This window comes from Lissotriton vulgaris, chromosome 5 (genome assembly GCF_964263255.1).
Source record: "Lissotriton vulgaris chromosome 5, aLisVul1.2, whole genome shotgun sequence".
Lineage (NCBI taxonomy): Eukaryota > Metazoa > Chordata > Amphibia > Caudata > Salamandridae > Lissotriton > Lissotriton vulgaris.
In genome coordinates this window covers 550,515,114-550,793,252 of record NC_141693.1, presented here as the reverse complement: position 1 = coordinate 550,793,252, position 278,139 = coordinate 550,515,114, and the positions used below count along the sequence as shown (strand labels likewise).

Genomic DNA, 278,139 nt, shown 5'->3' with positions numbered 1-278,139 from the left:
GCAAAGCCGCATTGTGTGGCTTTGAATGGACTCTTACATATGGAGTAAGGCAAGGCAACGCAAATCGCTGCATCATTGGCATAGCTGGAGGGGAGAGGTGATCTGCCCCGGACCACAGTGTTTTTGGGGGCGATGGAGGTGAGCAAGTCGTGTCTGTCAACTACCACCATACCCCTGCATTCTGCAGCTCACATAGAAAGAGGAAAACGCTTCTCAGGATTGATTTTGTGGAGGAAGGTGTCCCCTCCTGCACAAAAGCAATCCTGCTAACAACACAGGCACCCTTGCACCATGGTGTAAGGGTGCCTGCGTTGGTGCTAGGCTGCCAAAACAGCACCAGTGCGGGGTAAAGGACAAGAATGCACCATATTAAAAAGATATGGGGCCCGATGTAGGTAAATCTATATTTACCACTTCATAAATACCGAATCATACCGATTCGGTATTTATGAAGTGGTAAATTAGAGGGGGGAGATGTAGGTATTTCAGATTCGGTAAATACCGAATCTTACAGATTCGGTATTTACCGATTCTGTAAATACCGATTCGGTATCCCCCATTGATTCCTATGGGCCTTGAAGCCCATAGGAATCAATGGGCATTACCGATTCGGTATTTACCGAATCGGTAAATACCGATTCCAGCAAGGGTGCAGGGGGTGTCACTTTGACACCCTCTAGCACCCCCAATACTGGCTAGTGTGCCATGTGGCACACAGACATGCCCCAAGGGCATGTCTGTCTGTCACATGGCATAGGTGTGCATGCACACATGTGCATGCACACCTGGATTCGGTATTTTAACACCCAATTGGATTGGGTGTTAAAATACCGAATCTGAAAGGCCTGTGGGACTCAGAAGAGTCCCACCTACATCTGGAAGATACCGAATCGGAAAAAATACCGATTCGGTATTTTACAGATTCTGTAAATTTACCGATTCAGTAAATATACCGAATAGGTAAATACTGGCCCCCTACATCTCAAAGTGTCAAATACCGGTCGGAAACGGCCGATTTCGGCCGTTTCCGACCGGAATTTGCCACCTACATCGAGCCCTTGGTGCATTCCCGCCCTTTCACTTTGGGGTAGGGCAGCACAGGAAGGTGACTTGCTGTGCTTCCCAATCCCTATAAAAGAGGTCCTGAGTAATTAATAGACCTTTCAGATAGTGTAGGTGTCGCCTAAAGGGATCTTTCTCATGACCTCTGTGAAATTTCAAAACCCTCGTTTGGTAGACGTTACTTGCACAACCAAACTGTTATAACTGCTAAATGGTGATATGGATCTAAAAAGAACTTGAAGAAAATGTACAAACCTTCTACAACAGCAGTTCTTAACTTTTTGACTTGCGTGGATCCTCCACCTAATGATTACAGGAATCTGAGGACCACCACTGAGTCATTACTAGAAACCGGGGACCCTGGACTTGGCAGTTTCAAAGATTTAAACGTCAAAACAGCCCACAAAAATACAGATACAAGTATCTATCAAACAAAAACACAACCAATTAAATATTTTGTATTATTCACAAACAAATATAGAAACATTTTAATTTTAATTTTAACTGGAAGGTTGGAGCTTTTCTAAATTTGCTTTTTGATTTTAAGTGACGGAGCAATATGCTAAAGTCTAGCATATCGCTTTCTCTTTTTTTGCCCCTAATACTGCTCTCTTTATGTCCATGTTTCAATTGAGGCCATCCATCGTCCATCATCCTTAATATATTCTGTAAGCTCTTCTTGCACTACTCCAACCAATCAAGCTAAGGATACCAACCTCATTTTTAGTCTCAAATGTAAAATTCCTTTACATCTACAGAACATTTTAAAATGTCAAATTTTACATTTTGCTTCTTTATTTGTATAAACTTTACTAATCTGCACATATTATTTAATTTTCTAAACAGTTGCAGCCCCCTAGTAGATGTTGCCATATATTAGGAACTGCTTCTATACAAATGTCTGTAGTCACCATGGGCAATATCCTTGAAAAACGGTGATGTTTCACAAATGTAAGGGCTCTGGGGCATATTTTTCAAACTTTCAAGCAGTGCAATGTGCCACCTAGCTGTGCTGCGCTGTATGAAAGGGAAAAAGTGCAGTTAGGTGCCGTATTTAACATTTTACGGCGCATTCCTGTCCTTTCCTTGCAGTGGCACACCGGGTGCTACCTTACGCCAACGCATGCACCCTTGCACTATGATGCAAGGGTGCCTGCTTTGCAGACAGGATTGTGTTTTGCAGGAAGGGACACCTTCCTGCACAAACACAATCATCTGAGGCCTCTTTCTATGTGTGCTGCAGAATTGATCTGTGTGCCAGTGGGGACAGTGTTGTCTTTCTCCAGCTAAGTTAAGCCTGAACATGGATTGTCCTGATGGTAGTAATATCAGCGATGTAAATAAGTTAATATAGTAACATTAAACAGAAAGCGTTTCAATCCACCCATTAACTCGGCTAAATTCTGTATATTCCTAGTGCAAAGGAAAGACAGCTGTCTTTGCCTCCAAGACATCCAGCCGAAAAGACAGAACCTGAGGACAATTTCCTCAGCAGTAGTTTGCCTTGGCCAATGAAAAGAATTTAGGAGAGGCCATACTCATTCCTCCTTGAAGACCAAAGGCTGGACACCAAGAACCTGGATTACCGTAAAATGCTCTAGACATGGTCAGTCAAATGTTCTTAGAGATTTAAGGGCATTGTGATGACCAGGACAGATGACACTAGGACCCTGTGGGTCACAGGGTGGTGACCAGGTCACCGGACACCACTTCCTGTCGAGGGACAGGAAAGGACAGTATGTATCAGGACGAGGACGAGGACAGACGTGCATGACCGACTGATGAGCGAACGAAATAAAGAACTACATGTGCACATACCTGAGCTGTGTCCCGAGTGATTCCTGACCGTCGTGAATACGACATCTGGCGACGAAGGATCCGGTCCCTGCGTGCAGGAACAAAGAAATCGCGATTTTAAAACCAGGAGCCCACCCTGGATCGCGTCGCGGCCAAGAAGAAGAGGGAAGAGTGAAGCGCCGTCCAGCCATCGGCAGCGACGTGGGAGCCCACCCCGACTGCCGCAAAAGGAAAGAACAAGAAAGCCGGTAAGCGCCAAGCGCTAGCGCGAAGAGCGCGAAGTTTGAAGAGCCCAAAGCCAGCGCGAGCTCTCGCGAGAGTCTCGGCGCCATATTGGGGCCAGGCGTGGGAGCCAATCAGAACGAAGGATACGCGCGGCGGCCATCTTGAAGTCAGGCAGCGACGGGATTGGCCAAGAAGTCTCGCGAGAGTCTCGGCGGCCATCTTAAAGTCAGGCGCGAGAGCCAATAAGGAAGCAGGAACGCTGGGCGGCCATCTTGAGGTCAGGAAGGATCGAAAAAACGAAGAAAAACGCCGAATATAAGGAAAAAAAGGAAATAAAAGCGCAGACAAGACAAAACACAGGCAATAAAGAGTAAAGAAGAGAGAAAACAAAAGAAAGACTATAAGAAACAAAAAAAAAATAATAAAATAAAACAATAAAAGGGACAAAGTATCACCGCACAAAGAAGAATACACAAGAAAAAAAAAAAAAGGAGAGATTAAAAGAAATAACAAGAAACAAAAGAGCATAAAGAAATGCCAGACACAAAATCACAAAGCGCACAATTCCGCAGACCAGTGCCTTTTGTCGTATCGGAGCCACAAGTGGGAATCCGGTGGGAAAAGTGGATCATAAAGTTTGAGCGATACCTGAAGGCGACTGACGTCGTAGAAGAGAAGAAGTTGGATCTACTGCTAAACCTAGTGGGGGATGAAGTGGAGGACCTCCTCATAACACTACCACCGAGTGAACTAGAAACCTATGACAAGTTAAAAAAATGTCTGACCGCCAAGTTCGACCCGCAAAGAAATGTCGACTTTGAGAGATATTCTTTCCACATGGCATATCAGCAGCCGGAAGAGTCAATGGATGACTTTGCAACAAGGCTAAGAAAGCTAGTAGCATACTGCGAATTTGAAAAGTATGACAACGAACAGGCACTTCGTCTCAAAATGATAGAAGGCTGCCGAGACACGGAATTTCGCACAAGACTGCTAAAAGAACCGATCACCTTAGAGAAAATTCTTGACCTTGCGAGGGCAGAAGCAAGAGCGATAATACAAGCGAAGCAGATGGATCGAAAGGGAGAACAAATACATAGAATGACAGACAGCGGCAGGAAAGGGAATTGGAAAGGAGGACAGAAGGAACAAGCGGCAAAGAAGCAAAATTCCCAATGCTACAGATGCGGCCTGGAATTCCCTCACCGAGGACCGTGCCCAGCATTTGGCCAAACGTGCAGAAAATGTAACAGAAGCAACCACTTTGCCACTATGTGCCAAGGTGGACAATTTAAAAGTGAACGTGGCAGGCCAGGAAAACCAAGAACAACAACAACAAAACATGTAAGGCACATGGACGCGACGGAGAGGAGCTCGTCGGGGGAATCAGAAGAAGAAGAGGAAGAAATAACAAGAAAAGTAGAACGCCTATACCTCATGACCACGGATGAAGGACATGAAGAAGAAGATATCAGGCTAATAGACAGGAAATCAATAAAGAAAACGGATTGGGTGACAATTGAAGTAGGGCCACATCAAACAAAATTTGTACTGGACAGCGGAGCCACGTGCAACATCATGTGTGCCACTGAATACGACAAAATGAAGAAGAAGCCGCCGCTACAACCATCAAGTGTAAGAGTATTTACATGGGGTGCACAAAATCCTGTAACTAACATGGGGAAATTCACGGACACCATGACATACAACGGCAAAACTGTCGTAGAAGAAATACATGTGTTACGAGGAGACATTCCGGCACTGTGTCTACTAAGCAACGTAACAGCAAAAATAATGGGACTACTGAAAATGATGTATCACATGTCGGAAAAAGAGAGCATACTACAGGAGTTCCCGAAGCTAACGGAAGGCCTAGGAAAGCTTAAAGGAAAACAAATAACATTACACATAAATGAGGCTGTCAGGCCGGTCACGCAGCACCACCGAAGGGTACCAATACATCTACAACCTCAAGTAGAGGAAGAAATAAAGGCGCTACTGGCCCAGGACATCATTGAGCCGGCGGAAGGACCAACGTCATGGGTGTCCCCAATAGTGGCTGTACCAAAGAAAGACACTACACAGATAAGAATCTGCGTGGACATGAGAATACCGAACACAGCCATCGAGAGAGAAAGACACCCAGGGCCACATCTGGATGACATGATTAGCTGCCTGACGGGAATGAGAACATTTTCCAAACTAGACCTGTGCAAAGGATATCATCAACTAGAGCTAGATGAACAATCCAGATATATAACGACCTTCTCAACGCACCTTGGACTATTTCGTTACAAAAGGCTGAGTTTTGGAATATCATCAGCAGCAGTAATATTCCAAGAAACAATCAGGCAGATAATAAGACCGGTAACGAACAGTCTAATCTACAGCGATGACATCTTGGTCTTTGGGAAGTCAGACGGAGAGCATGACACGGCACTGAGGGAAGTATGTTCACGGCTAGTAGAGGTGGGCCTGACGGTAAACGAGAAGAAATGCGGACTGGGCCGAGAGGAACTAGTGTTTTTTGGACACATATTCTCACGAAAAGGAATGAGGCCTGACAAGAGTAAGATAGACACGCTCGAAAAAGCAAGTGAACCCAAAGATGTCGCCGACGTGCGCTCGTTTCTTGGCCTTGCCAGCTACTGCGCGAGGTACATAAAAGACTTCGCAACGGTGAGCACACCCTTGAGAGAACTGACAAAACAAGGGCAGCCATTTGAATGGACCACAGAGTGCACAAAAGCGTTTGAAGAGATAAGAGCCTCAGTGACAGCAGTCGACCACCTAGCATATTTTGATCCGAACCTATGCACAGAACTAACAGTAGACGCCAGCCCGGTAGGCCTGGGCGCAATACTAGCACAACACAAACCAGGGAAAGACTCACCTCGACAAATAGTAGCATACGGAAGCAAAAGCCTATCAGATGTTGAGAGAGCCTATTCTCAACCAGAAAAGGAGAGCTTGGCAGTGGTATGGGCATGTGAGCACTACCACATGTTCATATATGGAAAACCGTTCACAATAGTGACAGACCACCAAGCGCTGGTGACTATCTATGGCAACCCAAAGGCGAAAATACCACCGAGAATAGAAAGGTGGGGAATAAGGCTGATGGACTATAACTTCAAGATAATACACAAACCAGGCAAAGACCAAAATCCAGCTGACTACATGTCGCGACACCCGCTCCCGCACCGGAGCAATAGTACCACAATGGCAGAAGAATACCTCAACTTCATAGTGAAACAAAACACTCCAGTGTCAATAACAAGTGAGGAATTGGAACAAGAGACAAAAAGAGATCCGACAATGAAGACAATAGGAACGATAGTGAGGCTACAGAGATGGAGACACGTTAACAACAACACCATCACAGAAGAAGGAGTTGACAAAGAAGAACTGTTGGCGTTCAAAAAGATAGGCGAAGAATTGTCGGAGACAGAAAACGGAATTCTGATGAGAGGTTCAAGGATTGTAATACCACTTCGACTACGAAAAAGAACAGTTAAGATAGCGCATGAGTCGCATAGAGGAATAGTAGCGACAAAGAAGATGCTGAGAGAAAGAGTGTGGTTCCCAGGACTAGACAGCATGGTAGAGGAAGAAGTGTCACAATGTCACACCTGTCAAGTAACAGGATCGTCCAGTAAGCCCACACCGCTGAGGATGTCGGAACTGCCATTGGCAGTATGGACTGAACTAGCGGCAGACTTCTATGGGCCACTGGAGTCTGGAAAATACCTGCTGGTAGTCATAGACGAATTTTCAAGATTTCCGGTAGTGAGGGAAGTGGCATCGACATCGGCAAACGCCACCCTACCAGTGCTGGACGACATATTTGCTGCCTGGGGCTCACCACAAACACTGAAAACAGACAATGGCCCTCCATTTTCAGGAGAAGAGTTCCGCAGGTTCATGGACTACCTGGGGATCAAACACAGGAAAATAACCCCACTGTGGCCACAAGCCAATGGAATGGCAGAAAGATTTATGGGGACCATCAAAAGGGCCATCCAGCGAGCAAAATTGACACAGATCTCCGTTGGACAAGCACTGTGTCAAGTACTACGAGACTATAGGAACACCCCTCACAGCACCACGGGCAAATGCCCAGCAGAACTGGTGTTAGGAAGAACAAGCAGGACGAGGCTACCACAGAGAGAAGCCATAGCAGACACCAACAGACAAGAGATCGCAGAAAGAGACAACAAAGAGAAAAAGAAAATGAAAGAATATGCTGACAAAAAGACACATGCAGCTGAACATCATCTTAAAGAAGGAGACATGGTAATAGTGAAGCAAACACAGCAAAGAAAGTCAGACAGCCTTTTTTCAAAGGAGCTGCTGGTAGTAACTGGAGTAAAAGGGTCAATGGTGACCGCGGCCTCAGACAATCGGAAGATAACAAGAAACAGCTCACACTTCAAGGAGCTCAAAATGGAAGAAGAAGAAAGAGCAATAACAACAGCGGAAGTGGAGGAAAGAGAGCAAGGAGCAAACGGAGAAGGGACGACACACAAAGAAGAAGGTAGAGGACCAGAGCAGAGCGGAGAACAAAGACCAAGAAGAGAATGCAAAAAGACAAAGAGACTGCTAGAAGAAATGTAGAGACTCTCTCTCTCTCTCTCCCTCTCTCTCTCTCTCTCTCTCTCTCTATCTCTCTCTCTCTCTCTCTCTCTCTCTCTCCCGCACCGCCTCACAGGCGTTCCACAGTGTGGACAAGGACTTGTGCATTTGTCAAACTGGCGACCAACAAGTCTTGGCTGCAGTACGTAGAGCAGAATTTACTTTGACGAATGGTGGTAGCTGTGAGAAGTTGGCCTGGTATATGATGTTCACTATTCTAGTGAGCACCTTGCACCAGTCCAAACAACCCTTATGGTGATGGTTGTAAAGTCAACCTTATAGACCAGCTATCCTAGTGGTAGCATGGACAAAGCAGTCTTAGGCTAAAACTTCAGAGAGCATGTGAAGCAAGCTGTTTTACCATATGTAACCCCCATGAATACCAAATGAAAGGACACCACACAGGTTATATATAAAATATATATGTATTTATTGCTAACACAACCCCTCTGAACTCTTTATGAGGTCAGAGGACAAAGCACATAACAAGATACTTAATTATCATACAATAAGTTGCACAATATACAGTAGGGCCCTAGGGGCACGCAAAACCATATACTAAAATAGTGGTATAAGAACCACGTCGCGAACAAAGGATAGGCCTAGGGCCTAGGGAATCACTGGAGCTACGCTGTACTACCAAAGGTTAGGAAGCAGGAGGCCCACGGGAAGCGTGTGCAGTGTCTACACACACATGCAAGTTACCATAGGGATACAATGGGAACGAAAGAATTGGAAACTAGTTCTTTTAAGACACTTCCGGATGGCCTAAGAGAAAGCTACTGAAAACTAGGACACTAGGATAGTCAATACCCACAGGAGTACCGGAGTACTCGCGTTACCTCACCCAGAGGAGCCGGGTGCATAGGTGTCAAAGTGTGTCGGGTTTCGTCGCTGAATCCTATGGAGACCTGTGGAAAGATGCTGCAGGCGACCAGGAGAGAAGTGTCCGGTTGGATCCAAGGGCGGATCGAGGAAGAAGAGTACCTGAAAGCAGAGGGGACAGAGTCTGGGTCACTAGCCAGTGACCAGGAAGGAACCAGGAAGGAACCAGGATGGAACCAGGCGATGTCGTGAAGCAATCAGGTGATGTCGTGAAGCTTGTCTCTGCAGCCACGTGGACCAGGAGGTGTCGACGACAACCAGGAGCTGGATACGGACTGTCCCACGAAGGCTCTCGCTGTCGGCGGTGTCGTCTTCCGGATTGGAGTCAACAAGCCTTGGCAAAGGCAACCCACGCAGGAATCGATGATGGCTTCTTGATCAGACCAGCAAGGTCTGATGGGCTTCTCCTTTTCAGGGAAGCAGGGGCCAGCCTGGAGCAACCAGGTGTAGATTCAAAGGTTCGTCGTCACAGAGGTCACTAGCCAACGGGCAAGTAACCGGACAGACGCATCGAGCACAAAAATACAAGCAGGCCCCACGCGGCACTCGTGGAGTGTGGAGGGCTGTGCGTCGGTGCAGAAGGGGCTTGGGGCTGGGGCTTCTAAATCCCCATTGCACAACTTCGAGGGTACCTTAGAAGCTGCACAAGTAGCAAAGAGCAGGCTTTTCAAGATGGCCGGTCCAACGTCTCTTGTCACCTCCAAAGGTCTCAGCTTTGCTGTGGCTGTGGATCGGGGTCAAAGAAGTCTGGAAGTCTGGCTCTTGTCGGACTCTGTGCTCAGGCTCTGACGGGAGCGTCGACAAAGTAAACCGCAGATCGCTGGATGGTGCCTGTAGGTACAGGGTGGTCACTCCTTGACCACAAGGGAGATTCTTCAGTCTTCTATGTTCAAGTAGAATGTCGAAGGTCCAGAGTTTCATTTCAAGTTTCAGTTCAGGATTAATCTAAAGTCTCCTGACTCAGCTCCTACCTATATACTACTCTCAGGGGCTGGATTACCTGTTAGGTCCCTTCTATGGGTGGGACCAGGGAAGGGTTGGTTACATCCCTTTCCCTTTGTCCAGTTTCGCGCCAGAGCTGGGGCTGGAGTGCCCCAGCAACTGGTTTGAACCAGGCTATGCATGGGACACCTTGTGTGCCCCAGGCAGTGTCTCATTTTAATTCAGCCCTCCCTGCCCCAATACACTATGCCTTGTCTGGGGTGGTGCTAGCACCAACATGTCCTCTCCCTCTAGAAGGGTGGAATGCTACCCCCATCACCAGAACTGGCGAGGGGATAGTATTCCAAAGCGTATGACACCTTACACAACATGTTTTGATAAAGCCAAACCAAAGTTAGCATTCAACACGGAGGATTATAATGCACTTAAGAGTATATGGTATGGCTATATCATAGAACAGCTATAAGGGCATGGTTCCGAAAGCTGCAGGCAGGCTCAGCTCATGCTAGAGCCTCATATCACATAAAACCTAGTACTCTGCCTCCAGGATTGTTAAGGCCTGCCATAGGAGTGACTTATAGGTATATATTTGTCTATATGTAAAGGTAGGTATAGGGATACTACACCTAAGCAAGGGGTGATTACACGACCTTGCCCCAGCTGAGTGATCAGCCAGTTGTATCAATGTGAGTGGCCAGCCAGGGGTGGCATATTACATGCTGCAGCCCCTGGTAGGCCTTGGATGCACCTATGCCCTGGGAACCTATGGTACACTATACAGGGCTCATAAGGTGACCCAATTCCCAATTGTAGATGTACCTAAAGTACATGGAGTCCATTTTACAGTGAGAGCATATAGCCTGGGGCCCTGATTAGCAGGATCCTAGGCCAATTAAGTCGAAAACCAGCTAAACACTAGGCAAAAAAATCTGGGGTAACCATAGTCAGGTATCCACCTTCCTACAGTAGCTGCCTATACCTTTCTGGAAGGCAGGACTACATACCTGCAATACACTGGGTCATCTAGATTTGGGCCCGATAGCCACTGATTCTTCAGATCTGGAGCGTTGTTTTATCTGCAGTTTGCAGGGTACTAGACCCACTAGTTCAGGGAAGTCTGAGAGTGCTTCAGGCTTCCACAGGGGTCCCTCTGTCTGAGGGAACCAAGATATAGTCTAGGACGAGTCTCGATCAGGCAGTTCCAGTAGCATTGCCGCAGGTGCAGGGTATCCCTCTTTTGCTTTGTGCAAGTCCTATTGTGACAGACATGGGTCTCTTTTTCTATCCTCATTGATGCAGGTTGTTCAGAAATGAGGTTCTGGTGTTAGAGGTGTCCTTTAAATCCTACATTTAGGGGAGTTAGGGGTGTGGGAGCAAGTAGCCAAGGGGCTGCTAGTCCCTATGGCTGGCTCCCCCATGAGCTGCCTACATTTGGGGGTGTAGGTCACCTTTTCTACCCAGAATCCAATATTCTATCACTTTTAAAAATGGCAGAACACTTCTTCCAGTGTACAGACAGGCCTACCCACCCTTGAGGTGTGGCTAGCCTTCTGGGGTGTACAACTTCTTGACTATCTAATTTCCCACCTGCCCAAGTGCAAATGTGCCTGGGGAAAGAGGACAGCAGTTTCATCGTCTGGGAGCCAGCCCTGATGCATATCAGAGGTGGTGTAGCCTTTGAAGCTCTTCGCCTTGATGTGCCACTTCGCTAGCGTTCCTGGGAGGCAGTAGGTGTGACCTCCTTCTTGCCCAAGTCTTTGTCCCTGACTCTCGGGAATGATCAGACTGGCTGGTAGGAGGTCAAAATCCTGTCATGGTGGCTGCAAATACGAAAAGCTGGACTTGCCAGCCGGAGCACAGAGAAACTGGGACAACTAGGTGGGCAACCCTTAAGATAGCCACCTGGCTGCATGCCACGTCACCCTCAACATAAGATTCATGTTAGGGATAAAAAAGGCACATTGTTTAATACCAAACAAAACAGGTTTAAGGGGTACCATAATGGAGCTGCCAATCTTAGGTTTGCCCGGGTGCCAGCCCACGTTATCCTATGGACCGTTTATCACTAATAGTATCCTTTAATCGGTAAGAGCACTATAAGGTTCATATAGGCTTTCACTTACATGTCCACACCTTTTATGTAATGCACCCTGCCTCCAGGGCTTTAGGAGACCTTATTTTGGGGTGAATGGCAATGATCAAAGAGAGTGTATTGACTTTACCTCACATGGTGAGGGAAAAGTTGAGTTCAAGCAGTTTCCACTGCTACTGCAGTCTGCAATGGCAGGCCTGCAGTCAGTAGTTTATTTGGTCATGCAGGGTAACACAGATGGTGCTGCAAGCCCACCAGACCCCCTTACCATCATGCCCTGGGTACCACTAGGGACTTTATAGGGGATAAAGCCCTTGTCAATTGGAATTACCAGCTTATTCAGTTTTAGGGAGAGAAGACTGGCAGTGGGGTCTCGGCAGCAGACATCAGTGCACTATCAGAGTCATGACCATCAGCAATGGAGCAAAAGGGGGGGTCTCAAAACAAAAAGGACACTTTCCTACATTCCCCCACCCCATATGAAAGGTGATGAGCAACAAACCTATCATTTGGCAGTTCTCATTACCTAAGCTGGAAAGGCCACATGAATTGGCATGGTTAGTCCATAGTCTGTGATCCACGGCAAAGTCACCTGCTGATATTGGCAACATGGTTGATCCTGACCCTCATCATTTGTTTTTGACAACACTGTCCAAATCCCATGTTCAGAAGTGTCTGTTTGGACAATGAACTCCTTTCCATAGTCAGTGCCTTTAGGACTGGTGTTGAGCACATACCCTCTTTCAGGGTGTCAAAGGTCTGTTGGCATCCTCTGGTCCAGATGATCTTCCTAGGCTACTTTTTTGAGGTAAGTTCAGTGAGTGGGGACACAATGGTTCCATAACCATAAACAAACCTCCTGTAGTACTCTGTAAAGCCAAGGAAGGCCCTTACTTGAGTCTGGGTTTTGGGATCCTCCCACTCCCGAATATTCTGGATCTTAGAGAGGTTGGACTTGGCCTCCACCTACAAGGTGGCCCAAGTACACAACAGCCCTATCTGGCGCTTCCTGACCTTGATAGTTAGGCCTGCCAGATGCAGGGCCTGTAAAACCTTTTTCAGGCAGACCAAGTGACCCTCCCAGGTGGAACTAAGGACATCTATATCATCTAGATATACTGCACTGTATCCAGGCCTGGGAGAACCTTTGGAAGGTGGCAGGTGCATTTTTTAATCCAAAAGGCATTTCTTCAAATTGGAAGAGGACTTCTGCGGTTGGAAATGTGGACCTCTCCTTTGATTCCTGGGGGATTTCAATCTGCCAGTACCCTGATGTTAAATCAAAAGTACTTAGGAATTTGGCTGCACCCAGCTTGCCAATCAATTCATATGCTCCTGGAATGGGGTGTGCATCAGTTTTAGTGACTACATTTAAACCCCTGTAATCTACACAGAACCTCATTTCAGGGTTCCCACCTTAAGAGAGGCTTGGGGACCAGTACCCCTGGGCTAGCCCAGGGATTGTCAGAGGGTTCAATCACCCCTAGCTCTGATATCTTGCTGGCCTGGGTCTTTATGCAATCTTTGACTTGGTCTACAATTTGTATATCTTGTTTTTGATAGGGAGGCTGACACCAGTGTCCACATCATGGGTATACAATGTTGTCTGACCAGGGGTCAAAAAGAAGAACTCATCAAACTGACATGGGGCTTGCCTGCAGTCAGATTGCTGATGGGCAGTGAAAGTGTCAGACATAATAACACCCTCAACTGATTCATCCGATGTGTTATTTGACAGTAAGTTAGGGAGGAGTTCACTTTCCTCCTCCTGGCATCCATCAGTGACCATCAGCATGGTCATGTCAGAACTGTCCTGTTTTTTTAAGCGATTGACATGGAGGACTCTATGAGGACTCCTAGGGGTGCCTAAGTCTACAAAGTAGATGACTCCCCTTTCTTTTCCAAGATTGGATAGGGCCAAGTCCACTTGTCATGGAGGGCCCGAGGAGCCATAGGCTTCAACACCCACACCAGATGACTTGGTTGATGCTCAACCAGTGCTGACATCTGGCAATACCAGTGCTTGAGAAGCTCCTTGCTGGCCTGTAGTTTCTTATGTGCTTTCTTCATATGCCCAGCCATATGTGTACGCAGGCCCAGTACATATTCCACTATGTCCTGTTTAGGCTCTTTGAGAGGTTTCTCCCATCCTTCACTCACTAGACTCAGATGATCCCTTACAGGATGGCCAAATAAAAGTTCAAAAGGGCTGAATCCAACCCCTTTTCTGGCACCTATCCGTAGGCAAACAGCAGGCAAGATAACAGGGCATCCCATCTCCCTCTGAGTTTTTTCAGGGAGGCCCATTATCATGGATTTCATGCGGTTGTTGAACCTTTCAACCAAACCATTTGTCTGACGTTGATCGGGATGGTGAACTTGTAGCTTACTCCACATTCATCGCACATAGCCCTAGGATATGCAGACATGAAATGTGCGTCTCTATCAGAGACCACCTCTTTAGGAAACCCTTTCTTTGGGCCAGTAACTCCTACCCATTCTATGCTTACTAAGACCATTGAATGAAGCTTAGTCTCATTGTCAGTATTGGTCACTTGGTGACTAAAACCAGGTATCATTTGGTCTTGAAAAACTAGTCTAGCTGCCAACATGGGGTCACTGGCATCTATATCCCTCAGAGCCTCTACCTCAGTCTCATTGATTTTAGCCCTTTGTCTATACTCCTCCAGGCTTGGAGATGAGACTGCCAGTGCTTCAATAGCCACCCCATCTAGGGAAACGAAAGTAGCCTCAGTGTATCCTCTGGCATCTCCAGAGTATATTACCATCCCCACTCCTATGCTAGCCAATCCCTTGGATTGTCGGCTGCGGGTCTGTGTTTATTCACACCTTAAGACAATGTTATGAGGGAGCCTTAGCAAAAATCTTGATTAATGTAAATGTATAGGCATTTATATAGCGCACTACTTACCCATAGGGTTCAAAGGCGCTTCAACCGCTGCGAAACCCTTCCTGGCTTCCCTGAGAGATGGTCCCTTAATGGGTATCTCCAGGGTGAGACCAGGCATCCCCGGCGGTCTGGTGGGGCCGTTAGTGAAGATGAGGCAAGCTAATGCCCAGAGTTGCCGAGTTTGATCGCTGATCAGAGTGGGCACCGAGGCGAGAGAATTATCGAGTCCGCTGACCCTGGTCCAGAAACCTGCCGCGCCGGGAATCGAACCCTGGTCCCAGGCCGTCCTCTGCTCTCGGGTCTGCTGCCTCTAACCAGTGAGCCACACTACTTCACTTAATGGCTCACTTACTCCCAGTTTTGAGATACAGAGGGGAACCAGGCAAGGGTGTCCCCTGTCACCCTTACTGTTTGACTTATATATAGAGCCGCTGGCCCAGGCAATAAGGTTAGATGATCAAATCCCCCCTTTTAAACCCCAGCAATATTAAAAAATAGCACTATATGCCGACGATATCATCCTCTATACTAGCGACCCAGGAGCAACTATTCTGAGAGTTGAAACCCTTTTGGGGGAATTCGGCTTAATTTCTGGCTATTTGGCCAACTCCTCCAAGACGGAGGTAATGTGCTGGAATGTTGAGCAGTGGAGGGGGCAGGCAAGTACGGAATTTAAATATCTAGGCATCACTGTAGTTAGAGAATTGGACAAGATTGCCCTTTTAAACCTGGGGGAAGTTACCAAGGAGTTAGACCGTCTGTTTGCAAGCTAGAAGAATCTCCCCCTAACCATATTCGGCAAGGTAAACTTGGTCAAGATTACTATTTTGCCCAAGCTAACTTATATTTTTAATGCTATCCCTCTGGCATTCCCCCTGCAAGGTATTGAGAAAATACAGAGTAAGATCAGGAGTTTTGTATGGGGTGACAAAGGAGTGAGACTGTCATGGAAGAAACTAAGGCGGCGGCTGGTCAAGGGCGGGCTAGCTCTTCCTGACATCAGCTGGTATTTGGTAGCATTTCAATTTAAATCTATTCGGATGCTTCTGGCAAATCCGGCAGGCTCAGCGTGGGGAGCACTGCTTGAAGAGCTGGTTAAGAATGAGGCATGCAATTGTACAGCAGGGTTTCTCTATAAATGTGGGTCATTGACATTTTTTTTAAAGTACGCTTGAAGGTCCTAAAAAATGCACTTGAAATCTGGCTTAAATTAAGGAGCAGGTGTGGGATAAGTTACTATTCAGATCATGCCCCTATCTGGGACTCTCCGGGGACCCCTCTCTGTCTTAAAGATGGGTTGGCTGTACCTATTAGGAGAGCTGGAGTCTCTACCTGGTCAGATCTGGGGGATACGAATGGTATACATCCATGGGAGGCATTAGGAGCTAGGATAGGCCTGGGTACATCCAAGTTTAAGTTTTTGCAATTAAAATCTTGGTTTGAGGCAGAGAGTGGGGGGATAAGGGGTGACTGGGACACAGAGCTTCTATTTTTATCACTACAACCATTGAAGAAAGAAGTTTCAATTTGGTATAGAAAACTGGTAGAGGCAGATGACCTGAATATTCCAACACAGGCCTCTGCATGGAATCAATCTCCATTTGAGACCACAATAGGGGATCGATTGGAACCTTCTTTAAAACTTCTGTATTAATTCACAAAATCAGCCAGTTTAAAGAAGAATCACTTCTTTGTTACCAATAGAATATATTATACCCCGGCAAAAATCACGAAATTTGCCCCAGCCCCCGAGGCGAAGTGCTATAGATGTATGGCTCCTAAGGCAGATGACATCCAGGTTTTTTTTTTGTGTCCCGCACTGGACTTGTTTTGGAAAGGGATTGGGAATATTCTTTGCCGGATTTTTGATTTGAATAGTGTGGTAAATGGATCTTTGGTCTTTTTTGCCAATTATCGCATTTCAACAAAGGATCTGGCAGCGGGGGAGAAAGGACTATTACTATGCCTTATTTTGTTGGCACGTAGAGAAATCTGTGCAAAGTGGAAAGACCCAAACCCCCCAAGAACGAAAGAATGGATCAAATCAGCGCTGGCCATGGCCCACCTCGACCTTGCCGGTCCCAGCAGCAATCTTTGGCAACCCCTCATTAACATGGGCCAAGACCTAAGGCTGCTTAGGTAATTAACAACGCAGGCACCCAGTCCTATGATTACACCTTAGCTCCAGTGAAAGGAGTTGATCAGGAGACCTAAGCAATTGCAGTTGGCCGGAGTGAGCCCGGAGAAAACGGCTGTAACACTCTGCTATATGCTTATAGGTGAGATGAGGACAAAAAAATATCCCTTGGATTGTCCACCACAGGGGGACTTTTTAGAGCATGCTGCCTCTCTTTTCTTATGACCTTCCAGATGACAGTCATGACACAACCCAGAAGCCTTTGCTGGATCCAAGTTTTTACCCTGATACCCTTTGCTTTTGGTCTGGGAGACGTCTTGGGTGTACCCTCCTGAGAAGAACTTTGGGGGCCTTTAGAGAACTCCTTCCTTTTTTATCATGTTTGTTGCTCCTGCTGGGAAGTCTGACAACCCTTCTTGTGTTCACTCCCACCATGGGTATTCCTGGACACCCTCGTTACAACCCATTTGACATCTACTCTCCCCAGCTCACTGGCAGAAGACACATTGGAATCCACCAAATGCTAATGCAATTTCTCTGTGGTACAATTAGTTAAAATGTGCTCTTTCATAAATAAACGATATAGCCCATTATAGGTGTCCAGCTCCTTGCCTTTTATCCAGCCTTCTAGTGCTTTGACTGAAGAGTTCACAAAGCAGACCCATGCCTGGTTTTGACCTATATGGGTGTCCCTAAACTTCAATCTGTATTCCTCAGTAGAGAGTCCTAGTCATTCTATCAAGGTTTCCTTCATATACTGATAGGACTCTGCTACCTCCTCATTAAGGGTCAGCAGTCTATCTCTGCCCTTTAATGGTAACTCCCAACATAAACAGCCTCAGTTTTGGCAACCTACCCATCTCATTTTGCATGCCCTCTCAAAGGCTGCAAACCAATTAATAATGTCACCACTATCACTAAACTTGGGGTTAGTCCCTTTGGGGATTTTAGGGTGAAAGGATTCCTCCTTCTCCCTGTATTGCAAGTATTGCTGCCACCATCTTTAGGCTTAAAGCCCATCTTAAACCTTCTTTTCTCAAGGGCTAGTGTCTTCTCCTCAAGTTCAAGCTTTTCTCCTCCAGGGAGAGTGGGTCAAGCTTGTCTTCAAGGGTTCCTACCACCTTACAATTGGGTGTTCTACTAGAGTGACCCCTGTCACTTCCCACTGGGGAAGGGGGTCTGGGAAAGAGTGGAGAGTTAAGGTATTCACCTTCTTCCCCATCATTATTACTTTGGGCTAGGGCATTATACTCACACTCTTCAGGATCTTATTCTGAGGAATGCCCCCCTCTTCAATCTCTCTTTCCCATAGGAGCTGAGGGATTTTTCAGGTGGCTGGGTGGGGTGTGGAGCAGGTAGGTGTGTTGGGTCCGCTTCATGTGTTAACTGTGAAGATATACTTTGGAGCAGTTTCAACATGCCCTCCATTATCTTGATGGCCAAGGCATGGTGTCTTACACCCTCTTCCCTATAGATTGATATGATGTAATTTTACCTCCTTGCCATGCCTTGGAAATATTTTTCAATCCTGCCCAAGACACAGGTCTGTCTTTCAAGTCAATGGTCTAAGGGATTTCCTGTCTTCCCTATATTGAGTCTGAAATGTCAGACAGAGTTGCCCCATAGGCACAAATGTCCTGCCTCTCATAAGCCTACTGTTGCACAAATTCATCCTCCCACTGGCCAACAGGACCATCTGCCAGCCTCCTCTGCATGGGCTGGCCTCTATTAGGATGGGTCCACCAGCCCGGGGAGGGGTGGCTTTTGAGAGGCTGTGGGGAGGAGGTTGGGGCCTAGGAGATACCTGCTCCTCACCAGGGATGTTTGGTCCCTCAGATGCTTGACAGAAAACCTGGGATGCACTGTCACAGGAAGAGTGTATAGGCAAAGCAATACAGCTACACTGGAGTTGAGGACTGTGGGGAGTTGATGGTTGAGTTGGGGTCGGTGAATGTTGTGGTTGGTTGGCTGACTGCTGGGAATGGAAAAACCTCAGAGATGATGGTGGGGGGCACAATGCTGCCCGGACCTGATGTGGGCTTCAGTATTTTGCCCAGTGGGCCAATGATGCACTCCTGATAATCCAAGACCTCCCCCACAACCAGAACCTGGTCATTTTCTTAATCCTCATCTTCTTCCTCCTCATCTTCCTCTTCTTGAGTGCTGCTGGCAGCTGATATTGCTGCCTGGAGGAGGATTGGGTTCTCTGCTCGGATTGCCCACCACCCTCCACTGGTGTATGGCTTAAATTCCTCAAGTGACTCATTGTACTCTTCGCCTGAAATACAGAGGTTGCAATAGGATAATTATTTGCCATAATATATCATGTGCTACAATACAAGAGTAGGGTCAAATAATCTTTGCATCTATCTGATGTACCACATGTGACCTGGTTTGAGTAAACCTACACGTGACAGCTCACACTATAGCATTGAGGTGTTCAATGCAGATGTGTAATGCAAATTTAAACTCACCAGCTCCTGCCATAAGTCTGTGTGGTAATGAGATCTCCCCATGATGTCAGCTGTTGAACCTGGCTCCTTGCGTGGGTGGCGGAATATGTGGTCCTTGATCCAACAGCTTCAGAAGGAAATTAACCCATAATTAATGTTCTGCATGAATTATATATGAACATTCAAAATTAACACAGATATCACTGATTTGTTTGGGAACATTTCACACACCAACTTCAGATACTCCAATGTGCAATATCTGCTAATATCCTTTTACAAGGCTTTGGTTACTGTTCACTATTTGGGAATCAATAGTTTGCAACACTATGTGGCACACTTACCTGACAGACTGATGGTTGTGGGTCTGACTGCTGCAGCCAGAATATCTCCCAAATCCCTGGATAGTGTATATTGGATCACTGAGGAAGTCCTGACAGCATCTATAAGGTGCCATACATAACCATATTTCAATAAAAAGGATGATGGGAATATTTTTTTATGTATAGGTAATAGGTATAGACTTTGAACCTAGTTGTGGCTTCTCCTCTTTAGATGAGCTAATATATGCAATTTGGTACATGCTGTATTCATTTCACATACGTGTAGAGTCATCATTTGATTAGCCAACATGTTATGAAGTAGTATACTCTTATGAGCCATATCTGAGCATATGGATATAAGTGACAACAAGGATATTAGACACACACCACACACAGCTGACATATCATCCAATATTTAAGACTATAAGCCCTTTATAAAGTAATAATTAAATGTAGGTACCAGGGCCAAAAGTAAGGAAATCAAAAGGAGGGAGGAAGAGGTGGTGCTGCGTGGCACCGAGGTGGGCACATCCTCCTCTTGCGAAAGTTATAATAATCAAAAAGGTCCACCTCAAAAGGAGGTTAGTGTGTAACCTGTTGACCTTGGAATACACACATTTGGTTAAAATACCCCTCACACACCAAAAGGGCCCTTGGTGTCATGCTTCATCATCGGGGTCTTCCCGCCCGGCTGCCGGACGGGGCAGTGCTGCGACAAGCGACTACACTGGAGCACCTTTATAAATTGTGGGTGCTATGTGAGTGAATGGAGTGAGTGTCAGTGGGGTCAGGCGTGATAGATAAGTGATGCTAAAAAATACCTGGCCTAGTGATACAAAAACTATTTAATAAACACTGGCTGGTATTATTAAAAGAAGTGGTGTTGGAAAGGGTAAGCGAGTTTATGGGCTTACTTACCTGGTTGGGTCGACATGTTTCGGGGCCGCATGCCCCTTCGTCAGGACCGGGGTAAAATATCCCGCTGTCACTCACTAGTGTGTCGCCACTATGGGTCTAATTTACAAAAAAGGTGAGAAAGGATCAATGTGTAAGTATATGTACTTTATATTATTATACACATCCCTTGCTATTTAGTAAGATACTGATGTAGTATGCCTGAAAAGATAAGAGCATAGCATTACTAATGCGCGGATCCCAAGGCGCTCTTACTTAGGTACCTGTAAGGAAAAAAAGGAGGAACAGACATACATGTAGCAGTGGCCTCAGAAACTCAGAGAAGAATCTATAGTTTTACATTGTTAATCACACACACAAACAAAGCTCACACATTCTATATATTCAAAATACAGATGAAGTGGTTGTATAGTCTGTACTCATTTTCAATACATACTTATTATGATGTGGAACAATGCCTCATGGGCCAACACTAGATCGAAGGGTATTATTAGGGTCCAACTGCAGGTGGAAAAAATAAATAAAACAGAAATATATATGTAGAGGATTTGGTTTGGTATTGTTGATGGTAAGTATGCTAAGGTTAAATTAGTAGCATCCCATTTGCCACTGTATACTAACTCTCCATTGCCATACTTACTCAACCCCCAGCCTCGATGTGCTTCCTCCTCCGTCTGTGGCCTCCGTGGTAATGAGAACGGAGGCAGGGGAGGGTATTTATTGCTACATTAATTGGTAAATTGGGGTTGGTCTGATTGCGGAGGGATCTATGGTTCCGGGCACCTGTGCTCAGAGAATGGCGCCGATATTCGGCTGCTGCGGTGGCCATTGTAAACTAGCCATAGACGTTGTTAGTAAGTGGTTATTTAGAAAAAGAGGAGAGTGCCCCATAATATTATTGCTCCGAAAGGTTTGTACTCCACATATTGAGGAAGTTGGAAGGATAAGTATCGTAGTTGGGTGCGGCCGCTAACCGAAGCGGTGGAGTGTTCTACAGACACGCATGCGCTAAACGCGGGTCCTAGTACGCATGCGCGGAGAAATTGGTGAGACTCCGCGCATGCGCGATCAGCCCGCAAACGTCGCGGTGCCTGATGGAGCGCTCGCTATGGGGATTGAGACATAACACATCCTGATGCAAAGCATGCACAGGGTGTGGTGTGAAACTAACATTATTATATTTTGCGCTAGGTTGGGTGCAAAATAGATATGGGATTTGGGAAACCAGTTGGATGGGTGCTAGTTGGCTATTAAGTGGGGTTTTTTTGCAATTCTATTCTAGACACAGTAAAATGACAGCTGATTGGGCATGTATCTTTTGATCTCATCAAAAAGTTATATAGAAGGGTTAGATGCAACAATTCCATATCAAGGTGCAGACAGTGACAACTGAACAGGCAAATAACAATCCATGTTGCTGTTTAAGAATTTAGATGGGACCATGGTATATCATCGTTTAGACCAGTATGATGTGTACCAAGCCGATGTACCCAGCGTTGTTCCTTTATTAGTAAGTTTTTGTCATTTTTGAAGGCTTCGATGACTGTCCATTTCAGATCGTGAATGCTGTGGCCCATGGTGACATAATGTGTGGCCATTTTTGTCGTGGTTTTTTTGCAGCGCACATTACTGCGATGCTCATTCATACGAATTTTCACAGGTCTGCTTGTCATCCCTATATATTCTTTATTACAGGGACAAGTGATTAGATAAACCACATTGCGACTATTACAGTTCGTAAAGGCGCGTTGTTCCCATGTGGTTTGGTTGGAGAAAGTGATAGTGTGGCTTTTTTGTGTGTATTGGCAGGACGTACATGAACCAAAGGGGTGGTGGCCAGCCATCCGCCCAGAGAGTGGAGACTGACTATACATCACACTCCTACATGGAGCAGGGATCGCTGTAGTCTGTGTTTTTCTGGACAACGACACAGGGCCTAATATGATATGAGTATATTTAGTTTACATTCTAGTTGACACATGTAATGAACAACATATCCTAGTTCAGTTCACATGTTTAAGAGTATTGTTGGATTCTACGTAAAATATATATGGGTTGTCTGATCACAATGTATTAAATGGGACCCTCTTCTGGGCATATTTATGTGCCCGTTTGTGCTGGAGGTATGGGTTGATGTGCCTGATGACGCTGCCTTCCTGCAAGTGCAGGAACATCTGCTCCAGTAGGTGAATCTACTCTGGCTGTATGTGGCAATAAAAAGGAGAAATCAGCAGACAATACCAACATATGATGATTATGTAAACCTTTTCACATATTTATTCACACGCCAGCAGGAGAGAGTACGCTGTTGCTGCAGCTAGCCAACCTGGACCCTGACTACGGGCCACAGATCGTACTTACCTCCACCCGAAGCCTGACGCACCCGTCTGCCCGTCTGCCTGTCTGTTTGCTCGCCTGCTCGCTTCCCCCTCCCTGGAATCAGCCTCGCAGCCTCGTGTTAGGGGTGAGCAGCGAGCTGCAGGACCAAGCGGGTCCGCGCTACTCCAGCTTGTCTGAGCCCGTCCAGTTACACCCACCTATCAGGTGATCTCCGGTTCCCGTGCACGACTCCACGGCCGCCTGTGCTGATCTCGGTGGTGGTGGAGCGGGGGGGCCCGATGCCTCCGGGGGTGTGACAAGAGAGGCAGCAGGCAGAGAGAGCTGCGAGCTGTGGGGAAGCTGCGAGAGAAATAGGAGGTGGTGAGAGGCAGACAACGCGGCAAACGCGGCATTGAGACAAGCCGAGACAGGTCGAGCTGCTGTTCTGGCCTGGTGGGAGCAGGAGCAGGCTGGGGTTGAACTGAGCTTGCTCTGGAGTTCCAGAGGTCTGGAGGTTCGGCGTTGCGGAAAACCAGAGAGCTTGAGACCCTGCCTGAAAGCACAGCATCCAAGTGAACTGCACACAAGTGAATTGCACACACCCAACTGAGGAGGTGAGAAACTGCCTTTCCCATAGTCTCTTATTGCCCGTACGCTGCCATTATAAATTTATAACTAACCTTCACTAAATTCAAATCTAGAGGGAGAGAAAAAAGGTGGGCGTAAACAAGCAGCGGGCTGTCGACGGACACATTAAGTAGCATATTAAGTAGCAAAACAGAAGAGGCTCAATAGACACAAGAGTCACAAGAGACTTGGACAGCGGACTCAAAGACAAGGAGATAAAGACACAACATAATGAGGTCGGGAAGGCAAAGGGACAACACGGACAATGCTGTACCCCCAAATCCCACGAACAAGGGAAGGCAATCAAAAAAGAAGCTCAAAAAGGACTTGATGGACACAAGTGAGGAAGACAAGGGGGGCGAAGGGGGCAGGGGGAAGAAAGAAGTAGAGGTAGAACCCCCACAGTTCTACCCCTTGCTTGCCCTGCTTTCCAGCCCTGTGGGTCCAGGAGGCCCGGAAGCACAAGAGCACCCTCGATATCAAACTACCAATAAATTTTGTGTCCAACCAAAAATTTTCACAATTTTCAAAGACCCTAGTACGCTTCTTTACCTAAATAACGTCAACAAAACCAACCTTCCGATGCCGCTCAACCCCACCAAAACACACAAAGTAACCCCCACGGAGATGGGATCAGACCGAGAGGGGTCGGAGGAAAGGGACCAGGCCATCCCCCAAGAGCGGGCCTCCTTGCGGACCATTGAAGAAAGCCCTGGAATCCAGGCAAGCCAATCCGACCTGGAGGAGGGAATAAGACATGTGGGGAGCGTCACAGAAGCAACAGTAACTGCAAGGGGCAATGTGCATGTGCATGTGCATGATAACTTAAATAACAACACAAACAAGGAGGACCTAACGGGGGACTCAATGGAGAGCCCGACCGTAAATCACGTAACAAAAGGACTGATGGGGAGTCCTCACAAAACCCTCCTAAGCCTTGTAAGACTATGAGAAACAAACAAAGGGAGTGATGATGCTAACGGTGAGTCTCAAGCACTCCAGGTGAGAACCCAGGGATCACCAGGAACCACTGAGGCTCTTGGTGGTCCAGAAACGATGCCAGAAAAGACTCCAGACTGTACAACAAAATGGGGGTCCATTGATGATCCTCTGGGGGCGCAAACGAACAAACTTTCATTGACCAAACCCCAAGAGGCACAAAAGGAACCAACACCCTGTAAAAACATAAGGGAAATGTCAACGGAAAAGCAAGCAAATTCTGTTACTTTTAATAAGCACGAATCGAGAGACCGGGTGGACCCAATCAAGGCCGGGCAAGCATCCGATAAAACAAAACAGGAGCAATGGGAAAACGGCCAAAACCCACTCCACATTACTGATCATGACCAACTGAAACAAAATAAAATTGAGCAGAAAAAGAACGGCGGGGAGCAATTACCACAACCATCAGGCACAAACAACGGGGCTCAATCAGCCTAACTTGCCACGCCCAAAACATGACTCAGCACAGGACCTATATCACCCAGACCAAATGCCCCCGACAGCTTGTACTTGACTCGGGAAGAATGGGAAGTTCTGGCTGCATCTTACCCAGTGGAACTGGAGCAAGAAAAGCAAAGTGGCAGCATATGCGATAGCCCGAGAAAAGAAAGAACTAAGAATAGCGTAGACATCTGGACATCCCTCCTGCAGACAATGCAACTATCGGCTAATGCTATCCAGTATCAATCTGACAAGATGGACTTGCAACTCTCCGTCCTCAACTCTCTGGCAATATATGTCTCCACCATAGACGGTAAGCTAGCAGACCTGAACGGACTGATAAAAAGGGCGCAAGCAGAGACGCAGATGATAGCACCAAACTGTTCTTGCATAACAATAGTGGACAAACTAGCAACCTTACCATCAGCTCTGGACAACCTCCTATCCGACATAAGGACGGCAGTTAAAAACAACGATCCTTATAATCAACCAGAGAGACTGCACAAAACCATATCACCTGAGCAAGATGTCCCACAGCCCACAAAGCATGATCCCCTAAAGACACCTACTAACCCACTCACGCCAAGGGAAAAATCAATTAAAAAGGACACACTACTCATTAGTACACAGTACCCTGAACATGGGCAAAACGCCACAGCGGCTACTGCGCCCCTAGGTAAAACCAACCAAAAAGACGGAACATTATGCCCCCCTCCTCTAGGAAAAGTGGGAAGAAAACAGAAAAGGAAGGGAAGAAACCAAAGGAAAGCAACAGGGATCATAGCATGTTGCCAGGGCTGCAAGAGCGACCATCCGGTAGCTAACCTCTCACAAACAAGGACGGCAAAGAAGAACGAAATACACATCTTTGAGAGTACCACTAGTGAAAAGACCGGTCAAGTGAACAAACCCGGGACTGACCCGGCTACCCAAAGCTGTTTTTCCAACAGTAGCCCGTCCAAAAGCCCGAAAGTCATGCCGATCCCGTCCCAAGCGGAAAAAAATACCAACACAGATAGGAGGCACAATTTACATTCAACCTCAGATTCAACTGACCGAGATAAACAAGAACGAACATGAAAGACTAAGGCAAACTACATTACAAATCCGACGGAGAACAGAGACAAAAAACAAACCCCAGTAAGCCCGAGCCGACGGTATTGATAAGGACAATTTCCCTGGGATAAGATCCACGGGAAGCCAATAATATGAACGACCAACTTAAAACAGCAGCTCCTATGGTATTACACACTTAAGGGGAAACACACTCCTCCGCCTGTGTTAACACTCATACAAACGAGAGAAGATCTGAGGGTTCATCAATGACAATAATATTCGATCCAGAGTATCGCTCAAGAGGCTCAATGGACATTTTAAACAGGGGAAACATCCTGCGGCTACTGATATCAATAGAAAGCCTCAAAACAATTACATCAGCAGACTTGGAATCCGTAGAATTTATTGAATCTCTGAGGCATCCAGACGTTGAATCAACAAAAACAACTTGGTCCACAAGTGAAGTACCAGAGAGAATAATAAAAGAAAAGGCAAAGTTCAACTCTTGGGGAATAAAACTGCAAAGCCTATCGCACACCAGATACCCCGAGCCCTTACTAAATGACACTTACCAAAAGAAGGACAAAGAACCGTTTCTCAAAAGAACTGTCTTAAGAGGAGCACGAAGCAAAATCCCAGAGCTACAACAGAACTTAAACCAGGCCGAAACCAGATCATCGGCCAACGACACGAGGCCTGTACCCAACTGGAGTTGGCTTGCAAAGTCCTTAAACACAATAGAAATAAGTCAATGACAAACAAAAATAAAACAGCTAACACGACCAGCATTTTAAGCATATGCGCATGGAATATCAATGGTACAGGCGACAAGTTTACAGACACTGACATAGACAGCTACCTGAAAAAATTCACCATCATTTCCTTACAAGAAAACTGGGCCCATATTTAGGAGGCCTTGCGTCAGTTTTGCGCCGCCGATGCGTCACTTTTTGTGACGCACCAGCGGCGTAAAATATGCGCCTTGTTGCGCCATATTTAAAAAGTGACGCATCTAGGTAGATGCGTCACTTTTTTAAACCTGTGCGCCACATTATACCTGCGTCAGGTATAATGTATGCAGAGGGGGCGTTCCCCCGCAAAAAGCCTCATAATAGTGACGCAGTGAAATCTATGCGATCTCACTGCGTCACTTTTAGGATGCTGTTGCATCAAAATCTTGCGCCTGCCTCACAGCAGGCGTAAGACTGACGCAAGCCCTTTCACATGGGGCTTTCCCCATGTGAAAGGATGCATTGCTGGAGTTGAGTCACTTTTGTGACACACTCCAGCAATGCGTCACTTTTGCGCTTACAGATACGTCAGAAATACTGACGTATCTGTAAGTCCTTGCGACATGATGCGTCATACATTAAATATGACGCATCATTGGTGTCGCAAGGAGTGCGCAGTGAAAAGTGACGCATCGCTGTTTTCACGCAGCGATGCGTCACTTTTCATAAATGAGGCCCCTGGTCTGATTCACCTCCAGCTTTGTCTGGATATACCTTGAACTTCCTACCGCCTACTCAGAGCTCTCTGTTTGGCCACAAGAAAGGCGGCCTTGCCACAAACTGCGCGCTTTCAGTGATATCAAAGGCTGTCCAATTAGACTATAACATAGCTGCCCCAAATGCAATACAGGCATTATGACTGACATTTTGCGCAAAAGACCCAAATGAAGACATCATTCTAATAAATTTATGCTTGCACCCCAGGGAGAAAAAGAAAGGAGTACAACAACTGAAGGAACAACTAATGAAATTTGTGAAGACTGAGTCCACGAATAATCTAATCATCACAGGGGACTTTAATCTAAATATGCTGAACTATACGGACACGGATACTAAATACGACGAGGATCCATTCACCTGGGATCTTAATCATCAAGATCACACCTCGGGAGGCAGAAGTACAAAAATCGCACGGACCCTGCTGGCCAAATTAGAGGAGCTGGGCCTCAGGGCACTCAACAGAAGATTCACAGGAGACCGACCACAATCAGCAACATACCACAGTACCCAAGTAAGCTCCACTGTTGACTTTACCTTTGTTTCTCGTAGTCTTTTCAACAGAGTCAAAGACTTCCATATTGGCTCAATGGATCATAGCGACCACCTGCCCCAGGAAACAACTATGATCATCTCGGCAACACCAAATCCTCCCAGACCTAACAACTTAGGTTCGGATTTTACATCAAGCGAAATAAGAGTAAAATGCAAAGTCTCCAACCCACAAAATGTACTAGAGCTAGCGAAACACTCTCTTATCGAAGCACAATCTACCACACAAAATCCTATAACAAGTTGGGAAGCGTTTACAAAAAAATGAGAGACTTAGCCGAAAGAAAAGAGCACGTTACCCATCCTAGGAAACCCTGGAACATGACACAGAAGAGTCACCACAACTTCCAAAATAACAACAGGCTAAAAACAATGAAGACGCTGATCAATCAGACCCTACGAAGAGCAAAAATAGACCCCTCTTTCCATCAAGCTCTCAGACAGCTTAAAGGCGAACGTAGGAAACTAATATGGCAGCTAAAAAAGGATGCAGACGAGGCATTATGGGTAAAACTCTTATATGACGCCAAAACAAATCGCAGTGCTCAGTTCTGGCAAAAGATCAATGGCTTGATCAATGACCAAAACCAAGGGACTGAATCATATGTGACAGAAGGGGACTGGTTAACCCATTTTAGCACTCACTTCAGTCTTACCAACGAAACACGGGTAGATACAGGCAAAACTAACGCAAAGATCAAAGAATACCCGTCCCCATATCAAGAATCCCAGACCGCTAAGGAAGCAGTACTAATTACGACCGAACAAATAATTAACAGGATCACGAAAGGGAAAAGAGAAGGAGCTCCTGGTCCAAATGGAATACCTCCAATATTATTCAAACAGGACCCAAAATACTGGGCGACCACTCTTAAACCAATCTTCGAAAAAAGTTGACAAACTCTGACAATCCCACAGTCATGGAGGGGGGCAATAATATCACCAATATATAAAAAAGGCGACAAAAAAGACCAAAGGAGTTATCGGCTAATAGCCCTACTAGACAACGAGGCTAAGTACTTCGCGGGCCTCCTACTTCAGGAACTGACACTGTGGGCCGAAGAAACCTCGGTAATCCCGTTTAACCAAACTGGATTCAGGAAAAACATGGGGACGTCCACCAACATCCTAGCCCTGTCACTACTGATCGACTCAGCGCTAGAGGGAAATTATCCCTTGTATCTGGGTTTCATAGACTACAGCGCTGCATTCGACCGTGTGAATAGAAACCTGCTGTGGCAAAAATTGAAGAGAATGAAAATATCAGTAGCTCTATTGAATCAACTTATCCTCCTGCATACTGACACGTGGGTCCAGGTCAAACTAGGTTCCGGAGAATTCCTAACAAAGAAAATACCAACCCACACCGGAGTAAAACAAGGGTGTGTATTAGCACCAACTTTATTCAATCTTTTTTGGCCGAATTATCTACTACACTAAACGACAATAACTCACATGCCCCGAAACTAGGGGGAATTCAGCTGTCCAACTTATTTTACGCCGATGATCTGGTGTTAATCAGTCGGACTCAGATCGGCCTACAGAGGCTTTTCGACATCACCGCGGATTACTCAAAAGCAAACAAACTGAGTATTAATTACAGTAAAACAAAAGTCATGTGTCTCAATAATCGTAAGAAGAAACCAACACTCAGTTGGTACTTGGACACCAACAAACTGGAAACCACAAATAAATACTGTTACCTGGGAGTACTCATTGACGACAGGGGAAGCTTCAAACCACAAGCGGAGGAAATAAAAAGGAGAGGCCTAATGATAGCAGTATCTCTAAGGAACCTCAAAAATAAGATCACTGGTCCCAACTTCATCCCACTCCTCCAAGTGATCCAAGCAAAACTGATTCCATCCATCACATACGGAAGTGAAGCGATGAGAGGCTGGGACTCCGAAACTTTGAATGGAGTAGTCTCAAGAGCAATGCGGATAATGTTCGGTCTGCCGAAATATACCTCCCCGGCGCAGATCCGACTTGAACTAGGGTTGGTTAAAGAAGAGCTAGCACGCAAGGGAGCATACCTTAAGACCTGGTATAAAATAAGCAGAGGTGACGCAAACACCCTTAATGATCTCCTCTGGAAAGAACTACAAAGTAAAAATGATAGCCCAGCAGGACTCTTTTTGGAGGACGCCATCAACCAACTGGGGGCTAGGCAGCTATGGGAACTGCATGGGAACCTGGCAGGCTTCAAAAAAACTGTAAATAAAATCATCAAGAAAGAATCCCTTCTTCAAGACAAAGCTTCATTAGCTAAACGAACACATGGCTGGCTGACTCTACAAACTTATAACAAACTTACTCCACAGGCGTATTTGTCGACAAGTTTTTCTAAAACAACAAAAGAAACATTTCTAAAACTATGACTGGGAGTACTACCGTCAGCGGACCATATGCCCCCGTGGTTGCGTCCCCCAAAACCAGCAAATTGCCACCTGTGCGGAACACACGAGGAAACCATCACACACCTCATTACCATCTGTAAAGAGCTGCTGCAAGTCCGGTTGAACTTACTGAGACCCCTATTTTTAAAAAAAGGAAACAGGACCTGCAGAGAATCAACATTGGCCTGCTTCAGAGGTGATGACGTGCAAATGGCCTGTCGATTGGTAAAATATCTAGGAGTGGCAGAATCCAGGCTCAAAACATTGGAAGACCAAATGCTCACCGATACCACCCCCTCAACACCATCAACCTCTAAACATCAGTCCGCCCCCCACAGGAAAACATAGGGGAAATGAACTGACAGATCGTACTGTTTTTAACTGTCTTTTTTTATAATTTGTTCTTTTATCATTGCCAATGGCTATTTGTAATGGTTTTTAGTAACTGTACAATAAAGAACTGAACTGAACTGAACTGAACTGAACATATTTATTCAATTGTATTTACAAGACAACTGTGATGGCAAGTAATGTTTGTGAATGAGAAATTGGAAGTTACAGTTTCCATCATGAAATATTCTGGGACTTGTATTGCAATAGACAAAATGAGACACATGCGAGTCTAACTCACCACAAAACTTTCCACAAACATGAAGTGACTTCCTTAGTCACATTAGCAGTGTATCGCACACAATTATCATTTTTAGTCATTTTATAAATCATCATATATTACCACACCACACTAAGGCCATCATCCAAATCCAGCCCATGAAGCAAATGGGGGTGCATGGTTGGAACGGAAGCCCACCAGTTTGGCCACCATGGAAAGCACTGGCCACCTCTATCCTAGTCAACATCTCCTTCACCCACCTCTTCTCATCCTGCCACTTCTTTTTGACGTCTGTGATGGTCTGGAAGTCCCGCCCCAATGCACGGACTGCAGTTGCCAACTACTGCCACAGTGCTGCCTTCTGTGTTGCACTGCTGAAATATGGAGGTAGCCCATGCGTTTTTTTTTCGAGCCTAGCGCAGCGCAGCGCACATGCACTACTCTGCGATGCATGGTGTATCTGGTATGTGTGGGCAAAGAACCTCACATCTTTTGTATTGGCTTCTGCTACTGCTCTTCTGCAATGCCTCCTTTTGTTTGGTGGAAACAATAAATTAGTCTTGCCTTTTGCAGTTTTGGATCCTCCCAGGCGATTATCCCTGTTACTGTGGCACTACTCTGGTACTTTCATATAAGTTTAATCCTGCGCAATCTCTTTTGCTTTCCCTTCGCTCGGCTTCACGAAGGCATTCATAATCCATTCTGTCTGCCTGTTTGTGGCTTTCCCCCTCCTTTAATACGCTCGGAGCCCTCCCCCACCCTCCAAGCATACACACAGTAGTGCGTTTCTTATGGCAGACAGACCTCGCACTTCAAATCCCCGTCCAGCAATAGCACTCCCCCCTGCTTACCTCTGTTTACTTCAGCAGTAGCTGCGACATGTACAGGCGGCTAACCTTTTTTACCTGTTTTCCTGTCCTTGTGTTCAACTCTGTGAAGCCTCAGTACATGCCCTAGCCAATGTTTACAATTGATGTCTCTTCGCTAACTCTCTCTTCTATCTAGCCTCTTTCCCCCTCCCACTCAAGCCAGATGGTCCTCACACTCCACCCTATGCAACGCCTCTCCAAGCAGTGATACTCAAGGCAATGTCATTCTAGGCAGCGCCAGTCTGCTCCATGCATCACCACTCCACGAAGTGCCACTTTTCTCTATGCAACTCCACCTCATTTAGTACCACTCCGCTCTACGCAACGCCACTCCAAGCAATGACACTCAAGGCAATGCTACTCTGCACAGCTCCTCTCTAAACAGTACCATTCAAGGCCACGTCACTCTACACAGCGCCACTCCATGCAAAGCCACCCATGTAACGCCACACAGCACCACTCCGTGCAGTCCCACTCTGCTCTATGCAACGCCACTCCAAGTAATGGCACTCAAGGCAATGTCACTCTACGCAGCGCCACTCAAGGCAACACCACTCTATGCTCCATGTAACGTCACTCCACTTAACGGCACTCCACGCAGCGCCACTCCACCTAACACCACTCTAAACCGATGCACTCCACACAACTGCACGCGCAACCCACTCCACGTGACACCACTCTACGCAGCACCACTCTGCTCCTGGCAATGCCACTCCCACTCCATGCAGCACCGCTCCCACTCCACGCAGCTCCAAGCAATAACACTCAAGGCAACACCAATCCATACACCGCCATGCCACCCCGCTCTACGCAACACCACTCAATTTTTCGTAAATTCATGCAACGCAAATTCACCCTATGAAACTGTACTTCATACAGCTGGACTTCATCCTCCCCAACCCACTCCACTCTACGCAATGCCACTCCAAGCAGTGACACTCAGGGCAACACCATTCTACGCATGCCGCTTCCCCCAACGCTGCTTCACAACACCACTCCACGCAACGTCTCTCCATGCAATGCTACTCCACTCTGCAGCACTCCTCACAACTGCACGCCTCACACCACTCCAAGGAATTGCCACTCTACACAGTGCCACTCCATGCAACACCACTTCAAGCACTGGCATTCTACAAAACACCACTCTATGCAGTGCCACTCTATGCAGCAACACTCCAAGCAACAGCACACAGTACAATATCACTCCATTTTACTCAGGTCCACACCACGCAAACCTAATTCACTCTACACAACTGTGCTCCATACAAGTGCACTTCACTCTACCCAACCCACTCTACTCTATTCAGCTCCACTCCAAGCAGTGACACTCAGGGTAACGCCACTCTATGCAATGCCACTCCACCCCACACAACCCCAGCCCTCGCAAAGCCACTGTACTCCATGTAATGCCACTCTACGCAGCGCCACACTGCTGCACGAAATGCCTAACCATGCATCACCAGTGTACTCTATGCAATGCTACTCCATGCATCCCCACTCCATGCAACGCAGCGCCGCTGCACTCCACACAACTGCACACCACATGCCACTCCATAGAATGCCACTCTACACAGCGCCACTCCATGCAATGCCGCTCCAAGCAGTGGCACTTACAGCAATGCCACTCTACGCAGTACCAATCCACACAATGCAACTCTGCTCCACGCAATGCCACTCAACGCAGCACCACTCCGCTCCACACGCCACTCCATGCACTGCCACTCCACGCCGCTGCACTCCACACAACTGCACATCGCGACCCAACTACACACAACACCTCCCTACACAGCGCCACTCACGGCAACCCCACTCCAAGCACGGACACTTCACGCAATGCCACTCTATGCAACAGCACTCCATGCACCAGTACTCCACGCAGCAACATTCTGCTCCACGCAACACCACTCTACACAGCACCACTCTGCTCAACACAACACGACTCCACGTTGCTACACTCCACACCGCTGCACGTCACTCCATGCAATGCCACTCTTCCACAAACTTGATAGATCTAGCTTCATATACCTTAAGCCCACTCTCACTTTACTTTAGCCACTCAAACATTCTTTAACTACCACTATCTCTTAATATCATAATCCTTTACCAATAAACAATCTACCACATAATTTCTTTACACAAATACAGTCCACACCACACACAAATGCACTACTAACAAATAAAAAATAAACATGTTTCCACTACACAACACAGACACTAAACTAAAAACAAAACACGTGTATAAAACATTACCATTTACAACATCAACAGGTCTAACTCTAAAAAATGCAAGACCTATTGCATTGAAAATGCTTGTTTTTGTAGTCCCTCACTACAAATGTTACAATCATATTGGTCTCCGCCTCAGTGTAGTTCTTCTTCCTCCACAAATGTTAAATGCCGTTGGCAAGGCAAGGTGCAGAGAAGGCAGGTGAAGGATAGGAATGGAAAAACCAGAGCCTAGAATGTCTGATGCTTTTATGTGGTTTTTAGTGCAGGGGTTGCATATGGTATTAAGTGTCTACAGGTGTATGAAAATACACTTACTCCACCCTGAGTGCAGAGATTCCGCTCAAGTGCGGAAACTCTGCAGCCGTAAAGAGACTACTCTAAGTCGCTTTGTGAATACTGAAAGTCGTAAAGTTAGACTTTTGGTTTAAACTTTACTTTTATGAATCGAACTATGAGTATAAGTTAATGCTACTAAAAAAAAGTAGTACGTTCAACACTACAACTAGCCAAACACTGGTACTGTAACACCCTCCCCTAGAAACTAATGCAGGCAGGGACCTAAAATAAAACCGCATAAGACACCATAGGAAATAATGATAAATTCATTGATTCATTCATTAAAAACTTTATTTCGCTTTTTTTTGTTCAAACCATAAAAGTACATATACAGTCTTGACACAATTCAAAATTCCTTAATTTTTTAAAACACATATCTGATAAAGCGCAAAGAGTGCAAGGATGTGCTATCTTCATTACATTGAAATCAGAAAAAGTTAATAAATTCATCGCAAGAGTCCACTACTGATCCATACAATTTCTCAATTTAACAGTCAGTTTTAAAAATTCAGTAATTTTGAGAATACTGTCTGTTGGACTTGGCCCTTTTCTGCTTTTTGCTCCCCAAATTCTGGATGTCCCCCCTTGTACTGTAATTGTATAGGCCCTGTGAGGTTAAAATGCCCTGGGTTATATTAAAATCTATGCTAGGTGGAGGTGCCCACTACCTTCAACATGGCTGCCATAGGCCCCTGCTACTGCAGCGTGGTCTTGTTAAGGCGCATTCTAGTTGCCAGGAGCTGGCTGAGTCCCCTGACATTGTTGCCATTCCAGCCTGCCTTGCCTGTCCACAGTTAGAGTAGGGAAGTCAAGTCAAGTCAAGTCATAACATTTATATAGCGCACTACATACCCAGATGGTTTCAAGGCGCTTAGGAAGGGGGGAGGATTATTTGTCAAATATCCACGTTTTAAGCTGCTTTCTGAACGTTAGGTGGTTCTGGGTGAGGCGAAGGTAAGCGGGGAGTGAGTTCCATGTTTTGGCAGCCAGGTAAGAGAAGGATCTGCCTCCCATGGTGGTCTTGTTGATGCGAGGTACAGTGGCGAAGGCTTGGCTAGAAGAGCGGAGTTGGCGGGAGGGGGTGTAGAAGGACAGTCGAGAGTTGAGGCAATCTGGTCCGATGTCGTAGAGTGATTTGTGTGCGTGGGTGAGCAGTCGGAAAGTAATCCTCTTATTGACGGGTAGCCAGTGGAGATCTTTAAGGTGACCAGAGATGTGTTCGTTGCGTGGGATGTCTAATATGAGCCTGGCTGAGGCGTTTTGGATTCGTTGTAGTTTATTCTGGAGTTTAGCGGTGGTACCTGCGTAGAGGGTGTTTCCGTAGTCCAGTCGGCTCGTGACCAGAGCATGGATGACTGTTTTCCTTGTTTCGGTGGGGATCCAGCGAAATGTTTTTCTGAGCATGCGAAGAATGTTAAAGCAGGAAGACGATACGGCGTTGACTTGTCTGTTCATTGAGAGTGAAGAATCCAGGATGACGCCAAGGTTCCGTGCGTGGTCTGTCGGGATGGGTGCATTTCCGAGGGCTTCTGGCCACCAGGAGTTGTCCCATGCAGAGGGGGATTTACCTAAGATGAGGACTTCTGTTTTGTCTGAGTTCAGTTTCAGTCGGCTTTGTTTCATCCATTCGGCGACTTCTTTCATTCCTTCGTGAAGGTTAGTTTTGGCGGTGCTGGGGTCCTTGGTGAGAGATAGGATCAGTTGAGTGTCGTCTGCGTAAGAGATGATGTTGAGGTTGTGTTGGCGGGCGATGGCCGCGATGGGGCTCATGTATACGTTGAAAAGGGTGGGACTGAGTGAGGATCCTTGTGGTACGCCGCAGATGATTTCAGAGGCCTTGGACTTGAATGGTGGGAGGCGAACTCTCTGGGTTCTTCCGGTGAGGAACGAGGTGATCCATTCCAGTGCCTTTCCTTGGATTCCGATGTTTCTAAGGCGTTGTAAAAGGGTGCTGTGGCAGACTGTGTCCAAGGCTGCAGAAAGGTCGAGGAGGATGAGGGCGACTGTGTCTCCATTGTCCAGTAGAGTTCGAATGTCGTCTGTTGCTGCGATGAGAGCGGTCTCTGTGCTGTGTTTGGCTCGGAAGCCAGATTGTGAGGGGTCGAGTGAATTGTTGGCTTCGAGGAAGGCGGCGAGCTGGTTGTTGACAGCTTTCTCGATGACTTTGGCCGGGAATGGAAGAAGCGAGATGGGGCGGTAGTTTTTGAGTTCGGTGGGGTCTGCTGTTGGTTTTTTCAGAAGGGCGGTGAGTTCAGCGTGTTTCCAATGTTCTGGGAAGGTAGCGGAGTTGAAGGAGCAGTTGATGACGTCTCGGAGGTGCGGAGCTATGACGGAGTCTGCTTTGTTGAAGATGTGGTGAGGGCAAGGGTCTGTGGGGGATCCAGAGTGGATGGAATTCATCAGGCGGATGGTGTCCTCAGTGGAGATAGGGTTCCAGGCGTTAAGGGTGTTAACGGGGGAAAGATGGTCAGCTGATGGTAGGGTGGGTTGGCTTCCGGGTTGGTTGTCAAAGCTGTTGTGGATGTCAGCAATCTTGTTGTGGAAAAAAGAGGCTAGGGAATCGCAGAGGGTTTGAGAAGGGGTGATGTCGTTGGAGTTGGCCGAGGGATTGGAAAATTCCTTGACGATGTTGAAAAGTTCCTTGCTGTTGTGGGCGTTGTTGTCAAGTCGATCCTTGAATGCTGTTTTCTTGGCTTTTCGGATCAGTTGGTGGTGAGTACGGATGGCGCTTTTGAAGGCGTCTTTGTTGCTGGTGGATGGGTCTTTTTTCCAGGCCTTTTCAAGGGAGCGGCACATTTTCTTGGATTTCTTAAGATCATCGTTGAACCATGAGGCCTTTTTGCTGCTAGGTTTGCTTTGACGTTTCTTCAGTGGTGCTAAGGTGTCGGCGGTGTTGGATAACCAGAGGGTGAGGTTAGAGGCGGCTTCGTTGGCGTTAGAAGAGAGGGCTGGGGAGGTTTGAAGGAGCGATGTGGAGATCTGCTCCGTGGTGATTTTGTTCCAGTTTCTTTGTAGAGGCAACTTTGCCTGGCAACTTCTAGAATAAGGGGGGAGCTTAGTTTTGCCTCCTTAGAGGGTGGTCACCTGACCTGGGCCTATATAAGGAAAGGGAGGGAAACTTTCTAGTCAGTTGGGGCATCACTGACCAGGGGAACCCACGCAGGAGTTTTAGGCAGGAGGGCCTAGTTAGGAACCTATGCTACTGGGAGTGACAGGATTTAGGTGCTGCCTCTTAAGCTGGGTGAGGTGTCCTAGACTAGCCCCCTGATCTGGCCCGGCGGTAGGGAACCCCAGGGACCATCTACAGTGACTTGCAGAGGAAGCACGCCTGCAGCCCCCAACTCAACCCCCCTGCAAGAAGCAAGAAACAAGAATCAAGAAACTGATATTTACAAGGACGCAGAAACCATCAAGCGCCAAGAAGAAGAGGTCTAACTGCGCTGACCAGGTACTGGACTGTGCTGCATCTGCCCCCCTTTGTCCTAACCTGGGTCCCTGCGCTATTCTGCCACTGTTGTGTGGCCTGTCCTGCCTGAACTGCCTAATTTACCTCAGCTTGCTGAACTGGACAAAGCACTGTACCCCAGGCGCTATCCCTTCGATCACCTGCTGAAGCGCTGTACCCTAGGCGCTATCCCTCCGATCACCTGCTGAAGCGCTGTGCCCCCTTGAGAAGCGTTTATGTTCTGCAGACTATTGGGCCCTGAAGCGCTATACTTTTGAAGCGCCACGAAGTCTGGTGTGGAGCACTTAGGTCCCATTGTGCCTGTGAGAAGTGCTGAGGTACTGGTGGCCTTCATGCCCCTGAAGCACTAGGTTTTTGAAGCGCCATAACTGTCCAGCACTGTACCCCCAAAAGCGCCGTCTGCGCACTCACCGCTGTCGCCTTGTCAGGCGCTGTCTACCCCAGGCACCGCTGCAGCCCGGACTGTCTGAGGCGCCCTGCAGAGCGCTGGTATTGCCGTCATCTGTCCCGGCGGGGCCCCTAATGCCAGGAGAGGGCCAACGCCTGGTTGCCTTGGGCTGTGCCCGACATCGAAGGGAGAGCTGAGGAGAAGGCCGCCGTGATCATAGAAACAGGCCGCGCTAGGCCCCGAAGCCTCAGACCAGCGTCACGTGACGGGGGCATCAACAGAGACACCGCCCCCGCCGTGCGCTCATTGGTCCTTGATCGTCGCGCCCCCGCAGGCCGCACTGCCATTGGCGGCTGCGGGCGCGCCCTCCCGGAAGCCGTTCCTGATTGGCTCCCGGACCCCGGAGACAGCGCGAGGCCCGGCAACAGCACTTCAATCTAGGGGAGGGCTCCGAGGGAGTCCGAGCCCCCCCCATCTGCCCGTGCAAGCCCCGGGTGGGCTGAAGATTAACAGGGAGCCCCCACCTGCCGGCGACAGCCTCGAGAGGGCCCTGACTGGCCCCCACACCGCCGGAGGGCTCCTAGAAGAGCACAAGCCCTCCCCCAACCCATCGAAAAACCTCCGCAAGGGCCTGGAAAGACCGAAGAGAGAAGGTAACCCGGGGAGGAGGGCAGGAGGCTTCGGAGTTCGCCCCTCCCCTGGGGAAAACTGGTAACTGGGCCCCGTTGGCCCCGATTATTTACAAAAGGCCCCCTCTGAACTGGGACCGGGTGAGAGCCCTCAGGATGGGTGAGGGATTGCCCAATTAGAGGAGTTAACCCCTGAATGCACATTTCAACGCATGGCCCTGTTTAATGCTCTGCTTCTTGGTGCCTGAGGCCTGGCTTATCTTTGCCATGAGGGAATGCTCATTTTAGCCTTAGGCATGGCTAGGTCTAGATTAATGTAATGTTCATGTTTTGCCTGCATATGGAGAAAGTTGTTCCTGATGAAAGGGTTATGGTGATTAATGAAATGCTCATTTTCAGCCTGATGCAGGGCTTATTGGGGCCTTATGAAATCTTTGGTACTGAGAAATGGAATGGTGGTAAATTCATAATGAAAGGCTGATTGCTGAAACGTTTTACTCTCACCTGCTGACAGGGTTATTCCTGATTAGGAAATGTTTGGGTTTTGCCTAATGTGTAAACTTACCTGATGCCTAGGTTATTCGTTGCTGCATGAAGTTCCTCTGCCTAATGCAAAGTCGAGGAAATGTTTTTATGCACTGGCCAGGTTCCATATGTTTAAAGAAATGCATGTTTTCACCAAATGCTTGGTTCTCTGTGCCTAAGGGAATGTGTAGGCCTGATCCAGGAAATGCTTATACCTACTGGAAGGTTTCACATTCGCTAATTAATTGTGCCACATGTAATGAAAAGGGTTCTGCTAATCTAGTAAGAGGTTTCTTCTTGCTCAATGAATTGGGTGTTCCCATTTGATGAAATGTTTATTTCTGCCTCAAGGAGATGCCCATTTACCGGGGGCAGTGTTTAGGTTTGCCCTGACAAAATGCTCTGCAAAGGTTTACTGAACTGTCCTTTTGCCTCATGAGAGGTTGCCTGATTTTCCCTAAAGTGTTTAGGTTGCAAAGGAAGTTGTTGAACTCCAGGTCTACAGTTATCTAAGGTACTGCTTACTACGGGCTAATGAAATGTTTGACATATAATGAAATGTTTTATTATTTAATGCACTGCTTATTCCTGCTGAAGGATATGTTTATTCCTGCTGAAGGATATGTTTATTCCTGCTAAGGAGTTTCAGGTAATGTTCACCCTTGCTTGGTGAGAGGCTAATTGTTTACCTACTGAACAGGTTACTTACTTGATGAAATGGAGATTTCTTCCATACCTAATGAAATGTTTTGCTCCTGTTTAATGAGATGCTAATTCTTTCATGGAATGTTCATTGGAATGTTCATTGTTAACTAATGAAATGCTAATTCTCTAATGGAATGTGATTGCGACATGTTAAATTGGATATTGAACTGCTCCTTTTTCTCCCTTCCTATGAAATGCTTTGATGAGTAACTGATACTGTGATTTTTTACTCCTGAACCTTAATCTTATATAAAAGTTATTTGATTTTTAATCAAACACACTGGAGTGGCGTCAGTCATTGCGTGCATTTTATTGTCTCTGGATGTGTATGCTGTATGGTCACTTTACACATGAGCTTTCGGGTGCCTACCTGCTTGTGCCAGGCTACCCCCGGGGAACTGGCGACCCCAGTTCCTACATTGGTGCCAAGCGGTGGGATTCAGGACCTGTGACTATATAGCACCCTCCAGTGAGACGGAGTGTGCCGCAATTAGACTGGACACCTATCGGGCCTGCAAGCTTACTGAATTGACCCCCCCACTGTCTAGCCTGTGTGCAGAGACCTGTTTGACCCAGAATTGTTACCTACGTCCTAGTAGCTTTCCTTTATTTTATCTGGGTCCCCACCTGGCAAAACGGAATTCCAGCTGACCAACCTGGAAGAGTACACAGGGGCACAGCCTTGGGAATTTTGTCAGGGGATGGGGGTGCCGGTTGGGCGGAAATCCGCAAAGGAGGAGCTCCGTACCGCTGTGAAGGCATGGCTAAGGGCCCACCCAGAGGGGAGAGGGGATGGGGAACAGGAGGGTCAGGTCACACAAGGGGAGGCGGGGGCTCCAGAACGACTAGACCTACTGAACACTGTGATGAGTGGAAATGTGTTGCCAGGAAGATGTTCTGGTACAGGCAGTAGTGTATCTAGGAGGAGTGTGTTGTCAAAGGTGCATGAGGACAGAAGGAGGGAGAGGCGATTGAGATTGGAGCTTGCTAAGCTGGAGCATGAGAGGGAGAGAGAAAGGGAAGATAGAGAGTTTGCTATGGAGTAGAGAAGGATGGCGCACGAGCTTCAGCTCAAGGAGTTGGAGCTGAAAGCTTTTCAATGAAGTGCATCAGGAACTCCTAATGGTGGCAGCGTACCCGAGGTTCGGGGGAGTGATCCTGAAGGGAGTGGTGCAGGGATCTTCCGACCCAGCGAGGCGGGAGAGGCGAGGGGAAGCCCAGCTAGGTCCCAGGAAAGTGAGAGGGTTGTAGGGCCTCACATCCCATCTACAGGAGGGAGTGAGACGGGGAGGTGTCCCGAGGTGCCCCAACCGCAGTTATAGGGCCTGGAGAGTTCCATAAGGGGACCCCAGGTTGGGAGCCTAAGCTAAATTGTTGTGCCTTCCAGTAAAGAGGATCCCCTCGTGTCAGGAGAACCCGGAGCATCCGTAATCGGAGCTCCAGTGGTTCGGGGTTCTGAACAGTTGCAGGGTTTAGATCCTGGACTGGGGGTTCAGGTTCAGGAGTTGCATGACCTGGAGGGTGGGGTACCTGTGATCCAGGTCCCTACCAGTTTGACTTCCAGGGGTACTTCTCCCGGTGGGGGGGTGCGGAACTCTGGAAGGGGGTGCGGAGGAAGGAAGGACTCTTCTCCATCACTGGTGCAGCCACAGGGCGCAGATCCCAGGTTGGGTGGCCAGGTTGAGGATTTGCCGGACCTGGCGGGTGGGATATCTGTGATCAGAGTCCCCCCAGATTTGACTCTCAGGGGTACTACTCCGGTTAGGAGTGTGCTGAACTCTGGGAGAGGTGCAGGGGGAGGGAGGACTCGCCCCTGTCACCAGTTCAACCTAAGGGTCTAGACTCTAGGGGGTCCATTAGGATAGCGTGCGGAAAACCACCCCGACCGCCATGGAGACGGAAATCAACCGCCCGCCATGACCGCGGAAAAACCGGCATGCGAATTAGGATCACCCGCCACGAAAAACCGACCGCGGCGGTAGCTGCCAAAATAAAACCGCCCGACGCGTGCGGTGATGACAAAACTCCGACCGCGGCGGCCGGAAAAGCAGCGGATAACACAAAACCATCCACAGGTCCATCGGAGACACCGCACGGGAAATTACGATAACTCCGAGGGTGTTGCGGGCGGAACCGCCCACACCGACTGCAGCGGACGCACCCAGGAGTGATTCGGAGAAATGGCGGACAAGCAGCAGCAAAGCCACCGCTGCGGACGAACATGATAAACATGGCGGCCGATGTGAAAAGACCGCAGTGATGCCTAACACTGCATAAACAAAGTAGCCCTGCACCCAAAACATACAACACTCATACACAGAAACATAAATAACAAAAATAATACACAAAACCACTCCCACAACACACCTGACCACCTAAATCCTATTGGACACACCCACACAGCTGAGTATAAAGCCACCCCCTGCACTGACCACAATCCTTTGCATCACTCCAGAAGACAAGGCCATACACCACTTCTGACAGGAGAGGCAAAAGAGCACAGCACACCCATCCACCAACCACCACCACCACCATCACAAACAACCCCCCACCACACAACACCCCACACACATCATCACCACACCCCTGCACCCACACACCCCTGCACCCACAAACACCTCAACCCCCCCACACCATGACAGCACAAAAAATGCCCAAATTCACCGAGAGTGAGTTGACAGTCATGGTCAACGAGATTGTAAGAGTAGAGCCACAACTATTTGGTAGCCTGGTCCAACAGACACCATTAGCCACCAGGACACAAATGTGGGAAAGGATAGTCCAAAGGGTGAATGCAGTAGGGGCTGCCCCAAGATCCAAGAAGGAGATCCAGAAGTGGTGGAATGATCTCAAGAGGGTTGTCAAGGAGAAGAGGAGCAAGAACTGGACGCTGACAAACGTGACTGGCAGTGGCCCTCCCGTCCCACAAAAGACATTCACACCATGGGAGGATAAGGTGCTTGCTATCCTTCTACCTGAGAGTCTCACAGGAGTAGCCGGGGGAGCGGAGGCTGGTAAGTAAAGACAAATGTCCTACACCACAATGACAATTACCTCCTTGCAATACCCAAACACCATTTTAATGTCCATCCCCACCCAACATGTAGACAGCCACCCTGCCAAGGAGGCCTGTATGGGCGAGGGAGGTCTGTACAACAACTCACACCATACCCCCTGTATCAAAGCTGAGCAGTATGGAGGCCTCCCCTACCCAGGAGCATGTGCCAGCCATTGCACTGTTTGTCAAACAGACTTACAGGTTGGTAGCCATCTTGTATTGGAGCACTGTTTTCGGGTGGGAGGGTTGTATCACAACTCCCAGCATCCCCCCGTCCCACACCCCATTATCATGGAGGCCACCCCCACCCAGCAGCATGTGTCAGCCATTGCACTGTTATACAAACACTCACAGGTTGGTAGCCATCTTCACTGGGAGTGTGTGGAAGGGAGGGAGGCCTGCACTACTACTCCCACCATCCCCCCTGTGCCACACCCCAGCATCATTGAGACCTCCCCCACCCAGCAGCATGTGTCAGCCATTGCACTGTTTGACAAACAGACTTACAGGTTGGTAGCCATCTTGTATTGGAGCACTGTTTTCGGGTGGGAGGGTTGTATCACAACTCCCAGCATCCAACCTGTCCCACACCCCAGCATCATGGAGGCCTCCCCCACCCAGCAGCATGTGTCAGCCATTGCACTGTTTGACAAACAGACTTACAGGTTGGTAGCCAACTTCACTGGGAGTGTGTGGAAGGGAGGGAGGCCTGCACTACTACTCCCAGCATCCCCCCTGTCTCACACCCCAGCATCAAGGAGGCCTCCCCCACCCAGCAGCATGTGTCAGCCATTGCACTGTTAGACAAACACTCACAGGTTGGTAGCCATCTTTACTGGGAGTGTGTGGAAGTGAGGGAGGCCTGCACTACTACTCCCACCATCCCCCCTGTGCCACACCCCAGCATCATGGAGGCCTCCCCCACCCAGCAGCATGTGTCAGCCATTGCACTGTTTGACAAACAGACTTACAGGTTGGTAGCCATCTTCACTGGGAGTGTGTGGAAGGGAGGGAGGCCTGCACAACTACTCCCAGCATCCCCCCGTCCCACATCCCAGCATCATGAAGGCCTCCCCCACCCAGCAGCATGTGTCAGCCATTGCACTGTTAGATAAACTCACAGGTTGGTAGCCATCTTCACTGGGAGTGTGTGGAAGGGAGGGAGGCCTGCACTACTACTCCCACCATCCCCCCTGTGCCACACCCCAGCATCATGGAGGCCTCCCCCACCCAGCATCATGTGTCAGCCATTGCACTGTTTGACAAACAGACTTACAGGTTGGTAGCCATCTTGTATTGGAGCACTGTTTTCGGGTGGGAGGGTTGTATCACAACTCCCAGCATCCCCCCTGTCCCACACCCCAGCATCATGGAGGCCTCCCCCACCCAGCAGCATGTGTCAGCCATTGCACTGTTTGACAAACAGACTTACAGGTTGGTAGCCATCTTTACTGGGAGTGTGTGGAAGGGAGGGAGGCCTGCACTACTACTTCCAGCATCCCCCCTGTCCCACACCCCAGCATCATGGAGGCCTCCCCCACCCAGCAGCATGTGTCAGCCATTGCACTGTTAGACAAACACTCACAGGTTGGTAGCCATCTTCACTGGGAGTGTGTGGAAGGGAGGGAGGCCTGCACTACTACTCCCACCATCCCCCCTGTGCCACACCCCAGCATCATGGAGGCCTCCCCCACCCAGCAGCATGTGTCAGCCATTGCACTGTTTGACAAACAGACTTACAGGTTGTTAGCCATCTTGTATTGGAACACTGTTTTCGGGTGGGAGGGTTGTATCACAACTCCCAGCATCCCCCCTGTCCCACACCCCAGCATCATGGAGGCCTCCCCACCCAGAGGCATATGTCAGCCATTGCACTGTTTGACAAACTGACTTACAGGTTGGTAGCCATCTTCCCTGGGAGTGTGTGGAAGGGAGGGAGGCCTGCACTACTACTCCCAGCATCCCCCCTGTCCCACACCCCAGCATCATGGAGGCCTCCCCCACCCAGCAGCATGTGTCAGCCATTGCACTGTTAGACAAACACTCACAGGTTGGTAGCCATCTTCACTGGGAGTGTGTGGAAGGGAGGGAGGCCTGCACTACTACTCCCACCATCCCCCCTGTGCCACACCCCAGCATCATGGAGGCCTCCCCCACCCAGCAGCATATGTCAGCCATTGCACTGTTTGACAAACAGACTTACAGGTTGTTAGCCATCTTCACTGGGAGTGTGTGGAAGGGAGGGAGGCCTGCACTACTACTCCCAGCATCCCCCCTGTCCCACACCCCAGCATCATGGAGGCCTCCCCACCCAGCAGCATTTGTCAGCCATTGCACTGTTAGACAAACACTCACAGGTTGGTAGCCATCTTCACTGGGAGTGTGTGGAAGGGAGGGAGGCCTGCACTACTACTCCCACCATCCCCCCTGTGCCACACCCCAGCATCATGGAGGCCTCCCCCACCCAGCAGCATATGTCAGCCATTGCACTGTTTGACAAACAGACTTACAGGTTGTTAGCCATCTTCACTGGGAGTGTGTGGAAGGGAGGGAGGCCTGCACTACTACTCCCAGCATCCCCCCTGTCCCACACCCCAGCATCATGGAGGCCTCCCCACCCAGCAGCATTTGTCAGCCATTGCACTGTTTGACAAACAGACTTACAGGTTGGTAGCCATCTTGTATTGGAGCACTGTTTTCGGGTGGGAGGGTTGTATCACAACTCCCAGCATCCCCCCTGTCCCACAACCCAGCATCATGGAGGCCTCCCCCACCCAGCAGCATGTGTCAGCCATTGCACTGTTAGACAAACACTCACAGGTTGATAGCCATCTTCACTGGGAGTGTGTGGAAGGGAGGGAGGCCTGCACTACTACTCCCACCATCCCCACATGTGCCACACCCCAGCATCATGGAGGCCTCCCCCACCCAGCAGCATGTGTCAGCCATTGCACTGTTTGACAAACAGACTTACAGGTTGGTAGCCATCTTGTATTGGAGCACTGTTTTCGGGTGGGAGGGTTGTATCACAACTCCCAGCATCCCCCCTGTCCCACAACCCAGCATCATGGAGGCCTCCCCCACCCAGCAGCATGTGTCAGCCATTGCACTGTTTGACATACAGACTTACAGGTTGGTAGCCATCTTCACTGGGAGTATGTGGAAGGGAGGGAGGCCTGCACTACTACTCCCAGCACCCCCCCTGTCCCACACCCCAGCATCATGGAGGCCTCCCCCACCCAGCAGCATGTGTCAGCCATTGCCTCCTGCACAGTGACTTAACAGGTACGTATCTACAGTAAATCTGCATGAAGTGTGTGTGTGACCTGCATCCAGTAAACCTACAACAATCTAACCCAAAGCATTGACAATCAATATGTATGACTCCATGATGTCCCCCAGCACTATTAAATGTTAGACGGTGTTGCCATTATTACTACAACTGATGAATGCACATGTAAGTAGTGTACAGACAGATGATGATACTCAGATGACACTAACATTGACCACTCCCCATCTACTCCACAGGTGACGAAGAACTCACTGCTGAGGACAACACCAACGACCAGCAGAGCCAGTCTCCACCCGGCCCATGGACTCTCAGAAGTGGACTCCCAGGACAGCTTGGATGATGAGCTCCTGGCCGGCCCATCCCGTGTGCCACAGACCCAGAGGTCCCATGACCCCATCCTCCCCACCACCAACTCTGCTGCCACTACAACGCAGCAGACCCCTGCAGCCATGGCTTCTACCACCGCAACCACCACAGCCACCACCGCCACTGCCACCAACACCACCAGGACCACCAGTACCACCTGCAGCAACCTCACTGTCCCCAGGGACGAACAACCCACACCAACAGCTGTGGAGGGCAGGGAGAGAGTGCGTGGTCCCCCAGTGGCGAGGGAAGAGGTCCGTGGCGGCAAAACAAGTGGGAGGGCCAGGGTCACCACCAGACCTCGGGAGGAGTGGACACCATCCCTGGACTACTTCACCAGAGTTGTGGAGGCCTACCAAGAGGTCCAGGGACAAAGTGGCCGGTCGGATGAATTCATGAGGGAGCTCATCCAGCTGATGAGGTCCATCGATAACCGTCTGGGACAGATGGTGGACCTCATGGGCCAGCAAGTGGCGTTGCAGAGGGACAGGCCTGTGTCCCAACCACCACCTCCGTCCCCTCCTGTTGTGCCGCAGGATGACAGTGCTCCATCCTCCCCTGCGCCAACAGAGAGGGACGAGTCCCCTGACGTCGCTGGCCATCCAGCAGGCCCCCCCCCAAAAAAAGATCTAGGGGGCGTCCTAAGAAGAGCCTGGGAGTCTCTGGAGGCAATGCACCTACCACATGCCAGTCACGGAGCCAGCCGTGAAGACAACCCTCTTCCCAACTGCATTCACAGTTTGGACTATCCTTCCCCACATTGCCCTGGCAATGGCACCTCACTGTTGGACTGGGTCACCACATCCATGTGGTCTCTACTCTTACAACTCATTGAACTGGACTGTCAACTCAGTGCTCATTCCACACCTTCCTGTAAATATCACCGCACCAATCACATGTACACTCCAAAAATAAAATACCTGATGCACAAGATTTTGTGTTGTGATTTTTATAGTGCAGTATTTACATAGTTGCAGATGTCCATGATGTGTACCAATGATGTACAGTATGCAGGCCAGGAACCCTCTGTAGCACCTAGGGAGACACAACAGAACAACAGTCACTGGTGTCATTGTGGCAACACACAGATCACAGCACACAAAATAACCTAAACTTCACAGCCATATTACACAATGTCTAGCAGATGTGCACAAATACAGTCCTATACACATCGCGGCACTGAACTTCCATTTCACAAACTACACACATGGGTGACAGTACATGTGGCCATTGGTTACTGCCACGCATAGCCATTCATAACAAGAACAACAACATCAGACAATGATCACATTGTACCTAGTCACCCACCTTCAAGTCAAGTAGCGTTCGATGAGCTGCTGGCGCTGGTCAACTCCTTCCTCCTCTCCACTGTCCTCATCACTGGATTCTGGTCCCTGAGCAGGTTGTGGCCTTGGGTCATCACCATCATCCAGGAGCAGGGGGACCCTCCTGTGGATGGCCAGGTTGTGCAGCATACAGCATTCCACGAAGATCCTGCACACCTTCCCAGGCGAATATGCCAGTGCGCCTCCGGTCCTGTCAAGGCACCGGAACCTTGACTTAAGCAGTCCGAAAGTCCGCTCGATCACCCGTCGGGTCCTGCCATGGGCATCATTGTAGCGGATGTCTGCTGGTGTCCGGGGATTCCGTAGTGGGCTCAACAGCCATGGGCGACTGGGATATGCTGTGTCACCTGTGAACCGAAAACACACATTGCAATGTTGTACGGCCAGAGTGCAGCAAGTGACACACAGCACGCCATTGCAGTAGTGAAACTCACCCACAATCCAGGCACGTTCGGGATGCAGATTCTCCATCATCCGTGGCACCATGCTGTTCCTCATGATGTAAGAATCATGTGCCGAACCGGGAAACTTAGCACACACATGTGAAATTGTCATGTCTGCAAGGCACACCACCTGCATATTCATGGAGTGGTAGTGTTTGCGATTACGATAAATGTGCTCCGTCGCATGCGGTGGCAACAGACCTACATGTGTGCAATCGATGGCACCGACTACATGTGGGATGCCCCCAAGGGCATAGAAGTCAGCCTTCACAGCAGCCAATTCACGTCCCCTGGGGAAATGTATGTATCGATTGAGATATTGCATCATAGCCGCAAGAACATCTCTCAGCACCATGCTGAACATGGGCTGTGACATACCCCCAGCGTTGGCCACGGTCTCCTGGAAGGAACCAGTCACAAAAAAGTGGAGTGTCGCCATCACCTAGTAGGTGGGTGTGAATGCCGTAGGATAGTGACAGCGAGGCTGCAGGTGGGGCTCCAATAGATCACACAGGATCTTCAGTGTTGGTCTGTCCAGCCTGAATTTTCTGATGATTGCCTCATCCTCCATTTCCTGCAGCACTGTCAGGTGATGGAGTAGATTCGGCCTCCTCCTAGTCAAGGAGTGAAATGAAAATGTCAGTGACAAGCAACATGTGATGAGCATGGCACAGAGCATAAATGATGTAATGTGAAACAAAGGAGTACCAGAGAGATGCATGGCACTTCAGGTGACTTGACTGGCCAATAGCTGCACACAGAGGGCAAGCCTCTTCAGTGATAATACACAAGTGCCACAAACACATCTGGGACAGTGGAAGTGGAAATAATGGAAGAACTATTCATATGTGCATACAAGGTGCAGCAAGACCCGGCAATTTCTTGTGATTCGCCATGTCTATCATACCCATCTGGTGTACCTGCCACACCTCAAAGCATCATGTGACGTGGGAACACATTCATCAACACAATGATCACAGTAGCAGGGACACATCTGGTTGTGTGCATGAGCAGTTGTGAAAGCAGAAGTCTTGTCCGATACAATGCAGTGACAACATTCAGGTGAAGGTCTGAAATGAGCCACAGCACATTACACGTCACTACAACATTTACACCAGCTGGAGTCTGTCAATCATCATCAGCCATCAAATTCCACACTAATATGGATGAACAACAGGCCAAAGTGTCTCACACTGAACGTGCGTCCACCTGTGGATGACATGGCTGTGTGGCATCGTGTGTACAATGATGTGCCCTTCACCATGTTGCTGCAGGGTGCTGATACAGTGGCCCTGATTGGAATATACAGCAATGTGTACGAACATGGCAGTAACTACCGCCGGTCCCCGGCGGTGTGACCCCAGCACCACCCCCTTCAGGAGTGTGTTCGCCATTGGCATATGGACATGTGAATATGGCGCTGGCATGCTCCGCAGCATGATTCGCGGTACCTCCCGCCGGTCCCCGGTGTGACCCCAGCACCACCCCTTCAGGAGTGTGTTAGCCATTTGCATATGGACATGTGAATATGGCGCTGACATGCTCCGCAGCATGATTCGCGGTACCTACCGCCGGTCCCCGGCGGTGTGACCCCAGCACCACCCCCTTCAGGAGTGTGTTAGCCATTGGTATATGGACATGTGAATATGGCGCTGGCATGCTCCGCAGCATGATTTGCGGTACCTACCGCCGGTCCCCGGCGGTGTGACCCCAGCACCACCCCCTTTAGGAGTGTGTTAGCCATTGACATATGGACATGTGAATATGGCGCTGACATGCTCCGCAGCATGATTTGTGGTACCTACCGCCGGTCCCCGGCGGTGTGACCCCAGCACCACCCCCTTCAGGAGTGTGTTAGCCATTGGCATATGGACATGTGAATATGACGCTGACATGCTCCGCAGCATGATTCGCGGAACCTACCGCCGGGCCCTGGCGGTGTGACTCCAGAACCACCCCCTTCAGGAGTGTGTTAGCCATTGGCATATGGATATGTGAATATGGCGCTGGCATGCTCCGCAGCATGATTCGCGGTACCTACTGCCGGTCCCCGGCGATGTGACCCCAGCACCACCCCCTTCAGGAGTGTGTTAGCCATTGGCATATGGACATGTGAATATGGCGCTGGCATGCTCCGCAGCATGATTCGAGGAACCTACCGCCGGGCCCCGGCGGTGCATCACCACCGTGGAGCATTGCATCCAGCCAATGGCATCGAAGATGGCGTTGGCATGATGCAGATTTGAAAGTCATGGGAGGTGTGCTCCGCTACCGCAGAAGCGGTCATTGGATACTTCTAAATGATGCACCATCGCGGAAGCACACTCCGGGTGCCCGCGGAGCGTGACCGCCGTGGAGCATTGCATCCAGCCAATGGCATCGATGATGGCGTTGGCATGATGCAGATTTGAAAGTCGCGGGAGGTGTGCTCCGCTACCGCGGAAGCAGTCATTGGATACTTCTAAATGAAGCACCATCGCGGAAGCGCACTCCGGGCGCCCGCGGAGCGTGACCGCCGTGGAGCATTGCATCCAGTCAATGGCATCGATGATGGCGTTGGCATGATGCAGATTTGAAAGTCGCGGGAGGTGTGCTCCGCGACCGCGGAGGTGGTCATTGGATGCTTTTGAATGAGGCAGACCCGGACTACCAATTGAAGCAGCTTTCAAGCTTCCTAACGACCACAGGGGGCTATAAATCTGTGGGAGTGAGCCTCACATTCCCACTGCTCCAAGAGCCTGCTGCCTGCGACTATCTCCTGCTGCCTGAGACCCTGTCCTGCTGCCTGAGACCCTGTCCTGCTGCCTGGGACCCTGTCCTGCTGCCTGAGACCCTGTCCTGCTGCCTTGGACCCTGTCCTGCTGCCTGAGACCCTGTCCTGCTGCCAAGGACCCTGTCCTGCTACCTGGGACCCTGTCCTGCTGCCTTGGACCCTGTCCTGCTGCCTTGGACCCTGTCCTACTGCCTGGGACCCTGTCCTGCTGCCTGGGACCCTGTCCTGCTGCCTTGGACCCTGTCCTGCTGCCTGAGACCCTGTCCTGCTGCCTGAGACCCTGTCCTGCTGCTCCAAGAGCCTGCTGCCTTGGACCCTGTCCTGCTGCCTGGGACCCTGTCCTGCTGCCTGGGACCCTGTCCTGCTGCCTGAGACCCTGTCCTGCTGCCTGAGACGATAGGACGATATGAACCACTAGGCAATGCATTCTTACACGAGGCATGGTCATTACCATACACATACAGATGTCTGAAGGATGGAAAAGAAGTGAATCTTAATGGTGAGGATTGCACACAGTCACCTGACCAGTCATTAATATGCAGACACATTCAGTTACACGGTTCTTGTAATCAGGACCGCCCAAATTTAGCATGTGTTTTAAAAGGCACGCCAGTTCCAGCAGTGGTTCCCACGTTCACATTATTAGCTAATGGTAGTTATTTACTTTTAAACAACGAATTATGTTGTGGTTTATTAATTGGTGTGGCTTATGTGGTAACTGTATCAGAGCGTGTGGTGTGCTGCAAGAATGTTCTATACCCACCCACGCATGGGTCTTCAGATGTCTCCATCTGGCCACGGATTCCAACCTTGGAAGCAAAATTCAATGGTTTAAGCAGAATAAGGGCCCTTTTGTCTCAAAAACAAGTGACCCTGAGTTCGGCCCGGGAAACTTATGTCCTTCACATAGCTAACACCCGCACAGAGGTGCAGGCGCTTTTAAATACTGATTTGCCGTTTCATTTCTGTGAGCTGGTGCACCAGATTTTTAACGCTTCTTCAACGACTGGGCTTGCACATTTTTTTAAATTAGTAAGCAGTGGCCTCGTGACTACATTTGAAAAAGTTTTTGGTATCATTCCCACGTTTTTCCACACTATTTTTTCGAGTTTGTTTGGTGGACTACCTGTGTTGCTGGCTGTAGCCGCAGGCATTCTGTTGGTGTTTTTCTTCATAAAACATGGATGCCCGTCCTGCGCAAGACGCCGTTCAACGCCTCCTGACACTGTGCCGTAATCGGATGCTCAATTACTATGGAACATTGCCGCTTGCAGCATTAAGCACGGCCTATAGATTGTCATTTCGGTTCACCGACTTCACGTGTGTCCAACCTGTGTTTCACTGCCTGAGCTGCGAGTTCGATTGGGCCATTGATTTGTGCCTATGCTTGAGGACTGCTCCTGACGTCGATTTTGATCAGCTAATGCGTCCCGTGGTGGCTCACGAGCTGATCTGTTCTGGCGAGAGAGTTATGGCCTTGGCAGCGATAAATGGAGTTCTGGGCCAATGGGAGATCTCTGCAGCGGCGGATGCCTTTCTGACACACAGCGATCTGGTGAACCCACCGAGTTGTCCTCTGACGTTACAGGAGGATCCGATGCTGGAGGAGCACGTATGTTCTTTCCCATTGCTAAATTGGATTGCTGAGCTATTTTCGGATGATGGCAGTGATTTCATGCTGGAGGCTGTGGCAACTTTCTTTGCATATACTTTCCAATCGTGAGATGCCTGGGAGGAATGCTTTGTTGTGAAATATGACTTTCCCCTCGCTGGATTGGAGGGATGGACTATGTTCAGCTGATGGAGAGTACAATCATGTGATGTCGCTGGGGATAACGTCAATGTGGCACATGACTTTGGAAATCGGATACGTGCCTTATTTTTTCTCTTACAAACATTTGAATTGATGAAACCTGGTCCTACGTTTCATATTTTTGAGACCTGGTGGATGACTTTTGGTTCAAAAGTGTTGTTTTTATTTTTAGATTTGAGGCCACTGTAGGCATTCATACACATTCATTCGTACATATTTTTAGCTTATTTTAGCTCAAGATTATTGAACTTTGCTTTCAATTGTTGTGTCTGATTTAGTATTGCCTTTTCCCTTATGTTTGACGGTGCTCGGACCAATGGGGTGGTGTCATATGGATACTTCATTACATATATTGCGTTAAGTTAGCATGAGTGTATTACATGTTTAAACAGCCGGTTTGCCTTCGGCTTCAGTTTTGCACACGACACATACTTGTTGTTGTAGCTTTCACCCTAGAAGCGATGAGGTGGTTTATTTGAGAATAATATGTTATTTCTATGCTATCAGCTTTGCCTGGTACACTTGGTACAACTGTCTGCACACTGAGAGCTGCACACTCTAAGATTAACCTAACACAAGGTTGCTGGGAGGCCTGATCCTCGCACCACATTAGACATAACACAAATAATGTTGATGCCAACATTTTGGGCTCTACGCGGGTTTAAGATAGAGTTACACGGAATGAACGTAGACACTTGGTGCTGCGCATGAAGAGAGCTGGTAGCTGTTGATGTGAACTGCTCCTACTGACATTGAGAGGTATGGGGCCGCCCTGCTAAAGCCCGAATGAGACCTTCTTAGATATAAAATAATATGCTAGATAGGGTGCGCGAAATATAGGTGATATAGATTTCTATAGGTTTTGCATTATAACATGCTAGCACCTTTTGCTTACTATGGATTAGTGACTATGCTGCTGACTCTGATTTTTATAATCTGCATTTTGGTATTATACAAGATACTGCGTTTGAGAACTTTGCATTGAATAATAAATATTTCAAACTTGCACTTGTGTTCTTTGACTCTCAGTTTTGGTTTGAAATGATTATATAACGAAAGAGTGTTCATGTGTTCCACGATTCCTGAGGTATTCTAAAGATCATGTTCTGGTTTGTCTAAGACATGGATCATTCCATAATGATCCATGAGACACTGTAGCTAGCTAGGTAAGGGGATTTCTGACACTGAGATGAGTTTTGGATCATCCTAACTCACTGAGGTTCTAGATCTCTATGCACAGTTCTGTGGGAGAACGGAAACCCTGCTACAGTCCTACTGCTCCAAGAGCCTGCTGCCTGGGACCCCTCACAACTCACTTCCGCCACAGGTCTGCCATATACACAGTGATGTCAAGAACAGAGAAGATCCATGCCAGTCCATTCACGAGTGAGGAGCTGGATGTCCTTGTGGACGGGGTGCTGGCACAGTACCCACGGCTGTTTGGTGGTCCTAATGTTGTGGTAAGTCACCATGAAGGGAGCTGCAGGGCAGGGTGGTGTCAGACGTTTAGTTGTGATGCTGCAGTACATGCTTGGGGATGTGGGGTGATGACTTACACTGATAGACAGGCTGTTTCCTGCTCGAGGTAGTGTGTGTTGCAATGTGAGTCTTTCCTAGGCCTGTACTCGTATGTGTGAGTGGTGGGTGCTACATTGCCGCCCATACAGAACCAACGGTTGTTAGCCTTTTAGATGCCAGGACAGTGAACGCTTTTGAGGAAATTTAAGGGTGCCCCTGTAGTCAGAGTCAGTGTGAGCCACAGAGTGGGTTCAGTGGCAGCATAGCCAAACCTTGAACATCAGCCAACTTACATGCTACAGTTGCTTTACACTCATTAGTGGATATACCCCATTCGTGCCCTGTGCAATTTCCGATTTACACATTGCTGTCGATGCATTTGTGTTGAGGCATTATGCCCTTGTGTGCATATCATGGAGACTAGGGACCACAATGTGTGCATGCATACACTAATATTCATGCCATGCAGAGGGTACGCCCAGTTCTGGAGGGAGGGAGGTTACTGTGAGTCCAGAGTCTGTGTCTGGCTGCTGTGATGATAGATGCTGACATCTTACAATGTGTAAATGTTCTTTTGCCCTTCTTTACTCTCATGCCTGCAGCTCAAGGTACACCAACGTAAGGCCGTGTGGAGGGCCATTGCAGCAAAGGTGCGAGCCCTGGGGGTATCAAACAGACGACACACACACTGTCACAACAGGTGGGACGACATCAGCCGACTGGCTAAGCAAGTGGCAGAGATGACCTTGGGTATGGTACCATGCACAGGACGTTTGGAACGTCGCACCATGACTCCGCTGATGGCACGCATACTGGCAGTGACCAATCCAGACCTGGATGCACATCTGAAGGGGCATCAGCAGCAAGACAGAGAAGGTGAGTATCTGGGGAGGGAGAGTTTGTCTGGGAGTGGATGCATGCGTACAGGGCCGGTGCCAAAGGTGACACATGTGATGTGCGTGTGTTGCCATGCTGTGTCATGTGATGCGAGTGGCGACTGTGATGTGTGACTGTATGAGGCATTGTGCCACCATGGCCTAACTGTTCTGCCCATGCATGCAGTTCTCATTCCTTGACAGATTGTATGTGTCCACATGGTCTCTCTGCTCTGTGATGGTGTGGGGAGTCCATATTGTGCCGAACTGCAGTGTCCATTTGATGAGTGTCACACCATGTCTGTGTACTTTGCATGCATCCATGATGTTTGAGGCCCACTCATCCGACGATATTGTGTAGCCTGATTGCCACATGGTGTTTGCTATGGCCTACTTGGCATTGTGGCATGTGTAGTCAATACAGGTGTGTGTGGTCCCCGCTAATTCCCTGTAGGGGTGTAAGTGGTGATGTGTGCTGTGGCTACATCATGTCCATGGGGATGGTCAATGTGGGCTGGGGGAAGACCATCCATGGGCAGGGTGTGGTGCTGTGTGGCATCGACATGTCTCACTACAGGAAGGTTGTCTGCATGACAGGCACTGTTGTGGTCTATATCGTGTGTAGATGCACAGTGTTTGCAGGGTGTGTTGGTTCTCATGTAGCTCTAGGCCTCTACTGTGCAGAATTGATCTGCTGTGGTGTGTACAGATGATGACACTTACACAAACCTGTTTGTCTCACTAATGCAGATATGCAAGACAACACAGCGGTACATGATCCTGAGACAAGTGTTGGCAAGACCAGTACGACAGCAGCAGCGGAGGCAAGTGAGACTGAGCCAAGTGACACTGAGAACACCAGCGCTCCTGAGGGTGACAGGAGTATGCATGAGGAATCTGTAGCTGAGACACAAAGTACCACTTCATCTGATGCCGGTGGGGATGCATCCCTGTTTGCAGGCACAGGGGATGTGGAGTGTGCCACAGCGTCTGACACCCAGCGGCCAGTGCCCAGCCTCCCATCCACTTCCTCTGGTGCTGCCCGTATCCCTGTTACTAAGAGGGGACGTGTGACATTCACACATGGCACTGCTGCCCCTGCACCTGTCCCCCCTGCTGCCCTCAGTGCAGAGTGCGTAGAGCTCCTGCGCCAAATTTGCGTGGGCCAGTCCGCCCTGCTCAATGCCTTCAGTGCCCACGATAACAAATTAGGCCAGGTTCTAGCTTTCATGGAGGGCATACACTATGACGTGGGTGGACTACACCGCACAGTCCAGTCATTGTCAGCCACAGTCACAACAGGCCTACAACAGGCACATGGTCCCATTGCAGCTCAGGTGCCAGTGACGTACACCCATTCAGGGGACACATCAGATGACATTGTCCACTTGGGACCTACGTCTACTAAACAGTACAACACTAGGAGCACAGGTCAGACACAAAGCAAACAATCCCGTCCACAGACTCCACTCCATCCCCGAAGAAGAGCAGGGCCCCCCCAATATACACAGACAAGGTGAAGTCACAGAAAAGTAAGGCCACAAGATCATTGTCTAAAACATCAGGCTCACATGCTGCAGAGGCATCACCAGATTATGACTCAGCGATGACCACAGAGGATGTGTGGCATGTCATGGCTACACCTGGGGAGAGCACAGGGACACAACTACCCACCACATCGACACCAAAAAAAAGTACATTGAGGCAGGTGGAGGAGGGCCCTGTTGGGATCAGCCCAATCATTGGGGCAGAGGAGAGCCCTGTTGTGACCAGCCCAATGGTTAAGGCAGGGAAGCCCAGTGTTGTGACCAGCCCTGGCAAGGAGGGACAGGAGGGCACTGTGGACACCACCCCTGGTGGTAGTGGTAAGGTGGTCACTGTGAGGGGTACACCTTCTGGAGAGGGTAGGGTGGTCCGGAGGCGTAGCCAGCCAAAGCGTGATGCAGGATCAAGCACATCACCTGAGGGAGTGCCAGTGTGTGCCCCTGATGTGGGACAGTTGGTGTGTGTGCCTATTCTGCCATCTCCACTTCCCATCAACCCCAAGACAGGCAAGCCATTTCATGTACCAAAAAAGTGGAAGGGCACCCCTCAAACCTCTCCCACCCACACTGTGTCAAGGGTGTGCATGACTCCACCTCCATGTGCCACGGTGCCACCTGGTCCACACAGCCCTCCACCTTGCAGGCCCTCTGTTATTGCCACATCACATGGCCCTCTGTCACACCAATCAAGTAGTCCTGCTGTCCATGACACGCAGCCAGGTCACAGTCCGCATGAAGGCCTGGAGTGAGTTGACAACACCCTCATACGCTTGTGCCACACACAGGTGTGCTAGTCAGGACAATTGTTTGCAACCTGGGTGTGTTGCTAACCCTGTTGCTCTGATGTGCTGTGCTCTCCCCTGCCAAGGACTCTGGGCCTGTTGCTCTGATATGCTGTGCTCTCCCCTGCCAAGGACTCTGGGCCTGTTGCTCTGATGTGCTATGCTCTCCCCTGTGCAGCCTCTCATGTACTTGCTGTCTCCCCTGCCAAGGACTCTGGGCCTGTTGCTCTGATGTGCTGTGCTCTCCCCTGTCAAGGACTCTAGGCCTGTTGCTCTGATGTGCTGTGATCTACCCTGCCAAGGACTCTGGGCCTGTTGGTCTGATGTGCTGTGCTCTCCCCTGCCAAGGACTCTGGGCCTGTTGCTCTGATGTGCTGTGCTCTCCCCTGTGCAGCCTCTCATGTACTTGCTGCCTCCCCTGCCAAGGACTCTGGGCCTGTTGCTCTGATGTGCTGTGCTCTCCCCTGCCAAGGACTCTGGGCCTGTTGCTCTGATGTGCTGTGCTCTCCCCTGCCAAGGACTCCAGGCCTGTTGCTCTGATGTGCTGTGCTCTCCCCAATGCATCCTCTCATGTACTTGCTGTCTCCCCTGCCAAGGACTCTGGGCCTGTTGCTCTGATGTGCCGTGCTCTCCCCTGCCAAGGACTCTGGGCCTGTTGCTCTGATGTGCTGTGCTCTCCCCTGCCAAGGACTCTGGGCCTGTTGCTCTGATGTGCTGTGCTGTCCCCTGTGCAGCCTCTCGTGTACTTGCTGTCTCCCCTGCCAAGGACTCTGGGCCTGTTGCTCTGATGTGCTGTGCTCTCCCCTGTGCAGCCTCTCCTGTTCTTGCTGTCTCCCCTGCCATGGACTCTGCAGTTCCTGTTAATGTATGACCTCTGCATAGTCGCTGCCATTTGTACATGGTTGTGTGGCTTGCTGTTGTCTACTAATGTTGTATTGCTACATCTGTGCAATATATGAATAAAATCGGAAACTTCTGGTGTGTGTTTTCTCAGTCTCGTTGCTGATTGAAATCCTTTTCTTGTTTGCATTTGCTTGACAGTTTACCATACTCTATTTTTCAGTTCAACATTGCTAGGCTCTTTGTGGCCATCTTATTTTTATACAGGGGTGACGGGCTCTTCAGTCCATTCTGGCCCAGCTGATGTTGTACTCTGTAATGGCTATTTCACAGACAATGCTTTTTTCCTGTTGGGGATTTGCTATTGCTGCATACACTGTTCACAGGTCACCTTGGGAGGACACTGGCAGCACAGGGTGTGCAGATGTTCAGTGGTTTTGTAGCTGTGTGTGATGTCATGGGGTATGTGTGTGTTTTCCTTTCTGTGTGCCGAGGCGTGTATGTGTATGGTCATCTTGTGTTGGCCCTTAGTCCAGGTGGCATGGCTTACATGGCATGTGTGGTGTTGGGTGTGGCAGAGGTGTGCAGTGTGAAGGGTCTTGGTTTGTGGTGTATGTATGTGTGCCCCTGTATGGTGTGAGGCACACATGTGTGAGCCAGGAGTTGTATGCCTGTTTTTGGTTTTGTCTTGCCCTGTGTGGATGATTGTTTGCAATTGTCTGGGCTATGGGGAGTGCACCTGTGTTGTGTGTTAATTCTCAGCCACTCCTGCAGTGCCTGTGTCCCTGGTTGTGTGTTGTGTGTTGCAGTGTGTGTGTATTGTGGTTCTTGTTGCTGTGCTTGTTGGTGTGCATGGGGGTGCACAGGATTAGTACCTGGCCTGTGGCTAGCTCGGGTGGTGTGCAGTGTGGTTTGGGGTGGTGTGTTTCTGTGATGTAGGTGCCCTGCCCATGCCTTGGTGTGGCCCTGCCTTCTGCATTGTGCGCATGTGTCAACCGCGGCGGTGACGTTACCGTGACCGGGGCGTTCCTGCTGGTTGGCGGACGTTCTGTGTTCCGGATGGTGTGGAATGCCTTGTAGTGAGGTAGGTGATGTGTGGGTGCCCATGTGGATGTGTTGTGTCCCCTAGCTGGATGCCAGTGTGGTGCTGGGGCCCTGTGTCGGCATGTGTGTTGTGCGGTGCATATGTGTAGAGGCGTACCTGCGGCGGCGTCCGCGGCGGCCCATCTGGCGATAGTGTTGCAGCAGGTACATGACCGGATGCATGTGGATGGCTGGGTCCATGGGGTTCATGTCGGGGCTCGGCGTTCGTGCTCCGCTGTCGACTTTCCGCCTGCTTCAGCTGTGCGGTGTCCCCGCTGCGGTGCATCTGCTTGTTTGGCCCATCCTAATTTGTCGGACGGGCCGGACGTCATCGGGCGTGGCGGAGCCTTTCGATTGGCTCCCGCCACCGCGCTGGCGGGCGCGGTTTGATGTGCCACGTCGGACGGGAAATGACCTGTTTTACCTATCCTAATGTTACGGACTTGAGTTCCGCAGCTCGCGGGCAGAAAAATCTGTTTTTCCGCCCCGCCACCACCACGGTGGTGCCACCGCCCGCCATCCTAATGGAGCCCTAGGTTGGGGAGAGAGTGGTGTTCTGAGGGTGTCCCGCTGAGGAGGAATGGGCGGAACCCCAGAAGGAGAGGTAGGGGGAGGAGAGCCACGCCCCTGGTGGCTGGTCAGCCTGAGGGTTCGGACTCCTGGTGGGATGACCAGTGGCCATTTGGAGCTGCAAGGAGGAGAAGGAGAGTGGTCAAATGGTACTTAGGGCCTGGGTCTACTGCCCCCCACTCTGAGAGAGAGTTAGGGCCAGAGACTTTTGGACTGTCTAGAGGCCAGTCCTGGCCACATCCCACTAGGGAACACCAGTGGGGTGGTTTGAATGGTGAAGAGCTGGCAGATGCCATGGAAGTAACGGGCCCGCGTCCACCTTTTTCCACCCCAAGCAGGGAAGGCCATCAAAGTGATGATTGGTCCACCCTGGCTTTCGGCTGGGGGAGAGTTGTGTTGGACTTGGCACTTTTCCCGGAAATGTTTTGCTTTTTGCTCCCCTAATTCTGGATGTCCCCCCTTGTACTGTAATTGTATAGGCCCTGTGTGGTTAAAATGCCCTGGGTTATATTAAAATCTATGCTAGGTGGAGGTGCCCTCTACCTTCAACATGGCTGCCATAGGCCCCTGCTACTGCAGCGTGGTCTTGTTAAGGCGCATTCTAGTTGCCAGGAGCTGGCTGAGTCCCCTGACATTGTTGCCATTCCAGCCTGCCTTGCCTGCCCACAGTTAGAGTAGGGAAGCTCCTGGCACCTTCTAGAATAAGGGCGGAGCTTAGTTTTGCCGCCTTAGAGGGTGGTCACCTGACCTGGGCCTATATAAGGAAAGGGAGGGAAACTTTCCAGTCAGTTGGGGCATCACTGACCTGGGGAACCCACGCAGGAGTTTTAGGCGGGAGGGTCTAGTTAGGAACCTATGCTACTGGGAGTGACAGGATTTAGGTGCTGCCTCTTAAGCTGGGTGAGGTGTCCTAGACTAGCCCCCTGATCTGGCTCGGCGGTAGGGAACCCCAGGCACCATCTACAGTGACCTGCAGAGGAAGCCCGCCTGCAGCCTCCAACTCAACCCCCCTGCAAGAAGCAAGAAACAAGAATCAAGAAACTGATATTTACAAGGGCGCAGAAACCATCAAGCGCCAAGAAGAAGAAGTCTAACTGCGCTGACCAGGTACGGGACTGTGCTGCATCTGCCCCCCTCTGTCCTGACCTGGGTCCCTGCGCTATTCTGCCACTGTCGTGTGGCCTGTCCTGCCTAATTTACCTCAGCTTGCTGAACTGGACAAAGCACTGTACCCCAGGCGCTATCCCTCCGATCACCTGCTGAAGCGCTGTACCCTAGGCGCTATCCCTCCGATCACCTGCTGAAGCGCTGTGCCCCCTTGAGAAGCGTTTATGTTCTGCAGACTATTGGGCCCTGAAGTGCTATACTTTTGAAGCAACACGAAGTCCTGGTGTGGAGCGCTTTGTCCAATTGTGCCTGTGAGAAGTGCCGAGGTGCTGGTGGCCTTCATGCTCCTGACGCACTAGGTTTTTGAAGCGCCATAACTGTCCAGCGCTGTACCCCCAAAAGCACCGTCTGCGCACTCACCGCTGTCGCCCTGTCAGGCGCTGTCTTCCCCAGTCACCGCTGCAGCCCGGACTGTCTGAGGCGCCCTGCAGAGCGCTGGCATTGCCGTCATCTGTCCCAGCGGGTCCCCTTATGCCAGGAGAGGGCTACCGCCTGGTTGCCGTGGGCCGACATCAAAGGAAGAGCTGAGGATAAGGCCGCCGCGATCGTAGAAACAGGCCGCGCTAGGCCCCGAAGCCTCAGACCAGCGTCACGTGACGGGGGCGTCAACAGAGACTCCGCCCCCGCGTGTGCGCTCATTGGTCCTTGATCGTCGCGCCCCCGCAGGCCGCATTGCCATTGGTGGCTGCGGGCGCGCCCTCCCGGAGGCTGTTCCTGATTGGCTGCCGGACCCCGGAGACAGCGCGAGGCCCGGGAACAGCACTTCAATCTCGGGGAGGGCTCCGAGGGAGTCCGAGCCCCCCCCCATCTGCTCGTGCAAGCCCCGGGCGGGCTGAAGATTAACAGGGAGCCCCCACCTGCCGGCGAAAGCCTCGAGAGGGCCCTGACCGGCCCCCACACCGCCGGGGGGCTCCTGGAAGAGCACGAGCCCTCCCCCAACCCATCAAAAACCTCCACAAGGGCCTGGAAAGGCGGAAGAGAGAAGGTAACCCCGGGGAGGGGGGCAGGAGGCCTCGGAGTTCGCCCCTCCCCTGGGAAAAACTGGTAACTGGGCCCGTTGGCCCCGAATATTTACAGAAGGCCCCCTCTGAACTGGGACCTGGTGAGAGCCCTCAGGATGGGTGAGGGATTGCCCAATTAGAGGAGTTAACCTCTGAATGCACATTTCAACGCCAGGCCCTGTTTAATGCTGTGCTTCTTGGTGCCTGAGGCCTGGCTTATCTTTTCCATGAGGGAATGCTCATTTTAGCCTTAGGCATGGCTAGGTATAGATTAATGTAATGTTCATGTTTTGCCTGCATATGGAGAAAGGTGTTCCTGATGAAAGGGTTATGGTGATTAATGAAATGCTCACTTTCAGCCTGAGGCAGGGCTTATTGGGGCTTTATGAAATCTTTGGTGCTGAGTAATGGAATGGTGGTAAATTCCTAATGAAAGGCTGATTGCTGAAACGTTTTACTCTCACCTGCTGACAGGGTTATTCCTGATTAGGAAATGTTTGGGTTTTGCCTAATGTGTAAACTTACCTGATGCCTAGGTTATTCGTTGCTGCATGAAGTCCCTCTGCCTAATGCAAAGTCGAGGAAATGTTTTTATGCACTGGCCAGGTTCCATATGTTTAAAGAAATGCATGTTTTCACCAAATGCTTGGTTCTCTGTGCCTAAGGGAATGTGTAGGCCTAATCCAGGAAATGCTTATACCTATTGGAAGGTTTCACCTCCGCTAATTAATTGTGCCACATGTAAAGAAAAGGGTTCTGCTAATCTAGTAAGAGGTTTCTTCGTGCTCAATGAATTGGGTGTTCCCATTTGATGAAATGTTTATTTTTGCCTCAAAGAAATGCCCATTTACCGGGGGCTGTGTTTATGTTTGCCCTGACGAAATGCTCTGCAAAGGTTTACTGAACTGTCCTTTTGTCTTATGAGAGGTTGCCTGATTTTCCCAAAAGTGTTTAGGCTGCAAAGGAAGTTGTTGAACTCCAGGTCTACAGTTATCTAAGGTACTGCTTACTACGGGCTAATGAAATGTTTGACATATAATGAAATGTTTTATCATTTAATGCACTGCTTATTCCTGCTGAAGGATATGTTTATTCCTGCTAAGGAGTTTCAGGTAATGTTCACCCTTGCTTGGTGAGAGGCTAACTGTTTACCTACTGAACAGGTTACTTACTTGATGAAATGGAGATTTCTTCCATACCTAATGAAATGTTTTGCTCCTGTTTAATGAGATGCTAATTATTTCATGGAATGTTCATTGTTAACTAATGAAATGCTAATTCTCTAATGGAATGTGATTGCGACATGTTAAATTGGATATTGAACTGCTCCCTTTTCTCCCCTCCTATGAAATGCTTTGATGAGTAACTGATACTGTGATTTTCCACTCCTGAACCTTAATCTTATATAAAAGTTATTTGATTTTTAATCAAACACACTGGAGTGGCATCAGTCATTGCGTGCATTTTATTGTCTCTGGATGTGTGTGCTGTATGGTCACTTTACACCTGAGGTTTCGGGTGCCTACCTGCTTGTGCCAGGCAACCCCCGGGGAACTGGCAACCCCAGTTCCTACACTGTCACTGTGCAAAAGTTGTAAATACATTAAAGCAGGTCTGATCTGGCTAAAATTACGTTTTTTTTAAGAGAATCACCAGATAGCGCTTGCGGGGGTATTCATAAAACCTACATAAAAATATAAAATGCAGCATATCCTGCGGAGAGTTTCCGTCGCAGCCGCAGGGTACTGCAGACCTATTAAAAGTAACAGATTTTGGCCTAATCAGCAGATGATGGAAGAGATTCAACCTGAACCTTGTTAACACGAACTTTTCATGGAAGGTCAGAGAGCCCAATAAATATGGCTCAGTTGTTTCACACGTTTTAAACATGACAAATTTTCTCACACTTTGTTTCTGGAGCTCCACTCCTTCCCTCTGATAAATTCAATTAAATGCAATAAATGAAATAAAATAAAAAATCCCCTCTAAAGAAAAAATACTTTTTTAATATGCACTAATAATTGTTAAAAGTGATGTATATAATTAATTGCAATTTGATTAATTATGTTTTTTATAACATTGATGATCATATTGTTTTTTAAATTAAGAATATGTTAATAAATAATTTATAATTAACTGCTTGATAATTAACCAATGAATATGTACTATTTTTAAATTTTAGTTTTAACTTTGATTTATATTTTCCACTATCTTAAATAATTTAATTTAATTTAAGTTAAAATGATTTCCTGTGGGGTTTTATTTTAAGATCATATCGCCATTATGTTCTAGGGGAGGGTGTAACAGTGGTTGGCTATGTATGGTGCTGGATCTACCACTGTTTTATTTTGCGGAAACATACATTCGGAGATTGTGATTACCAAAAAGTAGTAAACTTACTCAAAAGTGTAAGCTTACTCAAAAATGTAAGGTACTTTTGTAAAACAGGCCCAGAAACTCTACATAGCTGGTTGACATGAGCTGGCAGGTTTTCAGATGACACGTTTCTGCTGGACCTCCATGTCGATGCTATGTGGAAACTGGCAAGGCTAGCAGTTGTTACCCTTCTGGAACACAAGAACACCTTTTCTGATTTGGTCTGTGTTTGGCATGCATGCCTCAAAGAAGATCAGAAAGTGAGGTCTGAATTTGGCAGACATTGTGGTTCACTACATGGTCACAGCTGTGACACTATGCTACCATTCATGAATGTGTTCCTCAGGCTTTTTGGGTGATGTCCAAACACCCCTGAAAGACATACCCTTGATGGTAAGATGTTTTTTTGTTCAGAAGATTGACTCCATGTAACTTGTTAAAGAACAACAGAGCTACAACTGGGGTTGCCTCACTGGCGAGGCAGTTTCATCAGCAAAAGAATACATTTCAGTCTATTCTAGAGTTCATTAGTCCAGATGAAGGCAAACTTCTCAGTCATTTCAGCACATGTACCACTCCTTTTAGGCAAGGGGTGGATCTTTGTGTCATCATCACCATACTATGCTGGCTGCCCCACATCCCTGTACTGTAATACTGCCTATTCAGAAAAGCGCATATAAATAATTTACAGACCGTTTTGCTGCGGACCGGCACCCCTGCCTATCAACACTCTCATCCCCTGCCCTTATAGGCTTGGATATCTAATTGCATCACGGGCATCGTGCCTTATGGTTCCCGGACGGGACCATACCCATTCTCCCTTGCCTCCGACTTGCCATCAGACCAAGGCCCCCACTTTTCGATTCCTCTCCGGTAAGACCATGGCATTTAATTGCTCCTCCTTTGCAGGTGGAGGAAAACTGTTTTCTTAAAAGGCTTCTGTGCCTGCAAAAATCAGCCTCCACTGAATTATCCCACAGAGATCTAGGGATTCACTATCGGTCCGATCTGATTTCCCTGAGACCACTCATGTTGTGACGATCCCTGTGGATGAAGGATGAAACCTCATTAAGTAGAGCAGTTATTATGGACTGTCTGTCCCTTGACAACTATCTTAATATCCCGTGGCTCAAATATGTTGTGACTAGTTTTCGGGATATTTATGGTTTAGACATTACCACAGATTGTTGTGCAGCCTCAGTTTTATCAAAACCTGATATGAAGAAGATTTTTATGACTTACCAGGACGCGAGAAGGGAGTTGAAAACTAGTCAATTAGCTGCCAGTATTCTCTATGAAAGGTTTATAGTAGAGGATGGATACCAAATTTATCTTAGCAATGTAACAAGAGCCTCCCATTGATTTGTTTTGACCAGATTGGGATTGGGTATTGTACATAATTTGGTAGCATTCCCCGTGCTGAATCAACATCCTGTAGGTCCGTGCCCCTGTGATGGCATTTCTGCACAAAGCACTTTACACCTTTTATTGATCACATTTTTTAAAACCAGTTTTTGTTAAATATGGTGTACGCACATTGTACAACTCTATGAAATTGCTTTTTAATTTGCACGAAGTGGATACCTGCTTTTTTACTGCTACCTACCTTCTTAAATGCATTCAAGCTAGGCAAAGTATGATGTTTTAAATTTACAGAATTCTCTCTGATCGCTATCCACCTTTTTAAATGTATTTAACCCCTTCGATGCGGATGACAAAGCCAGCTCGTCATGGGCGTTACCTGCGCTGCGCGCGTGACTAGCTGGCTTTGTCACGTTACCCGCGATTTTTAAATTTCAGCGCGCAGCGGGAAAACCCGCTAGCGCGCAATCGGTTAAACTAGGAAGAGTACAGAGTTTTAATGTTTGGGATGTGTATTTGCATTATTTTGCCCTGTAATTATGATATTGGTGCTGATTTATGTGTATTGTGCTTTTATGGTCTTTTATAAAGTACCGAATAAAGCCTTATGAACTGAACTGAATTGCTCCTCCTTAAGGCTATCCGATTCCCCTTTAGGTTCTACAATTCCGTCTCCCTTTATTTCCAGGCTGCTCGCCTCTTGTTGCCTCCATACCTTCTGGATTTTCTCAAAGCTGAATTTGACTTACCTTCCAGTAAGTCTCCGTTCATCCTTTTCAACTACAGCAATTTCCTTAGTTGTTTCACCGCACTGGGATACCTAACAAATCACCCGTAATGGCCGGTTTGCAAGCTGTTTTCAGAATAACATATATTACTGTTTTGACCTGCCTTTCTCCACTTGCTTGTTCACACTAGCTCACTCCCAATTCACCCCTCACCCTACCCCAGCTGTCCTTATATTTTGTCATTTCAGGCCTTTATTGTTATCCTCACAGCTTCAGCAAGCCATCTGTGTAAATTACCTTCTTCAATTTAATAACACGGTTGCCATATCACAGCACCCTGCCCACGACTTTTTATTGCCTGTACCTATCTACATGTGTAGATAGGTACAGGAACCAGGTTCATTCTACCTATTAGCATTTGATGCCTCGTGTCTTATTCTAGGCTTATTATCCTTATGATTCTCCATTTTGGTACCTCAAACACTGGTTACCTCATTGCTATCTCATAAAATTAACTCTTTCATCTATGTATGTCCTTGCCTCCTTGCTACATTTTACAAACTAATTTCCTCCTTCCTTTTTCTCCACACCCTTTGCCTAAAACACCCTTTTTTCCTTTTGTACTTATCCAGGCAACTTCCCAGGCACTTGTTCTATCACCTAGTCCTGATGAGAAACGTCATCGACACATACATCTTCAACTCTATCCTGTAATTTGTATCTAATTGTGGAGTATGAGCTGTAACTCTGATTGTTTTTTTTTTTTGCTTACTTACATTTTCACAAATTTAAAAGTCACTTTTTAAGTCACTTGCCTGTGGTAAGGAAATAGGCTGATTTCCCATTACCCTGTCAAGGTTTGCTCACTCACTTTTTTCGTATATTATCCTTGCATTGAACTTAATTGTTAATAAGCCTTTATTTTTCCATTGAAACATTTGTAATCCCAATTTTGATTGCTAAAATTGTGGTTTTGTACTAATTTAACTTGTATGGGACCACTGTTCTCTTTAACAATCATCACCACACTCTGGCACTAACTCTGTATTTCGTAACATCTAGGGCTCTTCTTCGTCTTGGACAAATAATTGCAGGATACTTTCAAGATACTGTCCCTAAGCCAAGCCTTACTGGTTCTTCATGTGAGAAATTGATTGTTTGCCTGGATCTCCAGGAAGCCTATTTTCATCTTTCCATTCTTCCTGCCCTACAGACGTTACCTGAGGTTTATGTGGGATCCTAGCACTGTCAGTTTATGGTTCTGGTATACACACTAAGTACCACTCCACATGTTTTTATGAAAGTGCTAACGTTTGCGGTGGCTTTAATGCAGTGTCTGGAGTTCAAGTATTTATGCATTAGGAAGACTGGCTAGTGATAGCGGTTTTTGCGGTGTTAGTCTGGAAAGATTTTCAGTGAGCAATAACTCTCTACAGGACTTGTGTTTTACCATCAGCATCCACAAATCTCTCCTATGCAGAGAATGACCTACCTAGGGGTAGCACTGGACACAACTCACATGAAGACATGTCCTCCTCCTCAGAGGATCATGGACATTCAGGAGATGAGTAGTGATTCCTAAACTTGGGCTTGGATACTAGTACCAAAGATTTTACGCCTGCTTAGCCTCATGCCTCATGCATCTTGTTGGTGCCACCTGCCATGTGGCAGATGAGTTATCTTCAGATGTTCCTGTGGTCACAATGGTTCCAGCATTAACATCACAGCTCTGGTGTAGATTGTAACAGGGTCCAAAGTCAGGACATCTGGTATGAGAGGGTTTAAGGTTTTGTATTACTCTTTTTTAATAGGTTATGCCAAATGAAACATATTTACTATTACTTCATAGTTTCTTTTCTCAAGTTTAGAAATCAATAGCATGTCTTCTCCTTCCATCTGGCTGGTTGGACTTTATACTCGAGCACAGAATTAAGCTGTGAGTGCTGCTACCCTCCAGAGTCTTCATGGCGTTCCCTCAAAGTAAAATGCGGACTAGTATTACTATCTTAATATGTGCTCATTTTATAGCACCCTGTGCTCAGTTGGGGATGAGTGCAAATAAGACTAAATACACCACGGCCTAACGTGCATTAAAAATTAATATTTTCAGGTAATGTTACTGTTTATCAAGGACGTGCTCAGTTCATACAATGGTGAAAATCACTTTTTTCTCAACCCTTATAATCAGCAGAATAATGCCCTCACCACTTTATCCATGATACTTGCCTCAATCAATGGTACAGACAGAGGACTGTAGCATTACGAACCACAGCACCACACACCCGAGTGCCGCTGAGTATCTCTTTATTCTCCTGCCTGAAACCTTCCCCTCAATTTTTCCCTGTGCCTCACATTCCCTCCACCACCTCCAATATCCTGCTTTTGTAATGTCTGTCTACTTGCTTGTTCTCGCTCTTGGTGAGTCTCAGGCTCTTGACATTTGATTTTCATCCTTGTCAAAGGGTGTTCCTATTACAGCTGCTTCTTGTATTCGTCAGATGATCTTCCTCTTCCAGATGCAGAACCTCCAGCCTGCTTCTCATCCTCGTCATACACTTTGCCTCATCCAGTCACAGAACCTCATGTGTCCTTCTCATTAGGCATTCTTCCTCTTCCAGAGACCTGCTGTCTGCTTCTCGTCCTCTTGAGATGATCTTTTTCTTCCTGCTTCTCGTCCTCATTTCCGGACAAAGCAAAGACTTCAGTCGTGTGTTGCCTTATCCTTTCTCTTATATCCTTTATCCCAGAAGTTTTCTCTCTACTACTTACATATTGGGAAATGCCCTCAACCCAAAGTACTTGTTTGTAATGTTCATTCCCAATGTTCATATCCTATGCTTCTTTCACATTGGATTTGGGTATTCAGATTAGTGGAGACTTTTGAAAACTTGTCTCCTGTGCACTGTTGGATGAGCCCCTCCATACCTCTGGTGGGGCATCCTTATAGCCTTCCACAGGTTCAGCTTAAAGTGGACAAGGATGAATCTTCGCTGGTTTGGCATGGCCATGTGGATGTCATGATGGTACAGGGCCATTGGTCTGCCTGATAGCAGTGCCTTGTTCAGGTCTGGATGCTTGCCTGTAATCAAGTTCTGGTCTTCCAATGTATGGGCACTGTTTCTGGAAAACACAATGTCATCGTACACTCGAATAGGTGGTAGGAAGTGTCCTTAAGAAGCTACCACCTTCTCAGGAGGAAAAAGCGAAAGGCGTAAAAAAAAACTTTACTCTACGAAGACCTCAGAGAGTTGAAGAAAACCATGAGGTTGGAATCCGATAGTAGAATTCTTCAGGAGCAAGGAGACAGGATCAGCATGTGGAGTAAACAAGCAAAGGAACCCTGTGATGCGTCCTCCAAACAGACTGAAGCCTTTATATAGTAAAAGAACATGAAAAAGAAATGCCATAAAACATCACACTATAGGAAATACAAAGGACAGGGAAAACTAGAAATTACTCAAGTAAGAAAAAGCCATGATGTTAAAGGGAAAGAAAAAGGGACAAAAACCTGAACCAGAGTAGCTGCAAACCCACAGGCAGGTGATTGCCATTTTGGAGCTGGAGGAGTAGCAGCTATAAGCCTAGCAGGAAGAGGGAAGGCATCCCCAGGAGAGTAGAAGTGGGGAAACAAGGAACCAAGCAAGGTACTGCAGTTGTCAGATGCACCAGTGGCAGAGGCACTGTGGTTACAGCAGTATACCTCCCTCCTGTGGACAAAGAGTTGTCAGGAAAGGACAGAAACAACTGACGAACCAAGCAAGGGGTTTGGTCTGAAGAGGCAGGAACCCAAGAACAGACACTAGCAGGATAGCCCTTCAAGTGAACAAAGAACTGCTAGCGGCCCATGAAAATCCAGGAATCAGAGATCACACTAAATTCGTACTCTGGTTCCCCATCTACCATAACAGGATGGGGAGGAGAACTCAGACGAAAAGGATCAGGCATAAAAAGACATCATCTGGAAGGCATGAAAAGAGGGGTGACACTTCTAAGAGTTAGGAAGACAAAGCCCAAAGGCAATGAGATTAATTTGTATGGCTATTACAGAGGGACCCAAAAATTGAGCATGAAACCACACTGGCAATTTTTGAGTGAGTACGAACTTGGAAGACTGCCATTCCTTTTCTCCCACCTTAAAGTTTGAGACTGGTCTTCTTAATCTATCAGTTCTAGCCTTCATTACAGTTTTAGACTATTCCAGAAAATCACTTTTCTTTCAGAGTCAACTCTCTAGGAAATCTGCAGGAACCGTTACAAGAGGAGTGGACAATGGAGAAGATGGAAAGGAACAATGATGGAAACTCTGTATACAATAGAATAGAGAAACTTTGGTAGCAGAGTAAACTGCAGAGTGAACTGCCAAGGGTAAGAATTCTGCCCAGTTGTTTAGAGTAGCATTGCAGAAACAGCTCAGATACTATTCAAGACCCTGGTTGACACTCTTAATCTGTCCATTAGATTGTGGATGGTAACCTGAGCACAGAGCTTGATGGATATCCAAGGTAGAGCAAATTGAGCCACAGAATTTAGAAATGTACTGAAAGCCCATTTCTGAGACTATAGTATTGGGACTCCCATGCAGTTGGATCATAACAATCATAAACGTCCTTGCCATCATTTATTTATTTAATTTCTTGTATAGCGCAAGAATCGACCCCGGACGGGGTATCTCCGCGCTTTGCTCGCTAGGATGTAGTGAGGGAGGAAACTTTGCAGATGAGCTGTGGTCTTGTGGGCTGACCCAACCCAGTTATTCCTCTAGGAACAGGTTGGTTTTTAGCTTTTTCCTGAAGGAAAAGTGGTTGGAGATTTGCCTAAGACTGAAGGGAAGGTTGTTCCACAAGGTCGGCCCCACAAGGGAGAAGGCACGGCCACCTTGTCTGGTCTTTTTTACAAGAGGGGGTTTTATTAGCAGTTGGTTGCTAGAGCGTAGGGATCTGTCTGGTTTGTAGAGTTGCAACTTTTGAGTCAGATAGTTGGGGCCATTCCCGAACAGGCACTTATGGACAGTGCAACAGATTTTGAATTTGACACGTTGCCGTATCGGTAGCCAATGAAGTTCTCTCAGTAGAGGCCTGGAGGGGGTTCTTGGAGGGGCGTTCAGAATCAGTCTTGCTGCTGTATTCTGGACTACCTGTAGACGGTTTATGGCGTCCTCGTTGGCTTGTATCAGGAGTCCATTACAATAGTCTAATCGACTTATCACCATGGTTTGTACAAGGGTCTTTCTGTAATTATCCGGCAGATAAGGGAAGACTCGCCTCAACAGGCCAATGGTGTGGAAGCATGCCCCAGCCATCACATTCACATGTTCCTTTAAGGTTAGATTTTGGTCTAACTTTACCCCCAGATTTTTAACATTCAATTTTGGAGAGGGCACTGGTCCTAGGTCCAGGGGCCACCAGTCAGGAGACCATAGTATAGATGCTTTTCCAAAGAGCATTACTTCCGTCTTCCCAACGTTACATTGGAGACGGTTGGAAGCCATCCAATTAGAGATAGCCCTCATGCCTTCAGCTAAATTTTCCCTAACATTGGAGTTAAGGGAATGGAAAGGGTAAAGGAGTTGGGTGTCATCGGCGTAAGACACTGGAGTGAATCCGTATTTCCTCACAATCTCAGCAAGGGGGGCCATGTACACATTGAACAATGTGGGGCTTAGGCATGAGCCCTGTGGCACCCCCTTCGTGAGCGCCCTTAAGGTGGAACGATAGGGGCCCAAGCTGACGGATTGTGAGCGCCCGGACAGGAAACTCTCCAACCAGGAAAGGGCCTGTCCTCCAATGCCCACTCCCTTCAAACGTTCAAGAGAATCTTGTGAGACACAGTATCAACGGCGGCCGACAGGTCTAACAGCACCAGAATCATTGAGCCTCCTCTATCCTGTGACATTTTGATGCTATCGGTCACGGAGAGGAGTGCTGATTCGGTGCTGTAGTTGGGCCTGAACCCAGATTGGGAGTGGTCCAGGCCCCCTGTCGCCTCTATGAAACTGGACATGTGGGTGTTGACATGTTTCTCAGCCAGTTTGCTCAGGAGGGGCAGAAGAGACATAGGGCAGAGATTGGAGAGTTCTGTCCAAGGGGAGGTGGAATTTTTCCGTATAGGATTCACTACTGCCTCTTTCCATTGCTGAGGGAATTTACCTTCTTTGAAAGAGAGGTTCAAGATTTTTCGAATGATGGGGCAGAGTGCTATGCTCAGAGTATTCATCACTCTGGCAGGAAGAAGGTCAAGGGGGGACCCAGTTTTTATATTGTTTAGTAATGATCTTATGTCGTCCTCGGTGGCTTCAGGGATGTCATTAAAGTTGTCAGTATTTGTCTGTGTGCAAGAGGCATTGGAGGTCTCAGTAATATTGGGATGTTTGGCCAGAATTTTATTATAGATGGTGTCGATCTTATCTTCAAAAAATTGAGAGATATTATTGCACAGCTCTTGAGAGAAAGTTTTAGGGCTTTCACATGCTGAGGGGTTGGTGAAGGTTCGGAGAATTTTATATAGTTCTCTAGTCGAGTTGCCAGCTTCATCAATCTGGGATCGAAGGCTGGTTTTCCTTGCCTTTTTTATATTTTTGTAGTAGGTGGAGACAGCCTGTTGGTAAAGCTCCTTACTTTCGCTGGAATGATTCTTTCTCCATAGTTTTTCCAGCTTTCTGCATTTTTGTTTCTCTAATTTTAGCGTTTCAGTATACCAAGTCTCCTTTTTGTTGGTCGATGGTTGTTTGACTAATTTTTGAGGGGCTAGGAGGTTTATGGTATCAAGGAGAGTATTATTGAGTTTGGCTAGGGCCGACTCAGAATTGTCAGAGTCAGTGATAGTCGGTTCTCTTCAGGCTTCTGTAAATGCATCTGGGGTGATCTTATGCCATGACCTACGTTTGATGCTCAGAGTAGCAGGAGGATCCGCAGGTTTGGTTAGCTGCAAGATGGAGAATTCCAGCATACTGTGGTCAGACCAATGTATGGATCTGGGGGGATGACAGTGTATTGAAGGGTCATTAGAAAAGATTAGGTCTAAGGTGTGGCCTCCCCGATGGGTGGGGCCGCTATTCCGCAGGTGTAAGCCTAAGAGGGCAAGGTCAGCTAGAAGAAGCTTAGTATCAGGATCATCTGGTACATCAGCATGAAAATTAAAATCCCCGAGTAGAATAAAATTTTCTCTAGCCTTCATGTGTGGAGCAAGTATTTCAGTTAAAGTTAATGAAAAGCCAGTGTTAGGGCCAGGAGGTTGGTACACTAAGGCTCCTTTCCAGTGGTCCTTAGTTCCAGTGTTTATTTTGAAAATCATTATTTCCATAGAAGGAAGTAAGGCTTGTTCTATTACTGTAATGTGAAGGCTGTCTTTGTATATAATGGAGGTACCGCCACCGGTTTTTATCGGGCGATGTTGTCTCAGAATTTTGTATCCTAGGGGCATTCCTACCGTAACAGTTGGGACAGTGTGTGGCTTTAACCAAGTTTCCGTGAGGAAGCATACTTCCGGTTTGAGGTTAAGGATGGTGTCCCATGTTTCAATACAGTGACGCGGGAGTGAGCGAACATTTAGTAGAAAGCTTTTCCAGCCTTTCATTTCTGGTTTGGAGGCTTTTTGGGACCCGATAATTATAGTATTGGAAGTGGCTTGAAATCCACAATAGGAACAGGAAAAGGGACCTTCTGGACATGGCCAGCTGTTATCAGCACATCTTTGGAGCCCCTGGGGTCGGAGAGCTAGTAAAGATTGTGAGGAATACCTGATAAGAGTGTCTTCCGGTGTAGCCATGGTGAACGAAAGAGTAGCAAGGAAAAGGAGCAGGGTGGGTGGCCCCTGGCTCAGTCCTGGCGCGGACGGGCGCAGACGGGCTACTCTTTGGCTACTCTTTGGCGTAGCTTCGGCTCCACTGCGCGCGAACGTTGCGCGCTCACCAGGGGGCGAGGGCTAAATTGCCCCGAGAGACCCAGCTGCTAGAGCGCTAACCGCCAAGCAGTTTCTAACCAGGAAGTGGTGTCCTCCCCCTTGCAATCAGAGGGAAGACGAATCAGCAGTCCGAAATGCGTCTCCTACGGCTATTTTACACCAATCAGATAAGTCTGGTGATTGTGAGTGCGAGCAATGCGAGTAGCAAATTTTTAAAAGTCTAATATTCCGTTTTTAGTCACAGATATAAGGTTTCTAATATTCCGTATTTAGTCACAGATTTAAAAACATTCAGGCAAATCACAGTCACATGTAGTTGGAGCGCAGGCTCAATGCTGTAGCCTCTGGCGAGCTAGCGGGTCAGGAGGAACTGCCACTACCCCTTACTAGCTGATGGAAATCTCTGGAACAAACACAAATGAGCTGTTCTTGAAAGGAGGTGTGACCATGAGCATTCAATTTCCTGCTGAATGGGGTAATCCCACAATAACATTGATGGAAATCGTGCCTTTGATGAGGTGGGACAGGCAAACACTGGAGAAAGCTAAAAGGATTATCATGCACTGCCTTGAATTGTGCACCATTCGGACTATAGGCCACCAGAAGGAACATAGGAACAATTTTATGGTTGACTTAACCCCATGATGACCTGCTACTGCAGTGTTGTGATACACTTCCAGACCTTGCTTTGAAGAACCTTAGTACAGATGAACAATGCCTGCTGCAATAAAATATAGCTTTTGGCAGTAGGCAAAGGGTACTTGACTCTGCAGAGCATCAAGATCTTCCTGAGAGATCTCAGCATGCACACCTCTCACACGCTGTAAATGTACCTTGCCAGACACACAACTTTGTCAGGAAGAAAAAAGACAGGAGTCTCAGAATCCTCAACAAAAATGTCCAGGCTAGACAAAGCATGGGCAGGAACGTTCCAGCATGTGAGTAATATAGAAATAATTTTGAGAAAAGAAATAGGCCTAGCAAGTTTGTTTGCTGTTTCTACAAAAACTGGATGTTTCAATAGTCTGTGCAAACCTCAAAAGGTTCTACTGCACCCATTAACAGATACTCACACTCCATACAAGCATGCTTGAGGACCAAAACATGCATTCCGGTATTGAATACCATTGCTCACATCAATTCTGCCATGGCAGAGGCAAACAAATGTATGCTCCAGTATGTCCTTCCCATGGAGCTGAAGTAGCATAGCTGCATAGCATAGCACAGAATATTGCATTTTAATTATGTATACAGGACATATATGATGCCTGCAATGTTGCACCATATACATAACAACATCCTGGGGTACTGTCCCAAATGCAGGGACCCAGAAGCCACATATTATCATTTGGTGTAGGAGTGTTTGAGAGTAGCGGCATACTATAGGAGATAGTAGACTGCTACTTGACATATATATATATATATATCCCTCGCAGTGCAATTGGCATCACAAACATGTCTCCTAGGTATTGATGTCATAAAAACAAAGTCTAAAATGAACTGGAAATGTGTACAGTTTACACTCTTGCTAGCAAAACAGACGAATAGCCATATTCTGGCTTAGCACAAGGCCACCCAGATATACGACAATTGATTCAGGATGTGACAGGAGTGACATAGCATGGCGGCAGACCCGAGAGCAGAGGACGGCCCGGGACCAGGGTTCGATTCCCGACGCGGCAGGTTTCTGGACCAGGGTCAGCGGACTCGATAATTCTCTCGCCTCGGTGCCCACTCTGATCAGCGATCACACTCGGCAACTCTGGGCATTAGCTTGCCTCATCTTCACTAACGGCCCCACCAGACCGCCGGGGATGCCGGGGATATTGAGTACCCCGAGCCAGACCCTAGTGAGAGCTCTGCTGCAGCAGACATGTGCCTGCTGTGTTGAAGCAGTGGTATTGTCTGCTTGGTGCCGCTGGATTAATTTCAAGGAGTTCTTTATCGCCCTGTCCTGAGGAGGCCAGATTTGTTAGAAGTCCGAAACACGACCGCGGCAACACTTTCCATAAGGAGGAGTCATTATTTTGAAATACTTTGGAAATTATTGCCATTTGACACATCCGATGATTTATGTTCTGTTAAATCATTTGTTGAACCAGTTGCGTCTGACTACCTCTTAGTGTACCCCCTAGACTGTATAGGAGGACACTCAGCTGTTGCTATAATATTGTTTCTGATTGGGTGAAGAAGAAATTATTTTGTGATTTTTTTCATTTTTTTGTACAAAGTGTATATGTTATTTTGTTTGCATTTGTTGTATATAGGTGTGTACATATGTATGTATATTTGTGTATAGTGTAAAGAAACATTTGGAAAAAGAAATTTACGGAGAATAATTCTGCTTGATTACAATAAAATAAGATGTGTAATCACATCCTCACATAGTAGTGATGGCTTTGGTAATTTGTTAGTTATAGATAAGTGGACAAGTGACACAAACAATCTGAGAATTTAGAGTCACCTATTGGACAAAAATTCGATATATTTTTGCCTCCTTTTTCCACTTTTTTCGGTCTTCTGTATTTATACCTAAATGGCGGCATATAGACAGGTTCTACTATCTCTGCCATTGTCTGCTTGCACCAAGAACAATTCATGGACAGAATGCAGAACAATGTCATACATTCACCCCAGTACAGAGATGTGGACCTAGATCCATTGTGTTTTTGCTCACCATGTCATTCCAGTTTGAACCCAACCATATGCAAATCAGTCTTGACCCTGTGCCTCATGAGAACAGTCCAGCTCGAACTGCCGAGCCAGGTCCTCCCTGGCCAGGAAACAAACATCCTAGGACCGGTTTCGGAGTTTCACCCCTCTTCAGCCAGGATAGCTTGATTCCAGTGGCATGGAGAGCACAGGAATCACGTCTGAGCATACCCGTCCCACTCGGGTGACAAATGCAAAAACAACAGTTGATGGACAGAATGCAGAACAATGTCATACATTCACCCCAGTACAGAGATCTGGGCCTAAATCCATTGTGTTTTTTGCTCACCATGCCATTCCAGTTTGAACCAAACCATATGCAAATCAGTCTTGGCCCTGTGCCTCATGGGAACAGTCCAGTCCGACCTGCCAAGCCAGGTCCTCCCTGGACTGGAAACAAGCATCCTAGGATTGGTTTCGGGGTTTCACCCCTCTTCAGCCAGGATAGCTTGATTCCAGTGGCATGGAGAGACGGGACTCACGTCTGAGCATACCCGTCCTACTCGGGGTGACAAATGCAAAAACAATAGTTGATGGACAGAATGCAGAACAATGTCATACATTCACCCCAGTACAGAGATCTGGCTGGACTGCTCCCATTGGGCGCAGGGTCAAGACAGATTTGCATATGGCTGGGGCCAAACTGGAATGGCATGGTGAGCAAAAAAAAACTATGGATTTAGGCCCAGATCTCTGTACTGGGGTGAATGTATGACATTATTCTGCATTCTTGTTTCCTAATGTAATACATGGTTGTTGTGTGTTATTTGTGTGTAAAGCAAATTTATGTAAATTTCTACAAACGTGTTTGAAAAGGTTTCAGTCATAAATGCAGTGCCTTTTAATTCTAACACAATGATGTGGAGTAGTTGATTTGTAGTGTTATATTTTGCCTGGACTGTGAAATTAAACATGTGCTCCCCATAGCTGAAAGGAGGAGTGCATTGTGTTACGTATGGCCAGGATCTGCAAAGTCTTGCCTGCTATGAGATTGTGTTTTCCACCATGTTCGCCTATTGTTGATCTGGGGCAATAGGTGCTTGGCCCATTTTCACACCAAATACTCTTGCAAGAGACTGAGATGTACATTGGGAACCAAATATATGCCTGAAGCCATCATGCCTAACAACTTCATCACACTACTTAATGTTTGAGAGAGTGATATTTGTAAAATTGGAATCAATCTCTGAAACTCCTGTACTCTCTCCCAGTGTTGAGAAAGCATGAACTAACTGGGTATTTTGTGTTTTTCTTAGATAATTATGGGTCAGCAGCGATGGCAGATGGTATACTTTTGGCACTGATAGTGAACCCTAACTGGGGACGTGTCAGGGACTGTCCGGGACTGTGTCAGGAGCACAGTCAGGGACTTGGGCAAGGACTAGGAACGGGGTAGAAAACGTACACAGAGGAGTACGGTGCTGCCAAGGTTCACACAGGAAATCAGAGTGGAAAAGGAATCCAAAGGGGAAGCCTGTACAAGTTAACAAGATGGCTAAGTCTCAGAAAGGAAGGGCAATTTAGATTGCAGACTGGACTGGAGAAAGATATACACAAGGGGAGGCTACAAGGGTATACTAGAATAGTGCAGGTTAAGGAATCAAGAAAACAAAGTAGCATAGAAGGCAGTGATGGGGCAGGACCAAGAATTGAGCTAAGGCTCAGGAGTCAGGGGAGCACTGCAAGAAGGGCTGGTTCAAGGAAACAGGACATAGCTACAGCTCAGGAAACAAGGAGTCAAGAGAGCACTGTAAGCAGTGCAAATCAGGAACAAGAAAATAGCTGAAGCCCAGGAACAGGAACAAAGAATAACTATAGCTCAGGAACTCGGGAAACAAGGTAGCACTGCAGGCAGTGCTAATTCAGGTACAAGGAAGAGCTTAAGCACAGGAAACAAGGAACAAGGATTAATTATAGCTCAGTAATCAAGGAATATTAAAAGCTCAGGAAACAAGGATCGGTCTCACCGGAAAACAGTTACAATGACCAACCCTGGGCTAAAGGGAGATGGGGCTTAAAAGCGCTCACAGTAATCACATGCATCAGGTGTGAGCAGGCTAGCAGCAGCCAGCCACAGGTAAGCTGAATTCCTCCACCCATCCTTGGCCTGCAGAGACAAAGAGACAAAGCAGTGAGAAGGGAATTCTGGTTAATGGAGTTTCAGGCATGAGCGGGATGGCTTCCACAAAACCCATCATGGATTGAGAATGGATGTTAATTCCAAAATAGTATCCAAATGGCTAGAAGTCAAGATATGCATGCAGGGGAGTATCTGGAAGCATATTAGAACACTAGAAAGCCCCACAAGTCGGCCCTTGGTGGTGGGCACGAGAACACAGGGAGTGAATCCTGACAGGAAGTTAGTGTAGCATTCTCTTCAGTCTGGCCACTCGCTAATGACTACACCACACACAGAGGGTAGTTTTGCACGTCTTTATTTATCAGCGTGCAACACAAACTCAACATTCTAAACGTGCAATCACTTCACTACGCTCTAACTCTTATTTCACAGGTTTGTGGAGGCCAAAAGGGGTCTGTCGTTTCTAACTCAGGACACTGCATCTCCCCTTTGTTAAATAAAAAAATGAAAATTTTTACAGATATATACACAATTAGAACTCTTCAATGAGCAATCATGGTGTTCTAATCACATGTCCTGATCATCGGAAACTGGGGACAGGCAGTCAAAATATCTGTAAGATGTTTTGGCGATGTGGAAACAACAGCAGTCAATGACTTTTCACCCATCCATTCATACCCAGTCTTTGTATTGACATCAGTGCTCGGTGAGCTATGGACCACATGTTGGAAGTGCTAGGATTCACAGTCTCCATGGGCTGTTTACTGGTAGCAACATGAATAGATTCACCATTGAAGGGAGTATCAGATTTACTTTTTAGAGGCTGACATCCAGGCACTCAATCTTTTTTTATGAAAGTAACATTCCGCATGTTGTTGCTTGTCAGCATATTCTTTCATTTTCTTCTTACGACCCAAGTCAGTGGTACAGGTATATTCTTCTGTATTTGATCTCTGGATGGTCCATTGAGGTAAGTTGGTTGTCATGGCTCTCTCAAACATCAGGGTTGCAGGGCTTTCACCTGTGGTTGGGTGAGGGGGCAAAGAGTGGAATTCAAAACAGATTTAAGAGCTTCTCCAACACTGCACATTGAACAGTTTTGTTGAAAGTGCTCATGAAAAGTTCAACAAGGCCATTGGCTAGTGACCAAAGAGGGGTGCTTTTCTGATGCTTCACACTAAGATGGCTGAGAAAGTCTCTGAACCCTCGACTGTCGAAAGGTGGGCCATTGACAGATTTTACATTCACAGGGACACCTCATGTCACAAAGATGCCATCTAATCTTTCAATGACTTTTCCTTGAGTAATAGGTGAAAAATCTTTTACTAATGGAAAATGAGAGTAGTCATCGACGATCACAATTAGGTGATGTCCATTGTCTAGAGGACCGAAAAGGTTAACAGCAATTCTTTCAAATGCATTCTTTGGCAACTTTGACATGTTCAATGGGTGTTGACCAGTTTTCAATGACAGTAGTTGCAGAGATGACAAGCCTTCAGTTCTCTTTCAACTTTCTTGTTGAGATGAGGATACCAGACTCGATCTCGGAGAGCTTGTTTGTGGCAACGATTCCACGATATCCTTCATGGGCCACCTAGATTATCTGTTGTCACAAACTCTCTGGAATAACAATTCTTGAAACTCTCAGGATAAGTCCTTCTTGAGTATAGACAATTAATTTTTTTTTTTTACTTCAAGTGTTCACTGTCACTGGTGAGAGTTCAAGAGCGCCGGTTCCAAGACTGATGAGTAATAATGTTTTTTAATTTCAACATATTACCACCATGACTTGTGGCAATGACAATATGTTCCAACGAAATGGCAGCAGGGGTGCTTGATTTTACGATTACATTTACGTAAGCTTCAGCTACCATGGAAGGGGTGCCAGGGCCCTGCAATGGCACTCTTGAGAAATAGTCAGTAGGGTTTTTTATTCTTTCCTTGAACGGTGCCCAATTGTGTAGTTAGTTGTACTCTTGTTGCCTCAGATTCCAACGTTCAATGCGAGGAGACGTCTTCGCCTGTGGATTGCAAAAGAAAGGAAACAAGGCATGATTATCGGTCATAAATATAAATGGTTTTCCATATAAAAACATTCGGAAATGTTCATAAGCCCACACCACTGCTAAACTTTCCTACAGTTTCGGACATATTTTTGCTTACATATGTCACTGGTGTACAGTCAAAATATCGAGTTTTTTATATCGAATTACAGTAATATTGATTCAAAAATATAGAATGGACACAATATCGAATTGACAGAATATAGACTACAAAAATATCGACTAGAACAGCATTAATATCAATTCCAAAATATAGAATGGACAAAATATCGAATGGACAGAATATAGACAACAAAAATATCGAATTTGAGGTAAGTTAATATCAATATTTTAAAGTGTTTTTTTGTTACTAAGGGCCCGATGTAGGTAATCCCAGATTACTGATTCTTAAATACCGAATCATACCGATTCGGTATTTACGAACAGGCAATTGGGATGTAGGTAAAAAATTACGGTTTCGGTAATTACTGAGTCGGTATTTACCGATTCGGTAATTGCCATTCATTTCTATGGGCCTGGAGGCCCATAGGAATGAATGTCAATTACCGAATCGGTAAATACAGATTCAGTAAAATTGGGAAACATTGAAGGGTGGCAGGGTGTCACTTTGACACCTTATTGCACCCCTCAATTGTGTATGGGTGCACATGTTGCAGACATACATGCCCTAAGGCATGTAAGGGCATGTATGTCTGCATCATTTCATTGTTGGAAAAGCAAAAAAAATGCTTTTTCAGAGGTTTTCATTATTTACCACCAACTTGTAGTTGGTGGTAAATAACAAATCCTAAAATGGGTGCTCCCTACATATCAGGATTTGGTAATTTACAGAATCTGTATTTAGGAATTCGGTATTTTACCGATTCCTTAAATTACTGATTCGGTAAAATACCGAATCCTTAAAAAATGCTACCTACATCTTGAAAGCCCAATACCGGTCGGTAACGGCCAAAATTCGGTAATTTCGGCCGTTACCGACCGGTATTTGGCTACCTACATCGGGCCCAATATGTGTGAAAAGTGTATATTTATTTTATAATTAATTTTAATTCATAATTTTATGGTATTTTATTTTTGCGTAATATAAATTAGTAGCGGGTTGAGGGTTTATAGAGGAATAGGGTGGGAAGTAATTTAAATATAATTAATTAAATATGTTAATTTAATTATTGGTATTTATTTTGAATTAATTGATGATTAATTATTAATTGGTAATTAATTAAAAAGTAATTGGTTATTCATTTTAATTAATTGATTAATTGATAAATAAGTGAATTAAAATAATTTATTTTCTGTAGCGGGTTGTGGGTTTATAGGGGAATAGGGTGGGAAGTAATTTAATTATAAATGATTAAATATGTTAATTTATTTATTGGTATTTATTTTGAATTAATTTTGAATTAATTATTAATTAGTACTTAGTTAAAATAACATTGGTGTTTAATTTTAATTAATTGGATAATTGATAATTATGTTAATTATATTAATTTATTTTCTGTCGTGGGTTGTGGGTTTATAGGGGAATATGGTTGGAAGTAATTTATTTATAATTAATTAAATATGTTAAATTATTTATTGGTATTTATTTTGAAATCATTTTTCATTAATTATTGTTTGGAAATTAATTAAAATTTAATTGGTAATTCATTGTTAGTTAATTTATAATTGGCAAGTAATTAAAATATAAATGGTAATTAGTTTTAATTAATTGATTAAATGTTAATTATGTTAATTATGTTAATTTCTTTCAGTAGTGGGTTGTGGGTTTAAAGGGCAATAGGTTGGGAAGTAATTTAATTATAAATAATAACATTTTTTAATGTATTTATTGGTTATTTTTATATTAATTTTTTATTATTTTGCAATTGTTAATTATTATATTGTTAATTGTTAAATACTTTGTATTAGTAGGTAATTTTTTTAAATAATTGTTTTTTATTTGCATTTTTAATTGATTAATTAATTTAATATAAACAATTGTTAAGTATTTTTTAAAAAAAATATTGGTATTAATATTAAATTAATTTTCATTCATATATGAAGTATTACCTTTCCCTACTGTTGCACTCTCTGAAGTGATAATAGTAATTGTTACCCCTACGCTATTCAACACTTTCCCTACTGTTGCACTCTCTGGAGTGGGAATAGTAATTTTACCCTTACGCTATCCAGCGCTTTCCCTACTGTTGCACTCACTGGAGTGGGAATAGTAATTTTTACCCCTACGCTATCCAATGCTTTCCCTATTGTTGCACTCTCTGGAGTGGGAATAGTAATTTTTACCACTACGCTATCAACGTTTTCCCTACTGTTGCACTCATTGGAGTGGGAATAGTAATTTTTACTCTCCCGCTATCCAACGCTTTCCCTACTGTTGCACTCATTGGAGTGGGAATAGTAATTTTTACCCTCCCGCTATCCAACGCTTTCCCTACTGTTGCATTCATTGGACTGGGAATAGTAATTTTAACCCCTACGCTATCCAACGTTTTCCCTACTGTTGCACTCACTGGAGTGGTAATAGTAAATTTAACCCTCTCGCTATCCTACGGTAAAAATATTGTATATCTTTTTAATATTATGTTTATATATATATATATATATATATATATATATATGTGTGTATAACATTTTTTTTGTTACATTAATTATGTATTCATTTTAAAGTTATTTAAGTATTTTAAGTATGTTTAAGTTAATTATATTTATTATTACATTAATTTTAAATTACTTTTAAGACATTTAAAAAATTCGATATTTTGACTATCTATATTTTTAACAACGATATTTTTGATTCAATATTTTTGTACTTACCTATTTGGAGATAGGGATTCGATATTTTTGTATTCTATATTTTTTCGTCGATATTTTTGTAGGTCTATATTTTAGACATCGATATTATGTCAGTGATCCATGTCACTATATGTCTTTGAGCATGTGGACGTCCGGTGCGCTGTGCACGAATTGTGCCAACCAGACGGCTAGCATCAAGAGCAACCTCTGTATGAAGCTTCGGATCAAAGTATGCCATTTCAATGGCATTCTCTATGGCTTGCTTAATTTTCTTGAAGCTTTGCTAGCACTCTGGTGACCAATTGAATGAAACTTTCTTTTTCGTCTAATCTCCTAACTGAGCACTGATCGTGACAAAGTCTCATATGTATCTAGAACAGTAACTGGCCATGCCAAGGAATGAACGTAACATGGAAATGTCTTGTGGGGAATTGGCAGTAGACAACGCTTGCACTTTAGCTGGATCGGGGGTCTTAACCTCACCAGAAAGGATATGGACAAAGAATGTAAACTTTATCTTATGGAACTCACATTTATCAGCATTCAAAGTGAAACTTGCATCAGCTAGAAAATAACACACTTGTGTGAGAGCTTTGTCATGCTCTTGAATAGTTCCGAAAACCAATGTCATCGCAATTATTAAAAGCATTCATGACAGGCTTTATGATACATCAAATGATGTCTTGGAAGAACTCTTCTGCAGAAGACACACCAAAACTTAGGCTTTTATACAGGAACAAATCAATTTGTGTAGAAAAAGTTGTAATGTACTTTCAATTCTCCTCTAGTTCCAACTAGTTCCTTTATTTAAATCAAGGCGAGAGAAAACCTTTGCACAATTTAATTGCGTTATCATGACAGCAATGTGCGGACCTAGATGTCATTCTATTTCAATTGCCTTGTTGGCCTAACGAACAGCTACTTCACCATCTCTTTTGGGAACTACCACTATGGAAGAAACCCAGGGCGTCGAACCAGTGGAAAGCTCAATTCTATCATGTTTAATTCTTTTTCAACTGCTTCCTGTAAATGAAATGAAATCTGTCTGTGTCTTTGAGCTATAGGCTGAAAGTCCTCATTAATGTGTAACTGTACTGTCATAGTGTTAAGTTTTCCCAACCCATGAAACAACAAATTTAATGGACTTACTATTTCATGATGAGAATTCATGTTATATTTCACTGATATCAGTCCCATATAAGCAGCCGTACTGAAGCTGACTAAACAGGCACTAGAAGCCGTACATTGAAGTACATGAATGGGAGCTTTTACTTTTGTTTTCTTGTGTTTCCTCGTGGCTACAAACTAACCTTGCTTTTTAAGGGTGTTGATGCAGTCCATGTGTACTTTAGTTTTCGATGGCATAAATTGAGGCAATGGAGAGAGTTCATTGTACTTCTCATGAGACATAATTTTTTATCAACACACCACTGTTGATGATGAAATGTATGGAACATCGGTTTATTTTAAGTGTAATCTTTGGTGCTTTCTCATGTCGACTGTTGGTGGGCCTATGTATTCCTTCACATGCAACCAGTCCCGCATGTGCACATTTCTCTGAGGTGAACACTTACTATGCACAACCATCAATCAATCAATCACTCCATTTGTATAGCGCTCTACTCACCCATGAGGGTATCAAGGGGCTGAGGGGAGGGTGATAGCAGCTACTGCTCGAACAGCCAGGTCTTGAGATGCCTCCTGAAGGTCAGCAGTTCCTGGGTCTGACGCGGATGGGTGGGGAGGGTGTTCCACATCTTGGTGGCGAAGTAGGAGAAGGATCTGCCGCCGGTGGTGGTTCTGTGTATGTGTGGGACAGCGGCGAGGGCGAGCTGGCGATTTGGGGTTTAGAAGGTGGGACGCTTGTTGAGGTATGCTGGTTCGGCGTTGTGGAGTGTATTGTTAGCGTGGGTGAGGAGCTTGAAGGTGATCCTCTTGTTGACGGGGAGCAAGTGCAGGTCCTTCAGGTGGGCCGTGATGTGGGCCTGGTGGGGGATGCCGAGGACGTGGCGTGCTGAGGCATTCTGTATACGTTGAAGTCTATTCTTAAGTTTGGCCGTGGTTCCAGCGTAGAGGGTGTTGCCATAGTCCAGTCTGCTGCTGACAAGGGCGTGGGTGACCATCTTTCTGGTTCCGGTGGGGATCCATCTGTAGATCTTGCGAAGCATGCAGAGGGTGTTGAAGCAGAATGAGGAGACGCATTGACTTGTTGGGTCATTGAGAGTGATGAGTCCAGGATGAACCCCAGGTTGCATGCGTGGTTGGCGGGCGTCAGTGCGGCTTCCTTATGCGGCCGGCCAACAGGAGTCGTCCCAGGCGGAGGAGCTGAGGATGAGGACCTCCGTTTTGTCTGAGTTCAGTTTCAGGCAACTGTTCTCCATCCAGTCAGCGACGGCCTTCAGTCCTTCGTGGGGGTTAGTTTTGGCGGTGGCGGGGTCCTTGGTGTGTGAGAGGATTAGCTGGGTGTGGTTGGCATAGGAGACGATGTTGAGGTTGTGCAGGCAGACGATGTTGGCGAGTGGGGCCATGTAGATGTTGAAAATGGTTGGGCTGAGGGATGATCCTTGAGGCACGTCGCAGATGATCTTGGTGGCTTCAGAGCAAAATGGGGGAGGCGGACCCTCTGGGTTCTGTCGGTGAGGAAGGAGGTGAGCTAACTTGGGCCTTGTCACTGATTCTTGTATCATGGAGGTGTGTGTGAAGGGTGTGGTGGCAGACGGTGTCAAAGGCGGCCAAGAGGTCCAGGAGGATGAGGGCCGCGGTTTCGCCGTTATCCAGCATGGTCCTGATGTCATTGGTGGTAGCGATGAGGGCAGTTTCAGTGCTATGCTAGATGGGAAATCCTGATTAGGACGGGCCCAGGATGTTGTTTTCCTCGAGGAAGTGGGACAGTTGCTTGTTGACGATCTTTTCAATGATTTTCGCCAGGAACGGGAGCAGGGAGATGGGCCGGAAGTTTTTGAGGTCCTTTGGGTCTGCTGTGGGTTTCTTGAGTAGTGCGTTGACCTCGGCGTGCTTCCTGCATTCCGGGAATGTGGCAGTCTTGAAGGAGTTGTTGATGATATTCCAGAATTGAGGGACAATGATGCTGTTGGCTTTGTTGATGATGTGGTGAGGGCAGGGGTCAGATTGTGAGCCTGAGTGGATGGTGTTCATAGTCTTGATGGTATCGTCATTGTTGACATGTATCCAGGAGGTCAGGGGGTTTGTGAGGCTGGGGGGGGTGGTGAATCGATGGTGTTAGCGGCTGTTGGAGGGTCCGGGTGTTGAAGCTGTTGTGGATGTCTGCGATCTTGCGGTGAAAGAAGGAGGCTAGTGAATCGCAGAGGTCTTGAGATGTGGGATGTCGTTGGCGCTGGAACTGGGGTTGGAGAGTTCCTTCACAACATTGAAAAGCTCTTTACAGCTGTGTGCGTTGTTGTTGATACGTTCCTGGGAGGAGGTCCTTTTAGTGGCTCCAATGAGTTGGTAGTGGTTGCCCCTGGCGTCCTTGAGGGCAGCGTGGTTGTGCGGGTTCTGCTCATGGCGCCACTTCTTCTCGTGTTTTCAGCAGTTCCGTTTGGACTCCTGGAGGTCGGTGGTGAACCAGCTGGTCTTTCTGTCTGTACGTCTGTTTGCGGGTTATTTGGTCGGGCGAGGGTGTTGGTGCAGTTGTCGATCCACTGCCTGAGGCTGCGGCGGCTGTGTCGGCGGTGTCGGTAGGTGGGTTGTGGGGGAAGGTAGTGATGAGCTGGTCTTCGATGATCCTGTTCCAGCTGTCGTGGGGGATTTGTTGCGGGTGGTGCTGCACAGTGGGTTTCTTGAAGGTGAAGTGGATGCAGTGGTGGTCGGTCCAGTGGAGTTCGGCGGTGTGGCTGAAGGTGATGTGTTTGCTGGCGGAGAGGATAGGGTCTAGCGTTTGTCCGGCAGTGTGGGTGGGGACCATGGTGAGTTGTTTGAGTCTGAGGTTGGCGAGGTTGTCGAGCAGGGTGATGGAGTTGCTGTCATCGGTTTTCTCGAGGTGGAAATACAGGTCTCCAAGGAGGATGTAGTCTGTGGATGCAAGGACGTACGTGCTGACAATGTCGGAGATGGCGTTGATGAACTGTGTCTGGGGCCCTTCACTTTCACTTGATGTTGACTCTGAAGAACTGTTCGACGATGATTTAGATGATGATCAACTTCATTCTGTGTCAATCTGCCTCAGATGTTGTTGTCGCTGCGCCTTGTGTCCTGGTTTACTTTTAATGTTCAAGACTGACTCGCTCTGGGCACCTCCGGCCTCTATGTCAGCCGCTTGTCGATCAGCACGCTCTTCAGCCGTGGCACCCATTAGAACGCGCTCAAGGCCAAAAGTCTCTCTTAGCATTCGTCTGAGTAAATCTGACATCCATCCATCAATAACTCTGAGACATATAGCTTCTTTGTCATTAAACTCATTGAACTAACAGTGTTTGAAGAGGGTATCCAGTCTTTCAACAAAGTCATCCATATTTTCACCCAATTCCTGTCCTTTTTGATTGAAAATATACCTTTCGTAATCTACATTTGGCACTGGATTGAACTTGAGATTCAAAGCTGCTTTGATTTGAATGTATGTAATTTCATCAGCTTGTGGTATTTTCTTTATGATTTCTTTTACACCTTGAGCAAGATTCTTGAGACACTTGATAATCTTTTTATCAGCTTCTTCAATTGCATCAATAAAATCTCAAAATTATTCAATCCGAGCAATGCATCTCTTGCATGTGCATTGTGCCTGTTCTCTGATCTAACTTGCCCTTGGCTGTCAATATAGGCTACTTTTTTAAAACCTGGTTGCATCCGCCTTTAACGTTATCACTCCAAATGATGTGTGGCATAAAATTGCATAGTATTGTGGTACCTCTTTTCATGGCCTTCTCATCTGGTTCTCATTCAGAGATGTGTAGACTTCTCAGTGAACCTTTCATTAGCTTCAAATGCTGTTCACAGAACTAGGGCTGCGCTTTGACTCTACATATTCCAACTTCGATTCTGCACTTTGAGGCACATGTGGAAAGCACAAGCAGTCTGCTGGACCACTACTGCAAACTCTCTAGGAGAGCACTGTCGATCTTCAGGTTACTCATCCCTTTCTCGTTACCAGCTGACCATTCCGCCAGCCTAGGCATTTTCCAATGACTACGCCACACATGGAGAGTAGTTTTACACATCTTTATTTATCAGCATGTAAACACAAACTCATCATTCTAAACCTGCATTCACTTCATTAAGCTCTAATTCTTACGTCACAGGTCTACGGAGTCCTTCAGGAGCCAAAAGGGTTCTGGTATTTTTAACTAACTACACTACAGTTAGGACACTGTCTTCTGTGTGCAAGACACACACTGCTCTGAGATTTTTTCTTTCAGCAGATTATCGTCTGAAGAAGGGTAAACATGAATTGCCTGGTGGCAGAGATGGCCCCCTACCATGGCATTGTGGTAAGGATTCAGAGCAGATTTTATGCTGAAAGATAAAACAATTGGAGCCTCTGCTGCAGCTTTTAATAGTGCCTCAGAAGCCTCTATCCGGTAAAGAGTTGTTTTGAGGCTTCTGTCATTGTTGCACTTCCTAAGGCCAATATTGCGTGCCTTGAAAGACTTACCTAATGGTGACTTGCCATGTTTTGTGATGACGATGGAATGAGCATTGCTCCCTAAAGGGACCTCCTGGACTTGCCCATATCCATGTCCTTTTTATGTTTTTCAAGGCTCTCATCAACCTACAGGCTGAACAAATCATTACCAGTGAATAGTAGAGATAAACTGGTATTGCTGTAAATCCGGGTCTAACACGGAAATATATAGTCGGGCAGGGTGAAGTAAAATAATAATGGTGGTGATTTGTCTTACCTGAGGCATCGAGAGAGCAGGTTATGACCACACTAGAAATAGTTTTACCATCAGCCTATTCAACCTCCTTCTAATATGTTTTAGGAAAGTTCTGGAGGAGCTCTTCTATTTCCTCCCAATAGAAACAATCATACTGGCTCTGGAGTACATGAGAGTCAGCGGTGCACCACCATATTGCTGCCCCAAGTGTTATTCTGCGTATCAAGGCATTTGCTTTCCCTATCTGGAGGTGGTCCTTCTGTGGCACTTGAATAATGGACCTCTTTAAGGTATTCTTAACTACCTTAGTCAGGGGGTGCATGCCCATAAACATATAAGGAAGATCCTGAGGGCAGTTTTATATTTGTGCTCATATCTTGCAGATATATACTGTTTTCATATGACATCGTAAAAATGTTTTCAACATTTTTAATTAACATGAGTAAAGACTGAGCTCTCAGTTGAGCTTGATATTTCAAGGACAAATCAACCAACTTCTATTCCACAGCCAAAGTGACATTCTGATGAATGACACCTATTGAAATACTGCATGGTAGGAGGAGGTTTTGTCTGGAGGGGACGTTTTGAAGAAATATTGCTGAAGAGGTTCCTTATTTTCTGACAATAGTGTACATTTGATCTATGTATCTTCAGGGCATGGCACAATGCTTTTACATGGTTGGCCCAGATCCTATTCTTCATTTCTATCTGTATGATGTAGCATAGATGATAAATATAGCATCAGGTCCTGTGCGTTGGGACATGAACTTCATGTCTACTTCAGTGGCTTTTCTATGTTCAGTAATGTAATAATGACATATTTTGGGTGAAATAGCAACCTCAAATGTTTAGTGCAAGTCCTGCCAGAAGGTGGTATACTTTGTGATGAAGAATTGGTTGATTGGCTTCTGTCTTCTTGACCCTGCATAGAGTACTAACTAGGGCATATCAGAAAGGACCGGCGATAATTATCGCTCAGCGCGCTTAGCATGAGGATAATTATCGCCGGCTAACGCGGATTTTTATTGCTGAGATAGCGTGCTATCAGCAACGCTTATCTCATCAGCAATAAAAATCAAGGTTCAAGCTGCCAAATGTGCGATAATCGCACAATGTTTGGTGAATGCTTGCTGATAGGGCAGGGCAGACTTAGCCATGATATCCACCTTCCATAGGATATCATGACTAGGGGCCCGATGTAGGTAATCCTCATTTACCGACTCTAAAATACCGAATTTTACCGATTCGGTATTCTAGATTCGGTAAATGAGATGTAGCTAAAAATTCAGTATTTTTTACAGAGTCGGTAGGATTCGGTAACGATTCGGTAATTGCCGTTGATTCCTATGGGCCTTGAGGCCCATAGGAATCAATGTCAATTACCGAATCGGTAAATACCGATACGGTAAAAATACCGAATTGTCAAGCGGAACAGGGTGTCACTTCGACACCCTGTTGCACCCCTGATTTTGGCTTGTGTGCCATGTGACACACATACATGCCCTTAGGGCATGTATGTGTGCCACATGGCACAGGTGTACATGCACAGATGTGCATGTACACAGGAATTCGTTATTTACCATGCAATAGTATTACATGGTAAATAACGAATCGGTAATGGCCTGTGGCACTGTTTGAAGTGCCACCTACATCTGGATTTACCGATTCGGTAAATTTACCGATTCAGTATTTTACAGAATCTGTAAATTTACTGAATCGGTAAATATACTGATTCTGTAAATATAAGGCCTCCTACATGTCAAACACCAAATACCAGTCGGTAACAGCCGAAATCGGCCGTTACCGACCAGTATTTGGTGTCCTACATCTGGCCCTAAGTCAGATGAATAGCAGGCATAAGGAAAGTAGCGATAACCGAGGTTAGCGTTACTTATCGCTCTGCAGGTTAGCGTGAAGCAAGATAATAGGAGAAATGTCGGTTAGCGACATTTCTCCTGTTATTCTGGAGAGGAACGCCCACTTTGCATCTCATTAGAGATGCAAAACTGAGCGTTAAGGGAAAAGGCGCTGAGGCAAGGATTCACGCGATAGCGTGACCTTGCTAATAGGGTGATACAATTATCCACGCTTTCCGGCCAAAGCTGCGATAATTGTCTTGATGATATGCCCCTAACTTCTGTGAATCATGCACTTCAAGGTGGGAAGAAACTGACAGTAGAGTAACTGTTGCTTTCCTGGCCATCAAGAGGAGTCCAATACTGTTTTGCAGCGTGCTAGGCTATATACTGTTTTCATGTCCCTGCATAGAGTAGAGACTTTTGCACTCAATGGCAGATGTCTTCAGACAGCATATGCTTCAAGGTGAGAAGGAAGTGACAGTAGAGCAACTGTTGATTGCCTGGACATCAGGAGGAGGCCATTATCTCTTGGCAGTGTAGTAGCTGTTATTTTCTTGACCCTGCATAGGGTACTAGCTTCTGCGATCATTAGAGAATGCCATCATGAAGTATGCACTTCAAGCTGAGAAAAGACTGTTTCTTGCCTGGCCATCAAGAGGAGTCCACTACTGCTAGGAAGCATAGTGGCTGCTGTCTTCTTGCCCTTGCATAGGGTAATTGCTTATGTGATCACTGGTAGATATCTTCAGGAGTCATAGGTATCAAGGTGAGAGAGCAATAGTTGCTTGTCTGGCCATCAAAAAGAGGTGAATACTGCTTGGCAGCATGGTAGCTGCTGTCTTAGTGCTTCTTCATTGGGTATCGGCTTCTGCGTTCACTAGCAGATATCTTCAGGTGGCATATGCCTCAAGGGGCATAAAGACTGAGGAGTAACTGCTCTTTGCCTGGCCATCAGGATAAGCCCAATGCTCCTCTGCTGCATGGTAATTGCTATCTTCATGACCCTGCTTAGGGTACTGGCTTTGTAGATCATTGGCAGAAATCTTTAGGTGGCATATGCCTCAAGGGGAGTAGAGACTGACTGAGAAGCAACTGTTGTTTGCCTGACAATCAGGTGATGATTAATACTGCTTGGCAGCAGGGTAGCTGCCATCTTCTTGCTCTTTGATAGGGGACTGGCTTCTGCAATCACTGGCAGATGTCTTCGGACAACATATGCTTCATGGTGAGAAGAGATTGACTGGGCGGCAACTGTTGCTTGTCTGGCCATCAAGAGGAGCATTGTAGCTGCCTTCTCTGTGCTCCAACATAGGGTATTAGCGTTTCCCATCACTGGCAAATATCTTTAGATGGCATATGCCTCGAGGGTAACACAGACAGAGGAGTGACTGCTGTTTGCATGGTCATCAGGATAAGGCTGATACAGCATGGCAGCGTGGTAGCTACTGCATAGGGTAATGGATTCTGCAATCACTGGGAGCTGTTTTCGGGCAGCAAAGGGTTCAAGGTTAAAACAGATTGACTGGGGAGCAGCAGCTTCTTGCCTGGTCATAATCAGGAGGTGGATATGCTTTGTTTCATGGCAACAGATGTCTTTGTGTCCCTGTATAGGTTACAGAGTTCTGGGATCACTGGCTTATATCTTCAGGTAGCACATACCTCAAGGGGAGATGAGACTGACTGGGAAATAGATGGTGCTTGCCTAGACAACAGGAGAAGGCCAATACTGCTTGGCAGCATGATTGCTTCTGTCTTCTTGACCCTGCATAGTGTGATGGCATCTGTGAACACTGGTAGATAACTTCAGAACAGTAGAGACTGACTGAAGACTGACTATTGTTTGCCTGGTCAGAAGGAGAAGGCCGATACTCCTAGGCAGTGTGGTTGATGCTGTCTTCTTGCCCCTGCACAGGGTACTGTCTTCTGCAATCACTGACTGATGCCTCTGGACAGCAAATGCTTCAAGGTTAAATCAAACCAACTGGCGAGAAGCAGTCGCTTGCTCAGTCATAATGAGGAGGTTGAATTGCTTGGCAGCATGTTTCCTGAAGTATTTGTGACTCTGCATAGCAGACTGACTGGGAAATAGCGGTTGCTTGCCTAGCCCATCAGCTAAGGCCAATACTGCTTGGCAGCGAGGTAGCTACCATCTTCTTGCCCCAGCATAGGGTACTTACTGGCGTCTGCAATCACTGGCATGTGCCGTCAGACAGCATATACTTCAAGGTAATAAGAAACTGACAGTAGAGCAACTGTTGCTTGCCTGGCCATAAGGAGGAGGCCAATACCACCTGGCAGTGTAGTGCTGCCTGTCTTCTTGACCCTGTATAGGGTACTAGCTTCTGAGATCATTAGAGAATGCCATCATGAAGCATACATTTCAAGGTGAGAGAAACTGACAGTAGAGTAACTGTTGCTTGTCTGACCTACGAGAGAAGTCCAATGCTGCTTGGCCCCATGATAGATGCTGCCTTCATACCCCTGCAGAGGTGCTGCCTTCTGCGATCACTGGCATATATCTTCAGGTGCATATGCCTAGGTGGAGTAGAGACTGAGGAGCAAATGTTGTTTGCCTGGCAACCAGGAGAAGGCTGCTACTGCTTGGCAGTGTGGTAGCTGCTATCCTCTTGCTCCTGCATAAGATACTGGCTTCTGAGATCACTTGCAGATGTCTTCAGACATCATATGCTTCACGGTGAGAAGAGACTGACTAGACAGCAACTGTGGTTTGCCAAACCATCAAAAGAAGGCAGATACTGCTTGGCAGTATTATAGCAGCTGTGTTCATGCCCTTGCATAGGTATTGGATTCTGCAATCACTGGCAGACATCTTCAGTGGCATATACCTCAAGGGAATTAGAGACCGACTGAGGAGCAACTGCTTGTTTGCATATCCATCAGAAGGCCAATACTCCTCGGAAGCATGGTAGCTGCTATCTTCAGGACCCTGCATAGGGTACTGGCTTTAGAGATCATTGGCAGATATCTTTAGGTGGCATATGGCTCAAGAGGAGTAGAGACTGACTGAGGAACAACTGTTGTTTGCGTGGCAACCAGGAGAAGGCTGATACTGCTTGACAGTTTGGTAACTGCTTTCTTGCTCTTGCGCATGGTACTGGATTCTGCGATCACTGGCAGATATCTTCAGGCGGCATAGGTCTCAAGGTAAAAAGAAGCTGAATGGGGAGCAACTCCTGCTTTCTTGGCCCTCAGGATGAAACTGATAATGCTTAACAGCATGGTAGATGCTGTCTTCTTGCACCACAGAGGGTACGGCCTTCTGTGATCACTGGCTCTTTTCGGACAGCAAATGGTTCAAGGTGAAAACAGAGTGACTAGAGAGCAGCAGTTGCCTGCCTGGCCAGACTGAGGAGGCGGTTATGCTTGGCAGCATGGTAATTGATGTCTTAGTGCACCTGCATAGGTTAATGACTTCTGCGATCACTGGTGGATATCTTCAGGCGGCATATGCCTCAAAGTGAGAGGAGACTGACAGGGAAATAACTTGCTTGTTTAGCTGTCAGGAGAAGGTTGATACTGCTTGGCAGTGTGATAGTTTTTGTCTTCTTGACTTTGCATAGGGTGCTGGCTTCTGTGATCACTGACCGATATCTTCAGGTAGCATATACCTCAAGAGGAGTAGAGGCTGACTGAGGACCAACTATAGTTTGCCTGGTCATCAGGAGAAGGCCGCTACTTCTTCCAGTGTGGTAGCTGCTGTCTTCCTTCCGTTGCATAGGGTACTGACTTCTGCGATCACTTGCAGATGTCTTCAGACCGCATATGCTTCATGGTGAGAGGAGACTGAATGGAGAACTGCTGCTTGTCTGTCCATAAAGACTAGACCGATACTGCTTGGTACTACAATAGCTGCTGTCTTCGTGCCCCTGCAAAGTGTATTGACTCTTGCAATCACTGAAAGATGTCTTCAGAAAAATGAGGGAGCCGTCGTTAGAAGATATGTCCCTAAGGGGTGGCCGATAGAGTAAGGATGAAGGATTTTTTTTCTTTTCTATTATTTGTGTAACTATGTTTGGGTAACTTTTGTCCGATATGGATTATGTGTCATGCACTTTATGAACTATTTATAAAATGGTCTTAATCATTAGATTGCATAGTTTGAATGACACCGTTAAGACACTAAGGGGTGACCCCCTTTGTTCTCTGGGTTTACTTTGTTTACCCGCAATGTGCAAACTTTTATGAACTATTTAAATGCATTTTTATCCCAGGCTAATGTACATATCTACTAAATGTCCTCTGAAATGTGTATAAGCAAAAACTAATTTCTGTGTAATATGATGGTCCTGGATATAAAATTAAATAATAAAAAGAATTACAAAAAAAAGAAAGATGTCTTCAGGTGACATATGCCTGAATGTGAGAGGAACCTGACTCAAAAGCAGCTGTTTCATGTCTGGAAATCAAGGAAGATAATAGTGACTGGCAGAGTGTTACATGTGGTTTACATATTCATTTGGTGCTGCATTGGTTGCAGCAGTACTGAGGCTGCTTGACCGCCTCCATGAAAAGATGAACTAGAATACATTGTATGAGGTTGCTTCTCTGAATAAGGGGCAGGACCAGCTCATCTTTAATAGGATGCCTCCTGTGGTACATGTTAGCATATCTGTCAATGGCTTCATTATCTCATTAGGTTCACAAGCCATTATCATGAAATCACTGAGGGCCTGATTCACAAAGGTCCTCCGTACTCATGGCTGAGGCCCCGCAGTTGTGTGGGAGACCGCACTCGAGGCAGAATCTCCACAATGAGAATTGTCATTGAGTAGATTCCGCCCCGAGGGCAGAGACTTCCCCACGACTGCGGGGCCTCCACCCCGAGTACAGTGGCCCTTGTGAATCAGGCCCAATGTCTCTTGTCTCCCCTTTTGTTGCCCACATTATTTTTCACAGATTTCATACAAAACTCATATTTGTAGCAGTAGTAATAGGTAATAGATTTAAAAGATGCAAAACCTGGGAAAATGCTCAAGATAGGTACACGAGTTACTGCCTGACAGTAAATGCCTGGTACATTCTTGTCTGAAAAATACGATTTTGCAATTTCCAGTTCGGATTGTAGAAGAGCTTGGTCTACTACACCCTCTGGATGTTTGTCAACAATAAACAGTGCAGATGAAAAGTCCAAACAATTTCAGCTTTTGGATTGAATATTCCGACAGCAGATAAGAGACCCATGTCGTCTGTAAATCGAGCATCAAACTAAATTTCAAATCTATCAAAGTAGAGAAAGAAACTTGTTGCTTTAAGCACTCAGACAGTGGAGTTCGACTTTCTAAGACATAAAAATGACTGGATATTTTCCTTACAGAGGCACTGATAAAATCCTCTGTCAGTTTGTTACTTAATTTATGGTGTCTCAGAGGTAGAGCCCTTGGATTGGATTTTTCTTGATTCTCGATTCCACACTGCTCTGATAAGTCTTAAGGCTAACTTAACACTTTGGTCGACTGACTGTCTTGACGGAGTTTCATTAAATCACATCTTGTTGACTCAATTAGTTCACATTCTCTTGCAATTCACTGTCTTTTTTCGGTAATTCTTCAGATAGACTGTGAATCTTTTGAAAAATAAGTTCCATACACAGAAATGTAAGTAAGAAACCAAAGTGTTTGATGTTCTTAAGAATTCCTTTGGCTTCTGAACTAGCCTCTGTGTCACGTTGTTGTGAGTCTATTACAACGGTAATAGACTCAAATCGCAGCTGTACTTTTCTAACACATGAGTACTAGTAAAACCACCTTGTACGGAAAATCTTTCTAGCTCCATTATATAGAATACATTCTTTCTGAACTTTCACAAACGGCTCATGCCTTGGTGAACTTTGCAAAAGAAAACCATAAACTGAATGCAATGTTGAAAAGAAATGTTCTACTGGATTTTATGTTAGTTACTGTTTGCACTAAAGCAAGGTTTAGGCGATGGGCATGGCAGTGTATATACAATTATTGTGATGCAATCTCTCTTACTTTTGCTTGTACAACATTAAAACAGACTCATAACGAATGCTCCATCATAGCACTGTACAACACACTTCCAGTCAAGTCTAACTTTGTGTACTGCTTCAACAATGGTTGCAGCAAAGGTGGAGGCATCAAACATCTCCATATGATAACACCCTAGTGCATTTTTCTGAACATTTCAATAACCATCAACAAAGCAGATAATAAAACTCAGCTGCTCTTCATGTAAACATCTTTGGTTCCATCAACTAGCACCGCTAAATATTTTGTCACTTTTTCAACAATGCGTACATGGACAAGATCTGCCACCACAGCTATCATGTCACTTTGGTTAATATGTGAGGTATAGTGCCCATGACTCTTAGCCTTTTATGCTTTTGACCTCTCATCTTTATAAGAAACTAGCAGCCCGTCCCGACGTTGGCCGAGTATGAATTGCTGCCGGCCAGTAGTATACTGTTTTGTAGGATTTCGTTTTGATAGCATTTCTTATCTGTGACAGGCCTGTGAAATGCTCTGATTCACAGTTCACTGCTGATGCACTTAAGAGTGCGCGTTCAGTAGTGTGTGAACTCGAGTTTCCCTACTTTATTTCTCCTTGCAATATTATATAGCGCGAACTTGACAACATGGCATGAGCACAATTTACATTACAGAAAAACACATTCATTTGTGACAGACACGGGGAGATAAAGTGATTTGCTTGGAATCACAGGATGTTGAGCTGATGCCGAGATTCAAACGTAGCTCCCCAGCTCTAAAGTTCGCAATTCTAGAACTTGTGGCGGGAGGTGTGTCTAAAAGTGTATGTCGGTGCTGGCCATCAATGAGAGAGACCTGTGCATTTTTCAAATGGGTGGTGAAAAAATATGAGTATGTTGCTGGAGATGTGGGCCACTGTGCCATCAATGTACTTACCGGGGGAGGGTAAACACCTATTATTCCGCAACTTTCTTTCCGCATACCATCACTCCGCATACTTTCATTACGAAAGTACCATGACTCCGCAATGCCATTATAACGCATGGCATTACATTTTATATGCTTTTACCACGCATACATTTACAACGAAATTCGTTGTAAATGCATGAATGGTAAAAGCATGTTCTTTTTTAATGTTTGGATATGGTAAGTATGGGTATAGGGGTATATGTTTTGGGGTACTGAGGTATATGTTTCGGGGTGTTTGGGCATTTTAAGGGTTTAGATATAGTTTTGGGTTATGGGGTACAGGGGTCGTTTTAGGGTTAGGGATAGGTATGGCTTTTGGGGTACAGGGGTATTTTTAGGGTTCAGGGCTAGGTTTGGGTTTTGGGGTATAGGGGTATTTTAGGGTTCTGGGGTAGGTTTGGGTTTTGGGGTACAGGGGTATTTTAGGGTTCAGGGCTAGGTTTGGGTTTTGGGGTACAGGGTTATTTTTAGGGTTCAGGGCTAGGTTTGGGTTTTGGGGTACAGGGGTATTTTTAGCGTTCAGGGATGGTTTGGATTTTGGGGTACAGGAGTATTTTAAGGGTTCAGGGCTAGGTTTGGGTTTTGGGGTACAGGGGTACTTTAGGGTTCAGGGGTAGGTTTGGGTTATGAGGTACATGGGTATTTATAGGGTTCAGGGGTAGGTTTGGGTTATGAGGTACATGGGTATTTATAGGGTGCAGGGCTAGGTTTGGGTTTTGGGGTACAGGGGTATTTTTAGGGTTTAGGGATAGGTTTGGGTTTTGGGGTACAGGGTATATTTATAGGGTTAAGATGGGTTAGTGTTTCAGGGTGTTGGGCTTTTTTAAGGAGTAAGGGTGGGTTATGATTATGGGGTGCAGGGGTATTTAAAGGGAGCAGGGTGGGATTAGCACACAATATGAGACATGGCATGAAGGGTGGAAAGTACCATACGCCCCCAGCGTTTGCCACGCCCCCAGCACACGCACTCAGCACAACGCAGACACGCCCACAAGGGACTACTTTGCTGGCACGGTTCTTTTACCTTTTAAATGTATATGGTGGGCTTCTGCATAGCCTATGTCCTTTTGCTGCAACTGCCCTTTCCAACGCTGTATTGGGTGTTGTGATTGGTGCTGTGGTTCCTGAGATTACCCGCCTCAAAGGTTTGTGCGCTCTCTACATTATATTAGTATAGATAGACTAGCAGCCCATCCCGACGTTGTCCGGGTATGAATTGCTGCCAGCCAGTGGTATATTGTTTTGTAGGATTTCGTTTTGATACCATTTCTTATCTGTGACAGGCCTGTGTAACGTTCCGATTCACAGTGCACTGCTGATGCACTTAAGAGTGCGCGGTCAGTAGTGTGTGAACTCGAGTTTCCCTACTTTATTTTTCCTTGCAACATTATATAGCCCGAACTCGACAACATGGCATGAGCGCAATTTACATTACAGAAGAACACATTCATTTGTGGTAGGCACGGGGAGACAAAGCGATTTGCCTGGAATCACAGGATGTTGAGCTGATGCCGAGATTCGAACGTAGCTCCCCGGCTCTAAAGTTCGCAATTCTAGAACTTGTGGAGGGAGGTGTGTCTAAAAGTGTATGTCGGTGCTGGTCATCAATGAGACAGACCTGTACATTTTTCAAATGGAGGGTGAAAAAATATGAGTATGTTGCTGGAGATGTGGGCCGCCGTGCCACCAATGTACTTACCGGGGGAGGGTAAACACCCATTATTCCGCAACTTTCTTTCTGCATACCATCACTCCGCATACTTTCATTACGAAAGTACCATGACTCCGCAATGCCATTATAACGCATGGCATTACATTTTATATGCTTTTACCACACATACATTTACAACGAAATTCGTTGTAAATGCATGAATGGTAAAAACATTTTTTTTGAGTTTGGAAAAGGTAAGTATGGGTATAGGGGTATATGTTTTGGGTTACTGAGGTATATGTTTTGGGGTGTTTGGGTACTTTAAGGGTTCAGATATAGTTTTGGGTTAAGGGGTACAGGGGTAGTTTTAGTGTTTAGGGATAGGTATGGGTTTTGGGGTACAAGGGTATTTTTAGGGTTCAGGGCTAGGTATGGGTTTTGGGGTATAGGGGTATTTTTAGGGTTCAGGGGTAGGTTTGGGGTACAGGGGTATTTTAAGGGTTCAGGGCTAGGTTTGGGTTTTGGGGTACAGGGGTATTTCTATGGTTCAGGGCTAGGTTTGGGATTTGGGGCACATGGGGATTTTAGGGTTCAGGGGTAGGTTTGGGTTTTGGGGTATAGGGGTATTTTTAGGGTTCTGGGGTAGGTTTGGGTTTTGGGGTACAGGGGTATTTTAAGGGTTCAGGGCTAGGTTTGGGTTTTGGGGTACAGGGGTATGTTTAGGATTCAGGGCTAGGTTTGGGTTTTGGGGTACAGGAGTATTTTAAGGGTTCAGGGCTAGGTTTGAGTTTTGGGGTACAGGGGTACTTTAGGGTTCAGGGATAGGTTTGCGTTTTGGGGTACAGTGGTATTTTTAGGGTTCAGGGCTAGGTTTGGGTTTTGGGGTACAGGGGTATTTTTAGGGTTCAGGGGTAGGTTTGGGTTATGAGGTACATGGGTATTTATAGGGTGCAGGGCTAGGTTTGGGTTTTGGGGTACAGGGGTATTTTTCGGGTTTAGGGATAGGTTTGGGTTTTAGGGTACAGGGTATATTTATAGGGTTAAGATGGGTTAGTGTTTCAGGGTGTTGGGCTTTTTTAAGGAATAAGGGTGGGTTATGATTATGGGGTGCAGGGGTATTTAAAGGGAGCAGGGTGGGATTAGCACACAATATGAGACATGGCATGAAGGGTGGAAAGTACCATACGCCCCCAGCGTTTGTCACGCCCCCAGCACACGCACTCAGCACAACGCAGACACGCCCACAAGGGACTACTTTGCTGGCACGGTTCTTTTACCTTTTAAATGTATATGGTGGGCTTCTGCATAGCCTATGTCCTTTTGCTGCAACTGCCCTTTCCAACGCTGTATTGGGTGTTGTGATTGGTGCTGTGGTTCCTGAGATTACCCGCCTCAAAGGTTTGGGCGCTCTCTACATTATATTAGTATAGATAGACTAGCAGCCCGTCCCGACGTTGTCCGGGTATGAATTGCTGCCAGCCAGTGGTATATTGTTTTGTAGGATTTCGTTTTGATACCATTTCTTATCTGTGACAGGCCTGTGAAACGCTCCGATTCACAGTGCACTGCTGATGCACTTAAGAGTGCGCGTTCAGTAGTGTGTGAACTCGAGTTTCCCTACTTTATTTTTCCTTGCAATATTATATAGCCCGAACTCGACAACATGGCATGAGCACAATTTACATTACAGAAGAACACATTCATTTGTGGTAGGCACGGGGGGACAAAGCGATTTGCCTGGAATCACAGGATGTTGAGCTGATGCCGAGATTCGAACGTAGCTCCCCGGCTCTAAAGTTCGCAATTCTAGAACTTGTGGAGGGAGGTGTGTCTAAAAGTGTATGTCGGTGCTGGTCATCAATGAGACAGACCTGTACATTTTTCAAATGGAGGGAGAAAAAATATGAGTATGTTGCTGGAGATGTGGGCCGCCGTGCCACCAATGTACTTACCGGGGGAGGGTAAACACCCATTATTCCGCAACTTTCTTTCCGCATACCATCACTCCGCATACTTTCATTACGAAAGTACCATGACTCCGCAATGCCATTATAACGTATGGCATTACATTTTATATGCTTTTACCACACATACATTTACAACGAAATTCGTTGTAAACGCATGAACGGTAAAAACATGTTTTTTTTATGTTTGGAAAAGGTAAGTATGGGTATAGGGGTATATGTTTTGGGGTGTTTGGGTACTTTAAGGGTTCAGATATAGTTTTGGGTTAAGGGGTACAGGGGTAGTTTTAGTGTTTAGGGATAGGTATGGGTTTGGGGTACAAGGGTATTTCTAGGGTTCAGGGCTAGGTTTGGGTTTTGGGGTATAGGGGTATTTTTAGGGTTCAGGGGTAGGTTTGGGGTACAGGGGTATTTTAAGGGTTCAGGGCTAGGTTTGGGTTTTGGGGTACAGGGGTATTTTTAGGGTTCAGGGCTAGGTTTGGGTTTTGGGGCACATGGGGATTTTAGGGTTCAGGGGTAGGTTTGGGTTTTGGGGTACAGGGTTATTTTGGTTCAGGGCTAGGTTTGGGTTTTGTGGTACAGGGGTATTTTTAGGGTTCAGGGGTAGGTTTGGGTTTTGGGGTACAGGGGTATTTTAAGTGTTCAGGGCTAGGATTGGGTTTTGGGGTACAGGGTTTTTTTAGGGTTCAGGGGTAGGTTTGGGTTTTGTGGTATTATTAGGGTTCAGGGCTAGGTTTGGGTTTTGTGGTACAGGGGTATTTTTAGGGTTCAGGGGTAGGTTTGGGTTTTGAGGTACAGGGGTATTTATAGGGTTCAGGGCTAGGTTTAGGTTTTGGGGTAAAGGGGTATTTTTAGGGTTTAGGGACAGGTTTGGGTTTTGGGTAAAGGGTATAGTTATAGGGTTAAGATGGGTTAGTGTTTAAGGGTGTTGGTGTATTTTAAGGAGTAAGGGTGGGTTATGATTATGGGGTGCGGGGGTATTTAAAGGGAGCAGGGTGGGATTAGCATACGATATGAGACATGGTATGAGGGGCTGAACGTACCACACGCCCCCACACAGACACGCCCACAAGGGACTACTTTACTGGCATGGTTCTTTTACCTTTTAAATGCATATGGTTGGCATCTGCATAGCCTATGTCCTTCTGCTGCAACTGCCCTTTCCAACACTGTATTGGGTGTTGTGATTGGTGCTGTGGTTCCTGAGATTACCCGCCTCAAAGGTTTGGGCGCTCTCTACATTATATTAGTATAGATAGACTAGCAGCCCGTCCCGACGTTGTCCGGGTATGAATTGCTGCCAGCCAGTGGTATATTGTTTTGTAGGATTTCGTTTTGATACCATTTCTTATCTGTGACAGGCCTGTGAAACGCTCCGATTCACAGTGCACTGCTGATGCACTTAAGAGTGCGCGTTCAGTAGTGTGTGAACTCGAGTTTCCCTACTTTATTTTTCCTTGCAATATTATATAGCCCGAACTCGACAACATGGCATGAGCACAATTTACATTACAGAAGAACACATTCATTTGTGGTAGGCACGGGGGGACAAAGCGATTTGCCTGGAATCACAGGATGTTGAGCTGATGCCGAGATTCGAACGTAGCTCCCCGGCTCTAAAGTTCGCAATTCTAGAACTTGTGGAGGGAGGTGTGTCTAAAAGTGTATGTCGGTGCTGGTCATCAATGAGACAGACCTGTACATTTTTCAAATGGAGGGAGAAAAAATATGAGTATGTTGCTGGAGATGTGGGCCGCCGTGCCACCAATGTACTTACCGGGGGAGGGTAAACACCCATTATTCCGCAACTTTCTTTCCGCATACCATCACTCCGCATACTTTCATTACGAAAGTACCATGACTCCGCAATGCCATTATAACGTATGGCATTACATTTTATATGCTTTTACCACACATACATTTACAACGAAATTCGTTGTAAACGCATGAACGGTAAAAACATGTTTTTTTTATGTTTGGAAAAGGTAAGTATGGGTATAGGGGTATATGTTTTGGGGTGTTTGGGTACTTTAAGGGTTCAGATATAGTTTTGGGTTAAGGGGTACAGGGGTAGTTTTAGTGTTTAGGGATAGGTATGGGTTTTGGGGTACAAGGGTATTTCTAGGGTTCAGGGCTAGGTTTGGGTTTTGGGGTATAGGGGTATTTTTAGGGTTCAGGGGTAGGTTTGGGGTACAGGGGTATTTTAAGGGTTCAGGGCTAGGTTTGGGTTTTGGGGTACAGGGGTATTTTTAGGGTTCAGGGCTAGGTTTGGGTTTTGGGGCACATGGGGATTTTAGGGTTCAGGGGTAGGTTTGGGTTTTGGGGTACAGGGTTATTTTGGTTCAGGGCTAGGTTTGGGTTTTGTGGTACAGGGGTATTTTTAGGGTTCAGGGGTAGGTTTGGGTTTTGGGGTACAGGGGTATTTTAAGTGTTCAGGGCTAGGATTGGGTTTTGGGGTACAGGGTTTTTTTAGGGTTCAGGGGTAGGTTTGGGTTTTGTGGTATTATTAGGGTTCAGGGCTAGGTTTGGGTTTTGTGGTACAGGGGTATTTTTAGGGTTCAGGGGTAGGTTTGGGTTTTGAGGTACAGGGGTATTTATAGGGTTCAGGGCTAGGTTTAGGTTTTGGGGTAAAGGGGTATTTTTAGGGTTTAGGGACAGGTTTGGGTTTTGGGTAAAGGGTATAGTTATAGGGTTAAGATGGGTTAGTGTTTAAGGGTGTTGGTGTATTTTAAGGAGTAAGGGTGGGTTATGATTATGGGGTGCGGGGGTATTTAAAGGGAGCAGGGTGGGATTAGCATACGATATGAGACATGGTATGAGGGGCTGAACGTACCACACGCCCCCACACAGACACGCCCACAAGGGACTACTTTACTGGCATGGTTCTTTTACCTTTTAAATGCATATGGTTGGCATCTGCATAGCCTATGTCCTTCTGCTGCAACTGCCCTTTCCAACACTGTATTGGGTGTTGTGATTGGTGCTGTGGTTCCTGAGATTACCCGCCTCAAAGGTTTGGGCTCTCTCTTTATTATATTAGTATAGATCATCAGTTTAATCCGTTGCACGAAATGCAAGTCCTTGCTGACCTAAGAAACATACTGAAGTTGCTCCACGGGTTTTCTATTCTCAATTTCCCACTTCGCTCCTCTTACTAGTACAGAATAAACTGACTGCTGATGGTTTGTAGGCTGCTGTAATCTTTTGAAGTTGGTCCAAGCAATAACTGATGATTTATGCTTCTTTGACTTTGAATGTTTGGACAAAGAACGAGTAAGCTTTTCCCACTTACTATTAATTAAGGAAAGATAGCCAGGTTCACATACTCCTCCTCCCACATTAACAGCACTAAAATGCCTACATGCAAAACAATATACAGCATCTTTAAGGTCTAAATACTCTACCCAAGGATGGGTTTTGTAATCTCCATTAAACCTATGAAATGCAGTTAGGGGAATGTATGAAGTTTTGGTTTCACTAGGTCACTATTTTGATTCAGTGATAGGTCAGAGGCAAAGAATTCCCTTGCTGGGAAGGATTTTGATGTTGGTGTCTGACTTGTTTGTCTGATTCGAGGTGCCTCTATTATGTCACTCCCCAAAAAGAGCTGGCTGTATTGTCATTACAGGATGATGCACAGTTAGCAAAGTGAGCAAGGGAAGCACTGTCTAAACTGCCAACGTAAGAAGAAGAATCCTTAACATCAGTGAGAAATGCACACCCATCACTTCAGCATGTAAAGAAATTTCACTTATGTCAACAATAGCAGACCTATCATCTGCACAAGAGAAGCAGCTCTAATGGCAGCAGATGATGTTTCCGGGATGTAGGAAGAATGCGAGCATATACCTTCACTGATAAATAGAGCAGAATCAGACAACTCCTTTTTCGCTTGTCTTCATCAGAACATATAGGAGGGTCTTAGGTACTCCTTTTTTAGTGAACAAATCCAATATTAAACTTTATTTTGGATCTTTTAGTTTTCTAGTGTGGAATGACATTTTTCTTTGTTTGCAGCGGTAAGCAGACATAATATTGACTTTTATTATCGTTGTGACAGAATATCGAAGTTTTAATATCGATGGAAAAGAATGTCGAATTTTTAAATATGGATTACAAAAATATTGTTTTAAGTATGTGTAATTTATTATTGGATGCAAAAATATAGAAAGACAAAATATCGTTGTATGAAAATATCGATATATTGTAATTATTAGTAAAATTTGTTTATTTTTTAGAAATGTTTTGTGTTTATTAATAATTAGTAATTTCAATGTGTTTCTAAAATGTAATTTTTATATATTTCTTTTAAAATAATATATCATTTTAGGAGCGGGATATTGGGTTTATAGGGGATAAGGGTGGGGAGTGTTTTAAAAAATTAAAAATTTGAAGTAATATTTGTTTAAAAAAAACTAAAAATGAAATTAAATAAATAAATAAATTTGTAGTGGGATGTTGGGGTTATAGGGGATAACGGTGGGGAGTGTTTTTAAAAAATTAAAATTTGATGTAATATTTGTTAAAAAAAAAATGAAAAATGAAATTTAAAAAAATAATAATTTAGCAGCGGGATGTTGGATTTATAGGGGATAAGGGTGAGGAGTGTTTTAAAAAATATAAAATTTGAAGTAATATTTGTTAAAAAATAAAAACAAATAAAAAACAATAATAAATGAAATTTAAAAAAAAAATAATTTAGTAGCGGGATGTTGGGTTTAGAGGGGATAAGGGTAGGGAGTGTTTTAAAAAAATTATGATTTTGAAGAATTATTTGTAAAAAATGTAAATAAAATTTAAAGAAATAAAAAAGAAATTAAATAAAATAATAATAAATTAGTAGCGGGATGTTGGGTTTATAGGGGATAAGGGTGGGAAGTTTTTTATAATATTATAAATTTGAAGTAATATTTGTTAAAAAATAACAATAAAATGTAAACATTTTTTAATTATAAACTAAAAAAAATTTGTAGCGGGATGTTGGATTTATAGGGGATAAGGGTGGGGCGTGTTTAAAAAAAGTATTACATTTTAATAAATATTTGTTTAAAAACTGTAATAAAATAATTAAAAAAAAATGAAATAAAAAAAATAAATTAGTATCAGGATGTTGGGTTTATAGTGGATAAGGGTGGGAAGTGTTTAAATAAATTATAAAATTGCAGCAATATTTGTTAAAAAATTAAAAAAAAAAAAAAAATAGAAAACAAATTAAAAAAAGAACAAATATTTTTTTTTAATGTTTTTATTTTAAACAAAATTAAAATGTAATTCACAATTTATAATTTTGTTATGTTTTAAAAAAATTGCACATTTATTTTAAAAATGTAAAATAAAATTTATGTTTACAAAACACATATTATATTACAATATTATTTAATTCGATTGTATAATTTTATATTTGATGTATTATAAATATTTTATTGGTTTACAGCTACTACTCAAATTTAATGTAGACTGGAGTGGGAATAGTAAATTATCATTAATTAGTGTCCAGCACCTACCCCAATTTAATGTAGACTGGAGTGGGAATAGTAAATAATTTTAAATTAGTGTCCAGCACCTACCCCAATTTAATGTAGACTGGAGTGGGAATAGTAAATTATATTTAATTAGTGTCCGGCACCTACCACAATTTTATGTAGACTGGAGTGGAAATAGTAAATAATTTTTAATTAGTGTCCAGCACCTACCCCAATTTAATGTAGACTGGAGTGGGAATAGTACTTTATAATTAATTAGTGTCCAGCACCTACCTCAATTTAATGTAGACTGGAGTGGGAATAGTAAATTATATTTAATTAGTGTCCAGCACCTTCCCCAATTTAATGTAGACTGGAGTGGGAATAGTAAATCATTTTAAATTAGTGTCCACCACCTACACAATTTAATGTAGACTGGAGTGGGAATAGTACATTTTATTTAATTAGTGTCCAGCAACTACCTCAATTTAATGTAGATTGGAGTGGGAATAGTAAATTTTAATTAATTAGGGTCCAGCACTTACCCCAATTTTATGTAGACTGGAATGGGAATAGTAAATTATATTTAATTAGTGTCCAGCACCTACAATATTTTAAGGTAGACTGGAGTGGGAATAGTAAATTATAATTGATTAGTGTCCAGCACCTACCCCAATTTAATGTAGACTGGAGTGGGAATAGTAAATTATATTTAATTAGTGTCCAGCACCTACCCCAATTTAATGTAGGCTGGAGTAGGAATAGTAAATAATTTTAAATTAGTGTCCAGCACCTACCCCAATTTAATGTAAACTGGAGTGGGAATAGTAAATTATATTTAATTAGTGTCCAGCACCTATCACAATTTAAGGTAGACTGGAGTGGGAATAGTAAATTATAATTAATTAGTGTCCAGCACTTACAACAATTTTATGTAGACTGGAGTGGGAATAGTAAATTATAATTAATTAGTGTCCAGCACCTACCCCAATTTAATGTAGACTGGATTGGGAATAGTAAAGAATTTAATTTTAAATTAGTGTCCAGCACCTACCCCAATTTTATGTAGACTGGAGTGGGAATAGTAAATTATAATTAATTAGTGTCCAGCACCTACCCCAATTTAATGTAGACTGGATTGGGAATAGTAAAGAATTTTAAATTAGTGTCCAGCACCTACCCCAATTTAATGTAGACTGGACTGGGAATAGTAAATTATATTTAATTAGTGCCCAGCACCTATCACATTTGAAGGTAGACTGGAGTGGGAATGGTAAATTGTAAATAATTAGTGTCCAGCATCTACCCGAATTTGATGTAGACTGGAGTGGGAATAGTATTTTTTTTTTTAATTAGTGTCCAGCACCTACCTCAATTTATTATATTACAATATTATTTAATTCGATTGTATAATTTTATATTTGATGTATTATAAATATTTTATTGGTTTACAGCTACTACTCAAATTTAATGTAGACTGGAGTGGGAATAGTAAATTATCATTAATCAGTGTCCAGCACCTACCCCAATTTAATGTAGACTGGAGTGGGAATAGTAAATAATTTTAAATTAGTGTCCAGCACCTACCCCAATTTAATGTAGACTGGAGTGGGAATAGTAAATTATATTTAATTAGTGTCCGGCACCTACCACAATTTTATGTAGACTGGAGTGGAAATAGTAAATAATTTTTAATTAGTGTCCAGCACCTACCCCAATTTAATGTAGACTGGAGTGGGAATAGTACTTTATAATTAATTAGTGTCCAGCACCTACCTCAATTTAATGTAGACTGGAGTGGGAATAGTAAATTATATTTAATTAGTGTCCAGCACCTTCCCCAATTTAATGTAGACTGGAGTGGGAATAGTAAATCATTTTAAATTAGTGTCCACCACCTACACAATTTAATGTAGACTGGAGTGGGAATAGTACATTTTATTTAATTAGTGTCCAGCAACTACCTCAATTTAATGTAGATTGGAGTGGGAATAGTAAATTATAATTAATTAGGGTCCAGCACTTACCCCAATTTTATGTAGACTGGAATGGGAATAGTAAATTATATTTAATTAGTGTCCAGCACCTACAATATTTTAAGGTAGACTGGAGTGGGAATAGTAAATTATAATTGATTAGTGTCCAGCACCTACCCCAATTTAATGTAGACTGGAGTGGGAATAGTAAATTATATTTAATTAGTGTCCAGCACCTACCCCAATTTAATGTAGGCTGGAGTAGGAATAGTAAATAATTTTAAATTAGTGTCCAGCACCTACCCCAATTTAATGTAAACTGGAGTGGGAATAGTAAATTATATTTAATTAGTGTCCAGCACCTATCACAATTTAAGGTAGACTGGAGTGGGAATAGTAAATTATAATTAATTAGTGTCCAGCACTTACAACAATTTTATGTAGACTGGAGTGGGAATAGTAAATTATAATTAATTAGTGTCCAGCACCTACCCCAATTTAATGTAGACTGGATTGGGAATAGTAAAGAATTTAATTTTAAATTAGTGTCCAGCACCTACCCCAATTTTATGTAGACTGGAGTGGGAATAGTAAATTATATTTAATTAGTGTCCAGTACCTACCCCAATTTAATGTAGACTGGAGTGGGAATAGTAAATAATTTTAAATCAGTGTCCAGCACCGACCCCAATTTAATGTAGACTGGACTGGGAATAGTAAATTATATTTAATTAGTGCCCAGCACCTATCACAATTGAAGGTAGACTGGAGTGGGAATGGTAAATTGTAAATAATTAGTGTCCAGCATCTACCCGAATTTGATGTAGACTGGAGTGGGAATAGTATTTTTTTTTTAATTAGTGTCCAGCACCTACCTCAATTTAATGTAGATTGAAGCGGGAATAGTAAATTATAATTAATTAGTGTCCAGCACTTACCCCAATTTTATGGAGACTGGCGTGGAAATAGTAAATTATAATTAATTAGTGTGCAGCACCTACCCCAACTTAATGTAGACTAGGGTGGGAATAGTGAATAATTTTAAATTAGTGTCCAGCACCTACCCCAATTTAATGTAGACTGGAGTGGGAATAGTAAATTATATTTAATTAGTGTCCAGCACCTACCACAATTTAAGGTAGACTGGAGTGGGAATAGTACATTTTATTTATCAGTGTCCAGCACCTACCTCAATTTAATGTAGACTGGAGTGGGAATAGTAAATTATAATTAATTAGTGTCCAGCACTTACCCCAATTTTATGTAGACTGGAGTGGGCATAGTAAATTATAATTAATTAGTGTTCAGCACCTACCCCAATTTAATGTAGACTGGAGTAGGAATAGTAAATAATTTTAAATTAGTGTCCAGCACCTACCCCAATTTAATGTAAACTGGAGTGGGAATAGTAAATTATATTTAATTAGTGTCCAGCACCTACCACAATTTAAGGTAGACTGGAGTGGGAATAGTAAATTATAATTAATTAGTGTCCAGCACTTACCACAATTCTATGTAGACTGGAGTGGGAATAGTAAATTATAATTAATTAGTGTCCAGCACCTACCCCAATTTAATGTAGACTGGATTGGGAATAGTAAATAATTTAATTTTAAATTAGTGTCCAGCACCTACCCCAATTTCATGTAGACTGAAGTGGGAATAGCAAATTATATCTAATTAGTGTCCAGTACCTACCCCAATTTAATGTAGACTGGAGTGGGAATAGTAAATAATTTTAAATTAGTGTCCAGCACCTACCCCAATTTAATGTAGACTGGACTGGGAATAGTACATTATATTTAATTAGTGCCCAGCACCTATCACAATTGAAGGTAGACTGGAGTGGGAATAGTACATTGTAAATAATTAGTGTCCAGCACCTACCCCAATTTAATGTAGACTGGATTGGGAATAGTATATTTTTTTTAATTAGTGTCCAGCACATACCTCAATTTAATGTAGATTGAAGCGGGAATAGTAAATTATAATTAATTAGTGTCCAGCACTTACCCCAATTTTATGGAGACTGGAGTGGAAATAGTAAATTATAATTAATTAGTGTGCAGCACCTACCCCAACTTAATGTAGACTAGGGTGGGAATAGTGAATAATTTTAAATTAGTGTCCAGCACCTACCCCAATTTAATGTAGACTGGAGTGGGAATAGTAAAATATATTTAATTAGTGTCCAGCACCTACCACAATTTAAGGTAGACTGGAGTGGGAATAGTAAATTGTATTTAATTAGTGTCCAGCACCTACCTCAATTTAATGTAGACTGGAGTGGGAATAGTAAATTATAAATAATTAGGGCCCCATTAGGATGGCGGGCGGGCTTTGCCCGCCCGCCATCCTATCGGAAATCGGGACCGCCCGCCCTAAGGGCGGGGGTCCCGCACGCACCATTAGGATGTGCCCGCCACAGTGGCGGGCACATCCTGTATATTGAGCATTGTGGCGGGCGGAGCTCTCTGCACCGCCCGCCACAATGCAGAAAATGCACTTTTACATTTTCATTTGCAAAGCGGTAGGCACCGCGTGGTGCCTGCCGCTTTGCAAATGACAGTGAAGGGGGGGTACCACAGGTACCCCCCATGTGCACCCCCCAACTGTACTTCACTCTGGGGGCCCGCAGGGGGCCCCCAGAGTGAAGACCGCATGCCTTTCCGTGGCGGCATTGCCGCCACGGAAAGGCATTGTAAAATGCCTATGCTAATATGGCTAGCGGTGTCTGATAGACACCGCCACCATGTTATCCCTTTTCCGCCCCGGCCGCAAGGCGACCGGGGCGGAAAACAGGCGGGCGGTGTTTCCCACCGCTGCGGTCCCCTCCGCCATCGTAATATGGCGGGGGGGAATGCAGGGAAGGATTTCGGGCGGATTGCCTCCGCCAGGGTGGCGGTGGCCACCGCTACCCTGGCGGAGGCAATCCGCCCGACATCCTAATGGACCCCTAAGTGTCCAGCACCTACCCCAATTTAATGTAAACTGGAGTGGGAATAGTAAATTATATTTAATTAGTGTCCAGCACCTATCACAATTTAAGGTAGACTGGAGTGGGAATAGTAAATTATAATTAATTAGTGTCCAGCACTTACAACAATTTTATGTAGACTGGAGTGGGAATAGTAAATTATAATTAATTAGTGTCCAGCACCTACCCCAATTTAATGTAGACTGGATTGGGAATAGTAAAGAATTTTAAATTAGTGTCCAGCACCTACCCCAATTTAATGTAGACTGGACTGGGAATAGTAAATTATATTTAATTAGTGCCCAGCACCTATCACATTTGAAGGTAGACTGGAGTGGGAATGGTAAATTGTAAATAATTAGTGTCCAGCATCTACCCGAATTTGATGTAGACTGGAGTGGGAATAGTATTTTTTTTTTAATTAGTGTCCAGCACCTACCTCAATTTAATGTAGATTGAAGCGGGAATAGTAAATTATAATTAATTAGTGTCCAGCACTTACCCCAATTTTATGGAGACTGGAGTGGAAATAGTAAATTATAATTAATTAGTGTGCAGCACCTACCCCAACTTAATGTAGACTAGGGTGGGAATAGTGAATAATTTTAAATTAGTGTCCAGCACCTACCCCAATTTAATGTAGACTGGAGTGGGAATAGTAAATTATATTTAATTAATGTCCAGCACCTACCACAATTTAAGGTAGACTGGAGTGGGAATAGTACATTTTATTTATTAGTGTCCAGCACCTACCTCAATTTAATGTAGACTGGAGTGGGAATAGAAAATTATAATTAATTAGTGTCCAGCACTTACCCCAATTTTATGTAGACTGGAGTGGGCATAGTAAATTATAATTAATTAGTGTTCAGCACCTACCCCAATTCAATGTAGACTGGAGTAGGAATAGTAAATAATTTTAAATTAGTGTCCAGCACCTACCCCAATTTAATGTAAACTGGAGTGGGAATAGTAAATTATATTTAATTAGTGTCCAGCACCTACCACAATTTAAGGTAGACTGGAGTGGGAATAGTAAATTATAATTAATTAGTGTCCAGCACTTACCACAATTCTATGTAGACTGGAGTGGGAATAGTAAATTATAATTAATTAGTGTCCAGCACCTACCCCAATTTAATGTAGACTGGATTGGGAATAGTAAATAATTTAATTTTAAATTAGTGTCCAGCACCTACCCCAATTTCATGTAGACTGAAGTGGGAATAGCAAATTATATCTAATTAGTGTCCAGTACCTACCCCAATTTAATGTAGACTGGAGTGGGAATAGTAAATAATTTTAAATTAGTGTCCAGCACCTATCCCAATTTAATGTAGACTGGACTGGGAATAGTAAATTATATTTAATTAGTGCCCAGCACCTATCACAATTGAAGGTAGACTGGAGTGGGAATAGTAAATTGTAAATAATTAGTGTCCAGCACCTACCCCAATTTAATGTAGACTGGATTGGGAATAGTATATTTTTTTTAATTAGTGTCCAGCACCTACCTCAATTTAATGTAGATTGAAGCGGGAATAGTAAATTATAATTAATTAGTGTCCAGCACTTACCCCAATTTTATGGAGACTGGAGTGGAAATAGTAAATTATAATTAATTAGTGTGCAGCACCTACCCCAACTTAATGTAGACTAGGGTGGGAAAAGTGTATAATTTTAAATTAGTGTCCAGCACCTACCCCAATTTAATGTAGACTGGAGTGGGAATAGTAAATTATATTTAATTAGTGTCCAGCACCTACCACAATTTAAGGTAGACTGGAGTGGGAATAGTAAATTGTATTTAATTAGTGTCCAGCACCTACCTCAATTTAATGTAGACTGGAGTGGGAATAGTAAATTATAAATAATTAGTGTCCAGCACTTACCCCAATTTTATATAGACTGGAGTGGGAATAGTAAATTATATTTAATTAGTTTCCAGCACCTACCACATTTTAACAACATCGCTGCTAGAGATAGTTTCCTCCAGTGCTGACTTGTTGGAAATCCTATTGTTCATGACGAGCTCAGCTCGTCATCAGCACAGCTCCACTGTGCCTCATGACGAGCTGAGCGGGTCATGAGCATCGAAGGGGTTAAGGTAGACTGGAGTGGGAATAGTACATTTTATTTAATTATTTTCCAGCACCTACCTCAATTTAATGTAGACTGGAGTGGGAATAGTAAATTATAATTAATTAGTTTCCAGCACTTACCCCAATTTTATGTAGACTGGAGTGGGAATAGTAAATTATAATTAATTAGTGTCCAGAACTTACCCCAATTTTATGTAGACTGGAGTGAGAATAGTAAATTATATTTAATTAGTGTCCAGCACCTACCACAATTTAAGGTAGACTGGAGTGGGAATAGTAAATTATAATTAATTAGTGTCCAGCACCTACCACAATTTAAGGTAGACTGGAGTGGGAATAGTAGATTATAATTAATTAGTGTCCAGCACCTACCCCAATTTTATGTACACTGCAGTGGGAATAGTAAATTATATTTAATTAGTGTCCAGCACCTACCCCCAATTTAATGTAGACTGGAGTGGGAATAATAAATAATTTAAAATTAGTGTCCAGCACCTACCCCAATTTAATGTAGACTGGAGTGGGAATAGTAAATTATATTTAATTAGTGTCCAGCACCTACTACAATTTAATGTAGACTGGAGTGGGAATAGTAAATTATAATTAATTAGTTTCCAGCACCTACCCCACTTTAATGTAGACTGGAGTGGGAATAGTAAATTATATTTAATTAGTGTCCAGCACCTACCCCAATTTAATGTAAACTGGAGTGGGAATAGTAAATATTTTTAAATTAGTGTCCAGCACCTACCCCAATTTAATGTAGACTGGAGTGGGAAAAGTACATTTTATTTAATTATTTTCCAGCACCTACCTCAATTTAATGTAGACTGGAGTGTGAATAGTAAATTATAATTAATTAGTTTCCAGCACTTACCCCAATTTTATGTAGACTGGAGTGGGAATAGTAAATTATAATTAATTAGTGTCCAGCACTTACCCCAATTTTATGTAGACTGGAGTGAGAATAGTAAATTATATTTAATTAGTGTCCAGCACCTACCACAATTTAAGGTAGACTGGAGTGGGAATAGTAAATTATAATTAATTAGTGTCCAGCACCTACCCCAATTTTATGTACACTGCAGTGGGAATAGTAAATTATATTTAATTAGTGTCCAGCACCTACCCCCATTTTAATGTAGACTGGAGTGGGAATAATAAATAATTTAAAATTAGTGTCCAGCACCTACCCCAAATTAATGTAGACTGGAGTGGGAATAGTAAATTATATTTAATTAGTGTCCAGGACCTACCACAATTTAAGGTAGACTGGAGTGGGAATAGTAAATTATAATTAATTAGTGTGCAGCACCTACCCCACTTTAATGTAGACTGGAGTGGGAATAGTAAATTATATTTAATTAGTGTCCAGCACCTACCCCAATTTAATGTAGACTGGAGTGGGAATAGTAAATAATTTTAAATTAGTGTCCAGCACCTATCCCAATTTAATGTAGACTGGAGTGGGAATAGTAAATTATATTTAATTCGTGTCCAGCACCTACCACAGTTTAAGGTAGACTGGAGTGGGAATAGTAAATTATAATTAATTAGTGTCCAGCACTTACCCCAATTTTATGTAGACTGGAGTGGGAATAGTAAATTATGTTTAATTAGTGTCCAGCACCTACCACAATTTAAGGTAGACTGGAGTGGGAATAGTAAATTATAATTAACTAGTGTCCAGCACCTACCCCAATTTAATGTAGACTGCAGTGGGAATAGTAAATTATATTTAATTAGTGTCCAGCACCTACCCCAAATTTAATGTAGACTGGAGTGGGAATAATAAATAATTTAAAATTAGTGTCCAGCACCTACCCCAATTTAATGTAGACTGGAGTGGGAATAGTAAATTATATTTCATTAGTGTCCAGCACCTAACACAATTTAAGGTAGACTGGAGTGGGAATAGTAAATTATAATTAATTAGTGTCCAGCACCTACCCCACTTTTATGTAGACTGGAGTGGGAATAGTAAATTATAATTAATTAGTGTCCAGCACCTACCCAATTTAATTCAGACTGGAGTGGGAATAGTAAATAATTTTAAATTAGTGTCCAGCACCTACCCCAATTTAATGTAGACTGGAGTGGGAGTAGTAAATTATATTTAATTAGTGTCCAGCACCTACCACAATTTAAGGTAGACTGGAGTGGGAATAGAAAAGTATAATTAATTAGTGTACAGCACTTACCCCAATGTTATGTAGACTGGAGTGGGAATAGTAAATTATAATTAATTAGTGTCCAGCACCTACCTCAATTTAATGTAGACTGAAATGGGAATAGTAGTAAATAATTTAATTTTAAAATAGTGTCCAGCACCTACCCCAATTTAATGTAGACTGGAGTGGGAATAGTAAATAATTTAAAATTAGTGTCCAGCACCTACCCCAATTTAATGTAGACTGGACTGGGAATAGTAAATTATATTTAATTAGTGTCCAGCACTTACCACAATTTTATGGAGACTGGAGTGGAAATAGTAAAATATAATTATTAGTGTGCAGTACCTACCCCAATTTAATGTAGACTAGTGTGGGAATAGTGAATAATTTTAAATGTGTGTCCAGCACCTACCGCATTTTAATGTAGACTGGAGTGGGAATAGTAAATTATATTTAATTAGTGTCCAGCACCTATCCCAATTTATTGTAGACTGGAGTGGGAATAGTACATTTTATTTAATTAGTGTCCAGCACCTACCTCAATTTAATGTAGACTGGAGTGGGAATAGTAAATTATAATTAATTAGTTTCCAGCACTTACCCCAATTTTATGTAGACTGGAGTGGGAATAGTAAATTATAATTAATTAGTGTCCAGCACTTACGCCAATTTTATGTAGACTGGAGTGGGAATAGTAAATTATATTTAATTAGTGTCCAGCACCTACCACAATTTAAGGTAGACTGGAGTGGGAATAGTAAATTATAATTAATTAGTGTCCAGCACCTACCCCACTTTAATGTACACTGGAGTGGGAATAGTAAATTATATTTAATTAGTGTCCAGCACCTACCCCAATTTAATGTAGACTGGAGTGGGAATAGTAAATAATTTTAAATTAGTGTCCAGCACCTACCCCACTTTAATGTAGACTGGAGTGGGAATAGTAAATTATATTTAATTAGTGTCCAGCACCTACCACAATTTAAGGTAGACTGGAGTGGGAATAGTAAATTATAATTAATTAGTGTCCAGCACTTACCCCAATTTTATGTAGAGTGGAGTGGGAATAGTAAATTATAATTAATTAGTGTCCAGCACCTACCCCACTTTTATGTAGACTGGAGTGGGAATAGTAAATTATATTTAATTAGTGTCCAGCTCCTACCACAATTTAATGTAGACTGGAGTGGGAATAGTAAAAAAATTTAAATTAGTGTCCAGCACCTACCCCAATTTAATGTAGACTGGAGTGGGAATAGTACATTATATTTAATTAGTGTCCAGCACCTACCACAGTTTAAGGTAGACTGGATTGGGAATAGTAAATTATATTTAATTAGTGTCCAGCACCTCCCCACTCTTATGTAGACTGGAGTGGGAATAGTAAATTATAATTAATTAGTGTCCAGCACCTACCGAATTTAATGTAGACTGGAGTGGGAATAGTAAATAATTTTAAATTAGTGTCCAGCACCTACCCCACTTTAATGTACACTGGAGTGGGAATAGTAAATTATATTTAATTAGTGTCCAGCACCTACCCCAATTTAATGTAGACTGGAGTGGGAATAGTAAATAATTTTAAATTAGTGTCCAGCACCTACCCCACTTTAATGTAGACTGGAGTGGGAATAGTAAATTATATTTAATTAGTGTCCAGCACCTACCACAATTTAAGGTAGACTGGAGTGGGAATAGTAAATTATAATTAATTAGTGTCCAGCACTTACCCCAATTTTATGTAGAGTGGAGTGGGAATAGTAAATTATAATTAATTAGTGTCCAGCACCTACCCCACTTTTATGTAGACCGGAGTGGGAATAGTAAATTATATTTAATTAGTGTCCAGCTCCTACCCCAATTTAATGTAGACTGGAGTGGGAATAGTAAAAAAAATTAAATTAGTGTCCAGCACCTACCCCAATGTAATGTAGACTGGAGTGGGAATAGTACATTATATTTAATTAGTGTCCAGCACCTACCACAGTTTAAGGTAGACTGGATTGGGAATAGTAAATTATAATTAATTAGTGTCCAGCACTTACCCCAATTTTATGTAGACTGGAGTGGGAATAGTAAATTATATTTAATTAGTGTCCAGCACCTACCACAATTTAAGGTAGACTGGAGTGGGAATAGTAAATTATAATTAATTAGTGTCCAGCACCTACCCAAATTTAATGTAGACTGCAGTGGGAATAGTAAATTATATTTAAATAGTGTCCAGCACCTAACCCCAATTTAATGCAGACTGGAGTGGGAATAGTAAATTATATTTAATTAGTGTCCAGCACCTACCACAATTTAAGGTAGACTGGAGTGGGAATAGTAAATTATAATTAATTAGTGTCCAGCACCTACCCCCAATTTAATGTAGACTGGAGTGGGAATAATAAATAATTTAAAATTAGTGTCCAGCACCTACCCCAATTTAATGTAGACTGGAGTGGGAATAGTAAATTATATTTAATTTGTGTCCAGCACCTACCACAATTTAAGGTAGACTGGAGTGGGAATAGTAAATTATAATTAATTAGTGTCCAGCACCTACCCCACTTTTATGTAGACTGGAGTGGGAATAGTAAATTATAATTAATTACTGTCCAGCACCTACCCAATTTAATGTAGACTGGAGTGGGAATAGTAAATAATTTTAAATTAGTGTCCAGCACCTACCCCAATTTAATGTAGACTGGAGTGGGAGTGGTAAATTATATTTAATTAGTGTCCAGCACCTACCAGAATTTAAGGTAGACTGGAGTGGGAATAGAAAATTATAAAATAATTAGTGTCCAGCACCTACCTCAATTTAATGTAGACTGAAATGGGAATAGTAGTAAATAATGTAATTTTAAATTAGTGTCCAGCACCTACCCCAATTTATTGTAGACTGGAGTGGGAATAGTAAATAATTCTAAATTAGTGTCCAGCACCTACCCCAATGTAATGTAGACTGGACTGGGAATAGTAAATTATATTTAATTAGTGTCCAGCACTTACCACAATTTTATGGAGACTGGAGTGGAAATAGTAAAATATAATTATTAGTGTGCAGGACCTACCCCAATTTAATGTAGACTAGGGTGGGAATAGAGAATAATTTTAAATTTGTGTCCAGCACCTACCGCATTTTAATGTAGACTGGAGTGGGAATAGTAAATTATATTTAATTAGTGTCCAGCACCTATCCCAATTTAATGTAGACTGGAGTGGGAATAGTACATTTTATTTAATTAGTGTCCAGCACCTACCTCAATTTAATGTAGACTGGAGTGGGAATAGTAAATTATAATTAATTAGTTTCCAGCACTTACCCCATTTTTATGTAGACTGCAGTGGGAATAGTAAATTATATTTAATTAGTGTCCAGCACCTACCCCCAATTTAATGTAGACTGGAGTGGGAATAATAAATAATTTAAAATTAGTGTCCAGCACCTACCCCAATTTAATGTAGACTGGAGTGGGAATAGTAAATTATATTTAATTTGTGTCCAGCTCCTACCACAATTTAAGGTAGACTGGAGTGGGAATAGTAAATTATAATTAATTAGTGTCCAGCACCTACCCCACTTTTATGTAGACTGGAGTGGGAATAGTAAATTATAATTAATTACTGTCCAGCACCTACCCAATTTAATGTAGACTGGAGTAGGAATAGTAAATAATTTTAAATTAGTGTCCAGCACCTACCCCAATTTAATGTAGACTGGAGTGGGAGTGGTAAATTATATTTAATTAGTGTCCAGCACCTACCAGAATTTAAGGTAGACTGGAGTGGGAATAGAAAATTATAAAATAATTAGTGTCCAGCACCTACCTCAATTTAATGTAGACTGGAATGGGAATAGTAGTAAATAATTTAATTTTAAATTAGTGTCCAGCACCTACCCCAATTTATTGTAGACTGGAGTGGGAATAGTAAATAATTTTAAATTAGTGTCCAGCACCTACCCCAATTTAATGTAGACTGGACTGGGAATAGTAAATTATATTTAATTAGTGTCCAGCACTTACCACAATTTTATGGAGACTGGAGTGGAAATAGTAAAATATAATTATTAGTGTGCAGTACCTACCCCAATTTAATGTAGACTAGGGTGGGAATAGAGAATAATTTTAAATTTGTGTCCAGCACCTACCGCATTTTAATGTAGACTGGAGTGGGAATAGTAAATTATATTTAATTAATGTCCAGCACCTATCCCAATTTAATGTAGACTGGAGTGGGAATAGTACATTTTATTTAATTAGTGTCCAGCACCTACCTCAATTTAATGTAGACTGGAGTGGGAATAGTAAATTATAATTAATTAGTTTCCAGCACTTACCCCAATTTTATGTAGACTGGAGTGGGAATAGTAAATTATAATTAATTAGTGTCCAGCACTTACCCCAATTTTATGTAGACTGGAGTGGGAATAGTAAATTTTATTTAATTAGTGTCCAGCACCTACCCCAATTTAATGTAGACTGGAGTGGGAATAGTAAATAATTTTAAATTAGTGTCCAGCACCTACCCCAATTTAATGTAGACTGGAGTGGGAATAGTAAATTATATTTAATTAGTGTCCAGCACCTATCACAGTTTAAGGTAGACTGGAGTGGGAATAGTAAATTATAATTAATTAGTGTCCAGCACTTACCCCAATTTTATGTAGACTGGAGTGGGAATAGTAAATTATATTTAATTAGTGTCCAGCACCTACCACAATTTAAGGTAGACTGGAGTGGGAATAGTAAATTATAATTAATTAGTGTCCAGCACCTACCCAAATTTAATGTAGACTGCAGTGGGAATAGTAAATTATATTTAATTAGTGTCCAGCACCTACCCCCAATTTAATGTAGACTGGAGTGGGAATAGTAAATAATTTTAAATTAGTGTCCAGCACCTACCCCAATTTAATGTAGACTGGAGTGGGAGTAGTAAATTATATTTAATTAGTGTCCAGCACCTACCAGAATTTAAGGTAGACTGGAGTGGGAATAGAAAATTATAAAATAATTAGTGTCCAGCACCTACCTCAATTTAATGTAGACTGAAATGGGAATAGTAGTAAATAATTTAATTTTAAATTAGTGTCCAGCACCTACCCCAATTTAATGTAGACTGGAGTGGGAATAGTAAATAATTTTAAATTAGTGTCCAGCACCTACCCCAATTTAATGTAGACTGGACTGGGAATAGTAAATTATATTTAATTAGTGTCCAGCACTTACCACAATTTTATGGAGACTGGAGTGGAAATAGTAAAATATAATTATTAGTGTGCAGTACCTACCCCAATTTAATGTAGACTAGGGTGGGAATAGAGAATAATTTTAAATTTGTGTCCAGCACCTACCGCATTTTAATGTAGACTGGAGTGGGAATAGTAAATTATATTTAATTAGTGTCCAGCACCTATCCCAATTTAATGTAGACTGGAGTGGGAATAGTACATTTTATTTAATTAGTGTCCAGCACCTACCTCAATTTAATGTAGACTGGAGTGGGAATAGTAAATTATAATTAATTAGTTTCCAGCACTTACCCCAATTTTATGTAGACTGGAGTGGGAATATTAAATTATAATTAATTAGTGTCCAGCACTTACCCCAATTTTATGTAGACTGGAGTGGGAATAGTAAATTTTATTTAATTAGTGTCCAGCACCTACCACAATTTAAGGTAGACTGGAGTGGGAATAGTAAATTATAATTAATTAGTGTCCAGCACCTACCCCACTTTAATGTAGACTTGAGTGGGACTAGTAAATTATATTTAATTAGTGTCCAGCACCTACCCCAATTTAATGTAGACTGGAGTGGGAATAGTAAATAATTTTAAATTAGTGTCCAGCATCTACCTCACTTTAATGTAGACTGGAGTGGGAATAGTAAATTATAATTAATTAGTGTCCAGCACTTACCCCAATTTTATGTAGAGTGGAGTGGGAATAGTAAATTATAATTAATTAGTGTCCAGCACCTACCCCACTTTAATGTAGACTGGAGTGGGAATAGTAAATTATATTTAATTAGTGTCCAGCACCTACCCCAATTTAATGTAGACTGGAGTGGGAATAGTAAATAATTTTAAATTAGTGTCCAGCACCTACCCCAATTTAATGTAGACTGGAGAGGGAATAGTAAATTATATTTAATTAGTGTCCAGCACCTACCACAGTTGAAGGTAGACTGGAGTGGGAATAGTAAATTATAATTAATTAGTGTCCAGCACTTACCCCAATTTTATGTCGACTGGAGTGGGAATAGTAAATTATATTTAATTAGTGCCCAGCACCTACCACAATTTAAGGTAGACTGGAGTGGGAATAGTAAATTATAATTAATTAGTGTCCAGCACCTACCCCAATTTAATTTGAATTTTGAATTTGAATTTTGAATTTAAAAACATTTATATAGCGCACTTATACCATGCGGTTTCATGGCGCTTCAGATTGCGAGGGGATGGCAAACGAGGAGAAATTAGGCAGCAAAAGCACGAGAAAAAAGGAAGGTTTTAAGGTTTTTCCTAAATTCAGTGTAGGAGGGTGTTGTGCGGAGTGCCGCGGGCAGGGAGTTCCAAAACACAGGGGCCAGAACAGAAAACTTGGTGCCGCCAGCCTTTTTCTTTTTGAATCGGGGGACAGTTAAGAGGGCCAGGTGAGAGGAGCGAAGCTCTCTCCCTGGGGTGTAAGGCTTGATAGCCGAGCAGATGAACTCTGGTGCAGTGCCCATTCTAGCCTGAAAGGTGAGGCACCCAAGCTTGAACAGGGCCCGCTCTTTCACCGGCAGCCAGTGCAGTGCCTGCAGTAAAGGGGTGGCCCGATGATATTTAGGCAGGCCATAGATGAGTCGGGCCGCCTGGTTCTGCACTAGTTGCAGCCGGTGAATGGCGTAGGCAGGCGCGCCATTGTAAATGATGTTGCCGTAGTCGAGGCGCGACAGCACCATTGCCAGCACTATGATCTTTAGGGCGGGGAGTGAAAAGAACCGAGAGATCTTCCTGATGGTTCTGAGGGAGAAGAAACAAGAGGAGACAACAGAACTAACCTGTGAGTGGACAGAAAGTGAGGGATTAAGGAAGATACCAAGGGTTTTGACTTTGGGGACCGGGAGTGGGGGAGCACCGAGTGGGGAGGGCCAGTGAGAAGGGGACCAAGGACTGCAACCACCTCCGGTCAAGACTAGTTCAGTCTTGTCCGGATTGAGTTTGAGGTGGTTGCAGTTCATCCAATCCTGAATGAACAACATGACAGATTGGACATTCTGGAAGGATGAAGGGGAATGAGAAAGGTTGAAAATAAGCTGGAGGTCATCGGCGTAGTTGTACACCGTGACCTCGAGCTGCTGTAACATAAAAATGAGGGGGAAAATGTATAAATTAAACAAAAGGGGGGAAAGTGAGGAACCCTGGGGGACCCCACACGTCACCTTGTGGGAGGCCGCAGTGAAACCGGTAAGATGGACTGCCTGAGCTCTGCCGCTTAGAAAGGACTCAAGCCAAGCGAAGGCTAGACCCTCTATGCCCGCCTCCTTGACACGGGTAAGTAAGGTGGAATGGTCCACCGTGTCAAAAGCGGCGGACAGATCTAAAAGAATGAGGGCCTGAGGGAGATTGGTGTCGATGCCCTCGCGTAGGCTGTCCATAACTGAGACCACTACCTTTTCCGTGGAATGGAGGGGGCGAAAGCCCGCCTGCCGAGGGGAAAGGCAGTGGTTGATTTCCACGTGGGAGCTCAGAGTGGCGGTGACGTGGGTTTCTAGAACCTTTCCCAGGTAGGGAAGGAGGGAGATGGGACGATAGTTGGAAGGGGATGAAGGGTCCGCACCAGCCTTTTTTAGAATGGGAATAACGGCTGCAAATTTGTGGGGGGCGGGAACCACTCCATTACTGAGGGAATCATTTAGAAGTGTGAGGGGTGGGGATGGGCATGTTAGGAAGATTTCTCTCAAGATGTGGGCGGGGGCGAAGTCTAGGGGGGAACCTGATTTCACCCTGTGAAGCAGGGGGAGAAGCGTGGCTGTGGTCAAGGGGGGGATGGAGGTGAGTTTGGAGGAAGCGGGGGGGGGAAGGATTGGTGAAAGTAGGGGATGGGGGAGGGATATTGGCCTTAATCTTTATCACCTTGTCCACAAAGAAGTCGTTGAGCGAGTCACAGAGAGATTGAGAAGGTGGAATAGAGGCCGAGACTCTGTTAGATGACGCGAGCTCGTGCACTATGGCGAAAATTTCCTTCGACTGTGACTCTGCTGACAATATTCTATTAGAATAGAATAAGGTCTTGGCATCGAGGATGCTCTGCTTATATTCCTTGAGCACAGAGAGATAGATGGTTTTTAAAGAGGGACAATATGCTTTTCTCCATGCTCGTTCTGCCCTACGTGCGGCCAGCTTTTTCTCCTTAAGAGTGGGAGTGAACCACCGGTTGGCGGCGTGGGCTCGCTTGACCGTAATACGTCTAAGGGGGGCGAAGGCGTCGCCCGCATGGGTCAACCAGTTGTTAATGGTGTCCAGTTGGACAGGGGCGGCGAGGCCTGAGAGGTCAGGGCTGGTGCTGGCTAGCGAAGAGCAGAAGGATGGCAAATCGACTTTGCCCCATTTTCTGGCCCAGGTGTTCTTAGGGAGTGGAGGCTTGATAATGGGGGCTAAGGCAAGGGAAAATGAAATTAAAAAATGATCAGACCAGGGACAAGGGGAAATGGTGGGGGGAGTAGTAGGGATGTTCAAGGTCCAAATCTGATCGAGTGAGTGGCCTTGAACGTGAGTGGGGCTGTGGATGTGAGGAGTGAAATTAAGACTAAGCATAAGATCGGTGAAATCTTTGGACAAGGGGCTCTCGGCAGGGTCATTAGGCCAGAAGTTTAGGTCACCTAAGACTAGCACTGAAGAGTTATTCACTACCAGCGTTGCCAGTATGTCCTGGAGGTTAGAGACAAAAGTGGGAGAGGGATGAGGGGGACGATAAATTAGAACAGAGGTTAAAGGGGAAGATTGGGAGTTGGAGCGGATGACCAGGTAGTCCACTTCGGGGATGGGGGGGGAGGGAAGAGTCTGAAACTGAAGGTCAGTGCGGGCTATCAGGGCCACTCCACCACCTCTCCTGCCCTCTGGCCGGTCTGCTCGAAGAGCCGAGTAGCCAGGGGGAAGTGCGGCTAAAACGTTAGGCAGGGAGTCAGCCTTAAACCAGGTCTCCGTTAAGAACAGGAGATCTGGTTTATGAGTGTCGATATAATCGTATAGTTCGTACTGATGGCTAACAGCAGATCGGGTGTTTAGTAGCGTGGCCGTGGTGTTAAAGGCCAGAATACAGGAAACGGACGGAGGGGGGGAAGGGCAGACAGGGATAATGGAAGGGGGTGAGAAGGGAGAACGGCATAGTAGACCTAGCTGAGCCAGTAGTGCGGAAGTGGACGGGCTGACGGTACCAGGAGACCATAGCGAGAGAAGGAAGGAGGATGAATATAAAGGGTAATGGGCAAGGGGGGGTGCCCCTAGCCCCGGCCTGCCGCGGACGGGCGCAGACGGGCAGGACTCTGGCTTGACTCCGGCGAGCCTACGGCACGCCCGCTGCGCTCGTCCGCTGCGCTGACACATAGGGGACGTTTAAATAGAGGAGCAGCGTGGGGGGAGTGGCGTGGGTGGGGTCGGGCGAACCGGCCCAATCCAAGATGGCGGCCACTACCGCTGGGCGCCTAAGATGGAAAAAGCTGCCAGCCAGCCCCGCTGTGTCCCTGGAAGGCAAAGTGAGGGTTAGGAGGTACCTGTTAAATTTCAGTGCAGGTTAGACACAGAAAAGCAATTTAAAAACGAACGCGTGTCAGCGCTTTTAATCAGCGTGACAACGCGCTAAAAGATAGCTAAAATACACAATCGCAGCCCACAGCTCCTGCTTGCTAGCCCACTGCCACTGGGCTGCTCGCAATCGCTGGGGAGACTGTGAGATGCTCCTAAATAGAGGAGCAGCGTGGGGGGAGTGGCGTGGGTGGGGTCGGGCGAACCGGCCCAATCCAAGATGGCGGCCACTACCGCTAGGCGCCTAAGATGGAAAAAGCTGCCAGCCAGCAGACTGCAGTGGGAATAGTAAATTATATTTAATTAGTGTCCAGCGCCTACCCCCAATTTAATGTACACTGGAGTGGGAATAGTAAATTATATTTAATTAGTGTCCAGCACCTACCCCACTTTTATGTAGACTGGAGTGGGAATAGTAAATTATAATTAATTACTGTCCAGCACCTACCCCACTTTTATGTAGACTGGAGTGGGAATAGTAAATTAAAAATAATTAGTGTCCAGCACCTACCCAATTTAATGTAGACTGGAGTGGGAGTAGTAAATAATATTTAATTAGTGTCCAGCACCTACCACAATTTAAGGTAGACTGGAGTGGGAATAGAAAATTATAATTAATTAGTGTACAGCACTTACCCCAATGTTATGTAGACGGGAGTGGGAATAGTAAATTATAATTAATTAGTGTCCAGCACCTACCTCAATTTAATGTAGACTGAAATGGGAATAGTAGTAAATAATTTAATTTTAAATTAATGTCCAGCACCTACCCCAATTTAATGTAGACTGGACTGGGAATAGTAAATTATATTTAATTAGTGTCCAGCACTTACCACAATTTTATGGAGACTGGAGTAGAAATAGTAAAATATAATTATTAGTGTGCAGTACCTACCCCAATTTAATGTACACTAGGGTGGGAATAGTGAATAATTTTAAATTTGTGTCCAGCACCTACCGCATTTTAATGTAGACTGGAGTGGGAATAGTAAACTATATTTAATTAGTGTCCTGCACCTATCTCAATTTAATGTAGACTGGAGTGGGAATAGTACATTTTATTTAATTAGTGTCCAGCACCTACCTCAATTTAATGTAGACTGGAGTGGGAATAGTAAATTATAATTAATTAGTTTCCAGCACTTACCCCAATTTTATGTAGACTGGAGTGGGAATAGTAAATTATAATTAATTAGTGTCCAGCACTTACCCCAATTTTATGTAGACTGGAGTGGGAATAGTAAATTATATTTAATTAGTGTCCAGCACCTACCACAATTTAAGGTAGACTGGAGTGGGAATAGTAAATTATAATTAATTAGTGTCCAGCACCTACCCCACTTTAATGTAGACTGGAGTGGGAATAGTAAATTATATTTAATTAGTGTCCAGCACCTACCCCAATTTAATGTAGACTGGAGTGGGAATAGTAAATAATTTTAAATTAGTGTCCAGCACCTACCCCACTTTAATATAGACTGGAGTGGGAATAGTAAATTATATTTAATTAGTGTCCAGCACCTACCACAATTTAAGGTAGACTGGAGTGGGAATAGTAAATTATAATTAATTAGTGTCCAGCACTTACCCCAATTTTATGTAGAGTGGAGTGGGAATAGTAAATTATAATTAATTAGTGTCCAGCACCTACCCCAATTTAATGTAGACTGAAATGGGAATAGTAAATAATTTAATTTTAAATTAGTGTCCAGTACCTACCCCAATTTAATGTAGACTGGAGTGGGAATAGTAAATTATATTTAATTAGTGTCCAGTACCTATCCCAATTTAATGTAGACTGGAGTGGGAATAGTAAATACTTTTGAATTAGTGTCCAGCACCTACCCCAATTTAATGTAGACTGGACTGGGAACAGTAAATTATATTTAATTAGTGTCCAGCACCTAACTCAATTTAATGTAGATTGAAGCTGGAATAGTAAATCATAATTAATTAGTGTCCAGCACTTACCCCAATTTTATGGAGACTGGAGTGGAAATAGTAAAATATAATTATTAGTGTGCAGCACCTACCCCAATTTAATGTAGACTAGGGTGGGAATAGTGAATAATTTATATTAGTGTCCAGCACCTACCCCAATTTAATGTAGACTGGAGTGGTAATAGTAAATTATATTTAATTAGTGTCCAGCACCTACCACAATTTAAGGTAGACTGGAGTGGGGATAGTACATTTTATTTAATTAGTGTCCAGCACCTGCCTCAATTTAATGTAGACTGGAGTGGGAATAGTAAATTATAATTAATTAGTGTCCAGCACTTACCCCAATTGTATGTAGACTGGAGTGGGAATAGTAAATTATAATTAATTAGTGTTCAGCACCCACCCCAATGTAATGTAGACTGGAGTGGGAATAGTAAATATTTTTAAATTATTGTCCAGCACCTACCCCAATTTAATGTAGACTGGAGTGGGAATAGTAAATTATATTTATTAGTGTCCAGCACCTACCACAATTTAAGGTAGACTGGAGTGGTAATAGTACATTTTATTTAATTAGTGTCCAGCACCTACCTCAATTTAATGTAGACTGGATTGGGAATCGTAAATTATAATTAATTAGTGTCTAGCACTTACCCCAATTTTATGGAGACTGGAGTAGAAATAGTAAAATATAATTATTAGTGTACAGCACCTTCCCCCAATTTAATGTAGACTGGAGAGGGAATAATAAATAATTTAAAATGAGTGTCCAGCACCTACCCCAATTTAATGTAGACTGGAGTGGGAATAGTAAATTATAATTAATTAGTGTCCAGCACTTACCCCAATTTTATGTAGACTGGAGTGGGAATAGTAAATTATATTTAATTAGTGTCCAGCACCTACCACAATTTAAGGTAGACTGGAGTGGGAATAGTAAATTATAATTAATTAGTGTCCAGCACCTACCCCAATTTAATGTAGACTGCAGTGGGAATAGTAAATTATATTTAATTAGTGTCCAGCACCTACCCCCAATTTAATGTGGACTGGAGTGGGAATAATAAATAATTTAAAATTAGTGTCCAGCACCTACCCCAATTTAATGTAGACTGGAGTGGGAATAGTAAATTATATTTAATTAGTGTCCTGCACCTACCACAATTTAAGGTAGACTGGAGTGGGAATAGTAAATTATAATTAATTAGTGTCCAGCACCTACCCCACTTTTATGTAGACTGGAGTGGGAATAGTAAATTATAATTAATTAGTGTCCAGCACCTACCCAATTTAATGTAGACTGAAATGGGAATAGTAGTAAATAATTTAATTATAAAATAGTGTCCAGCACCTACCCCAATTTAATGTAGACTGGAGTGGGAATAGTAAATAATTTTAAATTAGTGTCCAGCACCTACCCCAATTTAATGTAGACTGGATTGGGAATAGTAAATTATATTTAATTAGTGTCCAGCACTTACCACAATTTTATGGAGACTGGAGTGGAAATAGTAAAATATAATTATTAGTGAGCAGTACCTACCCCAATTTAATGTAGACTAGGGTGGGAATAGTGAATAATTTTAAATTTGTGTCCAGCACCTACCGCATTTTAATGTAGACTGGAGTGGGAATAGTAAATTATATTTAATTAGTGTCCAGCACCTATCCCAATTTAATGTAGACTGGAGTGGGAATATTACATTTTATTTAATTAGTGTCCAGCACCTACCTCAATTTAATGTAGACTGGAGTGGGAATAGTAAATTATAATTAATTAGTTTCCAGCACTTACCCCAATTTTATGTAGACTGGAGTGGGAATAGTATATTATAATTAATTAGTGTCCAGCACTTACCCCAATTTTATGTAGACTGGAGTGGGAATAGTAAATTATATTTAATTAGTGTCCAGCACCTACCACAATTTAAGGTAGACTGGAGTGGGAATAGTAAATTATAATTAATTAGTGTCCATCACCTACCCCACTTTAATGTACACTGGAGTGGGAATAGTAAATTATATTTAATTAGTGTCCAGCACCTACCCCAATTTAATGTAGACTGGAGTGGGAATGGTAAATAATTTTAAATTAGTGTCCAGCACCTACCCCACTTTAATGTAGACTGGAGTGGGAATAGTAAATTATAATTACTTAGTGTCCAGCACCTACCCCACTTTTATGTAGACTGGAGTGGGAATAGTAAATTATATTTAATTAGTGTCCAGCTCCTACCCCAATTTAATGTAGACTGGAGTGGGAATAGTAAAACATTTTAAATTAGTGTCCAGCACCTACCCCAATTTAATGTAGACTGGAGTGGGAATAGTACTTTATATTTAATTAGTGTCCAGCACCTACCACAATTTAAGGTAGACTGGAGTGGGAATAGTAAATTGTAATTAATTAGTATCCAGCACCTACCCCAATTTAATGTAGACTGCAGTGGGAATAGTAAATTATATTTAAATAGTGTCCAGCACCTACCCCCAATTTAATGCAGACTCGAGTGGGAATAGTAAATTATATTTAATTAGTGTCCAGCACCTACCACAATTTAAGGTAGACTGGAGTGGGAATAGTAAATTATAATTAATTAGTGTCCAGCACCTACCCCACTTTTATGTAGACTGGAGTGGGAATAGTAAATTATAATTAATTAGTGTCCAGCACCTACCCAATTTAATGTAGACTGGAGTGGGGATAGTAAATAATTTTAAATTAGTGTCCAGCACCTACCCCAATTTAATGTAGACTGGAGTGGGAGTAGTAAATAATATTTAATTAGTGTCCAGCACCTACCACAATTTAAGGTAGACTGGAGTGGGAATAGTAAATTATAATTAATTAGTGTCCAGCACCTACCCCACTTTAATGTAGACTGGAGTGGGAATAGAAAATTATATTTAATTAGTGTCCAGCACCTACCCCAATTTAATGTAGACTGGAGTGGGAATAGTAAATAATTTTAAATTAGTGTCCAGGACCTACCCCAATTTAATGTAGACTGGAGTGGGAATAGTAAAATATATTTAATTAGTGTCCAGCACCTACCACAGTTTAAGGTAGACTGGAGTGGGAATAGTAAATTATAATTAATTAGTGTCCAGCACTTACCCCAATGTTATGTAGACTGGAGTGGGAATAGTAAATTATATTTAATTAGTGTCCAGCACCTACCACAATTCAAGGTAGACTGGAGTGGGAATAGTAAATTATAATTAATTAGTGTCCAGCACCTACCCCAATTTAATGTAGACTGCAATGGGAATAGTAAATTATATTTAATTAGTGTCCAGCACCTACCCCCAATTTAATGTAGACTGGAGTGGGAATAATAAATAATTTAAAATTAGCGTCCAGCACCTACCCCAATTTAATGTAGACTAGAGTGGGAATAGTAAATTATATTTAATTTGTGTCCAGCACCTACCACAATTTAAGGTAGACTGGAGTGGGAATAGTAAATTATAATTAATTAGTGTCCAGCACCTACCCCACTTTTATGTAGACTGGAGTGGGAATAGTAAATTATAATTAATTAGTATCCAGCGCCTACCCAATTTAATGTAGACTGGAGTGGGAATAGTAAATAATTTTAAATTAGTGTCCAGCACCTACCCCAATTTAATGTAGACTGGAGTGGGAGTAGTAAATTATATTTAATTAGTGTCCAGCACCTACCACAATTTAAGGTAGACTGGAGTGGGAATAGAAAATTATAAAATAATTAGTGTCCAGCACCTACCTCAATTTAATGTAGACTGAAATGGGAATAGTAGTAAATAATTTAATTTTAAATTAGTGTCCAGCACCTACCCCAATTTAATGTAGACTGGAGTGGGAATAGTAAATAATTTTAAATTAGTGTCCAGCACCTACCCCAATTTAATGTAGACTGGACTGGGAATAGTAAATTATATTTAATTAGTGTCCAGCACTTACCACAATTTTATGGAGACTGGAGTGGAAATAGTAAAATATAATTATTAGTGTGCAGTACCTACCCCAATTTAATGTAGACTAGGGTGGGAATAGTGAATAATTTAAAATGTGTCCAGCACCTACCGCATTTTAATGTAGACTGGAGTGGGAATAGTAAATTATATTTAATTAGTGTCCAGCACCTATCCCAATTTAATGTAGACTGGAGTGGGAATAGTACATTTTATTTAATTAGTGTCCAGCACCTACTTCAATTTAATGTAGACTGGAGTGGGAATAGTAAATTATTATTAATTAGTTTCCAGCACTTACCCCAATTTTATGTAGACTGGAGTGGGAATAGTAAATTATAATTAATTAGTGTCCAGCACTTACCCCAATTTTATGTAGACTGGAGCGGGAATAGTAAATTATATTTAATTAGTGTCCAGCACCTACCACAATTTAAGGTAGACTGGAGTGGGAATAGTAAATTATAATTAATTAGTGTCCAGCACCTACTCCAATTTAATGTAGACTGGAGTGGGAATAGTAAATAATTTTAAATGAGTGTCCAGCACCTACCTCACCTTCATGTAGACTGGAGTGGGAATAGTAAATTATATTTAATTAGTGTCCAGCACCTACCACAATTTAAGGTAGACTGGAGTGGGAATAGTAAATTATAATTAATTAGTGTCCAGCACTTACCCCAATTTTATGTAGAGTGGAGTGGGAATAGTGAATTATAATTAATTAGTGTCCAGCACCTACCCCAATTTTATGTAGAGTGGAGTGGGAATAGTGAATTATAATTAATTAGTGTCCAGCACCTTCCCCCAATTTAATGTAGACTGGAGAGGGAATAGTAAATTATATTTAATTAGTGTCCAGCACCTACCACAGTTTAAGGTAGACTGCAGTGGGAATAGTAAATTATAATTAATTAGTGTCCAGCACTTACCCCAATTTTATGTAGACTGGAGTGGGAATAGTAAATTATATTTAATTAGTGCCCAGCACCTACCACAATTTAAGGTAGACTGGAGTGGGAATAGTAAATTATATTTAATTAGTGTCCAGCACCTACCCCAATTTAATGTAGACTGCAGTGGGAATAGTAAATTATATTTAATTAATGTCCATCGCCTACCCCCAATTTAATGTAGACTGGAGTGGGAATAGTAAATTATATTTAATTAGTGTCCAGCACCTACCACAATTTAAGGTAGACTGGAGTGGGAGTAGTAAATAATATTTAATTAGTGTCCAGCACCTACCACAATTTAAGGTAGACTGGAGTGGGAATAGAAAATTATAATTAATTAGTGTACAGCACTTACCCCAATGTTATGTAGACGGGAGTGGGAATAGTAAATTATAATTAATTAGTGTCCAGCACCTACCTCAATTTAATGTAGACTGAAATGGGAATAGTAAATAATTTAATTTTAAATTAGTGTCCAGCACCTACCCCAATTTAATGTAGACTGGAGTGGGAATAGTAAATAATTTTAAATTAGTGTCCAGCACCTCCCCAATTTAATGTAGACTGGACTGGGAATAGTAAATTATATTTAATTAGTGTCCAGCACTTACCACAATTTTATGGAGACTGCAGTGGAAATAGTAAAATATAATTATTAGTGTGCAGTACCTACCCCAATTTAATGTACACTAGGGTGGGAATAGTGAATAATTTTAAATTTGTGTCCAGCACCTACCGCATTTTAATGTAGACTGGAGTGGGAATAGTAAATTATATTTAATTAGTGTCCAGCACCTATCCCTATTTAATGTAGACTGGAGTGGGAATAGTACATTTTATTTAATTAGTGTCCAGCACCTACCTCAATTTAATGTAGACTGGAGTGGGAATAGTAAATTATAATTAATTAGTTTCCAGCACTTACCCCAATTTTATGTAGACTGGAGTTGGAATAGTAAATTATAATTAATTAGTGTCCAGCACGTACCCCAAATTTATGTAGACTGGAGTGGGAATAGTAAATTATATTTAATTAGTGTCCAGCACCTACCACAATTTAAGGTAGACTGGAGTGGGAATAGTAAATTATAATTAATTAGTGTCCAGCACCTACCCCACTTTAATGTAGACTGGAGTGGGAATAGTAAATTATATTTAATTAGTGTCCAGCACCTACCCCAATTTAATGTAGACTGGAGTGGGAATAGTAAATAATTTTAAATTAGTGTCCAGCACCTACCCCACTTTAATGTAGACTGGAGTGGGAATAGTAAATTATATTTAATTAGTGTCCAGCACCTACCACAATTTAAGGTACACTGGAGTGGGAATAGTAAATTATAATTAATTAGTGTCCAGCACTTACCCCAATTTTATGTAGAGTGGAGTGGGAATAGTACATTATAATTAATTAGTGTCCAGCACCTACCCCAATTTAATGTAGACTGAAATGGGAATAGTAAATAATTTAATTTTAAATTAGTGTCCAGTACCCACCCCAATATAATGTAGACTGGAGTGGGAATAGTAAATTATATTTAATTAGTGTCCAGTACCTACCCCAATTTAATGTAGACTGGAGTGGGAATAGTAAATACTTTTGAATTAGTGTCCAGCACCTACCCCAATTTAATGTAGACTGGACTGGGAACAGTAAATTATATTTAATTAGTGTCCAGCACATACCTTAATTTAATGTAGATTGAAGCTGGAATAGTAAATCATAATTAATTAGTGTCCAGCACTTACCCCAATTTTATTGAGACTGGAGTGGAAATAGTAAAATATAATTATTAGTGTGCAGCACCTACCCCAATTTAATGTAGACTAGGGTGGGAATAGTGAATAATTTTAAATTAGTGTCAAGCACCTACCCCAATTTAATGTAGACTGGAGTGGGATTAGTAAATTATATTTAATTAGTGTCCAGCACCTACCACAATTTAAGGTAGACTGGAGTGGGGATAGTACATTTTATTTCATTAGTGTCCAGCACCTGCCTCAATTTAATGTAGACTGGAGTGGGAATAGTAAATTATAATTAATTACTGTCCAGCACTTACACCAATTTTATGTAGACTGGAGTGGGAATAGTAAATTATAATTAATTAGTGTTCAGCACCTACCCCAATGTAATGTAGACTGGAGTGGGAATAGTAAATATTTTTAAATTATTGTCCAGCACCTACCCCAATTTAATGTAGACTGGATTGGGAATAGTAAATTATATTTATTAGTGTCCAGCACCTACCCAATTTAATGTAGACTGGAGTGGGAATAGTAAATAATTTTAAATTAGTGTCCAGCACCTACCCCAATTTATTGTAGACTGGAGTGGGAATAGTAAATAATTTTAAATTAGTGTCCAGCACCTACCCCAATTTAATGTAGACTGGACTGGGAATAGTAAATTATATTTAATTAGTGTCCAGCACTTACCACAATTTTATGGAGACTGGAGTGCAAATAGTAAAATATAATTATTAGTGTGCAGTACCTACTCCAATTTAATGTAGACTAGGGTGGGAATAGTGAATAATTTTAAATTTGTGTCCAGCACCTACCGCATTTTAATGTAGACTGGAGTGGGAATAGTAAATTATATTTAATTAGTGTCCAGCACCTATCTCAATTTAATGTAGACTGGAGTGGGAATAGTACATTTTATTTAATTAGTGTCCAGCACCTACCTCAATTTAATGTAGACTGGAGTGGGAATAGTAAATTATAATTAATTAGTTTCCAGCACTTACCCCAATTTTATGTAGACTGGAGTGGGAATAGTAAATTATAATTAATTAGTGTCCAGCACTTACCCCAATTTTATGTAGACTGGAGTGGGAATAGTAAATAATTTTAAATTAGTGTCCAGCACCTACCCCAATTTAATGTAGACTGGACTGGGAATAGTAAATTATATTTAATTAGTGTCCAGCACTTACCACAATTTTATGGAGACTGGAGTGGAAATAGTAAAATATAATTATTAGTGTGCAGTACCTACCCCAATTTAATGTACACTAGGGTGGGAATAGTGAATAATTTTAAATTTGTGTCCAGCACCTACCACATTTTAATGTAGACTGGAGTGGGAATAGTAAATTATATTTAATTAGTGTCCAGCACCTATCCCTATTTAATGTAGACTGGAGTGGGAATAGTACATTTTATTTAATTAGTGTCCAGCACCTACCTCAATTTAATGTAGACTGGAGTGGGAATAGTAAATTATAATTAATTGGTTTCCAGCACTTACCCCAATTTTATGTAGACTGGAGTTGGAATAGTAAATTATAATTAATTAGTGTCCAGCACTTACCCCAATTTTATGTAGACTGGAGTGGGAATAGTAAATTATATTTAATTAGTGTCCAGCACCTACCACAATTTAAGGTAGACTGGAGTGGGAATAGTAAATTATAATTAATTAGTGTCCAGCACCTACCCCACTTTAATATAGACTGGAGTGGGAATAGTAAATTATATTTAATTAGTGTCCAGCACCTACCCCAATTTAATGTAGACTGGAGTGGGAATAGTAAATAATTTGAAATTAGTGTCCAGCACCTACCCCACTTTAATGTAGACTGGAGTGGGAATAGTAAATTATATTTAATTAGTGTCCAGCACCTACCACAATTTAAGGTAGACTGGAGTGGGAATAGTAAATTATAATTAATTAGTGTCCAGCACTTACCCCAATTTTATGTAGAGTGGAGTGGGAATAGTACATTATAATTAATTAGTGTCCAGCACCTACCCCAATTTAATGTAGACTGAAATGGGAATAGTAAATAATTTAATTTTAAATTAGTGTCCAGTACCTACCCCAATTTAATGTAGACTGGAGTGGGAATAGTAAATTATATTTAATTAGTGTCCAGTACCTACCCCAATTTAATGTAGACTGGAGTGGGAATAGTAAATACTTTTGAATTAGTGTCCAGCACCTACCCCAATTTAATGTAGACTGGACTGGGAACAGTAAATTATATTTAATTAGTGTCCAGCACCTACCTCAATTTAATGTGGATTGAAGCTGGAATAGTAAATCATAATTAATTAGTGTCCAGCACTTACCCCAATTTTATTGAGACTGGAGTGGAAATAGTAAAATATAATTATTAGTGTGCAGCACCTACCCCAATTTAATGTAGACTAGGGTGGGAATAGTGAATAATTTTAAATTAGTGTCCAGCACCTACCCCAATTTAATGTAGACTGGAGTGGGATTAGTAAATTATATTTAATTAGTGTCCAGCACCTACCACAATTTAAGGTAGACTGGAGTGGGGATAGTACATTTTATTTCATTAGTGTCCAGCACCTGCCTCAATTTAATGTAGACTGGAGTGGGAATAGTAAATTATAATTAATTACTGTCCAGCACTTACCCCAATTTTATGTAGACTGGAGTGGGAATAGTAAATTATAATTAATTAGTGTTCAACACCTACCCCAATGTAATGTAGACTGGAGTGGGACTAGTAAATATTTTTAAATTATTGTCCAGCACCTACCCCAATTTAATGTAGACTGGATTGGGAATAGTAAATTATATTTATTAGTGTCCAGCACCTACCACAATTTAAGGTAGACTGGAGTGGGAATAGTAAATTATAATTAATTAGTGTCCAGCACTTACCCCAATTTTATGTAGAGTGGAGTGGGAATAGTACATTATAATTAATTAGTGTCCAGCACCTACCCCAATTTAATGTAGACTGAAATGGGAATAGTAAATAATTTAATTTTAAATTAGTGTCCAGTACCTACCCCAATTTAATGTAGACTGGAGTGGGAATAGTAAATTATATTTAATTAGTGTCCAGTACCTATCCCAATTTAATGTAGACTGGAGTGGGAATAGTAAATACTTTTGAATTAGTGTCCAGCACCTACCCCAATTTAATGTAGACTGGACTGGGAACAGTAAATTATATTTAATTAGTGTCCAGCACCTAACTCAATTTAATGTAGATTGAAGCTGGAATAGTAAATCATAATTAATTAGTGTCCAGCACTTACCCCAATTTTATGGAGACTGGAGTGGAAATAGTAAAATATAATTATTAGTGTGCAGCACCTACCCCAATTTAATGTAGACTAGGGTGGGAATAGTGAATAATTTATATTAGTGTCCAGCACCTACCCCAATTTAATGTAGACTGGAGTGGTAATAGTAAATTATATTTAATTAGTGTCCAGCACCTACCACAATTTAAGGTAGACTGGAGTGGGGATAGTACATTTTATTTAATTAGTGTCCAGCACCTGCCTCAATTTAATGTAGACTGGAGTGGGAATAGTAAATTATAATTAATTAGTGTCCAGCACTTACCCCAATTGTATGTAGACTGGAGTGGGAATAGTAAATTATAATTAATTAGTGTTCAGCACCCACCCCAATGTAATGTAGACTGGAGTGGGAATAGTAAATATTTTTGAATTATTGTCCAGCACCTACCCCAATTTAATGTAGACTGGAGTGGGAATAGTAAATTATATTTATTAGTGTCCAGCACCTACCACAATTTAAGGTAGACTGGAGTGGGAATAGTACATTTTATTTAATTAGTGTCCAGCACCTACCTCAATTTAATGTAGACTGGATTGGGAATCGTAAATTATAATTAATTAGTGTCTAGCACTTACCCCAATTTTATGGAGACTGGAGTAGAAATAGTAAAATATAATTATTAGTGTACAGCACCTTCCCCCAATTTAATGTAGACTGGAGAGGGAATAATAAATAATTTAAAATGAGTGTCCAGCACCTACCCCAATTTAATGTAGACTGGAGTGGGAATAGTAAATTATAATTAATTAGTGTCCAGCACTTACCCCAATTTTATGTAGACTGGAGTGGGAATAGTAAATTATATTTAATTAGTGTCCAGCACCTACCACAATTTAAGGTAGACTGGAGTGGGAATAGTAAATTATAATTAATTAGTGTCCAGCACCTACCCCAATTTAATGTAGACTGCAGTGGGAATAGTAAATTATATTTAATTAGTGTCCAGCACCTACCCCCAATTTAATGTGGACTGGAGTGGGAATAATAAATAATTTAAAATTAGTGTCCAGCACCTACCCCAATTTAATGTAGACTGGAGTGGGAATAGTAAATTATATTTAATTAGTGTCCTGCACCTACCACAATTTAAGGTAGACTGGAGTGGGAATAGTAAATTATAATTAATTAGTGTCCAGCACCTACCCCACTTTTATGTAGACTGGAGTGGGAATAGTAAATTATAATTAATTAGTGTCCAGCACCTACCCAATTTAATGTAGACTGAAATGGGAATAGTAGTAAATAATTTAATTATAAAATAGTGTCCAGCACCTACCCCAATTTAATGTAGACTGGAGTGGGAATAGTAAATAATTTTAAATTAGTGTCCAGCACCTACCCCAATTTAATGTAGACTGGATTGGGAATAGTAAATTATATTTAATTAGTGTCCAGCACTTACCACAATTTTATGGAGACTGGGGTGGAAATAGTAAAATATAATTATTAGTGAGCAGTACCTACCCCAATTTAATGTAGACTAGGGTGGGAATAGTGAATAATTTTAAATTTGTGTCCAGCACCTACCGCATTTTAATGTAGACTGGAGTGGGAATAGTAAATTATATTTAATTAGTGTCCAGCACCTATCCCAATTTAATGTAGACTGGAGTGGGAATATTACATTTTATTTAATTAGTGTCCAGCACCTACCTCAATTTAATGTAGACTGGAGTGGGAATAGTAAATTATAATTAATTAGTTTCCAGCACTTACCCCAATTTTATGTAGACTGGAGTGGGAATAGTATATTATAATTAATTAGTGTCCAGCACTTACCCCAATTTTATGTAGACTGGAGTGGGAATAGTAAATTATATTTAATTAGTGTCCAGCACCTACCACAATTTAAGGTAGACTGGAGTGGGAATAGTAAATTATAATTAATTAGTGTCCATCACCTACCCCACTTTAATGTACACTGGAGTGGGAATAGTAAATTATATTTAATTAGTGTCCAGCACCTACCCCAATTTAATGTAGACTGGAGTGGGAATGGTAAATAATTTTAAATTAGTGTCCAGCACCTACCCCACTTTAATGTAGACTGGAGTGGGAATAGTAAATTATAATTACTTAGTGTCCAGCACCTACCCCACTTTTATGTAGACTGGAGTGGGAATAGTAAATTATATTTAATTAGTGTCCAGCTCCTACCCCAATTTAATGTAGACTGGAGTGGGAATAGTAAAACATTTTAAATTAGTGTCCAGCACCTACCCCAATTTAATGTAGACTGGAGTGGGAATAGTACTTTATATTTAATTAGTGTCCAGCACCTACCACAGTTTAAGGTAGACTGGATTGGGAATAGTAAATTATAATTAATTAGTGTCCAGCACTTACCCCAATTGTATGTAGACTGGAGTGGGAATAGTAAATTATATTTAATTAGTGTCCAGCACCTACCACAATTTAAGGTAGACTGGAGTGGGAATAGTAAATTGTAATTAATTAGTATCCAGCACCTACCCCAATTTAATGTAGACTGCAGTGGGAATAGTAAATTATATTTAAATAGTGTCCAGCACCTACCCCCAATTTAATGCAGACTCGAGTGGGAATAGTAAATTATATTTAATTAGTGTCCAGCACCTACCACAATTTAAGGTAGACTGGAGTGGGAATAGTAAATTATAATTAATTAGTGTCCAGCACCTACCCCACTTTTATGTAGACTGGAGTGGGAATAGTAAATTATAATTAATTAGTGTCCAGCACCTACCCAATTTAATGTAGACTGGAGTGGGGATAGTAAATAATTTTAAATTAGTGTCCAGCACCTACCCCAATTTAATGTAGACTGGAGTGGGAGTAGTAAATAATATTTAATTAGTGTCCAGCACCTACCACAATTTAAGGTAGACTGGAGTGGGAATAGTAAATTATAATTAATTAGTGTCCAGCACCTACCCCACTTTAATGTAGACTGGAGTGGGAATAGAAAATTATATTTAATTAGTGTCCAGCACCTACCCCAATTTAATGTAGACTGGAGTGGGAATAGTAAATAATTTTAAATTAGTGTCCAGGACCTACCCCAATTTAATGTAGACTGGAGTGGGAATAGTAAAATATATTTAATTAGTGTCCAGCACCTACCACAGTTTAAGGTAGACTGGAGTGGGAATAGTAAATTATAATTAATTAGTGTCCAGCACTTACCCCAATGTTATGTAGACTGGAGTGGGAATAGTAAATTATATTTAATTAGTGTCCAGCACCTACCACAATTTAAGGTAGACTGGAGTGGGAATAGTAAATTATAATTAATTAGTGTCCAGCACCTACCCCAATTTAATGTAGACTGCAATGGGAATAGTAAATTATATTTAATTAGTGTCCAGCACCTACCCCCAATTTAATGTAGACTGGAGTGGGAATAATAAATAATTTAAAATTAGTGTCCAGCACCTACCCCAATTTAATGTAGACTAGAGTGGGAATAGTAAATTATATTTAATTTGTGTCCAGCACCTACCACAATTTAAGGTAGACTGGAGTGGGAATAGTAAATTATAATTAATTAGTGTCCAGCACCTACCCCACTTTTATGTAGACTGGAGTGGGAATAGTAAATTATAATTAATTAGTATCCAGCACCTACCCAATTTAATGTAGACTGGAGTGGGAATAGTAAATAATTTTAAATTAGTGTCCAGCACCTACCCCAATTTAATGTAGACTGGAGTGGGAGTAGTAAATTATATTTAATTAGTGTCCAGCACCTACCACAATTTAAGGTAGACTGGAGTGGGAATAGAAAATTATAAAATAATTAGTGTCCAGCACCTACCTCAATTTAATGTAGACTGAAATGGGAATAGTAGTAAATAATTTAATTTTAAATTAGTGTCCAGCACCTACCCCAATTTAATGTAGACTGGAGTGGGAATAGTAAATAATTTTAAATTAGTGTCCAGCACCTACCCCAATTTAATGTAGACTGGACTGGGAATAGTAAATTATATTTAATTAGTGTCCAGCACTTACCACAATTTTATGGAGACTGGAGTGGAAATAGTAAAATATAATTATTAGTGTGCAGTACCTACCCCAATTTAATGTAGACTAGGGTGGGAATAGTGAATAATTTAAAATGTGTCCAGCACCTACCGCATTTTAATGTAGACTGGAGTGGGAATAGTAAATTATATTTAATTAGTGTCCAGCACCTATCCCAATTTAATGTAGACTGGAGTGGGAATAGTACATTTTATTTAATTAGTGTCCAGCACCTACTTCAATTTAATGTAGACTGGAGTGGGAATAGTAAATTATTATTAATTAGTTTCCAGCACTTACCCCAATTTTATGTAGACTGGAGTGGGAATAGTAAATTATAATTAATTAGTGTCCAGCACTTACCCCAATTTTATGTAGACTGGAGCGGGAATAGTAAATTATATTTAATTAGTGTCCAGCACCTACCACAATTTAAGGTAGACTGGAGTGGGAATAGTAAATTATAATTAATTAGTGTCCAGCACCTACTCCAATTTAATGTAGACTGGAGTGGGAATAGTAAATAATTTTAAATGAGTGTCCAGCACCTACCTCACCTTCATGTAGACTGGAGTGGGAATAGTAAATTATATTTAATTAGTGTCCAGCACCTACCACAATTTAAGGTAGACTGGAGTGGGAATAGTAAATTATAATTAATTAGTGTCCAGCACTTACCCCAATTTTATGTAGAGTGGAGTGGGAATAGTGAATTATAATTAATTAGTGTCCAGCACCTACCCCAATTTTATGTAGAGTGGAGTGGGAATAGTGAATTATAATTAATTAGTGTCCAGCACCTTCCCCCAATTTAATGTAGACTGGAGAGGGAATAGTAAATTATATTTAATTAGTGTCCAGCACCTACCACAGTTTAAGGTAGACTGCAGTGGGAATAGTAAATTATAATTAATTAGTGTCCAGCACTTACCCCAATTTTATGTAGACTGGAGTGGGAATAGTAAATTATATTTAATTAGTGCCCAGCACCTACCACAATTTAAGGTAGACTGGAGTGGGAATAGTAAATTATATTTAATTAGTGTCCAGCACCTACCCCAATTTAATGTAGACTGCAGTGGGAATAGTAAATTATATTTAATTAATGTCCATCGCCTACCCCCAATTTAATGTAGACTGGAGTGGGAATAGTAAATTATATTTAATTAGTGTCCAGCACCTACCACAATTTAAGGTAGACTGGAGTGGGAGTAGTAAATAATATTTAATTAGTGTCCAGCACCTACCACAATTTAAGGTAGACTGGAGTGGGAATAGAAAATTATAATTAATTAGTGTACAGCACTTACCCCAATGTTATGTAGACGGGAGTGGGAATAGTAAATTATAATTAATTAGTGTCCAGCACCTACCTCAATTTAATGTAGACTGAAATGGGAATAGTAAATAATTTAATTTTAAATTAGTGTCCAGCACCTACCCCAATTTAATGTAGACTGGAGTGGGAATAGTAAATAATTTTAAATTAGTGTCCAGCACCTCCCCAATTTAATGTAGACTGGACTGGGAATAGTAAATTATATTTAATTAGTGTCCAGCACTTACCACAATTTTATGGAGACTGCAGTGGAAATAGTAAAATATAATTATTAGTGTGCAGTACCTACCCCAATTTAATGTACACTAGGGTGGGAATAGTGAATAATTTTAAATTTGTGTCCAGCACCTACCGCATTTTAATGTAGACTGGAGTGGGAATAGTAAATTATATTTAATTAGTGTCCAGCACCTATCCCTATTTAATGTAGACTGGAGTGGGAATAGTACATTTTATTTAATTAGTGTCCAGCACCTACCTCAATTTAATGTAGACTGGAGTGGGAATAGTAAATTATAATTAATTAGTTTCCAGCACTTACCCCAATTTTATGTAGACTGGAGTTGGAATAGTAAATTATAATTAATTAGTGTCCAGCACGTACCCCAAATTTATGTAGACTGGAGTGGGAATAGTAAATTATATTTAATTAGTGTCCAGCACCTACCACAATTTAAGGTAGACTGGAGTGGGAATAGTAAATTATAATTAATTAGTGTCCAGCACCTACCCCACTTTAATGTAGACTGGAGTGGGAATAGTAAATTATATTTAATTAGTGTCCAGCACCTACCCCAATTTAATGTAGACTGGAGTGGGAATAGTAAATAATTTTAAATTAGTGTCCAGCACCTACCCCACTTTAATGTAGACTGGAGTGGGAATAGTAAATTATATTTAATTAGTGTCCAGCACCTACCACAATTTAAGGTAGACTGGAGTGGGAATAGTAAATTATAATTAATTAGTGTCCAGCACTTACCCCAATTTTATGTAGAGTGGAGTGGGAATAGTACATTATAATTAATTAGTGTCCAGCACCTACCCCAATTTAATGTAGACTGAAATGGGAATAGTAAATAATTTAATTTTAAATTAGTGTCCAGTACCCACCCCAATATAATGTAGACTGGAGTGGGAATAGTAAATTATATTTAATTAGTGTCCAGTACCTACCCCAATTTAATGTAGACTGGAGTGGGAATAGTAAATACTTTTGAATTAGTGTCCAGCACCTACCCCAATTTAATGTAGACTGGACTGGGAACAGTAAATTATATTTAATTAGTGTCCAGCACATACCTTAATTTAATGTAGATTGAAGCTGGAATAGTAAATCATAATTAATTAGTGTCCAGCACTTACCCCAATTTTATTGAGACTGGAGTGGAAATAGTAAAATATAATTATTAGTGTGCAGCACCTACCCCAATTTAATGTAGACTAGGGTGGGAATAGTGAATAATTTTAAATTAGTGTCAAGCACCTACCCCAATTTAATGTAGACTGGAGTGGGATTAGTAAATTATATTTAATTAGTGTCCAGCACCTACCACAATTTAAGGTAGACTGGAGTGGGGATAGTACATTTTATTTCATTAGTGTCCAGCACCTGCCTCAATTTAATGTAGACTGGAGTGGGAATAGTAAATTATAATTAATTACTGTCCAGCACTTACCCCAATTTTATGTAGACTGGAGTGGGAATAGTAAATTATAATTAATTAGTGTTCAGCACCTACCCCAATGTAATGTAGACTGGAGTGGGAATAGTAAATATTTTTAAATTATTGTCCAGCACCTACCCCAATTTAATGTAGACTGGATTGGGAATAGTAAATTATATTTATTAGTGTCCAGCACCTACCCAATTTAATGTAGACTGGAGTGGGAATAGTAAATAATTTTAAATTAGTGTCCAGCACCTACCCCAATTTATTGTAGACTGGAGTGGGAATAGTAAATAATTTTAAATTAGTGTTCAGCACCTACCCCAATTTAATGTAGACTGGACTGGGAATAGTAAATTATATTTAATTAGTGTCCAGCACTTACCACAATTTTATGGAGACTGGAGTGCAAATAGTAAAATATAATTATTAGTGTGCAGTACCTACTCCAATTTAATGTAGACTAGGGTGGGAATAGTGAATAATTTTAAATTTGTGTCCAGCACCTACCGCATTTTAATGTAGACTGGAATGGGAATAGTAAATTATATTTAATTAGTGTCCAGCACCTATCTCAATTTAATGTAGACTGGAGTGGGAATAGTACATTTTATTTATTAGTGTCCAGCACCTACCTCAATTTAATGTAGACTGGAGTGGGAATAGTAAATTATAATTAATTAGTTTCCAGCACTTACCCCAATTTTATGTAGACTGGAGTGGGAATAGTAAATTATAATTAATTAGTGTCCAGCACTTACCCCAATTTTATGTAGACTGGAGTGGGAATAGTAAATAATTTTAAATTAGTGTCCAGCACCTACCCCAATTTAATGTAGACTGGACTGGGAATAGTAAATTATATTTAATTAGTGTCCAGCACTTACCACAATTTTATGGAGACTGGAGTGGAAATAGTAAAATATAATTATTAGTGTGCAGTACCTACCCCAATTTAATGTACACTAGGGTGGGAATAGTGAATAATTTTAAATTTGTGTCCAGCACCTACCACATTTTAATGTAGACTGGAGTGGGAATAGTAAATTATATTTAATTAGTGTCCAGCACCTATCCCTATTTAATGTAGACTGGAGTGGGAATAGTACATTTTATTTAATTAGTGTCCAGCACCTACCTCAATTTAATGTAGACTGGAGTGGGAATAGTAAATTATAATTAATTGGTTTCCAGCACTTACCCCAATTTTATGTAGACTGGAGTTGGAATAGTAAATTATAATTAATTAGTGTCCAGCACTTACCCCAATTTTATGTAGACTGGAGTGGGAATAGTAAATTATATTTAATTAGTGTCCAGCACCTACCACAATTTAAGGTAGACTGGAGTGGGAATAGTAAATTATAATTAATTAGTGTCCAGCACCTACCCCACTTTAATATAGACTGGAGTGGGAATAGTAAATTATATTTAATTAGTGTCCAGCACCTACCCCAATTTAATGTAGACTGGAGTGGGAATAGTAAATAATTTGAAATTAGTGTCCAGCACCTACCCCACTTTAATGTAGACTGGAGTGGGAATAGTAAATTATATTTAATTAGTGTCCAGCACCTACCACAATTTAAGGTAGACTGGAGTGGGAATAGTAAATTATAATTAATTAGTGTCCAGCACTTACCCCAATTTTATGTAGAGTGGAGTGGGAATAGTACATTATAATTAATTAGTGTCCAGCACCTACCCCAATTTAATGTAGACTGAAATGGGAATAGTAAATAATTTAATTTTAAATTAGTGTCCGGTACCTACCCCAATTTAATGTAGACTGGAGTGGGAATAGTAAATTATATTTAATTAGTGTCCAGTACCTACCCCAATTTAATGTAGACTGGAGTGGGAATAGTAAATACTTTTGAATTAGTGTCCAGCACCTACCCCAATTTAATGTAGACTGGACTGGGAACAGTAAATTATATTTAATTAGTGTCCAGCACCTACCTCAATTTAATGTGGATTGAAGCTGGAATAGTAAATCATAATTAATTAGTGTCCAGCACTTACCCCAATTTTATTGAGACTGGAGTGGAAATAGTAAAATATAATTATTAGTGTGCAGCACCTACCCCAATTTAATGTAGACTAGGGTGGGAATAGTGAATAATTTTAAATTAGTGTCCAGCACCTACCCCAATTTAATGTAGACTGGAGTGGGATTAGTAAATTATATTTAATTAGTGTCCAGCACCTACCACAATTTAAGGTAGACTGGAGTGGGGATAGTACATTTTATTTCATTAGTGTCCAGCACCTGCCTCAATTTAATGTAGACTGGAGTGGGAATAGTAAATTATAATTAATTACTGTCCAGCACTTACCCCAATTTTATGTAGACTGGAGTGGGAATAGTAAATTATAATTAATTAGTGTTCAACACCTACCCCAATGTAATGTAGACTGGAGTGGGACTAGTAAATATTTTTAAATTATTGTCCAGCACCTACCCCAATTTAATGTAGACTGGATTGGGAATAGTAAATTATATTTATTAGTGTCCAGCACCTACCCAATTTAATGTAGACTGGAGTGGGAATAGTAAATAATTTTAAATTAGTGTCCAGCACCTACCCCAATTTATTGTAGACTGGAGTGGGAATAGTAAATAATTTTAAATTAGTGTCCAGCACCTACCCCAATTTAATGTAGACTGGAATGGGAATAGTAAATTCTATTTAATTAGTGTCCAGCACTTACCACAATTTTATGGAGACTGGAGTGGAAATAGTAAAATATAATTATTAGTGTGCAGTACCTACCCCAATTTAATGTAGACTAGGGTGGGAATAGTGAATAATTTTAAATTTGTGTCCAGCACATACCGCATTTTAATGTAGACTGGAGTGGGAATAGTAAATTATATTTAATTAGTGTCCAGCACCTATCTCAATTTAATGTAGACTGAAGTGGGAATAGTACATTTTATTTAATTAGTGTCCAGAACCTACCTCAATTTAATGTAGACTGGAGTGGGATTAGTAAATTATAATTAATTAGTTTCCAGCACTTACCCCAATTTTATGTAGACTGGAGTGGGAATAGTAAATTATATTTAATTAGTGTCCAGCACCTACCACAATTTAAGGTAGACTTGAGTGGGAATAGTAAATTATAATTAATTAGTGTCCAGCACCTACCCCACTTTAATATAGACTGGAGTGGGAATAGTAAATTATATTTAATTAGTGTCCAGCACCTACCACAATTTAAGGTAGACTGGAGTGGGAATAGTAAATTATAATTAATTAGTGTCCAGCACTTACCCCAATTTTATGTAGAGTGGAGTGGGAATAGTAAATTATAATTAATTAGTGTCCAGCACCTACCCCAATTTAATGTAGACTGAAATGGGAATAGTAAATAATTTAATTTTAAATTAGTGTCCAGTACCTACCCCAATTTAATGTAGACTGGAGTGGGAATAGTAAATTATATTTAATTAGTGACCAGTACCTACCCCAATTTAATGTAGACTGGAGTGGGAATAGTAAATACTTTTGAATTAGTGTCCAGCACCTACCCCAATTTAATGTAGACTGGACTGGGAACAGTAAATTATATTTAATTAGTGTCCAGCACCTACCTCAATTTAATATAGATTGAAGCTGGAATAGTAAATCATAATTAATTAGTGTCCAGCACTTACCCCAATTTTATGGAGACTGGAGTGGAAATAGTAAAATATAATTATTAGTGTGCAGCACCTACCCCAATTTAATGTAGACTAGGGTGGAAATAGTGAATAATTTTAAATTAGTGTCCAGCACCTACCCCAATTTAATGTAGACTGGAGTGGGAATAGTAAATTATATTTAATTAGTGTCCAGCACCTACCACAATTTAAGGTAGACTGGAGTGGGGATAGTACATTTTATTTAATTAGTGTCCAGCACCTGCCTCAATTTAATGTAGACTGGAGTGGGAATAGTAAATTATAATTAATTAGTGTCCAGCACTTACCCCAATTGTATGTAGACTGGAGTGGGAATAGTAAATTATAATTAATTAGTGTTCAGCACCTACCCCAATGTAATGTATACTGGAGTGGGAATAGTAAATATTTTTAAATTATTGTCCAGCACCTACCCCAATTTAATGTAGACTGGAGTGGGGTTAGTAAATTATATTTATTAGTGTCCAGCACCTACCACAATTTAAGGTAGACTGGAGTGGGAATAGTACATTTTATTTAATTCGTGTCCAGCACCTACCTCAATTTAATGTAGACTGGATTGGGAATAGTAATTTATAATTAATCAGTGTCCAGCACTTACCCCAATTTTATGGAGACTGGAGTAGAAATAGTAAAATATAATTATTAGTGTACAGCACCTTCCCCCAATTTAATGTAGACTGGAGTGGGAATAATAAATAATTTAAAATGAGTGTCCAGCACCTACCCCAATATAATGTAGACTGGAGTGGGAATAGTAAATTATAATTAATTAGTGTCCAGCACTTACCCCAATTTTATGTAGACTGGAGTGGGAATAGTAAATTATATTTAATTAGTGTCCAGCACCTACCACAATTTAAGGTAGACTGGAGTGGGAATAGTAAATTATAATTAATTAGTGTCCAGCACCTACCCCAATTTAATATAGACTGCAGTGGGAATAGTAAATTATATTTAATTAGTGTCCAGCACCTACCCCCAATTTAATGTAGACTGGAGTGGGAATAATAAATAATTTAAAATTAGTGTCCAGCACCTACCCCAATTTAATGTAGACTGGAGTGGGAATAGTAATTTATATTTAATTAGTGTCCAGCACCTACCACAATTTAAGGTAGACTGGAGTGGGAATAGTAAATTATAATTAATTAGTGTCCAGCACCTACCCCACTTTTATGTAGACTGGAGAGGGAATAGTAAATTATAATTAATTAGTGTCCAGCACCTACCCAATTTAGGCGTCGATTCAGATCCGGTAAAATGCACTCCAAATAGTCGTACGGAGCGTTTTTCCCCGTACGAATCGAACCCGAAGGCGTCCCCGTACGAATGTGCAAGTACGATCACAACTTAATGCGTCACTCCGTACGTCTCGTAAAAAACGCCGTACGAATCGAAAGTCCGTACGAATAGCAGTCGGCTGACGCTCGACGCTACGTCCGTACGTACATAAACGGCGTCTCCCGAACCACAAAGTACGATCCGTGTTCCACACACTCAGTACGGCTCTTTTTCTACGACAGCTCAAAACTACCGTAAAACCAGACTTCGGCACGAGCCGCACCCCGGTACGCGACAAGCAGGACATGGACGCCATCGTCCGTGTAATCCCTATCCTGTACGCCCACCACCTCGTAATGAGAAACCGACGACGGCGCTGAAGGTGAGTAGAAGGAGGTTCTACATACCTGTACGTCTTGCTACACGCGCACATCTCCATTACACGATTGCAATGTCTGCCCATGTTGCGCCACACACTCCCACACTACACCAGTGCAATACGGAGACTGGCCGTACCTACGTCATCGACCAGGGGGTACGGTACGTCACCGCACTACACCAGCGCAATACGCCGCTCCTACGTCATCACCACGGGGTACGGCAGGTCACCGCACTACACCAGTGCAATACGAAGACCGGCCGTAGCTACGTCATCGACCAGGGGGTACGGTACGTCACCGCACTACACCAGCGCAATTCGCCGCACCTACGTCATCGACCACGGGGTACGGCAGGTCACCGCACCACACCAGTGCAATACGGAGACCGGCCGTACCTACGTCATCGACCAGGGCGTACGGTACGTCACCGCACTACACCAGTGCAATTGACGTGTGGCACATACGCCTGCAATGTGATTGTAAGTGTAAGTGGTGAGCAGAACACCCCCCAGTATCAGTGTGTGCCTAACACCCCCCCACCAGTGCCCCCCAGTGCCCAGCATCAGAGTGTGTGCCTAACACCCCCACCAGTGCCCCCCAGTGCCCCCCAGTGCCCAGCATCAGAGTGTGTGCCTAACACCCCCACCAGTGCCCACCAGTGCCCAGCATCAGAGTGTGTGTGTGGCCAACACCCCCACCAGTGCCCCCCAGTGCCCACCATCAGAGTGTGTGCCTAACACCCCCACCAGTGCCCCGCAGTGCCCCCCAGTGCCCAGCATCAGAGTGTGTGCCTAACACCCCCACCAGTGCCCCCCAGTGCCCAGCATCAGAGTGTGTGCCTAACACCCCCACCAGTGCCCGCCAGTGCCCACCATCAGAGTATGTGCCTAACACCCCCACCAGTGCCCACCAGTGCCCCCCAGTGCCCAGCATCAGAGTGTGTATGTGTGGCTAACACCCCCACCAGTGCCCCCCAGTGCCCAGCATCAGAGTGTGTGCCTAACACCCCCACCAGTGCCCCCAAGTGCCCCCCAGTGCCCAGCATCAGAGTGTGTGCCTAACACCCCCACCAGTGCCCACCAGTGCCCCCCAGTGCCCAGCATCAGAGTGTGTGGCTAACACCCCCACCAGTGCCCACCAGTGCCCAGCATCAGAGTGTGTGTGTGGCTAACACCCCCAACAGTGCCCCCCAGTGCCCAGCATCAGAGTGTGTGCCTAACACCCCCACCAGTGCCCCCCAGTGCCCACCATCAGAGTGTGTGTGTGCTTAACACCCCCACCAGTGCCCACCAGTGCCCCCCAGTGCCCAGCATCAGAGTGTGTGCCTAACACCCCCACCAGTGCCCCCCAGTGCCCAGCATCAGAGTGTGTGCCTAACACCCCCACCAGTGCCCCCCAGTGCCCCCCAGTGCCCAGCATCAGAGTGTGTGCCTAACACCCCCACCAGTGCCCACCAGTGCCCCCCAGTGCCCAGCATCAGAGTGTGTGCCTAACACCCCCACCAGTGCCCCCCAGTGCCCAGCATCAGAGTGTGTGCCTAACACCCCCACCAGTGCCCCCCAGTGCCCAGCATCAGAGTGTGTGCCTAACACCCCCACCAGTGCCCACCAGTGCCCCCGAGTGCCCAGCATCAGAGTGTGTGCCTAACACCCCCACCAGTTCCCCACCAGTGCCCCCCAGTGCCCAGCATCAGAGTGTGTGTGTGGCTAACACCCCCACCAGTGCCCCCCAGCACCCAGCATCAGAGTGTGTGCCTAACACCCCCACCAGTGCCCCACAGTGCCCCCCAGTGCCCAGCATCAGAGTGTGTGCCTAACACCCCCACCAGTGCCCACCAGTGCCCCCCAGTGCCCAGCATCAGAGGGTGTGGCTAACACCCCCACCAGTGCCCACCAGTGCCCAGCATCAGAGTGTGTGTGTGGCTAACACCCCCACCAGTGCCCCCCAGTGCCCAGCATCAGAGTGTGTGCCTAACACCCCCACCAGTGTCCCCCAGTGCACACCATCAGAGTGTGTGTGTGCCTAACACCCCCACCAGTGCCCACCAGTGCCCCCCAGTGCCCAGCATCAGAGTGTGTGCCTAACACCCCCACCAGTGCCCCCCAGTGCCCAGCATCAGAGTGTGTGCCTAACACCCCCACCAGTGCCCCCCAGTGCCCAGCATCAGAGTGTGTGCCTAACACCCCCACCAGTGCCCCCCAGTGCCAAGCATCAGAGTGTGTGTGTGGCTAACACCCCCACCAGTGCCCCCCAGTGCCCACCATCAGAGTGTGTGCCTAACACCCCCACCAGTGCCCCCCAGTGCCCAGCATCAGAGTGTGTGCCTAACACCCCCACCAGTGCCCCCCAGTGCCCAGCATCAGAGTGTGTGCCTAACACCCCCACCAGTGCCCCCCAGTGCCCAGCATCAGAGTGTGTGCCTAACACCCCCACCAGTGCCCCCCAGTGCCCAGCATCAGAGTGTGTGCCTAACACCCCCACCAGTGCCCACCAGTGCCCAGCATCAGAGTGTGTGTGTGCCTAACACCCCCACCAGTGCCCACCAGTGCCCAGCATCAGAGTGTGTGCCTAACACCCCCACCAGTGCCCCCCAGTGCCCCCCAGTGCCCAGCATCAGAGTGTGTGCCTAACACCCCCACCAGTGCCCCCCAGTGCCCAGCATCAGAGTGTGTGTGTGGCTAACACCCCCACCAGTGCCCACCAGTGCCCAGCATCAGAGTGTGTGTGTGGCTAACACCCCCACCAGTGCCCCCCAGTGCCCAGCATCAGAGTGTGTGCCTAACACCCCCACCAGTGCCCCCCAGTGCCCACCATCAGAGTGTGTGTGTGCCTAACACCCCCACCAGTGCCCAGCTGTTACAAAACAACATACCATTGTGAACATCATTACCATCAGGAGATTGACACATGTTAACATACCTACATTTGAACATCACATCAGCTCCCAGGCACATAGCAGTCACAGACCTTATCACACAAACTCTACTTCAGAAAATTAACATAAATGCTTTATTCAGCTGCTCCAAAAAAGAAAAGCTAATAAGAGTCCTTGCTCATTAAAGGCCAATGGCCAGTCCAAAAAAGTCCGAGCAACAATATGTGCCTCCATGGGTGTGATCACACACTAACTTGCCTGCACATGGTGTTTAATCCGCAGTGGTAACTATGGGGCATCATCTGTGGAATCGTCCGGCACCGCATGGACAGGAGAGGGAAGGACAGGCGGAGTGGGTGCAGGTGTAGTGGATTCATCCACACTGGCTGGTGCAGCGACGAAAGTAGCTATGTAAACCTGGCTGCACACCTCAGCCAGTGTGGAAAAGCTACCACCTGAACCCGGGGAGACATTGGGGTGGAGGTAGAGGGCTGTGAGTCTGTACTCCTGGGTGTGTGGATGCGTGTGTGCGTTGTGTCCCCTCTCCCTGTGGGTGTGCCTACATCCCCTTGAGATTGCGTGCGTGGAGCTTTGAGCTTTTTCTGACGTGTGGGTGTGCTGGGTGTGTGTGACCTGTGGCGTCTGCGTGTATGTTGTGTAGATATGGGAGAGGCAGAGGTGGATGGGTCTGAAGGATGGGGGGGAGACAGAGGCTGCTGGGAGTACATTGCTGCCGTCAGTGTTGACTCTATGGCAGCCACACCCCGACGTAGATCAGACATGGCTGACGACATGCCCTCCATGAACGACACCAACTGTGTAATCAGTTGTGTATGTCCATGGAGGACAGTCAGTATGGATGTCTGACCTACTGCAATCTGTCGGAGTAGGTCCACAGTCTCAGCACTGAGGGCAGCAGGGGACACAGGGGCAGGGGCTGCGGTGCCGGGAACAAAGGAGACACGGCTGCTAGCACGGACCCTAGGGACACTAATGACTGGGAGGGTGGAGATGGTACTGGAGGAGGGTACGCCAGCCAAAGATGATGGAGAGACCATTGCAGCATATTCCCCCTCCTCCTGAGAGTCTGACTCGGAGTTGTCGGCATGGTAAAATGTGTCAGTCACATGTCGTCCGGCCAGCAGACTGTCATCACCCTCCGTGCCACTGCCTCCCTCTGACTCCTCAAAGCAGGTGGCACTGTCTGTGTGTCCCTCTTCGTGGTCCGCGCCTGTGTCCCCTCCAGATTCAGATGATGATGCTGTGGGCAAGGAGAAGAATAATAACATATCAGTCACCTGTACACATCAGACATGTCAGCTACAATTCCTTAGGCTTCATTTCAGAATATGGCATGCATCATGAGTCACAGGAGACTGAACACTGCACAATGATAAGTCTAGTTGTGGCCAATTGCGAGAGACACTACGCATAATGTATAGTAGGATACAAGCAACAGTGAATGGAAAAATCTATCATGAGCGACACAATGATGATTGACTGCCTGACAACAGGATAGCTGATGAAGCATCACAGCTCATTTAGACACCCAGCCACCCAAACCCAGACCTGCACATGTTGAATTTCCTTACACCTTGTGCCACATGGGAAAAGTCCTTCCTGAAGTGACATGTTATGCCATCCTGGGCCCTGAACAAAGTGTAACATCACCTCACACTGGCATCACAGCTGTTGACACCCCAAGCCTCATTGTGTGACTGACCATCAATAGTAATTACAAAGAACATTTGACTTCTGTGGCAACTATGCACACACGCACTGCCCAGTGTGAGTATGCATAAGCCCAAAATATTGCACTTGTACATTGTGCACCTGTAGCCAACACATGACTACTTTTAAGAGTACCATGGACAAAGGCCACTGAGGCTGACTCGTGCAGAAGACACATGTTTAGACTCAAGATCAGTGCCCAAATATGTAGAACAGCCGACACAGTGCACATGTGGTGCCACATGTAAGGTTCCAACAGGTGTCACAGACCCCCCCTCCAACATGATGATGTGCAAAGGAAGATGCATACATAGACATTGCACCATAGGAGTACATGTGAAAAACAAACATCATCCAAAGCGCAGGTCAAAAGTGGATTAGGGCAAGGCATGTAAAGAAGCAGCTGCAGAAACCGGGACATTCTGAGGCCAATGCATGGAGTGCCTGTCTGACCACAACACTCAAACTATGGAAGTGTAACCATGCCTTTGAGCACTGCAGGGAGCATGTGACACACATCACAACAAACAGACATAAACCTACCCACTACTTGCTGCTGTCCCTCCTGCAACTGCCTATGGAGGTCTGGGAACACCACTTTCAGGACCCGGAGCATGTTGGGGGTGAGGTGGCGGGTGCCGCCATGCCGGCGTGGAGCTTCCAGCTTTAGCTGTACTCTGGCAATGCGGCGGCTCCAGCACCGGATGTCCTGCCACCTCTTTTTGATGTTCCGGAGCCTCCTGCGAGGCCCCCCCTCGCTCCTGACTGCCCTGGCGATGTCCAGCCAGATTTCACCCTTCTCATAGGCAGATACCTGTCACAAATGTAAAGTAAAACAGCATCAGTACACCTGGTCCATGTTCCAAACACACACATATGTGCACAAAAAACTTGATGATAACAGGGCATTGTAAGATAAACACATTAGCACTGTTGGGCCCGAGTATGTGGCGTGTGAGCAAACACCACTGCATGACATACCATTGAAAGGCTACAGATGACATGATGGGTGCTAAACACTCTCCCAGCATGGCACTCACTGAGCAATGTATGCTACGTCTGGGTGCACTGCAGCACGTGACACGCTGTCACACACCCCACTGCAACAAATAAGCCTCTAGTAACAACACTGTACCCCCTGCCACTCACTCCCAACAACATTGCATGTAGACACTATACATACACAGTGGCTATAATGTCACACACAAAACAGGTGCACACTCCAAGGTATTGCACACATCACTCACCTGATCCTCTGGTCTCCCATACAGCTTGCTGTAGTTAGGCATAAGGGCATCCAGCAGCGCCTTGTTCTCACCATCAGTGAATGCAGGTGCCCTCTCCATGCTAAGCCAATCAGGGTCCAGAGGATTCAGAGACAGCAGCTGTGGTTACCACACCAATGTTGTACAGGCAAGTGCCCTACCACAGCCACATGCTGCCTTATATCTGTGCTGCAGAGGGGCTCTGAGTCCAAGGAGTAGTGTCTGATAGGCCACCATAGTTAGCATCCTACGTTCCATCCAATCACTTCACACAGAAGGACATGACACACATATGCATGGTTTGAAAACTGAGCCTGAGCTGAACAACAACTTTTGCAACATTGTATACTTTTGCCCAACTGAATTTTCTCTAACACCTGTAGGAGGTTCAAAAAATGCAGTATCCATGACAACCTGGTAGCATTTTGATCTGTCCACTGTTCCCCTAGATGTCCCCTATGTACTTAATCAAATACCCACACAAGTAAGGTGACATTGCCCTTGCTGATGCAACCCATTCAAGGCGTACACACGCACGTACCATTGGGGTACGCTCTGCTCGCGTAGGGCTGAAAAGCTATAGGGAAACGAGGCTTACACACGCACGTACCATTGGGGTACGCCTTGCTCGCGTAGGGCTGAAAAGCTATGGGGAAACAAGGCGTACACACGCACGTACCATTGGGGTACGCTCTGCTCGCGTAGGGCTGAAAAGCTATAGGGAAACGAGGCGTACACACGCACGTACCATTGGGGTACGCCTTGCTCGCGTAGGGCTGAAAAGCTATGGGGAAACGAGGCGTACACACGCACGTACCATTGGGGTACGCCTTGCTCGCGTAGGGCTGAAAAGCTATAGGGAAACGAGGCGTACACACGCACGTACCATTGGGGTACGCTCAGTTCGCGTAGGGCTGAAAAGCTATGGGGAAATGAGGCGTACACACGCACGTACCATTGGGGTACGCCTTGCTCGCGTAGGGCTGAAAAGCTTTGGGGAAACGAGGTGTACACACGCACGTACCATTGGGGTGCGCCTTGCTCGCGTAGGGCTGAAAAGCTATAGGGAAACGAGGAGTACACACGCACGTACCATTGGGGTACGCTCTGCTCGCGTAGGGCTGAAAAGCTATGGGGAAATGAGGCGTACACACGCACGTACCATTGGGGTACGCCTTGCTCGCGTAGGGCTGAAAAGCTATGGGGAAACGAGGCGTACACACGCACGTACCATTGGGGTACGCTCTGCTCGCGTAGGGCTGAAAAGCTATGGGGAAACGAGGCGTACACATGCACGTACCATTGGGGTACGCCTTGGTCGCGTAGGGCTGAAAAGCTATAGGGAAACGAGGCGTACACACGCACGTACCATTGGGGTACGCCTTGCTCGCGTAGGGCTGAAAAGCTATAGGGAAACGAGGCGTACACACGCACGTACCATTGGGGTACGCTCTGCTCGTGTAGTGCTGAAAAGCTATAGGGAAACGAGGCGTACACACGCACGTACCATTGGGGTATGCTCTGCTCGCGTAGGGCTGAAAAGCTATAGGGAAACGAGGCGTACACACGCACGTACCATTGGGGTACGCCTTGCTCGCGTAGGGCTGAAAAGCTATAGGGAAACGAGGCGTACACACGCACGTACCATTGGGGTACGCCTTGCTCGCGTAGGGCAGAAAAGCTATAGGGAAACGAGGCGTACACACGCACGTACCATTGGGGTATGCTCTGCTCGCGTAGGGCTGAAAAGCTATAGGGAAACGAGGCGTATGTACAGTGTGTCAGACATGCTCATGTGAACGTTTGTGTAGGCTGCGTTCCTGACCTCCTTCATGTCACCATTGGGAGAGTGACTCCAGGAAATCACATAGCAGGGATGTATTCTACCCTCATGTTGACAATGTGGATGCATACATCAGCATGGCATCCTCACATCAGCATGCCCCAAGTGTGTCAGACATTGAAGAAGCACAGGGACTGTGACCTAGTGCCTCAGTTGATGTGTGGAGAGCTTTCAAGACTTGTCATTACTCCTTCAGCACATGTGCATCACATGCATACAACACTTTGCACCGGCGTAACGTCTACAACATATTGCGATGCACATGAACACTGGACTGCCACACCAATCAGTACAGGGAACTGGCACATGATGACAGCAACATGCCCACTGTGACATAGGTGTAATAGACGCACAGCATGACGCAGAGTCACCACGTCATGTGTGTGCCATATGTTATATTGTGGCAGCTGTTTGCATATGAAATGTTCAGGACAGTATCATCTTACTCACCTTAGATTATCCCCACGTGTCATCCTGGACATGCCAATTTCCGCTCAGTAGTACACTTGTGTGTTGGTAGGCATGTCCTGCGGCTAAGCATGGGCGAATTTTGTGAATCTCGCGTTCGCGAATTTTGCGGATTTGCGAACTCGCAATTCGCAAAATCCGCGAATTCTCGCGAATTTGCGGATTTTTTTAGCTGGCACCTGCTTCCTTAGTGCTTCCTGATTAGTGATCTTTTGCACTTGCTAAGTGCTTTCATTGTTGCAAAATTAGTTACAACACCTGCCCTGCCCCAACTGACAATAATGAATTAGGGGCTGATTAATGGATTTGAACTTCCAGCCTGGCTCCTGCTTGTCTCCCTTAGCTGTAATTCAGGACCTTTGTGGCATATGTGTAACTATTCTGAGGTTCAGAGCAGGGTCACATAATAGTTGCAAGTAGGCAACTGAACTCTGGAGGGGCCCCTCAGGAAGCACTACAGGAAATGGCTACTAATGATGAGCCTGAACTTTTGAACCTGGTAAGTAGTTTCAGTTTTGCTAAGATCGTATTTCTGCAATTTAGCGCTTATTCGCGGGGCGCGAAGTTGTACTGGGAAGCCGCGAACTCACGCGAACAGTGCGAGCAAAATCCGCCGCTCGCGGATTTGCGGATTTTGCGGGAGATTCGCGAATCTCGCGGATTGCGAATTTACCGAAAATCCGCAAAATCCGCGAGCGAAACGGATTTTCCGCCCATGCTTACCTGCGGCCCACCGTGTGTTGTTGGCGTTGTGTGTGCCGTGATGACGTTGTCTGGGTACTCATGCGTGACCTCAGCGTGATCACGTCAGGTCCCCTGTATTTACAACACCTGCGCTGGTCCCGTATAAGTGTAACCTAACTCACTTTTGAAACAAGATCATAGTTCGATCACTTCTGACCAATTCACTTGGATTGCCTGACTCAGGACGGTGCCAATAGGGATGTCCATTACAAAGCCTGTGAGGATTGCAACCCTCTCATGTAGGTGACTGACCCTCACCGTCGGTGTCTCCACAGTGTTCACGGCAAGCAAGACAAGTAGAGCTGCTCCGACTGCTGGGACCAGACATATGAATGCAGGTGTGATTGGTCACACATGCCGCTCAGATTCCAGCAGTTGTCCCTGCAGCACAATGGCTCATGGTCTGGACGTAGGAGGAGTGCCTGGGCGTGGGTGTTGAGACATCATTGCCCCAGGATTTGACATCAGTCCCCCAGGGCCAAGTCGTCAGGTAACCCATGTATGTGAAAGAGATGTCATCACACTTCAAAATCTACACAATGCACGTGCAATGCTGCATGGGATTCGGGTGACACCGCCCACGCGGCTCTGTCAAATTTGCAGCCGTTGTAGCCTGCACCACGACCTGTGGTCCTCATGTCCATGATGTCCCTCACACCAACAAAGGCCAAAGCGGCGGATTCTGGCCCAGCGGACCCGTCTGGGGGCACTTGCGCGTCTGGTGATTTGCCCGTGACGCCATCACTCACTTCGTCCCTGACGCAGGCGGCGCATTTGTGCCAGACCCGCTGTGACTGAAAGGATCTGAATGTTGATCATGGTCCTCGCTGGTTCACCTCACAACCTCACTGGCAACTGTCCCCCGGGTGCCAGCCTTTGCGGTGTTCTCGGGTGGTGGTGTCCCCAATACCACACCCTGTACGGCACTGGCGTGGGAACTGTGCGGCAGCATACCGCCATTAATGCTGCAGGGGGGGGGTTCAACTCCTACGAGCCGGCCACAGCTCATGACAGGCCTAATTATCATGAAATGTGTGTCAAAGAGTGTTGGGAGGGTCGTGAAGACCCACTGACACATGAGTGTCGGTCCCAAGGTGACAGGACAGGTGGACTGGGGCATGCAAGTGGTCTGGACACCTAGCCAGACACTGGTGATGTGTCTACTCCAAACCTGTTAATGGATGACCGGCCAACGTACAGTGTAATGTTAATGTGTGCGGCCATAGCCTTGCCCAATCATTTCCCCGTTGCCGCGGTGAGGACCAACCTCCTCACTGAGGTCCTTCAAGTGCAGTCACGCTCCGCTGAGCGTCTGCAGGCCTATCCTGAGGAATGTACTGTATCTATATTGTTCTGCATGTACAGGCACGCGGCATGTTTGGCTGTAGATAGGCACGTTGTCAGACGACCACACCCCTCCCTGGACCGGCCATGTGCCCTGTCCTCCCACCCCACCCCGGAGAGCATGGGCATCTTGCCCACCAAATCACAGACCACATTCCCCCTATCTCTGCTGTAGAGGGTATCCAAGAGGTCTGAGCAGTACGGACAGATGTCATCATCCTCCCTGAGTCTGGGACTGAGGTCTTACAACATCACATGCCTCTTTGTCTGCTTCCCACACTGTCTGTGGGACATGGTTGTGTAACTGCTTGCAGAGTGTGCGTTGTAGGTACGGGCAATACTTGGCCAAGCACTTGTAGGATGCCAGTCAGCAACACCGTATTTCATCCAGTGATGGCTCTATATCCCCGACTCACATAGATGGCATCCAGGGAGGCAAAATTGTCTGAAGATTGGTATGTATTCAAAGTCAGGAACATGCTACTTACTACTGTTCCATTATGATATATTGTTACGAATGGTAAGTAACCAGTTCATAAATTTCAGTACATCTTCTGTTGGAGCATCCACATTGTGTCCTTGCCGTGATTACAGGGTTTCTAATGTACGCACACCATGCCACTTGTGTTAATGAAGCGCACATATGTGTGATGGCATCACAGACCATTTGTGACTAATCAAACATTAATGCAGTATGATGATGTTCAGGTAATAGTTAGGGAAATATCACACCGCAACATGACTATGTCAGAACTGTGCAAATGATGCCACATGTGGTGTGTGTATTGCTGTAAGCTGTCTGGATGTGCAGACAACCTCCTACTGACATTCACATGCCGTGTGTCACTGACATGATATATTGTCATGCTCAATAAGACCTTTCCATCAGATATTTTGTATGCATGTCATATCCATTCCACAGACCACAGGTCTTGTACTGTTCACGGAGGAGTGGCTGGGAGTTTGAACATGTTACAACAGTGTGTCTCCCACACCACACTCACACTTGTCTAGATTTGTTGAAGCAGTGTTGCTTGTGCCATGTACATTGTTATTGTCTTAGTCAGACAGTTGAACACATTTCCTAACATATGTGTTTTGCAGGGCACCCCCTCTGGAACGGCCGTTACCTGACTTGGAAGACATGAGGGAACGCAATTGCATCCGTCGTTATCGCTTCACCAGACAGCTGATCAAGGACCTGACGGACAGACTGGAGGCTCACCTGCAACCACGACACAGGTATCCAACGGCGCTGACACCCAAGGTAAAGGTGATGGCAGCCCTCCATTTCTTTGCCACAGGTACGTTCCAATTGACCATAGCTGATGTGGGAGGGATGTCTCAGACCATGTTCAGCCGTGTATTGACAGATGTTTTGGCAGCGATGTTGCTCCACCTTGATGAATTCATCACATTCCCTACTCCAGAACAGTTGACAGATGTCAAGGGGGAATTCTATGCCCTGGGACGCATGCCACATGTTATTGGTGCAATTGATGGTACACATGTTAGTTTGGTGCCACCACAGGCTCAGGAGCAGGCGTATCGCAACAGGAAACACTACCACTCAATAAATGCCCTGGTGGTGTGTCTTGCCAACATGATTATCTCACATGTATCTGCACGTTTTCCAGGATTGTGCCACGATGCTTTCATCATGAGGCGTAGCAGGGTGCCACAGATGATGCTGCAGCTGCACAACCACCGGGCATGTCTTGTTGGTGAGTATATTCGTCAGCTATGTATGTCAGTATGTCACACCTTCTTCATCTGAATCATATTACACACTCATTTCCAAGATGTGGATTTGCAGGAGACGCTGGATATCCAAACATGCCGTGGCTCATGACTCCACTACGCAACCCCAGGACAGCTGCAGACCAGTGGTACAACAATGCTCATGGGAAGACCAGGCGGGTGATAGAGCGGACATTTGGAGTCCTGAAGAGCCGGTTCAGGTGCCTGGACAGGACAGGCGGAGCCCTCCAATACAGCCCACGCAAGGTGTGTGACATCCTCACTGTGTGCTGCATGCTTCACAACATGGCAGTGGAGAAGGGCGTGCCGCTCTACCTTGACCCTGATGAGCTGGAACATCCGCCCGTAGAGGATGAAGGCCTTGGCCAGGATACCAGTGATGAGGAGGTAGAAGATGATATCCGGGGTCACCTCATCAGCAACTTCTTCTCATAATGGTGAGTCATAGCAGGTTATATGTAATACATGTATGAGAGAGTTGCATGGGTAGCATGATGTATATGCAGCAGACTGTATGCAATGTCACTTGGATGTCTGTAGTGCTGTGTCACACAGGTGCAGATGTAATGCAACACATACGTGCTATGTGTATACTTGGAATGTACAGGTGTACTACAACAACTGGATATTGTAAAGGACATTATCTGAATGACATTGTACAGATTTTGACCCCTTGTGTGCCACTCTCATCCACAGCTCACCCTGCCTGTTGTCCGTTTGGGTCATTGTGATCACCCTGCTATTGCTGAAGATGATTGCAACATCAGCCTAATCAACGGAGCATGCATGGACATGTGTAGAAGTCATTTTGGGTAAGGACTCATACGAGGCTGTTTAGCGTTGGTATGTGTAGAAACGTGTGGTACATGTTCATGTGCATGTAGTGCGACCATGAATACATGCAACAACAATTTGTTACTTATTACATGTATGCCCACTCCCATGACTGGATAGTCACCCCATCTGACAGTCATCTGTTGTAGTTGTATACTCTGGTGGATGCATCAATGTGTGTAGACATTGCCACTGCAACATAGCACATACCATGGTTTGACATTGTGTCAGAGCTCTCAAACACGGACTCTGTGGGGGATTGCAGCATCACTGTGTGCATTTGAATGTGACTGGATCCTTGCCTCCACCTTGTGGGACAGTCCAGTTTGGTTGCCATTCCACCATGTCGTGCAGGTGTTGCCCACTGTATGTTCCACATGTCCTGAGAAATGTCCTGTGAATCTGTGGACATGGATGCATTGCCCCTTGTTGCACTATTTCATGTCACTGTCATGTCGTTACCTCCGTGCAGGTTGAAAATACAGCTCCACCAGCCTTCACAGTGAGTAGCACTTCTGTTTTGAATCACATGATGTCATGTATGTTTTGCTTGAGACATGACAATGTTGGGATGATGCATCTCTTAATTATTGTGTTGCACCAGTGGAGTGCGGTCATGCACATGATTCTCGAGTTCCGTGCAGCATTCATGTGCAATGGTAGGCTATCATATTGTGGTTTGGTTCAACTTGACTTCCAGTTGATATTTCTTCTAACAGCATCTCATGTTTAGCTTAGTAATGCTATGTTGATAGATCATAAGACTGGCCACAGAGTGCCTTTGTAGGAAATGGGACCCCCGGCCGGCCAGGGCTTGCGCCACAGCCAGTCAGAGACCGCCACTCCTATGTAAAGTCGACCCCTGCTCACCCTCTAGGTAACGCGGTGTGGGCAGTCAGGCCTATCTCGGAGGACATGTGTGAAGCATTTGCGCACGCACCCACCAACAACAACATCCAGGGCCTCCCACAAAAGGACTCCACACCAAGTATATATGAAAATAGTCTTTGTATTAAGAAGGACACATAGGAACACACATGGTACAAGGGGCCCGAGGCACAGGCCGGGGTTACACGGAAGAAGGTACAGGGCAGGGCCAAGGGGCCTCTGCCAGGGGTATGCACATGATAGAACTGGCATTAGAACACATATCCACTGGGAGCTTCCTAGAACTAGCAGTAGAACTCACTCTGACCAGGGATCACACACATGGGACATCATGTATTCAGGAGGGAAGGGACAAGGTACATAACACAACAGAGGCCCCCATCAGCAGGGCAACACAGAATAATTCTCAGCATCACTTTGATATTAGTCAGTAGCACCCCATAGGCCAGATGGCCTTCCTGGGGCAAGGGCGCCTTAGAGCCTCGATGTTCAGAGTGGGCTGCAAGGGGCCCGGGGCAAACGTTAACGTGGCAGCGGCCCACAAAGTGCTGGGCCGCTGAGGGGCTTTGATGTAGCCTTGCAGGCTCGGGGGAGGATGACTCCATGAGGGAGCCTCCAGGGCTCCAGAGCAAAGATGCCGGGTGGAGCCTCGCCGGCTCGAGGGAACAGGGGGGCAATGGTGGTGCCTCTCGGGGCTCATGATGAGCGGGGGAGTCCCTCTCGGGGCTTGGTAAAGGAACTGTGGGCAGGCTGGGTCCCCCTCGGGGGACCCGGCGTCACTGGGGGCCCTGCGGGCCTCTAAGCGCATGTGGGCTCGCGCTGGAGGTGAGGGGCAGGCACCGGCAATGCACCCCGACGCCCCGCCTCCCCTCCTGCAGCCCTCACCGGTCGGCTGGCAGACGCGCTGGTCTCTCCTCGCTCTCCGGGGCTCCCTCTTGCTCCTGGGGCCCCGGGGGGGAAGCGGCAGTCTCCTGGGGCGAAACCAGGGGCGCGGAGTAGGCTCCCGCGGCTCCCTGCATTCGCTCGCTCTCTCCTTTCTGCCTCCTATGCTCCTGGGGCCGCCGTCCAATCCCAGCGCGGCCCGGGGAGACGTCAGCAGCTAGACCCGGGTCAGCGGCCAATCCCAGCACGGCCCGGGACAGACAAAACGAAGGAACCCGGGCCGGTGGTGGTGACCTTGGGGAAACTGGCGAGGGCTAGGTTCCCTCAAGGGAGAAGGGCAGTTAGTGAGGTAGACACTCGCTGGGGGAATAGAACACCACAGGGCAAAAGGCCGGGTGGCACCGGCTGGAAGAAATAGTACCCCCAGGCGCTAGGACAGGATTACGGTGCTCTGCAGGGGAGGTAGAGCACTCCCAGCACGGGTAAACTCCATGAAGAGCTCCAGGCGCTCGAGGGCAGAAAGCAGCGCTTCCAGGCGCTAAGTAGGAAGAACAGCGCTCCCCAAGCGCTGGGGGGTCAGAAGTAAATGCTGGAGGAAGAGCAGCAGTCCAAACAGAGTCCAGGACCTCAGGTGGAGCTCAGCAGCCCCTAGTAGGGAAAAATGTCATCAGTAGTCCAGGAGTAGGGCAGGGCCCAGGGAGGCAAGCCAACCCAGAGCCCAAGCAGCGGCAGCCCCTGGTACATTCAAGTTAAGAACAAGAACAAGTCCAGAGTGTCACAGCACCCTTTTTATACACACATTCCTGGTCTGAAGGGGCAGGCAGGGAGAGAACCAGCTGTAACTGGTTATGGGGGGATTCTTTACACTGGCCAGGCTAGGAACATCAGCCGCACCCCAGGGGGTGGAGCCAGCATTGTCTGGGGAAAACCCAGCCTCATTCATGACACTGAAACCAGACAGTCAATCCACAAGCAGACCCAGGCTCACTCCTCCCCTCACATCAGCATGCTAAACACTCCATTCACCACCGGGGCAGACCCTCCCAGATCCTGGGAGCCAGGCTCACCAGCCAGCCTCAGCCAATCATACGCCAGGCACACATTTCACAAATATGCCAACTTCTAAAATAGGGACTTCAACAATAGACACACTCATGCCACATATACAGTTGCACAGCCCTCAATCTCACGAGTTTATACATACCAGACTTGACCCTGCACACCCTACGCATCGGGAACTACCGAGGACTCATCCATTCCCCATGTATTCCTATGGAAGGGTAGGTCGCTCTCTCTTTACACGCACTCAGAGGGGGAATCACCATCCCCAGGTTACATATACCATAAAAACTTCAGGGGCGGACCTGCCACACGGGCCAAGTCCAACAGCCTTCATTGCATGTAGGTAATTAGCTTCCTCATCATATGTGATTCTTACAGCTGTTGTGGGTGAAGTAAATATTGCCTACATGGCCCTTATGGGTACACATGGTCAATAACAGATATTACAGTCTGCGTAAGTGGCATTGCCAACTGTTTTCATTTGTTTGTGAGTTCCACCGCATCTGAGCCAGTGAATGTATTTCTACCAACATAGGTCACATTGCATGGTTGCTCACTTGTGAGCGTTTCACAATACTCTAATGGATCACAGGCTGTCCTAGGTTTTATGTATCCGTGTCATTGGATTGGATCTGATGTGATAGCATGAGGACTAATGTAATGTTGTTTCCAGTCATTTTACTTCACAGGTGTGACTGGTACAGTGTATCACATGAGGTCTTTGTATTAGCAGTGACAATGGAATGTACTCCGAATGGTTATTTGCCTCTGTTTCAGGTCTCCCTCCCAGCAGTTCCCATCCTCTCCTTCCGTCGCCTGATCACCCTTTTGTGTCTGTCATTTGTACTCAGACCAAGGGGCTATTTGGAGGTGGAACCCTTTGAGCATCACACCACTCTGATGAAGAAAGGTACGGCCAGTCCTTGACAGGCTTCTACCAATATTACTGCTGCATTACAGGTGACATCATTAATAGTGTCAATTTGAGTCCTTGCCAATGCACATGTATGTTTGACAGTTCTCCATGGGCTCACAATGTAATTAACTCATGTTGTGCATGACGTGTGTTCATATTTAAGATTCTGCCGCCTTCATGTCAACGGACATGTCCTTCTAATGTGCATGAGTAGTATTTGGCATGTAGTATGCTTATGCTTGTTGTGTTGGCGTGTCCAGCGGGCACATGCATGGTGTATGGGAAGGCTGTAATACTATATTTTGTGGAAGGTCGATGGCTTTGTAGCAGCTGTTCAGCTTTCCACACCCTAGCTGTAGTCTACACCTGCTGACGCTGTGTGTCCTGTGCCCCACATGTATGTAAGGGCCCTGATAGAGTGACTGTGATCTTTGGTCATTACTGTGCCATTTTATTTGCATTGACCCCGAGTGAGTCAGACACTCCTGCCTTCACATTCACATTTAACTCTGTGGCTTGCAAATGCCATTGCGGTATGTGCCCATTTGGCAAGTTGTCACAGCCCTCCTGCCGTCATGTCTTCACTCATTGCTGCTGCATGCACAGGCACGATGCAGCACACACGATCCAGGTACACAGACACCCACAGGATGACCCTCCTTCCATCCTTTTGTAGAGCATGCTCCTGCCACCCTACACACAGACAACACCAGACAATCACCCTCCTGGTATCACAATGCTTCAGACTCAGCCACTGCAGCTTATGTGTCTGTGTGTGCAGCACATACTGGCACAACTATGCAGATTCACATTACTTTGGGTCTACGTACCACCAGGTCATGTGCCGTGCACAGCACACACACACCTTCCATAGGCACAATATTGTACATTGTTACCTTGTCAACACCACAGCAGTAAAAATCATCTTGCTAACAGTCACGTGGCAGTACACAACCTGGTCACACCACTTCGACATAGCTGTCACAGTCAGTCAAGTTGCCACAGGGGGGACACACCATGACCACATCTCTTGGGTGTGGTGTGATTTACCCAGTCTGGTGTAGGTATGTGTCCGACGTGGGTAGTTGTTCTGTATGCGTTGCTCCCGTGACAGGAGTCTAGTACTTGTAGCTACATAGGGGTAGGCCACCTACTCAGGTGTGCTTGTGTAGAGAGCAACAGCCCATTGCCCACAGTCTGTCCTGCCACCCTTGTCCTTTGCGCCATTCATTACATCCACAGTACTGCATCATGTTGATGATACTTCACATAACCCTAGGACACAATTGTAGGTACTCCTTACGTGGTCAACTACTTTTGTCACAATGATCTGTACACCTCAATGTGACTCTCCGGGGCCTGGCTGTGATAGCAGTTTGGCATCCGAACCCCCCCCCAGGCATTTACTATCCCACACAGTTGTGTCTTGCCATCCATGTATGTAGTTGTTAGTGATTTCTGACCGATGTGTGTCCTCACATGGAATCTGATGCAAGTGTGTGGATTGCTGCTGTTTGTTGCATACCCTTGCATTGTATACATTTGCACACACATAACATTTTATGCTGTGGTTCAAAGATAAATCGACAAATGCGTATGTGGTTCAGTGTATTTATTTTGTGATCTTGTGCTGGAAACGTGAATAGGTGCAGTACATAAAGGTGTTGAATCCAAAGTTCAGTGGTGGGGAGATGAGTTGCCTTACAGTTACTCTCATCAGAGTCCAGGCCACAGTGCTTGGCATCATCGGGTAGACTGTGACCAGCAAGTCCATGTGGGAGAGTGGCATAGGGGATACTGTTGCACCCAGGCGCAATATGCCAGGTCCTGTGTCCTGGGAGTCGTGCATGGGCCACTGCCCCTCAACGTCTTAGACGTGGATGACCAACCTTCCTTGGGGGGCCCTCAGGTGCCGGCCTGGACGATGCATGGGAAGCTACGTCAGAGAGTTCCTCCTCCTCCGCCTCCCCCCTCCCTGCGGCTGGTGGCACACTTTGCCGTGATGTTGATGGCCTTGTGACACAGGGAGGGTGCTGCATGTTGGCAGCTATCTGACGTAGCGAGTGGCTCATTTCCCGATGCACAGTCAAGAGCTGAGCTAGACTTTCCTCCACCCGTCCATAATGTTGTTCTTGCCTGGCTATTTGCTCTGCCTGCTGTTCTTTCACCTGGTTGAGGACCTCCGCAAGCTGGCCTACCTCCCTGGTGTCCCGCCGGTATGCCTCCAGGATATTAGTGAGTTCAGGCATACCGGTCCCTGCAGCTGCCTGTCCAGATTCCCGCCTCCGCCTTGCACCTCTGCCACCACCCTGACCCACATGTGCACCGCCTGCACTTGTGGGCACATCCGGTCGACGGGCCCCACGAGTGCTGGCAGAGTGGAGGTTGTCAGCCACCTCAGGGGCGCCCAACAAAGGGTGTCCCTCATTTTCAGACAGGCCCTCTGATGGATCATGTGCAAGGCTCTGACCTGTCTGCTGTGATGTGTTGGGAATGGTTCCGGTGGTTGGCAGAGAAGTTTCTGGTACAGTTGCTGCAGGTGTTTGGGATCCAGAGGTGCCAGGTTGGTTGGGGTCATCCACAGTGCGTTGAGTGGCCTGGCTGTCGATGGGGTCTGTGTCCGGCTGAGCCTGGGACTGGGATCCTTCTCCGCCCTGGGGTGGGTTTGGCTCCACACGTTGCCCTGTGTGTGGGAGAGAGAGACACTGTTAAGGCACTATCAAGTGACATATTGTTTAATTATCTATTATCTGCATCACTGTTCCACATGCTTTACATTGTTGTCATTGTTCAGTTGTGCATGTAGTGGTAGTAAATTGACATGTACTCAGGGGTATTTTTCATTCTTCCAATCTCTTATCAATGACTGACACAGCCATTGCTGTGTCTTGTATTGCCGGCACAACACATGTTAAGCATTGCTCAGGTTGACGCAACATCCAGGATATGGTGAAAATCCTTATGCCTGCGTCAAGCATGCACAGATTTTAGATGCAGCATGTTGATGTAAGAGACAGGGCATCATAAATTAGCATGATATCAACTACATTGGATGTATTTAGCTGTTCCGTGATGGCCACACAATGCCAACACCCCTGGACCTGTACACACACTTATCGATCATTGCTATTGAACGTGTCACTTCTCTGAGACGCCTCACCTTGTCAATACCCATGTCCATGTTGTTACTTACGTGCATCCACATCAGTCATGAGATGGGGCAAGTGCATTGTTTAGAAGGCACAATGGACTGGAGCTTCTTCAATGTGCATGTCTTACTTGTATGCATATTCATATGAGTGAGTGTTTAGTTGTGATACATGACAATTGTGACATTGTTGCACTCCTATGCTTGTCCCCAGGTGATGAGTTTCTGTAAGGGGTGTGTATGACAGGCCATGTCAGTAGTTTGGGTGTGATTAGCAAGCCTCCATTGTTAATAATTTGGCTGGCCCCTGATGTGGCATGCTGGCATATTTGTGATTTTGAGTTCATGCACAGGATGTGTGACCTTGTCCTGGTGTTTGTGTTTGCAGTGATCACATGAGAGACTTGTGGTGCCTACACCTGTGCCCATTGTGTACTACAGACCATTCCCAAATGTGTGTCCTGACACAGTACATTGTCCACTGCAAATGGTGGGTGTGTTGCAGGCTATTAGTAGATGACTGCTGTCCCTGGACATTCATGTCTATGGTGTTTTGAATGCCTGTGCAGTGCTTGGGTGCAACTGTCTGCGTGCCCAGGGGGCTGAGGTGAGGTGACTGAGGCAGGTAGACAGAGGGATGGAGGCAGACTGAGGGAGGGAGGGAGTGCAACAGGGGGAGGGGGCGACAGGGGGAGGGGGCGACCGAGGGAGAGGGCAACAGAGGGAGTGGGCAACAGTGGTAGTGGGAGAGAGAAGGAGACAGGGATGGAGCCAGGTTGTTTGTGCATGCTTGCTCGCTGCACTGCCTTACTGTGCCACAAAATGTTGCTTCTCTGGAATGCCGAGCCCCGGGGGAAGCAGAGTCGCAGACTAGTCTTCCACCGGGGTCTTTAGCGCAGGGGATGGCCAGGTAGGGGAAGGGGAGGAGTCCGGGGGTGGGTATTTAGGCGCAGGGGAGGAAGGGAAGTTCCTCTTTCTGCGCCTGCACCATTGGGAGGGAGATCAAAAGTTGGTTAGTTTAGGGCTAGTTATTCTTGGAGTGACCGTAGTGTCAGGTTTGGGTAGGAGTTTTTCTGGAGCCGTTTCACGCCAGCTGGGTATTTTTTTATTCAAGCCTGTAGCATGGTTTTTGGCGAGCTGTCAGGGGTATCCACAATACAGGTCCGGGAGGCCTTGCTGTTGCTCGCGAGGGCCGGTGGGGAAGACCTTATCCAGCCGGGGGTTTTGGTCCAGACCTGGGTGGGGGCCACCAGGGGCTCGCGCGCTGCCTCGGCCGGGGTTAAAGCTGCAGTGGTGGCCTGCCAGGATGATGAGCAGGACGCTGCGGGCCCGGATTGACGAACGGAGGGGGGGCGGAGTGCCCAAGGACCCGGCGCGAGGCTGGAAACGCAGGAGCCTGCCCCCGCGGGCCTTCTCTCTGCTTGAGTTTTAGCCTGTGGCCTCGGGGGCGGCCGTGAGCCCCCCGCGCTTCCACCCCAAGGGCCTCTGCTGGTGCCGACCGGTGCTACGCAGGGTGAGGGGCAGGCGGACAGCCTGTCTGGGCCTGCCCTGGAGCAGGCGGGAACACCGGGGGGGGGGCCCTGGGTTTTCCGGGCAGCCGGCTCTCAATGATCCTGGGGAGGATGTGCTTGGGGACGCCTTGCAAGAGTCTGCTGGGCTGGAAGAGGAGGCCCACATTGACCTGTCCACCGGCTCTAGGGCTGGCACGCCAGCCATGGCGAAGCAGGGGGTGGTGGGGAACCTGGAGGGCCGGAGTGGGACCCCCACTCTGGTTCCCATTGCCGAGCCTGGTTGGGTTCCTGGTTTTCCGCAGGTGGGTTTCTTCCCCCAGGGGGCTGATTTGTTTGGCTACTGCCTGCACCCTCCCCCCTTGGATCTGGGGGTGCCGCTTCCTGGGAGGACAGGGCCCGGGGAGAGAGGATCTTGGAGCAGATTCTGGAGGTCAGGTGGGCGAGGAGACACGGGCCAGGGTGGGGGCTGTGTGGGGCAATGAGGTTGAGGGCCCTCTCACCCCGACCTCTGAGGAGGAAAGGGAAGCGGAGAGGGAGGAGGAGTCTAGGAGGGTCAGGGCCAGGAAGGTAGTGCAGGTCAACCCCCCCCCTCAGGGGGTATGGCAGGTGTATGGAGGGCCAGGATGGCTTTGAGGCCTGATGGTGCTGGGGCCCGCTCAGGTTTGAGCGACCTGAGGGGTGTGCGGGGATCCTAGCCGTCGGCTGTCGGCGGAGCCCTGGGGTGCCTGGCGGGGCACAAGACGGCTCCAAGACGCAAGACAGAAGCAGTAGGGCAGTCCGCAGCAGCTGTCCCTCCACCGAGGGCTCGGGCACCTGCAACGCGTGGCGGATCTGGAGTGTGTGGGCGGGGAGGTGTGCAGAAAGGTGTGAAATGTGCGCTGAAGGAGGTGGACAATGTGGGTGTGGATCTGGAACCGGTGCTTGAGTTGGATTATGGTGCCAAGAGTGATGAGCTGGAAGACGGGGAGGTGCGGGATGACTTAGAAGGCGTAGGCGGCGCAGCGGCCAACGGCAACCTTGGTGTGTTACAGGTCAAAACGGCAACAAAGACAAAGGCCGGATCGGCGCCAGTCCAGGTGACGGAGTCCAGAGGACGGCCCCGGGAGCGGACCTCGGCACTCACAGGTGAGGGTGCCTGGTGGGCAGCTTGGGAGGAGGCCCCGCGGGGGGGGAAGGTTGGAAGAGGACTTGCAGGTCGGTGGGTGTGGGGGACGGTTCAGTGCGGGAGGCGGTGAGGCCATCGGGCAATCCACCCGGGGATGGTAAGGAGGTGGATGGTAAGTCGGTGACTTTGGGGGTGCAGACGGACAAAGGGGATGGTAAGGATGAGAAGGGAGTGAAGGTGCCTGAGAGGCTCCCATATATGGGGCTGGCGATGCCTCTGGGGTCGCATCTCTCGGAGAAACTCAAGGAGCGGATCTGGAAAAATGAGTTTGTCGATGTGTTAAAGTAGCTCCTTAGGGAGGTACAGGATATGGAGGGGTCTAAAGAGGAGGAGTGGGAGCTGACGAGGTGCCCTAGGGTGGCGGTGACGATGGAGATTTGGACGTCAGCTTTCTTGATCTATGCCAGTGTTTATTGCCAGAGGTATTTGGACATGGCGATTGCACTTTTAGAGTACATGGATATCATTCGCAAGGCACAGATGCAGTTTGGAGGTTTTGCATGGTTAAGCTATGATGAGGAGTTTAGAGCAAGGGTTAGCGCGAATGCCGAGATGTGTTGGGGGGAGGTGGATCAGGAGCTTTGGATGCAGTGGATGGCGTTGTTGCACTCCACGGCGTCCACTCACACGGCCAGCGGCCTACCGGTGGTGTGTCGGTCTTTTCGGCCATGTCCCGCACAAGGCGGGGCGGGGGGTGGAACAGTGCCCAGCACCATTGTCTTGGGGCAGCAGTCCAAGCAGAGGGGTTATTCCACGGGGGCCTGTTGGAGTTACAATAGGGGGTATTGTTCCAGGTTTCCCTGTAAATTCAAGCACAAGTGCTAAAATAGCTGCGGGAAGCATGCCCTTACGCTGTGCCTCACACTCGCCACCCCCTCGGAGCAATGGGTGAACACCAGGGGGCGGGGCCAACCTGGACCGAAGGGCGCCTACACCGGTTAGGGTGGAGGCGATGGCCCCGTGGCTCTCGTGCTACCCGGATCAGGAGGCTGCGGCGCAGCTCTTCTGGGGTTTCACTGAGGGCTTTAGGGTGGCCTACCAGGGTCCCAGGGAGCGCAGTTGGGCCGAGAATTTGAGATCTGCCCGAGAAGACAGCTGGTCCCAGCTGTTGCCTCACCATCCTGACTACATCTAGTCCCCTTTGTGTCACTGTCTGTAAGGAATAGACGAAGCCCAAGAGCTGGCCGGCCTCCTGGATCAAACAGGGCAGGAGCATTGCCTTCTTGGAATTCTTCCCTTTGCTGGTGGCACTGGCGGTGTGGGGGAGGAATTTCGAAATAGGTCAGTGCTCTTCCACGTCGACAATATGACGGTGGTGGGGCTGGTGAATCATCAGAGGGCAAGGGACCTGAGGGTGCTGCGACAGTTGTGGAGGTTCATGTTGGTGTGTCTGCAGTTGAATGTGGTGTTTCGGGCTAAGCATGTTCCTGGGGCGAATAATGACATTGCCGATGCTTTGTCTCGTTCGCTGTGGCAGCGTTTTCGACACCTGGCACCGTGAGCGGATACGTGCAAGACCGAGCTGCCGGCCGGCATCTGGGCCTTGGGGGAGTGAGGATGATTGGGCTGGTGGAAGGATCACTGGCTGCGACCACAAGGAGGACTTATCGTTTGGCATGGTCTGAATTTAGCACTTTCATGGGCTGGACGGTGGATGGGGTAGTGAGTGGGGAGTCAACTGTGGTACAGGGGCTGAGGAGTTACGTGTTGGCTTGCATGGATCGGGGTTTGACTGCGGCTACGATATCTGGAAAGTTGGCAGGGATATAGTTCTACTGTGTTTTGTTCCTGGGCTTTGACCCAACTAAGGATGTGATTCTGGCCAGAATGTTGCAGGGTCGGGGCAGGGAAAGTGGGGTGGGTGGGGGTAGGCTGAGAGAGGCGGTGACGTTTGAGTTGTTGGTCAGGCTGGTGGGGGTGTTGCTGGAATGCAGTTGTGACCTGGGCGAGCTGGGTCTTTTCCGCTTGTGCATGGTGTGGATGTTTTTCGGGGCGTTCCGGGTGTCTGAGCTTTTGGGTACGAGAAGTGGGGCTGGGAGGTTGTTTGAGGAGGTTCGTGTGGATGAGGGGCGCATGGGTATTTGGCTGCGATGCTCCAAGACGGTTCAATTGGGCAGAGGCAAGTGGGTGTGGTTGAAAGAGTCTGGCGTGGCGGTTTGCCCAGTGTTGGAATGGCGAACTTTCCAGGGGACAGGGGGGGGTGCGTTGTGTGGAGAATTTTTGTCATGCATCTGGTGCAAGAGTGACGGCGGGCCAGTTGTTGGCCGTGTTGCGTAAGGGCTTGAGGCGTTTGGGCATGGATGAGGCTGGATTTGGGACCCACTCTTTCTGGATTGGGGCTGCAACTGCGGCGGCAAGGTTGGGTTGGTCCAGGGATAGGATTAGGAGGATTGGGCGATGGGAGTTGCGCTGTTGTGAGAGGTATGTGAGGAAGTAGGATGGTCCCAGGCGGGATGTTGGTTGTTTTGGACTGTTTTTCTTGTTCTGACACTTTTTTCTTTGTAGGTTGCCTGGGTGGACCGGGCAGTAGGACAGTGACTTGGATTGTTGGCCACTCCTTCGTGCATTGGGCATCCAAATATGCGGAGCTGCAGGTTTACGGCCGCAACCTGGGACTGAGAGGACACTTGCACGAGGTACAATGGTGGGGACGAAGTGGAATGCGATGGGTGGCACTACTGCCCGGGCTTGCAAAAAGTGGTCCCACAGAGGGGATGGCCGGATTTGTTGATCATTCTTCTGGGGGAGAACGACCTGGTGCAACTGTCTGCATTGCCATTGTTACAACTCATGCAGCGGGACCAGGAGGTTTTGAAATAGAGGCTTGCGGGGACCTGCATTGCCTGGACGGAGTTGGTCCCCAGAAAAGTGTGGAGAGGGGCTGTGAAGCATGGAGCCATAGAGAAGGCTCGGAGGAAGCTCAATAGGGCTGTGAGACTGTACTGTGCGGACAAGGACATTGAGGTTATTGCACATGGCGGGATACGACTGGAGGAGCGGTTAGTTTTCAGGAATGACGGGGTGCACTTGCCCCAGCTGGGCAATGCGTACTACATGATGGATATGAGAGATGTGTTGAGCAAGTTGTGGAATGTGGGTATCTGGTGTAGCAGGGAGTGAATGGTGTGTGTGTGGTGGATGGGCAGCCTTGAGGGGGGGGGCAGTGAACCACCCTACAGGGGGTTCACTGGTTGTCAGGATTTGAAGGGACAAGGGGGGCAAGAGCGGGCACACCCATCCCTAGGCGGGGTGAGTTCGTAGGGCGGATAGAAGCGTGAATGGCACGACGCAAGGAGTGGGGGTGGATGACGAGTCATTGGGGGGCAAGAATAAAGCTTGGTTGGTGGCTCAAGGGCTTGGTGATGAAGCGGGACGAGCGAAACGAATGATGGGGCAGTGTGAGTGGGGGTTTGTTATTATTATGTTGCTGTTACTGTTATGTTCAGATTTGCAGTTCTGGTGTAATGAAATGGCCTTTTACACTGACACTGCGTGGTCTGTTTATTGCGCGAGGTGTGTCCACCACATGAAATTGTTTGGCAACTGTAGTATACTATGTAGTGTGATATTTCCCTATCCCTGTACATTGGGCATGGTGCTTGGGTGTGTCCCTGGGACATATGGGATGGGAGTAGCCTCCTACCCTCCACCTTCCACCCTTTGTGCCTCCCCCTTGCATCAATCCCCATGTTGTTTAGTCATGCTGGGACTCATGGCCACCCACCCCATGCTGCTGGGCACTGTTGTAAGTCCACCCCTGTCACATGTTTTTCTTGCACACTCACCAGACTCAACGGCTCCTGGTATTCCGTGTACTCCCACCGGTGCCAGCAGCTCCATGACTTTCTGCTCCCAGGGATGGTATACAGGAGGTCTGCGGGGACCACCACCTCCAGTGTGGTGTGCAGCGGCGTAGTCCTGGTCCATCCTCCTCCTGACCATCCTCTGCAGATAGTACCACCTGGCCTGGCAATCCTGTCGTATTTTGACGATGGCTGGGTTAGCGCTTAGCTTTGCTACACGTTTCCCGCTTAAATTAGCTATACGTAGAAACGCCATTTTGTATGTGTTGGCGGCCATCTTAGATCATGAGCGGCCTCGTGGCCGGCGTGCCCTTTAGTCCTTTGTCCGTTCCATTGACCACTCGAGTCTGCCCAGCAACAGGCTATTTTTAGTATTGGTCAAGCCCACACATGCGCAGTTCACACTGACCAGTCACTCCTTAGGAATGTGCCGCAAACTGACCAGTGGGTTTGAAACCCTCCAATGAGCTGGCAGTATTCCAAAATATGCCCTTATATGTACATAATGTTCTGCAACTTTGTGCCGCGTGTTCGTTTTATTACCTGTAGAATTGTATAAAAGAAAGGGTCACACCGATGTTCGGTGTGATACCTCTTGCATTACCGAAGGGTGCTGTATGAGTGTACCACCACCCCATGGGGTCTTAATAAACTTGTTCTTTGACTTTTACAGTTTCCGTGCCAACAGTTCTTCTAATGTATGTGGGTTATCTTTGGAACATGTAGGCCTTGGGAACCCAATACGACAAATTGGCGACCACGAAGGGACTCATCGGTGACTCGGATGCCCGAAGGAGAGGTCGTGACGAAGGTTGGGACACTCGCCATGGACGCGCGCTGCCATTAAGTGACCCGAGTCTTGGCTCCCACGGTGTTTTTTCCTTTCCTTCCGATCTGACCTTCCAGGTGGCGCCGGTCCCCGACTGAGTTTCGATCGTCTGTGTTGCTGGATAAAGTGCCGTTTGGCTGATTCGATTAAAAGACCTTGGCAGTTGGAATCTGGATCCTTGAGATTTTGGGTAAGATTTGTGATCGGTAAGGTAGTCTGCGGACGCTTACTGGAGTTCTATGATTTGTGATCGGTAAGGTAGTCCTTGGACGCTTGCCGAATTGTGACCTATGACTTTGATTTGAGTTAGCTAACATTTGTGAATTTGTGAATTTGTGAACTTTGAATTTATATGTGTAGTGCACTTCACATAGGCAGGCATGTAGAGATGTTTCTCTAACTTTGTTTTTTTTTCCCTGAGCGGCACATTTGTGTGAAGTACTGTAAGTGCCTTTTATACGGTGTCACGCTTTCGTGATACTTTTTGAACATGCCTGTTTTTAGCACGCTTCGAGGGATGTGTTGTCTTGGAAATGGTACCACAATTAGGTTAGCGGAATCACAGCCGGCTCCCCCAGAGGGAACACCAAATAGCGAAATGTATATTAAACATGGCCTTCCCCCTATAATGTACAGTAAACTCTGGCACAAGTACACAAAGTCGGATCCTGAATTGCAATGGCCACTACATGGGTCGTTCGATTTACAAAAAGTACAGTTTGTGGAGCAATGTCTGTTTCAACGCAGGTCTAGACAAAACATGTTTGATTGTGTGCGAATGTGGGAGAAAGCGGTGCGTGAACGAATGAAACGTGAAGTTGCCTTGGCGGACAAAGAGCAGCGCAAGGCTGCTCGGGATAAGGCTTTACAGCTTGAGGAAAAAGAGGCTCAGGAGAAAAGAGAGAGGGAGGAACGGGAACGCAAATTGCAAACGACGGGTCAATTCCCTATTCGTCGATCGCTTTATCCTGTCCTTAATAATGAAATTGATGATTTTTCATTACTAGATCGGTCGCCGCCTCCGTACGTTTCACCGACGGCTCCAGCTGAAGATTCGGGTGATGAGGGGCAGGATAAGTTGGAAAAAAAGGGTGTATCTGCTCTCAGGTTTTCTACGGAGAGGTCCGCACATTTACGTAGTTGGGCTCGTAAAGTGAATAAGAAATGTGTTTCTCAGGAGGAGGTGATTGCGGAGAGGAGTAAGTGGTCGGATCTTGAGTTAATGTATTTCTTATCTTCTTTGGCGGATGAAGTTGTTGTCGCGTATCGTGACTTTTCAGACGTGTTAGAACCTAAAGCTGTGTCAGTACATCGTGAGAATTTGGATAAAGGTTTATTTTCTCTTTCAGATGTCGACGACCATTTCAAGCAATTGATCCAGCTGCGGGATGAAACAGCCAACTTGCGGGAGGAGCGAAAAAGGAGGCAAAAGGAGTCTGAGTCGAAGAATAGCGAGCCGATTAAGGAGTGTTCTCTCCGGGGTTCAGATAAGAATTCTGCAATGCATGTTATGCCTATGCGTGAAGCTGCGCCTCTGTATGTTCCACCGAAAGGGGAAGGTACAGATGATGATAGAAAGTCGAAAGATGCGAAGGGGTATTTTGTATATAACTGGGTGTATACGCCTTGGAATAGAGCGGATGTTATGGCGCTAAAAAATTCTTTGCCTGATCTTCGTAAGAACCTGGCAGCATTTTATGAGGGGGTGGAAGGGGCTATTTCATCTTGTGTGATGACTCTGGTTGATATTGATTTGTTCTTTGGGTTAATACTTCCGCCTGATATGTGGAGACAAATTCGTAAGAATAATGATGAGACAGTGCTAGGGGGCACATGGAAAGAGATTGTTGAAGCCGATTTAGAAAGGAAGCCAGCATGCAAACCTTGTCAGTTGATTTTAGACCTTCCAGCGGCTATTTTGACAAAATTAAAAACGCTCGTTCCCTCTAAAAAGATCGATTGGACTATGTTAGCTTCGTGCAAACAAAAGCCTGATGAAACGGTTTCAGATTTCTTTACACGCTTCGAGGAGGCATTCCATGATTATAGTGGTCAATCATTAACAGATGATACGGGTCGGCATTTGTTTGTAGATAAGTATGTAACTAATCTCCTACCGGAGATTGCGAAACGATTGAAAACGAGTGAAAGTTCCTGGGCCACGGCGACCCCTGCGTCCTTGTTAACGATGGCTCAGTATTATGAGCGGCAGGAGATAGAGGCTAAAGAAAGTGTTGATAAGAAAGCGAAGGAATTGAAGACGAAGGTAATGTTGGCACAGGTCCGTGGGACTCAGTATAGGGGGAGTGATAGAGGAAGACGAGGTGGAGGTACTACATCGTATGGTCGTACGGATATAGCGGAGGATCAGTGTGCCTACTGTAAGGAGTTTGGGCATTGGGCTGATGATTGTCCGGTACTTCGTGAGCAGCGTAGTCAGCGTGGTCGTGGAAGTGGTAGGTCAAGAGGAGGTTATACGGGAGCAAGAGGTGGCGGAAGTGATCGTGGAAGGGTTGAGGGCAGGGGCCGTGGCCAGGATGAACGAAATACTTTCGATAGACGAAACCAATATCAGATATCGGAAAGTGAGAATGTGGAACACCAGGATTATGTACATGCATAGGACTGCGTAGGATGGGGTGCGGAACCAATTGAAGTGCCTGTAGATCAGGAGGGTCCATATGTAACAGCGGGTATTTTGGGTTCTACTGATCAGTTCCTAGTTGACACCGGAGCTACTCGTAGCGCTTTGCCTAAAAGGTTGGTTCCGAGGGCTCCCCTGTCTGGCGAAATGATTACATGTGTAGGGTTTGATGGCACACCCTCCCCTAGCCCATTGTCAAAACCCCTTGCGCTTTGTCTCGACAAATTTTTTAGTTTTGGCCAATTTTTGTTATCACCCTACACCCCAGATAATATTCTGGGCATTGATTTGCTTAAATATTTTCGAGCAACGATACGGTGCGCTCCGGAGGGAGTGCGTGTCATTCTCAATGACAACTATCCTGACCCGAATAGGTTTTATACTATACAGGATATGTCAGCTTTGGCCTCTCTCCCGCACACGTTATGGGCGACCTCAGACACGGATGTGGGAGAGATGCGTATTCCACCTATTCACATTACTGTTAAGGAAGGGGCTTCTCTGCCACGTGTGCCACAGTACAAGATTTCGAAGGAAGGAGAAATTGCCCTGACACACATTGTCCAAGATCTGATTACGGCTGGGGTGGTAGAAGAGGTTTCTTACAATGTTTGTAATAGTCCTATTCTGCCGATTCTGAAAAGAGATACTGACGACAAAATTTATCGGTTTATTATTGACCTGAGAGAGATCAATAAAATTGTTGTTCCCCAATACCCGGTGGTGTCTGATATTACAACATTACTTACGATGGTACCACCATCGGCTACGACCTTTAGCGTAATTGATTTGAAGAATGCCTTCTTTTCTATTCCTGTCCATCCCGATAGTAGATACTTATTTGGCTTTACGTTAAATAATAAATCGTATAGATTTTGTCGTGTTCCTCAAGGGTACACTGAGAGCCCGAGTATCTACAGCCAGGCTTTGAAAAGACAGCTTGATTCTTTTGTGTTGCAGTCAGGGGTTGTCCTTATTCAATATGTGGATGACCTCCTGCTTGCTGCTGACTCTTATGCACAATGTGAAGAAAGTACGATTGCGCTGCTTTCTTTTCTGGCACAGAACAATCATAAGGTTTCCAAGAAAAAGCTTCAATATTGTAGACCCAAGGTGACCTACCTCGGTCATCTTTTGTCTAAGGAGGGCCGTGCACTGACATCAGATCGAATTCAAGCAATTTTAGATACACCAGTCCCCCGCACACAGAGAGATGTACGTGCCTTCATAGGGTTGACGTCCTTTTGTAGACAATGGATCATGGGGTTTTCGCAAATTATAAAGCCTTTGCTAGCGTTACTGTCCAAAACTACACCAATGCCCCTTGAATGGACAGATGAATGTCAGAATGCTTTTGAACAGTTGAGACAGGCCCTTTGTTCTGCACCCGTGTTAGGCACACCAGATTACACAAAACTTTTTACATTGTACGTGCATGAGAATGATGGGTGCGCGTTGTCAGTGTTAGTGCAATTACACGGGGATAAGCAGAGACCATGTGCGTATTTCTCTGCCACTCTTGATCCTGTAGCACGAGGGTTGCCTGGGTGTTTCCGAGCGGTAGCAGCCACAGCAGTAGCCATACGACAGAGTGAGGGAATAGTGTTATCACATAAACTGTTGGTGTTAGTTCCTCACGCAGTAGATGCCTTGTTAAACCAAACGAAAACCCAGTACCTCACGAGTGCACGATTAACAGGATATGAGCTTACGCTGTTGGCGCCACATATTACACTGAAAAGATGTGCTACTTTGAACCCTGCCACTTTATTGCCCTATCCGGTCGAGGAGGGTCAGGAAGAAAAACATCACGACTGTGTTTTCCTGACCGAGGAACAGACAAAGGGTCGTATCGACTTACAGGATATGCCACTTCCAGATGTGGATGGGGAACTGTGGGTTGATGGATCGTGTTTGAGGCTGCCAGATGGTACGACTTCTGCAGCTTATGCGATCACGACACTTAAGACAGTGGTGGAAACAGCTAGAATACCACAGAAATCGGCTCAGGCAGCAGAGCTGATAGCTTTAACAAGAGCCTGCGAATTGAGCGCTGGTTTATGTGTGAACATTTACACAGACAGCCGGTATGCCTTCGGAGTAGCGCATGACTTTGGGCTACTCTGGAGAGAACGCGGGTTTCTGACTTCTCATGGAGAACACATTATGCACGGAGAACTGGTGCGTGATCTCCTAAATGCGTTGCTTTGCCCGAAGAAGGTAGCGATAGTAAAATGTAGTGCCCATAAGAAGATCACTGATAAAGTGGGTCAGGGAAATGCCTTTGCGGATAGCATAGCGAGACAAACGGCTATGTTTCCAACTGACTCCCCCATGTACGTGACAAAGTCTCAAGCTGAACGATGGAACGATGCTAGAGCTGAGATATTAGATATTCAAAAGTCAGCCACTGAAGCTGAACTTGCGGCATGGGCAGTAGATGGGGTGCTTGATGATGAAGGGTGTTGGAGAAGTAAAGATATGGAGAAATGGAAATTGCCTGCAGCTTACTTGCAGGTGATGGTCCAAATGGCACATGGGTTGGCACACGTAGGGGCTCTTGCAATCACCCGACTATTGACACGAGTTTGGGAGCATCCCGAGATTGCCAATACTGCTAAGAGAGTAGTGCAGACCTGTCTGATATGCTTGCAGCACAACCCTGGAAAGGGGACCCATACTCCGAAAGGAGGGTTCGTTCCACCTTCTGCACCATTCGAGGTACTCCAAATGGATTATATCCAGCTTGAGCGCTGTAATAACCTTAAGTATGTCTTAGTGGTGGTGTGCACTTTTAGCAAATGGGTTGAGGCTTTCCCCACGAAAGACAATACTGCTTTGACAACAGCTAAGGTTTTGCTCAAGGAGTACTTCCCTCGATTTGGAATCTGTAAATATCTGTGGAGCGACAATGGGCCTCATTTTGTCGGGAAAATTGTGGAATATGTGTTGAAGGGGTTAGGGATTCAGCAGAAGTTTCATGCTGTGTTCCACCCTCAGTCGGCAGGTCTTGTTGAGCGGTACAATGCCACGTTGAAATTAAAACTGGCTAAGATCGTGGCGTCCACGTCATTGAAATGGCCGGATGCCTTACCGCTAGCATTACTCTCCCTCAGATCAATACCCCATTCTCGAACGGGCCTCACACCATATGAAGTGGTGTTCGGAAGGCCAATGAACATCTGGGGGGTGCCTAAGCCGCGATTAATACATGATGTGCCTTGTGTAATGATGAACGACTATTTGGCACGATTAACAAATGATTTGCTTTCTATTCATCAACAGGTTCGAGAAGCGCTCCCTGACAACTCTACTGGAGAGGGCCATGATCTTCGCCCTGGGGACTTTGTGATGATTCGGTCGTTCGAGAGGACGAATAGCTTGGAACCGAGGTGGCGTGGCCCCGAGCAAGTCCTTCTCGCCACTCGGACAGCTGTACGAGTGACCAACAGGAAGCGGTGGATACATTCAACCCACTGCCGTCGTGTCTCTTCTGATTTGGCAAATCCTGTTGTGTTGACCGATTATAAAGAGATTTTGGAAAAAGAAAAGAGCCCAGCTGTGACGTCGGCCGAAGTTGAGGGAGCCTTCCCGGACCACACTGCTTCTGGACGAGAGCGATATAATCTACGTCCACGATAAGAAGAGTTCTCTCAGTGTTTTTTTTAATGACTGGTTGGTTACCGCTCCAGGTTTGTGAAACGGAAACCGGGAATTCCAAGGGGGGGGATCAGTTCTGCCAGTGTAGCGACACCCGTCTTGGCCCGGAGAAGAAAACAACGGCTACCTCGGAGTTCAGCACCATATTTTTCTTTTTTAGGTATACACGCATGTGTATGTGAAACTTTGTGACCAATTCGAACTATTTGAGACTCTGCAAAGGTTTTCAGAACTATGGCATCATCAGCAGCACGAGATAAGAGACTCTTGGGTGCCATTCTCTTTGTCCTGACTATTGGGGTGATTGCGGTAATAGCCTGGGTAGTTGAACTTGTGGTACCTGCACGTGAACATTTGCTGCCGACTACCCCGGCTCCATCTGAACATTTCCATTTCACCCTGCCTTATCACGAAGAACGGCACCGACAGACTTATTTGAACAATAGTTTCATTCAGATCCTACATCATACACACAATATGACAAATACTTCAAATTGCTGGGTGTTGGATGTTGCCTGGGCATCAGAAGAAAGGGGGTACTCCACTCATCCCTCTCCCGTTTTCACATAATGGATCCTGTAATGCATTTTATACTCTCCTCTTTACTTTGAGATGGCCCACAAAAGGGGGAGTGCTTTTTCGTTTGAATAAATTGTGTCATCATGATCGGGATGGGTATCCACAAGCTGAGGGTACTCGATTTGAATATGAGGAGTACCGCCCTGACAATGTGTCTGCTTCACGAATGTATAGCAACCAGCGAAATGTCAATGTATCGAATGCACATGTTATTAATGTTATTGCTACTAAAGCAGACCTATGTATATGTAATAAAGGTGTAATTTCTGTTGGGAAAAGTGAATGTAACACCACACTCACGTTTGATAGTCCTACTGGTATATCGTTTGTAACCTCCCGAAATACTTACTTCATCTGTGGAACGAAGGGTTATCATCAGCTTCCTTTGGGATGGTCAGGCACTTGCTATGTGTCTTTTGTATTGCCGCCTGTATTCATTGCCCACCAATGTATCACAACAATTACATCCTCTATCACGACTTTGTTTTAAACCGTGATAAACGTTGCCTTGTCTTGGACGATGTCGATCAAACGGACACTACTTTGCAGCAGTATGTGGACTTTAATTTGGGTTTGTTCTCCTTCGTTGGGGCAGCTTTGAACAGTCGAAAGATCCGACGACTAACTCGTGTTGTTGAGGCTGTGGCTAATGATACTGCAATTGCACTCGGAAATATCACTGAAGAAGTACAGATTTCTAGAATTGTTGCGCTTCAGAACCGGATGGTTCTGGATGTAGTGTTAGCTGACCGTGGGGGGGGCATGTAGAATCATCGGAAGTAGCTGTTGCGTCTACATACCTGATAATTCACCATCTGTATATGATGCTATCACTAAACTACATAAGATAGCGGCTGAATTACATCCAGATAATGGTACTTGGACTCTGTCAGGATGGTTCTGGTCAATACTCACCACCTGGGGATGGAAACTGTTAACGATTCTATGTGTCATTGTGGGAATTCTGTTTTTCATTTGCTTATGTATCCAATGTTGCCCAGTTTTTTGTTCTATGTGCTTGTCAGTTTGTGTACCATCGAGACGAGCTCTTGCTCATGACAAAATGATGCTTCATAAAGAAGTAACACAAATAATGCTAATTGATATAGAAGATGAACACCCTGATTATGTCCACTACAAGGTAGCTTCAGCTAAACGCTAAAAGGGTCGTCTGTCGTATTTTGACGATGGCTGGGTTAGCGCTTAGCTTTGCTACACGTTTCCTGCTTAAATTAGCTATACGTAGAAACGCCATTTTGTATGTGTTGGCGGCCATCTTAGATCATGAGCGGCCAGGTGGCCGGCGTGCCCTTTAGTCCTTTGTCCGTTCCATTGACCACTCGAGTCTGCCCAGCAACAGGCTATTTTTAGTATTGGTCAAGCCCACACATGCGCAGTTCACACTGACCAGTCACTCCTTAGGAATGTGCCGCAAACTGACCAGTGGGTTTGAAACCCTCCAATGAGCTGGCAGTATTCCAAAATATGCCTTTATATGTACATAATGTTCTGCAACTTTGTGCCGCATGTTCGTTTTATTACCTGTAGAATTGTATAAAAGAAAGGGTCACACCGATGTTCGGTGTGATACCGCTTGCATTACCGAAGGGTGCTGTATGAGTGTACCACCACCCCATGGGGTCTTAATAAACTTGTTCTTTGACTTTTACAGTTTCCGTGCCAACAGTTCTTCTAATGTATGTGGGTTATCTTCGGAACATGTAGGCCTTGGGAACCCAATACGACAATCCCCCCTGGTGCGCCTGATGGGTGCAACAGCATTTACCCGGTCTGTGATCCTCTCCCACAGGCGAGTTTTTTCTGCCATGCTGGTCTGTCTGACCAATGTGCAAAACAGCTGTGGCTCGACTCTGATGATTTCATCGGTAAGGATCTCCATCTCCGGGTTGGTGAACTTTGGATTCTTGGGTGTGGTCATGGTGTGGGGTGTATGTGGTTGAGGTGGTGATGGTGTGTATGGATGAGGGTGTGTGGTTGTGATTGTGAAGGGGGTGGTGTGGGTGTAGATGTGATAGGGTGTATGTGTGAAGGTATGTGGCTGCAATTGTTGGTGTGCTCTCAGTTTCTTTGCTATAATGGGTATGTTGCAAAGGAAGATGGGTTGTATGTGTGGAGCCTTTTATAGGTGAAGATGTGGGTGTGGCTTATTTTGAATTGGTTGGGTGTGTCATATATGGGGTGGGTGTCAGTGTTGACCTCTGTTTAGCTGTGACCAGTTCATTCTTACTCAATGGTGTGTACACAGGAGACATGTTTGGTGTTGTTGTGGTGTTTTGGGTTTTGGCGTTGTGTGCGTGCGGTACTTGGGCGTGCGATCGAGTTATACGGGGCCGTTGGCGGGTCGGGGGCTCGGGTACGCTTGTTGGGGGGGTGTGCGTGTGGTACTTGTGCGTGCGTGCGAGTTGTACGGGCCGTTGGCGGGTCGGGGGCTCGGGTACGCTTGTTGGGGGTGTGTGCGTGCGGTACTTGGCTTTGCGATCGAGTTGTATGGGCCGTTGGCGGGGGGGGCTCGGGTACGCTTGTTGGGGGGGTGTGCGTGCAGTACTTGGCTTTGCGATCGAGTTGTATGGGCCGTTGGCGGGGGGGGGCTCGGGTACGCTTGTTGGGGGTGTGTGCATGCGGTACTTGGCTTTGCGATCGAGTTGTACGGGCCGTTGGCGGGTCGGGTGCTCGGGTACGCTCATTGGGGGGGGTGCGTGCAGTACTTGGCTTTGCGATCGAGTTTACGGGCCGTTGACGGGTCGGGTGCTCGGGTACGCTTGTTGGGGGGGTGCGTGCGGTACTTGTGCGTGCATGCGAGCTGTACGGGCCGTTGGCGGGTCGGGTGCTTGGGTACGCTTGTTGGGGGTGTGTGCGTGTGGTACTTGTGCGTGCATGCAAGTTGTACGGCCCGTTGGCGGGTCGGGTGCTCAGGTACGCTTGTTGGGGGTGTGTGTGTGCGGTACTTGTGCGTGCGTGCGAGTTGTATGGGCCGTTGGCGGGTCGGGGGCTCGCGTACGGTTGTTGGGGGGGGTGTGCGTGCGGTACTTGGGCGTGCGATCCAGTACGGGCCGTTGGGGGGGGCTCGGGTACGCTTGTTGGGGGGTGTGCATGCGGTACTTGGCTTTGCGATCGAGTTGTACGGGCCGTTGGCGGGTCGGGTGCTCGTGTACGCTCGTTGGGGGGGCGTGCGTGCGGTACTTGTGCGTGCGTGCGAGTTGTACGGGCCGTTGGCGGGGGGGGGCTCGGGTACGCTTGTTGGGGGGGTGTGCGTGTGGTACTTGTGCGTGCATGCGAGTTGTACGGGCCGTTGGCGGGTCGGGTGCTCGGGTACGCTTGTTGGGGGGGTGTGCGTGCGGTACTTGTGTGTGCGTGCGAGTTGTACGGGCCGTTGGCGGGTAGGTGGCTCACGTACGGTTGTTGGGGGGGGTGTGCGTGCGGTACTTGGGCGTGCGATCCAGTACGGGCCGTTAGGGGGGCTCGGGTACGCTTGTTGGGGGAGTGTGCATGCGGTACTTGGCTTTGCGATCGAGTTGTACGGGCCGTTGGCGGGTCGGGTGCTCGGGTACGCTCGTTGGGGGGGGTGCGGTACTTGTGCGTGCGTGCGAGTTGTTCGGGCCGTTGGCGGGGGGCTCGCGTACCCTTGTTGGGGGGGTGTGCGTGCGGTACTTGTGCATGCGTGCGAGTTGTACGGGCCGTTAGGGGGGGGCTCGGATACGCTTGTTGGGGGGGTGTGCGTGCGGTACTTGTGCGTGTGATCGAGTTGTACGGGCCGTTGGGGGGTGGGAGCGCGGTCGCGTAGGCTTGTGCGAGGGGTACACGTGTGGTATGTATTGATGACGCTTGCTGTGAGGCATGGGATCCCGTACGGGGCCATCTTCATGCGCGACTAATTTGGCCCGTACGAATCGCGTACAGGGTTCCCCAACTGGATCGTACTTGTGTGGTTGTACGGCAGGTTTACAAATCGTACGGTTACATTTCCGCGCAGAGTCGTACGGGGGCTTCGACTGTTGTTCGTACGGATGACTGATATTCGTACGGGAATAAGCGCCAGAGGATCGTCCTACGCAGGTCGGATGGATTTTTACGAATCGTACGGATTCGGCTACGAATACGATGCGTACGGGGAAATTTTTTTACCGGTTTGGAATCGAGCCCAAAATGTAGACTGGAGTGGGAATAGTAAATAATTTTAAATTAGTGTCCAGCACCTACCCCAATTTAATGTAGACTGGAGTGGGAGTAGTAAATAATATTTAATTAGTGTCCAGCACCTACCACAATTTAAGGTAGACTGGAGTGGGAATAGAAAATTATGATTAATTAGTGTACAGCACTTACCCCAATGTTATGTAGACTGGAGTGGGAATAGTAAATTAAAATTAATTAGTGTCCAGCACCTACCTCAATTTAATGTAGACTGAAATGGGAATAGTAGTAAATAATTTAATTTTAAATTAGTGTCCAGCACCTACCCCAATTTAATGTAGACTGGAGTGGGAATAGTAAATAATTTTAAATTAGTGTCCAGCACCTACCCCAATTTAATGTAGACTGGACTGGGAATAGTAAATTATATTTAATTAGTGTCCAGCACTTACCACAATTTTATGGAGACTGGAGTGGAAATAGTAAAATATAATTATTAGTGTGCAGTACCTACCCCAATCTAATGTAGACTAGGGTGGGAATAGTGAATAATTTTATATTTGTGTCCAGCACCTACCGCATTTTAATGTAGACTGGAGTGGGAATAGTAAATTATATTTAATTAGTGTCCAGCACCTATCCCAATTTAATGTAGACTGGAGTGGGAATAGTACATTTTATTTAATTAGTGTCCAGCACCTACCTCAATTTAATGTAGATGGAGTGGGAATAGTAAATTATAATTAATTAGTTTCCAGCACTTACCCCAATTTAATGTAGACTGGAGTGGGAATAGTAAATACTTTTAAATTAGTGTCCAGCACCTACCACAATTTAAGGTAGACTGGAGTGGGAATAGTAAATTATAATTAATTAGTGTCCAGCACCTACCCCAATTTAATGTAGACTGGAGTGGGAATAGTAAATTATATTTAATTAGTTTCCAGTACCTACCCCAATTTAATGTAGACTGGAGTGGGAATAGTAAATAATTTTGAATTAGTGTCCAGCACCTGCCCCAATTTAATGTAGACTGGACTGGGAACAGTAAATTATATTTAATTAGTGTCCAGCACCTACCTCAATTTAATGTAGATTGAAGCTGGAATAGTAAATCATAATTAATTAGTGTCCAGAACTTACCCCAATTTTATGGAGACTGGAGTGTGGATAGTAAAATATAATTATTAGTGTGCAGCACCTACCCCAATTTAATGTAGACTAGGGTGGGAATAGTGAATAATTTTAAATTATTGTCCAGCACCTACCCCAATTTAATGTAGATTGGAGTGGGAATAGTAAATTATAATTAATTAGTGTCCAGCAATTAACCCAATTTTTTGCAGAGTGGAGTGGGAATAGTATATTTTATTTAATTAGTGCCCAGCACCTACCACAATTTAAGGTAGACTGGAGTGGGAATAGTAAATTATAATTAATTAGTGTCCAGCACCTACCCCAATTTAATGTAGACTGGAGTGGGAATAGTATATTTTATTTAATTAGTGTCCAGCTCCTACCTCAATTTAATGTAGATTGGAGTGGGAATAATAATTTATAATTAATTAGTGTCCAGCACTTACCCCAATTTTATGTAGACTGCAGTGGAAATAGTAAATTATAATTAATTAGTGTCCAGCACCTACCCCAATTTAATGTAGACTGGGGTGGGAATAGTGAATAATTTTAAATTAGTGTCCAGCACCTACCCCAATTTAATGTAGACTGGAGTGGGAATAGTAAGTTATATTTAATTAGTGTCCAGCACCTTCCCCAATTTAATGTAGACTGGAGTGGGAATAGTATATTTTATTTAATTAGTGTCCAGCACCTACCACAATTTAAGGTAGACTGGAGTGGGAATAGTAAATTATAATTAATTAGTGTCCAGCACCTATCCCAATTTAATGTCGACTTGAGTGGGAATAGTAAATTATATTTATTAGTGTCCAGTACCTACCCCAATTTAATGTAGACTGGAGTGGGACTAGTAAATAATTTTAAATTAAGGTCCAGCACCTACCCCAATTTCATGTAGACTGGAGTTGGAATAGTAAATTATATTTCTTAGTGTCCAGCACCTACCACAATTTAAGGTACACTGGAGTGGGAATAGTAAATCATAATTAATTAGTGTCTAGCACTTACCCCAATTTTATGTAGACTGGAGTGGGAATAGTATACTTTATTTAATTAGTGTCCAGCTCCAACCTCAATTTAATGTAGATTGGAGTGGGAATAATAAATTATAATTAATTAGTGTCCAGCACCTACCCAAATTTAATGTAGACTGGGGTTGGAATAGTGAATAATTTTAAATTAGTGTCCAGCACCTACCCCAATTTAATGTAGACTGGAGTGGGAATAGTAAGTTATATTTAATTAGTGTCCAGCACCTACCCCAATTTAATGTAGACTGGAGTGGGAATAGTATATTTTATTTAATTAGTCTCCAGCTCCTACCTCAATTTAATGTAGATTGGAGTGGGAATAATAAATTATAATTAATTAGTGTCCAGCACTTACCCCACATTTATGTAGACTGCAGTGTAAATAGTAAATAATAATTAATTAGTGTCCAGCACCTTCCCCAATTTAATGTAGACTGGGGTAGAAATAGTGAATATTTTAAATTAGTGTCCAGCACCTACCCCAATTTAATGTAGACTGGAGTGGGAATAACAAATTATAATTAATTAGTGTCCAGCACTTACCCCAATTTTATGTAGACTTGAGTGGGAATAGTAAATTATATTTAATTAGTGTCCAGCACCTACCCCAATTTAATGTAGACTGGAGTGGGAATAGTATATTTTATTTAATTAGTGTCCAGCTCCTACCTCAATTTAATGTAGATTGGAGTGGGAATAATAAATTATAATTAATTAGTGTCCAGCACTTACCCCACATTTATGTAGACTGCAGTGTAAATAGTAAATAATAATTAATTAGTGTCCAGCACCTTCCCCAATTTAATGTAGACTGGGGTAGAAATAGTGAATATTTTAAATTAGTGTCCAGCACCTACCCCAATTTAATGTAGACTGGAGTGGGAATAGCAAATTATAATTAATTAGTGTCCAGCACTTACCCCAATTTTATGTAGACTTGAGTGGGAATAGTAAATTATATTTAATTAGTGTCCAGCACCTACCCCAATTTAATGTAGACTGGAGTGGGAATAGTACATTTTATTTAATTAGTGTTCAGCACCTACCTCAATTTAATGTAGACTGGAGTGTGAATAGTAAATTATAATTAATTAGTTTCGAGCACTTACCCCAATTTTATGTAGACTGCAGTGGAAATAGTAAATTATAATTAATTAGTGTCCAGCACCTACCCCAATTTAATGTAGACTGGGGTGTGAATAGTGAAAAATTTTAAATTAGTGTCCAGCACCTACCCCAATTTAATGTAGACTGGAGTGGGAATAGTAAATTATAATTAATTAGTGTCCAGCACTTACCCCAATTTTATGTAGACTTGAGTGGGAATAGTAAATTATATTTAATTAGTGTCCAGCACCTACCACAATTTAAGATAGACTGGAGTGGGAATAGTACATTTTATTTAATTAGTGTCCAGCACCTACCTCAATTTAATGTAGACTGGAGTGGGAATAGTAAATTATATAATAATTAGTGTCCTGCACCTACCACAATTTAACAACTTCGCTGCTAGAGATATTTTCCTCCGGTGCTGACTTGTTGGAAATCCTATTGTTCATGACGAGCTCAGCTCGTCATCAGCACAGCTCCACTTTGCCTCATAACAAGCTGAGCTGGTCATGAGCATCGAAGGGGTTAAGGTAGACTGGAGTGGGAATAGTAATTTTCATTTAATTAGTGTCCAGCACCTACCCCAATTTAATGTAGACTGGATTGGGATTAGTACATTTTATTTAATTAGTGTCCAGCACCTAGCTCAATTTAATGTAGACTGGAGTGGGAATAGTAAATTATAATTAATTAGTTTCCAGCACTTACCCCAATTTCATGTAGACTGAAGTGGGAATAGTAAATTATAATTAATTAGTGTCCAGTACTTACCCCAATTTTATGTAGACTGGAGTGGGAATAGTAAATTATATTTAATTAGTGTCCAGTACCTACCACAATTTAAGGTAGACCGGAGTGGCAATAGTAAATTATAACTAATTAGTGTCCAGCACCTACCCCAATTTAATGTAGACTGCAGTGGGAATAGTAAATTATATTTAATTAGTGTCTAGCACCTACCCCAAGTTAATGTAGACTGGAGTGGGAATAATAAGTAATTTAAAATTAGTGTCCAACACCTACCCCAATTTAATGTAGACTGGAGTGGGAATAGTAAATTATATTTATTAGTATCCAGCACCTACCACAATTTAAGGTAGACTGGAGTGGGAATAGTAAATTATAATTAATTAGTGTCCAGCACTCACCCCAATTTAATGTAGACTGGAGTGGGAATAATAAGTAATTTAAAATTAGTGTCCAACACCTACCCCAATTTAATGTAGACTGGAGTGGGAATAGTAAATTATATTTAATTAGTGTCCAGTACCTACCCCAATTTAATGTAGACTGGAGTGGGAATAGTAAATAATTTTGAATTAGTGTCCAGCACCTACCACAATTTAATGTAGATTGAAGCTGGAATAGTAAATCATAATTAATTAGTGTCCAGCACTTACCCCAATTTTATGGAGACTGGAGTGGAAATAGTAAAATATAATTATTAGTGTGCAGCACCTACCCCAATTTAATGTAGACTAGGGTGGGAATAGTGAATAATTTTAAATTAGTGTCCAGCACCTACCCAAATTTAATGTAGACTGGAGTGGGAATAGTAAATTATATTTAATTAGTGTCCAGCACCTACCACAATTTAAGGTAGACTGGAGTGGGGATAGTACATTTTATTTAATTAGTGTCCAGCACCTGCCTCAATTTAATGTAGACTGGAGTGGGAATAGTAAATTATAATTAATTAGTGTCCAGCACTTACCCCAATTTAATATAGACTAGAGTGGGAATAGTAAATAATTTTAAATTAGTGTCCAACACCTACCCCAATTTAATGTAGACTGGAGTGGGAATAGTAAATTATATTGATTAGTATCCAGCACCTACCACAATTTAAGGTAGACTGGAGTGGGAATAGTAAATTATAATTAATTAGTGTCCAGCACTCACCCCAATTTAATGTAGACTGGAGTGGGAATAATAAGTAATTTGAAATTAGTGTCCAACACCTACCCCAATTTAATGTAGACTGGAGTGGGAATAGTAAATTATATTAAATTAGTGTCCAGTACCTACCCCAATTTAATGTAGACTGGAGTGGGAATAGTAAATAATTTTGAATTAGTGTCCAGCACCTACCCCAATTTAATGTAGATTGAAGCTGGAATAGTAAATCATAATTAATTAGTGTCCAGCACTTACCCCAATTTTATGGAGACTGGAGTGGAAATAGTAAAATATAATTATTAGTGTGCAGCACCTACCCCAATTTTATGTAGACTAGGGTGGAAATAGTGAATAATTTTAAATTAGTGTCCAGCACCTACCCCAATTTAATGTAGACTGGAGTGGGAATAGTAAATTATATTTAATTAGTGTCCAGCACCTACCACAATTTAAGGTAGACTGGAGTGGGGATAGTACATTTTATTTAATTAGTGTCCAGCACCTGCCTCAATTTAATGTAGACTGGAGTGGGAATAGTAAATTATAATTAATTAGTGTCCAGCACTTACCCCAATGTTATGGAGGCTGGAGTAGAAATAGTAAAATATAATTAATTAGTGTTCAGCACCTACCCCAATGTAATATAGACTGGAGTGGGAATAGTAAAGGTTTTTAAATTATTGTCCATCACCTAGCCCAATTTAATGTAGACTGGAGTGGGAATAGTAAATTATATTTATTAGTGTCCAGCACCTACCACAATTTAAGGTAGACTGGAGTGGGAATAGTACATTTTATTTAATTAGTGTCCAGCACCTACCTCAATTTAATGTAGACTGGAGTGGGAATAGTAAATTATAATTAATTAGTGTCCAGCACTTACCCCAATTTTATGGAGACTGGAGTAGAAATAGTAAAATATAATTATTAGTGTGCAGCACCTACCCCAATTTAATGTAGACTAGGGTGGGAATAGTGAATAATTTTAAATTAGTGTCCAGCACCTACCCCAATTTAATGTAGACTGGAGTGGGAATAGTAAATTATATTAAATTAGTGTCCAGCACCTACCACAATTTAAGATAGACTGGATTGGGAATAGTACATTTTGTTTAATTAGTGTCCAGCACCTACCTCAATTTAATGTAGACTGGAGTGGGAATAGTAAATTATATTTAATTAGTGTCCTGCACCTACCACAATTTAACAACTTCGCTGCTAGAGATATTTTCCTCCGGTGCTGACTTGTTGGAAATCCCATTGTTCATGACGAGCTCAGCTCGTCATCAGCACAGCTCCACTTTGCCTCATGACGAGGTGAGCTGGTCATGAGCATCGAAGGGGTTAAGGTAGACTGGAGTGGGAATAGTAATTTTCATTTAATTAGTGTCCAGCACCTACCCCAATTTAATGTAGACTGGAGTGGGAATGGTAAATTTTATTTAATTAGTGTCCAGCACCTACCTCAATTTAATGTAGACTGGAGTGGGAATAGTAAATCATAATTAATTAGTGTCCAGCACTTACCCCAATTTTATGGAGACTGGAGTGGAAATAGTAAAATATAATTATTAGTGTGCAGCACCTACCCCAATTTAATGTAGACTAGGGTGGGAATAGTGAATAATTTTAAATTAGTGTCCAGCACCTACCCCAATTTAATGTAGACTGGAGTGGGAATAGTAAATTATATTTAATTAGTGTCCAGCACCTACCACAATTTAAGGTAGACTGGAGTGGGGATAGTACATTTTATTTAATTAGTGTCCAGCACCTGCCTCAATTTAATGTAGACTGGAGTGGGAATAGTAAATTATAATTAATTAGTGTCCAGCACTTACCCCAATTTTATGGAGACTGGAGTGGGAATAGGAAATTATAATTAATTAGTGTTCAGCACCTACCCCAATGTAATGTAGACTGGAGTGGGAATAGTAAATATTTTTAAATTATTGTCCAGCACCTACCCCAATTTAATGTAGACTAGAGTGGGAATAGTACATTTTACTTAATTAGTGTCCAGCACCTACCTCAATTTAATGTAGACTGGAGTGGGAATAGTAAATTATAATTAATTAGTGTCCAGCACTTACCCCAATTTTATGGAGACTGGAGTAGAAATAGTAAAATATAATTATTAGTGTGCAGCACCTACCCCAATTTAATGTAGACTAGGGTGGGAATAGTAAATAATTTTAAATTAGTGTCCAGCACCTACCCCAATTTAATGTAGACTGGAGAGGGAATAGTACATTATATTAAATTAGTGTCCAGCACCTACCACAATTTAAGATAGACTGGAGTGGGAATAGTACATTATATTTAATTAGTGTCCAGCACCTACCTCAATTTAATGTAGACTGGAGTGGGAATAGTAAATTATATTTAATTAGTGTCCTGCACCTACCACAATTTAACAACTTCGCTGCTGGAGATATTTTCCTCCGGTGCTGACTTGTTGGAAATCCCATTGTTCATGACGAGCTCAGCTCGTCATCAGCACAGCTCCACTTTGCCTCATGACGAGCTGAGCTGGTCATGAGCATCGAAGGAGTTAAGGTAGACTGGAGTGGGAATAGTAATTTTCATTTAATTAGTGTCCAGCACCTACCCCAATTTAATGTAGACTGGAGTGGGAATAGTAAATTTTATTTAATTAGTGTCCAGCACCTACCTCAATTTAATGTAGACTGGAGTGGGAATAGTAAATTATAATTAATTAGTGTCCAGTACTTACCCCAATTTTATGTAGACTGGAGTGGGAATAGTAAATTATATTTAATTAGTTTCAAGTACCTACCACAATTTAAGGTAGACCGGATTGGCAATAGTAAATTATAACTAATTAGTGTCCAGCACCTACCCCAATTTAATGTAGACTGCAGTGGGAATAGTAAATTATATTTAATTAGTGTCTAGCACCTACCCCAATTTAATGTAGACTGGAGTGGAAATAATAAGTAATTTAAAATTAGTGTCCAACACCTCCCCCAATTTAATGTAGACTGGAGTGGGAATAGTAAATTATATTTAATTAGTATCCTGCACCTACCACAATTTAAGGTAGATTAGAGTAGGAATAGTAAATTATAATTAATTAGTGTCCAGCACTTACCACAATTTTATGTAGACTGGAGTGGGAATAGTAAATTATAATTAATTTGTGTCCAGCACCTACCCCAATTCAATGTCGACTGGAGTGGGAATAGTAAATAATTTTAAATTAGTGTCCAGCACCTACCCCAATTTAATGTAGACTGGAGTGGGAATAGTAAATCATATTTAATTAGTGTCCAGCACCTACCACAATTTAAGGTAGACTGGAGTGGGAATAGTAATTTATAATTAATTAGTGTCCAGCACCTACCCCAATTTAATGTAGACTGGAGTGGGTATAGTAAATTATATTTAATTAGTGTCCAGCACCTACCACAATTTAAGGTAGACTGGAGTGGGAATAGTAAATTATAATTAATTAGTATCCAGCACCTATCCCAATTTAATGTAGACTGGAGTGGGAATAGTAAATTATATTTAATTAGTGTCCAGCACTCACCCCAATTTTATGTAGACTGGAGTGGGAATAATAAATTATAATTAATTAGTGTCCAGCACCTACCTCAATTTAATGTAGACTGGAGTGGGAATAGTAAATTATAATTAATTAGTGTCCAGTACTTACCCCAATTTTATGTAGACTGGAGTGGGAATAGTAAATTATATTTAATTAGTTTCAAGTACCTACCACAATTTAAGGTAGACCGGATTGGCAATAGTAAATTATAACTAATTAGTGTCCAGCACCTACCCCAATTTAATGTAGACTGCAGTGGGAATAGTAAATTATATTTAATTAGTGTCTAGCACCTACCCCAATTTAATGTAGACTGGAGTGGGAATAATAAGGAATTTAAAATTAGTGTCCAACACCTCCCCCAATTTAATGTAGACTGGAGTGGGAATAGTAAATTATATTTAATTAGTATCCTGCACCTACCACAATTTAAGGTAGACTGGAGTGGGAATAGTAAATTATAATTAATTAGTGTCCAGCACTCACCCCAATTTTATGTAGACTGGTGTGGGAATAATAAATTATAATTAATTAGTGTCCAGCACCTACCCTAATTTAATGTAGACTGGAGTGGGAATAGTAAATAATTTTAAATTAGTGTCCAGCACCTACCCCAATTTAATGTAGACTGGAGTGGGAATAATACATTTTATTTAATTAGTGTCCAGCAACTACCTCAATTTAATGTAGATTGGAGTAGGAATAGTAAATTATAATTAATTAGTGTCCAGCACTTACCACAATTTTATGTAGACTGGAGTGGGAATAGTAAATTATAATTAATTTGTGTCCAGCACCTACCCCAATTCAATGTCGACTGGAGTGGGAATAGTAAATAATTTTAAATTAGTGTCCAGCACCTACCCCAATTTAATGTAGACTGGAGTGGGAATAGTAAATCATATTTAATTAGTGTCCAGCACCTACCACAATTTAAGGTAGACTGGAGTGGGAATAGTAATTTATAATTAATTAGTGTCCAGCACCTACCCCAATTTAATGTAGACTGGAGTGGGTATAGTAAATTATATTTAATTAGTGTCCAGCACCTACCACAATTTAAGGTAGACTGGAGTAGGAATAGTAAATTATAATTAATTAGTATCCAGCACCTATCCCAATTTAATGTAGACTGGAGTGGGAATAGTAAATTATATTTAATTAGTGTCCAGCACTCACCCCAATTTTATGTAGACTGGAGTGGGAATAATAAATTATAATTAATTAGTGTCCAGCACCTACCCCAATTTAATATAGACTGGAGTGGGAATAGTAAATAATTTTAAATTAGTGTCCAGCACCTACCCCAATTTAATATAGACTAGAGTGGGAATAGTAAATAATTTTAAATTAGTGTCCAGCACCTACCCCAATTTAATGTAGACTGGAGTGGGAATAGTAAATTATATTTAATTAGTGTCCAGCACCTACCACAATTTAAGGTAGTCTGGAGAGGGAATAGTAAATTATAATTAATTAGTGTCCAGCACCTACCACAATTTAAGGTACACTGGAGTCGGAATAGTAAATTAAAATTAATTAGTGTCCAGCACTCACCCCAATTTTATGTAGACTGGAGAGGGAATAATAAATTAGTGTCCAGCACCTACCCAAATTTAATGTAGACTGGAGTGGGAATAGTAAATAATGTTAAATTAGTGTCCCGCACCTACCCCAATTTAATGTAGACTGGAGTGGGAATAGTACATTTTATTTAATTAGTGTCCAGCAACTACCTCAATTTAATGTAGATTGGAGTGGGAATAGTAAATTATAATTAATTAGTGTCCAGAACTTAACCCAATTTTTTGTAGAGTGGAGTGGGAATAGTAAATAATATTTAACTAGTGTCCAGCACCTACCACAATTTAAGGTAGACTGGAGTGGGAACAGTAAATTATAATTAATTAGTGTCAAGCACCTACCCCAATTTAATGTAGACTGGAGTGGGAATAGTAAATTATAATTAATTAGTGTCCAGCACCTACCACAATTTAAGGTAGACTGGAGTGGGAATAGTAAATTATAATTAATTAGTGTCCAGCACCTATCCCAATTTAATGTCGACTTGAGTGGGAATAGTAAATTATATTTAATTAGTGTCCAGTACCTACCCCAATTTAATGTAGACTAGAGTGGGACTAGTAAATAATTTTAAATTAAGGTCCAGCACCTACCCCAATTTCATGTAGACTGGAGTTGTAATAGTAAATTATATTTATTAGTGTCCAGCACCTACCACAATTTAAGGTAGACTGGAGTGGGAATAGTAAATCATAATTAATTAGTGTCCAGCACTTACCCCAATTTTATGAAGACTGGAGTAGGAATAGTAAATTATATTTAATTAGTGTCCAGCACCTACCACAATTTAAGGTAGACTGGAGTGGGAATAGTAATTTTCATTTAATTAGTGTCCAGCACGTACCCCAATTTAATGTAGACTGGAGTGGGAATAGTACATTTTATTTCATTAGTGTTCAGCACCTACCTCAATTTAATGTAGACTGGAGTGTGAATAGTAAATTATAATTAATTAGTTTCCAGCACTTACCCCAATTTTATGTAGACTGCAGTGGAAATAGTAAATTATAATTAATTAGTGTCCAGCACCTACCCCCAATTTAATGTAGACTGGGGTGTGAATAGTGAATAATTTTAAATTAGTGTCCAGCACCTACCCCAATTTAATGTAGACTGGAGTGGGAATAGTAAATTATAATTAATTAGTGTCCAGCACTTACCCCAATTTTATGTAGACTTGAGTGGGAATAGTAAATTATATTTAATTAGTGTCCAGCACCTACCACAATTTAAGATAGACTGGAGTGGGAATAGTACATTTTATTTAATTAGTGTCCAGCACCTACCTCAATTTAATGTAGACTGGAGTGGGAATAGTAAATTATATAATAATTAGTGTCCTGCACCTACCACAATTTAACAACTTCGCTGCTAGAGATATTTTCCTCCGGTGCTGACTTGTTGGAAATCCCATTGTTCATGACGAGCTCAGCTCGTCATCAGCACAGCTCCACTTTGCCTCATGACGAGCTGAGCTGGTCATGAGCATCGAAGGGGTTAAGGTAGACTGGAGTGGGAATAGTAATTTTCATTTAATTAGTGTCCAGCACCTACCCCAATTTAAGGTAGACTGGAGTGGGAATAGTACATTATATTTAATTAGTGTCCAGCACCTACCTCAATTTAATGTAGACTGGAGTGGGAATAGTAAATTATAATTAATTAGTTTCCAGCACTTACCCCAATTTTATGTAGACTGGAGTGGGAATAGTAAATTATAATTAATTAGTGTCCAGTACTTACCCCAATTTTATGTAGACTGGAGTGGGAATAGTAAATTATATTTAATTAGTGTCCAGTACGTACCACAATTTAAGGTAGACCGGAGTGGCAATAGTAAATTATAACTAATTAGTGTCCAGCACCTACCCCAATTCAATGTAGACTGCAGTGGGAATACTAAATTATATTTAATTAGTGTCTAGCACCTACCCCAATTTAATGTAGACTGGAGTGGGAATAATAAGTAATTTAAAATTAGTGTCCAACACATACCCCAATTTAATGTAGACTGGAGTGGGAATAGTAAATTATATTTAATTAGTGTCCAGTACCTACCCCAATTTAATGTAGACTGGAGTGGGAATAGTAAATAATTTTGAATTAGTGTCCAGCACCTACCCCAATTAAATGTAGACTGGACTGGAAACAGTAAATTATATTTAATTAGTGTCCAGCACCTACCTCAATTTAATGTAGATTGAAGCTGGAATAGTAAATCATAATTAATTAGTGTCCAGCACTTACCCCAATTTTATGGAGACTGGAGTGGAAATAGTAAAATATAATTATTAGTGTGCAGCACCTACCCCAATTTAATGTAGACTAGGGTGGGAATAGTGAATAATTTTAAATTAGTGTCCAGCACCTACCCCAATTTAATGTAGACTGGAGTGGGAATAGTAAATTATATTTAATTAGTGTCCAGCACCTACCACAATTTAAGGTAGACTGGAGTGGGGATAGTACATTGTATTTAATTAGTGTCCAGCACCTGCCTCAATTTAATGTAGACTGGAGTGGGAATAGTAAAATATAATTAATTAGTGTCCAGCACTTACCCCAATTTTATGGAGACTGGAGTAGAAATAGTAAAATATAATCAATTAGTGTTCAGCACCTACCCCAATGTAATGTAGACTGGAGTGGGAATAGTAAATATTTTTAAATTATTGTCCAGCACCTAGCCCAATTTAATGTAGACTGGAGTGGGAATAGTAAATTATATTTATTAGTGTCCAGCACCTACCACAATTTAAGGTAGACTGAAGTGGGAATAGTACATTTTATTTAATTAGTGTCCAGCACCTACCTCAATTTAATGTAGACTGGAGTGGGAATAGTAAATTATAATTAATTAGTTTCCAGCACTTACCCCAATTTTATTTAGACTGGAGTGGGAATAGTAAATTATAATTAATTAGTGTCCAGTACTTACCCCAATTTTATGTAGACTGGAGTGGGAATAGTAAATTATATTTAATTAGTGTCCAGTACCTACCACAATTTAAGGTAGACCGGATTGGCAATAGTAAATTATAACTAATTAGTGTCCAGCACTGACCCCAATTTAATGTAGACAGCAGTGGGAATAGTAAATTATATTTAATTAGTGTCTAGCACCTACCCCAATTTAATATAGACTGGAGTGGGAATAATAAGTAATTTAAAATTAGTGTCCAACACCTACCCCAATTTAATGTAGACTGGAGTGGGAATAGTAAATTATATTTAATTAGTATCCAGCACCTACCACAATTTAAGGTAGACTGGAGTGGGAATAGTAAATTATAATTAATTAGTGTCCAGCACTCACCCCAATTTTATGTATACTGGTGTGGGAATAATACATTATAATTAATTAGTGTCCAGCACCTACCCTAATTTAATGTAGACTGGAGTGGGAATAGTAAATAATTTTAAATTAGTGTCCAGCACCTACCCCAATTTAATGTAGACTGGAGTGGGAATAGTACATTTTATTTAATTAGTGTCCAGCAACTACCTCAATTTAATGTAGATTGGAGTGGGAATAGTAAATTATAATTAATTAGTGTCCAGCAATTACCACAATTTTATGTAGACTGGAGTGGGAATAGTAAATTATAATTAATTTGTGTCCAGCACCTATCCCAATTCAATGTCGACTGGAGTGGGAATAGTAAATAATTTTAAATTAGTGTCCAGCACCTACCCCAATTTAATGTAGACTGGAGTGGGAATAGTAAATCATATTTAATTAGTGTCCAGCACCTACCACAATTTAAGGTAGACTGGAGTGGGAATAGTAATTTATAATTAATTAGTGTCCAGCACCTACCCCAATTTAATGTAGACTGGAGTGGGTATAGTAAATTATATTTAATTAGCGTCCAGCACCTACCACAATTTAAGGTAGACTGGAGTGGGAATAGTAAATTATAATTAATTAGTATCCAGCACCTATCCCAATTTAATGTAGACTGGAGTGGGAATAGTAAATTATATTTAATTAGTGTCCAGCACTCACCCCAATTTTATGTAGACTGGAGTGGGAATATTAAATTATAATTAATTAGTGTCCAGCACCTGCCCCAATTTAATATAGACTGGAGTGGGAATAGTAAATTTTATTTAATTAGTGTCCAGCAACTACCTCAATTTAATGTAGATTGGAGTGGGAATAGTAAATTATAATTAATTAGTGTCCAGCACTTAACCCAATTTTTTGTAGAGTGGAGTGGGAATAGTAAATGATATTTAACTAGTGTCCAGCACCTACCACACTTTAAGGTAGACTGGAGTGGGAACAGTAAATTATAATTAAATAGTGTCCAGCACCTACCCCAATTTAATGTAGACTGGAGTGGGAATAGTAAAATATAATTAATTAGTGTCCAGCACCTACCACAATTTAAGGTAGACTGGAGTGGGAATAGTAAATTATAATTAATTAGTGTCCAGCACCTATCCCAATTTAATGTCGACTTGAGTGGGAATAGTAAATTATATTTAATTAGTTTCCAGTACCTACCCCAATTTAATGTAGACTGGAGTGGGACTAGTAAATAATTTTAAATTAAGGTCCAGCACCTACCCCAATTTCATGTAGACTGGAGTTGGAATAGTAAATTATATTTATTAGTGTCCAGCACCTACCACAATTTAAGGTAGACTGGAGTGGGAATAGTAAATCATAATTAATTAGTGTCCAGCACTTACCCCAATTTTATGTAGACTGGAGTGGGAATAGTAAATTATAATTAATTAGTGTCCAGCACCTACCCCAATTTAATGTAGACTGGAGTGGGAATAGTAAATCATTTTAAATTAGTGTCCAGCACCTACCCCAATTTAATGTAGACTGAAGTGGGAATAGTAAATTATATTTAATTAGTGTCCAGCTCCTACCTCAATTTTATGTAGACTGGAGTGGGAATAATAAATTATAATTAATTAGTGTCCAGCACCTACCCCAATTTAATGTAGACTGGAGTGGGAATAGTAAATCATTTTAAATTAAGGTCCAGCACCTACCCCAATTTCATGTAGACTGGAGTTGGAATAGTAAATTATATTTATTAGTGTCCAGCACCTACCACAATTTAAGGTAGACTGGAGTGGGAATAGTAAATCATAATTAATTAGTGTCCAGCACTTACCCCAATTTTATGTAGACTGCAGTGGAAATCGTAAATTATAATTAATTAGTGTCCAGCACCTACCCCAATTTAATGTAGACTGGGGTGGGAATAGTGAATAATTTTAAATTAGTGTCCAGCACCTACCCCAATTTAATGTAGACTGGAGTGGGAATAGTAAGTTATATTTAATTAGTGTCCAGCACCTACCCCAATTTAATGTAGACTGGAGTGGGAATAGTATATTTTATTTAATTAGTGCCCAGCACCTACCACAATTTAAGGTAGACTGGAGTGGGGAATAGTAAATTATAATTAATTAGTGTCCAGCAGCTACCCCAATTTAATGTAGACTGGAGTGGGAATAGTTTATTTTATTTAATTAGTGTCCAGCTCCTACCTCAATTTAATGTAGATTGGAGTGGGAATAATAATTTATAATTAATTAGTGTCCAGCACTTACCCCAATTTTATGTAGACTGCAGTGGAAATAGTAAATTATAATTAATTAGTGTCCAGCACCTACCCCAATTTAATGTAGACTGTGGTGGGAATAGTGAATAATTTTAAATTAGTGTCCAGCACCTACCCCAATTTAATGTAGACTGGAGTGGGAATAGTAAATTATAATTAATTAGTGTCCAGCACTTACCACAATTTTATGTAGACTGGAGTGGGAATAGTAAATTATAATTAATTTGTGTCCAGCACCTATCCCAATTCAATGTCGACTGGAGTGGGAATAGTAAATAATTTTAAATTAGTGTCCAGCACCTACCCCAATTTAATGTAGACTGGAGTGGGAATAGTAAATCATATTTAATTAGTGTCCAGCACCTACCACAATTTAAGGTAGACTGGAGTGGGAATAGTAATTTATAATTAATTAGTGTCCAGCACCTACCCCAATTTAATGTAGACTGGAGTGGGTATAGTAAATTATATTTAATTAGTGTCCAGCACCTACAACAATTTAAGGTAGACTGGAGTGGGAATAGTAAATTATAATTAATTAGTATCCAGCAGCTATCCCAATTTAATGTAGACTGGGGTGGGAATAGTAAATTATATTTAATTAGTGTCCAGCACTCACCCCAATTTTATGTAGACTGGAGTGGGAATATTAAATTATAATTAATTAGTGTCCAGCACCTGCCCCAATTTAATATAGACTGGAGTGGGAATAGTAAATTTTATTTAATTAGTGTCCAGCACCTACCTCAATTTAATGTAGATTGGAGTGGGAATAGTAAATTATAATTAATTAGTGTCCAGCACTTAACCCAATTTTTTGTAGAGTGGAGTGGGAATAGTAAATTATATTTAACTAGTGTCCAGCACCTACCACACTTTAAGGTAGACCGGAGTGGGAACAGTAAATTATAATTAAATAGTGTCCAGCACCTACCCCAATTTAATGTAGACTGGAGTGGGAATAGTAAAATATAATTAATTAGTGTCCAGCACCTACCACAATTTAAGGTAGACTGGAGTGGGAATAGTAAATTATAATTAATTAGTGTCCAGCACCTATCCCAATTTAATGTCGACTTGAGTGGGAATAGTAAATTATATTTAATTAGTTTCCAGTACCTACCCCAATTTAATGTAGACTGGAGTGGGACTAGTAAATAATTTTAAATTAAGGTCCAGCACCTACCCCAATTTCATGTAGACTGGAGTTGGAATAGTAAATTATATTTATTAGTGTCCAGCACCTACCACAATTTAAGGTAGACTGGAGTGGGAATAGTAAATCATAATTAATTAGTGTCCAGCACTTACCCCAATTTTATGTAGACTGGAGTGGGAATAGTAAATTATAATTAATTAGTGTCCAGCACCTACCCCAATTTAATGTAGACTGGAGTGGGAATAGTAAATCATTTTAAATTAGTGTCCAGCACCTACCCCAATTTAATGTAGACTGAAGTGGGAATAGTAAATTATATTTAATTAGTGTCCAGCTCCTACCTCAATTTTATGTAGACTGGAGTGGGAATAATAAATTATAATTAATTAGTGTCCAGCAGCTACCCCAATTTAATGTAGACTGGAGTGGGAATAGTAAATCATTTTAAATTAAGGTCCAGCACCTACCCCAATTTCATGTAGACTGGAGTTGGAATAGTAAATTATATTTATTAGTGTCCAGCACCTACCACAATTTAAGGTAGACTGGAGTGGGAATAGTAAATCATAATTAATTAGTGTCCAGCACTTACCCCAATTTTATGTAGACTGCAGTGGAAATAGTAAATTATAATTAATTAGTGTCCAGCACCTACCCCAATTTAATGTAGACTGGGGTGGGAATAGTGAATAATTTTAAATTAGTGTCCAGCACCTACCCCAATTTAATGTAGACTGGAGTGGGAATAGTAAGTTATATTTAATTAGTGTCCAGCACCTACCCCAATTTAATGTAGACTGGAGTGGGAATAGTATATTTTATTTAATTAGTGCCCAGCACCTACCACAATTTAAGGTAGACTGGAGTGGGAATAGTAAATTATAATTAATTAGTGTCCAGCAGCTACCCCAATTTAATGTAGACTGGAGTGGGAATAGTTTATTTTATTTAATTAGTGTCCAGCTCCTACCTCAATTTAATGTAGATTGGAGTGGGAATAATAATTTATAATTAATTAGTGTCCAGCACTTACCCCAATTTTATGTAGACTGCAGTGGAAATAGTAAATTATAATTAATTAGTGTCCAGCACCTACCCCAATTTAATGTAGACTGTGGTGGGAATAGTGAATAATTTTAAATTAGTGTCCAGCACCTACCCCAATTTAATGTAGACTGGAGTGGGAATAGTAAGTTATATTTAATTAGTGTCCAGCACCTACCTCAATTTAATGTAGACTGGAGTGGGAATAGTATATTTTATTTAATTAGTGTCCAGCACCTACCACAATTTAAGGTAGACTGGAGTGGGAATAGTAAATTATAATTAATTAGTGTCCAGCACCTATCCCAATTTAGGGGCTCATTAGGATGGCGGACGGAAGTGCCTCCGCAGACCCAGAGTATGCGGAGCAAGCCTATTTTCCGTGCGCCCGTCGCGGACACTCCATCCGTCAAATCAGGATACGAAATACGTGCCAAAATCTGTCCGCGGCGGTAGAACACGGTCCGCCGCACCACCACACCCAACCACGCGGCGGACATAACCTTTCCAGAGACTCCGCCGTACGGACTGACGACTAGGACCGTCCTTCAAATCAAGATGGCGGAAAACACACATAAAAGCGCGGCGGAAAAACAACCTGCCTGAACACGGCGGATGCTCCACAGCGACCATACCCACCACGAGCCGCTCGCCGACATGGACCCTGCACTACAGGCTTACCCGATACTCTACGCGATCCAGTACGTCCTCGTCTTGGCCCACCATCGACGACGACGCAGGTAGGCTACAAACCATTCGCTGTCTGGAGAGGAGTACCGGCAAGGGCGGTGACGTAGGGAGGGGGGAGTGACATGTCCCGAAATGCACATATGCCTGTGTACGGCAACGCCTCCAAGGGTCGTGACCCAGGTAGGGGAGAGTGACATGTACCTGAACCCACCGCTCTCAAGAAAATACTAATCCACACCAGCATCACACACGCAAGAATGACTCTGACAAACCACGACACATTAATCTCAATTTAATTTACGCAGATTCGGAGCAACATCACAGTCTAGGATGGAGCATGGCCATTGTGGACACCAGAGCAGGAACATCAGAGGCACTACATCAGTATAAGAACAGCAACAGGGCAGCAACAGGGCAGTGTGGACACCAGAGCAGGTACATCAGAGGCAGTACATCAGCATGAGGATAGCAACAGGGCAGCAACAGGGCAGTGTGGACACCAGAGCAGGTCCATCAGAGGCAGTACATGAGAGGGGCCAAGTGCTTCAACAGTCCATTGCACTGAAAACGTCCATCAGAGGCAGCACATGAGAGGGGCTAAGGGCACCAATAGTCCATGGCAAGGCACAGGTCCATCAGAGGCAGTACATGAGAGGGGCCAAGTGCTCCACAGTCCATTGCACTGAAAACGTCCATCAGAGGCAGCACATGAGAGGGGCTAAGGGCACCAACAGTCCATGGCAAGGCACGGGTCCATCAGAGGCAGTACATGAGAGGGGCCAAGTGCTCCAACAGTCCATTGCACTGAAAATGCCCATCAGAGGCAGCACATGAGAGGGGCTAAGGGCACCAACAGTCCATGGCAAGGCACAGGTCCATCAGAGGCAGTACATCAGTATGAGGATAGCAACAGGGCAGCAACAGGGCAGTGTTGACACCAGAGCAGGTACATCAGAGGCAGTACATCAGTATGAGGATAGCAACAGGGCAGCAACAGGGCAGTGTGGACACCAGAGCAGGTACATCAGAGGCAGTACATGAGAGGGGCCAAGTGCTCCAACAGTCCATTGCACTGAAAACGTCCATCAGAGGCAGCACATGAGAGGGGCTAAGGGCACCAACAGTCCATGGCAAGGCACATGTCCATCAGAGGCAGTACATGAGAGGGGCCAAGTGCTCAAACAGTCCATTGCACTGAAAACGTCCATCAGAGGCAGCACATGAGAGGGGCTAAGGGCACCAACAGTCCATGGCAAGGCATAGGTCCATCAGAGGCAGTACATGAGAGGGGCCAAGTGCTCCAACAGTCCATTGCACTGAAAACGTCCATCAGAGGCAGCACATGAGAGGGGCTAAGGGCACCAACAGTCCATGGCAAGGCACAGGTCCATCAGAGGCAGTACATCAGTATGAGGATAGCAACAGGGCAGCAACAGGGCAGTGTTGACACCAAAGCAGGTACATCAGAGGCAGTACATCAGTATGAGGATAGCAACAGGGCAGCAACAGGGCAGTGTGGACACCAGAGCAGGCACATCAGAGGCAGTACATCAGTATGAGGATAGCAACAGGGCAGCAACAGGGCATTTGGACACCAGAGCAGGTACATTAGAGGCAGTACATCAGTATGAGGATAGCAACAGGGCATTGTGGACACCAGCGCACGTACATCAGAGGCAGTACATCAGTATGAGGCTAGCAACAGGGCATTGTGGACACCAGAGCAGGTACATCAGAGGCAGTACATCAGTATGAGGATAGCAAGAGGGCATTGTGGACACCAGAGCAGGTACATCAGAGGCAGACAATCAGTATGAGGATAGCAACAGGGCAGTGTGGACACCAGAGCAGGTACATCAGAGGCAGTACATCAGTGTGAGGATAGCAACAGGGCAGCAACAGGGCATTGTGGACACCAGAGCAGGTACATCAGAGGCAGTACATCAGTATGAGGATAGCAACAGGGCATTGTGGACACCAGAGCAGGTACATCAGAGGCAGTACATCAGTATGAGGATAGCAACAGGGCAGCAACAGGGCAGTGTGGACACCAGAGCAGGTACATCAGAGGCAGTACATCAGTATGAGGATAGCAACAGGGCATTGTGGACACCAGAGCAGGTACATCAGAGGCAGTACATCAGTATGAGGATAGCAACAGGGCATTGTGGACACCAGAGCAGGTACATCAGAGGCAGTACATCAGTATGAGGATAGCAACAGGGCATTTTGGACACCAGAGCAGGTACATCAGAGGCAGTACATCAGTATGAGGCTAGCAACAGGGCATTGTGGACACCAGAGCAGGTACATCAGAGGCAGTACATCAGTATGAGGATAGCAATAGGGCATTGTGGACACCAGAGCAGGTACATCAGAGGCAGTACATCAGTATGAGGATAGCAACAGGGCATTGTGGACACCGGAGCAGGTACATCAGAGGCAGTACATCAGTATGAGGCTAGCAACAGGGCATTGTGGACACCAGAGCAGGTACATCAGAGGCAGTACATCAGTATGAGGATAGCAACAGGGCATTGTGGACACCAGAGCAGGTACATCCGAGGCAGTACATCAGTATGAGGATAGCAACAGGGCATTGTGGACATCCGAGGCAGTACATCAGTATGAGGATAGCAACAGGGCATTGTGGACACCAGAGCAGGTACATCAGTGGCAGTACATCAGTATGAGGATAGCAACAGGGCATTGTGGACACCAGAGCAGGTACATCAGAGGCAGTACATCAGTATGAGGATAGCAACAGGGCATTGTGGAGACCAGAGCAGGTACATCAGAGGCAGTACATCAGTATGAGGATAGCAACAGGGCATTGTGGACACCAGAGCAGGTACATCAGAGGCAGTACATCAGTATGAGGATAGCAACAGGGCATTGTGGACACCAGAGCAGGTACATCAGAGGCAGTACATCAGAGGGCACACTACAGCAACTTACAGCACACTATCAGGTGGATTGCGTGAAGTTCCCGCATCGGACACACTGCCAGCACCAGAAACCGGAGTGTGACACACAGCCACAGATGTAGTGACTGACACGTGAGCCACAGACCCAGATACACTGCCAGCACCTGATACAGGAGTGTGAGACACAGCCACAGACCGAGTGACTGACACATGGCCCATAGACCCAGATACACTGCCAGCACCTGATACAGGAGTGTGAGACACAGCCACAGACCGAGTAACTGACACATGGCCCATAGACCCAGATACACTGCCAGCACCTGATACAGGAGTGTGAGACACAGCCACAGACCGAGTGACTGACACATGGCCCATAGACCCAGATACACTGCCAGCACCTGATACAGGAGTGTGAGACACAGCCACAGACCGAGTGACTGACACATGGCCCATAGACCCAGATACACTGCCAGCACCTGATACAGGATATGTCTCGACTGATACCCTGCCACTAACAGACACATGCGAGTCAACTGCACCTGCGCCACTGTGACCACTGAAATGATGAGCCACAGGGCTGTATGGTCCAGGAGGCAGGGTGGCTCTGGGAGCGGGGGATAGTTGCAATTGGCCGACATCGGATTGGGCATGTGTCAATGCTGTGTGTCTACGCTTCTTTTGGACATGTGCCTGCACCCTGGACAGGACAGGACTCACAAGTGGACCGGACTAAGAAGCAATTTCACCCACCATGGGAGGTGCATGTGCTGGGGGGGGAATGCTCTCTGGGGACGTGCTGGAGCCTGCTTGTCGTTTGCTGTGTGGCTGCCTTGTGGCCTCTGCAACATGTGTCATGGGGGATGCCACTACAGGGTCCACCTGCATCCGGCCCTGACGGGCCCTGATGGGAGTGGAGGTAAGGGGTGACTCCACTGCGGAGACATCTGTATTCCGTTTCCCAGAAAACAGCTGCCTCAGTGCAACAATGGGTGATGTATGCCTGTCCCTGACAGCGCCACTGTTCATGGGAGAGTCCTTGGGCCTTGGATGTTCCATTTCCGTAGGAGTACTGTAGTCTGCGGACTTTCCCTGTTCCCTGGATGGTGCCCTCTTCCAGGCAGCAGACTTGTCGTCTGTGGTGTACATATCCCCAGGACACCGCTTCTGCCCGTGTGTGTCCCTGCCCCTGGGAGTGTCCGTGCTCCTCTTAGGTGCGTTTGTCTTGTGACTGTCCTTGTCCCTGCCCTTGGGAGTGGCTCCTTCCTTCCTAGTTTCCCTGCCCTTGGGAGTGGCTCCTTCCTTCCTGGTTTCCCTGCCCTTGGGAGTGCCTACATCCTTCCTGCTTTCCCTGCCCTTGGGAGTGGCTCCTTCCTGCCTAGTCTCCCTGCCCTTGGGAGTGCCTATTTCCTTCCTGGTTTCCCTGCCCTTGGGAGTGCCTACATCCTTCCTGCTTTCCCTGCCCTTGGGAGTGGCTCCTTCCTGCCTAGTCTCCCTGCCCTTGGGAGTGCCTACTTCCTTCCTGGTTTCCCTGCCCTTGGGAGTGCCTACTTCCTTCCTCGTTTCCCTGCCCTTGGAAGTGGCTCCTTCCTTCCTAGTGTCCCTGGCACTGGGAGTATGCGAGCCCTCAAGAGATGTATTCGTCTTCTCACCGTCCTCGTACAAGGTAGAGTCAATGGAAGCGGGAGTGAGTCTTGGCCTGGTAGTACCTTGTGTGTGGGATGGCTGTGCAGCATGTGTAGCCATTACACCCAACCCCTCTTTTGCTTCACGTGTGTGTACTCCAGTATATCTGACGTTGTCCTTGTGAACAGATTTACCTGACCTAGGGGATGGGGTCTGAGGCCTCCGTGCCTTGATGTGCTGGCTGACGCTGCTTCTAGTGCAATAACCTGTATTAGAGTCCTGGTCAGAAAATTCACTCCCCCTGACACATCCAGAGTTGTAGATGGTGGAACAGAAGTACCACCCAGTCCATGCGACTGTACAATGGCAGACGACACACTGTTAGACAATGACTGCAGTGTCCTGTGTACACCAGCCAGATCACCATGCATACCTTCCATGAATGCCACCACCTGCCCCAACTTCCTATCGTGGTCTTGGAAAGCATTAATCATATTGGTCTGGCCCACACACAGCTGTCGCAGCAGATCAACAGCCTCTGCACAAAGTGCATTTTGGCTCACCGAGGCTGGGGCAGCGGTGCCGACACCGAACGCCACTCTGCTCCCCCTACTCCTGCGTGCACGAACAGTACATGGTGCAGTTGGCGGCAGGGTGGGCCCTGTGTGCTGTGTCCCGACTAAGCATGGGCGAATTTTGCGGATCTCGCGTTCGCGAATTTTGCGGATTTGCGGATTCGCAATCCGCAAAATCCGCGAATTCCCGCGAATTTGCGGATTTTTTTTTTTTTTTGTGTTCGCCCGTGTTTCTGCCAGTTCGCGAGGGTTTTTACAATTTCGCAATTTGCGAACTTACCTGTCGGGTCGCAAGTTTTGCGAACTTGTTGTTTCTACATGTCCAGCCTGTTTGGGACACTCTTCTTCATCACTGCCACTCTCTGTCACCACTGCCACTCTCTGACTACTCATGCCACCCTCTGGCCCACCCATGCCACCCTCTGTTTCATCACCACACCCTCTGGTTGTCCAGTGTACATTATTTTCGGCAAAGCAAAGCACACCTTCCCTGCCTCAAGTGACCTGAATTAATTTGGGGCTGATTAATGTGTCACAGAATATTTTTTTAGCTGGCACCTGCTTCCTTAGTGCGCCCTGATTAGTGATCTTTTGCACTTGCTAAGTGCTTTCATTGTTGCAAAATTAGTTACAACACCTGCCCTGCCCCAACTGACAATAATGAATTAGGGGCTAATTAATGTGTCACTGAAAGAATTTAAAGTTCCAGCCTGGCACCTGCTTGTCTGCTCCTTTAGCTGTAAATCAGGACCTTTGTGGCATACAGTTAAGGTCAGAGCAGGGTCACACAATAGTTGCAAGCAGGCAACCGAATTCTGGAGGGCCCCCTCAGGAAGCAATACAAAGAATCGTTACAAATCATGAGGTTGACCTTTTGCACCTGCTCATTGCTTTTGCTTTTGCTGAAATCGTTTTGCGGTTTTTTTCGCGCTATTCGCGGGGCGCGGCGTCGTGCGAAACCGACCGCGGAAGCCGCCAATTCGTGCGAATGAGCATTTTATTTTTTTGCGGCTTGTTGTTTCGCGAGTTTTTTTGCAGTATTCGCGAGCCGCTTGCAGCGCAACACGCGAATTTACCCCAAGGTCGAGTACGGGCGCGGCCATTTTGTTTGCGTGACGTATTTCCGTTTCCGCCCGCTATGTATAATCTCGCGCAGTAAGCGCATTGCGAGTAGAGGTTCGCACGAGATCGCGCGGGAAATCTAGAGGTTCGCACGAGATCGCGAGGAAAATCTCGCGCGAACTGACTTTCGCGCTCGGAAACGGGCGCCGGCCATCTTGTTTTTCATTCATTTCCTGTGTCTGGGCATGGTGTTTAATCCTCTTGATATCTTTCCCATCCTTTGCTTGTTTTCAGTTTTTTTTTTACGATTTTGCTTCTTATCTATCCCTCTCTTTTCCTAGCTGTATATTTTTGTCTTTTCTGCTATTTTTCTTTACTTTTAAACTACTTTTGTAAACTCTTTTCTTTTCTTCTTCCCTATCCTATTCTTTCTTAATTTTCTACTTCTTCCTACCTTACCTGCCCAGACCATGGTCAAGCCAGGCGCCGTGAAGCTGCCCAGGCACTTGAGGGCCGCAGCGGCGGCGGGGAGTAGTGCTGGACCCAGTGGCAGGACAGCAGGCGTGAGATCGAGGGGGGAGCAGGTGACGCGCCGGGAGATATTCAGCCCGGAGGAAGTGGGCGCGCTGGTGTACTTTGTCCAGCGCCGCCTGCCCAGGACCATCGCGGGAGGCGGCAGGATCGCGGCCGGCGGCTATAACATGCGGGAGCGCCGGAAGCGGTGGGAGAAGGTGTGCTGGGCCATATCCCACCTCTACGGGGTCCAGCGCACCTACAGCCAGGTCACCCATCGCTGGACGGACCTCCTGGACCGCGAGCGCGACCTGCTGGACCAGCTCGGCTTGGAGATCCCCGGCCTTGGTGAGTAGTAGTAGCCATTGGCATTTAATCACTCACTACTATGATGTTTTCTCCTGCTCTGTGTTGTTGTATTGCAAATATTTGTTTTTTACATGGAGCAAGCCAATAATGCCGCTGATGACGATTACATTGTAGTTAAATTATATTTCAAAATCTTCTGTGCATTTCAGGTGCACTGCTCTCCTTCTCAGTGGGGTTGCTACTATGCTTATTTGTTTTCTATTTCGTGGTCTCATTGGCCTGAGTAACTATTATGTATGAGTGTACTTAACAGAACTGCGTAATGCTAGACACTAGGGGGCAGATTACATTTACAAGCCCCTTGCGCCACGTTTACGTTGCCTTGCGTGACGCAACAGCGGCGTAAACGTGCCGCATCCCTGCAAGTCATTTACAGCATGACGCATCTAGGGAGATGCGTCACGTTATAAAGCCATGGGCCTGCACCACAATGGGTGCGTTCCTAGTACGCAGGGTGGGCGGTCCAGCGGCTGTGCGCCTCGCAAAATTGCCTGCGTGAAATCTACAAGATTTAACGCAGGCACTTCTGCGCCGCTGCTACGTCAATTCAATTCCTTATGTCTGCTCGAAGCAGGCGAAAGGACTGACACAGCATGTAAAGTATTGGGTGGCCCTGAGCATTACTGGAGTTGCATTGCGTTGGCGACGTGACTCCAGCGATGCGCCGCTCTTACGTGACGAGATGCGTCACGCAAGTGCCTACCCTTGCGCCAGGGCGCGCCGCATTGTAAATGAGGCACATCTGCCGTGTCGCAAGGGTAGTTTTGCGTGACGCATTTGATCTGGCGCATCTCTGGAGATGCGCCAGAACGCGTAAGTAAGTATGCCCCTAAGGGGCAGAATTGCAATTACCGTCGCATCCCTGCAAAGTAGCAGGGATGCGCCATTAATTGTGCGGCCCGCTACCACCACCAAACATGGTGCGCCGTATTTGCAATGCGGCGGCGGCGCCCCATGGGCCCAAAACGTCACCGAAGCTTTACTGCTGGAGTTGCGTCGCAACGATGGCGCAGCTCCATCAATGCTCTGGGGTACCCTATCTCCCCAATGCTGGGTCAAGCCGTACGTCTGCTTCAAGCAGGTGCAGGGTTTGTGTGACGCATCATTGTCCTAAAGGTGACTGATTGATATTTTGTAGATTTCCCTCAGCCACTATTAGGATGTGTTCCAGCGCAGGAATGCCCTCCCTTGCGCCGGAACGCCCCCTGATGGCGCAGGGCTTTATAACGGGATGCATCTCCCAAATGCGTCACGTTGTTATAATATTATACGCCGCACCATGGCGCCCTTTTTTGTTTAGCTGCTGCGTCACAAAAGTCACGCAAGAACGGCGCAAAAGAGCCGCAAGGGCTTAAATCTGCCCCTTCCTTTGTAACCCTGACAATAAGAAAAATAGTGGCGGTGGATTGATAGTTTGAATATTTAAATGACTGGTAATGTAGCAGGCAACTGTTAGTGTTGTCACTGATCTGACTGAAATCACAATGGAGTTTGTCTGTCACTTTGCGTCTTGCCTGCGGACTGCTGCCTGCCAGTCCTAGGTGAACGTTTCAGTACTTTGTTTAGTGAGTTACGTGACTTTCGAAGTCACAGGTCCGCATATAAATGAAAAGTAACCATAATCAATATAATTTCGCAGAAATATTTTGTTATTGTTCTTTTGAAATGTTTGATTTGGTTGACATTGACAAGCAACAATCATCCATGTTTTCTGTTCTTTCTTTCATGTTGTACGTCAGCTCCCCCCAGGGGCGAGAGGAGGACACAGGAGCAGCAGGCGGCGGATGCTGTTCATCAACAGGGCCAGGATCGGGCAGGCGAGGGCTCCTCTGCTGGCCCCAGTAAGTTTTCATTTTAGACTAGTACCTATTTTTCCTAGCGTTCCTCATTTGACTTTTTTCAAAATTGTCTTTGCTCTTCTTGTAGACTGTATCTAAATTCTTATCCTGCCTCTACTATGACTCCCTGTGGTATTACTAGATTATTCTTATTAGTCTGTCTGTGTAGCTAACTAAGATTGCACGGTTGGCGAAACTCCCATGATTCTAGTCAGCAATAGCTCTATCAACTTAGTGCAGTCCTCTGGGATTGTCCATAATGTCTTTTGAAGTGTTCTATCTGGACTCATGCTTGCAAAAATTGCAAAACCTTTCGCTCAGTCACTCTAGTCTGGACCAAAAAACACAGATTGTATTTAAGTTTAAAAGCTTTATTAAAAGTAAACACATTTATTAAAATGAAGTCATAATAAAACTAAACGTTTAACTGATAATGGAAAAGTGGTTAGTGCTGACGATTAATTGAAGACATTTCTTGTGGTCGAGCCGAGCTCTCACCTGGTTTCAACTTGATCTTGTTGTTAGAAGTCCATCTTCTGTCTGTGTGGAGAAAAATGGTGCGTGTTAAAAAAACAGCCTTCATCAGTTGTGCCAAAAAGTGCAGCAAGACAACCTTCCCTGGAAAAAGGGACATTTTTTTTTTAACTTTAACGACAGTCACAAATTACATTGTTTTCACATGTCTTCATTCCTAGACCAAATACTAGTGACTGCTTTATTCTAACATTCTTAAATGTACTTTGTAGGTGGAACATCTGGTGGCGGGGCCAGTGTGGAGGTGGTGGTGCTCGACACCGAGGCGGAGGGCGAATCGGGCGATGCTTCAGGGGAGGAGGCGGCGGCGGCAGCTGTGAGAGTTGAGACGGTGGTGGTGGCGGCCAGAGGTAAGCTCTTATATATTCCTTACTTATTGAGATTGAAGACTAGCTGGGAAGGCAAGAATATGAGATGCATGGCTGGGTGAATGATGAAGCAATGATGGGTGGAAGGACAACAGCCTGGGTGGGTGACACAGAAACTGTATGTGTCCATATACCTGGATCATGCTACTATCTGACTCTTAGATAGCATATGTGTATCTAGAGCAGGGGTACTCCTAGTACGGCCCGCGGGCCGGTGGTGGCCCGGCAAGCCTTCGTTGGCGGTGCGCTGACCTTGCAGACAATCACTGCTCCCCCGGCCCCCACAGAGCAGAGGCTTTTTTGTATTTCACCTGTTAGCGCCCCTGCATCTCCACTCTGACAATCACTGCTCCCCCGGCCCCCACAGAGCAGAGTGGAGATGCAAGGCCACAAAGAGGTGAAATAGAACTAAGCCTCTGCTCTGTGGGGCCGGGCAAGCAGTGATTGTCAGGGTGGAGAAGCAGGGGCGCTAAAACAAACAAAGCCTCAATAATATGTTAATGGTCTTTTAAAGACCTGTTAAGTACTTTGGTGTTGTTGTCTGTGTGTGCGCGTTGAGGAAGCGGTCTCAACCCGGGCTGAAGGCTGACACAGATAGACACACACACAGTGAGATGACAGAGGGAGAGGGAGGGCAGGAGGGAGAGAGAGATGGAGGGAGGGCAGGAGGGACAGCAGGAGGGAGAGAGATGTATGTAAATGCTGGGTCTGGTGGCTCAGTGGATGAGGGCATCTGCTGCAGGGACCTGTGTGCAACCTCATGGTCACAAGTTATCGTTTTGCTTTAGCCCCGCCCCCTCTGACTCCGCCCCCACCAGTGCGGCCCTCGGCCCCAAACTACACTGTAAATGTAGCCCCTGAGAGAAAGTTTGTGAGTACCCATGATCTAGAGAGAGTAGACGGTCAGTGGATGAAGTAAGTGTAACTTTGAAGAGCATGTAACACTAACACTGCACCCGCACGTCCGTTCCAGTGTAGGAAAGGCAAGGAAAAGAACTTTTAATTTTGTCCAAATACTACCATAAATAGTAGCAGTAGTTTGTATTGCAAGCACTGCATAGATCCGGTTATTATGGTGGCCACTCCCTACCTCTCTTAATAAGTTTAGTAGTACTCAGTCATTCATGTGTGGATGTATCACTGCCTGTCACTCAATAAAAAGCAAAGCACCTAAAGTCATCCCATATATAAGCAAAAACATCCCATGTGAAGTGATAGATAATCAGATTATTTATCTTCTTCAATTTTCCATTTCTAGTACTCATTTCCACTGTAGGGTGAAAGTTAAATTAATTAAGCAGTAGCCCTTGAGTTGTAACAGAGTATTCTCAGTGCCACCCGTAATAGAAAAGTAAGAGATTCACCACCTGCATGTACTGGACGGGTACAGTAACGCAACGGCAACGCAAGTCTAGGTCACTCCTCATGGCGTGCGTCTCTTTTTCTCGGGTGCAAGTTTACCGCGCTGGCATTATGCCGGCTTGCAGAAAATAACGTACCAATTTTCCAAAACAAGAGACAAGAAGAAGAATAAGACTGGTGTACTTTCATAGTCGACTCCAATGGAAGTCCACAGTGCTCATAGAATTTGTTCCTTAAACTCCCACTAATGTTAGAGCAAGGATGAAGAAGTGTGAGGTTAGATAGATACTGGCCTCAATAGTTATGTAATGCGCTTGCAAGTTGCTAGTTGTACTGCAGCACACATTTCTGCTGAATGATTGAGTTAATCTTAAAGAGCATTGGTTACAGACTATGTCTTTCTTTCTTCATATAGGTTCTCCTTCCAAACGAACAAGGAGGAAGGAGCTGGCTAGAGCGGCCCGGCAACGGAGAATCGAGGCCACTGTTGCGGAATATCGGCGGCTGGTGGCCCTGGAGGACGTGGAAAGTGTGCGGTCGACAACAACGACAACGTCGTCCTCCGTGGCCTCACCGGCTGCCACCGTGACCCAGCACAGTGGTCCACCGAGACTGAGCCGGGCTGCCAAAGGCAAACGCCACCGCCGAGCAGCAAGGCCAACAGCTGCTTCTCACAGGCCTTGCACCTGCAAGGCAGTGAAGGCACGCCTGCGCCGCACCACCCTGATGGTGTCCCGCCTTCAGCAGGAGCTCGCCTTGCTCCGCGAGGAGCATGATGCCCTGGCCCAAAAAGTGAACAGCATCCACCCCTAGTGTCCCTTGCCCCTTTTTTAGAGACTTTTGGGGGGTGGGAATTGGGAGTTGGGTTTTTGGGGACTTTTGAAGGACAATCGTTGGGGTTAGGGAGGGTCTTGCGGGAGATTATTTTGTTAGGGATATAAATATACTTTTTCAAACTTTATCTGAGCATACCTGTTTTTTACTGCTTGCCTGGTGGGTGGGGGTTTAACGTTGACTGTTTTCCTGAAAGTTTAGTTCCATTTTCTTCCTTTAAGTGTAAATGCCCAAATGTTTTCAACACTAAGTGCCTCTCACAGACTAAGTGAAGTGAATCCAAGAGTCCTAGGACTTTAGTAGTACTACCTTCAGGCTCTCGTCTCTCGTACTAATACTCCATTATACCCCCAAACCACCAAACGCTTATCTTACCTGTAATTTGTGTTTGAAAGTAGGGCTAGGCCCAGGGCTGGCTCCACGGGAAACACCGAATAACGTTGGCAATCTTGGTCGGATAAAATTTCCTCATAGCGGTGGTAGTAGTGGTGTGCCACAGTGGCAGTTGCATGCCTATGAAAAAAAAGAAAATGAAATCTGGTTTGTCCTCCTGAGCAATTCAACGGTACAACTGAGAATATAGCAGGTGACAGAAGTACAGTAGAGCAGTGCCACATTGTAGCCTAACAAATGGTAAAGTATAACTACTAATTCGGTTGAAGTTCTTTCACATTAGCAATGGTTCTTTGTCAAGCAGAGTAAGAATATATCATCGACAACTGTGGAAAGAAAGAATGCGACAGTACAGGGCCTGTGTGGAATTATTGATAACTATATTCAACATAAGGTCTCTGTAGCCAGATACCCGAGAGCCTTGCTGGTCACTATAAATCCATTCACAACAACACTCAATGGGGTTGGTCTGGAAGGTGTCACGTTTACTCCCCGTGATCCAGTCGATGCAAATATGGTTCCACCTCCAAATGTCACCAACACCCAGAAGTGTAAACACAGGGTGTTCGAGGCATTAGGCGAGGGAGAAAAATAACAAACTAAAATAAAAAATGTGGGATGGGTAAAGGTAGGGTCAGCAGGGAAAGGATACCTGTAAGAGAAGACAAGACAGGCATCAGTGAAGTGATGTCCTAACATACAAGGGTACTCTCATATAGTCTCACTAAATAGTCTGCAAGTCTCCCGCCTACTCATGGGAAATGTAGTTTCATAGTACGGTAGGCGCTTAGGGGCTGCGTAACCTGACAGAAGGTATAGTAGATAGAAAAGGAGAAATTGCTTTTTTTCTAGGTGTCCCCTCACTCACCAGGGTTGCCCCTTGGTGACATGCTTCATCATTGGGGCCATCCCAGTCCTCTACGGCCTGGGGCGTGCTGCGACTTGCGAATTACGTAGGAGCACTTACAAATGACTATGTGTGGTGCAGATAGTGGAGTGGACTAAGTGATGTGTTAAGGGATCAATGTAGAAGCCGAGAGAGAGCAAAGAAATGCAGTCACAGTCAGAGAAAAAGGCAAGGGATACTGTATCTATGTGTGGTTGTAGTGGTCCTGTTGGAAGTGGTAAGTAAGTTGCCCGCAGAAAAAAAATCCTCCTATTAGCGGCACTCCTCCATTGCAGCCGACGCTTCGTCCACCGATGTTGGTCACCAGAAGACACCCTGTCCACTGCCTGCCTGATGCTGAATTGTGGCTCGCTACTGTGAAGCCTGACTCCATCCTTTTTTCCCCATTGCAGAGACTGAAACCCGGCCTGTAATTATTCAACGAAAAACAGGAAGTGATATAATATTACAACACCACTGATAAATAAATATAAGGTATGTAGGCTGTGGAGTGCAAAAAGTCACAATTTGTTTTTCCTAGTAGACAGACAGTACAATGTTTTTGAAAGTGCGTACTCTGAGTCACCTTTTGAAGGATAAGTAAGTATGGGCAAATTAATGTAGCGGATCTTGCCCCTCAAGCTAGGTGTACTGTAAACTGTGTTTTAGAACAAAAATAGATCTTCCTAGCAGTGCTCCCACCCAAAAAACGAGGCCTAGCAGAAAACTGGAGACAAAACTTACTTTGAAAGTAAAAGTAGGCCGAAGTACCCTAATTACCCATTACCCCCCGTGGATTGTATTCAAACCACTTGCAAGCAACCAAGCAAAAGTAGCCATAGCCAGCATCGCTCCAAGACTCGAAATCCCCCCCACTCAAACACATGCAATAGAAATACTGCTAACCCTAACGAACCCTAAGTTAAGAATAGTGGCAAAGGCTTTCTTTAACTATGCCAAATCCCCCCTTTCCCACCATGGATTTTCTTCAAATGACTTGCAACCAAAATTACACATTCTCACGAGTGCTCTAAGACCCCAGAACTCAGTTTGAAAAATCTAGAACACCCCGATACACATGCAATCCTGGTGCTAGGGCTAACCCTAACGAACCCTAAGTTACAAAAAGTGCCAAAACTAAAGGCTTTTCCGCGCGGATTTTGTCCCAACCACTTCTACCCGGTATTAGACCTTCCCAGGAATGCCCCAAGACCCGGCAACCCACCCGCCAAGAAGCATAACACCCCCAAACAGGCCAAAAGAAAAATCTCATACTTGCAATATTTCTGGGCCTTCGGTCCAAACGCGCTGCGTAGCTAGGCCATAAGTCGGGGTTGGCACGACGGATTTCCTGAAAAGCAAATGCAATCAAGATTAGAGTGTCCCAGCAGTGCTCCCAGACCACGAAACTCACCCGCAAACAGACGGAACCCCCCCTAAGAGCACCTCAAAGGCAAGCAAGTCATCAAAAACACAAAAAAAATTCCGCCTGGGATTTGGTCCAAAACACTTTTATCCGGTATTAGAGCTTCCCAGCAATGGCCCCAGAGCCGTCAACCCAGGAGAAAACGAGTAGAAGACCCCCAAACAGCCAAAGAGCAAAAGTACAAAAATGGGGACTTAGTCACTTTTTCACAAATTTCCCAAATCACTCCGCGCGCGCTCTGCAGCTAGGCCCTAAGTCCCCTCAGCCACCATGGATTTGCTTCAAACCTCTTGCAAAGTAAAGTATATATAGCCAGCAGTGCTCCCAGACCACGAAACTCACCCGCAAACACCAGCAAGCCCCCCAAACAGGCCCCCGAAAACGCTACATAGAGCAAAATGTCTGAAATAGCCCAAAAAAAAATCGGCCTGGATTTTGTCCCAACCACTTCTACCCGGTATTAGACCTTCCCAGGAATGCCCCAAGACCCGGCAACCCACCCGCCAAGAAGCATAACACCCCCAAACAGGCCAAAAGCAAAATCTCATACTTGCAATATTTCTGGGCCTTCGGTCCAAACGCGCTGCGTAGCTAGGCCATAAGTCGGGGTTGGCACAACGGATTTCCTGAAAAGCAAATGCAATCAAGATTAGAGTGTCCCAGCAGTGCTCCCAGACCACGAAACTCACCCGCAAACACCAGCAAGCCCCCCAAACAGGCCCCCGAAAACGCTACATAGAGCAAAATGTCTGAAATAGCCCAAAAAAAAATCGGCCTGGATTTTGTCCCAACCACTTCTACCCGGTATTAGACCTTCCCAGGAATGCCCCAAGACCCGGCAACCCACCCGCCAAGAAGCATAACACCCCCAAACAGGCCAAAAGCAAAATCTCATACTTGCAATATTTCTGGGCCTTCGGTCCAAACGCGCTGCGTAGCTAGGCCATAAGTCGGGGTTGGCACGACGGATTTCCTGAAAAGCAAATGCAATCAAGATTAGAGTGTCCCAGCAGTGCTCCCAGACCACGAAACTCACCCGCAAACACCAGCAAGCCCCCCAAACAGGCCCCCGAAAACGCTACATAGAGCAAAATGTCTGAAATAGCCCAAAAAAAAATCGGCCTGGATTTTGTCCCAACCACTTCTACCCGGTATTAGACCTTCCCAGGAATGCCCCAAGACCCGGCAACCCACCCGCCAAGAAGCATAACACCCCCAAACAGGCCAAAAGCAAAATCTCATACTTGCAATATTTCTGGGCCTTCGGTCCAAACGCGCTGCGTAGCTAGGCCATAAGTCGGGGTTGGCACGACGGATTTCCTGAAAAGCAAATGCAATCAAGATTAGAGTGTCCCAGCAATGCTCTCAGACCATGAAACTCACCCACAAACAGACGGAACCCCCCCTAAGAGCACCTCAAAGGCAAGCAAGTCATCAAAAACACAAAAAAATTTCCGCCTCGGATTTGGCACAAACCACTTTTAGTGCTTCCCAGCAATGGCCCCAGACCCGTCAACTCACCTGCAAAGAGGTAGAACAACACCCCCACAAGTGCTGAGTCTTTCTTCATTGGGCGTAAACCAGCCCTCTGCTTTGATGGAAATAGGAGTCTGGAGGAGGAGGATAGAGGAGCATGTTCTTCTGAACTTGTGAACCTGAGGAATGCAGACTGCGGCACCTTCAAATAAATTAGCAAACAAGTGAAGACAGTTCTGCTGATGGGCTTGTCTTTGTGATAATCTGATTAAAGTTTGAATTATATTAACTGTGCACAACAAAGAAAGACAGACACACAGGAATAAAAGTGAATAAGGATGAAAAAGAAAGTTATTGATTCGTTGTCTCATTTTCAGGGCTCGAAGTCGGAATCACGGTCCAGGAATAAGAATAAGGCTTCGTCATCATACTCTGCGAATTCAGCCCGGGTGAGGTCAGTGCCACCTGACAGAGTAGAAATTCCCTCATCTATGGTGCTGGCCACCTCCTCTTCATCCGGCACGCTCTCTCGTACTCTTATATCTGGTGGTATGAGGTGCTGATTCATCTTGATCATTGTTAACCTCTCCACATTTTTGGGCGAGAGGCGGCTCCGTTTGGGAGTTACAATCCCACCAGCCGCACTGAAAACCCGTTCAGAAGACACACTTGCGAGTGGGCAAGACAAGTAGTTTAAAGCCAGGTTGGTGAGCTGTGGCCACAATTCTTTTTTCCCATGCCAATACGCCAATGGGTCAGAATTAACATAGACCTCTGTGGAGTCATTCAGATAGTCCTTCACCATCGACTCAAGGTCCTCCTCCAAGGTTCCTCCACTTTGCGTAGCTCTTGCTGTGCCTCTGGCCTTTTGAGAACCAAACCCACGCAGAGCTAGCCAATCCTCTTCAGCCTCCAATGTTTCTGCTGTCTTTCGTGCAGATGATGCGGTTGCCGGTGTCTTTAACGGCTGAGAGGTCACTTGTGCCACAGCCACAGGTGCAGAAGTGGATTGTTTTGACTGGGGATGGCCTGCTGATGTACTGCCATTTCCTTCAATTTCCAGCCGTTCTGTTTCAAACTTCTTGGCTGACAAGGCTAGCCAACGTTTGTACTTTGTAACATCTTCATCAGCAAAAGCAAAGAATGCTCTGCCTGCCAGCGCCTTTTTGTAGCGTGGATCCAGAATAGTAGCACAAATGTAATGCTGTTCTGAGTGGATCTTTTGAAGACGTTCATCACCTTGTAGGAGCTCTAATAATTGCTCAGCCAGAAGCAAAGAAGAGCCTTTCTTTTTGTCATCTTTTCGAAACACAGAACACACCTCCTTCAGTTGGTCCTCCAGCATGTACAACAATGGGATAGCTTTTCCCAAATTAGAGTCCTCCTTGCTGACTGCACGCGTGAAGACCTCAAAAGGACGAAGCATGCGTGTTAGGCTTTCAACTATGTTCCATTGCGGCCCACCCATCCTCAGCTCCTCTATACCCTCTTTCAAGAAATATTGATCGAGTTGCGTATACTGCTCATACAGACGCTCAAGCATGTAGAAGGTTGAGTTCCAACGTGTTACCACCTCCTGGATGAGTGCTTTCACTGGCATTTGACATTGATATAGCATGCTCCTCAGCTGCTTGCGGGCCTTAAAAGAATGCCTGAAATGCCTGCAAATTTTTCGGCAGTTCTCCAATACACTGCACGCTGCACTGTCTTTATTACCCAAGAATTTTTGGACAACCAGGTTTATACAGTGCGCCAAACACGGCACTCTGAAATAGTAACCGTCCCTCATGGCCTTAACTATATTGGAGCCATTGTCCGTGGAAACATAACCAACCTTGCGTTTTAGTGGGGACAGACAGTTAAGGACCTTTGTGTTAAAGACATCCAAAATGTTTTCTGCTGTGTGACGTTTCTCCAAACCAAACATGGCTAGTGTTGCATGTTTCCGAGCACCTTTAAAAACAGTGTTAGTGTCAACACCTGAGTTTAGCTTTGCTTTAGCCCCTGAAAAAGAGACCCAGTGTGCAGTGATGCACATGTAATCAGCGCCTGCGCCACTGGTCCACATGTCTGTTGTCAGATGTATAGTGTGAACAGCACTCTTCTGCAAAGCTGCCCCAATCGCCTTCAGAACATCTTCATGTAGTGCTGGAACCGCAACTCGGGCAAAATAGAACCGGCTAGGAACCTTCCATTTAGGGCAGAGCACTGCCACTAATTCTAGAAAACCAACCCCTTCGACAAAAGAAAAAGGGAGAAGGTCCAGAGCTAGCATTTTAGCCAGCTTAGTGTTATACAGACGGGTCATTGGGTGGTTGCGTTCATATTGCGCTTCTGTAAACAACATCTTTTTAATGTTGCCCTGGACCAATGATTTACGGGATGATGATCTCTTCGACCCAGTTACGCTCGCTGATGAACTTTTCCGCATTGATGTCTCACTCTCTCCCACACTCTTAGTGTGGCTCCCATGGGGTGTGCTGCTGACATGGGAACTGGGTGTAAGTGAAGTGTTTGGATCGTCTTCTTCTACCTCCTCGTCATCAGCAGATGACAAATCAACGTTTTCATTACGTGCAATTCCGGCTTTCTTGACCGCCTCTAGGTGCGGAAACCATTCGAGAGGGTGCCTTCTCTCAAGATGACCTCTCTGGCCTCCGGTACCATAGTTAGAACCAAGCTTACCACGACTATATCGAAGCTTACAAAGGCTACAAATGGCTACGTTTGCCTTTTTTGGGCAAACACTAAAGAAGTCCCAAACTGGAGACTTGAAATGTCTTCGGGGGCCGCCGCCGGAGGAGGCGTCGATACTGGTGGTGGTGGTCCTGCTGCTAATGACAGATGAAGTGGAGGATGTGGATTGCCGAACTTCAGTACGTTTTGCACTTTCACCACCACGAATTGAGGTCGAGGACGAGGTGGGTACCTTCTTGCGAGGAAGAAATATGGAAGCGGTAGGTTTTGGTGTACTACTTAACTCCAAATCTAATGATTCCATTTCCATTGCCTCCTCGCCGACATCATCATCACGCTCAGCAGCTTCTCGGGATAGGGTCAAAATGTCTCTTTGCTGCATGCCCGGTGGGGCTGCAGTGACCTTTGTGATGACTGCCTCGTCGTCATCGTGAGAGGCTTCATCACCAGCAGTATCTGTCACTTCTTGTTGAGCCTCATCACACTCCATAGGTTTGAGTTTTTGGACGACCTTCCTTTTACGCTTAGGTACCGGTGGCAGATCATGGTGTGCCTCTGCCTCACTGTCAGACCGCAGTTGTCCTGGTTCCCAAGACAGATCACTTGCACCAGAACGAGGTGGGCTTGAAGAAGATGTAGACACCCCCCTTGATCTTTTCCTTGCTAGGGATGTGGAAGACAATGAATGATCATCAGGAGGAGTGGCTTCCAATGATACCTCAGCTTCATTGTCGATTTCCAAATGTGCCCCTACTTCGGGAGGAACAACTATTGTGGGCACTTGTGAACGTCCATGCACCTTTGCTTGCGCATCTCCTTTTGCTGCCTCTCCTTCCACATGTACTTGGGCGTGTACTTGCACATGGTGTTGTTGTTGCGGCTGTGGTTGTTCAACACTTGTCAGATGAGTTACAACAACCTGTGTTGATTCAGGGACATTGCTGCTACTTTCTTGCGATGAGCCAACATCACTGGTCGATGGTGATTGGAGAAGTACACTGACTGCCTCTGAAGCACTCAAGGGCTTTGACTTAAGTTGGCGTGGTGGTGGAGGCACTGAACCCAATGGAGCAGGGGTGCTGCTCTCAGGTTGGTCCCCAGCAGATCCTGCTGCTGCAGGCGTACTTTTTTTTTTGCTCCCAAAAAAAGTGGTGGGTGGCACACCAGCCTCCTTGGTAACTTGCTTCTTCTGCTCCTTACTAGCAACTTTCTTGCTAGAGGAGCTACGGAGAAGTTTCTTTGGGGCCATCTTCTTCAGAGCAGGTCAGACAGCAGGCCGCAGTTGCACGAATTGTAGAGTTGTCTGAGGCCAGACGTGACGTCGCGTGACGTTATGCTGCACACACACACCGCTGCAGGACTTCTTCCTGGCACTGGTGGTTCTCTTGAGTCTTGTGCACCTAAAAAAAATGGAAGACAGAGGAACATCAGTTCAGTTATAGAGCACAAAAAAATCGAAAAACACTGCAAAATCAGCACAATCCCAATCCATCCATGCCCTCCATAATGTTTAAATTCAAGACAACCCACAGAAAGACTAGGCCCATGCAAGACTCACTACCCCTGGGCATAAATAAAGGTTGAAAAGTAGGCAAAATGGTTGGAGGCCTAACAACAAAGCCTGCATTCAAAATGGCCACTTGCCTGCCAGCACATGGCCAGTGCCTGTAGCTGCACTCAAAATGGCCACCAGCCACATGGCATGTCCCTCCCCATGAACACCCCCAAAAATCGAAAAACACTGCAAAATCAGCACAATCCCATTCCATCCATGATGTTTAAATTCAAGACAGCCCACAGAAAGACTAGGCCCCATGCACCACTCACTACCCCTGGTCAAGGCCCCAACAACAGGTCAAAAATCGAAAAACACAAAATTTTACAAAAAAAAAAAATCGAAAAACACAGAAAAATCAGCACAATCCCAATTCATCTATGGCCTCCATGATGTTTAAATTCAAGACAACCCACAGAAATACTAGGCCCATGCAAGACTCACTACCCCTGGCATAAATAAAGGTTGAAAAGTAGGGGAAATGGTTGGAGGCCTAACAACAAAGCCTGCATTCAAAATGGCCACTTGCCTGCCAGCACATGGCAAGTGCCTGTAGCTGCACTCAAAATGGCCACCAGCCACATGGCATGTCCCTCCCCATGAACACCCCCAAAAATCGAAAAACACTGCAAAATCAGCACAATCCCATTCCATCCATGATGTTTAAATTCAAGACAGCCCACAGAAAGACTAGGCCCCATGCACCACTCACTACCCCTGGTCAAGGCCCCAACAACAGGTCAAAAATCGAAAAACACAAAATTTTACAAAAAAAAAAAATCGAAAAACACAGAAAAATCAGCACAATCCCAATTCATCTATGGCCTCCATGATGTTTAAATTCAAGACAACCCACAGAAATACTAGGCCCATGCAAGACTCACTACCCCTGGCATAAATAAAGGTTGAAAAGTAGGGGAAATGGTTGGAGGCCTAACAACAAAGCCTGCATTCAAAATGGCCACTTGCCTGCCAGCACATGGCAAGTGCCTGTAGCTGCACTCAAAATGGCCACCAGCCACATGGCATGTCCCTCCCCATGAACACCCCCAAAAATCGAAAAACACTGCAAAATCAGCACAATCCCATTCCATCCATGATGTTTAAATTCAAGACAGCCCACAGAAAGACTAGGCCCCATGCACCACTCACTACCCCTGGTCAAGGCCCCAACAACAGGTCAAAAATCGAAAAACACAAAATTTTACAAAAAAAAAAAATCGAAAAACACAGAAAAATCAGCACAATCCCAATTCATCTATGGCCTCCATGATGTTTAAATTCAAGACAACCCACAGAAATACTAGGCCCATGCAAGACTCACTACCCCTGGCATAAATAAAGGTTGAAAAGTAGGGAAAATGGTTGGAGGCCTAACAACAAAGCCTGCATTCAAAATGGCCACTTGCCTGCCAGCACATGGCAAGTGCCTGTAGCTGCACTCAAAATGGCCACCAGCCACATGGCATGTCCCTCCCCATGAACACCCCCAAAAATCGAAAAACACTGCAAAATCAGCACAATCCCATTCCATCCATGATGTTTAAATTCAAGACAGCCCACAGAAAGACTAGGCCCCATGCACCACTCACTACCCCTGGTCAAGGCCCCAACAACAGGTCAAAAATCGAAAAACACAAAATTTTACAAAAAAAAAAAATCGAAAAACACAGAAAAATCAGCACAATCCCAATTCATCTATGGCCTCCATGATGTTTAAATTCAAGACAACCCACAGAAATACTAGGCCCATGCAAGACTCACTACCCCTGGCATAAATAAAGGTTGAAAAGTAGGGGAAATGGTTGGAGGCCTAACAACAAAGCCTGCATTCAAAATGGCCACTTGCCTGCCAGCACATGGCAAGTGCCTGTAGCTGCACTCAAAATGGCCACCAGCCACATGGCATGTCCCTCCCCATGAACACCCCCAAAAATCGAAAAACACTGCAAAATCAGCACAATCCCATTCCATCCATGATGTTTAAATTCAAGACAGCCCACAGAAAGACTAGGCCCCATGCACCACTCACTACCCCTGGTCAAGGCCCCAACAACAGGTCAAAAATCGAAAAACACAAAATTTTACAAAAAAAAAAAATCGAAAAACACAGAAAAATCAGCACAATCCCAATTCATCTATGGCCTCCATGATGTTTAAATTCAAGACAACCCACAGAAATACTAGGCCCATGCAAGACTCACTACCCCTGGCATAAATAAAGGTTGAAAAGTAGGGAAAATGGTTGGAGGCCTAACAACAAAGCCTGCATTCAAAATGGCCACTTGCCTGCCAGCACATGGCAAGTGCCTGTAGCTGCACTCAAAATGGCCACCAGCCACATGGCATGTCCCTCCCCATGAACACCCCCAAAAATCGAAAAACACTGCAAAATCAGCACAATCCCATTCCATCCATGATGTTTAAATTCAAGACAGCCCACAGAAAGACTAGGCCCCATGCACCACTCACTACCCCTGGTCAAGGCCCCAACAACAGGTCAAAAATCGAAAAACACAAAATTTTACAAAAAAAAAAAATCGAAAAACACAGAAAAATCAGCACAATCCCAATTCATCTATGGCCTCCATGATGTTTAAATTCAAGACAACCCACAGAAATACTAGGCCCATGCAAGACTCACTACCCCTGGCATAAATAAAGGTTGAAAAGTAGGGGAAATGGTTGGAGGCCTAACAACAAAGCCTGCATTCAAAATGGCCACTTGCCTGCCAGCACATGGCAAGTGCCTGTAGCTGCACTCAAAATGGCCACCAGCCACATGGCATGTCCCTCCCCATGAACACCCCCAAAAATCGAAAAACACTGCAAAATCAGCACAATCCCATTCCATCCATGATGTTTAAATTCAAGACAGCCCACAGAAAGACTAGGCCCCATGCACCACTCACTACCCCTGGTCAAGGCCCCAACAACAGGTCAAAAATCGAAAAACACAAAATTTTACAAAAAAAAAAAATCGAAAAACACACAAAAATCAGCACAATCCCAATTCATCTATGGCCTCCATGATGTTTAAATTCAAGACAACCCACAGAAAGAATCAGTCCACCCACCACTGAGTACCCCTGGGAAAAGGCCCCAAAACAGCCCAAAAATCGAAAATCCCAAAATTTTAGTTGCAGCAACTGTAATGCCCCAAACAAACTTACTTGTAAAATTTCTAATCCAACAGTGATCCAAAGAAAGTCAAAAAGGCCTCAAATCCAAAGATCCAGCAGCATCCACAAAAGGTAATCCTTCCAGGTCCACATCCGAATGAAAAGTGACCAGGAGATGGACAAAGCACTGGGAGGAGCCTGCTGAACAGGAACAGGAAGTTGAAGACTATGGGGCACTTCCTTCCTCCCACCCCCCTGCCCCCCTCCCCAAAATGGACTCCTCGCTAAAAAAGTGCAGGCAAATGTCAAACTAAGGAGTTATTCACATAAAAATCATCATTTCTAGAAGGTTTATGCTGCTTGCTGGTGGATTTCTTGTGCAGAATTGCAAATTTATATTTTCGCGCGCCGCATCTCAAATCTCGCAATTTGCGAAGTACCGCGAGACGTGATCTCGCCGTACTCGCGTTGACAAACTCTCGCTGGCAAGCCGCGATGACGTAATCGCGCTCGCCAATTCCCGCGGGATCACACAGCAAGATCCAAAATGGCGCAGCACTCGCAAACTATCGAAAAAAACAACTCGGCAAACGATGATAAACGCCGCGCGCCGCAAAAATTGTATCACCAACGCCGCGCGCCGCCAAAAAAATCCGCTGCGTGCGAATTTGCGGATTTTGCGGGAAATCCGCAAATCTCGCGGATTGCGGATTTCCCGAAAATCCGCAAAATCCGCGAGCGGAACGGATTTTCCGCCCACGCTTAGTCCCGACCGAAGGTGTTGGTTGCCCACTCCCAGTCTGTGACAACAGTGCTGACTCACCAACACTGTCGGAAGATGATGACGATGTTGTCTCCACATGCGAGTCCTCCGGGACGGTCCTGTCCCCCTCTCCGGCGCTGGCCCCTTCGGTGTCAGTCTGCGTGTGCGCGACGTCTGATCCGGATGCATTGCCTTCTGTCATCTCCGCCGTCTGTGGCTGAGTGCCCTCTGCCAAAGCTGAAATGCACAGGAAATGGGTGTAAGTAATGGGCACACACACGTACAGTACTGCTGCGGAATCCCTAAAGCCACTGATGACAATGTCCATCGATCCCCCAACCTGCACACGGCCCACCCCAACCAGTCATCCTCACAGGAATTCAGTGGGTTGGCCGTAATACATGTACAGCATGCACACTGGGCATGAGGAACTACATCAGCACACAAGTGTTGCCAAGGGGTGACGGAGCACTACAGCATGTGCATGACAAGTGAACCGCTTAGCAGGTGGCATCTCAACATGCCGCATCTGGAAGTGAAATGTTACTGTGGCAATGTCACCAACATGCCATTGGAAAGAGCCTCACGATCGACGGAAGACCCTAATGTGTGTGGGCAACCATACATGCATTGCATTCACAAGCAACATACACTGACAGTATGCTTACCGCCACGTTGCTGTTCATCCACACGCAACCGCTCGGACAGGTCAGGATGCGTCACAGCTATGATACGGTGCATGAGAGGGGTCATTGAGCGTCGGGCCAGACGTGCCATCCTTGGAATCATCCCTAGTGTCACTTCCGCTACATTCTTGCTCAGTCTGGAAATGTCGTCCCAGCGTTTGTGGCAGTGTGTATGTCGTCTATTGGACACCCCCGCTGCTCGTACTTCACGTGCAATGCTCCTCCACACGTCCTTGCGAAGGTGCAGCTTCACCTACCATGATGGGAGACAAAAGTGTGGAAGTCAGTGGACAGTTGGCCAGTCACACAGATAGGAGCAACACAGTTCTCTCAGCAGCCATGCACATATCGATTCTTCAGTTGGTCACACATCACACCGCCAAGTTTCCAGAGCCCAGGTGCCATATGACACCTCATGCACTACAACTTATCCCCCACTGCACTTACCGCCTGTCCGGGTGCGCCGTACAGGCGTCCGTAGTTGCGGAGCACAGCGTCCACGAGGACATCCAGCTCCGCGGCGGTGAAGGGACGAGACCGGACCTCTTTGACTCTCGACATGGCAAGGTCACGGAGTATGGCACTAGAGCGGCAGTCGGTGGTGAGCTCCGCAGCAGCAGGTGAAGGTGATGGTCACAGGCAGCAGTCGGTGGTCAGCTCCGCAGCAGCAGGTGAAGGTGATGGTCACAGGCAGCAGTCGGTGGTCAGCTCCGCAGGAGCAGGTGAAGGTGATGGTCACAGGCAGCAGTCGGTGGTCAGCTCCGCAGCAGCAGGTGAAGGTGATGGTCACAGGCAGCAGTCGGTGGTCATCGTAGAAAGTATGCTTTTGCACATCACACATATATAGGGCCCTGTGGCCATGTCAGTGGCAAACGGCGCCAGCCATTGGTCCGCCGTGAGAGCGTGTTTGGAATTGGGCCAATGATTGGCCCTGGTGTTGCGGTGAACAGCATACAGTACTTGCTATTGGCCAACCGTGGCCCATGTCCACACCTCCCATTGGCTGCACGTGCACAGACGGTCACGCTCACACACCGGCAAGTGCACATGCTAGACACCGGGACGGATGCATCATTTGCAACAAAGTTGTAACAGTGGCGCCACCATGGCGGGGCACGTATTCGGCGGGGGAGGTGGAGGCCAAAACATCCATAAGCTGATGTCCATGCACATGGCAGTTCATGACCCCCATTACAGTGACATTGCATCAGCCAGCCTACACCGGCCGGCCCAGCCCTACCCACTACCGCCGTGCCAGGCCCAGCCCATGACCGCCGTTTCGGCCATGCCAACTACCGCCGCTTCAGGCCCCCTCCACTACCGCCGTGCCAGGCCCAGCCCATGACCGCCGTGCCAGGGCCGCCAGGGCACGGCGGTAGTGGAGGGGGCCTGAAGCGGCGGTAGTTGGCATGGCCGGAACGGCGGTCATGGGCTGGGCCTGGCACGGCGGTAGTGGAGGGGGCCTGAAGCGGCGGTAGTTGGCATGGCCGGAACGGCGGTCATGGGCTGGGCCTGGCACGGCGGTAGTGGAGGGGGCCTGAAGTGGCGGTAGTTGGCATGGCCGGAACGGCGGTCATGGGCTGGGCCAGGCACGGCGGTAGTGGGTAGGGCTGGGCCGGCCGGTGTAGGCTGGCTGATGCAATGTCACTGTAAGGGGGGTCATGAACTGCCATGTGCATGGACATCAGCTTATGGATGTTTTGGCCTCCACCTCCCTCGCCGAATACGTGCCCCGCCATGGTGGCGCCACTGTTACAACTTTGTTGCAAATGATGCATCCGTCCCGGTGTCTAGCATGTGCACTTGCCGGTGTGTGAGCGTGACCGTCTGTGCACGTGCAGACAATGGGAATGTTGAACGCGGGCCGCGTATGGCCAGACGTAAACAGCGGAAGCAGTGCACCGCCATGGCGGCGTCAATGAGTGCATGTCAGCTGACGATGCACCTTGTTTAATTGTCTGCAGCTGCATGATGAGGGTTGTGTGCGTGATTGCGTGACTCCACACTTCATGCTCTATCCCATGTTTTTCCATACCATGCCCATCGGTGTGCCACTAATGACCGTCACTTTTGGGTCATGTCACATGCCTTGTTGGCAGTGATGTTGAGGTGAGACAGAGTGCATTGCACATGTTGCAACACATCATGTAGCTGGTGGGTGCACATTGCTACGTCAATCCATGTTGTTGTGACAATCGGAGATGTCACACATATGCTAATTGAACACTGCCTATTACATGTTGGATAGAGTGCGGTGACATGTGAGTGAGTTGCACAGACATGCGTTGTATGTGAACTGACTTCCATTCCATTTACTCCCACACAGGAGGGCTCAAAATGTCCATCGCCCATACACTGTGCTGGAGGATATGGTGGACGAGGAGGTGATCAGGAAATTCAGGCTTGATCGACGTCGATTGCTGGAGCTTGTGAACCAGTTGTCTCCTCACCTGCAGCCGTGGAGAACGTATCCAGGCTCAATTTCACCCACCCAAAAGGTGATGGCGGCACTCCATTTTTTTGCAACAGGCACATTCCAGTACACTATAGGACATGCCGGGGGAATGTCACAGGCCATGTTCAGCACGGTACTTAGGGATGTACTGACAGCCATGATGCTGTACAAGAATGACTACATACATTTTCCACAGGCGGCAGAGTTGGCAGCGGTCAAAGCAGACTTTTATGCACTGGGTCGCATACCACACGTTGTGGGTTCAATTGATGGCACGCATATTGCGATCATTCCACCACGGGCACGTGAGCAGGTGTTTCGGAATCGGAAGCACTTCCACTCCCTTAACGTGCAGGTGGTGTGCCAGGCCAACAACATTATCTCACATGTGTGTGCAAGATTTTCTGGCTCTGCACATGACGCCCACATCATGCGGAGCAGCATTGTCCCCCAACTGATGGCAAATCTGCATCCGGCACAAGCCTGGCTTGTTGGTGAGTATGCTGTGGTGACAGGAGTGATATCTGGGTGGCTTGGTGTGGCCACATGTTCAGGTAGTGATGTTTCTCTCTCTCTCTAATTTCCACATACACAGGCGACTCGGCTTACCCAAACAGGCCTTGGCTTCTAAGTCCAATTCGCAATCCCACCACAGCAGGAGAAATGCAATACAACGATGCCTATGGTAGGACACGTCGAGTGGTGGAACGAACATTTGGCCTGCTTAAGTCTAGGTTTCGGTGCCTGGATAAGACTGGAGGGGCCCTGCCTTACGCACCAGGCAAAGTATGCAAGATTGTGATTGCCTGCTGCATGCTCCACAACCTGGCTGTGCGAAATAACATTGAACTGATCTTGGACCCAGATGAACAGCAAGTTCCTCGCCCTCCCGACCCACCCGTGTCGACTGATGAGGATAGTAGTGAGGAGGAAGGTGTGGACCAGAGGCGCCAGCTCATTGAACGCTACTTCCCTTGATTGTGAGTGTGCCCCTCTTGTGCTGCTTGTGTATGCCCTGTGTAGGTTTGCTGCTCTTGTGTCATTGTGTTGGGCATCATCTATGTGTTTTGTTATGTGATGTATGCATGTGTGTGTGTCTTCATTTATGAGTACATGCACTTCTCCATGATGTGTGTAGTGTCATCCATTCGTGTAGTGATGTGTGTGGTTTGTTGTAAGTTGCACTGCAGTGAGTTGGGATGAGTGTGATGGTGTTTCCTAACGTCTGTTTGCGATTTCTATGTTTCCCTAGGTCACTCCCTTGTGGTATGATTATGTACCAGTTGGATCCCTGAACCTGGTTACGTCTGTTTCTGATGCAATCATGTGAATAAACATGGAGGCAACACATCATTGAGTGAGTAAGTGGTATTTATTTACAGATTGTGCATAGGTGTAGGTGCATATTTACAAAGGAGTGAAGGGGTGGGGAGTGACAGTCCAAGGTAATGGAAGATGAGATGTCCGTGCAGACACCACATAGGGTGGTGTGTGCCTAGTGCAGCAGGCCTGTGCCAGGTGGGACCGGATAGTTGCCAGGATGGATGGCAGGCTCAGGTACTCCAATGAGTCAATGTCGGCTCCTCTTGGAGCGTTTGGCAGTAGCTCCGACACTGCTCTCGCCCACTTCCTGCCTGGGACGGCCCCTCCGTCTTTGTGTTGGGACGGAGTCAGCTGGGGGCGCAGGCTGATCCGGTACCACATCCGCCGCCAGGGGCGCAGGTGGCGGTGGCGGTGTTGTGGCCGGTGCCGTTGTTTGAGGGGGGGTGTGGTGGGTGGTGCTGGCGGATGCCCTCGTGCTGAAAATGTCCACGAGTTGGCCAAGCCGCCTCTCGATGGCCCCCAACATCGCTGTGTTGTCCACAAAGTCCTGGTGGGCCCGGTCTGCATGTGCCTGGCTACGTGCATAGCCCGCCTCCACCCGGACTAGTGCTTCAAGACACTGTTGCACAGCATTGAGTGTAGTGTCACCAGGCCTTCTTTCCGCCGTGCTCCTGGCTGCAGGATCTGCCCTTGCATTGGTGGTTTGCCTCACTCTCTCCCTGCGTGGCTGGGATGGCGCTGCCCCAGCGTTGGCCGGTGGGTTGGGCAGGGTGGAAGGGGCAGAAGTGGTGGTAGTAGTGGTGGTGGAGGTGGTGCTGGAGGTAGCTGTGCAGGTCACAGTAGCCGGTGTTGTGGTGATGCCAGAGCCAGTTGTGGTTGTTGGTGCAGGTGTGACCTGCGTGCCAGAGGTCCCTGGCTGGCTGCTTGATCCGGCACCATCCTCTGCCCCGGAGGTGGCTGGACAATCGTCCCCTGAAAGTTCAGAGTGTGAGGATGCTGGAGGCCTGGTGTCAATTGCAGCAGTCAGATTAGGATCCCCTGCAAAACAAAAATGTGAGGATGAGTCATGTTGCCTAAACGTATACATTTATTTATGTTTGACATTCAGTCGGCATTGGCACACACCCCACCCACCACCACCACCCTCTCGATGGACATGGGGGCCTGTTGGGAGTTGTAGTTCCGTCCCCTCACACACCCCACCCACCCACGACCACCCTCTCTATGGACATGGGGGCCTGTTGGGAGTAGGACTAGTGACCCCTCACACACCCCACACACCACCACCACCCTCTCTATGGACATGGGGGCCTGTTGGGAGTAGGACTAGTGACCCCTCACACACCCCACCCACCACCACCACCCTCTCTATGGACATGGGGGCCTGTTGGGAGTAGGACTAGTGACCCCTCACACACCCCACCCAGCCACCACCACCCTCTCTATGGACATGGGGGCCTGTTGGGAGTTGTAGTTCCGTCCCCTCACACACCCCACCCAGCCACCACCACCCTCTCTATGGACATGGGGGCCTGTTGGGAGTAGGACTAGTGACCCCTCACACACCCCACCCAGCCACCACCACCCTCTCTATGGACATGGGGGCCTGTTGGGAGTTGTAGTTCCGTCCCCTCACACACCCCACCCAGCCACCACCACCCTCTCTATGGACATGGGGGCCTGTTGGGAGTAGGACTAGTGACCCCTCACACACCCCACACACCACCACCACCCTCTCTATGGACATGGGGGCCTGTTGGGAGTAGGACTAGTGACCCCTCACACACCCCACCCACCACCACCACCCTCTCTATGGACATGGGGGCCTGTTGGGAGTAGGACTAGTGACCCCTCACACACCCCACCCAGCCACCACCACCCTCTCTATGGACATGGGGGTCTGTTGGGAGTTGTAGTTCCATCCCCTCACACACCCACCACCACCCTCTCTATGGACATGGGGGCCTGTTGGGAGTAGGACTAGTGACCCCTCACACACCCCACCCACCACCACCACCCTCTCTATGGACATGGGGGCCTGTTGGGAGTAGGACTAGTGACCCCTCACACACCCCACCCAGCCACCACCACCCTCTCTATGGACATGGGGGCCTGTTGGGAGTTGTAGTTCCGTCCCCTCACACACCCACCACCACCCTCTCTATAGACATGGGGGCCTGTTGGGAGTAGGACTAGTGACCCCTCACACACCCCACCCAGCCACCACCACCCTCTCTATGGACATGGGGGCCTGTTGGGAGTTGTAGTTCCGTCCCCTCACACACCCCACCCAGCCACCACCACCCTCTCCATGGACATGGGGGCCTGTTGGGAGTAGGACTAGTGACCCCTCACACACCCCACCCACTACCACCACCCTCTCTATGGACATGGGGGCCTGTTGGGAGTTGTAGTTCCGTCCCCTCACACACCCCACCCAGCCACCACCACCCTCTCTATGGACATGGGGGCCTGTTGGGAGTTGTAGTTCCGTCCCCTCACACACCCCACCCACCCACCACCACCCTCTCTATGGACATGGGGGCCTGTTGGGAGTAGGACTAGTGACCCCTCACACACCCCACCCACCACCACCACCCTTTCTATGGACATGGGGGCCTGTTGGGAGTAGGACTAGTGACCCCTCACACACCCCACCCAGCTACCACCACCCTCTCTATGGACATGGGGGCCTGTTGGGAGTTGTAGTTCTGTCCCCTCACACACCCCACCCAGCCACCACCACCCTCTCTATGGACATGGGGGCCTGTTGGGAGTTGTAGTTCCGTCCCCTCACACACCCCACCCACCCACCACCACCCTCTCTATGGACATGGGGGCCTGTTGGGAGTAGGACTAGTGACCCCTCACACACCCCACCCACCCACCACCACCCTCTCTATGGACATGGGGGCCTGTTGGGAGTAGGACTAGTGACCCCTTACACACCCCACCCACCACCACCACCCTCTCTATGGACATGGGGGCCTGTCGGGAGTAGGACTAGTGACCCCTCACACACCCCACCCAGCCACAACCACCCTCTCTATGGACATGGGGGCCTGTTGGGAGTTGTAGTTCCGTCCCCTCACACACCCCACCCACCCACCACCACCCTCTCTATGGACATGGGGGCCTGTTGGGAGTAGGACTAGTGACCCCTCACACACCCCACCCAGCCACCACCACCCTCTCTATGGACATGGGAGCCTGTAGGAGTGCTTTAGAGGTTGGTGAGTATGTGGACTGCATGCAAGGCTGGGGTATGTGAGATGTGTCTTCAGAGTTGTGTGAGGCACACCGTGTTGTTGTGTTTGTGGTGCTTGGTTGGTACTTACCAGCCTCTTCTCCATCAGCAAGTCCATCGATGGTCTCAGGGTGCAGGATGGTCAGCACCTTCTCCTCCCACTCGGTGTATGGTAGGGGCTCTGGGGGGGATCCACCGCCTGTGTGGTTGGCCCGGAGGAAGTTCCTGGCTTTAATGGACTTCACCCGGGTCTTAAGGTCGTGCCACCGCCTCTGGATTTCATGCTTGGTCCTCGGGACGGTCCCGGAGGCATTGACCCTGGTGACGATCCGGTCCCACAGGCTGTTCTTCCGAGCTATGCTCGTCTGCTGCACTAGGGATCCAAAGATGTGGGGTTCCACACAAATGATCTCATCGACCATTACCCTGAGCTCGGTGTCGGTGAATTTCGGATTCTTCTTGGGTGCCATGGTGCTCGGGGTGTGTGTTTGTGTGGATTTCGGAGGTGCTGGTGTGTGGTGTTTGGGTATGGTGTGGTGGGTGTTTGTGTGCAGGGTGTGTTTGGGTGTGGGTTATGTGTATGAATTAAATTGTTTGCTGTTGGCCAAGTGTTGTTTCCTGCTAGCAGCTATGCTGTGATGCAGAGGATTTCTGGAGTGGGTGGGAGTTAATTTATAGTCTGTGTGTTGGCCCTGTGTGAATGTTGATTGGCAGTCAGGTGATAGGTGGGTGTGTTGTTAGGTGTGGTTTATGCAGTTCTTGGGGGTGGGTCATTGTGTCTTGTGTTTGGTTTAGATGTGTCAGGTGGGTGGTCGTCCATTTTCCTGTGTTTGGTAATGGATTCTGTCGGTATGTATGCCATTGGTTTGACTGTAGGGATGTTGGACTTCCGCTGTGGTGCACCGTTTCTCCTAGCATTGCTACCGCCGCGGACGTGGACCGCGGTGGCTACCGGGGTACTTGCGGAGTTATCCTAATTGCGGACACGGACAGTACGCAGGTATCGCGGGGGAGGTTGTTGTTCTCCTGGTCATGTGCATACGCGGCGGTCGGTGTTTTGTAGGTTCCATCCGCATGCCGCGGCCTCAGGTGTACTTCGACCGCCGCGGACGGAGATTGTTGTGCTCCGTCCGCCGCGGTCGGCGTTTCGGTCACATTTGATCCTAATCGCTATTGCGGTTTTTCCGCGGCCACGTCCGGAGTATCTTGCCACCTTCCTCGGCGGACGGAACACGTTTCCGTCCGCAATCCTAATCGACCCCTTAATGTCGACTTGAGTGGGAACAGTAAATTATATTTAATTAGTGTCCAGTACCTACCCCAATTTAATGTAGACTGGAGTGGGACTAGTAAATAATTTTAAATTAAGGTCCAGCACCTACCCCAATTTCATGTAGACTGGAGTTGGAATAGTAAATTATATTTCTTAGTGTCCAGCACCTACCACAATTTAAGGTACACTGGAGTGGGAATAGTAAATCATAATTAATTAGTGTCCAGCACTTACCCCAATTTTATGTAGACTGGAGTGGGAATAGTAAATTATAATTAATTAGTGTCCAGCACCTACCCCAATTTAATGTAGACTGGAGTGGGAATAGTAAATCATTTTAAATTAGTGTCCAGCACCTACCCCAATTTAATGTAGACTGGAGTGGGAATAGTAAATTATATTTAATTAGTGCCCAGCACCTACCACAATTTAAGGTAGACTGGAGTGGGAATAGTAAATTATAATTAATTAGTGTCCAGCACCTACCCCAATTTAATGTAGACTGGAGTGGGAATAGTATATTTTATTTAATTAGTGTCCAGCTCCTACCTCAATTTAATGTGGATTGGAGTGGGAATAATAAATTATAATTAATTAGTGTCCAGCACTTACCCCAATTTTATGTAGACTGCAGTGGAAATAGTAAATTATAATTAATTAGTGTCCAGCACCTACCCCAATTTAATGTAGAGTGGGGTGGGAATAGTAAATAATTTTAAATTAGTGTCCAGCACCTACCCCAATTTAATGTAGACTGGAGTGGGAATAGTAAGTTATATTTAATTAGTGTCCAGCACCTACCCCAATTTAATGTAGACTGGAGTGGGAATAGTATATTTTATTTAATTAGTGTCCAGCTCCTACCTCAATTTAATGTAGATTGGAGTGGGAATAATAAATTATAATTAATTAGTGTCCAGCACTTACCCCAATTTTATGTAGACTGCAGTGTAAATAGTAAATAATAATTCATTAGTGTCCAGCACCTACCCCAATTTAATGTAGACTGGGGTGGAAATAGTGAATAATTTTTAAATTAGTGTCCAGCACCTACCCCAATTTAATGTAGACTGGAGTGGGAATAGTAAATTATAATTAATTAGTGTCCAGCACTTACCCCAATTTTATGTAGACTTGAGTGGGAATAGTAAATTAAATTTAATTAGTGTCCAGCACCTACCACAATTTAAGGTAGACTGGAGTGGGAATAGTAATTTTCATTTAATTAGTGTCCAGCACCTACCCCAATTTAATGTAGACTGGAGTGGGAATAGTACATTTTATTTAATTAGTGTTCAGCACCTACCTCAATTTAATGTAGACTGGAGTGTGAATAGTAAATTATAATTAATTAGTTTCCAGCACTTACCCCAATTTTATGTAGACTGCAGTGGAAATAGTAAATTATAATTAATTAGTGTCCAGCACCTACCCCAATTTAATATAGACTGGGGTGTGAATAGTGAATAATTTTAAATTAGTGTCCAGCACCTACCCCAATTTAATGTAGACTGGAGTGGGAATAGTAAATTATAATTAATTAGTGTCCAGCACTTACCCCAATTTTATGTAGACTTGAGTGGGAATAGTAAATTATATTTAATTAGTGTCCAGCACCTACCACAATTTAAGGTAGACTGGAGTGGGAATAGTAATTTTCATTTAATTAGTGTCCAGCACCTACCCCAATTTAATGTAGACTTGAGTGGGAATAGTACATTTTATTTAATTAGTGTTCAGCACCTACCTCAATTTAATGTAGACTGGAGTGTGAATAGTAAATTATAATTAATTAGTTTCCAGCACTTACCCCAATTTTATGTATACTGGAGTGGGAATAGTAAATTATAATTAATTAGTGTCCAGCACTTACCCCAATTTAATGTAGAGTGGAGTGTGAATAGTAAATTATATTTAATTAGTGTCCAGCACCTTCCCCAATTTAATGTAGACTGGAGTTGGAATAGTAAATTATATTTAATCAGTGTCCAGCACCTACCCCAATTTAATGTAGAATGGAGTGGGAATAGTACATTTTATTTAATTAGTGTCCAGCACCTACCACAATTTAATGTAGACTGGAGTGGGAATAGTAAATTATAAATAATTAGTGTCCAGCACCTACCCCATTTAAATTTAGACTAGAGTGGGAATAGTAAATTATAATTAATTAGTGTCCAGCACTTACCCCAATTTTATGTAGACCGGAGTGGGAATAGTAAATTATATTTAATTTGTGTCCAGCACCTACCCCAATTTAATGTAGATTGAGGTGGGAACAGTAAAATATATTTTATTAGTGTTCAGCATGTACCACAAAATAATGTAGATTGGAGTGGAAATAGTAATTTTTTTATGACTATAAATAAATGTATACAATTTTTGTGTAGTTGGAATCTTTTATTTTTTTAATAACATGAAAAAACAGGAAACATTAGTATTACATTTTTATTTCATACTAATTTATTTGGTTACATATATTTGACAACACATTTTATGGTCAATTTACATTTTTATATTTCTTTGAAATTGTACATTTTATTAAAAAATATTAATACAGATGTAAGTATGGTTTAAAATGATAACAAAAAAGTACAATTTTTTCACATATTATATAACATTTTTATATTGTTATACATGTTGGTTGTAAATACTGTTTTTAAATAATATTAATATTAAAAGTATTAATATTAATTTTCTAAACAATATATTTAAATGAAAAAAATATTTTAACACAGGTTTATTTATTTACAAATTGAAAATTTGTTTCACAGAATTTTGTCCAATTTTTCCAGGTTTTAATAATTATAATAATAAATATTATGAGGCTCATTAGGATGGCGGGCGGACTTTGTCCGCCCGCCACCCTAACGGAGAACGGGACCGCCCACCATAGGTGGGGGGGTCCCGTAGGGGGGATTAGGATGTGCCCGCCTCAGTGGCGGGAACATCCTGTATTTTCAGTATTGTGGCAGGCATTGCTCTCTGCACCACCCGCCACAATACTGAAAATGACATGCAGCATTTGCATAACCAAAGCGGCAGGCACCACGCGGTGCCTGCCGTTTTGATTATGTAAATGTGGGGGGGGGTACCACAGGTACCCCCCCGTGTGCACCCACTCATTCTCCTTCACTCTGGCCCCCAGAGTGAAGACCACCTGCCTTTCCGTGGGGGCATCGCCGCCACGGAAAGGCATGTCAATTTTCCCATTGTAATATGGCTAGCGGTGTCTAACAGACACCACCACCATATTAAACAATTTCTGCCCCGGCCGCAAGGCGACCGGGGGCGAAAAACAGGCAGGCGTGTTTTACACCGCCGCGGAATTGGGCAGTTGATGTCGGGCGGATTGCCTCCGCCAGGCCGGCGGTGGCTGCCGCCAGCCTGGCGGAGGCAATCCGCCCGACATCCTAATGACCCCCTATGTATTTTATAATATTTATTTTTATAATTTTACAAAATATATACATTTTGTTAAGAATTTTAATACAAATAAAAAAAAACATTTTGTTTAACATAGTATTTATTTTTAATTTTGTAAAGGAATATTTTAGAAAATTAAATAATATGTTTGTAATGTTAATCTATTTTAATAGTTTTGGGTCTTTTATTTTGTAACCGCTTTAGGTCGTTTTGTGTCATTTGGATGAAGACCAGCTCGCGGTTGGGAGACACTTCACATCACTAAAGGTAAGGTTTGTTTTATATGCTTTAAGTGTGTTTTAAAGTACTTTTGATAGTAGTGTGGTACTATTTAGCGTTGTTAGAAGTAAATTAGTTATATTAAACTGTTTGATATGTTGTATTTACGTATGGTGGATGTACGTATTTTTAGCTTGTTTTAGGCTTGTTCTTTAGCTCCTGACGCCCTCTCCAGTTCGCCCATCACCCCATTCCAGGGATGTCGAGCGGCGTTAATTAACACACGCTCTCTCCATTGTCACAGTCTAGATATTAGTGAGTTTATAACTACTCACGATCTGGATTTTCTTTTTGCCACCGAAACTTGGGGAGATGCGGGCTCGGGACCTGACTTTTGTCAGGCCACCCCGGATGGCTACAGTGTTGTGAGACATGACAGACAAATAGGAAGAGGTGGAGGACTCGCTATAATTTATAAGAATCAGTATTATACCTCGCTTGACCCCATTTCATCTATCTACTGTGAAGCTGCAACTTTTGCTATTAATATTAACTGCAAACAAACTTTTAAAGGCATTTTGCTCTACCGACCTCCTGGACCTCGGAACTCCTTTCTTGGGTCCCTCTCGGAGCTAAATGACTACACAATAGGCTCCGCTGATTACACAGTATTGGGAGATTTTAACTTCCCTTTGGAAGAACAGGGAAATCATGACACCTCCCAACTCACTGCTGACTTCCTTACTTTAGGACTCCAACAATTGGTAAATGGACCCACACATCAGGCGGGACACACTCTAGACGGTGTGTTCACGAATAACTCTCTTATCACAATATTAGATACCCTACCTCTTACCTGGACCGACCACAGGGCCATTATATTTGGTATTAATACTCGCCCAGTCAACCTCCCCGCCTTTAGACCACCTAGTAGGGCAGCTATTCGTGCCTGGAAGAATGCTGACATCCCTCAGATGGCAAATATCCTTTTATTATCCTCCCATACCATAGGGCCCAATTCGGCCCCCTCAGCCTCTGATTTCCAAGACTGGATCAGGAACGCGGCTGATCAGGTCGCCCCAGAAAAGTCCATCCAACCTAATAGAAGGTCACCTTCGGCGGCATGGTATACAGAAGAGCTCAGACTGCACCGACAACATTGTCGGAATTTAGAAAGACGTTGGAGAAAATCCTATTGCCCCATTGCTAAGCAATCCTATAAAGATGCCTTAACCATTTATAAAAAGGCCATCATTGCTAGGAAAATGACCTTTTTTTCGGCCCAAATAAAAAATGCCAAGAATTCGGCCAGAGAACTGTTCTCAGTGGTCAACTCCCTATCCACCCCCCCATCGGGTCTCGGAGTAGAACCCTCCCAACTGTTTTGTAATGCACTGTCCACCTTCTTCACTACTAAAGTGGCAGATATCTATGCATCCTTTGGTGGAGATTCATGGGCTAGATCCACTGCCAGCAATAAGGAACTTCCCCTTAATAACCATAACCATCTTTCTTTATTTGCTGACACCTCAGAAAACCAAATTAGCAGACTCATTTCCATCACCAAGTCTGGATCCCCATTGGACCCATGCCCTCCCTCAGTAATGGCTAATTTAAGTGAGGTGATTTCCCACCCACTCATGGAAATCTGCAACACGGCCTTTCAAACCGGATGTTATCCAGCCCCGTGGAAGAGGGCAGTGATTAAGCCTCTTCTGAAGAAGCCCTCCCTGGATCCCTCCGCCCCGGTCAGTTATAGACCAATTGCCTGTCTTCCCTTCCCGGCCAAAATTTGCGAAGCTCTGATGAATACTCAGCTCTCAGAGTTCGTCGACACGCACCAACTCTTAGACGAAACGCAGTTTGGCTTTAGGAAGGGACACGGGACGGAGACCGCTTTAATAAAAGCTTCTGATGAAATCAGAACCATCATGGATCAGGGAGGAACGGCCATTTTAATTCTTCTGGACCTATCTGCTGCTTTTGACACGGTCGACCATGCTATTTTGGTCGACCGTGTCACAGCTCTGGGGATTGACGGTTCGGCTAGAGACCTTATTTCATCTTTTCTGGCCGACCGCACCCAGACAGTCAAGTTGGGTAATTTCTACTCTCCCGTCTCTGCACTACCATGTGGAGTACCACAAGGCTCCTCGCTAAGTCCCACGTTATTTAACATCTACGTAGCGGACTTAGCGAGGGTAATAAAGGCCTATGGGGTGCGATTAACTTCCTACGCAGACGATACCCAACTGGTGCTGGCGATCCACAAGAACGGCACAGCAGTGGCAGCTAATTTTCAGGAAGCAATGCTTGCTGTCAGTGCATGGATGTCCTCCAACTGCCTAAGACTCAACTCGGATAAAACCGAGGTTATGACCTTTGGCAACCTCGCCCCAGAATGGTCCTCCATCTGGTGGCCCAAACAACTGGGCTCTCCACCCGTCCCAGTGGTAAAGGCGAGGAACTTGGGAGTCATCTTCGACAGCAAACTAACCTTCAACCTTCATGTTAACAAGGTTGTCTCCTCTGCTTTCTTCACGCTAAAGCAAATAAAGAAATTGCTGCCTTACCTCCCCTCCTCTGCTGGGAAGACTTTAGTTACCACTCTGGTATTTTCCAAAATAGATTATGGAAATGCCCTCTTCCTCAACACCCAGAAATCTGTGCTGTCAAAATTACAGTCGGTACAGAACGCGGCTGCCAGAATTCTCTTAAACATCCCTCGCCGCCAGCCCACTACCCTTGCCATCCGCCAGCTTCACTGGCTCAGAGTAGAGAGCCGTATTAAGTTCAAGGCTCTCTGCATTGCCTACAAGGCAGTGCATGGTACAGGACCCAAATTCCTGACTGAGGCACTTCAGCTGTACACCCCCAAAAGACTGTTGAGATCTGCTAACACTTGCCTTCTTCCCGTACCTCGCACTAGAACGGCAACTTGGGGAGACCGTCGCTTTTTAGTAGCTACACCAAAACTCTGGAACCTTCTTCCTCTAAATATCAAAAATGCCCCCAACCTGATGAGCTTCCGGAGGCTCGTAAAGACATGGCTGTTTGACCAGTGAACTCTGCTATTATGGTCCTGCTAGCTCACACATGCGCCGAGACACCCTAGGGTATTTGTTTGCGCAATAAAAATCTCAAAAATAAATAAATAAATAAATAAATTTGTAGAGTCAGTATTTCGATGTTTAAAGTATATTTAGGTGAAATATAATGTTACTAGTGATGTTAGTAGGTGTTTATGTGTTGTTTTATGTGGGTGGGAATGTATGTTTTATATATTTTTGTTGCAGGTGTTCGTGATATCGGAAGCAGTCGTTTTTTTTTTTTAAAGAAGTATTTGTTAGTTTTATTAACTAATGGATTTTCAACACTTCTTTAAATTTTTTAGGTTTCCTGGAGCGTTTATTCTATATTTTAAAAAAATTCGGGTTTTTTATGGTTATTCGAAGGATATTCGTTGAATGGATCATTCAGTTTTGGGACAGTTGTATTTTTTCATGTTTTTTGGGGGCAAACTTTTTCCTAACTGGATTGTTTTGGTGAAGATGGATTCTACAGCACATGGAATATGCTTGGTAAGTTTTTTACATTTTATTTATTGTGGGTGGGTAATGGTATTATCATAATTGTTATGTTTTATTTATTTCAAATTTAATTAATGAGTGTATATATATTTAATACAATTTTACATATATTGCACACAATCATTTTTTTTAGATAAAATATATTATTGTTATTTATATTATATTGGTTTTATTTTTTAGGACTGGTTTGTTGTTCACAGTAATTTAGAGTAGTGTTTTGGCTATTATGTTGAGGTATTCAATGCCTTTTGTGCTAGGGTGCAACTTTACTTGTTGTTCTAGGTATTTGTGCATTTGTTTGGTTTGTTTAGATGTTTTTGGAGTTAGTTCAGTAATGGATTGTTCCATTCTGATCACTTGATAGCTTTGCTCTTTTCGTAGGCATTTAATACATTTTTCTAAACTTGGTTTAGTTCGGCCAGTTGATTGTAGGAAGGCATTGTGCCAGCCTTCAACAGCGTTGTTTCTTTTTGATTCACCATTTAAGGTGCTTCGGTAAACGTTCCACCAGGGTATTAGGAATTTAGGATTTCTTCTTTGGCCAGATCTGTGGAGTCTGCCTACCCAGGTATCTTCAAATTAGTCTCAAAGTTGACTTAATTTAGCTTCATTTTGTTTATAATAGGTGCTATCAATTAAAGGTTGTAGTGTTCTACTACGTCTGTTTCTGGAACGTAAGCCAGTGCTGTGAGTTTTTTTATTTGATATGCAAAAGATGAATTTGTTGCATATTCTATGCTTAAAGTTGTTTTTTTGTAAATGTCTCCATAGACACTGGTTAAAGTGACAATAGCAGCATTGAATACAGGTATGGGAGTGCATTTTTAAAATACTTGAAAGCATTGCATGTTCAAAATCAAGTATTATTTTTTCAGGGGGATAGTCATTAGTTTTTGTTTGATTGTGTTTAATAATTCCATATATGTGGAATTTGTTTTATTTGGTAGCAGTGCATAAGGTAGAGGTATGTTGCAGTTTTGATATAGACCATGTATTGTGTATAATTGGAAAAAAGGTTTGGGACAGATGTTAAAACTCCCATCCATCATCCAATATTGGCTTTGCTGAAGTTTTATGAGGTTTATATTTGTGCCAAAAATTATGAGTCTTTTATCTTTGCTTTCATTGTCGTAAATGACAAATGGTCGTTTGTTTAAAGTTATAGTTTGGTTAGGATTTAAATTTATATCGCTATATGTTGTAGGAGGTGGAGTGGTAGTAGTAGTTGTTCTTTTTGTTCGGGCTATTGTTCTTTTTAGGGAAACAGTATTTGGCATCTGAGTAGTCGCTGTTTTAGGTATTTTGGGAATTTGTTCTTTTAAGATGACGCTTGTTGCTTTTTGGGAACCTGTGCTTGCTTCTTTTATGTTTTCCAATGCTGTTCTAACTTCTATTTCTGTTACGTTTGGTGGGTGGTTGTGTTCCCTAGTATAAAGTACCGTTGCTTCTCTAGTTGTTGCCCTTCCGTAACATTTGTTGGAGTAATATTTGCAACATTTCCAATTAACTTTCATCCCAAATTGTTTCTCTTGGGTATAAGTGTAACCCATGTAGCAGAGTAATAGTTTTCCTTTCTGGCTGGTAACAAATTCAGCTCCTTCACTCATTTTGTTGTTTGTTATTCTACAAGAAATCTATTTTGTAGTTATTAAAAAAATAATGTATGTATTTTAAGTTAATTTAAAAAACATTTCTATAGTATATACTTACATTTTTAGAAATGCTGTGTTTGATTTTGATTAGGGCTCCCGGTTTTCCGTTTTTACAGATTTTTACATATAAATACAGACGAAAAACTATTTTTCCTTTGTCTGTATTTATATTTAGAAACGGCAAAATACTAGTACATTTTGCCACACTGCCTTGCTTCAGAGTTGCCGCCCCACGCCCCTGTTCCTGAGGCTTGAAATTCCTTTCAGTTCCTGCCAATCAGGGTCTTTTAGTGACCTGCTGTTGACCTATTGGCTCAGGGTCTTTTAGTGACGGCCGTGGCCCTGAGCCTGTCCTGGTCGTATCCAATGTGAGAGGGCAGCAGTGCAGGGAACAGCAGCAGGTGTCCGCGAGGAGCAGGAAGTGCTGGGGCCTCTACTCCACTCTCCCAGGGCCTCTCGCAAGCCCTCGTTCACATCATAGCAGTCAGCCTCGTGCACCTCGCACCCCAGCCTCCGCTTGCCAGCTGGGCCCTTCCCTAGCCCAGTTCTGCTTGTCCCCTGTGCCTCTCATCCCAGTATGGAGCCAGGCAGGAGCCCCTCCTGTCTCCCTGAATGCCCACTGTTGTTTGCCGTACTTCAGCGTGTATTGTTATTTCACCACTGCCCTTCCTGGAAGATGCCAGATTTAATTGTGGGAGCTTGCTTCTAATTGCTGAGAAGTTTGCTTCTGATCACAGGGAGAGCTGCATTGAAGATCGGTGAGTCTCACCTTCTGGAGGAGAAGGTGCCGTTTCTGAAGTTACTTGACAAGATAGTAATTGTAAGGGGGCTTCATTCTAGCTCCCTCGACACCCATTACACCAGGAGTCCTGTTTCCACTACTGTAATTGTGAACTTTCTGCAATTTATTTAAGTAGCTTATACAGCGCGCAGCTACCCCCGAAGGGGTGTCCCGGCGCTAAGACAGAAGCTCAGGAGTACAAAAGAGAATCAGGACAAGTGCAGGACTAAGTTCATGACCTGGAGAACAGCCACTTTTTTAATTTACTGCGGAAGAGGGATTCAGACGGGCAGAACCTGAGGTCAAGTGGGAGGCAGTTACAGAGTTTGGCAGTCATTACGCCAAACCCTCTGCCGCCCATTCTAGATCGTCGGAAGCGTGGTACAATCAGGAGACGTAAATTGTTAGATCTCAGCGATCTAACTGATTGATATATTACCACTCGCTTTTTCAGGTATCCTGGCCCAAGACCATTGAGAGCACGAAAGGCGAGGGTGAGGATCTTGAATTGAATGCGGCTTGCAATAGGAAGCCAGTGTAACTTTTTGCAGTAAGAAGCAACCGACTGACGATAGGGGATATTACCAATCAGTCTAGCCGCCGCATTCTGCACAATCTGCAGACGTTCAATCAAATATTGAGGGGCACCGGCGTACAAGCTATTGGCGTAATCTAGATGAGATGTAATGAGGGCCTGAGTGATGGTTCTACGGGCGTCTAAGGGGAGGTACGGGAAGATCTTTTTAATCATGCGAAGTTTCGCAAAGCAAGCTGAGGTGACCTTGTTGATTTGCGCTTTACAAGAAAGCGAGTCATCAAACTGAAAACCAAGGTTGCGTGCTGATTGAACAGGAGTAGGCGGGGGGTTAAGCACTGTGGGCCACCACAGGCTGGGGGATATCAGAGTTTTCTGGTTAAAAAATAAGACCTCTGTCTTATCAGTGTTGAGCCTAAGGTGGTTGATGGTCATCCAGGCACAGATATTATCCAGACATTGGCGGAAGTTGGCAAAGGTGGAGTCAGAGTTTAGCTGCAGGGGCTCTAAGGGGTGAAAAACAACAAGCCTCGTTAACGCATAAATGGTCTTTTAAAGACCTGTGAAGTGCTCGGGTGTGGCTGTGTGTGCCCGGGAAGCTGTTTCAGTCCGGGCTGCCACACACGACGGGGAGGTGGGGTGACCCTTTGAGAGCCTGGCAGGCTGTGGGGTGTTAGAGCTCCAAGGAACATGCTGGTATGTTATTTCTCAGCAAAGTAAACCACATGAAAGTAGCAGTTATCTTGGAAGGATGAAAGGCGGAGTAGCCTTGCTAAAAATTTATCACATAGCCTGAGTTCCCACTTGGTGTACACAACAGGCGCACCAACCCACTGTGCTATAGGATACCAATGTTCCATACTCTGGGTCAATAGCAGGGCTAACCTTGGCACTGGTACGAGCGCCACTGTTCAAGAAGGCATCAAGTAACTGCCAGAACTAATTTTGATAAAACCAAGTGCCCAAAGGCAGCAGGTGGAGAGCAGATCATGGGCACAGAGCAAAAGGGGAAGAGAAACCAGGCATGTTACTTGCATATCCTAGAAATAGCAGGAGCGAGGCGCAATGCGCTATAAAGCACTATATGTCTGACCATCACTGTTATCACAGAATTTGGAACAACATATTAATTGCCATGTGCTCAGGGAGGAAATCCGCCCTTTCTGAACCTAGCTGTTAGTTCGTCTTATAGTCAATCAATCAGTGGTACATTTCTAGAGCGTTTCTGGTCAACCGTTAGGATATGCAGGCGCTGGGAAACCCCATTCCATCTTCTATGAACTAGCAACGCCATTTAACAGGAGCCTAAAGTAAGATTTAAGCAGGGATCTGCGCTTTCATCATAAATATGGGGTCAATTTAAATAAATGTGGTAAACGAGATGTAGTGTCGTCTTTTGCTTGTTGCAAAAATAAATGTGGATAAATACAGATAAAATGCTCAAAAAATAAATATGGATAAATACAGACGAAAATGGCATAAAAATAAATACCATAAAACCGGGAGCCCTAATTTTGATGTACTTGACTGTTTAGTTGTGGCCTTTATTTTCTGTGCTTTCTTGATCTGTTAGGAAAAAATGCATTTATTTGTGTTAATTGTTCTGAGATATTTTTTAGATTGCAATTACAGTTTTTTCGATAAATTTAGCTTAACCTTATTTTTTGTTTTTAAGAAAATATTTGAACATACTTACTTTGTTAGTTGTATCTTGGTTTTCTGAATTTTGTTCTCTGTTCTTTGTCAGTAGAGTATTCTGTAGTGGTAGGAGAAAATAAAAAGTAGATATGTATTAGTAATTTGAACATATTTGTTATTTTTAACATTTTAGCAGTTAGTTTAATGTTTGAACATACTTACTTTGTTAGTTGTATCTTGGTTTTCTGAATTCTGTTCTTTGTTAGTAGAGTATTCTGTAGTGGTAGGAGAAAATAAAAAGTAGATATGCATTAGTAATATGATCATGTTTGTAATTTTTCACATTTTAGCAGTTAGTTTAATGTTTGAACATACTTACTTTGTTAGTTGTATCTTGGTTTTCTGAATTCTGTTCTTTGTTAGTAGAGTATTCTGTAGTGGTAGGAGAAAATAAAAAGTAGATATGCATTAGTAATATGATCATGTTTGTAATTTTTCACATTTTAGCAGTTAGTTTTATTTAGTTTATTTTAGTTACTTACTTTTAATCCATAGAATTTTGGGTTCAATCTTGATGTTCTTGTAGGTGTAGTCGAATTTATCCAATGTATTTTCTCCTGTCGTTTTTTTCTTCATGTGGTTTGTGTTTAGTGTGTAATTGTTTATATAGTGGTTTGGAGTTAGTAATTAGTTTGCCATTGGTTAATTTATATTTTCAGTGTTTTCATTGGTCAGTTTGTATTTTTGAATATATGTTAGTTTTTTTTATATATAAGGCAAACGTAAAATAATTATTTTGTGTGTTAATTTGATATAACTTAATTGAAATATTTTATTTAAATTTTTTAAATTATTAGATGTTATATAAATCTGAAATGTCATTATATTTATAATTTGTTATGAGAGATGTGTATTTTGGTGTTAATTTATTTTTTATATGTTGGAAAGTATTGTTATATATATATATATATATATATAGATATATATATAAATAATTTCGATACATATAAATTAACGATAATATTGTTGACGGTAATGTTTTCTCGATATTTTTGACTTAGTGTATATATTTTAATGTAGTCGATATTTGAAACTTTCGATATGTATGTTGTCAATTTTAGTGAGATCGATGTTTATGTAGGTCGATATTGTGTATCCGATATTTTTGTATGTTGTTAGTTATGTATAGGATGTCGATATTATTGTGTTCGATAATTTTGTGCTGATATTTTTGTAGCACAATATTGTGTCTTTCGATAATATGTCAGTAATTCATTTGCAGCTGAACTAAGCAATTCTACCGTTAAAAAGTCAAAAATACCAAAAAAGGGTTAGGGCATGGTACACTGCACATAGTGACGAAACACAGATCTTTTCACATGCATGCATGTGTTTTTTTTACAGCCATTCTGGTAATAAGCAGTATGCAAGAGAAGTTTTATTGAATATATTAGAATGTACATTAATGTATACACAACCACTGAAATCAGCCTCTATTACAATAAATGAGATTACTATTCACCCACCCTGAGAGGGGTTAATAAAAGAAATTAGCTCAGTTATTGAAAATGCCTTTGTAGAGCTTGCAGAAGAAGGGATGGAGCGTTTGAGCTCCATGTACTGTACAGCAAAATAAAACAAATAAAAAGACTAATTAAAGCATACATAAACATGTTTGAAATATTACTGGTCTGAATTTGAATATATTATTCTGCCAATTATGTCCTTGTTCAGCAAATTGGAACATACAGCATTTCTCTTCCATTTGTGTTTTTGATATTTAGGTTGCCTAAGTGCAATTTATTTGCTATAAAAAAAAGTAGAAAGGGCCACCATTACCACGAGAACAAGAAAATGCAAAATGTGGATGAAGATATACATTAGTGGAGTGGGCACCAGGAATTAGAAGGCATGAAGCCCTGTATTTTGGGGGTAGCATGGCATTGGTGGTATATAAGTGAATGTCATCATAGTAGGGATTGTCGGTGCCATCATACTGAGTTTTGCGGCACAGTCAATATATTAATGGGGATGGAGGAGGGCTAGAAATGCATGAATTATTGGCAAGATAGCTGTTCGAGTTTAGAGGCCTGCAACAGAAATCTTGTTCTACCTGCAGTCACAGGTTTGAATTTCAGTGAAACCCTTCAGCCTAACATCCTTCAGAGGTTGATGAAATCAAAACCATTGAATTTGGAAAAGCAAGCACAAGTTCCACCTCAGTCACTAAGGAGTTGCCTTTCAGCGTATGAGTGCTACGTGCAATAGAATGTTATGGAAAAAGGTTAAGCAAGTAATGAAGCTACTGCCAGCCACGTAAGAGTTATGCACCCCTATATAATCATGGAACTCTTTAACAGGGGCAATATCCTGATTACAGGAAATTGCCGTCTAGGCTAGCAATAACACATTGTACCTATGTCGAAGGACTACTGTATTATATAGTTTTACAAGAACTATTAGCCCTTTACAAAAACATAGCCAACACACTGATAATCACAATATGGTATATTTATTTCACTTAAATTTGAGGAGGATAGTTAGAGGAAACACCAAGTATTATAACTAAAAAAAGTGCCTCCAAATTCACCATGCGAACTAATGTAACCATTGTAGAGATCCATGTGTAAGATGAGTCACAGATTTGAAAATTGGGAGTGCCACTCAGATTTTTATTTTTCTGGTATTGATACAATGAGTAAGATTAAATTGGGTAATAATTAACATCTGATTTCAATGTGAAAAACCAGAGAAATGGTAGACTGCATTATACGTATGTACTAACTAGCTATTGGTATCCAGCAAGTTACCTCGGAGTACCATGCCCAATTAAAGGCACACCAAGTACTGTCTTTGACCAGAGAATGTCATAATATTTCTATGTGACTTGTAATATGCAAGTTATGTCTGCTTTGGGGTACACTATTCCAGTCACACGGGAGTGACAGACTCAACACCAGTAAGCTTCAAGAAGCAAAGGACCAACTTAGACTTCACAGTTGCAGCTGTCAATGGGCACCTTAACTTCCCAGTCAGCACATAGGCCTCTATCTTTTCCTTGCTTGGACAAGTCTACTAGCATAGCCCAATGCCTCCTGAGTCACCCAAGACATCTTTAGGTGAGCCAGAAAACCAGTCGTGCAGTTCCTGCTGACCTGGGTTTGCTCCTAACAAGAGCATGCAAGTAATTGCAGACTAAAAGTTGTACTTTTACATGGCACAGTTGGGAATCTAATATAGGTTGCAGGGTATACTACAGGATATCCCCTCTCAACAGTCATGCCTTTGGAGCATGCATATATTGGCTGGTGATCTCAATACATTAGTACTGTCACTGACTTGTTTCAGACAGTTTTCCCCTATTCATACATGTTTACACATCAAAGCATACTGAAAACTGACAGAGTTTAATTCATCTTATTGAACCATGTTGGGACGGGAATGTCTCCTGCATTATATGCAATTGTGTTCCCTGCCCTGTGTCCCTGAACTGAATACCTGTGATCCAGTTTTTAAATATTGCTACTCACTAATCCAGTGCCAGTGTTCTCACATTGACCTAGGGCGGGTCTTCGACAATGGAAACCAAATAAACGCTTATAATGACAGGGCACTACTGTCCCGTTACGGATTTCATGTGTAAAAACGGTGGTGTTAGAATGCCATGGTTTGCGGATTAGTGACAGAAATGTACCTGTGAAACAAAATGTACATTTACAGGCCCGTTTACCTAACGTTCCGCTGCTCACGATGAACCGGGAATCCTGAACACGACCTCCTGCACAAGGTCAGGCGGGAACCCTATGGCGATGGTTCGGTTCGGGGCGTGCAGATGGGCGCCCTTTCAGTCCCGGCCATCTGGTCGCACCTTTTCCCCCTCAGCCATGCATGCAATGCTTCCTATGGGGCGACCAGATGGCCGAGCTGCTCTGGAAGTCCCGATGGGGGTTCATTAGCCTCCCCAATCCAGCCAGGGCTCCAGGAGGTCGGGCACCTCCGCGCCCTGGGTCCCCTCCGTCACTCAGTGCACACAGGTTACCAGAAAGAGGGTTAGCTTCCCACCGGATTACTAGGGGCAGGGTATGCCGGAACACCCCTCCTGGGCTGGTGGTTCTTTGGCAGTGACCAGATGGGCTATGCCCGGTCAACACCTCTCATTTGTCCGGGGGCTCCCTCATCCGGCCCACGGCATGGCAAAGTACCCGGGATGGGCTCCATGGGTCCTGGGCATTCCCCCCCCTGCTGGGCAACCAGGCCCGAGAGCTCTGGTGGTCCTCCCCGTGCCAGAGGCCCAGACGGGATCCATGAGCCCCCCGGGAAGCGGGCCCCGATCTCTGCAAGGGCAGGTGGGAACCCTACCACAAAGGCTCGGCTGGGGGGGCGGGCGTCCTTTCGGTCCCGGACATCTAGTCGCACCTCTTCCCCCTCGGCCATATGGTCGCCACAATGCTTTCCAATGGGGTGACCAGATGGCTGGGCTGCCCTGGAAGTCCAGATGAGGGCTCATTTGCCTCCCTGATCCCAACCAGGGCTCCAGGAGGTCGGGCGTGTCCGCGCCTGGGGTCCCCTGAGTCTCGCAGTGCTCATGGGTTACCAGAAAGGGGGATTACTGGGGGCAGGGTATGCCAGAATACCCCTCCAGGGCTGGTGGTTTTTTGCCAGGGACCAGATGGGCTATGCATGGCACATGGCCTGGCAAAGTGCCCAGGAAGGGCTCTGTGGGACCAGAGCAGTCCTCGTCTGGGCCCGAGAACTCCGGCGCTTCTCCCTATACCTGAGGCCCAGCCGGGGTCCCTGTGCCCTCGGGAAGCAGAACCCCAGAGCCCTGCAATGGCAGGCGGGAGACCAACCACGAAGGCTCGGGCTGGCAGATAGGAGTTCTTTCGGTCCCGGCCATCTGGTTGCACCTATCCCCTCTGCCGGCTACGGTTTGGAAGCTGGGACCAGGCCCCGGGCTTGAGCTCTGTCCAGCGGGCCCCAGGGTGTGGGAACCACCCGTCCTGCAAGCCGTACGCTGGGGACGGGGGCCCACCGGGGCCCGGGAGGCTCTCCGCGGCCTGGCTAGGGTTTGGAAGCTGGGACCAGGCCCTGGGCTCGAGCTCCATCCGAGTGGCCCTCGGGTGTGGGAGCCCCTGTCCTGCAAGCTGGGCGCTGGGGACGGGGCCCGCCCAGGGCTCGGGGAGGCTCTCCTCGGCCTGGCTAAGGTTCGGAAGCTGGGACCGGGTCTGGGGCTCGAGCTCTGTCCAGCAGGCCCAGGGGTGCGGGATCCCCCGTCCTGCAAGCTAGCCGAGGGTCTGGGTACTGGGGGTCCACCGTGGTCCAGTAAGGCTCTCCCCAGCCTGGCTAGGGTTCAGAAGCTGGGACCAGGCCTGGAGCTTGAACTCCGACTGGCGGGACCCGGGGTGCGGGAGTCCCCCGTCTTGCAAGCTAGCCGAGGGTCCTGGTGCTGGGTACGGGCGTCCCTCAGGTCCCAGGGAGTGCTCACCCCGGCCTCGCTGCTTTCAGAAGCAGGGACCCGGCCGGGGAGCGGGGTGGCTAGTAAGTCCGCTCCGCTGGCGGAGCGGAGTTATCTGCCCACCCCTAATTTAAACATGCTTGTTTTTATAATCTAGACAGCATGCTGAATCCTGGCCCAATTGATAATAACAAAAAGTAAAATACCACAGAGAACAAATTAGTATTTGTAAGTCAATGCTCTAATATGAGCAATAGGCCAAAAAACATGATAAACAACAACTGGAGTATTCTGAATGAGGGTAATGAGATGAAATTGCTGAAACCCTTATTTGCCTTCAAGCGTAATAACAACATACGCAAGAGCTGAGTCAATACCTGTAGGGAAGTTGGCCTCATGAGGCAGAGTACCCTCTAAGGAGGAAGAGCACTGGGTAACAACAAATGTGGAAACTGTTCCATATGTGACAATTGTATTGTCACAAAAATACTTACCTATAATGGTTATACAATCGCATCTAAAAGTTTGAACAACAGTAGAAGCAGTAATGTGGTGTATCTTCTTCGTTGCCCATGTGGTTTGGCATATGTAGGCGAAACTGGTAGGGAACTAAGACTTAGGTTGTTGGAACACAGGTCAGCTCTAAAAACGAACAAGCTGAATGCCCCTCCAGTAGACTATTACACTTCACTGAAGCATAAACATACAGAGTTTGACTGGTTCATAATTGAGAAAATAACATTATCCAGGAGAGGAGGAAATGCAGAAGTTAAGAAGAAAAACAGAGAGCAATGATATATTTCCACTTTGGATACAATACTAAAGGGATTGAATACCAGGGAAGACTGGATGAGAATTGCATTTTAGATAGAGTAGGGTTATCTATTACTCCAAACAAACAGGGGACGGTTAATGGAATATCTGGATTGTAATATAACACCAACATTCTTCCAATTATGGCTATTTTAAATAATATATATATATATATATATAATCTGGACTTCTATCAGTGTATATAGATATATAAGGTGCGTAGGTATAGATATGGACAAAGAGAGTCTTTTTTGTCTGTACACAAACTAACAATAAGGATTGGAGAAGATAGGCAAAACATTGAAAGAAGATGTCGCTGGCCTTTAAAGGAGGCTAAAAGTGGTATCTAACAAAAAGGGATAGTTAAATAATAACTTCCTTTAGAAAACAGTTATTTAAATAAATAGCAAGATATACCCTTATATTCTGTACGAAATATTATAAGCTATAAATAAATTACTCTCAAGGTTATAACCTGCTATTGGGAGGAATTCAAATATGGCGCTGTCTTTCCTGCATCATATTTGTTACGTTGATGAAAATGTGCACAACTGGGCACAAAATTGTACCTCGACATGCGTATAATCTGTGTACATGAAAATAGACTGGGCAAGAAAGCCTAAGTAAGTAAACTTATGATTTATTAATAATACCTTCTTCACTATAACCGGGAATTGCAAATGTATGCAACGTATATAAATATGCAGCATATAGAAGGTCAAAAAACTAGTCTTCCTCATAAACATAATTGTCAGAATAAATGACAGGTCAGACCAACAGTTTATATAAATGAGAGATAAAATGCGTACATAACGATAGCTTATATAATTACGACGAGGAATTTAGAAATGGCGATAACCATTGACTTGCGTATCATGGTGAAGCTTGGAATGTGTTAATAAAGTTTTTTCAATAGAAATTGTGACACACACCCATTTACGTAACGTCAACAGGATGCACATAGCAGGATAAAAAATGATGGTGCACTGGGGTGGCTCATTTACGGATGAACCACGATCGAGAAAGGCACCAGGAGTATCGGATTTCGTTGGAGCAAAAAGGTGAGGACTATTGATTCTTGTGCTAGAACTCGCACTCCTTTTAAACAGGATTCAGATTAGGTAGTTGGGGCGCCTTACTAGAGAGCTCCGATATTATATAAGTAATACTGGTTTATCAATGAGGCATACCTAATTCCGGGCATTGTTAAAAATGTATACTTGGCTAATGTCACGATTTTACTGATAGGATTTTAACTGTCCATGGAGGGGCTGACCACCCCGGTCTATCATTAAATATAAATAGCAATGAAGTATGATAATTGCAATCTGCAGGATCTTAAGATAGCCTGAATATGCCCTTGAAACATTATAAATATATGTTTCATAAATGTAACCTTATATCGGTTTATATTATATTTAGCCATGAAAACACGATCCTGATGCCAGGGAGATGGGAAAATTGACACCCGCTATTTGTATTACATATGGTGAGAGATGTCCATTTACAGACCGAAACGTGTCCCGCTTTTTAAATATTAATAATACATGACTGATAACTAAGCCACTCTTTAAAGGTGAGGACAGTTTAAAATACATCGTAAGAGAGTATGGCGACACCTTCGTGAATTATTAACTAATAATATAAGTAAATCTATGATGCTAATAAATTCTGGATAGCAGTAGATTGGGGTAACACTGCCTGTAACTTTCTCCACCATATAAGGAGCAGTAAAATTGGACCATCATTGAATCATAAAGCAATCTACCTATATGCTCCAAAATTCTTTGACCATTTTAGAAGGTAATAATAGCTGGCTCTATTGAAAATGTCCCAGTGAGCTATTACCAACATTATAAACTTAGTAGGATCAAACATGATGGGTCTTCTTTAATATTCCAGAATTTGTTGACACACCATTTTTTACTCCAGCTGATCTGCAGAATCTTTCACTGGAGTTCAGTTGCACCGGTGAGTTGCAAGAGTTAGCTTAAGGGAAGTAATGAGTGTCTGATGTGGTGTGTTTCTCTAAACAAACAGTTTGTGAGTGGATTGTTTCTCATGTTGAATAAGTTCCCAACTTGGGAGGATTGGAGCATTTATATAAGTTGTAAATTGCAAATTGGATATTTTCAATGGATTTTGATTAAACTGTGATGTTTTATAAAATGTTTCAAAGATTTTAATAAGTAATGAGTAATTTTTGCTTAGATCAATGAAGTTCATTGAAGTGATGCGTATTTTCTTTTATTTTACCTCACAATAGGTGTGATTAATGGTTGATATAAGATCCATTTATTAAGGAGAAAATATCTATGTCCTGAAGAAGGTGGTCCTATTGTGAATGTTCCACTGAAAGGAGTCAACGCCTAGGGGCCCATTAGGATGACGGGCAGACTTTGCCCGCCCGTCATCCCATCATAAATCGGGACCGCCCGCCATCAGGGCGGGGGTCCCGGGGGTGCCATTAGGATGTGCCCGCCACAGTGGCGGGCACATCCTGTATTTTCAGCATTGTGGCGGGCGGTGCTCTCTGCACCGCCCGTCACAATGCTGAAAATTGAATTGAACATTGTCATTTGCAAAGCGGCAGGCACCACGCGGTGCCTGCCGCTTTGCAAATGACAATGAAGGGGGGTACCACAGGTACCCCCCTCGTGCACCCCCCACCTGTACTTCACTCTGGGGGCCCACAGGGGGCCCCCAGAGGGAAGACCGCGTGCCTTCCTGAGGCGGCATCGCCGCCGCGGAAAGGCACTGAACACCACGCATCATAATATGTCTGGCGGTGTCTATTAGACACCGCCAGCATATTATTCCTTTTCCGCCCCGGCCGCAAGGCGACCGGGGCGGAAAAGTGGCGGGCGGTGTTTCCCTCCGCAGCGGTCCCCCCGCCATTGTAATGTGGCGGGGGGAAAGGGTGGCGGGAGGGCATTTCTGTTGGGCGGATCGCCACCGCCACCATGGCGGTGGCGATCTGCCCGACATCCTAATGGGGCCCTTAGTGTTTTCCTGGTGTTAAATTTGGGTAAGTCAGCAGTTAGTTATAGACAGGGAATTTATACCCATGCTTTGTGGTGTCTATATTGTATCCAAAGTAACATTTGGAAGACAAAGTTGATTGTCTTCATGAATTCTCCTTTGCAGATATATGAATTCTGTTTTTCAGATATATGAATAATTGTGTTTAGGAATTTATGTGTTTTTAAATGTTTAATGTTTAATGTGAATTCAAAATATGTACAGTTTTATATTGATTTAAAAAAATACATTTGATTTAAGCATTCTGAGTGGATTGATATTTCATATTTGTTTGGAGTATGAATGTGGTTGCATATTTAACGTGAACTGTTTTATCTAGGTCTTCGCCACGGGAACATTTATTTTTAACCTACAAGCTTTTGCAGCGTTTCTGAAGTCATGTGTGGTCAGGAGGTTAAAGGTGAGTAACTGGCGGTTGTTTTTATAATGTGTTTTCTAGTGAACTGCACAGCACTGGTAGAATTGTGATTGAAAATTGGAGAGGGTTTGAGGGTTTCTAAAATCATTTGGCGGTTTGAAGTAATGCAGGTGTGCCAGGCACGCAGCAAGGGAAAGTCCAGAGGCCTTTAACTGTGTTGCCAAGGCATCAAGATTTCCTAAGGTAATGCCACTTCAGTTACTGTGGTTAGAGGATCCTTTTACCTGTGAACTCTTCCAGTACCTGTGAACGTTTTGTCATCTAGAGGCCCATAGTCACCTCTCCCCGTTCAGATAGCCTCTCTCATGTTTAGGTCTCTTGACCACGGTCTACTCTTCAGGCCACAAGTCATCTCTACAGGACATAGGACAGGTTCCTCTGAAGCAAGGGAGGCATCAAGAAGCTTGATGTCAGTCAGCTTTTCCTGCTACCTTCTTGTAATTCTAATGAATAGTCAGACAGGACACCTGTGCACTACCTAGCTCCATGGAGTCACTGTCATTCACTTACTAATATTTCAATGAGAGTCCAAGGCACAATCCGGGCACATAGGAACGGTGCAAGCTTATTGGCAATAAACGCACAAGAGGAAAGAAATGGAAACTACGATTTTGAATAAAACTGAAAGGGTTAAAAAACACACAGCACTGCTTCCGGATAATGAGTTATGTCATGATAACCCATAACATAACTCAATGCAGTAGTCAGTCAGATACTTGTATAGTGCTATGGTGTGCTTTTTGTGTAGCTTTTAAAAAATAGTAGTAACACTATTGGAAACAAAATAATCCACTCTTTAAAAATTAATATTGTTTACGGCAAGATCGTGGCTGTGTAAGGTGCTGCCGCAAACCACCCATCTATGGCTCCATAGATAATTGTTAAAAACTCGGCTTAATCCACTCTAAATGTCCATCTTTTACAAAAAGAATAGTTGGAAATGGCAGCTTGGAAGAACGCAGGCGGGAATTATAGAACTCGCTCACTTGGTGATCCCAGCAGTTCTGAAGATCCTGTCCGGCTGTTGCAACGGCAGATGCCAGCTTCGGCTCATCAGCATGCCTCCCAAGCAGCTCAAACCCCCTCGGGACCATGGAAAGTGTGGCGCTGATGGAACTGGAGCTTGAGCCGCGGGGACCCAGCGCAGCCCCCTTGCGGTTCGGAAGATGCAGATCGGGAGAAAAGCAGGAGAGGCTACTCCCGCAACAACAGGAAACAAAGAGGCAGAGGCGTGGAAACAGAAAGGCAAAGATCAGCGTCTTGGTGAGGAGGCGGGCCCTGTCAAGCAACTAGTGATTCCAGGAATGTTTTCTGGTTGTGGGAGAGTGGAAGAGAAGGGAGATGCTCTCAATGGTAAAACTGTGCTGGTGCCTGCTGCGGGTAACAACAGCCTTCCACCCCTGGACAAAGTGAGTACGGTACTGGCATCAAATGCATCTTTATGTTTGGGTCAAGGGAGCCATTACAGGGGTGATCAGAGGGCTCTGACTGTACCATCATGATAGGCAAACATGAGAATAAGGAGCAGGACATTAATGAAGGCTTACTAGCTAACCCTAAACTTTTTCAGATACAGCATAAGATCGGGGGGACCCCGGAAGGGGAGAGAAATTATTTTCCCTCAATGAAGACTCTGAGGTATGTAATGCCAGTGAGAATGAGGTATCAGAGCTCGAGGGTTTAGAGATAGACTCAGACAGCTCACTGTCTAACCCCAGCACGCAATAGCTACTTTCCTCTCAGACACGAAGAAATAGAAATAAAGGCAGAAAGTAGCAGGAAGCCAGGCAAACTGAGTCAGATCATAGCTGGTCCAGTCAATTAAAATGGGAGTATTCAACTACACATTTTGGAATCGAGGATGGAGGATTGGAAGCAGATGACAATGCACAAGGGGAAAATAATATGCTTTCTCAACCAAAGTCTTCAATGGAGACATTTCCTTCAATGGGTATTTAATACTCTACTCTCAAACAGATCCAGATGGAAGCTAGACAGGAACAGAAGAGGGCCCACCATGCAACGAAGAAGCTGCAAGGGGCCGTCAGGAAAGTAAATAAAACATGCACAGAAATCGCTGAAAGAACTACAGTGTTGGAAGAGCATGTTGTGGCATTAGAGGATGGAGCTGAGAGCACTGTCCAACAAGTCACAGCAAATGAATCATGGATGACAGATGCCATGTGGAAGCTAGAAGACTTTGAAAATTGCCATAGGTGCAACAATTTAAGGCTAATGGGTATACCAGAAAAGGCGAAGGAGAAGACATCAGAGGATTTGTGCTGCGCCTGTTGAAGGGCGGTTTCCCCGAATTAGCGCATTGGGACATGGAGGTGCAGCGAGTACATCACTTTCCACTCATGCTCAAATAAAGGAAGGGGCAGAATGACGTGAATGATAAACCAAGAGCCATATTAATATTCCTTGGCAACTTTCTTCTGCAACAAGCAGTTTTTGATAAGGCGCGGCCTGAAGCAAGACACTCGGCTGAGAGACAGTCCTTCGTCAGGCCGGATTTCTACCATTCTACTGTGGAAAGAAGGTGGAGGCTTCGACAACTGATTACTCCCTTCCAGAAGATTGGCTGTGAGGTTCAATCTACTGAGTCCAGTCCGGCCCAAAGTCATTCATCAGGGAAATATAAGGGTATTTTCCTCTGAAATACAGGCACTGGATTTTTTATGAGAAATATCTGGGATTTCAAATCAGAAAGAACCTGAGGGCTGATGAAGTTGGACAAATATTCACATTGTTTTTTTTTCTTTCTTTGCTGTTTGCTTGGTGAGTTTGATGGGTGGTGGCGGGAAGCAGTATCATGCAAGAATCATCACATGGGTCTTCACACCTTTTTTGCCTAGAGGTAGGGGAGGAGCGGGGGTTTGGGGGAGCAGGGCAAGGATTTTGTGAAGGGCTGGTCAAACTGGTTGATTCTTATAAAATGGCTCCAATAGCAATGAGGTCTTCGCTTAAACTTTTGATTAAGACAAATGGGAATGGGTAATCTATGAATTGCAATTTATGAAAGATAACAACCTAGGCAATTCAATGCTTAAGGCTCATGGAACAGTGACAAAGGATAAGAAATTACTAAATAAATCCAAAAAGAATCAGTGACTTAAATTTTATTGACACAATAGATAAAAACTATTAAAAAGTTGGTTCTCAAATGTTATTAGCCAACTACACAAATTAATCAAACCATCAATACATGAAATCACAATATAATTAAAAAATCACAATTAAAATTGAAAAAATGAAAGGAGAAGAAAGAGGGTGAAAAGAAAAGGATAGAAGTGGCAAAAAGGATTTTCTCGACGCTCGTTTCGGCGACCAGCGCCTTCTTCTGGAGTAGCCGCAGGTGATCTGATAACAGAGAATTATTAAAAACGACATAAGTGACTTTGTTTTACAATTTTAAAAATCATAACATTTTTTAACATGCTAAAAATTCATTATACAGAGTCACTGACTAGGATCAACTGAATCTCAGTAAGCATCTCCATATGTCACTTAGTGACCATGTAACATACAATTCCTACAAGCAGATACATCTTAACATACGAAATACTATTTTCATTGCTCATTGTGATTTGTTGTAAACAAGTAACCTAAAGGGCCCATGGAATAGAAATTGGGAATAAAGGGGCTCACTTGTAGAGCTAAATTCTTGGTGGGCTCACCTTAAACTAGATTTCATATAAGGATCTATGGTCACTTCTATTAGCAAGAATGTATCTGGTATACTTACTGCCTTTGCAATATTCCAAAGGTAGTGGTTATATTTGAGGAATACGGAAATAAAGTGTATTAACTAAAAAAAGGGAAAAATAACATAATTTATAGTAGATTCCATGGACTTACAACGGATAAACGGAACAAATGAGAAGATTGTTAAGCAACTTACAAGTTTAGATATTATTAGCCAGGTTATTTTAGGTGAGCTTCAGTCTGACGAAAACAATGCTTCGTATCCGGGAATTCTTTTTCCCCTGGAGAATCCTTTCTTCAAGATAGAATCTATAGGTCCAAATAAATGTTATTATTTACTCGATTTAATGTATAATTATTCAGACATAACCTCCTTGTTATACAGGTCAAACGTTTAAGGTTCGTTCCGTTTGGGTAATGCGGTCAACATGCGTTTGAAAATCATATAGTTGACTTGTACTCCTATTTTATTTATTCATTATCCAACAGTTTGGTTTAAGAAGAAAGGGTTGTACTAATATTAATGAGCCATCTTATAAGGAGAATTTAAGTTTCTATGATTCTATATCCTACTCTGGCTAAGCATTATTGGCCACATTTTTTAGTTGGCGAAAAAGTATGCAAGGTGGTAATGGATTACCTTCTAGTGAAATGGATAGTCGAAGAACTCCTGGTCGCAAAAGGTATAATAGGGTAAAATGTTCTAGAAAAGATCAACATTATGGCATATATGAGACTATTTGACATTTTCTGAATAATTTTGTCCACCATAAGCTTGGAAGGGTATACTCAGATGTGAGTCCCTTGCTCATTGCACCATCAGGATTCAAGCAAGCCGGGCCGACGACGGCTGAAATGCCAGAAACCGCTCCCCGGTAGCTTGTTTCCTTCCCAGTATAAGAATTGGCTTGGTAGTTTGGATTGCCCTGTTCCCATCATGCACTGGGACAGGAACAGGCTAATTTGCATGTAGCCAGGTTCTGAGCTGGGATGGTGCAGTGAGCTAAAAAACAGTGATGGATCAAGCCCTGATGTTTGGACTGGGTAAGAATGGTCTGCTTAATTCAGACACTCTGTTCATCACCACCCCCTTTTCTGAATCATTTTATCCAGAAGAAGGCGCTGGTCGCCGAAACGCGTTTCGAGAAAATCCTTTTTGCCCCTTCTATCCTTTTCTTTTCACCCTCTTTCTTCTCCTTTCATTTTTTCAATTTTAATTGTGATTTTTTAATTATATTGTGATTTCATGTATTGATGGTTTGATTAATTTGTGTAGTTGGCTAATAACATTTGAGAACCAACTTATTATTAGTTTTTATCTCTTGTGTTAATAAAATTTAAATCACTGATTCTTTTTGGATTTATTTAGTAATTTCTTCTCCTTTGTCACTGTTCCATGAGCCTTAAGCATTGAATTGCCTAAGTTGTTATCTTTCATAAATTGCTTTTCCCTGACCTAGGAATTACTATATTCATATATTCATGGGGTCCTTGTTACCTATAAATACATTAATCTATGAATTGAATCTGTCAACATTTGTGGATTAAATATTCCTCAAAAAAAGTGCAGGGCTAATGTTCGGTCTATGGTTCAGTATTTGACGGGAAACATCCTTTACAACGCAACTTTTACCACGCAGTGCCTTTACGACGCAACTTTTACAATGCAAACCATTACAACGCATTGCGCTGGGGGGCGCTCCAGGATAGGGAATAGGTTTAATTTACTATCCAACACCTTCCCTACTATCCACGGGGACTGGAGTTGGAATAGTAAATTAAACTATTCACTATCCAGCGCCCCAAATCACTATGCGTTGTAAAGGCATGCGTTGTAAAAACCGCGTTGTAAAGGCATGCGTGGTAAAAGCATGCGTTGTAACGTCATACATCCGTATTTGACGATCTTGCCCTTTTTAATTGGCTAAATACGGAGGTTGTTGGGTGGCCGCTGCCTTTAATTATCTGTGGAGATTTCAATATAAATATGAGTGGTAATAATAGCAAGCTAGGACCAAGTCTATATTATGATCGTAAACCTAAAGGGGGTCATTAGGATCGCGGACGGACTTGAGTCCGTCCGCGACCCCAGAGTATGAGGGAACGTCCGCATGGGCAGCGGCATTCCCTCTGTGCTGATTAGGATGTGACCGCCAGGGTGGCGGTCACATCCTATATCTTTAACATTGCGGAGGGTGCAGCTTCAAGCTGCACCTGTCGCAATGTTAAAAATGCATAGAATGCATTTGTATGCAGAAAGCGGCAGGCAACGCGCGGTGCCTGACGATTTCTGTATACAAATGCAGGGGGGTACCATAGGTACCCCCCATGTGCATCCCCCACCCACCTTCACCTAGGGGGCCCGCAACGGGCTCCCGCAGTGAAGATACATATGCTTTTCCTCGGCGGAAAACCCGCCACGGAAAAGCATCTTTTGAAGCCCATCCTAATATGGTGGACGGTGTCTGAGAGACACCGCCACCATATTAGAGCTTTTCCGCCGCAGTTGTAAGCCAACTGCGGCAGAAAAGCTGCGGTCGGAAACCAGGACCCACCAGCCATCCTAATGTGGCGGTGGGTCTTTGGTGGGTCCGCTGCGGTTTTTCCGCATCCGCGGAAGCACCGCCGGCCCAGAGGATGCGGAAATTCCGCAATCATAATCGGCCCCTAAGTCTTTAAACCCTTGGTCAATGTATGCATGACACACAGACTCATTGATATCTGGGCCACGCAAGAATCCCAAGATTTAGGATATACCTTTTTTTCCGCCCCACACCAGTCACACGTTAGGCTAGACTATTTCTTTGTGTCTCAGGGGCTTTTGACAAACTGACTGATTTTCTAATTTACACACATAATGTCTGATCACAATCCGCTAGTCCTTAAAATTTTTATCCTCAAAGCCTGTGTCACCACAGTGGACCTTTGATAGAGCTCTTCTGTACGATGAGGAATATATTGCACATATGGGGATATGGATTCCTAGATTCATAGCAGAGAATAGGGATAGCACTCAAGTGGAGGTGGTATGGGACGCTCTACAAGCTGGGATAAGAGGGAAAACATAAAGGTATGGCTGGAGGTCCCAGAAGAAGGGGAAACAGCACATGCAGGAACTCTATAGAAAGTTAGTTGAAGCAGAAACACAATTAGTAGATGTAATTACCAGTGGGGGGGAAGTGGGGCGGGCACAATCACATATGGCATTAGCAAAGTCTACAATTCTAGAAGTCTCAGTGAGCAAAGCGGCAGGGAAATATGCCGCCTGGCGATCCAAAATGTATGAATGCACTGAGAGAGTAGGACACTTGCTTACGTTGCGCACTAGACAATGGGTGACACAGGGGGAATGCTTGAAATTGAAGATCCTCGGGACTGGCTAATTTCCGAGCCTTCAGATATACGGGCTGCCTTTCAACGATTCTATCAACGGCAGTATACTGAAGACACTAGTGGTAGTGAAAAGGAAATTCATGATTATATAGCAGGGCTTCCAGGGGAAAAGTTATCAAGGGAAGAAAGAGAGGCGCTGACGGCACCATTACGGCAGAGAAAATTGATGGCGCTATTAGGTCCTTGGTAAATGGGAAGGTGGTAGGTACTGATTCCATCCCGGGGGAATTTTTATAAAAAACTGGCTCCTTGCCTATTGGAATTAATGGAGGATGTATTTTTAGAGGCTCAATCTGGTCAGGGGGCATCAGACTCATGGGGATTGGCCAATATTTTGGTTTTCCCAAACAAGGGAAATTGGTTAAGGTGCTGGGGCCCTATCAACCTATCACAGCGCCGCTTTCGGAGAACCTTAATCCACCCTAATAGCCCACTGCTCACTTCATGACAACAGAGATAGACAAAATTATCTCCATCGCCAACCCCTCCTCTCACGCCTCCGATCCTATACCGGCCCATTTAGCCAAAAAGCTCAATCTCTCTCTAGCCCCACTCTGGACCAAGATCATTAACAGCTCCCTTACTACTCGAGTCATACCGGACTGCTTCAAAGTCGGCCAAGTCACGCCTCTACTGAAAAAAACGGGTTTAGACACTAACGACTTGAACAGCTTCAGACCCGTCTCCTATCTTCTTCTACTAGCCAAAATCTTGGAAAGGTGCGTTCTCCTCCAATTGACTCAACACAAAGACAGCACCAACCTCTTAGACACCCACCAATCAGGCTTCAGAAAAGGTTGCAGCACAGAGACAGCGATCCTCGATGTCATTAATGACTTACACAAATCACTTGATGCAGGCTAATGCTCCCTACTCATTCTCCTGGACTTATCGGCTGCCTTCGACACAGTAGACCATAACCTACTCATCAAGGTACTCCATAATAGGGTAGGAGCAGGTGAGGTGGTCCTCAAGTGGTTCTCCTCCTTTCTCCAGAACCGCAGCCAAAGAATAAAGATTAGAAACATTTCATCAGACCTTCACTCCGTTAGCAGAGGTGTCCCCCAGGGTTCAGTTCTATCACCTCAACTGTTCAACATCTACATGGAACCCCTCACCACCATACTCAAAAAGTCGAACATCCCCTTCCACCTCTATGCGGACGTCACCCAGATCTACCTTGAAACATCATCCGTTGATGATATTCACAGACTCAATGACACTCTAGGAGTAGTCCAACACTGGCTATCACAAAACCATCGGAAACTCAATAAAGACAAAACAGAAATCCTCCTCATCTCTAACAAAGAGGAGAACCCCCAAATCACAGAATGGCTAAAAGCAATCAACGCTCTAAACGTCAATCTCACCCTGGCGAATTCTGTAAAATCGCTCGGAATCACCTTTAACCCCAAACTTGACTTGACCAAACACATTAAGAACACCGCCAAGAGCGCCTTCCTTAACCTGAAGCTTCTTAACAAAATTAAACCCTTCATCCCGCCTAACGACCTCAAACATACCATTCAATCCCTGGTGCTCTCAAGACTAGACTACGGGAATGCCTCCCTCACAGGTACAGCAACATCCCACCTAGCACCTCTCTCAGATCTACGCTCAAAGCAGCGGTCACCATGGTTACCGGAGTGAAGAAGTTTGATCACATCTCACCCGCACTCAGAGAGCTAAAATTGCTCCCAATTGAAATGGGTGCCAATTTCAGAACGGCCTGCCTCACACACAAAGCCTTCCACACAGGGAAACCAGCCTACCTGGCCGTCAAACTCAAGAAGGCCGGTCAGACAAGAAGCCTCAGAAGCTCCATCACTCTACTCCTCATCCCGCCGAAAATCCATAAACAAAAAACTGTGTCATGATCCTTCTCTAGAAATGCCCCCAAAATCTGGAACTCCATCCCAGTTCAAGAACTACCCCCTTCTTCTTACAATTCAAAAGACAACTCAAAGACCACTTCCTTAACCGGTCTCTCCCGAATGGATAACTGCGGCTGTAAAGCTTACACCTGCACTTTTCAGGACAGAATCACTGCCTCAACAAGACTTATACCTATTCCCCTCCTGGCATGTGCTCATTACTGTGACTCAGTGTCTTCCTTCCCTGTATTAATTATTCATCCACTCAGGACTTCCTATTACGCCTTGAATCAATGTGTGTATGACCTCCTAAAGATGTTGCTTTAACCCATGTTGTGAAGCGCTCTGATACCTTTGGGTTTGGCTAGCGCTATACAAAACTCTACAATAAATAAATAAATAGTGACGCTAAGGTATATGCTAAGAGTTTAGAGAACCCGCTAGCGGTCGTGATTAAGAAATTGGTCTCACCAATTCAACATGGGTTTGTCCCCGGCCAGAGCACTGACGATCATGCTCAACGGGTGATTGCTCTCTTTGATGCTGCAGGGATCAGCAGAGACCCGATCGTGGTAATCCTGCTAGATGCAGAGAAAGAGTTCAATAGGGTCTCCTGGCCTTTCTTGTGGGCAACGCTTGAGAGCAGAGGGCTAGGCTAAGTCTTTATCAAGGCCATCGCAATAATGTATAGCAACCCGGTGGCCAGAGTATCAATAATGGGGGAATTATCAGGCACTGTTTCAATTAGTAGGGGGGCTCTTTAGGGCTGTCCATGCTCCCCCCTATTTTTTGCCTTGTATATTGCCCCATTAGTAAGGAAGATTATAGACAAAAATCAGATTTTAGCAATACATAGTAATGGGGGGAGCACTAAGATACTGGCGTATGCCGACGATCTAGCAATTGTGACTCCTAACCCACTGGTCGCACTAGAAGACATTGAAAAAGAAACTGAATTTTTTCACACATATCAGGCTATCAACTTAATTCCAACAAAATCCCAGTTGTTGTTAGTAAGGGACTTCATAAAAATTACCCACGGGTAGTACGGAAGGCAACATACTTCGGGGATCTACACAGTGGCTTCAGCAACAGCGAAAACACCTGCTCCGTCTGAAGCCCAAGAAAGCTCAGGTGAAGGATTACAATTTAACTCTGGAGCCAGTACTACTTCACCACCTGCAATGCACTGTTGACTTAAGTCACCACTCTATTACATCACCAGCTCACAGCCTCTGACGTATTGCTTCATCCAGAGCCTCTTGTGCCTGCTTCTCCCTTCTGCAGCATTTGCCTGCTTTTTCCTCCTGTACTAAATAAACACTTGCTCCCAGCTTATCCCCACAGCCTCAGACTGATCCTAAGTCACTCATCATCCCTCAAAGCCTCAGTCAGGATCTCGCCCTTTCGCTATCACTCTCCCCTCTTGCACCGGCCACGTGGTTATAGATGGGACTGACTAGGTATCTAGGGCTTCATTTGCAAGGTCATGCAAGGTCTTTGCAATCCAGTGCGTCATTTCTTTGTGATGCACCGGCACCGCAATGCGCCTGCTCCTATCTGCAAGGCCACGCAAAGTCATCCTGCGTGATCTTTCAAGACCTTTCACACATTACTCAGCGTGAAAGGGGTGTTCTGTGGGTGTTGCTGTGGGTGTTCTAAGTAAAATACTAATATGTTAGCCATTGAATAAGCCAATGATGGTGAAAATTATTTTGGCATTATGTGATACTCCACTTTTAGCATTGATGCAATTTCAACAACTCAGTTGTACATTTGGTGGAGTTTGTTTTGGACTCAATGTGCCAATCTATTACATAGCAATTTCCAGAATCTTTACTTTCCTCAAAAATGTGTATGTTCTCAGTATAGCTTAGGGGAGCAGCACCAGTCATAGCTATAGGTTTCACAAAAGTAGGATGGAACTCAATTATGAGGCCTTACCGGCACTTTTGCACCACCAGAACGTCACTTTTTTGATGTTCCGGTGGTACAATGTGCCAGGGCATATAATTATAGAGCCACGTAAAGCCACTTTACGTTGCTTTTCAGGGCCTTATAGATATGTTCCCCTTTCATGCAGAAAACTGCATGAAAGGGGCGTTCCATGGGTGTTGCTGCAGGTATTCCCACGCATCATCCATGGAACCTGACACATTGACAAATTTATAAGAAATCATGAACTTGGGATTACGTCACAACCTAACGGCAACCCAGGGGTGGCGTTAGGGAGGCGCAACGAGGAGAAATGTTTCATTGCTTACCTGTAATCTTCATTACCCCAGTTAAGGTCCTCCTTGTCCCGGTCCTTACAGATGTGAGGCAATCCTGCCTCCCGATAGGCTAGTCTCAACGCTAGAATTTCTTTTATGTTTATTATATAAACCTCTCCCACCCACCGCTATGACTGTTATCAACAAGAACAGACAAAACCACAGAAGGAGGGAGGGAAGGAACAGGACTGGGATAAGGAGGACCTTACTCAGGGTAATGAAAATTACTGGTAAGTAACAAAACATTACCCCCTCATATGTCCTCTTCATCCCAGTCCTTACAAAAGTGAGGACCTCAGAAGCAAAAAACACCAAGAAAACGCATGACACCAGATATCCAAAGTTTGATCAAAAACAAGATTAAGACACAGCAGCATTCATAACGGCAACAGTAAAATTGTCCACAGAGGCTTGCAAGACATGAAGGCAATAATGGCAGAAAAAAACATAGGATGGGACTGCCAGATAGCCACCCTAGAAACTGCCTGGATAGAAACACCAGCCGCCTCAGCCCAGGAAGTGGACACCGATCACGTACAATGCCTCTGAACCTGAGCCGGAGGAGGCAGAGCCACAGATTATAGGACTGGCAAGCTGCCAACGCACCCACCGACTGATGGTGGAAGTAGAGACCTTGCGCCCCTTAGCCACACCACCACAGGATACAAACAGGGCAGGAGAAAGCCGAAAACCCGGGATACACTGGAGGTCAACTTGAAGGGGTCGGCGAACATACAAGGTAGAACAAAAAAGAGCATATACATCCCCAGGAAAATCAGGAAGAACCACCTCCTGCTGTAAATGTCATTTGGAGGAAACTTCAGGGAGAAAAGTCGGATCAAACTGCAACACCACCCTGCACTGCAAGAACTGCAAATAAGGAAAGTAAACAAGCAAGGCTCCCTGTTCACTCAACCGTCAAGCAGAGGTGATGGCCAACAGAAAGGCCAAATTAGCAGACAACCACAGCAAATCCGTCTCCAACAAAGGTTCAAAAGGGGCAACTGGAGACCCAGCAGAAAAGTCAGCAAATCCCAAGAGGGCACAATCACAGGAGTTACCGGACGACAAAGCAGAAAACTCCGCAGGAGCCGACCCACCAAAGGTGCAATACCCTCCAAGGAGGCCCCCAAACCCCAACACACCAGGACAGCAGCCCACTGAGCAGACAAAGTGGAAGGGGAAAGATCTTTAAAAAAACCATCCTTAAGAAACTCAAGAATAGAGGCCGGATCACCAACCACATGATCCACGCCATGAGAGGCACACCAAGTGACAAAATAACCCCAATGTTTACTATAACTCTTAAGAGTAGAAGGCCTACGGGAAGCTGGATATCACAGGCCACCAAGGAAGAACAACTCAAAGACTCCAAGGTCAAACGTTTAAGCGCAGGCCATCAGTTTTAATTTACGGAAACGAGGCAAGGACAGAAGTGGAAATTGATGCGGAGACGGGATCAAGGGAAACCGGAAAAAACCCGCCCTCGGACAGCCGCATCAACAGTGGGAACCAAAGGCGGCGAGACCACAAAGAGACAAGGAGGCGGAGAAGGGGGGGGAAGGCATACAGAAGGCCTGAGGACAACCCCTTGGCGGTTCAAATAACAGCGAGCCACCTGATTGTCAGTACGAACCAACAGATTGGACGCCTGGAGGGGAATCTGAAAGAACAGTATCTCCTGCCAAATGTCTGCCAACTACCGCCAATTCAAGGAACGGGGACTGTCCGATCGAGACCACAGCCCCTTGGCCTCCAAAGACCCTTATGAGGCCCTCCAACCCCAAAGACTGGCATTGGTCATCAGCAACAGGGGAGGAGGAAGCTGAAAACAGACCATCCTTTTTAGTTTGGGAGTGCAAAGGCACTAGTCCAAGTCCTGAACCAAAAAAAGGGTGAGAGGAACCAGAGAGTTGTATCCGGCATGGGAGAGGTCTTGCAGAGACAACAGATGATTCACCAAAGGCTTGGGGTGTAGGTGAGTCCAGGGACCCACATCCGTGGTCGCAGCCATCAACCCCTGGACCCGTAATCAAGTCTGAACGGGAGCAGACTGGCAACTCAGCAGTTCCAGCAAGATGCTGCAGGGAAGAGATGCAAGCAGGAGGGAGAAACACCGCCCCCAGCAAGGTGTTGAAAAGTCCCCCAATAAACGTGGAGAGAAACTGGCTATGGGGAGAAACCATGTCTGACTACACTAGTAACATTATAGCGTGAGGCAGATACATTGATGATATTCTGCTTGTGTGGCAAGGATCCAAAAGCCTCCTGAAACAATTCATTGGCTCACTCACCCCCAACAGATGGGGAATAGAAATAATACACACCATCTCTACAACTGAAATTGAATTTCTAGATCTTACCATCTATATTGAAAACAACTGCAAAAAAAAATACACAGAAAACCGACGAGTGCGAATTCGATACTCCATGCCTCAAGTAGTCACCCCAAACATACCATTAATATCAGAGAGCACTACTGAACTGCAGTTCTACCAAAGACTACATGGTCAACTCAAATAAAATAACTAACCGCCTGAAAACTCGTGGCTACAATACACAAGCCCTTAAGACAACTCAAAAGAGATATGCAGACATTAAAAGACAACAACTACTGCATAACAGTTGCTCTGAAGAAAGAAAACCAGTGGTTCGGTTCTGCACAGAATACAACAATGGTCAACAGTATATCCGTAAAACATTAAATAAAAATTGGCATCTGCTCAAAAAAAAATCAACTATATCAAGGGTACTTAATGACAAAGCTCAACTTAGTTTCTCAAGAAGTAGAAACCTAAGAGATATCCTTTGTCCATCCTTCTTGGATAGCAAAACTGAATCAAACACGTTTTTGACACAACCACAGGGCTTCTACACCTGTTCAAATTGCTCTGTATGTAAATTGGAGCGATCAAAGACAAAGGAAATGGATATAAACAATCACAAGCTCAAAATAAAGGAATTTATAAACTGTGAGAGCACAAATACTATCTATCTCGTCTCCTGCCCATGCAATCTGCATTACATTGGGAGTACTATAAGACCTTTAAAAATTTGCATCCAAGAACAATACCGTAATATCCACAAATCTGACATCCAACAACCAATAGTGGAACATTTTCTACGGTATCAAGAGCACCAACGTAACTTCACCTTAGTAGGTCTGAAGAAACTAAAACAACATAAACGAGGTGGGATGTATGACGTTACAACGCATGCTTTTTACCACGCATGCTGTTACAAAGCAAGTATTACAACGAAAACCTTTACAACGCATTACACTTGGGGGTGCTGGATAATGAATAGTTTAATTTACTATTCCAACTCCAGTCCCTGTGGACACTAGGGAAGGTGATGGATAGTAAATTAAAACTATTCCTTATCCTAGAGCGCCCCCCAGTGTAATGCGTTGTAATGGTTTTCGTTGTAATACATGCGTTTTAACAGCACTGCGTGGTAAAAGTTGCGTTGTAAAGGTTGCATACCACGAGGTGGGAATTTGGAATCGCGCCTCCGACAAGAAGAGAGTGCACTAATT

General features: G+C 45.0%; 1 pseudogene; it reads right to left on the bottom strand.

The window, feature by feature from the left end:
• Positions 1-97,332: 97,332 nt before the first annotated feature.
• LOC147711221 (uncharacterized) lies at positions 97,333-254,261 on the bottom strand (annotated as a pseudogene).
• Positions 254,262-278,139: the final 23,878 nt, after the last annotated feature.